The sequence below is a fragment of the Oreochromis aureus genome, linkage group 6 (genome assembly GCF_013358895.1).
Source record: "Oreochromis aureus strain Israel breed Guangdong linkage group 6, ZZ_aureus, whole genome shotgun sequence".
Classification (NCBI taxonomy): domain Eukaryota; kingdom Metazoa; phylum Chordata; class Actinopteri; order Cichliformes; family Cichlidae; genus Oreochromis; species Oreochromis aureus.
The window spans coordinates 22,363,291-22,648,360 of NC_052947.1; the positions used below are offsets into that span (position 1 = coordinate 22,363,291).

The following is a 285,070-nucleotide window of genomic DNA, read 5'->3' on the forward strand; positions in this document are numbered from 1 at the left end:
CTCATGAGGAAGACCATGACGAAAAAGATCCACATGAAAAACCGATCCATCACCTTGGCAACCTTCTTCCACTCTGCTACCTTGATGCACGTGGCTCTCTGCTCGCGGAAACAGTTTGCAATGTACTCGATGTTCTTAACCACCTGAAGAAAGGACAGATGGACACTTAAAGGTTATTTATATAACATCCAGAAAGCCATTGCTGTTAATGACACTTGTGGCCATTAGACAAACTGCAGTCTATAAGTTTCTAGAATTTACATGACAGCAAGAGGTACATACGAGACCGTTCAGCACTGTCATGTTGCAGTGTTGCATTTGCTGTATGTCCTTTATGCTTTAACACAAGCAAGTCTCAGCCATCTTGAAATGCTTTCAGACACTTAGTTTCAAACATCGTCTTTAATTTAATTTTAAAGGACACCAGGGCATGAGAATACATCACCAGTGAAATCTAATGAAAACACTTTTGAAAAATTGCTGGCTTTCCCCCAAATAAGGTTTTTAAAAAGATTTTTCCCTGGAAGTTTTACTACTATCAGTGCTGTCAGGTGAGTCCAATGTCTCCTCCTTATAATCTTCCTCATTTTTCCCCCTTTTCTGTGGGAAACAGTTTCTTGCTTTGTACCTTTGCTTTTATTTATTCTTCGATAAACACACAGTCGGACTCAACACATAAGTTGCACCATGGTTTACATTGGCTGATGAAGCATTTTGGTGTGCATATGCATAAAAAAGGTTTACAAGCTATTTATAACTTTGCTGATAAATTAATTTACTTATTAAGCCATTTAAAATGATCCAGATTACCAGCCATGGTAGCCCTGAGAGTCTGAATAAATTAGCTTATTCGCACTACATTAGATAGTTAGGCAGGCTAAAATTAGCCTGTTAGCCAATGTTAGCAACAATTCCAAGTGTTAAAGTGGACTGAAACTATCCGGTTATGATGTTCCAGCATTTCCCAGGATGCAGCCTAACTGCTCATCTGCTTGTTACCAGTTGAAGTTCAGGGTCTTGCTGCTGGGGTCAGCATTCACTCAGCTTTCACTCTGGATTACTGACTAGCTTAGCGTTAGCATGTCCTCTTGGCAGATGCTTTCATAAAATAAAGTTGCGCTAGCAGCATAATGTGGTTGTTTCTGTCCTGGATGCAGTTTTCCACTTTACCATTTATTTCGTCCTTTTGTGCAATAATAATAAAATAAATGTCCATATCTACGCTCTAGACTGTCGCTATTTTCCTCCTCTGATACGCAAACTGAAATGAGTTGATTGTAGTACGAGTGCAAGAACCAACAACGGGATCGATAGGTAGACATGCTAACAATTTTAAGAATTTGGACTATTTCTACAGGAAGCGGTTCTTGATTCCTATCCCTAATGCTGTAGTCTGGTGTTGCTTCTTCCTGATAACATGGAGATGCTTGCTTAATATAAAGAAAATCATATCATCCGAATTCCCACTTACACCCTCGACATATTATTTTTTTTCCTTCTCAGCACTGTGTTTCTAAATCACGCACGATTTTTTTTAAATCAGATATTGGATCAATGCGTCATCCATGAAAATACTGGGAAGTTTAGTACAGAGTAATACTGGATAAACTGGTTAGTTTGCAGTACTGTAGTGAAGTTTACAGTGATGCAATATGTTGGACTGGTGCAGGGTAGTTCAGTGTAGGGTTACATCAAGACATCAATTTATATTTAAGCTGATCAGCTTACATATTGTTCAATTCAGTTAAATCCCAAAGGAAAGTAAGTTTCAGATCAGCACGAACACAGTATTAATGGTCTATATGCAAAGAAAACCAATCTACTGAAACTCACAATACAAGCTTTGTAGTTCATTCAGAAGTAGCTTGAAATTTCCAGGTGTTTACCCCCACATTTTTAGATAATATCTAAAAAAAAATTTTGACTTATCTAAATCTTCCTGGCATTTTCTTTCCAGTGGCAGAAATTAGCTTCTAAAGTTTTATGTGTCTATTTCTAGGTGGTTTCCCTAGGTTGCACAACTACACCAGATATTAGGGTTTCCCCTATCTGACAAATCACAGTTTAACCCCTGACCAACACAAATGAATTTCTGACTTGCCAACACAGCAGCTAGCTCACTAATCTTAGTTTGTTTCCTCGCTAGCATTTTGAGAGAAAAATACTCATTAATTGATCACTCATTGGTTTCTGTCCTCATCTGGAGTTTCTTTTAGAGTTTATGCTGTGATGAAACAAACTGTTTTGTGGTTTGTGCATTTCCTTGTTCCTTGCCAGGTATTGTTCCGTAATGGCAAAGGGGCAGAAGAGAGACACTGAGGGAGGGATCATTAAAATGAAAATAACTCCATATTGATTTCCTCTGAAAATCCTTCCCCATTCGCCAAGTTCACAGGCTGCAAAGGGCAACCCAAACACATGGAGAAGATGTCATTTTACCACTCACACACTGGCAATAAAAAATATTAAACATATAAAAGTGCTACATACCGCTTCTAAATGAATATTAGTTGCATTTAAAAGTAGTAAAGGATAAAACAGCATGAAGTGTCACCTGTTTATGTTGGATACAGGGGCAGCAGCAGGGACAGGCAGGGACTTGAATCTTCTCTGAGGAATAGAGGATCTGCTCCTTAAACCCCCCATTTAGGTGTTGGAGGTGCAGTGGATGTCGAGGAGCCTGGTAATCTAGTTCATCCCTCCTGATGTGGTGGTACCGCTGAGTGGGCTCATGCTTTGCCTCACCCCTCTCCAGCCTGGAAGCGTGATTGTTATGGTTGTTGTAATGGTGATGCCTGCTGTTGGTGTTGCCATTTGCTTGTCTTTTGTGATGGTTTTTGTGATGATGTACGCCATTGCCATTGCTGTACTTGTATGGATCACTGTCAGTATAGTAGAACCCATCATGGAAGCGGTCGTCATGGTAGCAGCTCTTATCACCCATTGGTTCCTCTGGGTAGAGCGGGGTCCTCTTGCTTTCTGGCGTGGTGCAGTTCTCCCCGACTTCATAGACAAAGAAGATTTTTGACATGTAGTCAATGATGAGCACCTTAGCCCAGTAAGGGACTGGTTTGGCTTCAGCACCACAGAAATGAATGTTCATGATGAAGATGGTGAGAGAAGTGGATGCTGTGATCATAGTCATGGTGGCAATGTAGTACTTCCCTAAAAAGGAAGATAGAAGAAATTACAGATTTATAAATGGAGTCAGACACAATCTATCTATTAAAAAGTTTATAAAAAAAAATAATAAATACATAAGGTCAAGTTTATAGGTAGCTTAAAAGTAGGTAACACTGGTTTATTTAGAGAGTGGACTCTGGCAGACCACGGAGTTAAGCAAAGCTTATTACTTTGTTTATGTAAAAACATAACATTCAAATGGAAATGGATGCCAATTACTTATTTTGCATAATCTAGTATTATATTGGGCTAAATATTTATAAATAGGAGGCGTAACCAGTGTTGGCTCCAAGTTTGTCTCCATAACCAGAAATACTTTCCATCCAGTTACATGGTTATAAAAAATAATTACTTTTAAAAATATGTATCTTAAGACAACATCATGAGATACCATGTAAAATTTTAATATATAATCACAACACTAAGTAACCACTAAGGGGCCCTCATGCATAGTTATGTGTAAAATCAGTCAAAATTTTGACCTTGTGCTTCATATTTCTGAATGAATTTTTATTATTTTGCAAGAAGATTCTGGTGGGTATGACTTTCTACAGTTTCCATACTTCCATAAATAATTCAGACCTATGTAGGGCATGCTTTCTGCAGGAGGCATGCTCTCAGCCACCAACAACTGGAACACAGTGAGCGCCAGCAGAACCGTCACCCCCAAGGAAACTTTCTCCCCCGAGTCGGCTGGAAGGTAGAAACCCAGTGGGGCCAGGAAGGAGATGAGGAAGCAGGGGAGGAGCAAGTTGAAGATGTAGAAGGAGGAGCGCCTCTTCAGGAGCAGGGTGTAGGTGATTTCAGTGTAAGGATCGGAACAGCAGCCATACATCATGACGTTTCTAACCGCTGGCATGCCGTGACACTCCCACTCCACGTTCTCCACAAAGTCAGACAGGTCCCCGGTGTCCATGCCCAAACTGATGTCCACCTGTGTGGAGAGCATACAAGAGCACGATGAAAAGATGTCCGAGAAATATGTGCAAACAAGTATAGCTATGATGATGAAATCATGGTAAAACCAAGAAAATGAACATTTAAATCACAAAAAAACAACAGCCATCACAATAACTTAAACCCGGTGTTGCAAATTACAAAATCATTCCACCCTGGAAAACAACAGTTCAAAGAAAAGCCCAAAATTACCACAATGAGTGTATTTAAACTTCTGCCACAGCTGTATGGAGAAATAAGCTCCTTAAACATCTACTTTAGTACATTTTGCTTGTGTTCATTTTGTCACTCAGTAGTGTCCATGAGTGTTTCCATATTTTCTATCACTGAATTCAGCAGTGAGAACATACTGATAAATATTTAAGACGCTATGTGTTTGTCAGCCTCTGGCCTTCTTGCTCTGCATGCTCCCTGTGTGCAGACACACCTGGTTTCCATTGTAGGTCCAGGAGCCAAATGTGAGATTGCATTGCTGCCAGTCAAAGGGGAAGTAGGCGACGTTCACCACACACGTGCTCTTTGTGATGGCCGGAGAGTCCCAGATGATCTCTCCGTTGTAACGCAGCTTCACGTTAGTGTTGGATGGACCTGACGACTCCTCATCTGCTCTACGTGGACAAAAAAAAGAAAGAATGGGTGAGCTCGATCAGATGCACCTTTTCCGTTTGATTAACCATAAAAATATGATTCCTCGTCTTCTTTCTGTTCTTCTCTCTTTGTTTGTTACTGACTTGTTATAGAGGACAATGTCGGGCTTCCAAACCAGGTCACTGGGGATGTTGATCATTTCTAGGTCATCATATTCCTCCTTGTCCCACTTCAGGTAGGCATCATGCCAGACCTGCCTGATCCACAGGTATGTGGTTAACACCTGATTCCTCTCATCCTAAACACACAGACACAGTGACAGTCCCTAGATTCATGGCTCCCACAAACGGAGTACATTTGAAGACTCCTACTTTATACTACATTATCCTGAGTGTGGTCCTCACACCATCCTCGCTGAAAGGCTGTATGCTGAAACCCACATTTTATCTGTAGCTCTGAAGATGTGACCAGTGGAAGTAAAAAACGGTCTGTGAAAACAGCCTCTTTGTCAGATCTGAGAAAAGGCCTATGAAGGTTAAATGATCTGGGTTTCCCAGCTAGTGCTTTTAGAAATGTAAATTTGTTACTGAATGCTTGAGTTTCAAACTGGAGGCGTGGAGTTTCATAACAGCCAGTGAGGGTCTAACACAGCAGGCTGCAGGGTGGTATAAAGGGACCTAAGTGTGGGAACCATGGGGTTTGGTGGGTGCTTGGCATTTGGAAATTGCAAATTCTTCAAATTAGCATAAATATGATTATATCTTTATTCAGTTGCAACATTGCTTATCTTCATTCTGACAACCGCAGAGCAACCTCAGCACTAAAACATACACGACTGAGTGTCAAAAAGATGGAGCAGTTGAGTATTTTTAATTGCATTAGTCTGCATAGGCATGCCTAATAAAGTGGAGGCTGAGTGTATGTGAGTTATTACCACTGTACAATAAATCATCTGAAACATGTTACAGGAAAATGTGACTGTCAGCTGCTTCTTAAATTTCTTATCTTTACAGCTCAGATTGTCATCAGATCAGTGTAAAATGTTACCGCATAATAATTCTTTATTGTTAATGTAATTCTTTCTTAATATATTAATATATTCTTATTTGTTTTTTATTACACACCATCTTAACCCTTAACACCTACTGAAGCATATTAACTATATGGATTTTTCTGGGTTTTTAGGACTTTTGCATCATCAGTGGGATTTTTTACTCCTCTGAAAATCCAAAATAAATTGCATAATACATCTTTAAGCAATAAATTTGAGGGGGGAAAGCCAGATGTAGAAAATATGACACAAATTAAGACTCATATATTTAATTTTTTATTGTCTGCACTGGTTTCATTGTTCAGGCTTCAAAGGGTTAAAGTGAAACCTCGGCGTAATGCCACTCTGGATTTTATTGCAAAAACTGTGCATGTCACTGTTAAAATGTTGCAGGTGTGGCCAAGCAGTGATCAAATCCACACAATGTTTCTTCTAATATAGCAGTCATCCCACAGTTTGAAAAGGGAACAAATACACCTAGCTATTGTTAAATGAAATTAAATTAAAAAAAACTACAAAATACCTTAATTTTTTTCTCCACATTATATATTCTCCTGCAGGCTTGGATTTGGACACAGGCGTCCCAGACTCGTATTGAAAAGTTTAAGTAACATAAGGGGGCGTCCACAAACGTTTATTGTGTGTGCGGTTAAAGGCTGATAAAGCATATTTGAGCTTCCTCTCTACTCACCATATCTTTGATCTGTGACAGGGTGATCTGCAGGGAGACATTGAGGGCTTTGTCTGTGTCCTCTACGGGTCTCAGAGCATTGGAGTAGTTCTCCATCAGGTCGTTTAGAAGTTTATGAGCATAATGACCCTGAGCACAATGGGACACTGAGGAGCAACACACAGAAAGAGAATGGAAGGCTGCACTAAACAGAGAGAAGGAAACTGTATAGATGATGAAGAGTAACAAATCTAACTTGGCTTATTAAAGCAAACTCACACCTCAGCAGTGCAACAGTTAGTGACAGCTGCAGCATCAAAATGAGCCATCATGGAGAACTGACCTCGCACCAAAAGGCTGATCCAAACCATCAGCGATGCCTTCCTCATTCTTAACCGGTCACAGGCCCAAGGATCAATTATTCAGCAAAGCAGTCGCCGGGACAGCCTGTGTCCTAATCCAGCGTCACTCGATTCTGATCTCCATTCTCCCTCGCTGAAGCCGAGCCAGCCGAGACCACAGAAAATTCTCGAAATCTTACATCCTGTCAGAAGCTCTCAATGCTTCGCTAGTTGTTAGTCGCAGTTCGTCTCTGTCACTGTCTCTCTCTGTGTGTAATCGCTACTGGAACAGGACCTGGGGCACACACACACACACATACACGCACACACAATCACACATGCATGCACACACAACCACACAAACACTCAAACACAGGTACAGGTGCAGTATCACATAGCACACATGCACTGGGTGAAATGCGATGCCTGCAGCCCCATCCACTCCTGTACATGACCACAACCAGATGTATGACACACACGCTCATGCACACACACACACACACACTGAACACTACTGCGTTACACAGCTAATGACAAATGTCAGTCACACACATTCAGTGTATCTCAGTGACACTTTCATACCCATGTTCATGTCATTTAACAGGAACACTGAGGATGTGAAACGAGTCATACATTTCACATGACAATGAATTTTACACAGATCCAGGTCTCACTCTGTAAACAGGAATTTAATAACATGGCAACAGATCAGCCACTGAGAGCAGATTTCATCTTCAGCTGTTGGGGAATCTACACCTAATAGATCTCTGTAATACCACCCAACAGTCGTGGCATCTTTAACACTTACAGTAAAGTACTGCTTCTATGTTTGCTTGAATCTGACTGATTGATTCTGTTCTCAGATCTTCTTGTTTTGTGTACTTATACAATATATAAATACAATATATGAGCCGAGTTTATTTAAAACATAGTCCAAAAAGTGAAATTATGATCATGTATTCAGAAATACAACTACTTAAAATAAATACAGTAAGAACAAAGGAAAAGAAAGGTATTAGACAAGCATATTTATTGGAAGAAAATGTAAAAACAAAACAGAAAAACTGTAAAATCTCACAGTCTGCATCTATGAAACAGAAAACAAAAACCTCAGCGTCAGTAAAAAGATGCTTAAAAAAGTGATTATTCTCTAAGGAAATGAAACGTGAGGCTAACTTTCATTTATCGCACAGCGTAAAGATGCTAAAGATGGCAGACGGCTGTAGCTTATGTAAATGTGAAGCAGGGCAGATCTTAAAGAGAACAAGAAATGCCAATTAGCTTTATTCACAAAGTCAAAAACCTCAGCACTTGTTCAGTAATGCAGAAAATTAGGACAGGTTTCACAACTCTCTCTAGCTACAGAATGCAGAAGCACTTATCTGTTTATTCTGAAATACATATAAACTTAACTTCGGAAATCAACATAAATCATTCATTTGAACTTTGTGCTAATTTGTGCACACACAAGATAAACATTATTAATATAATAACAAAAACAGAAGCTCACATTTGAAAGTATTTATTTAATGTACATCAGTGCACCCGTTACGTCCGGTTAAGTCCAATACTGTTTAAAAACGGATCCTGTTGTCCTGGAGTAAACAAATACTTCTGAATGATGGGAAAGAAGGATTAAGGAAATGTCAGTAAGAATTGTTACTGACACAGTGTTACTGTCTTATTCTGCAGAGAAGTGTGCATGGTGATGTGATGTGTTAATGTGTCACTCAGTTTCTGTGGTACTGAGCTCGTATAGGACAGGTGTTTCCTGTGTGTGCATGCGTACGTGCATGCGTGTGTGTGTGTGTCTGTGAGGAAGGAACGTGTGAAATAGAAGACTTAGAGTTTGAGAAAGTCAGCTTTTTAAACCATTCCTTATCTTCATTTCAGTGTTTGGTTCACTGTGTGCTGCCGGTACGTGCTTGTGTGTGTGTGTGTGTGTGTGTGTGTGTGTGTGTGTGTGTGTGTGTGTGTGTGTGTGTGTGTGTGTTTGTATGAGAGCAAAAGAGAGAAAAGGGGGAGATAAAGACAAAGACATGGGCACAGAAAACTCAAAGAGCAGTGGTTTGGTGATAACTGAGGAAAATATGTATAACCTGATTATCGCCCTCCCACAAAAATGAGCAAATTCTTGGTAACTGAGCTCATTTGCAGTAAGAAAAGCACTTTGATCTGAAATATTCTGTCTGATAATATAATAAATGATTTTGTATTGCCAGATCCCATCAAATATATAAACAATTAAGAGTTAACTAATAATGTCTGGCGAGAATTGTTTGTGTAGCCAACGCGTGACTTTACTTTTCGCCCCTGTGGTATAGAGCTCAGATCAGTTAACCACATTATCGCACTGGAAAGGCCCCCTTTTTTCCCAGAAGTGATTTTGGCTCGTTGAAAAACAAAGGTTAAAATATTAAGATAGTTCATTTACTTTTAGCTGCGTTTAGTTTTAGGGATGTGTGATGACTTATTGTCATACTGACTGAGGTCACTACAGCCTGAATACCACAGGAAGAAGGCTGGAAAGTACTGAGAGGTGGTTTGTTACTTTTGGCCTTTAATTGAATTTCTCACCAGAATTGTTGAAAGTCAGATTGTTACGTCATTTAAAAAATGCAAAAATAAGGACAAATACATTTATTTCTTCTCGTTTTTTTAGTAAACCTGGTGAAAATCGAGTCTGTTGAAGTCAGTTTTTAAATATGCTGCTTTTTTTCTTTCTTTTGTGCAATACTGTAAAAAATGGAAACGAGTAGCTGATTTTCCTGTAACAGTAGTGCAAGAGCTTTGGAATAAAACCTAAGTTAAATGCATTCATTGTCATTAATGTTATTAGCGACACTTGTGCTTATGAAATGTCCTCCAAGGCACATGAGAAAGAAGCACACCCACCACTCTCTGACTATGAAGTGGCTTGGCTGCATACAGTTGTGTACACCACCAGTGTGTGTGTGTGTGTGTGTGTCAGAGAGGCAGAGAGAGAGACAGAGGCATACAGCGACACAGAAGACAAGGATAAGGTATTGTGGTAGCTGTGGCAGAGAGCACATTGAGAGATGAAAGCTGTGACCACAGCAGGCTGTCAAACACACTGAACTCTTAAAGTCAAGCATTTCTTATTTGTCACTTATAAAACTGCCGACATGCATTGAAGGCATGTAAAATGTCCTTTTACAATTTACATTTATCGTCAGATACATTTGAACATGTGACGGCATCTTAGGATTACAAATACCCTTCAAAAATATACCAGCAGCAAAGTAGAAATGATGCTTTTGCTACTAAAAATCAGAAAGAAACTTGACAAGAGAGGGAAACTAAAGAGACTGGCTTAAGATTTTCTAAACTGTTTATGTCCTAATAGCACAGCAAACCTATGAATTATATGTGTAACCTTTGTACATCTATGAAAATGAACACACAGTTTCATGTGCTGAAAAAATACACAACTTCTTACTGTTGTTTTATACACATTTGATTCACACTTAATTACTTAAACATTTCACAAAACACTTGGCAAGAATACACAAATAATGCAAACCAGTATAGTAACACATCCACATCATATCATATTTATACATTGTATAACATCTTTACAAACGTTGCTTCTATGACAATGCGTGTATCATTCCTATAAAGTCTATTGAGGACCAGTAAGTCAACTAATGTAAACAATCAATGTTAAGATCATTTGCCCGACAGAACAAACAAGTTTATTTGGCTTCGATTAGAAGATACCAAAATTAAATAAAAGTTTAAACCAGTTTGTAAACTTGATTTATTTTTATTTGAAAGGCAAATACATAATGTAGCAGAAACATACATTTAATTCTGATAAACCACTTTTGGCATGGGGCTTTATTTATATTGTTAAATGTTTATTATGTGAATGAACTGAAGTCTAATTTCTCATGCCCGTGTCATATGACACAACTTTAGCACACAAACTGATTTGTAAAACTTAATAACTTTTTTTTTTACTTTTTTTGTTAAAGTAAATGAATCAAACTCTCAAATAGAGTCTCAGTGGTTCATTTGTACCCCGGATAACTGGCTTATTATACCATCGTTGATGGACTTGCAGCTTCATCAGTTTCATCTCACGCTCTTGTGTGTTATCTACAGGGAGCTATATGGTTGTCAGCACAAGCGTGTGTGCAAAAAAAACATGTGTGTGTGTGTGTGTGTGTGTGTGTTCAAGTGAGCGGACAGATGTGTTGAGAGTCGCTGTGTGTGTTTGCACAACTTTGTCTATATTATATACAGACTATACGCTGGGATGTGGTTAGGTGTTTTTCACCATATCCTTCAAAAGTCTTCATTTGTACCTCTCATCCTCAGCAGCTCTAAACACCATATAGGACAGAGATATGTAGAGAAACAGCGGGAGACAGCGTGAGGGGGAAGGAAGAGCTCCTCTGAGCTTCGTCCCTGGTGCTTTGCTGTTCCTGGTTGTCCTTTTTTGTAGACTTTCATTTAGTTAAAACAATAAAGTTTGGTTTAAACTGAAAGAAAATTGTTTCATACAAACTAATTATTTCAGCCATACATGTCGTTCTCTGATGTACGTGTCTCACCCCTCATGTTTAGGACAAGTGATGATGTATTGACGGCATTTAAAATCTAAATGTTCACAGTGTCAATAACTCGTATATCAAAATACTGAAAATTATTCTCTTTGCCTGCTTTTGCAGAGTTACCGTTACAGACTATATCTTATGTTTTGACTTGAAATGGAGCTGTAGACGAATAGTTTTCTCTGTGTGTGTTGATTTTAATTGATTTTACATACAACACAAAATACATACAATATCAAAATCTTGTAAATTTTTTGACAAGCCTGACATTTTTGGCCTTCGCACTTGACAGTGTGAAGGCCTTACATAAACACCAGAAGGTATTTCTAATCATACCGCTTCTGCGTATAACAGCTTACACTGATACGAGTGCCAAAACCCTCAGGAGCAAGTTTTAGGCTAAATAAATAAATCTAATGACTTGAATAAAGTTTTTATAATATGCATATTATTCATAATTTATTTAATCATACAACAGTAACATTAACATTTTTCTGCACATCACTCTGCAATAGTATATATCAGACAGCTACTACAGTTATATAAACCACACATCTCATCCCATTCATTAGATGGCTGAGTATTAAAGGTCTGAGTCCTTAGACGTCTAAAGACTGCAGACGAGCGTTATATGCAGAACATGACACATTAAGTCAAGCCCTTATATGGAAGCTCATTGGTGTTCAGATCTTTTTCAAATCCGCTTGGTGGGCTTTATTTTTATTTTTTTTGTGATCCAGCACTCTACTGAAAGCCAGTATATACAAGTCTTTTTGATTGGTTGAAAAAGCTTTCCTCAAACAAAGTGTTTTTAACATCATTATCATTAGTTTGAAGAAATAACCAAACATTTTATAGTTTGAAACAGCTCTTTTCAAAATGTGCTGAAAAAATATAAAACTTCTTACTGTTTTTTATACACTCTGATCCAAACACCTCTTAAGCCCCAACGCCCCCTTATACGGGGGCAAAAGGCAGGAGATCAGTTAGGCTTGGGGCTTAAGAGGTTAATTGCTTCCATATTTCATATAACACTTGTTAGGGATACACAAAACATGCAAAACAACATAGCAACATAAAACACCGGCCACACGATATACACTATATGTATATAGTGAAGTACAACATGTTTACAAAAGTTCCCATCATATTTTGTGGCACTGCATTCAAATTTGTGTTGATTTGCTGTAATCAAAGTGAAGATTATTCGCCTTACATGACAAATAATGCGAGGCAAAGATTTAAGTTTATTTGCCTTCTTCTAATGGCAGGCAAATAAACTTAAATCCAATGCAATTACACCTAAAACACCAAAAATGACTGAATATCTGACACTCAAAGTAACATACACTTCCCAGTGGCTGGCACATTTGTTCAGCCCTCCGCTATGAGTAAAACTGTACAAACACACTGAATGTTCACATAAATGGAAGTTGTAGTCAGTGTGTTAAAACCTTAGTTGTTCCAGAAATCAAATACACGCACGCACACACACAATAGTGGGGACATCTTTTTTTTATATATTTTCTGAGTAGAGGTTTTTTGTTTTTTTTTTTAAATACACATTGCGTGATTTCAATAAAAATAAAAACTGTTTTTGTTTAATAAAAAAAAAAAACCTCACATGTAAAAATGCAAATATAATCTTGAGAACATTATGCAACATGTATGCATTACTGTCAACTGTTTGTTGACTAATTAACACTTGTTTTCTGGTAATATCTAATCAGATTTAACTATATATACGAGTACGCTCAGCCCAACATGGTAAAATATTCTCATTTGGCTCTTTGAGCTGACACATACAATATCGTTTTCTTGGTATGTTAAATAACTGCTGAGAAACAGCAACACAAGCATATCATTATTTACTTCATCCCTTAAATAAAATGTCTCTAGGGTTTTTATAGACGTTATCCTTGATGAATTAAAGCTTTAATTAAAAAAAAGTCCTTCACCAAAAATGCCTATTCTTGAGGACATGTATGGGTAAGTCAAACATATGAATCAGAGTCCGTTAGGTTTTCAGTCAGTGTAATCTCAGTTTAAATACTGATCCAGTTTAGGAGGGTCTTGTGGGGAGGTTAGTGAAAAAGAAGTTTATTAAAGAAATCCTAATTTGTGTTCTTGTACCCCTACAACACCAACTGAGTTTGAATAATATGTTTAAAAGGATCATCTGATAAAAGGCTCAGGAGCTCACAAAATCAAGGTGAATGGGTCAAAAGACCTTACACTGGTTCATGCTGAACATGCGCCTTCTGGCCTGTTTCTTGGCCTGGTTAACAACTGTCCGCACAGCGTACTCAAACACCTGCTGCACACCGCGGTTGCTTAAGGAGGAGCACTCCAAATAGCCTTTAGCCCTAACATCTTGAGCCACATGTTTACCCTCTGTTGGTGTGATGCATGTGCCCCGGTGCCCACCCATTTCCCTCAAGTCTGTCTGTGTTGCCACAACCAGCACCGGTACCCTTGGCAAGTGTTGTCGAACCTCATTGATCCACTTGTTCTGGACACTGGCGAGAGAGTGGGGGTTAGCCACAGAGAAGCAGATTAGGACGACATCGGCCTGCTGGTATGATCTTGGTCGGATCTGTTTGAAGCTGTCATTGCCAGCCGTGTCCCACAGCCCCAGGCTGATCTGGATACCGTCCATGTACACCTCCACCCCTGTGTTGTCAAACACTGTGGGCTTATAGGTGTCAGGGAAAGTCTCTGAGGTGAAGCGGACCAGAAGCGCCGTCTTTCCGACTGCGCTGTCCCCGACTAGGACGCACTTAATTGACATTTCCGGAAAGCCATTCATGACTGCCTCCGATTATTTCCCTCCTTAAGTTGCTTGGCCTAACTTTTTTGTTTTGGTTTAGAGGGACGGAAAGTCCGCAAGGCAGACAAAAGCACTGATCAGTCTGTGTGCTGTACTTCCGTATCCAGGCGGTAGTTTTGTGTAGCCCTGTTTGGAGTAAGCTTCATTAATAGATGCTCTACTGCAGTGGTCATTCAGTTTATTGAAGGGACTTACAATGTGTCTCCTCTCACTGACAAGAAGTGTGTACAGGCAGCTCTTCTCCAACAGACAGATTTATATATACGCTTCGCATAACCTCTTAGATCTTCAGGCCATCTCAGCTCGCCTCACTTCCGCATTATGTGCGCAGCAGCTGGTCAGGTTCTGGTCCTTCTCTCTAACCATCTTGAAGATCCTCCTTTTTGTTAGGCAGGTCTAATCTCGGCACTGAAGACCAAGATTTGCTGGGGAAGAGAGATGAAGACACAGCATTTTAAAAACAAGAGGTATCGGAGAGCCCCTAGAACAGTTTGTTCAGCTGAAGCTTCATTTGCACGTCACTCTGTACGTCTGACGAAGTCTTCGCCTACAGCGTGCAGTCTAACATGTAAGATACTCTTAAAACAATATGTTTGCACGAGAGAAAGGATCAGAAAGAAGATGATATGAAATAGGAGCTCAAACAATCAAACTGTCAACCGCTTGAGTCATGTATGTAGAAGATGACGCTCACTTTTGCTTTTTATGATAATTTTAAGTATAAAGATTCAATTCTGTGTCAAAGTTCTGATTAAAACACGGAAGTAAAGACTGCTGTGTTTGGGCGTGACCCAGAATTCACAGCTTTATCCTGTAAACTTTAACAGGTGCTCACAAATAAAATCTCCGAACTCTCAAGCTCACATAAAAGATCCACCTTGCATGTCTCCTTTCTCGATTCTGCAGTTTATACCACAATCTGACATCTGACCAGGGGTGAGGATGTCTCAGTTTAACAAGGTGACAAACATGAATCTCGACAACTAATGACCCAGTTTAACAAAATCTACTGGTATCTCTTCATTATTCACTTTTAAACTGACGGTTTTATTAAAGCAAGCAGCAGACATACCAAGTGACAACCTCAAAACCACCTGCCATGTCACACAGTCATCCAAAATGGAAAGCCCTGCGTAACGCAGATGGGACGCTTTAATCAGTGGTTTTTCCACAGCTCATTTCTCACTAAATTATCTCACTAAAATAATGTTTTATTTGATTCTGTCTGTTGTCAGAGGAAATGATGTAAGCCGTTTACTAAAGATAGGAGAAAAAATGTGACCAATTTGTTAAACTAGTGAACTGTCCTACCATCCTCATCCTCACACAGTGTAGCTATAGTTTAATGTAAAATTTTACAAAACATCCATAGTTCTTATCGATTTGCACTTCTCAGATTTCAGGAACACACTTTAAAGAGCTCATTGGTTCAGTTTTAAAGTTTGACTGCTTAAAAACAAAAAACTAAAACAAAAAGAATAATTTAAAAAAAACTAATAACGACCTTTTTAATTTCTAAAAGATTATCATTTACATAATTAATTGATTGTTAAATTTCAGAAATGAATAGAAAATCTGGGTCATAAAGGCTTCAGATACACGATGTTGTATCAAGACAAAGAGAAAGAGAAAGATAAAGGCGAGAGAGAAGAAGATGGTTCGGCCTACCTTTCTTGTCAGTCTTCTCAATCTTTAACGGGCGGATGCTGGCTGCTGCCGCCTTTGTAGACTTCACAGAGCTGGTAAAAATCACTCGTTAAACTCCCAAAAGGCCCCTCTTATTAATAATAAGAAGCCGGCCCGCTTTTTTGTTTAAACGCCCCTGCCACGGACGCTATTAATTAGGACAAAAACGAGTCGAGATATTGAGGCACCTTCCTAAATAATTGTCTGGTATGCACCGAAAGGAAGTGAGAAAGTACGAGAAAAGTCAAGTCAATTGCATCCGCTTGTTGGAGTGTGGAGGTGTGACTGAGTCTACTGCTCGCCTCCCCCACAGCAGCTGTGCCGTGCGTATCACTTTTTTTCTGTTGTGGATTTGTACTGTTTGCTTGCAACTTTACGCACAGCTGGCGCACGCTATAAAGGGCTTTTATAACAGTGTTAACGCAGCTGAACTAGCCGCTGTGATCGCACTATGATGTGGGCAGTTATTGCAAACAAAGGGCTAAGCTGTGTTTTTTTTTTTGTTGTTTTTTTTTAATTGTCACTAATGAACGAGAAAGTGCATTTAGGTGTATATGCTTATTGCGCCTTATATGCAGAAAGTCCGACTTATTTTCCATTTTTGATGGGAAAAAGTGGGATTTACAGCTTTAAACTATAAAGATTAAATAAAAGGCAGTGCTGGTTGAAACTGAAGTGAGTGAGTTTGAGTAATATAACAGCTCAAAGGAGATGAATTATTTTTTTATGTGCAAAAACGTATTAAATTTTTACTTTTGTTTCCACATTTTGTTAACATTGCGAGTTAATGGTAACTTTTACACAATGCGTTGACAATATACTTGTACAATGTACAATATGTGGACAAATTACGCAGCATATATACAGAGACAAACCCGTCAACGTGTGGACAGGAGTGCGTGTAGATGGGTGCGAGCAAGTGTTATGTGCGAATGTGTTTTACTTAGTTCAGTGTAGGAACAAGACTGTGCAAAAGGGAGACGATCGAAGTGATTTTTTTAAAACCTTAAAAATGGTTTTACCCCTCTGCGCCTCTCCGAGGCTGCGCAATACAAAAACAAACCACCATCAGGGGCCTCTCTGGCAGCTTAAGCAAGGTCAGCGATTCTTTGGTTAATTCGTTGAAACTGTATTTTGAACTTTGATTTACTTTCATATCTATCTGAAGAATGCACAGTGAGTAACTTGTGTCATGATACCTTAGCCTCAATCAAAGATATTTATTTACTTGCAACCCCAGTTTCCAAAAAAAAGATGTTGTGACATGAGTAAATGGACAGAATCCAATTATTTGACACATTTTTATACATTTACATGAAAATAGTTCAAAGACAACCTATAAACTTGTCTTTGTTGTTTTCTTTATGCCATTTCAAAATTAGTTGCCATTATTACATAAAAAGAAACAGAAACAGTGGCAACAAAGACTAAAAACGTGTTATATTCTAAAGAAAAAGAGAAGGTAACATAAACCCCACAGCTAATTAGGTTAATTGGCATTAGCTTGGTAACATGACCTGTTACACCATGACCTTTCACTGATGAGAGGCTGCTGGTTCCTCTAACAAGGTCCCCTCAATTCAGAGTTACATAGAGCACAGAAGGGATAATCCTACTCTTTATACTGACCTAATGTAGATGTGACAGTAATGATTTAATCAGGAATGAGTAATGTAATTAAGTAATGTTGATTACTTAATTACCCCCACCCCCATTGCTTGTGATTTGTTGGGATTGGGTTAGGATAGGGGAGGTTCAGAGGATAGGCGGGGGAGGAGGTTTTTGCTCATGAAAAGAGGTAGTGAATGTATAAAAAGCACTGTCGTTCACAATGTATAGAGTTAACTTGTCTTTGATTTTATAAAGTATGTGTGGAGAACAAAAACAGATGCTGAGAAGTTCATGACTGAAGAGTGTGTAGAGAAATGATTTAACGAAAATGTTTTGTAGTGTAAATTTATCAAGAATTTGAGGAATTCACAATTTAACTACATGATATGATGAAAACATTCAGAGCATCTGGGGAAATCTTTGTACACGAGGCACTAGGTTAAAAACTCACAGCGCTAAATGGCCACAATCTTCAGCCAGATTTTTTTTTTTTAGTTCAAATTACTGCAAGGACTCAGATATTTCTGTCTACAAACAAAACTTTTAAAATTACCATAAAAACAACTAAAAAAAAAACAAAGGGAAAAAAAAAATCAGAATTTGAACTCGTCTTTGAAAATCATGCACACAGACTGAAGAGGAGCAGGACCACCTGGCATGTTATCTGTGCACCGATCAAAAGCGCACATACAGGATAGCATGAGCAGTTTGCACATGTGTGAAAACAGCACTGTTGCTAAACAATATAGAAGTACTGTGAAGGAAAAAAGCATAGTGCGTAAGTTTATTTAAGCAAGATAATACCACACCACATACTGCATTTATTTATAGCAGGTTCACTCTGTAATAACAAACTCCAGGTGCTCAACTAGCCTGATGACTGTAACTGTAAAATATATTTTACATATTAGAGATCTTTTATATTTGTAACTTATTCAAAAACAGTAAATGTAAATCACCCACACAAAAGCACAGAAATATTAAACTGTAAGTTTTATTTCACAATACCGTATCTTCTTTAAAAAACACATAAACAACCAAATACAAAAATACAATGTTCTTTATAATTTATGTGGTCTCAACAATATGTACATTCGGTAAAAGCCGTCAACACTGTTGTTACACATTATCTGAAAAATATTATAGAGAAGCTATTTTAAAACTACAAAACTAGAATTCTAACCATTACAATACAGCTGGTGCAAAATATGGCACAATGTGTTTTTTTTTAAAAACTACAAGGAAAAGCACTGGAAACAATCATCAAACTTAGAGTTCATCACCTGAGTGTCAATATATTAGCAGCAAAACATTGTTGCTTGGACTTGCGCAAGAGTAAATGAAGAGCATTGGGTTGCAGAAGCAGCTGCTGAGGCAAAAAAGGGCGATTTCTGCAGAAATCACAGTGAACGTTCTTCAAACTGCTCAATGACACCACACACTCTCTTTCCTTCTGAGCACTGGGCTTCATGAAAAAAATAGCATCAAATTATTAAACTGTGTAAATATTTTTGTCATATTACTTAAAATCCTGGTGAGAAACCTCCAAGCAGACAGCATGCCATCAGGTTTGAAATAAAGCGTTATAAAACACTTACATGTTTAAACAATTAACAACTTAATTGAAATGGAGATTTGTAATCTTTAAAAAGATTTCTTAAAAATACACACTATAAAACAATTAAATATAAAATATGCACGTTTCACACCATAAACACGGGAGAAAACTCGAAAGGGAGAGCGAGTGAGTATAGATCAAAAAAAAAAAAAAAAGCTGAGACAAGTAAGACTGATGGTGGCGGAGAATCATACTAAATAAACGGTAACAGTTGTATTGTGGCGTCGTAGAAGTGGAAGGTGAGAGATAAAGAGAGTGTTGTCCTCCATAGCAGCTTCAGTCTGAACACAATAAACGGATTCTTTCACTTCAAAGAGACCAACACAAGACCCGGCTTTGGCTCAGTGAACCTGAGAGATGCAGAGATACGAGAAAAGGTGGGTGAAGATGAACATGTAAAGCATGCAACATGTCTTGAGTGTGCGTGCGTGTGTGCATACCTGTAGTGTTTGTTAGTGAGGTAGTCTATAACAGCGGGACGGATGCGTGCCACGCCCCCCTGGCTGCGGTTCCCTCTTCCTGTGATGACAGAGAGCTGAGGTCGGCACAGACCCTGCTCACACTCTACACCGAAAGAGGCCAAAGAAGAAGAAGAAACACAAGCAGAAAGATTACAGTTTACAGCAGCAATAACGAACGCAAACTCTGAAGGGGGCATGGAGTAACTGCGCTTTCTAACAAGCTGCGTGGTCAGTGTCCTGCTGGGTAATGATGTACACCACCGGCCCTGTCCCTGGTTAGCGCCTGGACTCGAAGCAATATCCAATCACTTTTACACATTCAGTTCAGAACATCTCAACTTTTTCTTTTCTTTGTTACAAACCAAGTAAACTGTAGTACAGGTGTCAAGTCTTTTTTAAAGTAAAAGCGATTTTCAGACATGGAATATGTAACTTTGCTGGGGGGGTGGGGTTTACACATGGCAGCCACCACACTTGTGTGATCTTTGGCACCTGGTGACTGAGAGAAAGGCAGACATGAGACGGGGGCTGTGATAATGTATGTACGTATTACAGAGACTGTAGAGCTCGCTAACGTGTTTCTCCTTGTACTGCTGCAGCTTTTACACTTTTCTGATGACATTTCATTCAGACTTGGGCTCTGTTGCAATGTTACTCCGTCCAATAATGAGGACAGTGTGTGTGGGGGGGGGTTTCACCTAAATGTCCCCACATGGTGTTATTCTGACATGAGTGACGCGTTCAGTTGCCACAGATTAACATTAAGGCATTTGTGAAAAGGGCATCTGTAACAAGCTACCGTTTACTGAACAGATAATAGTTTAAGCACCTTTGGTTTTGTCCAGTAAGACCTGAGCCAGATGTTCCAGGGCCTCATTGACGTGTAACCCATGGAGGTCCAGGATATTGCTGGGCAGCAGCGATGAGTTGACCCTCTCAAAAATCTGAACTGCTGCACGGTGATTTGCCTCACGCATACGCTGGCCATGGAGGTGCCCCTGAAAAAGCAGAAAGAAAGACAAATTGAACTAAAAAGGCACAAATATATGTATTTAATTAGTTGCTAAATATTCAGCAACAGTAATAATAAAATGTTGTGCTTCGTGTTGTGCTCAGTCACTCACCTGCTGTGCGTAAAATGAGGCCACTTCTTTGCGTCCCTGCTTGTAGGCCTCTGCAGCCTTAGCAAAGCTCTCGAGCTGTCGGCTCCTCTGCAGTCTGGCCTCGGCCCTGAAGTCTTCATAATCTGGATCTTCTGTATCCTGATAATTGGGTATGGCTGATTCTACGGCCCTCTGCTTCTGACAAATTAAAAGAGCAGAGTGACCAAGACACACTTTTAAGGGTGTGGAAAATTAAAGGTGGCTTACTGTCAGCTCTCTGCATTTGCTCAGATATGATGTTGTACTGTAGGTAAACATATTCTATACATTACTTCTTTCTATTTTTCTGAGAAAATGGAAAACAGGTGCAGCAATTTATTGGAACACATGCAAACATAGATGGAAATCTAGTTTATAAGTCAAAAGAAAGTCAGTATGTGTATGACCACCTTTACACCTCCAGACCTATGTCAGGTCTTTGCTGGGTATTTCTTTCCTATTTTTTAAGGACATGACTGTTGAATACTGTTCAATCTGATGTAGATAGTTTTTAAAGCCAACACCTGTTCTTTTTTCTCTACTTGTGCAGTTTCTTCCATTTTTTTAATTATTATTTATTTATTTATTTATTTATTTATTTTTAGGGATAAAATGCACACCATTCCAAAATATAAGTTTCCAGCTGGTAAAAAAAGAATACTTTTATGCCAATCGAACTGTTATCTTTGGCATTTTTTGTAAATTTTACTAAAGATATGAGAACAAATTACGTGTTCTGCTAGTAATAATGTGCAAAATTAAAAATGGATTCTTTGCCAAGTTGCCTTATGTGTTATGGTTTATCCTTTTTTAATTCTTCTTTATGCTTCAATGATTCATAGTACAGTCTTCAGTGGCTTAAACTGAAAAAGCATTCCTTTGAAAATGATCATGTACAAGGACTGGACTGAGAATAAGAGAAAAGGTAGCCAATGTTAAAAGAAACCCCTGGAAAGGCCTTCAGAAAGCCTGGAGAGCTACTGTTCAAGAGCACTTTAAATAAATTAAAAAAAAAAAAAAAAGTCTGGCTGCTACGAGGCAAAGAAATGACTGGTGGCTCAAGACTTTTGCACAGTACTTCTACAAGTTGAATCTCACAATTCAACTTGTCTGTATTGTAAAATGATCATTGTAGAGCTGTTGCAATGAAACAGAAAGGGATTTCTCCGACATCCAAATATGGAAAATACAAGCAAAAAAGATCGAGACAGTAATTCAACAGTTCATGTTTTTCCACCTGTGAAACAGATGTAATATATATATATATGGCTGTATATGTGTTCAGTTCTCTGTTGTTTTCATTCTCTGCCTGTGTTGTGAATACCTTTTCCCTCTCCTTGCTGGCTGGTCTGTGGTGGTCAGAGCGAGGAGCTTCTGGAGCAACTACAGTCTTCACAGGCTCCTCGTTCAGCAGAGAGCGAAGAAACAATTCTGCCTCCGTGAGGCTGTAACTAAACAAAACAAACAAAAACACATTAGCCACTAAAATCAGTACAACAACAAATGTGTAGAGAACTATAAAAAGTTTCTCAAAACAATGTTAAAGTTCAGTGTTACAGTTGTTTTCTCACTTGTGGTCCCGGAAAATGTCCTGCAGAAAATGCCTGTCAATGGTGGGGAAGAGGGCATACAGCTGCTTCTCTTTCAAAAGCGTGGCTCCGTTACGTTGGTCAAGGTCTGCACGACTTTTTCTGGTCTAAAAAAAGAGCGTTGGACTTTAAGATAAGGATATCAAAGCAGAACAAGATCATTAAATAAAATCTAAAACATCTGCAGGTGCAGTAGGGGTGCATGTTACCTTCTCTAAGTTGTTCTGCAAAGCCTGTTCTTCTTCCATAATCTCTCTAAGAGAGACAAGCGGACGGGACGCATTCCAGTGATCCATGATTGGCATCGGACCGCAAGCCTCTGGGTGGCTGCCCATTGACGTGTGCTCATCCGTGTTGATCAAGAAGTTTGCTGACTGCGTCTGGTCTCGCGACCCAGTTTTTCCCGCCTGTGAATCACCCCAGTGAACCGAACCTAACAATCCAGAAAAACTGTTAAGTCTGTGCATGTGCTTTATGTCACTGCATATGCACTGTCATGCCTGTGTACTGTATTCAACAGAGTATTACTCATATGCTGAACAGATTATTCCTGAATGTCATTTAAGAGTATTTTGGTGTGTATTAAACTTACTTTCCTGAAGCAGGTGAAACGAAAGAGCAGCTTGTCTTTGACTTTCCTGAAAAACATAAATTATACATGAATGCAGCAACTGAGATTCACGCACAATAAATTACAACAGAGTAGGAAAGAAAATTTAAAATCAATCACTGAGCTACCAGAACTTTTTCTGTAATTTTACACATTTATCAAATTGAAAAACTGAAAAAGGCTTTTGAAATTGCACTTCTTTATCTTATATTCCCATATCTCGAGGATTAAATATGTAGTTAAACATCTTTACACTGACAGAAAGTGGAGTTTCACTTGTCTGGCCCACTTAAGATCAAAGCGGGCTGTTGACATCTCTGTATTAGACCTAATGCAGGTGAAACAGTAGTTTAATCTCACCTGGATGGTTTCCTTCCACTTCTGGTGGAGCAGCTTAGCAAGGTTCAAGTCCATCTGCACTGCATAGTCATCTGCAGAGCATGAACCTGAATAAAAATCAAGCAGGACAGATACAATCATGTGAGTTCTGAGTAGCAGAGAAGAATAAAAAGACTTCTGAAATCATCAGTTTAACAATAACCAAAGGCATCAGTCGGATCAGTTAACAGAGTACGAAACACTCAAATCGCAGAACCAGAGAGCGACGGCAACACTTTTGTAAAAAAAAGAAACGTGACATCACACCCAGATTAACAGAACACCAGTTTGGAGCTGCAAAAGTGTTTTAAGTGATTCTTTTACAGTTACTTTACTCCTTTTTGGTGTCTACAGCTGAATGAAACAGCATCAGTGCAATTTAAGAGACCGTCTCTAAACTGCGTGCTTTTACTGCATCTGTAAGAGTAATGATATAACGCCCCTCTTCACCCTGGCTTCATCCATGACCAATCACAATAAGGCCTTAAGTTTGACATTTCTTGGCTGAAAACCTGTGTGTTAGTTACCTGGGTCTACTCCCACAGGGCCAAACAGTTCAGTTAACTGCAGTGCCAGCTCAGTGGGTAGTTTCAGCTCCACACTCTGAATATCCAGGTGATGTCGGCCTCGTGTCTCCTCTCTCCTCTGCTTTTCCTCTCTCTCCTCTCTCTCCAGCTCCTCGAGCTCAGCCCACAGCAGTCGGTTCATCTCTTCCATGTTGGCAATCTCGTCCTCAATCTCAGCCCCTGACTTTTCAATTATTGCATTATCTGAGCTCCCACCCCAAGCTCCTCTTTCCTGGTCAGACTCTGATATTACTTTGGGTTCAGCGCTGTCACTTCTCTCTCTTTCCTTTACTGATTCAGGAACACTGAGATCTGTTTCGGGAGCTTTTTCTGAATCTGGGATTGCATCAGGATGGTTTGTGACCAGAACAGCTGCTCCTCCAGAATCGGACACATCTATATTATTTTGGCTCTCTTCTGATTCACTGACTGTCACACTGGTTGATTGCTGGGTCTCCACCTCAAGCACCGCTGGCTTTTCCTTTGGCCAATCTTCAGGATGATCCTCATCCAACATATTAGGACACGAACTGCTTTCTACAGCCTGACAGGAAGCAGCACACAGATCAGATGTGTCGTGGATGTGAGCTCCACCATCCTCCTCTTCACCATCTTCATCTCTAAAGAACCTTTCTCCAGAGTCCAGCAGCAGGTTGGTGGTCCACTCTATGTCCTGACTGCACTTGTCATAAAGGTCTTCTAAAGTGTCAAAGCTAACGAGCCTAAAATGACGACTGAGAACACGCAGGCTCTCGAGACGGTTTTGTGTCAACCCGAGCTCTTTTTCCTCCAACTGTGTGCCTTTCTCATGCACCACACGGTACGGTACCTCTCTGTGGCCAGATGGGTGAACTGCATCTGCTGCAGACACGGCAGAGGAGAGCTCTGGCACAAAACGAGAAGAGTCGCCGTACAGGACTCTGATGTCACCGGTGGCCACAGAGTCGGCTGAATCATCGGGGTTGGTTTGACGATTGAGACGCCAAAGAAGGGCAAAGTCTTGAGGTTCTGTCTGTGTGAAGCAGCCAGTATCTGCCAGAGTAGGAGGGGTAGGTGGCTGCAGGGATGCCTCAGATTTAGACAAATCCAAGTTTGGTTTAAGATCAAGACTAGTGTTTGCATTAAACTTGGTTTCACCAGCTGAGCCACTATGGCAACAGTCTGAGTTTTGAGCTGTGGTGTTGGGACAATCTACGGACAGGGGGCAGTTTTGAGTGAAGGTGAGTGCGAGTTTGCACTGCTTCCCTGACCTACGACCCTGACGCAGTTTTCCCTCCTGACCACCTCCGATGGAGGGGCTGCTTTCTGTTTCCACAGAGCCTTCACACACAGGACTCTGACAAGTTTCACTCATATATGTACAATCAGCCTCTGCGGCAGTCTCTCGGTCATTCTCAGTGCATTTACTCATATCCACATGAGGAGTGGCCTCATCTTCAGTACTGTGGCTTCCTGTATCACTGTTACATACATTTGACTCTAAAGTTTTGGAGCTGTCTAACAAATCCGTGGCAAGAGCTGAAGTTGGATTTTCTTTGTTGGCTGAATTTAGGTCTGCAGTCTCTGGCTCCGTAGTATTCCTTTCCTCATCCTTAGGTCCTTCAGTCTCGATTTTAAATCCATCTGAGTCATCAATTCTTGATTCCTGGCCAATACAAGAGTCAGCAGCCTTCCAGTCTAACACGCAGTCTGGTAAATCACCTCTGCTGACATTAATTGTGTTCTTGTTTCGTTTTCTCTCTTTACTGTTAGATCTGCTGCTGTGGGATTCCTCAGAGCTTCCATCTGCCTCGTCCTCTCTCTCGGAACCTTCTCCAGAACTCAGAGAAAGGAAGGGAGAGTGGGAAGAGCTGGTTGAAACTGTGGCTACGCCAGTCTGGATCAGATCAAGAAGCTTCTGAACCTCAGTTAAATCCGGGCCTGGCTGTGCTGGCTGTGCTCTTATTGCTTTTTCATAAACACTGGCTTCTTGACATGCGTCTTCATCTTCCCTTCCATGTACCTCGTTATATCTTTCTCTTTTTCTTGCCTCCCGCTGCATAAGAGGCCCTTCACATGGCCAGTCTCCCACAAAGTTCAATGTTTTAGGCGTGACCTTCTCTTCTTCGTACCTCACCACCTCGAATCTTTTTACTTTCTCCTCTCTTATCATTTCTTTCACCTTTGTCATGCTGTCTACTTGGTTAGTGTCTTTCACCAGATCTGCAGGCTCCATCCTCCTGCTTGGTCTTTCTCTCCTCACTCTCTGTCCAATAGACTCAGCGAAAGCCACAGGAATTTCATCCCCACACTGATCTTCATTCATCACCGATTCTACTATACAGTCTGGCATTCTCTGCTCTAATACTGGGTGATTTCGCTCTAACTGAGCATCTAGCTCAGAGTCTAATTCCCCCAAATTCATATCATCATTTTCATCAGAAGTTTCCGGGCTGTCTGTAGGTTTTTCTCCAAGGTGTAAGTTGAGAGACTCAGTGGATTTGGGGCTGCCTTCTCTGGGCATTCCCACATCTCCAGAAAAACCAACAGACGACACATCTGGGAGAGAGGAAAAGAGCTGAGAGCTGGATGTCTGACATCCTTCAGCTAATCTGGGCTGACCTACAAGGTCAGGACAAGGTGCTTCACAAGATGCGAGCCTGAAGGAAACAAAAAAGATACACAGGCACGGTCAGACGTTTACATACATTTATCATGGGCATGAAAGTCTGGTAATTTTGGCCTTTTAATTATTTCTTTGAATCAGTCTTTTCCCAGAGAGGAATGATTGTACAGCATGCATCTTTAAAGACTTTTAAAATCAAGAACTGAGTGCACAAGTTTAAATTTATTCAGGATTTTCTCTAAAACTCACATACAAGCTCAAATATACACATATAACATAATTTCTCAGGCATATGGGACGGTAATTTTGAGTGAAACTCACTGTGAGATTCTGTTTTGCAGAAGAACCTGTTGTTTCCGTTCAGGCATCTGTGAACCCATGATGGACTGGACTGTGACGAAGCGCTCATATCCTTCAAGCATGCGGCGGATTGTTTCCACGTGTACGTTATGTGTAGTACGCCTGCACAGACCACCAAAAAAGCAAAACTGAAGGGATGAAATTTTTTCAAGCAACATTTTCAAAAAAATCATTTTCTACACTGAAACCATAGGCTGCTGTAATTCCTCTGTTACGCTCACCTCACCAGTTCTTTGGGCTTATGTTTCCACCGGGTGTCTGGCTCTTTGAACAGTACCTTATAGTCATGTTTTAGCGCCTAGGAAAGATTAAGGGAAAATCTTTTTGTGTAGTTCATAACCAGTTTATGCATACTTCAATATCCAGCCACTTATTATAATAACTACACCCTAAATGTTCAGTTTGCCTCTGGACTAAACTGGACTGCATGTCTGAAAACACATATAGTAAGGAGAAATACGGTCTTAAAAGCCTTTGCACATTTGCAGTGTTGTCTCTTAAGTTTACTGATAAGATGACTGACCTGTGCAACATATGGTTTCATCTCCCAGCCCTGCATGTTGGTATTATCAATGATGATGGGATTATTCCCCTTCTCAAAAGCCTCCTTAGCTGTGGGACAAGAATAAGGGAGATAAGCCACAGTGCAATTCTTCCAATAGTACAACAGAAGCTGAAAAAGCATAAAGCAATCAATAACAGAGATTTAAAAAATTAAAAAAGGATCACAGAGAGTGTTTCACTTGCTATCACTGTGTGTGTGTGTTGTTTACCTCGTTTATGGTTCCACTCATGGGCTTCCCCCAGGACAGTGGGGTCAAAATTATATTCTCCATTGTGATTGAAATAGTCGTCGGTGCTTAGTACAACTCCGCCTGGGTTGTTCTGTAGCAAGGCTCTGCAAAGACACACACGAAGTTTAAATGCAACACAGCTGCTGATTACTGTAGCAGAAATCATCGACTCCTCCGGAGCAGGGGTTGCTGAAGTGTTGCTTAGATTGTGTCTCTGCTGTTTCAACATAATACCGGCTTTGTTGTAAACTACTGGTGAATCATCTCTCCAATGACCCGTAATCTTTTTTTACATTTAGATCATGTGAACATTTTATCGTGTTGGTTGTCACTCTGGAACAGAGTCTCTTCCCTGTCTTTAAAACATCCAACACAAGGTTGCAACATACTATTCAACTAATGGAAACAGGCTAAAGTTGTGAAAGAAGATTTCCAATATTTCCTACAGTGCTTGAGCAACAGTTCTCCAGACATTCTGAAGGTCTTTCAAATCAGTTGCTTTTTCACTCATCCTTATACCGAACCATTTTTAGAGGAATGTTTTTTGCTACTAAAAACTCTGACCTATGAATCATTCGACCATTAAAATGGGTGTTGTGTTTATAAATAACAGATGCTTTAGCAAAGAAGCTATTTTAAATTGTATCATTAGGCCCTGTGTTACCAGCGGCCTGAACCTAGCCTTCAAGAAGCCTGGAGAACTAATTCTGAAGTAACAAAATTACAAGAAAGCTTGCCTAAGACACCAGGGTGTCTTGGAGAATAAAAGTGGTCATAAAAAATAGTACATTTCAAGTTCCCGAGAACAGAACAAACTCTGTTTTTGGCTCAAAAACTGCATTTCAGTTTGCATGTTTGAATAAATTCCTGCACCCATTTCCATTTTCAAAGCAAAATGGAAATGAGTGGTGGCTCAAGACTTTTGTACAGTGCTATATTTAAATAATATGTCAGTAATTTAACAACAAATATTTTATCTTTTCTGGTATTTTTTTAAGATATTTAAATTTCACTGTTGAAGTATTATTTGTAGCACTTTGTAGTAAAATATAAAAAGAAAAAGGAAGACACACAAGGCAGGAGAATCTAAGTTTTGCACATATATATGTTGTAAAAATAGAAAGGCCAAAGTTTGTTGCTAAAAGCTCAAATCTTACCTAGCCAAGAAATCTAAACTGAGCACCTTATTGGCTGATTTAAAAAATAGGTTTGCAGAAAAACCTCCTATTACTTTTTAGGCCATCAAAACATTCCTACCTTGCCAAGGTGGATTTGCCAGACCCCGGAGCACCCCGCAGGAGCACAAGCACCTTCCCTTCCAAACGAAGCCTGCTGTTGCGGGCAGGAAGCTGTGGGGGCGCAGGCTGGGCCCAAGACTTTGGAATAGTAGCAGAAGGTTTGAGAGGTGCTTGAGAGAGAGGGCCATGAATCAGATAGGGGACAGACAAATATGAAGGTGTTTGAGCCACGGGAGTAATAAAGGCCGGCATCTGGTTTCCATGCATACGAGGAGAAAACACTGGTGCCTCCAGGTTCCAGTGTTTTGATAAGTGGTCGAGCTGCTCCGGATTCACTGTGTTCATCTTGGATCTCGCTCCTCTGTCGGAGTGCATGACCCCAGCGTTCTCTGAAAGAGTGTGTGTCAGGTCTTGCTTTTTATACACCTGGAAAGCAGAGGGACGCCCTGAAGCTGCCAGGTCCAAGGCAGGTTTTGGGGTGTTTGCAGATGTTTCTGTTGTCAGGTGTGTGAAATCCACTACAGGTTGCTGCCCTTCTGTGCTCTTTTGTTCCCATGTGCTGAGCTGGTCGAGCGGAGAAGAAGCTCCAGATTTATGCTCTATGAAACGTCCTTCAGGGCCAAGCCGCTCAGCAGAGGGCTCTCGAGATCCATGGTTCAGGCTGGACTGAAGCAACTCAGGGAGAGCTTGCTGAGGAAGTGGTGGTGGAGGGAAAGAAGAAGAAAGCGATGCACCAGAAGATAAATATTTGCTGCTGTGGTGCTCCTTACCAACATCCTGTTGCGCAGCTAGTGTCTCTAACTCTTGATCAACCAGCAGGTCAAGCTCTTCTGTCAGCGGGTTTGAGGAGGGAGGAGAGGAAGGCTTCTGTGAGGGTTCAGAAAAGTGCTGTGGGGCAAGCAAGGCTGCAGCAGTGCGCTCAAAGCCAGAAACAGAGGGTGGGGCAGCGACTGTGTCTTCAGCAGCCACAGAAAGTTCCAAGAGGGAGTCCATTGCATGTTCAACTATGACACAAAAAGACAGATAAGATAAGCAGAACGGTTTCATGCACATCTTAAATGTGTTAAAATGGCACTCAATATCTGAGTGCCATTTTAACACATTAAACAGCTTATACAGAGCAAAGTAAAACCACTGATTTATTTACTCACTGTAGAGTAAAATCTATGGATCAGCCACAGCATGAAAAACTGATGATTTGTTACTTGGTAGCTATGAATAAGCTCCATATGTTTGCTCTTCAGTGACTTTACATGCTCAGGTTGTCAGAAGAGCATAAGCAGACCAGGATGTCAGAGGTTCATAAGGAGACTTGTCAGAAACAAATCTGGATTTGTTTTGGATTTTAGACCTTAGACAGGTGAAGCCGTTACACACAGAGTCACGGATGTTGGATAAATTACTTGCTGCACAGCTGCCATCTTTAAGTTGGATCCATGCCTATCCCAGCAGACGCTTTTTATTATTTTATTATATTTTATTGTATAGCTCCTGTTATATCTGTGCATGTATGAGGAATAAATATGCGCTGCAAGTTAATGTGAGTACATAAATCGTCATTACACGCGAACAGAATTTTAAGTGTTTCTGAGACTATAAATATGCTAACAAAATAACACAGACAGCATATGTGGTCTGATATTTTCGTGCATCATCTTGTTGTGGGACTTCAGGTTTTACTGGAGAGCAATCCACCATAGCACCTCTGCTCCTGGACTATTTAAGGTGCGCCTTTATCCAAAAAAAACAAAATGGAAATTACAAAATGACTGATGGTAGTCTTTGTGCCTTTGTATTGTTATATGTCGGTCCTGATCTGCCTACAAAGCGTAGTAAAACGCCTCAGTACTGTCAGAAATGCATGACTAAGAGGCTACACTGTACACAGCTAACTGGTTAGTCAAGTTACAACAAATACCTTTCCCAAAAGTAACACGGCGCGTCTGTCACGTTACCTTTGAAGTCACACTCGGAGAGCACGATGTAAATAACTTCGGGGTCCAGATGTGAGAACATCTCCTGCATGCTTCTGACGATCTCATCGTTGACGGTATTGGGTGGAAAGTTGCTGGACATACCACCGCCGTGTCCCTGCTGTAGTGGGTAACCCGTGCTCTGACCGAGGTTTCCCCGCTCATTTGGACCGCCGTCGGGGAGCCTGCCCGGACTCTGGCCGTTTTTCTTTCTCCGAGGCATTCCGTTGGTCACCAGCTGCTCTCATTGGCAGCTAACAGAGCTAGCCAAGTAGCCTATGACCTACAGGAGGACGGGTCAAAGCTGAAAACATGTTGTAGCTCCAAAGTGCAAAAACTCTGTAATGCTATCTATAGCAGTACGAACGACAACACAAGTGCACCGGAAGCAACCCACCGGAAGTCAAAAGGGTAACTTCAAAATAATAGGCTGTTTCTCAGTACGCCTACTTGAAACGCCCACAGATTTCCATGGCCTTTCAGAAAAATGTCACACCCTGCTGTGGAAGCTTGTTTCCGCCATTGAAAAAATATATATATCCATACGTCAGAGTTTCGGGTAATCATACGAAAATTCGAGTTAATTGCAAATTAGATATAATTACATAATTTATATTTATTAACTTAAACATCTGAGAAAATACCTTGCGATTTCAAATTATCAAGTCAAACTTTGAGAATATGCCCCCAAAATAAAAATCAAATAAACAAGTAAATCAAATAAAAACTAAATTTTCCCCGTTTTTATCTGTTTTAGACAAGCTGAGCAAAAGTAGCAAAGACTGAAAATTACTATTGCCTCCTTAAACTGTTAGATCGGGCATGCCCAAAGTAACCTCTTTTCAGTCACTATGTGTTTATAGTTATTATTAATCAGCGCCCCCCACCCAACCCCAGACTCTGGAACCTTCCCTTTGAGCCTGAGATCTGTGGGCTTTTTGATCTCTTTCAGAAACCAGCTAAAAACTCATCTTTTTCAACTTGCTTTTGAGTCACTGTTTGTTTCAATGTTTTGGCATTTTGATTTTTTAATTTTGGAGCACTTTGGGATATTTATCTTGAAGGGTGCATAAATCATTTTTACCTAATTATGTTTACTTTTTAAAGGTAGCAGATATAATTGTTGACAGAACCTGTTTTACCAAAGACATGAAAACATAATAGCCATAATGAACTGATTATGTTATACTGAAAGTTAAAATGGCAAGGATGGATTCAGTAACTGTTGGGATTTATTATAATAGCATATACGCATTATAACCATTAAACACTCTCCTCACTTATAGATAATCAAAAATATCCTCATAATTATTTATTCATCAGTATTAATTCAATATTAATTAACCCTGAGAACACAAATGCATTCTGTGCATTAAAAGCAGCTGTAAGAAAATGCTTGTGTGTATTAACTGATTTGCACATTTCCCACACTCACTGAGAAATCAGCTTCGGTGCCTTCATAATTCCCATCCAACCCTGCTCTTGATTTGTGTTTTATTCTTAGCAAGCTTGCAATAAATTGATTCTTTTTTATTGTTACATTATACTTTTTTTTTTTTTTTTTTTTACATTGTAGGTGGTTGTATTTGCAGGTACAAATGCAAAAATATTCACATTTGTATAGCGCTTTTCCATTTTTTAAAAATACAAATCACATTTGACCTTTATGGTCCTGTAATATTTTATTCTATACACTAACCTGATGGTGACATCAGATTATGTGTGGGAGCGCACTGGATGACTTGGAGCAACGTCAATCCAGGTATTCTGCAATGGGTCAAACATGCAAACTCCACACAGAAAGATCCCAGCCACAATTTGAACCAGAAACTTTATTTCTCTGCGGTGTTAACCACTCCATCACCATGTCACCCTAATTCAGATCACATGTCTGGAATTAATAATCATATATGTACCAGTTTTAGTATTATTTTGTTAGGAGATTCCTTTATGATCCTTCAAAGACACAGATAGGTCAAGGTCCATCTTGAACATCTGTAACTACCACTGCCTGCCCCCCCACCAAAAAACAAAACAAAAGAAAACAAAACATACACACAGATGTGGCATGTACAGTTTCAAGATGTCCAAAAAACATAATTTTTAATCGATTTAACCCACACTGGTGGATCTAAAATCCATCTGAATAAATATGGGTCACATTTTACCCAGCACAACCTCCCTGTATAAAAAAGTATAGTACCTGCACAACTGTCTAAAATATTTTGTGTCACTTTAGGAAAAGTCAACAAATTTCAGGCTTAAAAAAAGGAAATTGATGGTAGTTTGAGCATATGTCTCAGCATACGTAAGAGTTAACCCTGTTGCAAATAACATTTAAATACAATTATATTTCCAGTGTTTTGACTATGAATAATGTGTGTATGTTATTATATGCCAGTTTAGATAAAATAGTATAAAGATTGCATTTAATGAGTTCAAAATGTTCTTTAATATGAGCTCACTTTAAGGATAAACCCACAGTGGGTTGAGGAACAGAAAGTGTGCCAGCTATCGGTTACAGACTCCCGCCATGTATGTGGTGCATCAGTACCCGTCTGATACTGAAGGGGGCGTTCTGCACCCAGCCTTCACACAAACAGCACTGACTGAACGGACAGAGAGCTTTGTGCCGAAAACTAAGCCCAACCTGTGTCAGACTAATGAATTAAAACGGCCTGTTTAAGAGGTAAATACTACCGAGGAAGCGCTTGGCAAACAACCCGGGGTTTGAGTCGCAGTCGTATATTTGAAAATAGAGTCATTTTGCATTTGTTAGGGTGTTCAAAATCATCCGTGGGGCAAGTTGGTGTTGAGAGAGGAGGGCTCAGGGCGACGGTAGCAGCAGCCCTTCTTTCGCCTGTGAACTAGCGGCAACACGGAGCGATGCTCGGAAGTTGAGAAAAGACAGTAACAAGTAAATTAGCTTCATTTTTAAACTTCACAAAGTAGTTGCATTAGTTGTAAAGCACAGGAACTGGCCACGAGCATGGCTATTTTAGGCAAAGAGGAGAGGATACTTAACTTCCTCTGTGATTGTAGCTGGAGATGTGATGGGTACCTGAATAGTTTGCGGCCTAGGCTAACCAGTTAGCTAACGTGTACTAGCCGCTTGATGCTAACTGCTAACATGACTTCCTTCCCGCAAAATGCTAACCGCTAGCTAGTAATGTTTGCATTGCAGCTAGCGAGCTAATGTAATAACCTGTATGACAGTAGATATAGACCGGCGCCTCTCGTGTTGTTATTTAAAGTGATTTTACAACTGTTTAGCTGTAGTAATAGCTGTGATATTACCGAAACAGCAGCTGAGATCGTTTCTGCATCCAGGCGATGATTTAGGAGAAATCTACGGAAAATGTAGAGCTGATGTTTATTAGCTTGCACGTTTAGCATGCAAGCTAATATTATGCACGATGCTTGTTTACTGCTTGCTTTCCGTCTGAAAAGTTAACCGGATTAGAATATAGTTAAATATACAGGTACGGTTTTATCAGTTTCAGCAAACAAAATTAATGATTGGCAAATAAGGAAGATGCTTAAAACGAGGTTTTGGTAAGTGCGGTAGCATGGTTGTGTTGAACTTTTGTTTTCTGACCCATAGAGGCCAGTAAAAGACCGTGTGGACCATATATCAACAAGCATGGAGTTCCCGCAACAGCAGAAACCGGCGGGGGAAGGAATCATCTATCCTCCTGGAGTTAAAGAGATTACGGACAAAATCAGTAACGATGAGATGGTCAAACGATTGAAGGTATGTTTAGTGGGGTTTCTTGCTGTAATAAAACACAATTTGTGCTGCCCTAACGTCATTTAAGAGTGTCCAGCCCATGGCGCAATGCCAAAAACCCTTCTAACTTTGTAAACTGCTCTATATTAAGTCATTATTGGCCCTTGTTGTCTTGGCTCTTATTTTGCTTGTAAACAATACTCCTTGTCATGTTGTTCCTACCAGAGTGTTTTTAAATTTGAGTGTGACACCATACAAAACAGGCGGCGGTATTGTTCATAGGCCTAAACTTTTTCTAGGCTTTCATCCTATCTCCCCAGGCTGGAAAAATGGGATGGTCCCAAAATCTGAATGCAAGAAAAGCAAACGTTACACACTGAAGCTATTTTTACTGCTGGTGAACAAAACAGAACAGTGAGTCATGTTTAAGTAAGATTTAAGAAGGGACCCGCAGTAATAAAACTGATTATAAACAAGAGTCTTCTGACCTTTTTGGATGTAAATAAAACTTAAGGAGTTACCACATCTTTAAAAGATGTGACAGCTCTGAACTAGCCTAAAAAGCACAACAGTGTTAGGCCATACTAGAAGTATCTTTTATCTGTTTTTATTAATTTGGGGAAACTGTAAGCCAATTTTTCTTAAATTTGTAGGACTAAAATATATACACTCAATGGCCAGTTTGTTAGTCACCCGTTTAATTTCTTGTTAATGCAAATTTTTGATCAATCCCATGGCAAAAACTACATGCTTACATGGTCAAGAAAACTGTCAGAACATGACTTAAGTGAAGAAAGATGATTTAAGTGACTTTGAAAATGTTAGGTGTCAGATGGACTGGTATGATCGTTGATGCTGTGATTTTCAAAGCAGATGGTAGGACTGCTTTGACCTTATAGGAAGGCAACAGTAACTCAAATAACCATTGATTATAACAAAGGTACACAGAAGAGAATCTCTGAACCATTGAGACATTGAACTTTGATGAAACAGATGGGCTACATAAGATCAATTTGCCTGCCACTCCTATCAGCTAAGAACAGGTCATCTGATTGTTGTGGTTTCTCTGTATTTTTGTATGATTTCCTATACAATATCAAGCACCTTAAGGTGATTGTTGTTGTAATTAGGTGTTATATAAATAAAACTGAATTGAAATGAAATTGGGGCGGCGTGGAGTTTGCGTGTTCTCCCCATGTGTTTGCGTGGGTTCTCTCCGGGTACTCTGGTGAGGTTAGGTTAAATGTTGATTCTAAATTGCCCATGGGTGTAAATGTGAGTTTGAACGTGGTTGTCTGTCTCTATGTGTTACCCCTGCGGCAGACTGGCGACCCTGCCTCTCACTGTATGACTGCTGGGATAGGCTCCAGCTCCCCCCACGATTCTGATAATGATAAGCGGAAGAGAAAGAATGGAATGGAATATATTGGAATTGAAACTGAGTTCCACAAAAATAGTGCACCATAATATTGGACACACATTGCCTGCTTTGATTAACCTTGATTTCTCATGTGTCATTCAGATGATAAGTGTCAGAATTATGTGTAAACATGAAAGCATGGATCCATCCTGTCTTGTATACACAGTTTCAGGCTGCTTGTGGTGTAATGGTGTATGAGATATTTTTTTAGCACACAGTGGGCCTCTTAGTATCAACTAAGACTGTTTAAACTCAACAGCCTTCTTGATTATTGTTGCTGTTCATCTCCATCCATGTATGAGCACAGTGTATCAATCGTATAATGGTTGGTTCCAGCAGGACAACACACCATGTCGAATTATCTCACCGTGGTTTGTTGAACATGACAATGAGCTCACTGTAGTCAAATGGCCTCCAGTCACCAGATTTCAGTCAACTGTGTCATCAACTGTAAATTCACCTGAGGGTTTTGAGATAGAACAAAGAAAACTGACAGGCCATTATTAAATTCATTATATTCCTACCCAGTAGCTATGCAGAGACATTATATATCAGTTGTGATTGTGGCCGCCTGGTAATTTCCAGATTATCTTTTTTTAGCCCTGTTTGTGGTCTAACCCTCACCTGAGGGAAATGGGAGTTCCTCTGTTGTGATTATCTGCTATTTGCTAACTGTGTCTGGAATTCAATCCGTGTGGACAGTTGGATTTTAGAACTTATTTATTGGAAGCTGCTGCAAGACGTAACTGAATCCAAGGCTGATTTATGAATCAAGACAGTAAAGTTTTGGGTTGGAGTGCTAAGCAATAACCCTAGAGCTCACTCGAGAGTACTGTAAAGCCAGTGGTGGCTAAAGATTGTGGAGAGTTTTCTATAGGTGTATCACTATCAGTAATTAACACTTAACACTGCTGTATGGTTATTTATTATAAAAAAAAAATACACATTAGAGGTGTGCATTTAACCTTTATATCCACCCTTTAAATGCTTTGCAGTTTTAAAGTCTGCATTTCTACTTTGTTTATTCAGGGGTCCTGTGATTCCTTTTAATCATATTAGAGTGTTTACCACATTAAAAATGGTTTCCGGATATCAGAGAACTGATTAGAGTGACCATAAAAAAACACAACCCCTGGCCTTGTCATGTAGGGCAAATGTACTGAATGGCAGGGTGCAGACTGTACAAGACAGATGTGTACAACTGTTTAACCTGTGCTGGACTGGAGAGTTTGTCATTAGATCTGGAGTAGAGGTTGCATTGTACTGTGCTGCCAGCGAAGAAGTTAGTGTATTTTATTTTAGAAGGGTTTTGATGTCATTTCCTCTCTTTATGTTTTCTAGACTTTGAGTTGTGTGGTAAAATTATATAGTCGTTGTGTATTTTCTAGTTGTAGGTTGCACATTGTTTGTGATATATTGTAAGTTTGTGTTATATTGTAAGTAAGTACTATATCAAACTCTTGATTGATGTGAGACCATGATTGTTCCACATTTAAAAACAGCACATTAGTTTTGTGACCAGTTGTGGTTGCAGGTTCTTCTTGTTAAAAGGGAGTTTTTAAGTGCTTGCTCATAGGAGGTTGTTTGATTGTTGGGGTTTCTCTGTATTATTGTAGCTGACAATATAAAGCCTCTTGAGATGACTGTTGTGATGATTTGGCACTATATAAATAAAATTGTATTGAATTGACATATTGGCTGCTTTCAGTCCATTAAATGGCACTTCATAGGTATTGCTATCAAGGATAGCCCACCAAACCACTCATTGCGTTGATCTGTTTGTTGACAAGACATTATCTCTGGCTATGAGTTAAGCTTGTGTCGATCCTGTGTAACACGTTCAGCAGGTTTCAGGCTGAGGCAGTAGTGCAGAATTAGAATTGGAAACCAGGCAATTCAAAGTGGTTTAGGTGTATTCAGGTACTTGCAATGCTTATGTAGCTGTAATTTTAAAAATATCCACAATGTAGTCTATTACTCCTGATAATTTATTTTGTACACGTAGTCCTAAAAATATCACTTAAGCCATGAAAAAATAACAGCAGTGGAGCCCATTTCTTGAAGAACTTCAGGTTTCAAGGATAAAATGTTACGCTTTATGCAACATTGGTATTCATCAGATGCTTCTAAAGCACGCACTGAAAGAATTTGTTGATTCAGAATTTAAAGAAGATGGAAAATCAGTGCCAATATCTGTCCCTACTCACTTTTCTCCTATTTAGACATGGCTACATTCACTTTGTGAGCTGCAAAATGCTTCATGTGTGGGAGTAGCTTACAAGCTGAGTCTGTATTAGCCAGGCTTTAAAGATGAATCAAATGGAAAAATGGCTATCTCATCCTGTAATAAAGCCCTATTCAAGTCACTGGGATAATATTTAATACGTTTATTTATATTTATATTTATTAATTTTAAACAAGCTTGATATAACACATCTTTTTTTTTTCATTGAAGTATTAAGTATTAGACACATAACAACTTGGACTACCTTTTAATGCTTTAGTATTATTATTCTGTGTACTGTTTGCTTTGCTTTTAAACGTTTGGTGGGAATGGCTTTGGTTTGGGGACTTTCAGTGACCTTCAAATCAAATGCATCCTTATAGGCTCTGCAGGAACAGTCTGCTTGAGTCAAAATCTGCCACCATGCGCTGACACTTTGACCATTATTTTCACCACCACAGACTAGTCATGCAGTTATTAAGTTTAAAAAACCATTGTGTACAGCATCTGCTTGTCTGTCAGCTGTAATTCACTGTTTTAAACCCTATTTAAAAACCTGAATAGTTGAACATGTTATTGCTAAGTCAAACCTGAAGACTAATTTATTCTTATATGGATAAGAGTAATGGATATACTGTAAATTTAATGTGGGCAATTAGTGCTGCTAGTTAAAGAAGTGTGATTCAAGGTAGTGCCTTTGTGTTTTGTTTTTTTGTTTTGTTTTTTTCTTGGATATTTGGCAAATTGGAGAGAAGGATTTTGGGTGTGCAACCTATGCAGACGTGCTTGTGTGCAGTCCTTCACGAATACCACAGCACATAGCATCATCTCCATGGGGCTACGTGTAGGTCGAATGGTGACTAGTCAACAAGTGGGCCTGGACAGGAAACAGGGCAACATTGGAGTTCACAGAGAAGGAGACACGTGCATGAAAAGCACAAAGTAGCTTCAGAGGACAGTTTTCATTGTTTTTAATACTTCAGCTATTTATATGTTATGACATCAGTCTTCTCTGTGGTTGCCTGAAAGACATGCAAGTGCAATGCTGTGCATATGACCTAATTGCAACAAATTTCTTTATGCTACAGTCACACTAGGAAAAACTGTTGTTGGAGACCACGGTTGCTTCAAAGATGAGCACCAGGTCTGAGATCACTTGCAGTGTGTTGATGCCTTTAAAGCAACTTTAGGTGCCAGTATACCCTCCACAGTGGTTGCTTCTCTCAGTGCTGTGACATCATCATACAGATGCAGCCATTTATGCCTGCTTTAAAGGCACAAGAAGCCACAGCAGTATTCTCCTAAACAATCGGTGTTGCCACTCAGACAGTATTGCGTTATACGCCCTCATAAACAAAGGTTAGAGTTACAAAAATCAAAAAGTGCATAACTGACTGATGCACAACAAAGATTGTGTCTCACGACACAGGATGTCATGTCAAAATCGTGACGTGGCGAGCATTAAAAGGCCCTTAGGTGTGTTACGACAGTAATACAATAAGATTGAGTCAAGTTGGCAGTTATGTGTAATCTGTTTGTGATAAATCGACAAAAATTGCAGATCTATTGCCATCCGCATTGCACAGAATTTCACATTTGCAACTTAAACCTCTTTTCCATTACTACCTAATTTGGTCGGCTTGCTACGCCTCACTTCGGTTTTCTGGGTTTTTCATTAGGTCATAGTGCCTGGTACCAAGTCCTTTTTTAGTACCTACTCTGCCAGGGTTCAAAGTGCTCCAAGGTGATCCAAAAATGTGATGTCAACAGACAGCATGCCAGTGATTGGCTGGTCAGTGGCGTCGCTCGTTAGTGTCACAAGAACATCTTTCTCTTGCTTTTATATAGAGACATAACCAGAATACAGCTGGTCGGGAGCCAGTGTTGACAATATTCATAAATTGGATGAGAAACATTTGCAAACCTTTGCCTTCGTCTGTCTGAGAGTAATTGCAGTCAGTCCGAGTTGATTACTTAGAGACTAGAGGTTGAGGTTGTTGAAAGCTCAACCTCTAGGTGACCAGCTGCTTGCTGCAATTTCATGCAACCAGTCTTGTCAAGCTGCATCTGACAAGACAACTTGTCAACTGGTGAGCACATAAACAGAGTGGACTTGGATTTCTTTATGCTACAGGACTTGGATTCTGAGGTTGCAGCTGTGGTGTTTGGTACACTTGGGGTGGAATTACTAGGCAAATAAAAAATTCAGCACACCTTAATGTGTCTTATTGGTTGTTTTTCATTTCTAAAAAGTGTTTTCTTAATTTAAAATATTCCGTTGGCCTTAAAATGTAACTATAAAAATAAAAATATAATAAAATTTTACTTCATAAGCACCAACACGAAGATTTTCAGCAGTTGTCACTAGTTAAACTCAACAGTCTCACTACATACAAGTGTAAAATGTGAATAAAATACAAAGTAAAATTTAAAAAGTTGTCTCGTTAGACACTAAATGTGTTTACACATGCGCTGCTCTGTGTGTTTCTAATTATTACCCAACAGAGGGACATGCAAGAACAAAAGTGTTTGACGCAGTTGGTTTGGACATTAAACGGTCTTTAACCTGCGATCTTCCCACAAATGAGCCCATTTGAGCACAGTGCAAGTAACAGTTAGATCTATTCAAAGTGGGTGATATATCTTCCTGCTGCACTCGGCCCCGTCAAACCACACAGAATATTTCCAGTAGTCAAAATGCGTCTGAAGTGGACTACTTCCTGTTGTGTACTACATGTGAGAAAGGACAGACCTGGTTCTCATCGTAAGGAGTTCATGTGTGAAAACTACTCTCAGCTCTTGTCAGTCATCTCTATATGTGGAGGTGGCTACTGTCTCAGGCTGCTTCAAAAGTAGCTATTAGTCTATATAGAGAAAGCTTCTGTTTTTTGTCTTTAGAAATTCATAACCAACATGTATCAAGCATATGTGCAGTAAATGGGAGTAGCTATAAACGTGTCTCTTAGACTTTTTGATGAGGTAGTTTGATAATGAACTCTGGCTGGTGTTTTACACATCAGATTTGCACAAGAGTAGAGCTTGTGCTCTTGGATGAGTAAAATGTTGTACTTTACTTGACCTGGCTTCACTGTTTTTACTGTCCTCTTTGTCGTTGTTACATCAGTGTTATACTTAAGGCATCCATAGCCCACTTGGGTCTGTACGCTTTAGGTGGTCAAAGTGAAGCTCTGTAAATGTCCATGCGCCTTTTGTTTTGTTGTAATCATGATGAATGGTCTGCAGTAACACTGCACTACAAGGCCCTCACTATGCATTTGTTCTCCAAACAGACTCTTAAGAGGAAGGAGTTGAAATAAACATGTTAGAGGATAAAGTTGTGGCTTAATCATAACAAGGACACGCGCTACTCAGAGAAGTCTTAATTGAATATAATGAGGAAAAACTGGAACAGCACAGATGGTAGACGTTTAATTTGTAGTAAAGAAAGCACACCTCTTTATCAGATTTGATTGATGATGCACCTGGTTATAGATCTGTGACTGTTAAAATTTAATTGGATAAAGGTTTATTAATACCTACCTTTGTATATACACAGAACTGTTTTGAACTGAAAGGACTTCAGCTTAATTTTAGCCTGACGTTTAGCAGTTGTAGATTCAAGAGTCATGAACTTGGTTTAGCACCTATTTGAAAATGTGTCACACTGAACTAAAGATTCTGTTAGATTTAGGGTTGCAGAAATGCAGGTAAACAGTCCCACACATTCGGTGTGGAGGGCCTCAGCTCTGGGTAGCGAGTGTTTCAACAGAGAGTCGAGAAGCTTGGGGTGCATGTGCGAGTGTGTGTAGGAGTGAAAGGTGTGTATGTGTGTGTCTGTCTGTAAGAGTAATTGTGGTGCTCTGCAGTCTGCTGGAGCTCTTGGCCCATCCCCCACCCCTGCTGGCTGGTTATTGAGCTCTGCTCCTATGCTTCAGCTCGCTCTCATACACATAAACACTCACGCACAGAGGAAGCAGCAGCTTAAAGATAGATATCGTAGCTGTAAAAAGTCATTGGATTGATAAGACTGGTGTGAAGACAAGCTTGAGAAGCCAGTGTTTCATTTTACTGAGAAATAAAAGGGTCCTCAACTGAAGTTTATGTTTGTGTTGTGTGATAATCCAAAGGGCAACGATAACATCAACACCAATGAGTGCTGGAAAGCTGCCACTTTCTACTCAAGTCGTCATTTTATCTTAGTCATTTAACTCTTTATAACCCACAGCATTGGTACCTCTCGTCATTGGTGCCTCTGTTTCCTTAAATGTTCGAAGATGATGATGCCGTGCGTCAATAATTTGGTCTTTCTTGTTTTAAAGCCCGTCCCAATTCCTGTAATTGCTAGCCTGCTGAGCAGGTTGCTGATGTGGTGGTCCATACTATTATCCAGCTGCTTTGCTAAAGAAGACATCATCTCTGGGTTAGATGTAGTCCAGGGCCACCGTCTTGGAGCTCTGCTTTGCCAGGCTCCAGAGCAAAACAACGACTACCGTTATCAGCTGCAATCCAAGACAGTGGAATTGTTGTTCATTTGGTGTAGCTGGTCTAGTGGTCAGCCATATATCATAAAATACATTGCAAATGTTATGTTTGTAGAGGAGAAACTCATAAATGGATTTGGTAAGGAAAACATGTGCCTCTCGTGACAGTACGGTCTTATGTCATACTGATGAAAAGTCACCTGTCTGCTCTCTCTGGTGGATGTTTTGGTGAGACTGCTTTTCTATTAACCTAAGGGGATTAATTACATTACAATTGCATTGTATGTAAAGGCCATTCAGCAATTTTTGTAGAACCTCTTAGGGTGTGTTCTCCATTGGCATAGAGATGTTGCTGTTAGCCAGAAGGTCTGTAGTAGGTTTGGGCAAAATGTAGCTCACCTCACACTTTTTACATACCTTTTTTTTCTATGACGAAAACACTGGGAACACAAGCAACTATATTTTTTATTTTGTATTGAAACAGAGCTGTGAAATATTCCACTTGCTTTATTTTTTTTTAAATGCATGGATCCACCATTTCAACCTCCACCCTTGTCACTCTGTTTAACAGATGGTGGTGAAGACATACATGGACATGGATCAAGACTCAGAAGAGGAAAAGCAGCAATACCTCGGCCTGGCACTCCACCTTGCATCAGAGTTCTTCCTTAGGAACCCCAATAAAGATGTTCGGCTACTAGTGGCCTGCTGCCTGGCTGATATCTTCAGGATCTATGCCCCTGAGGCTCCCTATACCTCCCATGATAAACTCAAGGTTAGATACCAACCTTGGACTGAACAGTGTCTTCAAGGGAGTCTTATAGTAGTCCAAATTTTTGAAAATTAGACAAGTTGAAATGACAGCTGTCAGCAAAATCATGGACTAAATAAAAATATTGACTTTTGTTCACTTATTGGCCTGTTTCCTGGCTAATAGTTGAGTGTGTTTGATTGCTAGTTTATGGTGAACCAAAATGACCCTGAAATGTGCGTCTACTGTGATCTCACACGCAGAGTCATATTGGTTTTCCGGGGTGTGGCTAATGTTAAAACTGTTAGCGTCAGCGGCTTTCTTTCTTGATGGGTTAACACCTGCACCACATGCGGTTACACATTGCCCTTACTAGTGAGGGACCAAAGCTTAATCTCTAAGTGTAGTAATTGTGCATACCCCTTTAAAAATGTGCTTAGATCTTATTGAGTCCATTAATATCATTTGACATCAAAAGTAAACAAAATTGAGTTGTGAATTAACTGGCATGGTTGAATTTGCAGCAAGATTACAGTGTTGACGTCCAGTTCTTTCATTCAAAACCACAGCGAAGTTATTTTACCATGAAGCACACCTCAAGTGAATGTTGGTTGCAAGCCCTCCATTGATCATCTTTGTCACTACTACTGTGAAACTTGTGTGTACTCAACAGCACTAACTCAATTTCCCAAAATTCCCTAGGACATCTTCCTCTTCATCACTAGACAGTTAAAGGGGCTAGAAGACACCAAGAGTCCTCAGTTTAACCGATACTTCTACCTGCTGGAGGTAAGGTGCTAAAGGAGAGATCACTGTTCATGTTTGGAGCTAAAACAGTTTGGGTGACTAACAAAAATACGTCATATATCACAAGTAATTAATAATTTAATCCGTTTTCAAGGAAAATTTCCATTCTCCGTTTCCAGCTACTGAAATAGCAGGATATGTTACTTTGTGTGGTCATAGTAATTTAATAGTAAATATTTGATAGCATCTTAAGCTTTTAACCATACACAGTCAGTGTGTTTATGGATTTTAGTTCAAGGTAAAGTACACAGTAATAGTATTAACTGCTAAAAAAGAACAATAACATTGATGGCTTTGTTGTTTTCTATAGAACCTGGCTTGGGTGAAGTCGTACAACATTTGCTTTGAGCTGGAGGACTGCAATGAGATCTTCATCCAGCTTTTCAAAACACTCTTCTCTGTTATCAAGTAAAGACTTTTGTTATTGCTCGAGTCTGTCAGACTCTTTTTACACCAGAGTTTAAAATATGTCACTTGCTTAGAAGAAGGAAAACCGATAAATGTGATTTATTTTAGAATAAAGACATGTATGTGTTTAGATTTTACTACTAAATAGAATTATAATAAACACTGTATGAATTGTTTATAGTTAGTTTTTGATTATCATTATTATTGTTTTTATTTTTGTTTGTTTAATTATTCCTCTCGTTATTAACACTGAAAGGATTTCTGTCTTTCTTCCTTCATAGTAACAGCCATAACCACAAGGTACAGATGCACATGTTGGATCTGATGAGTTCTATCATCATGGAGGGAGATGGTGTCACACAGGAGCTGCTGGACACCATCCTCATTAATCTCATCCCTGCACACAAGGTAGACGGCAAAAACATGTACAGTTATTTGTTTAAAAAGTTATCAATTTTTGGAGAACATGTACAGTATAAAATCAAAAGGATGATACACTTCAATTGATTTAATTTTCATTTTTCACCTTCCTTTGAACAGAATCTGAACAAGCAAGCATATGATCTTGCTAAGACTCTGCTGAAGAGGACCGTCCAGACCATTGAGACATGTATTGCAAATGTGCGTAGCATCCTGCACTCAGTTGCATATTTTATGTTTTACTTGCACCTTCTCCCTTGTATTTGGTCTATTTAAATTTCAGTGTGTCTCTAATGTTTTTTTAATCTAATGCAGTGTTTTATTTTTCATCTTTAGTTCTTCAATCAGGTTTTAGTGATGGGCAAGTCATCAGTCAGCGATTTATCAGAGCACGTCTTTGACCTCATCCAGGAACTGTTTGCCATTGATCCTATGCTGCTTACCTCTGTCATGCCACAGCTGGAGTTCAAGCTTAAGGTGAAGACAACGATCACAAAACAGACTTTAACCCTGTTGTTGATGAACAGTATGCATTTTTATTATTATTTAACCTTTGTAGTGTTGGTGTTTAATGAGTTGTCAACCTATTGAAGGTTAAAAGAAAAGTGGAGGACTGTATTTGACAAATTTAGATTCATCTTAATGAGTTTTTGTTTATGTTTTTTAAGCAACCTAAATCTTTTTCTGGCTCCAGAAGGGGCCTGTGCAGAATGTGATTCATTACCTTCACGTCCCTTGAGGAGTGCAGGCTAATGGTTTGAATTAGATTTAGAAGGAAGTGAGCTTACAGACCTCTGCTGGCCACTCAGTTTCACTTGAGGCTAGTGACCAAGGCTTTTTTTTGCTTCCTCTAATATAACGTGGCAGAATCTTCATATGAAAATATTGATAATTTCATTAAACCTGGTTTTCAGAACACATAAGGAGGCATGAAATAAATAATATTAAAGTATGTCTCTGCATAAACCTTTTTCTCTCTTACTGACCATTGTGAGTTCAGCAATTTTACATATCAGTGCACCCATTTGTGACACTCTTTGGGAGTATTTTATCCTGTTTATTTTCTCTTTGCTATTTCTTTTTACTTGAAAAACAAAAATCATCCATCCATCTATTTTCTTCTGCTTATCTGGGGCAAATTGCAGGACCATTAGCCTAAACAGAGAAGCCCAGACCGCCCTCTTCCCAGCCACCTCCTCTAGTTTATCTGGGGGAACACAAAGATGTTCCCAGACGTGTTGAGAGATATCTCTCCAGCATGTCCTGGGCCACCTCTCAGTGGGACATACCCAGAACACCTCACCCAGGAGGCATCCTTGTTAGATTCCCAAAACACCTTAACTGGCTCCTTTCGATGTGGATGTCTCGAATAACCGAATTCATCACCCTAAGGGAGAGGCCAGCCACCCTTCAGAGAAAGCTCATTTCCGTCGCTTGCATCCGTGATCTTGTTCTTTAGAACAAAAATCTTCATCAGAAAAAAAGACCTGCTTTAATATATTTCAGTTCGTCATCCAGTTAGCTCTGAAAATTTAGCGAGAGCAAGAGTGATGTGGTAGAGCCGATAAACATCAGCCACAGACATCAGTAAACCTCGTCTTGTTTGGTATCAGTCAGCAGGGCGATATCTGCCAAAACCCACTCTTGGCTGAGATATCAGTCCATCACTGAGGTTTCATCTCACATCACCACTGAGTAATGACTCGTCTGTTATCTTTCGTTCACTTTTCTTTTTCTTAGTTAGATGCGCAGTTGTTTTGTTTGTCACGCAGATGTTTTTGAAGACCAGCTTTTCTTGTATGAAGTCTTTTTGTTATGACATGAGTCTTTGAGTGCCCAGTACCTTTCCACCATCACAGTAAGCCACCTCTGTATTGAGTTGGCCGTCATAACTGAGCCGTTTCTGTAGATACTCTAAGAATGAGTGACCAGCAAGAGAAAAAAAAAATGCATACTTTAAAATAAAACTGTCTTCAAGGGAGTGGCTGAAACACACGTGCTGCTCTGTATGTGCAGCAGTATGTGAAATGGGTCTGAGCACAAGATATGAACAGTATTAATAACAGCTTCAAGATGAGATAAAAGCTGCAGCCTGTATTAAAAATAAGTGTGTGTGTGTGTGTTTTTGTTTTGTGTTTGCAGAGCAATGATGGTGAGGAGCGTCTTGCTGTTGTACGGTTGCTGGCAAAGTTGTTTGGGGCCAAAGACTCTGAGCTGGCCTCGCAGAACAGACCCCTGTGGCAGTGCTTCCTAGGACGGTGGGTGACGTGAACACAGACATGAAGTAATGTTTTAAGCTGCCTCGATTCAGTCACGAGAGACAAAGAAACGTGTAAAGAGATGGCATTGATGCAAAAATGTAATTTTTATTACAATTATATTAGTTAAGGAGAAGTTATCTAGTGAGAAGTGAATTTACTTCCATCGTCTTATGATTTATCTATAAATCGGATTTGTAGTGTGTTTTAGATGGGAACTGGTCTATCCATTTAGCACAATGGGGGGGAAAGGGAAAGTTTCCTGGCTCCAAAAAGAGGTGAGATTAATGGAGAATTAGTGAACAGTGTACAGTGTGACCTCAGCTCACATATCGGTAAAATGTGTACAGATTTGTCCCGCTAGTTAGGTTTCCCACAGATTTGGATCCTATTCATGGTGTTGACGGGTGAGGGTTGGGCTGATGGGGTTATCTGTGCATGTGTGTATGCAATGCACATGTTTTGGTTATTAATTTTGAAGTATAATTATTAAGGTCAAATGACAGCACATGTTTCCCACACTCAGTGGACTTCACCCAGTAATGGAAAGTCCTTGTTCTGCTCTCCAATCTTGGGTCTGGATGGTGTTGCGGTGAATGCAAAAATTCTCTACCTGGTTCTGGTTACAGCAGCTGTCCAGAGCAGAACAAAGATCCCTTCATTTAAGGAGTCCTGTAAGGAGGTGGACTCAGCCCTCTATTTAGAGGCAGCTGAATAATGGTTTTATTTTTCTAACTTCGCTCGGTGTTTCACTATGGGAATCGTGACTTCCGTAGTTGGTCACACCAAGGTGATTCCCACTCTCTTATCAAAGAACCAGGGATTACATTAAGTAACCCAACGTTCTAGTTTGAGCTTGCAGCAAGTCCAAGACTGTGGGGTTGAAGCACATCAAGCAGGACGTATTCATCTTTGGTGATCTAACTGAACGATAGTGAGGACCACCACAAGAGCAACTTGGCCAGTGAGTCAGACAGCAGAGAAAACACAAGGCAGGAAGGGCACAGGCTCACTAATAAGCAGTGACTAACCTTTAAAAATAATAGCGAGGGGATTTTCCTCTAGTACTTGTATTGCAGAGAGGGCGTTTTCTGTATAAAAACTTAAAGAAGAAAAGAAACGCTTAAAATAAATCGCCAATTATTCTTTGGTGCCTGTGAGACCTGCCTATGTAAAGTCTGTGTGGGGAAACAGTGTAGGCCTCATTAGTCTTATTTAGTTTTACTGAGGCACCTTTTTTTACCTTCAAAGTTTAATCCCTAATTAAATTAATTGTGTGTAACTTTATTTTGGTTTCCAGGTTCAATGACATCCACGTACCAGTCAGGCTAGAGTGTGTAAAGTTTGCCAGCCACTGCCTCATGAACCACCCAGACTTGGCAAAAGACCTGACAGGTTTGCTTTGTGTTGTGTTTGGGAGTTTTTCCACTTTCAATCCACTGTTTTTCATCTTGATTTAACAGAAATATTCTTGCTTATCTTTATTCTTCATTCCCTCAGAGTATTTGAAGGTGCGTTCCCACGACCCAGAGGAAGCCATTCGTCATGATGTCATCGTCACCATCATTAATGCTGGGAAAAAAGACCTCAACTTGGTCAATGACCAGCTGTTAGGCTTTGTACGGGAAAGGACCTTGGACAAGAGGGTAAGATAAATATTTGTAGTGCAGATATTGTAACGGGCATGTGTTACATTAGAACTAGTGACGTGTGGGTTTATTGGCTTGTCACTTAACATTGTCATGGCAACAAGAGTGTTATTTTAGTGCCGTCATCAGTAGTTTTTGACCTTATGAAGTGAATCATGTATAACATATAACAGTGTTCCTAAAAGAGATGAAATTTCCCTGAATGCAACATAATTTCCTTATCAAACAAGAAATAATATAATTTACTTCCAAAATCTTAATTACATTTTTTCATCTTTAATCGTTTTTTTCTTCCCTTTCCCTCCCTCTCACTGCAGTGGCGTGTGCGTAAGGAGGCCATGATGGGCCTGGCTCAGCTTTACAAGAAATATTGTCTGCACCACGAGGCTGGAAAAGAGTCTGCCCAAAAGATCAGCTGGATCAAAGACAAACTGCTGCACATCTACTATCAGAACAGCATCGACGACAAGTGAGAACATGCAGGCTTTACAAATTGAATTAATGAGTTACTGCTGCTAAGAATCTAATTCACAAAACCCAAGAGGTTTACTTTTAATTTTATATTGTTTGTTTTGTTTGTATTTCATTTGCATTTTAAAAGGCAAAAACGAATCTGCGAGGGCAAAAAAGTAAAAGTACTGAAGCTATTTTAGGACTGAGGTGAAATATTTGAACATTTGTACCTTGTGACCTGCAGACCAGCCTTAGCAGCAGCTCCAGTAATCAGAAATGAGGCTGACAGACCAATTCAGTGCACCACTTTACAGCACCAGGTCTTTGCTCCAGGCTAAGAGGACAACTTAGAGTCTGATGTGTTTTTAAAGGAACTGTTTTCCTACAGTGTTTTTGATAATGAGTTTTTCTCCTGGATTAATGTTGCAGAATAAGGCTAGTTGTCCACTACTGGGTAGATGACATGTAACCACAACATAGCAGAGAAGGCCTTTAAACTTTCACTCTAGCTGATTTATAGATTTTTCTGTGTTTTCAAACAGTTCTTCCTTCCTTTCCTGCAGGTTATTAGTCGAGAAGATCTTTGCCCAGTACATGGTCCCTCACAATCTTGATACAGAGGAGAAGATGAAATGCCTCTACTACCTGTATGCCTGCCTGGACACAAACGCTGTCAAGTCAGTAAACTCACACTAATGACACCATTAAATCATCATAGATATGTACAAATGAAAATTGACCAGTATATTTGTATATTACACACACCAGAAAACTGCCTGGATTATACTTTACACATGTACAAGTTCACTAGAATCTGAGTGATGTAAATTTCATCATCTTGTGGTAACCGTAAGGGTCTGTGCGGATGTCTGTGTGCCTGTCTGGTTTTTGTTTTTTGCGTGGACTTGTCCGCAGAGAATTTGTTTTACAATGCACAACTTACACATGTGCCCCAGGCGGCAGACAAGCGGACTTCAAAGAAGCATAACAAGAGTGTATACTCGGTTTTCGAGTCTCCAGCTGTCCGTGTCTGCATTAGAGTATAATCCAGGCTTTACAAGGACAGTATATTGATCTTCCTTGTGTTCTCGCGATGCTTCATGCCACATTTTTCTCTCAGTGTAATTAATTTTTGCTTTTAGGGCCCTGAATGAGATGTGGAAGTGTCAGAATATGCTCAGAAGCCTCGTCAAGGAGCTGCTTGACCTCCACAAGCTGCCAGTGGTACATGTATGCAAACACATGCACTGATCACCTCTTTCATCCTCTTCTTTAAAACTAACCTGGTTCTCTCTCTCCCTTTCTCTTAGTCTGAGGCCAACAACACAGCAATGTTTGGGAAGTTGATGAGTATTGCCAGTAAGTTGCAAACACACAAACACTAGAGAGGTCCTTGTCCTTTAAGGCCACCTTCTCTTTAAATCTTCTCTCTTTGATTTGTTGCCCCTCATAAGCAAGGTTTGAGCAGCAGGTGGGGCATTTGTCCTCACACCTAAAAACCTGCCTCCTGGCTGTAGCTTAGCAGGACATCTTCTAATGGGAAGATTGGTAGTTTGATCACTGGTGGCTTCAGCCTGTATCCTTAGGCAAGATACTGAACCCCAAGTTCCTCTATGATGCTTTCATTAGGGTGTGAATGGGTGAATGAGGCATGTTGTATAAAGCGCTTTAAGTTCTCAGGTACATGCAAATGGTGGCATCATGGCTGCCTAACAAGTCCATGTGTGTTGTTCACAAATCATGAGGTCAATATTTGTCTCTCGGTTACACCAGTCCTTATGTCAAGGTGTCATTTTTGCAGCCTGTGGATATATGATGGAAAATCAAGTGGGTCAGCTTGAATCCTTTAGGTTCATAACTTACTGCCTATTATAACTCTGCCTTGTCTTTTCAGAGAACCTCCCAGATGCTGGGAAAGCTCAGGACTTCATGAAGAAGTTCAATCAGGTACTCGGTGAGGATGAGAAGCTCAGAGTTCAGCTGGAGATGCTCATCAGTCCGACGTGCTCCTGCAAACAAGCTGAGATTTGTGTGGTAAGATGACATGTTTGATGCCTCCTCTCTTCTCTCTCATCTTTAATGTTTCGGTCCCTAATTTCAGTGCTGCTAGTTTGAATGTATCAGACCAAAAGCATGAAATAACCAAAACAACTTTATTTTTAAATTAAAGGTCCAGTCAGTCAAAAAAATACAGATGGTTAGTGTGACAGATTTCAGTCTTGAACTGTGATAGAGAGCAAAACAAACTGCTAGGTTTACATTTTTTCCCCTCTTAACCAGAGTTTTAGTAATACGTGGCTTGCTGTGAATGTGCATGCATAATAACATGCACAGAGTGACAAGTATTAAGATGTTATGATGCTGTTTATACTCTCTGCAGAGGGAGATCACTCGGAAGTTGACGTTTCCCAAACAGCCTACTAACCCGTTCCTGGAGATGGTGAAGTTCCTGTTGGAGCGTATTGCTCCTGTTCACATCGACTCTGAAGCCATCAGGTCAGAAACATTTGCATGTGAAAACTGATGGAATGGACTCAAAACAGAGCTAAAATGTTAACATGTGTTTAAGTTTAAACTCTGATTCCAGTAAACTGGATCAAAGTAAACCATTGTGTTTTTGTATAGTCTCCAAAACAGGTAGTCATATGACTAGCAGTGTCTCTCTTCCCCTCACTCAGACTGCTTCATGCCCTAGCTTTGTCTCTGTTATTGTGTAACACTTTACCATAGACAGGCTTTCTTCATTCACTGAGACACCTAGTGGTGATAAGGTGTAACTGCAGGCCTCTGGCAGGGCATAAGTTTAACCCTTTCTGCATTGTGGAAAAAAACCATTCTGAGTAAACACATGTACTGAATGACTTTTACTTCTTATGCTTTGCAGTCTAACAGTTTCTACTTAACCCTTTTTACTTCCTGAAGCTATAACCAAACAAATTTGGACATGCATTTGCTTAATATAGGAGTAGTAATAATCAATGTTGCATTTTTTACTTTAGTGCTCTGGTAAAGCTGCTGAACAAGTCTATTGAGGGCACAGCTGATGATGATGAGGAAGGTGTTACCCCTGATACAGCCATCCGCTCAGGACTGGAGCTACTCAAGGTACATGCTGTCACCAAAGTGTACTGAAATCAAATTACCAGCACACAATAATAAGAAGAAGAACAAAATACCTGTATGATACTGGTTAGAAAACATTTCCTTCACTTTTTCCAGGTTCTGTCTTTCACCCACCCCACCGCATTTCACTCGGCAGAGACCTACGAGTCTCTGCTCCAGTGTTTGAAGATGGAGGATGACAAAGTTGCAGAGGCAGCCATCCAGATTTTCAGAAACACCGGGCAGAAGATCGAGACGGAGTTACAGCAGATAAGATCGTAAGTGACATAAATTTACAGAGACGTAAATGCACCAGGAGTCTTTAAGTTTCAAGAGATGTGCCTTTACTTTCAATATACTTACTTATCGGTGCTTCACCAATGGTAAATCATTAAATAACAGCACTATACATTTGAAGATGCTAAGTTAGGGGTTAAAAAAAATTACAGAATTAGCTGTGTTGGTCTTAAATCGCTTGTTCTTGTTTGTCCATCAGGACTCTGATTCCTATCTTGCATCAGAAGGCCAAGCGGGGCACCCCTCACCAGGCCAAGCAGGCTGTCCACTGTATTCATGCCATCTTCAACAACAAGGAAGTGCAGCTGGCACAGATTTTTGAGGTATTCAACTATTCCACTTGAGCAATCGTATGATTTTTACATCACCTCGATTGCATATCAAATATGTGGCTCCTTCATTCAAACATTTTGTCATCTTTCCTTTCTTTGTATTGATGTATTCACACCGTTTGTTCCTTCACCTCCAGCCTCTGTCACGTAGTCTGAATGCAGACGTCCCAGAGCAGCTCATCACACCTCTCGTGTCCTTGGGCCATATTTCCATGCTGGCTCCAGATCAGTTTGCTTCCCCAATGAAATCCATTGTTGCCAACTTCATTGTGAAGGACTTGCTCATGAATGACCGGGTAAGTGGAGACCCCTACATGTAGGCAAGAAGTGTGTGTGTGTGTGTGTGTGTGTACACACGTCCACAAAAAGAAAAAGTGAAAATCTGATTGGCTTCTGCCTTTGTTTCTTCAGTCGGTGGGAAACAAGAATGGAAAACTGTGGACCACTGATGACGAAGTCTCACCTGAAGTTCTTGCTAAGGTAAGAGGTGATATCAGTTGTAATACAGTCTGTTTGAGGTTCTTCATCAAAAATCTTTTTGTGTCATTATATTTTAAAAGCAGAATCTTTATAACAAGGATCTTTCTCTTTTTAAATTTCTGTTCCCAAAGGTTCAGGCCATCAAACTGCTCGTGCGTTGGTTACTAGGAATGAAGAACAACCAATCCAAGTCAGCAAACTCCACCCTGCGCCTGCTGTCAGCCATGTTGGTCAGCGAAGGAGACCTCACAGAGCAGAAGAAGATCAGGTACCTGGGGCTGGAGGTCCCTTTGCTGAGTGTGGGAGTGCTTTGGATGGAGACCTTAATTTTTCTTGGCTCGTGTTTTGAGGTGACTGGTTGTTTTTTCCTACTCCTGACAGTAAATCGGACATGTCCCGTCTGAGGCTGGCTGCAGGTGGAGCCATTATGAAGTTGGCACAAGAGCCATGTTACCATGAAATCATCACACCTGAGCAGTTTCAGCTGTGTGGCCTCGTTATCAATGCAAGTCTCACCTTCATATCAGACTTTAGTGCCTCTGTCATCGATGAAAAAGTTAAAGAAAAAAAAACTTTTCATATCCACTGACTCGGTTTGTTTCTCCGTGCAGGACGAGTGCTACCAGGTTCGTCAGATCTTTGCACAGAAGTTGCACCTGGCTCTTGTGAAATTGCTGCTGCCCCTCGAATACCTGGCTGTGTTCGCTCTGTGCGCCAAGGACCCGGTGAAGGAGCGCCGTGCACATGCCAGACAGTGCCTCCTCAAAAACATCTCCGTCCGCAGAGAGTACATCAAACAAAACCCCCTCGCTCAGGGTCAGTTCTCACCCTCTGGACGTTTTTACGCCAAAACATCAGTTTTTGCAGTTATTATGCTGCTGCTTTCATTTCAAAGACCTTTGATGTGCAGTTTTTAACATGCTCTTTCTTAGATGGCAGTTTAGATGATGAAAGAGGATCAGGGTAATGTTTAATTCAAATGTAGTAGAAATTGTTACTAATGTCACGTTAATAATAGGCTTTTGAGTCAGTTGGAATAAATACTTTAGTCAGATGTTGTTAAGTCACTGTATAATTAAAAAAGCATCAAACAGAAGAGAGAAACATGATGATAATGGTTGTTATTTGTTGGTTTGTTTTTATTACAGCATCCAGGACAGCTTTGTTTTTTTCCTGCCAAAGGTCATTTTAGAGTTTTATGTTTGGCTTTTCTAATTCAAACACAGCATCACAGGAAAAAGTGCCAGCATTGTTTGCTGAGGTTTATTGAGATACTTATTCAGCAAGTAACATTTCACCTGGCGTTTTCTTTTTCCCACATTGAAAAAGGGGACATAGAAACTTACTTACACACATTAAAATTAGCTATTGTCTCTTTTTCCTCAGAAAAACTTGTCTCTCTTCTTCCTGAGTATGTGGTTCCTTACATGATCCACCTGCTGGCTCATGACCCAGACTTCACAAAACCGCATGAATATGAGCAGCTCAAAGACATCAAAGAGTGAGTGTGTTTTGATTTAGTCTCCAGCTGAGACTGCCTTTCCAAAAATGCTCTTATTTCTAAATTGCTCTTTTGTTCTATTATAAAGCCCAATGAATACAGATAAGTGATGATCATACAGCTGTGGCATAAAGAATATTTATTTTGCGTGTGTGTGTGTGTGTGTGTGTGTGTTCATATATAGATGCCTGTGGTTCATGCTTGAAGTGCTGATGACCAAGAATGAGAACAACAGTCATGCCTTTCTTAGGAAGATGGTAGAAAATATCAAACAAACCAAGGATGCTCAGTGTCCTGATGATGCAAAGGCCAACGAGGTATATGATAGTGTTACTACAGTTTTGCATTTTAACATTTAAAGACATTTGACTGGACCTCCAGTGTAGTTTATATAAGAGTTAATACTTTGAATTACATTTACAGTTTGCCAGTAAACTGTAAATTTGGGTCATTCCTGTTCTTTAAAATTACAAAGTAAAATCTTTGGATTTTGCATTATTGGGCAGACAGTGTGTTTAGCAATCGGGCAACTGAATGGCTTTCTTTCATGTTGTGATTACAGAAACTGTACATTGTCTGTGACGTCGCTCTCTTCGTGATCGCCAACAAGAGCACTGCGTGTCACCTGGATTGTCCGAAAGAGCCCGTCTTACCCTCCAAGTTCTTCCTCATACAGGACAAGGTAACAGACACACACACACACACACACGTGTGTATTTATATCTTTGTGGGGATATCTCATTGGAATAATGCTTTTCCCTAGCGGCTTACCCTAACCATCAAAAATGAATGCCTAGCCCTGACCCTTACCCTAACCCTAACACTAAAACCACATTTTGAGTCTCAAAAATGCCTTCAAACTCGTGGGGACCGAGATTTTGGTTCACACGAGGGCTGTTTGTCCACACAAGTATAGTAAACTACCAATTTTTGGTCCCCACGAAGATGTTAACACACACACACACACACACACACACACACACACACACACACACAGTGTTTTCATATCTTTGTGGGGACATCTAAGTGACATAATGCTTTTCCCTAGCGTTTTCTTAACGGAAACCTAATTGTAACCCTGACACTAAAACCACATTTTGAGTCTGAAAAATGCCTTCAAACTCAGGGGAACAACCCCTTTTTTTTCTCACCATAAGGGCTGTTTGTCCCCACAAGCATAGTAAACTTCCAATTTTTGGTCCCCACAAAGAAATGTGTCTGTCTCTCTCTCTCTCTCTCTCTCTCTCTCTCTCTCTCTCTCTCACACACACACACACACACACACACACACACACACACACACACACAGTGTTGTGAGAGACAGGAAAACGGTTAGGGTTGGACACATTTAGTCATCTCAGGCACAAATCGAGCTGTTTGACCTCTTTCTGGGGATGGAAAGTGATTCATGCTGGTATAGAGCTGGGAAATTGTGCTTATGTGCGGTTAGGAATCTAAATCATGACCTTATTTGTGGTTTGGGTTTATGGTGATCAGTTGTCTTGTTTTTAATTTCTTTCAACAGGACTTCAAAAATGATAAAGAGTATTTGACGGCAGAAATGAGACAAATGCTGCTCACTGGAAAGGTAAATGCACAACACCGAGGCTTGTTACGTTACATTAGGTTAGTTACCCACAGTTTGTCAGTAAACTCTAAATTTGAGTCATGATGTGGAGCTAAGAGGTTTAAAAAAAAAAAATTTCCATGTTATTCTGAGCACAGAAAGCTGAATTCTCTTTCACTATGTAGCCCAAACCAGCTCCTGTGTTAGGAGCAGTGAACAAGCCTCTGACGGTACCAGGGAGGAGGATCTTCACCAAGACCACCACAGCTTCAGACACAACCAGTAACACCAGCACCAACTCCTCTCCTCTGAGCTCAACAATCAACAAGAACAGGTAAGCACGCAGACACAGATGCTACAGGCGCTCGCTCTTAAACATAAAGTTCCTGGTATCACTGACGCTCTCTGCGTCTCACAGTAACAGCAGCTCTACCAACGAGTCGTCAGAGAGCAGAGCACAGGAAAACAATGAGAACCCAGTCATCAAGGCTGAAGAGGTGAAGAAGGTAATCTCATGTGGGAACTACACATTTCCTGCGTTTAAGCACTGTTTTTACCCAACTGAACTCTTACTGCCGTTTCCCAGGTCGAGCCCAGTCAGAAAGCAGCTCCCGATGCCGGGACAGAAGCGTCGCCTGTCAAACGACGTGGTCGCCCGCCTAAATCAGCTGCTGCTGCTCCAGTAGCAGCTGACAAAGAGGGAGGAGCGGCACCAGTGGGGGGTGGAACCAGCAGAGGCAGGAAAAGGGCAGCTGACCCCAACTCGAACCCGTCTGCAGAGTCAATCAACATCAAGATGTCAAAACAGCAGCAGCAGAATGACGAAGGGACAAAGAGACAGATTGACCTGCAGAGGTGAGGTCTGAGCATGAGAGGAAGGTGGTTTGCTGGATTCAGATCTGGTGATCGTGGAGGCCATTTGAGTACAGTGAACTCATTTTCATTAAGCTTTGTGACACGGCCCTTGGCCCTGCTGGAAGCAGCCATCAGAGGGTGCTTAAACAATGCTTTGTGTGTACTAAGGAGCCCAGAGTGCTACAAGAAAATACTCCCCACATGATTACACATCCACCAGCAGCCTGAAACATAATACAAGCTAGGATGGGTGCTTTCATGTTATTTACACCAAATTCTGACCCCGACTTTACCAGTTTGTCAGCAGAAATTCAGCCTCAGTTTTGGTGACAAGTGTGAACTGCAGCCTCAGTTTTCTGTTCTTGGCTCACAGGAGTGGCACCCGGTGTGGTCTTCTCCTGCTGTAGACCATCTGCTTTAAAGTCCAACTTGTGTGTTTAGAGATGCTTTTCTGCATACCTTGGTTGTAATGAGGTATGCACAGTTATCGCTGCCTTCCTGTCAGCTCACAGCCTTCTGGTTATTCCCCTCTGACCTCTGGCATCAACAAAGTATTTTCTCCCAGAGAACTTTTGCTCGCTCAATATTTTCTGGGATTATTCCCTGTAAATCCCAGTAGATCAGCAGTTTCTGAAATACTCATACCATGGACCATACCATGTTGAATCACTTGAATCACCTCTCTTCCACTTTTTGATGCTCAGTTTAAACTTCAGCAGGTTGTGGTGACCATGTCTGCAGTCCCTAAATGGACTGAGTTGCTAACAAGTGATTGACTGGTAAGATACTTGAGTTTATGAGAAACTGAACATGTGTACCTAACAAAATGAACGGCAAGTTTATACTTAAAATGTCCATTCGCAGCCCTTTTCCACCAATACCTACTTGGCTTAAGTCAATCTCCCTCGGTTTTGGTCATTTTCCATTATCTGAAAGTCCTGTGCCATAATTTGTATATGACATGAACACAACAATGGAGGATGTGGAAGTGATGGTGTACCTGTTTTTGTTTTTTTGTTGTTTTTGGGGGGGTTTTTTGTGTAGCTATATCCCTCGTCACTGGCTTTCAAAATGGCGGTTTTGATTTTCGCGAAGGAGTCACTAATGTGACGCCACCGTGCAGTCTGTCAGTTTCAGATCGCTTGGAGCAGAGAGTGCCTACTCTGATGTAGGAGCTTTAAAAAAGGCTTTGATTGTCCCTCCCTCCTCTGGGGTAATGAAAATATTCCTCTGGTATGAAAGTGATTACTGTTCCTACAGATTTTAGGGGCAACCTGCAGTACAAAGTGATCACTACTGAGATGTTGATGATGATTGCGCTGACACTGACTCAAAACTTCTTTGTCTTTCAGGTAAAGAGGAAACCACTGAAGGTGAAACCAAGACTGTAGAGACTGGGCCAGACTCTTCCTTATATCTTCCCAACCCTGTGTACAAGCTCCTCTGACTCTTAAAGCTTTCCTGGATACATTATGGACCTTTCTTAAAACACACAAACAGGCGCACACACACACACACACACAAGCACGCACACACACACACACTCTAGAAGGTTTTACCTTGTAGTCATGATTTGAAGCTCATTGTATGTAGGTCTTACTCAGAATCATGTTATTTTTTTCCTTTGTGTTTGTTGCTCTTTGCTTCTTTTGTGGAGCCATTTTTAAGAAAAAACAGGATGGACATTTTACAGCCGTTTTAATCTGGTTATGATTGTTGCTTATTAAATCCCCTGGGAAAATCCTACTGTACGTCTCTTGACCTCTTCCTCTTTGTGTCTGTGTTGCACAGTGTTTTTTTTTTTTAATTATATTTCTTTCTCATCGGGTTTTTTACACAGTTATATTTTGTAAATATGCCTGTGTAACTTTCCACTGAAAACCTTTTGAATATCTAAGTGAAAACAGTTAAAAATCTTTGCAGCAGTTGGCTTAAATATGGGAACACCTGATGCGTTTAACAGATGTACCGGCACCAAAATTTTATACACTTTGGTAAGTTTAGGTTTCTAACTTTGGTATGTTTAGGTGCTTTAGCTTGTTTATAGCATCACAAGGCCAGTTAGAAACTTGTGGTGGCTTCTCAAGTGACACCAGTAATGCTTTTAAAGGCCTTTTGATTTATTTCCAGTGCGTGTAAATGGACAAAATTAAGCGGTCAAGCATTTCTGGATACTGTGCTCCCAGCTCTGCTCGCTGCCTCGTGCCCTGGACATGTCAGAGGCTCTGAAAATGAGCTGGGTTTTAATGACTTTTGTTTTTTTTTTCTTTTTTACATCTGAAGTACTTCACTTTGGATTGCATAAATGATATATAACTATCCAAGTATGTGTTCAGGATTTTGTTCATCTTTTATGATTGAATATTTTTTGTACTTTTGTCAGTTTTCTGTTGGGTTATTCCTGATTTTTAAGCATCGAGTGAGTGGATACCATGTGGGTTGTGTTGATGACGGGGACTAAGTATGCCTATACTCATGATCATATTTAATTTTTTCCAAAAAGAAAAAAAAATAAATGCTTTTAGATGTTATGGTGCAGTGCGTTTGTCTCTATGCCTGTGTTTTGGAAGTGCAGATTTCAAAAACACGGGTGATTTTCCACTTTTTTTTTTTATTCAAAGAAACATGACACTGTCACAATAAATAACCATGCTTTTTTTATACTGCGGATGCTTGTTTCCGAGAACAAGGGAAAAAAATAAGTCTCAATCCAAATGGAGAAACTGAGATGCAACAGGCCCTTTTCTATGCTTGTAATCGTGCAATATTGTACATCATGAGGAAGACGGGGGAGGAGGGTGCCCGTTTTTGTCTTTTTCTTAGAAAATATTCGATCCAGCCATCAATGGTGCACTCTAGTGATAAGAAGGCTCTTTATTAAGAACCTAACCCAGCTATTTACAAGTAAGGGAGATGGCATGTGCATCCTGCCTGCCTATGAACTTCCTTTTTTTCCCCCCACTGTGAGCAGAGACGGCTGCACATTAACTCCATGTTGCAGTGTAATACACTGCTGTGCTGGTAGGGACTGAGCTGGAGGTTAAGCAAAAATAATTCCTTTATTAAAAACAGAACTGCCCCTTGTGTGAGGATGCATCCACACCCTTTCTCTATATGCCAAGCATGTTTTTACAGTTCATGTACCTCAAAATCAAAAATATGTGAAAACACTTCCCAGGTCTGCTATTTCACTTAATAGAATAACAGAGGAGTTCCAGCCTCTTTTCCTACCTATAAGACATAGTTCAAAGACGACCTCAGTGAGTGTTTTATTTGGCTGTGTAGTAAAGCATGTTTGGGAATATAGGACATCGCCTATATACCTGTATATATGGCCAAAGCCTTTGATTGACTGGATCAGCAATAAAGTGTACAGTGCCGCCTCCTATTGGTTATGTTAATGAGCAGATCCTCAATCTGTGGCTGAGGATGTGCGTATGGTTAAAAAAAATAAAATAAAACAGCACTGCAAACCCAAATCCTTAATGTCGCTCATCAGAATCTTCCTCTCAAATGTCCGAAAAAAAATCCCATTCGCTTTCCATCAACGTGTCAGGTAGGGCTTTGGTTCCCTACCGGTATAACGCCAAACCGGGTGGTGCTTGGTGGATTTCCCCATCAGAAGTTCCAGGTGTCTCTGATTATAGAGAATGAGTCCTGCGAGATCCACGAGTGTAGGACAGGGATGTTAAACCAAACAAACACCCACCGCATCATCTGGCCAAATCAAAATAAAGGCAGCAACATGAAAGGACAATAAACACGCACGCACACACAGACAAAAAAGTTGGACTGTAGATGATTGCAGAAAAAGTGGCTGAGCTGGCTGTTAGCTCCTGTGCCATGAGGGCCAGGATTTTGGCTGTGCCACCCTTTAAAAAAAACAAAATACATTCAGAGGGACTTCTCATGGATCACAAAAGCATGAAAACATTTATCTCCTTACAATTGTAAACTAGGCATAGTTTATATTTAAAATAATCTGTTTTACAATGCCATGTAAGAAAAAAAAAAAAAAAGTACATCCCCACTGTATTTTCAAATTTACACAGATCTATTTACAGATTTTTCTTCTGTGCATGTGTGCAGATGTTGGCAGGTGTGTGTGTGTGTGATTTTGTTCTAAGTTTACATACAGAAAATAAAACCTGTACATCCAAACTTCTGTAGTGAATTGAGGCATCAATGAAAGATTGTTCAGGAGAAAAAAAAAAAACATTACACTGCTCATGCACAGCACTATCCAGTCAAGTAAATTTAATCCAGCAAGACTTTTTTTTTTTCTTTACAGTACTAAAAGTCTGTAGCAGAGAAACACACGGTCCAACTGGCTGCCGAAGGAATTAAACGGTAATGTAGTGTAGAAGCAGTCAGCAGGCTTTCCTTTCCTTACATTTTACCCTGGAAAATCCACCTGATTACAGCAGCTGTTCGATCCTTTACAACTTTAAGGAAATTTGTGGGGGGAAAAAATAATGTGTTTAAAGGGCATGGAAGACTGGATGCATGGGTGGATTTTTTATTTTTTAAGGGTGGGAGGGCTTAATACTGAAATACACACATTGGATTGGTGGGAGTAAAGACTCGGCAGGCAACGGGGTGCTGTGCATATTGGCAAATGCAGCGCTACTGGTGTTGACTTAGTAGCAAACAAACTGGTAATAAAAGAAGGCTCAGACTGCCATGGTGGATGGGGTGTTTGTTTTCTGTGTAACAAAAGGCAGTGGTGGAGGAGCTGACACTGTGATGAAGGGTTTTTGGATCCTCACACCTGGCTTCAGTTGCTTAGGAGCAGCTCTGTCGCCGTTTCCACGTCCCAGGATTTTGAAGACAAGGCCGCTATTACTGCATTCTGTATAAAAGGAGGAAGGAAAGTTTAAAAATGATTCTCATTTGAAAATTCACAGATCTCACAAAGGCTGCAGAGAACAAGAACCACCAACTGCAGCTGGAGTCCATCCACGAGACAAGAAACCCACTGGAGAGATAGCTGAATATACTGTTTGTCTGTCACAAAGTACTGTGGAAATGTAAATGTTTGCATATGCTTACTGCATAATAATAAATTCAATAACGCATTGGTGCATACACAACACATGCTCACGAACACAAATGAATACTTGTGTGTGTTTTGTGTAATCCATCTTGCAAGGCCAAAATTTACAAGGCTCCAGCCATTTTGAGAAAGTTATTCATACACTAGAGACTATTCTGAACTATAAAGTAAAGAAAAAAAGATCCACAGATATAAAAAGGGAAGAAATCGACTTTTTTAAAAGCCTTAATTCTGGCAGGTAAGAAGGCCATCAGGAGGAAATGGTTGAAAAGTGAGCCCCCAACATTAAACCATATGCACTGCTGACGAACTGTACAGAGTGAAAAAAAAACCCCCAAAAACCCTATGAGCTGAGAAATAAGGCCGACAAAAATTAGAATAAACTATGTAAAGATAAGTTATAACCTGATGTTTCCAGCTTATCAGCACTGTATACCATGCCCCATTCATTTCTTACTTCTGTACCTGTAAAAAGTTCTGGTTTAAATAAAGACTATTAAAAAAATAATAATGATAATAAAATTCTGGCTACCGCCAATGCTAGCCAATAGCCTCCTAGCAGACACATCTATGCTATCAATTTTAAAATCCTATGTTGCCTTGTTCTCAACTTATCGCATTCACAAGATTTTCAGAAAACTTGACCTCTGACTTTGACATTGAGGTCTCTGAGATTCAAACTTGTCTGAGATTTTTAGGGGACACGCTGCCTCATTCTCAAGTTATCACATTCACAAATTTAGGTATTCACGTTGCCTGCCCGCCTGCCCCGCGGGGTGTTGTCAATATTCCATCAGCCTTTTACAGCGGAGGGGTAAAAATCATGTAAAAATTATTACATCACCATCCAACTTCAAATCACCCCCCCTCCAAAAAAATTACATTATACACATATATTATTGTGTATAATGACCGTATTGAATATAATGCCAGCAACAAACCAGAACACCGATGAATCTCATGCAGCGCTCGATCCATCACAGTTCACAGGTTACTGTAATGTGTAGGCGATCATTGTGTGCCAGTTGGTTTAAATCTGACCAAAACTGCAGCCAAAACCGACCAAAACCGGCATTCAGCTGAACAAACTAAGAAGTTGACACGCCACATCTCACTGTTCATTACCAAATATTTAGTTTTTGTCATTGGGTAAAAACATGGCGCCAGAGATGGAACAAGTCTTCAGGAAGTGAATAAAGGGTGTGGGGGGGTAAAACTTCAAAGAATTTGGGCATTTCATTATCTGCTGTATGAGAAAAGAAAAAGGTAGAAGGGCTCAAACTGACCAGCTGACCTCTCTTATCAGGAAAGAATGAAGAAACAGCTTTCAAAACAAAAGCACTTCTCTTTGTTTCACAAGCACAAAATGCTGTTGAAAGAAGATGTGATGCAACAGTGATGAACATCGCTCTTTCTAAATGTCTCTGCTGTCTGTTGCTGCCATTAAGCTGAAAATAAGCATGTTTCTTAAAATATGTTATTATGTTAAAGATAAGCTCAGTTTTCCAGACTGAGCCTAGGCTTAGACTAAAAACTATTTTATCATTATTTACTTTTTTAACGGAAAGCTTCAGTGAATTTTTCCCTTACTCTAAAACAAGGGACAATTAATGTTTGGGAAACTGGCTAATAGAGTGTAACTACATTTTACCTATAAATGTGAGGGCACAACAAAACAAAGTGCTTCTGACCTTATCGAAGCCCATGGCGCAGAGTTTGTCTATTTTACGTGTATAGTCGGGACTGGAGACAGGAGCGCCCGCGTAGACGTGAGACCAAAGCCTCGCAGTCTGTTTGAACATTTCTGGGTTCTGCTTATACTGAGGATTCAGAAAGACAGGTCTGTGAGCAACATCACAAAATTAATTAGCAAATATGGCAGATTTTATTTTAGACACAAGTTCACACCAGGTACCGAGACACGTACAGTTACCCAAATATAATTTGGTACTTTTATATCCGATTATAAGCAGATAAAATGCGAGTCGTGCATTAAGTCCTTCCCACCTGGTTTGCTACTACTGCATCCTGTGGATCGTCTGGTTCTGCTGCAGCGAGGAGAGCCTGTAGAGATAACAGCACTGTCCTCAAGGTCATAGCAGCTGCCCTGAGAGAAGGTGAGAGGGCAGGTTAAGTGGATGGAGCACACAGGCACACTGAGAACAGTTCAGATACTTTGCACTTACCACTGGTCTTTTAAAATGTCCAGGCATATTGCTCCTGTCACAGAACTGATATTAGGATGCCAGATCTTAGTGATGAAGCGCACCTAGGACATACAAATGAGGAAGCGTTATCTAGAGAAGAACATGAGGTGACAGAAAGAAGAAATATTTACAGTTTCTTACAACACATATGTCAGCATCCAGGCTACACTATAGTAGCTGTCATTTTACCATGTGTTGATGTATTGCAAGCCATTGCGAGGGAAATACTGCAAATTAATGAGCCAGCAGTTATGGTTTATGGCACCACTGCATTTTACATCTAAGTGACAAATTAACTTGATGTATTAAGCATTTAACTTACTGTATAAGCCAAACGCAGGTAGTTTAAATCCGTAAACTGTTTCCTAACAGGTTATTTGGTGACATCATTTCAGGGAAAGATTTCTTACCACCCCTGTGTTGAGGGTATGTTTACAAGATTCATTTGGTTACAGGAAATCACCAGGGACACAATAAATGTTTATTTTCACTATCATCAGTATTAGACTTTCTCTTTTGTTTTAAACATACAAGCTAATAGTGACCAGAAACCTGAAAAGGCTGTTTACAAGTCATGTTATGCTGTTCTCTGTTAGAGCACTAAAACAAACCTAAGGTTTTGTTAAATGAAGCATAACAGCTGAATTTACCTTGAAACTCTGATGCTCATAAGAATTATAAATGGATTCCGGTCAAACTGCCACATATTAGCTTCTCTTCATTGGCTCAAAGTTAAATCCAGAAATGAATATAAAATCCTTCGACTCACACGCAAAATCTTGAATAATCAGGCCCCATGATATCCTAAAGACCTCATATTACTATACACTATACTTCTATTACATATCGTTCTTGGACTGCATACTTGTGGTTCCTAAAGTTTCTAAAAGTAGAATGGGAGGCAGAGGCTTCAGCTTTCACGCCCCTCTTCTGTGAACCAGCTCACAGTTTGGATTTGAGAGGCAGACACCACCTTTACTTTTAAAATTAGACTTAAAAATTTACATTTTGTTAAAGCATATAGTCAGGGCTGGATCAGATAGAGCTTGTAGCAGCATAACAAAGGGTTGACTGCTGCAGGGCTTCACATGATGCACCGAATGTTTTGCTCATCATTTATCTCCTTACTCTACCGGTTTTTATTCACCACCACTGTATTTAATCATTAAGCTCTGGTTCGCTCTCCTTTAGTTTGCCTTTTGTCCCATCTGTTTCTGCTTTTTTCGCTTTCCTCTCACCCCCAACTGATTGTGGCAGATGGCTGCCCCCTCCCTGAGCCTGGTTCTGTAGATTTCTTGTTGCTATATGGGAGTTTTTCCTTCCCACTGTTGCCAAGTGCTTGCTCACAGGGGATTGATGTTTCTATTATCGTAGAAACATGGGTGCTACATAATTAAAACTGATTTGAACTGCAGCACTGGGAGATGTTTTTGGAGTTGGGTACCATGCACAGGGTCACTTAGGCATGAGCAGTGGCAATTAGTGACAACCGGTTTTACCAGCTATAACAAAAGTGTACATATTTTCAAAATAACTGAACAAGGAAGAGAGGCAGAGGATGAAAGACACTAAAGCAAATACCTTTGGTGGGTTAAAAGGATAGGTTTCTGGGATTTTTATTTCAAGCTGATATCTGCCACCTAGGAAAGAGAGAAAAGCAGACATGCGTAGTATATCAGACCACATGATGAGTATCACATATTTTGGCCATCATTTCCAATATGACAGTACCTTCATATGGTGTGTCTGGAGGCCCTGCTATCTCACCCCTCAGCTCTGTGAAGTTCTCGTCCACCAAATCTACTTTAATCTGGTTTTTACTCGTCTGTAGGTTGGAACAAATGCAAAAGAAAGAAAGAAAGAAAGAAAGAAAGAAAGAAAGAAAGAAAGAAAGAAAGAAAGAAAGAAAGAGAAAGAAAGAAAGAAAGAAAAAGGCGTTACCCAGCTGTGTCTTCACATGTTCACATCAAATTGAAAACAAGAAGTCCCTGGCAAGATGGTTGTTAGAAAAGGCACGGCTAGTGTCATTTTGTGTTAACATTAAAAACCAGTTTGAGCCCCACTCCCAGAGGAAACGCTAGGACAATTCAGGTTAGCACCAAAGTTACAAAACTATAAAACAGTATTAACAGGACTTGGGCAGGAGGTGATATGACAGCATACACCTTTTGAATAAACGCAGTGTATTCAGACTCTTAACAAACAGCTGATTAACGCCTGATAAGTTTGTTGAACGTTGCAGCAAAACATCACGGCTGTTAATGCTAACTGTGGATACATGTCAAAATAACGTTAACGTTAGCAAGCCTTGCTAACTGCCGCTAACTCATTTACGCTGCTAAACAGCTGCGGTGCCCTGCCTGAGGCGCTAACAGGCCACACACACAACACACACTCTAGGTTTATTTGACTTGTGTAATTAAAACAAAGGTGTGCGACGTTGTTTGTTAGGCATTCAGGGCCTGTCAGTTGAGAGAGCTGAATCCCCGGTGTTTCCTGAACACACCCACCTGACATAACAAGGGAGGTTCGCCTGGACGCTGATTTGAAGCTAAAGCTAGCTAAAGTTCTCCTGTTTGGGCCTGACCTGCTGCAACAGAGGACCCAAACCTGACTAAGGTAAATCTATTTGGTCACAATAACGGCTGCCGGTAGCGTATATATTAACAGAACTGACACAATTTTAAAGAAAGAGCTGAGTAGAAGTGAAAATAAGCCGGTAGCGTTACCGCACCTCTTCGCTTTTGAGAACTTCTTTGAACTCCCGTTTGATCCTTTGGACCGCAATGTTGGCCATGGCTGTGTCTGCTGAGCTGCTGCCGCCGCTGCTGCCTTCAAGCTACACCCGTGGCCCGTCTCCCTGTGTTGTTTGTTTGTTTGTGTGTGTGTGTGTATGAGGGGGGAGGCCGCCTGTTCGGTGCTTTCCACACTTACGGAGCTCCTTTCACTTTCACCGTGTATAGCGCTTCTTTCCAGCTCAGAGAGAGCTCGCAGTCCGCCTGCCTGCCTGCGCTCAGCGTCAGTCCGTCCAGAACATACACACACATAGAGAGCAGCTGCATGGAGCACACACTAGAACTTTCATTAATGAGCTCTGGTGACAGCCAACCTGGGTTCATGCTCTTTTGTAACTTCCCTTCAGGGCATTTCTGTCATGGTTTCCATCTGATTGTGAGGGATTTTCTTCCTGGAATGGGAACTCTTTCTTACTCACATTTTATCTATATGGTGGTCAGTATCTCTGTGTATATATATGTATATGTGTGTATATATATGTAACGTTCTGCATATATGTTAAAAGCCATATATGCTATTAACAGTCCACATGCTTCTTTTGTAATTAAGCTTAAAACCTCTCAGTTCACCTCACATTGCAGCTTCTGTCACTCTCTAAGTACCTTGTGATAACTGGCACAGGTAGCTGTCTATGTAGAGTGCACACACTCTTCATCTACAGTTCTTCAGCTTAAACTTAAAACTTTTCAGCTGCATTCATACCTTTATGGTTTGTAACATGAATGGCATTTCAGTTGCTTTAATCTCTTGGAGGTGAAGAAGAGAGCGTAGGTTGGATGGAGGGGGTGGAGGCATGTTATGAGGGGTGATTTGAGACAGAAGGATGCAAGAGTGAAAGGGGAGGTTTATAAGATGATATGATGTATGGTTTGGATATGTCACAACTGACAAATAGACAGAAGGCTGAGCAGGAGGTGGCAGAGCTGAAGATTCTCAAGTTTTCATTGGGATTGATCAGCATAGACAGGAATAGAAATCAGTACATTAGAGGGACAGCTCAGGTTGAGTGGTTTGGAGATAAAGTTGTAGAGACATGGCTGAGATGGTCTGGACATGTACAGACGAGGAAAGGAGATATATTGGGCAAAGAATGTTGAAAATGGAGCTGCCAGGCAGTAGGGAAAAAGAAGGCCCGCAGAGGAGGTTAATGGATGTAATGGAGGAGGACATGCAGAAGGTTTGTGTGACAGAGATGGATGCTAGGGACAGGGTGAGATGGAGGCGGATGATCCATTGTGGGGAACCGTAAAGGGACCAGATGAAAGAAAAGGAGTTGCTTCCATCTCTTACAGATGCATCGTTATAGTCACTAGAATAAACTGTTGTTTCATTCACAGAAGTGAATATATTCCAAGTTGGTAACCGATGAAAGTAGGGTAAAGAACCTCTCAGATTTTTTTTTATATTGATAATAATATTAATAATAACATCCACATATATTATTATATTCAATGAGATGTCTTTTTAAAATTGTTTTGGTGCAATGACAGATTCCACTGTTTGTTTGGGTTTTTTTTTTTTTTAATGGTGTGTGTAACTGAGCTTGTAATGTTTCTAAAACTTGGAAAATACAACAGGTTGGTGCTTCTCTGTCTCTTATTTCTAAGTATTGGTGTCTTATAAGCTTATTTGGGAATGGTGATAGATTAACTTCCACTCCCATAGTGACATCATAAAATCAATAAGTTATATAATAAATAAATAAAAGCCCAGATTCAAAGTTAAAGTATGTGTTGTGCTGCAGAAAGGTATGTCTTTGCTTTCCTTATTTAAAAGAATAACATTTATATAGTAGCATAAAAATTAAATATAGATAACTTTAAGTAATGAAAAGTATTCAAGTCGAATCCACCACCATGTATTTGGTTACACAACTGCACAGATGTTGTAGGTTCATGGGCCTCTGTAAGCTGACAGGCAACGGGACTGTTTGTTTACTATCCAGAAAAAGTGATCGTTGCTTGTTGTGATTGGCTCAAAAAACCCGCCTATCAGACTTTTACACCAATAGCAGGACAGCTGTTTGGCTGACTACAGAGCAGAGCCACCGGGGAGCCGCCCCACTCCCGAGGTCCCGGATGAAGAATAGCTGCTGGCTCACGTGTACTAAACAAAACACAGACGGTGGTTTGATGTGTCTGCAGTTTGATGGTCTCTGTGGAGAGCAGCGGTGCAGCTCGGGCCCCTGAGAGACGGTGATCGTTTTCTTAACATCACACAGCTCCAGTAAGTCGCTGTTTTTTGCTCTCATGTCTGTGTTCAGTTAATAACAATCAAAAGACAGGGGGATGGGTGTGAGTTTCCTCTGGCTTGGCTGGCGAGGTTAGCAAGAAGCTAGTGTAAACGTTAGGCTAAATCACGTAATTTTAAAAGTGCAGGGAAGTAACCGTAGATGTCTTTGACCTCGTTCTAGCTGACTTCCTCAAAAGTGGAGGCAGCCACCAGTGGATCATACTGCAACCTGTGTATGTCTGATGTTAAACCTCCTGCAGTCTTAATGGGAAAGCCGCGCAGTGACAGATTACGGTGTTCGGCTTTAGCTGTGTTGATTCAGTTTGTTTGTGGTGTTGTTGAACTATGTTTCTTCACATATTTTTGTTATTTACTTTGCTGTCACTGATGACAGTGGGTTGGAGAAAAAAACTAGCTATAAGCCAATAGGAATTTAACAGCACCACCAAATGAAACCTTTAGAATGCCCATAAAGTTCACCCAACAGCCCTCTAATTTATTACACAACCTTTGGCTGAAGGCTGTGTGAGTTTTAGCCAGGTGTGTATCACTGGCCGCTGGGTGTAGGCAGTCTTAGTTAAAGACCAATACAAAGTGGTGTACACTTGAGAAGTGGAACGAAAATGATACATGATTCCAAACATTTTTTACAAATAAATAACTGAAAAGTGGGGTGTGTGTAATTATTCAGCCCCCTTGCAAAACATCTCCAGCTCAGTCAGATTAGATGGACAGCGTTTGTGAACAGCAGTTTTCAGATCTTGCCACAGATTCTCGATTGGATTTAGATCTGGACTTTGACTGGGCCATTCTAACACATGGATATGTTTTGTTTTAAACCATTCCATTGTTGCCCTGGCTTTATGTTTAGGGTTGTTGTCCTGCTGGAAGGTGAACCTCTGCCCCAGTCTCAAGTCTTTTGCAGACTCCAAGAGGTTTTCTTCCAAGATTGCCCTGTATTTGGCTCCATCCATCTTCCCATCAACTCTGACCAGCTTCCCTGTCCCTGCTGAAGAGAAGCACCCCCAGAGCATGATGCTGCCACCACCATATTTGACAGTGGGGATGGTGTGTTCAGAATGATGTGCAGTGTTAGTTTTCTGCCTCACATAGCGTTTTGCATTTTGGCCACAAAGTTCCATTTTGGTCTCATCTGACCAGAGCACCTTCTTCCACACATGTTTGCTGTGTCCCCACATGGCTTGTGGCAAACTGCAAAGCGGGACTTCTTATGGTTTTCTGTTAACAATGGCTTTCTTCTTGCCACTCTTCCATAAAGGCCAACTTTGTGCAGTGCACAACTAATAGTTGTCCTACGGACAGATTCCCCCACCTGAGCTGTAGATCTCTGCAGCTCGTCCAGAGTCACCATGGGCCTCTTGGCTGCATTTCTGATCAGCGCTCTCCTTGTTCGGCCTGTGAGTTTAGGTGGACGGCCTTGTCTTGGTAGGTTTACAGTTGTGCCATACTCCTTCCATTTCTGAATGATCGCTTGAACAGTGCTCCGTGGGATGTTCAAGGCTTGGGAAATCTTTTTGTAGCCTAAGCCTGCTTTAAATTTCTCAATAACTTTATCCCTGACCTGTCTGGTGTCTAAATCCAATCGAGAATCTGTGGCAAGATCTGACAACTGCTGTTCACAAACGCTGTCCATCTAATCTGACTGAGCTGGAGCTGTTTTGCAAAGAAGAATGGGCAAGAATTTCAGTCGCTAGATGTGCAAAGCTGGTAGAGACATACCCTAAAAGACCGGCAGCTGTAATTGCAGCAAAAGGTGGTTCTACAAAGTATTGACTCAGGGGGCTGAATAATTACGAACACCCCACTTTTCAGTTATTTATTTGTAAAAAATGTTTGGAATCATGTATCATTTTCGTTCCACTTCTCACGTTTACACTACTTTGTATTGGTCTTTCATGTGGAATTCCAATAACATTGATTCATGTTTGAGGCTGTAATGTGACAAAATGTGGAGAAGTTCAAGGGGGCCGAATACTTTTGCAAGCCACTGTATGTGTGCTGGTGGATGCATAACAAGAAATACATGAAAATAAAATAAGTGGTGGAAAATATCCCAAGAAGAACTCTTGAGGTTCATAGTTTATAACAGAATGTGGAAGAAAGGTCATGTAAGTGACTTTGAACATGGTGTGAAAGTTGGTGACAGATGTGCTGAGTGTTTTGGTAACTGCTGGGTCCTATTCCAGGATGAGGTTTAATTTCAAAACTCTGAGTTTGTTAATCCTGAGTTGAGGGGAAACTCTGGGTTTTCTGTTCCAGAGAGAAAGTTAACTTCAACAGAGTCAGTGTCCTGGGGTAACAGACTGTATGAACCTAACCTGCTCACTGGCCGGATTGCTTCAACAAACTCTGAGCTTCTATCAGAGCTCATAGCAGAGCAAATCCATCTGCAGAAGCCTCAGTTAGGTTATAGTTTGCATTTTTTTTATATACTTAACATGAGCACTTTTATAATCAATCAATACTCAGTGTAAGGATGGAACTAGAGCTGGGCGATATGACCCAAAATTCATATCTCGATATTTTTTAGCTGGATGGCGATATAAGATATATATCTCGATATTTTTTTAAAGCCATAAAGTAAGAACAAAAAGAGAGTTCTTAGTCAAAGCTGTGTCCCAGATGTCACACAGGCACTTTTATTAACATACAGCATAGATGTACATGAAAAAAAACTACTCAAAAATAAATCATGAGTATTTATTAAATAATGATGCTCTATAAATAAAAGAAAACTATGTTGTTTTGTGCATAACAAAAAGCTCACAATTGTGCAGTCAAAATGTAAACTAAAAGACGCTGAGCATCATAACAAAGACAGATTTCACAGCTGCTCTGTTCCCAACTTCTACTGCGTGACTGACAGCCTGGAGTTTGAAATCCGCTTCGTAACCATGTCTCTGAACAGGTGCCATTTATGGTCCTTATATACACACAGTACGGTAATATTACGTTGAAGCACAGTACGTATTACTCCGCGAGGCTCCTCGGTAGCCGTAATGCTCCGACAATCCATCAAGCGGTGCAGCTCCGTAGCTTAGCAAAGTCGTACTAAAACATTTTTTGACAGATTGCTGAGCGCCGTGTATCACATAAAATCGGTTCGCGGTCATCAAGCACAACCAGAATTCATACAAAAGGCGCGCAGTCAACTTTTGAGAAAATGAAAGGATTTCAGGCCGTGCATGGCGTTAGCGTGGCTAGCTCGTTAGCGTGGTTAGCTCGTTAACACCGTCCAGCCCCACGCACGGGGCGATGCGCAGTAACTCATTAACGGAGATTTGCCGTGTCCATCTTGTCGCTGCCTGCAGGTGAAGCGATGGGGGAGGAGGGGGAGTTGTGTTCAGTGAAGGAGAGGCGAGGTTGAGTAACGTTGCCTAAAGACAAAAGTGGACGAAAGAGAGGCAAACTTGCGGCTCCGCAACTATAATTATAACGTAACATAGACTATATCGATATAAAGGATATTGTCACATCTTATATCTCGTATAAAAATATCGATATTTTTAAAAAACTCGATATATCGCCCAGCTCTAGATGGAACCATCAATTACATTGCAGATTTATTATCAGCGCAAAATAAACTCTGTACTCTCTGTTATAACCTCTCTGACTCTGTGGGCAGTTATGAAGCTGTCTCATTGAACCTTGAAGCAGATGGGCTACGGCAGCAGAAGACCACACCTGATGCTATTCATGTTAGAAATAGGAAGGGTACCGTTCACCACTCATCAAAATTGACAACAGACGATTAGAAAAATGTTGTCTGGCCTGACCAGTCTCAATTTCTGCAGTGACATTTAGGTGATAGAGTCAGAATTTGGCTTCAACAGCCTGAAAGCATGGATCTTTCAGGTTTCATATAAGACGACGGTTCAGCAGCTTGAATTGTTGAGGCACTAGTGGTGTTAGTGCTGGGCGATATGACGATATATATCGTGTGGACGATAGAAAAGTGTCTATCGTGCCATTTGTTTTCTATCGTTTCTAACCCTAATTTTATAAATTATTACATAAAATATATCATTAACCCTTTACAACCGGTCGGAGCAGGCACACTCCGTTTTGCCTAACTATTTTTAAATCCCTGTAGAACTGGAACCAGGTAAGGTAGCGCAATAATTTTTTTGCATATGAAACCGTAGGAGTTGTACTTACATCTTATTCCATTAGCTTGTCCTAAGTCACGGTTTCCTTCCACATATAGCTTTGCAAAAATTGCATAAAAAGCACTTCCAGCAACAAAAACATAATATTCCAGAAACACGCTTTGCCGATCCGATCAGCTGTTCATAACACTTCCTACGTTGGAATATAAGTCAGCGCGAACTATCGCATGTCCGCCATTACCTGTCCGAAACCGGAAGTGACGTCATTTTCGCGGAAAATGTAGTTTTTAAAAGTCATGTTTGACTTTATGCTTTTCTGTATCGTTTCTGGGATGCTTAGAAGTCAAATGACACTGTTGGAAATAGTTTATTTTGATGCACATGCTGTTTTTTTGCAAATTTGCATTATAATATTTATTTTCATTTTTCCTGTAGTATATAAAAATTAGTGTATCTCAAAAATAAAACTATGAAGACACTCAAAATAAATTTCTCGTGGTTGAAAACTCTTTTGTGCAACTTTTTTGTATTTACAGTTTTGAGGGATAAGCCTCTTAGATTTCTCTAACTAGAAATATATGTAAAAAAAACAAAAACAAAACAAAAACGATTTTAAATTTTTTTGTAGTTTATTGCACTTTTTTGCAATTTATGTAGTTACTATGGACTTAATGCATACATATTATTCAAATTTGGGCTATAACGGTTGTATTGATGTATAGCAACTTGAAATGCTCCCACAAATGGCACTACAGCATGTAAAATGTAAAGATAAGCTCTGACGGACTTGGTTCTATGGTAGGTCTTAAAGGGTTAAATAGCCCGTGGCAAATATATTAGTGTTGTCTTCTCACTATACATACTTTTAACTTTATGCAAGAGAAAATAAAGTATAAAAAAATGATATTTTTCGCAAAGAAACTCCGTCTTGTGGTTTTGCGACATGGTGTGGCTTTACGTGCACCCGGATTTGCGACATGCTTTACGGTAACTCAAAACAAAGACTGCACCCTCTCCACTCGCTGTTTACAGACTGCATACTTTCCAGATGACCACAGGTCTGGTGGTATATCGTGATATATATCGTTATCGTGATATAAAATAATTCATATTGTGATAAATATTTTTTCCATATCGCCCAGCACTAAGTGGTGTAATGGTATGGGGCAAAAGGGGGGGCAACGAAGTCCTGGCAAGGTGTACCTAAGAAAGTGGAAATGAATGTATTTCAGTATTGTTATGAGCTTTAAAAGTTCATCTGGGGTTTGTTATGGGTTTGATAACCACGATTAGACACCTGTAGCAGACATCTGTGTGTTTGTGGTTGTTTTGTTTTTTTATTTTGAACCATTGTCTGTGTGTGTTTCACCTCCATCATTGTCATCATTAACCAGGTTGATCTTACTCCATCAAATCAATGCTTTATCCAAGCCAGTAATAGCTCATCTTCCTTTGTCACTCATAATGACAGAAATCATCCAAGTTCTTGCTAGTATGAGACATCATCTTTAAAAAAAAAAAAAAAAAAAAAAAAAAAAACCTATGTTCATACATAACATGCTAATACACTTGAGAGTGCAGAAATCAGCTCTGAATGATCTAACATGGTGTTTAATAAAGGGCTTCATAGAGTGATAAAGGTGAAGGCTATTTTAAATAGAGGCTCAACATTCCACAGTTAAAGTTTATTTTCTCTTTTCTCTTTCAAGGTTACTGCGATGAAACTGTGAGATTGTCAGGATATTGGGATTTGTTGGCATTCCCACAAAAAGCTAGAAAACCGAAATTCACTTTTCACTGTTGCTAACATGCAGTAAAATGAAATGCCAGCACTCTATGCTGACTCTCCTTACCTAAACAGTCTCCTCCCCCTAATCAGTGTGCGCTTATAGAACAACAATAGAGCGAAGCAGTGACGAGAGGGAGTGTTAGGTTTCTTTCAGTTGTTCATGTACGTCCTAGTTACGTGCTGTACTTCTCTTCAGGTGGATACTGTCTGGTGAGGAATGGCGGAGGGAGGCTTTGACCCTTGTGAGTGCATCTGCACCCAGGAGTACGCGATGAGGCGCCTCATCAACCTGGTAAGCGACACAGCTTGGAGGCTTTCTAAATCGCCTAGAATTTAAGTTGAAGAGACAGCGCATAGACATGCCAAAGTATTTAAAGTATGTGGTGTGAAGTGATAACATCATCAGCTGAAGTTTTGTTTTTGTTTTGTTTTTTTTGTTTGTTTTTTAAAAAAAGGAAACGAAACGAAGATCAACTTGCAAGTAAATTCAAGCCTTAAAGAGATGTGGGGAGAAGGAAATAAAAGCTACATCCTGGTTCCTGCTCAGTGTTTGTCTTGAGAGCCTGTCTGCTCTGCCATGCAAAGACAGTTTTATTGCCCTCAGGCTTGTATTGTGCTTGGAAATATACTTTGGCTCTTCTTATTTGAAAGTATAACATTTGTTGTTGTGAGTTTCCTAGTTTCATGAAGGACACAGTTCGTAGTTACTGCATGTCAGCTTACAGTTGACCTAATTTACACTTCGTGCACAGGTGTAACCTACATGGCAGAGAGCTGGATACACACTGGCCCATCTGATTTGCTTACAGTGTTAAAGGATGTTGTTCAGATGTTTAGCTCTGATGAGGAATTATTTATAGTGTTTATCTCAGGAACCAGGTAGAGCTCACAGGGTGGCTTTGTAACACTGCTGACCACAATATCTCTGCTGGTTAATGAATCAAAGTTAGCAGGCAGTGTCGTTTCCTCCCAGTTTGAGGGCAAAGAGTAAATCATTTTTTCCCTTCTGTAATTTTCTTCCAGCTGAGGCAATCTCAGTCCTACTGCACAGACATAGAGTGCCCTCAGGAACGTATGTATGAACTTTTCTCAGTATAGCTCACATTTTGTAAGTGTGTGAAGTCACGATAGGACTCAAATGTGTGTTTGAATAAGAAGTATTCTATATATTTGTTTTTTTTTGTTTTTTTCAGTGCCAGGTCCCAGTGGGTCAGTGGGTGGGGGAGGTGACCTGACCCTCCCCATGGTTCTGATGGGATGGGCGGTGTTAGCCCTGGTCCTCTTTTTGCTGCGCCCATCCACTCTCAGGGGTACCCATCATTCTGGCAAGCCCAGTGGACCCCACAATGTGAGTGCAGATCACACTCATTTTACATAACAAATATCTCTGAAACGTAAAGACTTGCAGTAATGTGCAAAAGTCTTGAACCGCCACTCATTTCTTTATATTTGCTAGGAAAATTAGAAAGGTGCAGCAGATGCAGGACGAGACTTTGAGATGATGTTCATCTGCTGGAGACGTGTTTTTAGGCCTGACACTTCTTTTATTGTCCTCCATTTGTCCATTTCCCTCAAATGTCGCTAAGACCACACTGCACATTATACTGCGATAGGCTAACTTTTTGGTTGGTTGGGGAACATCTTGCTGGCATCAAATCATGTTATCTTTTGCATTTTGTATAGATTCAACTAAAGAAATGGGGAAAATGTTTTTGCAAAAGACTAAGTGACTAAGGTCTTTGCTAAGTTACCTGTTATGTGTATGCAACATTAAACAGCAGACCATGATCTTCAGAAAGCCTGGACACAGTTGCTCAAGAGCACTTTAAAAAAAGAGTCTCTCTCCTTGAAAACAAAATAAAAAGACATGAGGTGTGGCTCAAAACTGTTGCACAGTACTGCGGGGGTTTTTTTCCCTTTTGCCTCCACCTGTACAGTCCAGATACCACGTGCACATCAAATAAAAAGGTCTTTTATCAGGGAAACATATTTCCTTGAATCTAATAATGCAAAGTCCGATTGCTATGAATGAAAGAGAACTATTATCACAGAGGATGAAATGGAAAAGCCAATTTGGTTGTTAATACGCTGTATTCTGCTTATTATTAAAAGAAATTCTTAGTAAAAATATTACCAAAAAAGGTGTGTGTACTGCAGAGTTAGAAGGGCTAACAGCTGCTGCATGAACTTCTGGTTAAAAAACATAGACCAGTGTTTATGTAGCAATCAGCCTAAAAACACAGAAGAAGGACCTTTAGTCATTGCGATAAGAGACATGGGGAAGAGCGGAGGAAAATCTGCGTCATCTAAAATGAAAAAGGTTTCTTGTAATGAGGTCAGGGGATTAGACAAACCTGATACCTCTTTGACAAGGCACATGTCTTTTATAACAAAAGGCTGCAACATAAAACCAACCAAAATCTCAGAGTAAAACTAACACAAAATCTCCTCCAAACAAGATTTTCTGCCACCAAACATTTGACTTTTAATTTCTCTCCGCCTGCTTTCCTGTCCTTTTCACTTCTGTCAATAAGCCTTACTAACAGTAATAATAAATGTAATGATTAGGAATATTGTTGTCATAGCTCTGTTGATTTTTATAACTGTGTGTATTATTTGAGTTTTAGACAAGTAACATTATTTCCCAATGCGAAACCGCAGTTGCTGTATTTGAAAGCGGATAGGTTAATATTTGCAAAGATGAGTAATTCTCTCCCTGAATAGATACCAGGAACCTAATATTTATTCTGTGATGTCCTTCACAGACCAAACTGGAGCTTTATTTTAAGGACAGCATATTATGACATTGTGGTTATTATGGTTTTGGGGGTTTCTCTTTTCCTCATAGTTCCTTTTTATGTGCATGTGACAAATCCGCATAGTTGCAAAGCTCAACTCTAACAGCAAATCTTTGCTAGTTTAGTTTATATTTTAAAAAGAAGAAAGGGTTAGGGTTAGGTGGCTATAATGAGCAGCTGCCTCACAAACATTTTTATGTACTATCTACATCCTCTTGTGCCATCTCAAACGCCAAAATGTCTCAGCAAGGTCTGTTAAAACTTCCAAAGACTATATACTGATTTATAAGACTTGGTGGATTACGTTTGTTCTTCATGCCACTGTCCCCATTAGCCTTAAATGACTACTTATGAAACACTAGGTGGAGGGTGTGTGTGTGTGTCAGTGTGTTTGCATGTTGCCTTTTGTGTTATGAAGTGCAGCCTCGTCATATCCAACTGCTTTATTAGCAATACGGGAAATGTAAATGGTCAGGATGCCATAAATTTTTTTTAATTTTTATGATAGCAGGTTTACTTTTGACATGTGGGCATGTGCAGATCATCATGTAATTTAAAGCTACAGGTACAGAAATAGCTTATTTGAAGTGGCCTGAATTAAGGGGTATGTGGCCATGTCTGTCATACATCTGTGCTGAAACTTCAGCTCCAAACACTGCAAAGTGTTTACTCAAAGGATCGTGGTTCAAAGCTTTGTAGGGGACACTTTTTAAGCTTTTAAAAATCAGTAAAACATTTATAGACATTTTCAGATTTGAGTGGTAATTCCATGCTAGGAGTTTTTAAATCCCAGTGATCTTTGAAAATACATTTACAAAAAGCCACTTACAGCTGCTCCCTTATTTACAAGGATTTGCAACAGCGGGTAGTTCCACATGTTAGATTTGGAGTTTTTAGTGCCAGATTTTTCTTTAATATGAGGTCCAAAGAGATGTTGATGCAAGTCAAGGGGGCTATCTTGAGGGGCAGGAAACCAAAAACCCAAAGTGAACCTAGCTGTAAGACTGGCCAAGTCAACAGTGTGGTACATTCTTAAAAAGAATAAATGCTGACAAGCCCAGCAACACCAAAATACATGAAAGACCGCAGATGAAGTAAAGTGGATGATGACAGAAACTTGTCCTTGACTAAGAAAAACAGCTTCACATCATCTAACCAAGTCGAGAACACTTGAGTAGGTAGACTTATCTTTGTCAAGGTAGACAATGACGTCTTCATGAATGGAAATGCAGAGGATTTAAAACGATGTGCAAACCACTGGTTACTCTCAAGAACAAGAGAGTCAGATTAGACTTTGGCAGACACCATCTAAAAGAGTTCTTTGGACAGATTAACCAAGATTGACTTGAACCAGAATGATGGGAAAGGAAATGCTGCAAGCCTACACACTATCTGTGAGGCAAAGCAACAAAAATTCTGTCCAAAAACATTCTTTTTTCCTTCTAATTATAGACTCATCTGTTGCAGATTTGATTCTTTTGAAAAAAAAAAAAAAATTAAATTAAAAAAAAAAATGTTTTTCTCTTTTTTTGCAGAGTGATGGAAGAGAGCCCCCAGCACCACCTATTGACTAGCAGTGGAGCCAAACAACCAGCAAATGTACACCTCCTCTGACTAGAGTTGCACAGTAGCTGCAACCAGGATAGCACCATCTGTCTTTCTGTCAACCTTCCCTCACATATCTTTTTCTGTTTTTCTTCTTATGATCTTGTCACAGACTTGTCTCTGATTTCTTATTACTAGAGTCCAACTGATCAACAAGGCCAGCACAACTATGATATTTAAAGGGGACCTATTATGCTCATATCCAGCTCCAAAACTTATTTTACTCAATTACAATTGCATGTTTTGCAGTTGCAGAAATGATCCTTTTATTATACTTGTCCTGGTGCAGCTCCTTAGCTCAAGAGGTGTTAGCCCCTCATTCTTTAAGTGAACTTCATTCTTATTCGCTGCCCCTTGCAGGGTTTGAAATGAAGGTGGGTGGAGCTTCTATGCTTACAGTCAGAGCTGCAAGCCTGACTCAATTAAGGATTACTGCTCTCACTGACATCACAAAGGACGCAGAGTAGGAAAAAACTGAGCAACTTTGACTGTATTTAGTATGAGCATCCACCCATGTAAAAGCATATATGGTACACAGATGGGGAAAATGGTGAAAAGCAAAATATGTCCTCTTAAAAACAGTTCTCAACAGTACTCAAACTCACTATAAACTAAAAAAACAAGGTATCGGCTGAAAAGGGAGAATTTACAGTCAAACACAAGATTTTATCCAGAAGAATGTGTTAATAGCTGAACATAATCACATATAAAAAATATATATATAAAACTTGGGAAAACCATGTGTCGTACTATCTGCAGTACACACTCAACTACCAAACAACTGTGGCTTAAAATATATATCGTTAGACTTGCTTAAATCAGGAGTTTTGGCATTATTTGGAGTTTGTCCCTGATCCCAGCCATGATGGCGGTGGATCTGCAGAAACTCAGATGTAAATCTATGATGAAGGATTGTGTAACGTGATCAAGGAAGAAGGGAGGGGGCAGTAGTAAAGAGTTCGTGTTGGGTCGTTAAATTGTTTTTCTGGTGCTTGTAATAACAAAGGGTGGCAGGTCCTTCAGTCTCCCTCAAACATTCCACACTTTTCACTTTATGAAGATAAAACTCTATACGGTACCAGTAACCAGGAGATGTCGCATCATGTTTTAGTTTGTATTTAACCCTGCAGAATTTATTTGATAAGGTTATAGTCTCATTACAGTAACACAACATAGGATTTTAATGCAGTGAGTAAGTCTTCTGTGTTTACATTCAGGCCTTGGTGAGATACTCGTCTGACTCAAGCAGGTAGTCAGCTCTGCTATATTGACTGCAAGGCTGTCCCTTTAAATAAGGTGGTGCAGCAGAACGTTTGAAACGAGATTGAAGTTGATCTGTAAAATGTGAGCAAAATATTTGATGCACACACCAGAGAAAACAATTATTCACCTCCAGTAATAAAGAGAAGCTTAGCCTCATTTGACAAAATAAAACGATCTGCAGTTATATCATCATCATGTTAGGATGATTGTGTGTATCATTGTGCTTTAAAAGAAAACTGTACTAGTAGCCAAAATAATACATTATTAGCACTTTTTTGATTCCTTTTGAAGTTCTCGTGTACAGATTGGGTTCTTCTTTTAGAAAACTTAATCAAAAGTTTCTGCTTCACAACTTCTGTACCAAGGTTTGTCAGTGGAAATTAATGAAACGTGCCAATGTGAGTTTTTAGTTTCATATTATTTGTGTTGAAACGGCAATACTGAGAGGCCCTTTTGTTATTTTCACTTTATTTGGGAATGATTTTTTATTTTCCACATTTTAATTGGGAACATTACCGATACTGGAGCCTTACCATAAATAAATATATATCTCCCTCTCATTGTACTTACCCACACAAAACGACAAAACCATTGAACCCAAATATTTTCAGACCCATCAGCTGAGTGAGTCTGTCTGTATTTTGTGAACATCTGTATAGTGTGTGGTTATTAAAGTGTATATGAGCCTTGGGCTATATCCCAGGGTGTCTGTGATAACAGAAATTACATGCATTAATCTTAAAATGAAAGAGTATTTGTTCAATGCATGGAGGGAGTTTAAACACTCGTCTTCATCTGGCTGCTCTTCATTATCAGCGAAAGTCCTCTGAATTATGTTGTACTATGGCTTTCTAGGGTTTTTCTGTGAGGTCACAGGTAAGAGTTAAAAGATTGAAAATGCTGGGTCAATTAAATGGAATCAATGGGGAAGCCATGAGATTATTGACATGATTGGTGGTATCACAGGAGACCTCGATTTACACTGTTACTGTTTAAGAGTAAAAGGGCTTCAACTATGCACTTTTCCTACAACAAAACAAAAAATAAAAAGACTTAAGTCTGACTGCTTGGCTGTGTTCTTGTTTGAAGCTGGCGCATTTCCTTCTCATCAAATTTCTAATTGAAATATGCTTTCAGCCAGAGTTATGACCTAACATTCAGTCTTTGTTGTACTGAAGCAGAATTTTAACATTTGATTATCAGGTGTATTTGGTGACTCTGAGTATTCAACAAAACCACTGATGGGCTTCTACTTGCTCAGCCACTTAATGTATTAGTTGCTGTGAAACGGTGCATCTTGATTGTAATAATCAAGCAACGCAATTCTGAAATTAGGGCTTATAGAGGAGGGGTGGTAATTTAGGCTTATTTTTCCACCAGATGACCTGGACACTTTGCAGTCACTTTGAGTCCAACATAAACTCCTCACTACAAGTATCCTAGAGGCAAATGTGAAGCCATCTGTATGACAGCTAAAGTTTGGTTAAAAATCGGTCAGTCAGCAGGCCGATGATCCCATGCACAGCATCAAAGCTACAACAGAATGGCTGGAAAAAAGAAAAGAATCGAGGTGTTGCAGTGACCCAGTCAGAGTCCAGACCTCAACCTGACTCAAATGCAGTGAAAGGACCTTACGAGAGCTGTGCATAAACAAATGCCTGCAAACCTCAATTAACTGAAGCTACTACTGTAAAAAAGAGTGGACCAGAATTTCTCCACAGTGATATTAGGGACTGATTAAATTATACAGAAACCCACTACTTCCAGTTATTGCTGCTAAAAGTGGTTCTTAAGTTTTTCACAGGGTTGCATATTTGCATGTGCTTGTCCTCCTTATATGTGAAAAAATACTGTAACTTCGGAAGTTATCTACTTTATTTACCCAGTCTAGCCTCAAATTGATATTAATAAGGACCGGTATTTTTTGTATACGTGATTTAATTATCAAGAGGAGTAATCACATAAAGCGGTTTTAACATTTCTTTTGAAAATACCTGAACTAGAGAGAGCCTAATATTTAATTCCTTTGTTGTGTTTTTGCTATTTAAATAGTTTATCTCTTATTAGCCTTCTTGCTACTTTTAGATAAACTTTGGAATATAAAACTATGAATCATGTCACTCAAGCACTGAACACAATAGTTCTGACTTTTTAATAATTAATTAAATAAACAAACATATTCCTTCCGAAACAAGTCATGTCGTAAGTCTTCTGAGCATGCGCAGTGCTAAAAAGGAAATGTCCGTCTGTTTCCCTGGGTTACCATCAACAACTTCGCTAGCCCACAGTATCTTCAGTATGCTACCGTGGCTTTAGGGTCTCGTGTATCATTATACATCTGCATAATAATATGTATAGAATAGGTGAAGCTTGAAGAGCAGCGCGGGAGGTCAATAACGTGTTTAGTGACTAAGTAGCTCGAGTGAATGAACCCCAGCTAGCATGTTAGGGAGCTGTTTACAGCTTTTAGGATGACCGAACAGGAATACGGGACGCTTGCTTATTCAAAAAGCCCGAAAACATCTAAAAGAACAACATTTCGGGTAAAGACCATTTCTAAACAACATAAGAAATGAGCGGCTGGGTTAAACCTGATTTTTGATGGAGAATTATGTTAACCTGAAATTATGTCGCTTTAGGATGAACTCCAGGCTGCTGTCTCTGCCAGGGCGAGTAAAGCCAAGACAGATCAGTACTCCTACTCTGACGACTTCGAAGAAGATGAAGATGGTAAAACGAGAAAGCGTTATTATATTTAAAAAGTACTCTAAGTGAATGGAGTAGGTAATTTGTGACAGAGATATAGTAGCAAAGATTAATGGTAAGGTTTACAAGATGGAAGTAAGACCTGCTGTGATGTATGGTTTGGAGACCGTTATACTGACAAATAGACAGGAAGTGGAGCTGGGGGTGGCAGAGCTGAAGATGTTAGGATTTTCATTGGGAGCGACTGAGATTGACAGCTCTCAATCTCAGTCGCTCCCAATGAAAATCCTAACGGGAGACAAAGTTGGAGAGAAGGTTGAGATGGTCTGAAGACATGCACAGGAGGGATAGTGAATACACTGGATAAAGGATGCTGCAGGTAGAGCTGCCTAGATGTAATCGAAGGAGGACATGTAGTGGGTTGGTGTGACAGAAGAGGATGCTAGGGGTAGGGTGGGAGGGAAGAAGATGATTGATTAAAAAACAAAAAAAAACAAAGAGCATGTTGACAGTTTATCTTTTTGTTTTTCAGATTTTTTAAACAGACTCCTTAAATTAAGAAAAAAGAAGACAGATCCTCTCAAAGCTGGGAAAAATAAAGCCAAATTCATCAACAACTTTGACCTCTCAGATGATGAAGACAAACACAGGAGGACGAAGAAAGTTTCATTCCTGAAAACACAAAGAATCAGCTCTCCCTCCAACAGCACCACTGCATCAGAGTCACAAGAAAAAAACGAGCCCCTAGACTCCCACACGGCTGCACGCGATAGTTCTAATGGGTCAGCATCTTCACAACGCTCCACAGATGACGCACAGCTTAAAAATGCTCATGTGGATTCAGCTGATCCTCAGATCACAAGAGAAAGCTCAAGTAAATCTCTGTCATACCACACATCAGACGATACTCTCCTGGATATGCCTTTACCGTTACCATCTGACAGCAGCATGGTGGAAACTCCAGGGCCAGAGCAAAAGAACGGCTCTGCTGCTGAAGAAAGCTCACAGACTTCACAGTTATCAACATGTGACCTGAACCACACAGCTTCAGCAGGTCTGTTCAGTTTAATACACAGTACTGCTATCAAGTATCAGTGCAGATTTTACATTTAGATTTACACCTGTCATTATTCAGATAGTGTTCCAGAGAGGGAGCCCCCAAGACCCAAACCTCGGCAAAGGACCCTTGGGTTGAACTTTCACACTTCGGAGAAGCCAGCTGAAGACTTTCAGAATCTCAGCAGGCCTCCGACTTCTTCTGTATCAATTCCTCTCTCAACTGATACATCTGGCAGCATTGCTGTAAGGAGCTGCAGTCCAGCTGTGTTTGTTAATCAGTGTTTTAAACTGCAAACTAAAATGAAACTTTTCATAATCAGAGGATGTTTGTGATGTTTCATCATAGTGGACAGAAGGAGACCACACAGTTTCACCCTCTTCAAATAAGAGTGCGCGGTCTCCACTCCTCACAAAGTCCACTGTTGATTCTGGATCCAAAGGTAACAATCATAAAAAATCTTCAGAACCTTTTTATTTTTTATTGAGGAAATAAAAAAACGGCAACTACAGATAACATGTTGTTTGGAAGTTTGGAAATCGAAAGGAAGATAAGAATAAAAATACTTTTATATTTATAGGTATTGTTTGCATGCAATTATTGATTAGTTATGATTAGTTTAAGGGTTTGAAAGTCAGTGCAGTAAAATTTAAAAAAAGTTAACACAACATTTAGTAATTATTAATTAAAAACTAGACTTTAGAAAGATGTAAACTGTTGTTTGAATATTTATTTATTTTTCAAAAAACCCACTGCGGGAGAAGAATCAATAAATCCTCATTATGATATTATGATAATCATTAACAAGTTAAAACAAAATAACCAATATTTTTGCTACATGTCTAATTAATGCTCTTAATATTTGTTTTATTGTTTTAGATGGCTTTATTTCTGATGACAGCAAAGAGCAGGAGAGGAACTACTCCACATCATTTGAAGAATTTACTGTAAGACATATTCTGCACTGTGTAACGTCGGTGTGAAGTGTAGTTGTTTTTTTAATGAATCACATCTTATTCTGAGGAGAGCTCCAGCTTCAGTTTGTGTGGGTTTTCAGTCACTCGGCTGATGGTAGTCTTAAGCGCTTGAGTTAAAGGCAGCAGGACTGTTTTGTAGGTTTGTGAAGATGTTACAGATGTCATCCAAGAGGCTTCTTATGTTCTAAAAACTGATGGAGAATTCTGTGTATTTAACCTATAGTGAGGTGGTCCTGAGAGTTGTTGACCCACCTTGTAATCATTAAAGGTCACATGAGGGTCAGAAGGTGTGAATCAAGGCATGCGTCATTACGCTGCATTCCAGATACCTCGGAAGACTGAACACATAGAAGAAGCCTTGTGGATGAGAGGTCAAACATCTTCATGAACCAAAATGAAGTCCAGTTTCTTCCATTTCTAGAGCTTAAGAGCCCAGTCTGTGCATTGTTGTCTTCCAGGGATGCTCAGGAGATCCCTCAGCTCATCTCTCTCATGTCTCTGAGGAATCTGTTGAAGCAAGGTTGGTAATCAAGCTGCAGTAGCAGAGCTCTATGTGTGAAGCAGACCTGATCACTTAGCTGGCCTTTCTGTTTTTGTTTTGTTTAAATTAGGACTTTGAGTTCTCACTCTAAGACTACTCCAAGATCTCAGAGTGCATACTCCATTAAAGTGGAGTCCAAGTATTTGGGGTCTCTCAAAGTTCTGGACCGTAAAGTCTCTTTACAAGAGTCTCAGCCACAGGAAGCAGATTCCCTCCGAGCTGCCATTTATCAGGTCAGTGTGGTACTGAGGGTTTTGTCTTTTCTAGTTTTTTTTACATTGTCAGCCATGCAGTGGAGAAAAGCACTGTGACAGACCCTTATTTCTACAGTTTAAAGTCTGTGTGTAAAAGACAATGAAAACCTTACTCAGCACTCCTCTGAGGAACCATGCAGCTAAATATAGAGTAGCAGTAGTTTTACTAATCTAAATTAAAAGAGTGTTTCATAATCTTGAGAGTTGTTGGGAGAAAAAAATGTACTGCACATTGAACATTTAGATTTGAATGAATGTGTGTATGTGTTAAGAGGGCCTCGGAGTATCAAAAGCACATTCTCAGTCCAGTAAAATCCACCCTCACTTTTACAAGGAATGGCTCAAAAAGAAAAAGGAAAAGTCGAGGGAGAACATGCAACTGAAGAAGAAAGAGGCCATGTTGAAAGAAAAAAAGAAAAAGGTGAGTCATCTGTGTTTTAGACCAACTACAGGGCACCTTACAAGCTTCAAAGATTACATGGATACTCTTCAATTTAAAAAAAACAAACAAACAGGAAGAGGAGGCTAAAAAGGAAGATGCTGTTGCGTTCTATGAGGCTTGGAAGAAAAAGAAGGCAGAAAGCCTCAAATCTAAGGCCAAAGAGAAGGAAGCTGTGATTAGAAAAGAGCAAAAAGCAGCTGAGGAGAAAGAAGAAAAAAGGCAGACTGCTCAACAGGTATAAGCATATATCACTCTGACACCTATAATGAGATTGCTTGTGTGTATCCATGAGGTTAATTTGGTATTTTAATAACAATTAAAGGTGTTTGAGAAATGGAAACGTGACCATGATCATCTGATAAAAGAGAATTACAGAAAACAAAAGGAGGCTGAAAATAAACTGAAGCTTAAAAAACAAGAACAGGAGGAGGCAAGAAAAAGGGACAGCAGGTCTGCCTTTTCTAACTGGTGAGTGGAAATCATTCATTATTAATTTGTCCCATTTATTTAAAGGTGATGAAAAGCAGTATCTCTTTTTTTAAGGCACTGAGAATTCATTTTTTGCAGAATGGTCTGAACAACAGATCCAAAAGATGACTGAGCTTTGCTTTTAGTGCTGGTAATACATAGATTTAAATGTGCATATATGTTTAATAAAATGTGTAACAGCTGTGGTGCCGGGTTGAAAAATATCGCCCACTAGATGGCAGTCAAAGCTCAGATCTTCATCCACTGTTTATTTATCCCCCCCCAAAAAAACAACACAAAAAACCTCACAGAAAAGTCATGTATACTGATTTTTTAATCCTCTTTTTTAACATGATTAAGGTGTGAAAAGAAGAAAGAAGTAATTGATGACAAACTTACGTCAGAGCGCGAAGAAATCAAAAATAAAGCGGAGGAGGAGAAATACATGAAGGAAGAAAGAGATAAAATGGCTTTAGAGATGTATGAAAACTGGCTGGTAAGTAGAATTATTAACGATTATTATCAGCATCTGAGGTGCTGCCCGCCACATGCTTGTTTGTTCATAAGACAGATGGTCTCTCGCTTAGCAGTCACGACCAGGCTCCAGTGTGAACTCTTCTTTTGTGACTTCTTAGATGGCACTGACAGATTTCACTGCTCAGGAGGGGAAAATCTGGGCGCTCGACCAACTGTTTCAGCACATTTTTAATGAATATTTAGTGAATTTCTTCTGATTTAATGCTTTTACTTCATTCTGTTTCTGAGAGAAATTGAATTTATTTTCCACTTCAAGTTTTTAAAATAAAAAAAGTGTGATAGCTTGATAACATCAGAACCTTACATTATATAGATTATAGATTAAATCAGCATCTTAATATATTTTTTTGTATTGTAACCTGTTTGTGTAATTTTTTTTCATTAAATAGTAAAGCTCAGAGTTGCCAAATGAGCCTGCATTTTACATATAAAGCTAAAATTAAATATGTACAGCACTGTGAAAAACTGTTGATCCATCCCTCATTTGTTTATATTTTGCTTCCAAGGAGCCAGACTTGGTGTTGAGCGATAGTTCTCCAGGCTTTCTGAAGGACATTTTTGAACTAATTTTTAGAGGATTTCTTTGTTTTTTTCTTGTGGCTCACCATGCAGTAATAAAAGTAATCGTATGAAATATTGACTTTCAACCTTGTTGGTATTGCACCAGCTATGGCTCAAGACTTTTGCCCAGTACTGCATCCTCTTTGATTAATCATTTCCTGACCTCAGAGTTTTATGTTGTGTTGCCTTGGATGTGCGTGACTCGTAGTGCAGTAACTCTCTCCATTTCGTAGAGCTTTTACAGCAAGACCACAGTTATGAAATTGTACACGTGTCTTGAGATCATAATGGGTGTGATCTTTGACTCAGAGCTTTGTTTTGTCTGCCTGAAGTCCATCTTCCCCCTCGATGTTCAGACTAATTCATAGAGACGAGATCACATCATCCCTGTCACTACCCGTTACATATATAATTGATTTGAACTTTTATTAAGTTAAATATGAGGTTCACAAAACTGTCCCATGCTCTTCTTAATTTCTTATAGCTGCTTGTATAAGGCGTTGTTATGAGGTGTACAAATCCAGTATTTTTGAATATACTGTAAGTGTGAGCAGTCCTGGTCCTTGTGGCTGGTGTCACAGATTTTCTTGTTTTTCTTTAGGCAAGAAAAGATCTAGAGCAGAAGAGACGCAGAGAAGAGAGACGGATACGAGAGATACTCGGAGACAGCCCACCTCCACCATGGAGCCCCCCAAATAAAACCATACCGTTTCGAAGATGACGAATAAAATGTAACATAACCACCCGTGTAATGTCTGTTGGTGCTATGTTACATGTCTTTGCAAATGTGAGTTTTGTAATGTATGTTGTCCTCTGACAGCTACTTTCATATGATTTTGTATTAGACAGCAGATCTAGTGTGTGTTTATATTTTTATATGTTTTCTAACTCAGATGTTTGCAAAATTGGAAACAATTGCGGGACAGAATGATTTTGACATATGTAAAGGAAAAATTCATGTATTTAATTTTTTTAAATTGTATTTGATTATTTTTATAAATGCGTTTGTGCTTTAGCATGTAATAATAAAAATAATGATAATTAATGTATTTCAAGGCACTCAAGGACATGTTACACCCAATTAAATATCACAGTATGAATGAAATAACGGTTGAAAAACAACTTAGAATTAAAATTTAAAATAAAATTTTCAATAAAACAATAGACAATTAGGGCTATACAGTAGAATGTGCAGTAAAGCAACATTGGTTGTTGTTGTTTTTTTTTTTTGCTGATCCCCTTTTAATGTTTATTTTTGTCTTCAGGCTAAGAAGAACTCAAAAACCTGCAAATGATTATTTTTTGTTTTGTACGGGCATTACAGTAATTACTTAATAATTTCTCACCTACAGTTATGTTTATAAGTATTTGGAGGAAGATAGGTTTTTGTATTTTGCCTCTGTACACCACCACAGTAGATTTTGAAGTGCAGACTTCCTGCTTTAATTCTGGGGGTTTAACTAAATGTTTAATAATTGTTATTGCTGTGGAAGTTTTCCTTTTAAATAAAGCCCGCAGACGAGCGGTGAGCGGTAGCTAACATTCTTTAATCAAAACACAAAGAACAGACAACCAAGTTGGTGGAGAGCCTGCATGACCGCGGGGCAGACGGTCAGCGGTCACCCCTGAGCCTAGCATGGCTCTCAGTTAAATACCTTCTTCAGGAACAAAAGGCAGTACACAGCTGTTTCACACCTTAAGGTTCACACTCCCTTGCTACCTCCCAGAGTCCTCAAAGAGACAAAAGATTCTTCCTGTGGAGTTGTCTGCTTCCCCCCAACTTCCTTACTAGACCTCCACCATTTGTCTTACTGTATGAGTGTGAGACATGTTAAAATCCAGTGGCACCAAGGCATTATACAATAACATAATGTGATTAATACATAAGTAAAAGAAATTCCTATACAATTCCACCCTTTGATTCTTAAATCAAGAATCACATTAATACCAGAATTTCTCTCCTGACATTCTGTATATCACATCAACATTATTGTACACTTTAGGAGTTTCACACTGTGTATCCTCACTTCACTGTTCTCCCACCACCCTTTGTTCATCTTTAATCATCCCCACAATCTAAGCTCTCACATGCAAATGGCAACAACAATGATACAGAGGAAAGGCCTTATCCAGGTGGTCATTCCCAGTCACGGTCATGGCTCCTGGTGTCTGTGCCATTTACAGAGTCATAATTCCAACGTTGATCTCCCTTTGCGTTGTCACTTTTGGAGCTTGGCACGCTCTCGTCATCCCTCGATTTCTGTTCCAACGCGGCTGTAGATTAGGAGCAGAGCAAGTCGTACACTCCTGTAGTCTTCCTCAACGTCAACGTAGAAACTTTTCACTTTATTTTAAGATTTTGCTGTTCAAAATCTCCTCATGACAATCTCCTGGAAGCCCAGTGGTGCAGCCCACTGTGGTTTGTCAGTTATCCTGGAGATGGTCCCTTCTTCTCACTGGTCCTCTTGAAGCCTTCTCTCCTGGTAATGGTCTTCATCTGCACCTCAGTCAATCCTTCCATATCCCTCATGTCACGGTCCCTGCAATTTAAAAATGAAAGCTCCCCCGGAAAACCCTCTTTTGCCCTATGTCAGCTTAGCACAATTAGACATGCACAATAAAGTCATGCATTGTCTCTTAAAAATTCCCAGGGCTTCTCCCCTGGTAAAGGGAAAAGAAATTCCTATACATTATACAATTATTAAATTGTATATAAAATTATTATACCATTTTCACAGCTCAAATGGAATTAGATAATTAACTGATGAGCAGTTTCCAGGAAAGGCCCATACCCCTGTTATTTGATTAGTAGATAAAAGATCAAGAGTTGATTTCAACTCTTGAACTTCTATTTGGTGTCTGTCAGTGTAAATCCGGCCATCGTTAGACAGAAAAACCAAAATAAATCAGAGGGATCAGAATACTGTAGGAGCAGCCCAGCAACACTAGATCCATCTACTGTTCACTGAAGCGTCATCAGAAATGGTCTGAGTGAAAGGGTGGCTGTCAAGAAGCCATTCTTAATGTATTGAAACAGGGAGAAAAGGCTGAGGCGTCTGAAATGTTTGGAGGAGGTCAGAAGAGAGGTACAACAGTGGATCTCTCCAGTCATTTATATATCTCCGTGTTGTATCCTCGCAGATGTTTCAAATAAAGAGGATCTGTGACATTAGTGCGGGACATGTAGGAGGCCCAAAATGCAGAGTCATCGCCCGGATGTGCCCAGAGATCACGGTGACTGTTGTGGAGGTCAATGGGTCCCGTTGATGCTCATTTATGATACAATTATCTAAAAAGTTGATCTGAGGATAGTAGGACAGGATTAATTGTTAGAGATCTGGTAAAACTTTAACTAGCAGCAGTTGGTCATAGGCTGTATTGATATGCTCACCTTTGAGATTCAAATACAGCATCTCAGAAATGTTTCAAGCTTCATTCATTTATTTGACAGAATTATAAACATGGTTTAAAAAAACAACTTTAAATTGGTTGCTTTAATGGCATGGAGTTGGCTTTTAACTATAGTTCAGAAATTTTCAACAGGGTTGAGGTCAGGGGTTTAGGAAGGCCATTCCAGAAGTTTTATATTAACCTGCCTAATTTATTCCAAAACTAGTTTTGATGTGTGTTTGTTGATCATTGTCCTGTTGGAACAACCAATTGTGTGCAAGTTTCAACCATCCAGCTGTCGACTTCAAGTTGAAGAATTTGGAGGTAGTTCTTGTTCTTCATTATTCCATCCGCTTTGTACAATGTACCAGTGCCACTGGTAGCAAAACAGACCAACAGCATGAGTTTACCACTCCCATTCTTCACAGTTAGTACAGTGTTCTTTTGTTCGAAAGCTTCACCTTTACTCCTTCAAACATACCTCATCATTGTGGCTCATATAGCTTAGTCTTTGTCCCATCTGACCTGAAAAATTTTCCCAGAAGACATATGGCTTGTCCACATGGGTAGCTGCAAATTTCAGTGGAGGTTGAAGATGGACTGTAAGACTGATATTCCAGCAGTTCTTCTTCATGGCAGGCTTGATTCTTGGTGGTCTGTGGGTTGTTGCTCAGCATCCTAACCAATTTCATCTCATATAGAGGGTGACAGTTTGGGTCTTTGTCCAAACCTTGGCAAAGTGGTGACACATCTGAATAATTTGTACAATTTTTGAACTAATGACCATCGAATCTGCAGTTGTTTAGAAGTGGCTATAAGAGACCTTCTTGACTATGAAGCTTTGATTCTCCCTTTTAGATCTCCACTGAGTTCCTTGGAGCTTTGCATTGTTCTGAGAATTGGTAAGTCGAATAAGTGCTGTCTTAAGTCATGAAAGTTGTATACTGTACAATTATTCCACCCCGGAAAAAGAACAACTACCATGACATTCATGCCCATGATGATTGTAAACTTCTAACCACAACTACGGTGCAAAATGCTTTTACTTTGAAGGTATGCCGCCGGAAGTCTGACCAGTAAATAAATAGTGGTATCTCCGAAGAAGCCCCTCAGTTTAGGTTGAGGTCCAGGTGAGGAAAGTTGTTGCAGAGATTTCATTGGTGTGATTTTTATCCTTCGAGCTCTGGTTTGCTTTCATTTATCGTGTGTAACGGAACCGTGGCTGTGGGTTTTGACGCCGGGACAGGACACATTTAGCGGAAGAGCTAACACAGTCTGCGCATTGCTGAAGTTCAGAGACTGTCGAGCTGGCAGAGGTAACGAACCGTTAGCTAACTCGCTGAAAGCAAACACTCACACATTCATTCACTCACTCATTCTCGTGTTTAGTTCTCCCTGTTTGAAGGAACAGGACTTAAAGTAGCTTCATCGTTCTCCTGTCGATGTGCCACATCAACGCAGGGCAGCTAACGCGAACTAAGTGAAAGGCATCAGGGATAAAGGGCTCATTTTTCATCTCTGCTTGACGTGGCTGAGCTGCAATAAAAGGCTCTTTATATTCCACCAGGCTACAACGGTGCACCTGGCAACTATTACCGCGGCACCACCGAGGAGGTGAAGTACTCCCGGAGGAAGCTTTTAGACAGAAAATCTAATTATTTGAGAAGAGCCACTCCCCTCTGTGTGTAACAGTGAATCAGCTTACCTGGGTTCCACTTGTAAAGTTGAAGCATCAGCAGAGCAATTATTTTCCTGTGTAGGAACTAGTCATTACTGTAATTTTCTGTTATTTTGATAGTTGGATGGTAGCGTTTTACTTGATTCTTATGGACTAATACTCCAGTCATCATCTGTAGAGAAACTAGATCTATAACGTTTAAACTATTAGAAAAATGCTTGAGATGCTGTTAAAATGGTTGGTTTTGTTCTCGACTATTTGAGTCACAGTTTTTTCATATGTGTGTTAAGTGAATATATCAGGGATAGTCAATACCGACTTTCATGATAGCAAATTATTAAAAAAAAAAAAAAGATTTTATTGACAAAGATTGTATTGTTATGGAGCTGAAATGATGAGTGAGATAATCGATTACTACTTGCTCTTCAAATCCTTATAAATTGTTTTTTAAGTGATTTGGAGCAAAAGCTGTGTAGGACTCCTTGGGACCCCCTCCTCTTATTTTTCTTATCTGGCAAACCCACTGATAAGCTGTTGGCAGGCCCTGAAATGTGTACAAATAAGGCTTGCTTGATGGGTAGTTTATCTCTTTGGTGGCAGGGAAGTGCGTTCACTTGATAACTTTATAACTCTGTGTTGTATCCTCCCCAGATGTTTCAAATAAAGAGGATCTGTTGCATTGGTGCGGGTTACGTAGGAGGCCCAACATGCAGCGTCATCGCCCAGATGTGCCCGGAAATCACAGTGACTGTTGTGGACGTCAACGAGTCCCGAATCAAAGCCTGGAACTCTGACACTCTGCCCATTTATGAGGTAGCGTGCCATTATTTAAAAAAAAAACAAAAAACGTGGCGCTGAGGATAGCAGGACAGGATTAATTATTAGAGATCTGGTTAAAGTTCAACCAGCAGGAGTAGGTCATAGGCTATTATCCTGATATGCACAGCCTGAGATTCATATAAAACATCTCAGAAAAGCAGTAAAGTGTTCAGATTCATTAATCAAACTGAATAAAAGTGTTAAAGGAGTAGGTGTAGCCAGGCAACAGTTCCAGGCAAATGTTTTTGTTAAACATTGCTCCACCTCATGGACAAAATGAAACCTAAATTACTTCCAGACTGTGTTGCAACTTTTCTACGTCAACTCTGACCACAGTGTATTGCATCATCGTGAGTAGTTTAAGGGTAGGTGGTCACAGTGAGCTCGTGTTGCACTCTTCACGTTTTTTTTTTTTTCCTGCTGTCTTACTAACACGGCCTCTCACTTCCTCCCATTTCAGCCCGGACTGAAGGAGGTGGTTGAATCATGCAGAGGGAGAAATTTGTTTTTTTCCACAGACATAGACTCGGCTATCAGGGACGCAGACCTCGTCTTTATCTCTGTGAGTCCATCATTTGGCTCCACGCACACACAGACACACACAGCCCTAGAGCCCAACTGATACTGGGTATTCGGTGGTTGAATATAACTGAAAGATGTCTGATAGTCTTCAGTTGTTTTTAAAAGAGGAGATTGTGTCCTTATTATTTAACTTTTCAGTAACGTATGTAATATGCTATGCAGAACACGTTCTGCTCAGCTGTGATGTGTAACGTCTCTGTAATGACACAGTTTCTAATTTACTCCAAGCATCATTTTCTGCATTAAGTTTCTATCTTGGTGCAAATATATAGTTCAACACAGGCCAATAATGATTGACCAAAATATCATTCGGGTTCCTCAACACCCACCATTTTTGCTTGTTTGGCCCACTGACATAATTTAACTGCACCTCTCCTTGCACTCCTTCCCCAGGTGAACACCCCAACAAAGACGTATGGGATGGGGAAAGGTCGCGCGGCTGACCTGAAGTTCATCGAGGCGTGCGCCCGGCGCATCGTCGAGATGTCCGACGGCTACAAGATTGTCACGGAGAAGAGTACGGTGCCGGTGCGCGCCGCCGAGAGCATTAGACGGATATTTGACGCCAACACCAAACCCAGCCTCAACCTTCAAGTGCGTACCGTCACGTGTGCAAAGCTCTCCGACCTCTCCTGTGCTGCTTGTTTCTAAAGTTGTGCTGCCGCTTCAGGTGCTATCCAACCCAGAGTTCCTCGCAGAAGGAACGGCGGTGCGGGATCTGAAGGAGCCAGACCGCGTCCTGATTGGTGGAGATGAGACTGCTGAAGGTCAAAAGGCGATCAGAGCGTTGTGTGCTGTATATGAACACTGGGTCCCCAAGGAACGAATCATCACCACAAACACGTGGTCATCTGAGCTCTCCAAGCTGGTGAGTGAACCCCTGGGTGAGGTTGGCAACAGAGAAGAGTTTCAGTAAATCTGTTGGTTGTTGTAGCAATTTATTAATGGTTTGCAAAAAAAAGGCCAGTTTTCTTGGAAAATATCAGTCAGTCTCTCATGATTGATATTTTTGATATTAACAGTCAATAAAAAATAAATTACCGGAACTACATAGATTAGATTAGTGTTTATAAATCTGTTTCCAAATAACTGCTCTTTATTTAATCCGTTTGTTGAAGGGAATATAAAACATGGAAAAAAAGTCAAATAGATGAACTCTCTGCTTGTAGAAAATAAACTGCGTAAATTATTAAGACATCAACTTTTACTCTGTGCTGTCAATTAATTTCTATGATCAGTTTTAATCAGCTAGTTGTTACTCATCTGTATATGGAAATCAGAAATGTGAAACGTCACATACAAGTTGGTGGAACCAGCGAATATGTTGTATTTACTTTATGTGTGTGAGACGATCCACTCCACCCCACCTTTCAGTCTGTCTGTGAAGCGGTCCTTTTATGCAAGAAATTGAGAAGCGCTCTGGCTGAATGTTTCCATTCAGTAACATCTTTGCCCAGTGCCAGTGCTCTATAAAAGCTCTTAGAGTTAGTTGCTGGGCGTCTCTCCTGCCCTGAGTCACATTTGATTTCTGTGGCTTCTTGGTTTGCTTTCTTGGGCTAAATGTCCTCGAATACACCATCTCTTAACTCATGCATTCACTTGCACTATGGATCATACTGATTACACACACCACGGCTCAATTTGAGGTCTTTGTTTGTTCGTTTGATAAAAAATAAACTGGTTTAATTGGATTTGTGAGTCTCCTTCTGTCATGAGTGGGTGGCCTTGTGTATGAGAAGTGTGCAAGTGATTATCACGGGACTTGTCCTTATCACAGCGCTAAATGAGTATTCCTGTGTGTCTGCATGCAGGCAGCTAATGCATTCCTAGCACAGCGAATCAGCAGCATCAACAGCATCAGTGCTCTGTGCGAGGCCACTGGAGCCGACGTGGAGGAAGTGGCCAAGGCGATCGGCATGGACCAGAGAATAGGGAACAAGTTCCTTAAAGCCAGCGTAGGTGAGAGACGGGACCCGCTGTGTTTGTTTTCACATCCACTGAACACGTACGAATGTTTCCCGTTCATGTCTTTGCTTTTTCTGATGCCTCGTACAGGTTTTGGTGGAAGCTGTTTCCAGAAGGATGTGCTGAATCTGGTTTATCTCTGCGAGGCCCTCAACCTACCTGAGGTGGCTTCCTATTGGCAGCAGGTGAGAGCGACGCTCCTTTAAATGTGGAGGAGTAATGGCTGAAGTCTGAGCCCCTCCCGATTGACTGAACACTTTGCCTTAGGCTAAGGGAGAGCCCATCCACCCGTTGGAGAAGGCGAATTTCTGCCTCTTCCATGCGTGTTCTCATTCTTTCGCCTTCAAAATGACTAACAACAGTCTTAACAAAAAGATCAGGCCTAGATTAACAAAATTACGATGTTTTCTACAAGTACGTCGGGGCTGCCACTCCATTTGGTGGCAGATGGATGCAGAACATTTAAGACATAACGGTTTATCTCCAATTAAACAACTTGTACGTCTGGTACTGATTAGTGAGAGTAGTGATTATTTATTTATATTTTTTTAAGGTGATCGACATGAATGAGTACCAAAGACGACGGTTTGCCTGCAGGATCATCGACTGTCTCTTCAACACTGTTACTGGCAAAAAGATCACCCTGCTGGGCTTCTCCTTCAAAAAGGACACGGGTGACACGAGGTGGGTCTCCTCCTTTTTGTTTTCCTCTTTTGATTCTCTTGAAATTACTTTGTTAAACTTTTGTTAATCATACACCTCACTGGATTATGAAGAGCCCATTTCAAACCCTGAGTTTGCTCTTTGTACACACAAAACCTGCAGAGTCACTGCTGATTGCTTATATGTGCACCTGTGAACTGTAACCTCGATCGGAGCTGACATCAAGGTGTTTGTGTGTGCACGTGTGTTGTGTAACTCCAGGGAGTCGTCCAGTATCTACATTTCTAAGTACCTGATGGATGAGGGCGCCAAGCTGTTCATCTATGACCCCAAAGTCCTTAAAGAGCAAATCATTCATGACCTCTCCCAGCCCAGCATCTCAGAGGACAACCCAGAAAGAGGTGTGTGCGCTTTAATACGTTTGTGTGTTTACCAAGGTTACATTTCCAGTGCAGTACTGAAAAACTCATTGTGTGGTTTATTTTTGTCAACACCCTGATTTACTTCATGTCTGTACGAGTGAACCAGCTGGTTTAGTGTAAAGACACCTTTAGCTCACTTCAGTACCCAGCTGCAAACAGCTTAAATAAACATGACTGTAATGTGGTGATAAGTGAGCTATAGAGATGCTGCTCTGTGGGTGGTGTTACCTTTGTACAGGGCATTGCTAAGCAAACTGGTTACAGGCTTGAGCTTGACACTTTACACGCAGATAGGAGAGGTAATGATGTTCTTATCAAACGCTTTAAGATTAAAACTATTAAATTACTACTCCGTTTCTGATAATAAAATCAGATAGGACTTGAAAATAAACCAGAATTTCAGGATTTAATAAAATGTATAAAACTGTAAGACTGACTATGCTGTAATAAATAGTTCAAATCTTCTCTTGGGGAGAATTTAAGCCAACAAAGTATATCATGTCCTTTACACCCACCCAAACATGGGTGGGTGTAAAGGATATTTTCAGTAGAACCACTGATAGGATAGGGGCACGCCATGTCACAAGGGACTAAATTTCTTAAACGTTGCCTGTTTTTGCTCGATTCCTGCTCCATATTTTCATTCTTGAACTTTGGTACGATTCACATTTCAAAAAGATCATTGTTTGGGTTTTACTGGGCCTTGGTGCAGAAAGTGTTTTAGAGTCTTTCCTCTCTTCTGACTGGCTGTCCCTCACAAACAGAAGGTTTGAAAAGCAGGCGGGCATGGCAGCTGTAGCTGAGAGGACCACATTAGAGATATTGCTTCTCTTAGATGTCACTGAGATCTCAGTAACTTTCAGTTACTTTATCAGTAACTAAAAGTTCAATAGACACAGATTTATTTTTTTTATTACATAGTGCAGTGAAGAGGAGACAGGAAAGGAGGGAGGGAGTGTGGGGGAGTTTACTTGCTAAAGCAGCACTCGCTAACACTAATTTGTTTTAACTGTTCTTCATTTTTAAGTGTCTGAGTTGGTGACTGTGACATCAGACCCTTATGAGGCTTGCCAGAGCGCTCATGCATTGGTCATCTGCACAGAGTGGGACATGTTTAAGGTCCCAGTTACATTTTACTACTACTTTTATTTTTTAAATGCTTCGTATTTGAGGAATATGTGAGAAAAGATTTTAATAGTCATATCTGCTTAATCCCACCACAGGAACTGGACTACGATAAGATTTACAAGAACATGCTGAAGCCGGCTTTCATATTTGATGGCCGCAGAGTGCTGGACCACCTTCACCCTCATCTCCAGAGCCTCGGCTTTCAGGTAAGCAGATTTAAAAAAAAAAAAAAAAAAAAAATCATGTAAAAATCCAAATCTGTGTGAACAAGGAAAATATTTAAGTTTTTGTTTGTTTTCCTGTCTGCAGATCGAGACCATCGGTAAAAAGGTGACGCCAGCACGAATCCCCTACACTCCAGCAGCTGCTGGTCCTCGAATCACTGCCAGCGACGTTCCCACCAGCAAAGCAAAAGTCTGAAACTCATTTCTTCATCACTCAACATGCAGCGGATTCCTCCTAGCCTTTTTTCCCCTGTAGCTGGTGAAACAATCCAGATCCTTCTCCCTCAGATGCTGTATCATGCATGATGAACAGTGTGTGTGGGGGAGATTGGATGAGAGCTGCTGAACCTTGAATCCGAAATTTGTGAATGTTTGTTTTTTGTTTTTGATTAAAGCATTCCATATATGGTTAGTTTTATACATTTCACATGTCAGGTACACCTGTTGTTGGACTGATTTCTGATGAACACTATCAGCCTAAGTGTTATATTTACTGTACAATCAAGTATTGTTCTAAATCACAAATTTTATACTTTTTAAAGTATTTTTTTATAAATCTACTGTATGTTAGTCTGTCCTCAATATCTGTGGCTGTTTACTCCAAAGGGCCAATGCAATAAAGCAAGTAAATTCATTTTTCTGTTATTTTGTCTGTTTCAAAAGTAAGAAATTACACAGCGGAAATGTGACCTTTAAGACTTTTATTTCTATAAATATCAGCGTACATTTGAACTGATCGGTGTGCAACACAAACATCTTTCTTGTCCAGCTGTGAAATTTAAACAGTTTTACTCTAGAAAAAGTGCACTTTCTTCCAAACTGGCTCTTCAGCAAATACACGGGTATCAAAAAAATCTTTTGCCACCTGTTTACCTGCTGGGAGGCCAATGGGCCTCGCTTTGTACCTTTCTTACACACAGTACAGGATGGATGGTGCTTCTTGTTTTTGTATTACAAGACTGATTTTAAAAAAAAGAAAAAGAATCCCGCTTCATTAAATCAGTTCTAAAGAAGCAGACATGAAGGTGTTCATGAACAGAGCCCACTGTTAAAGGCCAGTAGCTTTTTTTTTTTTTTTTTTAAACCCAAAGTTCACTGAGACGAGGGATGGGATTTAGGAACCCCTGAGGAGCGGAAGCAAATTACAGCCTCTGCTCCCAACAGCTGGGCGAGTTGGTGGACACTTGAGTTATCCAACGTGTCTGCTGTTTGTTCTTTGATCGTCTCTTTAGAGTATGGTCCCTGTACTTACAAGTCTGTTATTGTCACTTTTGTAGCTTTATTTAATGCCTCCCACAAACATTGTACTAATATTACACGTTTCCTGTGCTGTACTTTAAATCGGTGCATTATGTTACAGACGGATGAAGCGTATTTTGTCACTGCGTACAGCTGAATGTAGATAAGCTGAACGCACACAGCAGGCTCCTCATTCTGCTGCTTCTGCTTTCCTCTTCTTCAGTAGATTCTTTAAGAAGAATTCGCCTGTGAAGAAAAAAAAGAAGAAATGCAGTGAATTCATCCATCCTCTGCTTCTTGTCCCGTTCACAGGAGCAGCAGTCTAAGCGGAGATCCCCAAACCTCCTTTCCCTGCCCACTTATCCCAGCTCTTCCATGGGGGACCCTGAAGCATTCCCAATTCACCCGAGAGAGATAACCTCTTCAGGCTACTGTGGGGTCTGCCCCAGGTCCTCCTCTAAATAGGACATACCTAAAATACCTCATTTAGGAGGAGGAGGAGTAGCAGCTCCACACCGATTCCCTTCCGAATGACTGAGCTCTGCATTCCTGTCTCTGAGGGGGAGCCCAGACGCCCTTCAGAAGAAGCTCATTTCCACCAATTGAATTGATCTAATTTTTATTAAGTGATTTGGCCCGAGTTTTACTGCTGAATTTGTCTGAGAATGCAAAGCCAGTCCACACAAATGGTTTTTAGGCTCTTATGTGACGTTTGTCAGATTCTTCGATTTTCCTTTAGTCTCCACATTTAATAACATATGATTTCTCTTCTTAACTGAAACAAATTAACTGTCTCTCTTTTGTTTTTGTAATCATATAATTATGCTTATAGTTAATATAATCCCTGATCACAGCGTTTTGTTTTTATTTTTATTTTTTATCTCTGACCTTAAAATCTCCACTTTTATTTGACTGTTTTTGCCTTAGTTGGCTTTGGACAGTCATGAGGATGATTTGTGCTTCATTAGGCGCTCTTTTCCCCACTTGATCTTCTCTTTAAAAAAAAAAAATTACAATGTTTATCTGACAAAGTCTATAATACGTTTCTAGAGGTGCAAAGTTGAAAATATGTAACTAAAATGATTTCCTATAGAGATTTCATATTCTTTGCACACTGGCTGGACATGTTGAATATTAATATATCCAGAAAATACTAATAAACATTTATTTTTATAAATAATAAAAAAAATATTCTTTAAAGAAAAAAAATTATGTCCGTGAGACACTTCTCACCTGCTTTGTAGGAGGATCGCACCAGTGGTCCGCTGGCTGTGTAGGTGAAGCCCATATCACTGCCAACTTTCTCCCAGTGGGCAAACCTCTCTGGAGTGACATATTCCTCCACCTAAATCCCAAACACACACCCCCAGAGTCAGAGTGAATGTGTCAGGCAGCTGTGTCTGTAGCCAGCAGCACAGCAGTAGGAGTGTTTACCTTTAGGTGGCGTTTGGTCGGCTGCATGTACTGCCCGAGCGTTAGACAGTCCACTTCTGCCTCTCGCAACTCTGTAATGACATCCTGTCAGAAAACTGTAGAGTTTGTCTGATTTTTTAAAATGTGTGTGTGCATGAGACAGCAGACTCTACACACCTGTCATAGTGTTAATGATCTGTTGGTCAGTCTCTCCGAGCCCCAGCATGATGGAGGTCTTGGTGAGCACCGTCGGTTTGACCTTTTTAGCATGCTTGAGGACGCTCAGAGACTGATCAAAGTTTGCTCTGGGATCACGTACATGCCTGTAAATACATGACAAACATCACTGTGCATCTGAGAAATGTCTCTGCTGCACCACCTGCTGGTCAACATGTGTTACTGCAATGTAACGACCTTGCATATTTTTATTAACTTTAACAATACTTCACACAAGCCTGCTTTATAATGTGTGTTTATGACCATGAATTTAAGCTTTCTAATGGCAGAACCAGAAATTAGATGCTCAGATTTTGACTCTGAGGACTTACAGTCTATTAAAAATGCCTCAGTACCTTTGTAGCTCGCGCACTGTTTCCACATTGTGGGCGTACACGTCTAATCCCGACAGGGCGATCTTTTCCACTGCTGCCAGGTCTCCACGGAAATCAGGAGTCAGGCATTCAACCAGGATCTGAGGATTTCTAGCAGGAAATGATCAAAGTTGCTTTTACAAAGACATTCAGATAATGTAATAAATCCAAAAGGGGCGGAGTCTAGTTTACCTTTCTTTCAAGTTAGTAACCGTCTTAGCAAAGTGCTCGGCTCCACCATCAGCAATATCTGCACAAAAATACAGAGAGAAGAAAAAAAAAGTTTTATCAGAAGAGATAATATTTTGAAAATTTTATCTTTAACTTGTGGACATTTTTGTCTTTGTAAACTGAAAGTTAAAACCAGAACAGTCTGATTTCTGGTACAGCTTTATGTTATTAAATTCTACAAATGTGCCTTTATTGCAATTCACTTGATCGTCACTCATGTAATTCTTGCTGATGCACAACAGCAAGAGACCCATGCAGATACAGTCAGGTAAGAAACTAGTACCGTCTCTGTCGACCGAGGTGAGGACCACGTAATCCAGTCCCCAGGCGGCGATGGCTTTGGCTGTGTTGTACGGCTCGTCAGGGTCAAGAGGCGGAGGCTGGCGTGCCGTCTTTACTGAGCAAAACCTGCACCCACGGGTGCATGTGTCTCCCATCAGCTACACACACAAACACGTTATCTCGCTAAAATAGAACAAAGAATCCAGACAAATACAAAACACTGATACGGCAGCGCCAGTTCATAAAAGAACAGATGGTGACTATTACACATCTATGTCCAATCAATCAATACGAGACCGACCTCTGTACTTACTGCAGGCATTAGTTTAGTGTGACAGTTAAACACAAACTACAGATTAAATTGCTTCTTTGCCCTCTTCAAAAACTGGAAGTAAATTCAGCTGCACAACAGCAGCAGAGACTCACCATGATGGTGGCTGTGGCTGTGGCGTACTCTCCTCCTCCCCAGCATTCCCCGATGTTCGGACACCTGGCCTCCTCACACACCTGAGATAACAGACACCATCTTTAAATTCAATTCAATTCAGATTATTTATAAATCACAACAACAGTCATCTCAAGACACATATAATAAGGTAAAGACCCAACAATATTAGAAAGAGCTCCAAAACCAGATGACCCCCTATGAGCAAGGACTCACAGGGGGTCCCTTCCCATTGGTGACAGTGGGAAGGGGAAAAAAAAAACACTTCAAGAGGAAGAAACCTCCAGCAGAACCAGGCTCAGGAAGGGGCAGCCATCTGCTGTGATTGGCTAGGGGTAGGATTAATAATAACTAATGATTAAATGCAAAGAGGTGTATAAACGCACAGAGAGTCAAAAGGTGAGTGAATCTGAGTGTTTTAAGTCTAATCTAAAAAAGCGGAAAGGTTGTCTGGCTCCCAAATCCAAACTGGGAGCTGGAGGCTTTGGAATTTTTTGAGCTATCCTACTGCATCTAAACTGTTTTCATGGGCTGTTTAATGTTTTGGCTGCTGTTACACAGGAATTTCAAAATTTCTTTCTTATCTTATTAGACTACACATTTTTCAGCCTTTCTGTTGAAGGTTGAATAGTCAAAAACGTAGCATGTGCAGTTCAGTGAGACAGCGTGGGAGTTCAGTGTGCTGAGAAACTGCAATATTTTGATAAGTGCGTCAGTGCTACAGCAGTGTGAAGGCGAATCAGCGGAGACCTTCAAAGATCAATGTAGTTGCACCTCAAACATTTCTTTAACAGCAGCCAAAAAGCAGCTGGGGCTGCCTGACAACTTACAGACGTAAAACTTACCGTGTGAAGGTTGAGATCTCTCAGTGTGTTCTTCAGCCTGTTGTAATTCTTTCCAATGGGGATCTCAGTCTTCAACCATGGAGGAAGCCGCAGCCTGACAGGAACAACAGCAGAGACAGCTCGGTGTCTAACAGTGCTCTCATCTCTAAGTTTCTGTGTCTAAGTACTGCTAAAAAAACATTTACTGATAATAAAGAAACCTGCAAGGTCAGAGCCTGCAGTGTGGGGAAGAGCTCATTGAGAATTAGTGGCAAGCTCTCAGGTCTGCCTGATGCCCCTACATGTAATAACTTTGTCCTCATCTGTATTTTGATGAGGACAAAATGCATCCAAATGCATGCAGGATTTTTCATCCTGCATGCATTTGGATGCATTTTGCTACTAAACAGTTGTTTTCTTAAATCCATCTCAACCTCACTTCCATCTTTTGTGACTGGCTGCAGGGCACTAACCGAGCACCCATCACTTTGTGCATGTGTCGACTTCGCCTTTAATGCTCATTATGGTGTTGAACTGTTCTCTATAGCATGTGCATAGAGCCAATCAGGCAAACAGCTCATTATCCAACAAACACTTTCATATTTCCTCTGAAATCCATTTTTACATGTAAACATTTTGACTAGCTTTTACTGAAGCTTTAACAGCATTGCTTATAGCAGTGTTTGTAATGAAGTTTTGGACTCAGAGACTCAGCTTCTGTTTGTGTGCATTAACAGAACAAAATAAACGTGCAGATGCTGATTTCTGTACTAAATGATAGTCGACCTGTAGAATAATGCAACAGCTGCTACAAGTGAAATACAGTCTGTTTATTTTTGTCAGGGATCATGAGTTTAAAACTCAGACATGCCAGCATCTTAACATGGACTCAAACCCAAGCTTTACTCAAGCTCCCCGGGCCCAGAAGCCTCACCTCTCTCCCTTCTGTCTCTTCAGGGTGCCTTTGTACTCAGCCCACTTGCTTTTTTCAGATAATTCCCCTGAAATAAAGTCTTGCAGGTCAGGCCCGTCGTCTCTGAGCAGCTCCTTCTTTCTGTCACTTCTCTCCGGGGAGGATCTGGTTGAGAAGCAGCTGGTGTAAACCTGCAGAGCAACACTGACGATTAGTTCAGGAACTTCTCTGTGTTTCTACACAGGGCAATTCACACTGACAAGGTGGTCACGACTCCGGCTACTAAACTACATACTCGCTTAGACACATACAACCTGTCAGTGGCCTCCTGACAGACCCGGCTGGGAGGCCGGCAGTCAGGTTTTTTCACCGGCTGGAGCCGTTAATAGACTGTCCGAACCAAAGTTTGTTAGACTGAGTTGTGAATTTAACTACTCACGTGTGGGATGCATCTGGGACTCAGCCACAGGTGGTTTGTGGAGAAACGACCCGCTACGCAACAACTTTGCTTGAGTAGCGCCATGACTTTGGCTAGCAGGCGGTTAACGTCGGGATAGCACCTCGGCGAACGACTGCTTTGGTCTGGTGCTTCACGTGAAGCGGACAGAATTGGAAAGTAGTCTAAAAAAAACGAGCTAAAATTTCAACGTAGGTGTTTTTTTTTACGAACTTAATGGGTTTATAGATATATTTTAAAATGAAGACTAGACAAGCTGGAACATAACATTATGGCAGCATTAACAAATTTCTAAAACAAAATAAGGCAATAGATGGACTAAAAGATGGGCATTAATGATGATAATTTGGAAGGGACTTACATGAAAACATGTTTAAATACTATTTAACAAATTGAATCAGATTCAAATTGAGTGACAATACTCAATATTATACAATACTTAAGTAAGCGAAATCGTCCATCAGTTATAATCTTGAAATTCCTTTGCAGCTACGTGACAGTGAACGCGTCTCTGGGAGTGCTGAATGTAGTCTGTTCGATGCCACTCGAATGCAGCAAAGCTAAATAAAATGTTTGAAAAGCTTGCAGTAAAAAAAACAAACAAAAAAACCCGCTGCTCCTTAACTTTTAGTATCTTTTTGGTGGTTTGCGACACCTTTGACCAAATATTTACATCCAAAATATGCGCTCCTCGATCGTCTGGTAATGCCTGCTGGTGGCACGTACAATTGCGTGGTGACGTCGTCCTTTCCTCCTTTCCTCTGCTACCGGCGAGGTGAGGATAACCGAAAAATTGTTCCCTTGCTTTCATCTAACTACATCTATGTCTCTTAAACCTATATTTCGCTCGATTTTGAGCCATCACATGGAGATTATGTTACACTTCTCACCATAATCTGTATTTGTAGCCTACTTTAGCTCTGTTGGAATATATGATGTTAGTTTTAAGCAGGTTTGATGCTTGAGGCCTGGCGCTCTGTTCGCGCTGAGGCCCGCAGCGGATTTAACAATGCTCATATTAAACATGGCGTTTGTGTGGTTCCAGGTGTTATTTAACATCTTCTAAGGTTTTTACTGTATCGGTATATCATGAAAGGAGCTGGTCGGCTATTACAGGCTGTCTAATGCTTACTTCTGTTAGCATTGTAGCTAAAGCTAGGTTACACCAGTGTGGTGTGGCTGTATCTCACAGTCCGAACTTTAGTAAACAGTCATTATGGAGCTGTTAATATCACCGATACAAAGGCCTACACGCTTTAGCCTGAATCTCAGAGCCAGACAAACTTTTCAGAGTTGAAAACACGCATTTTGTCTCTTTACAGAATGAAGACCATTCTCAGCAGCCAAACTGTCGACCTCCCCGACAATGGTAAGGGGAAAATCAGTTTTCCACACAGTTGTATTTATATCCTGTCTGTAGAGTAGCTTCTAACCTTTCTTTTTTATATTTGTGCTTGTTGTGCGGCAGTCGAGGTGAGGCTGAAGGGCCGAACTGTGACTGTCAAAGGCCCCCGTGGCAAGCTCACCAGGGAGTTCAACCACATCAACCTGGAGCTCAGCCTGCTGGGCAAGAAACAGAAGAAGGTATGTAAGAGCCAAAATAGTGCTAAGTTACTTAAAGTGAAGTTAGCAGCCCCAGGATGTGATGGCAGGAGGGCATCACACATGGTTGGCATTAAGGATGTGTGATTTTAGAGTGTACAAGTTTTCAGATTTAAACAGTAGTGCTTTAATTACCCAGTGATCACTGGGTAATTGGAGTTGTTTTGGTTAAGGTTGAATATGTTAAATTAACAACTGCATCATTTAGAAAAGTGCTTTAAGAACTGGTCGGGTCTCCAAACTACTAGGCTCAGTGCAAAGTTTGTAGATAAAGGGCTTAAAATGTCAATTTATTGTCTTAAAATGGAAATAATCCTAAAAGCCAGTTATGTGCTTTGCCTAAAAGTGCTATAAGTGGATTGTAGAATGAGTGTTTGTACAGGGCTGTTTATATGACAGTTGAAAAAACGTTTAATACATACATACAAGGCTGGCGTCAACAATGCTAAGAACGAGTTGTAGAAAAAGTCTTTAATTTTAGAGAGAAACTATTGAAATATCTGACTTTTCAGGCTGATTTAGAGCCGCACTGGCTGTGACTATCTGAGATGATATCAGTGTTTGAAACCATCCAACTGTTTTCTTCAATTGATCCAATCCAGGTTGAGCCTCTCCCAACTGTGATAGGGCGAGAGGCAGGGTACATGAACAGGTTTTCAGTCTATTGCAGAGCTAACACAGAGAGACAGACAGCTGTTAATGCTCACATTCACGCCTATGGCACACTTCGTTATTAATGTTACATGCATATATTTGACAGCAGCACTGTTGCCGCACAGCAAGAAGGTCCTGAGTTCAGTTCCACCATCAGGCCGGGGTCTTTCTGTGTGGAGTTTGCATGTTCTCCCCGTGTTTGCGTGGGTTCCCTCCGGGTACTCTGGCTTCCTCCCACAGTCCAAAGACATGCAATTAGTGGGGTTAGGTTAATTGATCAATCTAAATTGCCCATAGTTGTGAATGCGGGAGTGAATGTGAGCGCGAATGGTTGTCTGTCTCTGTGTGTTAGCCCTGCGACAGACTGGCGACCTGTCCAGGTTGTACCCTGCCTCTCGCCCTATGACAGCTGGGATAGGCTCCAGCGCCCCCCAATCCTGAAAAGGAGAAGCGGATGGATGGCATATATTTGAAGTGTGGGAGGAAACCAGGGTACTCTGAAAGAACAAAACAAGGGGAGAACGTACAAACTCCACACTGAAAGACTCTGGCCGACCAGTGGATTTAAACCCAGGACCTTCTTACTGGGCTAAGCACCACACCTCAGTGCTGCCCCCCGTTTAAAACCTCTAGAATTTGTCCAATAGTCTGTGTGGTTTGCACTTGCTGTGTATATATAGTAAGTGTATACTGACATTAATGCACTTGGACGACAGAGCAAGCAGGTTAAAGGTTGTTTAATGTCCGACTGCATTGGTTTTTGGTGTTCTGACATGTGTTCCTGTCAGATTTGAGGCTGTTAGCCAGGGTGTAGTTAGTGTATCGTAACAGGTAAACAGCAGCTACTGCCACAGGTGAATGTGGTTGTATTTTCCAATGTCGGTCTGCAAGGCCAGTATTTCGCCGCACACGTGGGATGATTGCTTTAACACCTATTTCATGGAAGTGATTTGAGCTGCTGTACTTTTTTTTTTCCTCAGCTTCGTGTGGATAAATGGTGGGGAAACAGGAAGGAGCTGGCCACAGTCCGCACCATCTGCAGCCACGTCCAGAACATGATCAAGGGAGTCACTTTGGTGAGAGCTCAGATCTGCTTGTTTCAGTCGGCCCAGTTATAAACCCTGTGCACGTTTCTGGCTGACCCTGCCTATTCAAGTATCAATTCTGTTTGCTTTGTCAGTCCAACTCAGTGCCTCTCATGCTTTTGTGCCACTGCAGGGTTTCCGGTACAAAATGCGTTCCGTGTACGCCCATTTCCCCATCAACGTGGTCATCCAGGAGAGCGGCACCCTGGTCGAGATCAGGAACTTCTTGGGAGAGAAGTACATTCGCCGTGTCCGAATGAGGGGTGGTGAGTCTGCGTCGCATCATGGAAATGTTTGAGAATGGCACGTGTGAAATCCAGAAATAGTCAAAGTTTCTGAGGTGTGGCGTAAATGACTTTGTCAGGAGAAGTTGGAAATTATGTATAACTTCATATTGGGTCTGTGATTAGACACAAATACTTGTGACAGATTAACAGTTAATATAGCCAGATGGAAGGGAGGACAGTGAATTTATCATTTTAGTCTTCAAAATGTCAAATTATCTTTAAAGATCATTAAAGACTTGTTTTTGTGATATTTGTTTCATCAGTTCAAAACCGAATAGGCGTCATTATACTAAAATCATGAAATTCACACACTTGTGAAGCTGAACGAGCTGCTGATTGGGCAAAAACCGCTAACGGCTGATTTGAAAACCAGGGCTCGTTAATTTTATGGATTAGGAAATTATTTTGTACAGATTAATTGGTGTAGTGCGTCTCTGAGAAGGGATTTAGAATTGGCAGAGAGTGAGGCACATGCAGACTTTGTGGAGTCAGTGAAGCAGATGCTTTAATTTGTGATGAAGTCTGGAGTTGCACTCAGAGTTCAAACAGGGCCAGTTAAACATATCGACTTTTCTCTCAGCAGATTTAAAGATCCTGAGCTTGCCTCATTTTGGTGATGTAATGTCTGAAGCTGCATATTTATTGTTTGTTGGAACTGTCATCTCATTGGAGGGCAACTTTAGTGTTCAAGTAGTACAGAAAAAAAACAAGAAAACACCAACAAATATTTCTGAAAATGTTTTGTTTTTTGTTTGTTTTTTAAAAAAACATTTCTAATATTGTATAAAAAGACTAAACCTTTGTCCTTTCTCTCTTTCAGGTGTGCTGTGTTCAGTCTCAGCCGCACAGAAGGACGAGCTGGTCCTGGAGGGTAACGACATTGAGCTGGTGTCCAACTCTGGTACGTCTGCTGCTGTTTCCTCTTTAGGTTTTCTACACAATAGGATGAAATGATAACATTATGTCAAGCTCCACCAGCAGATGAGGAGTTTTTCATTATTTCAGTTGCAGCCTTCCTGAAACTGATTCAGTGTCACCTTGATGCTCGGTGTAGATAAGAATGAATAAAACATCAGAGGATGTGTGTCACTGACCTTATGGTCGGAAAACTGGACTCTGTGGACGTTTGTTGCACATCATCTGAAGACAGTTGGACATCAGTGCAGCTGTTAATCCTGTTAAATCCAGTTGTTATGTAGAGCCCCTCACATTCTTCCATTCAATGAGAATAGAGGAATTTCCCTCTCAACTATCAGTTTATCACACTTGACTGCTGATCAAGTCTCCCCTCACCTAAAGTCCTACTGTTCTCCTTACTGAGGTGCAGTGAGGGTTTTATCGATAAGTGTTGTGATGGACATGACTGTCTGACAGACGTGAAGTTCAGGTTCCCAAATGAAATTATGGAATGAGGATAAACTCAAATTACTCTGAGAAAAACAGCCTCTCTGATCTCACCAGAGTTTTTAAACTATTGTAAGTTTGAGTTTCTCCTTGATTTGATTTTTCACCTTCACTCTTGTACATTAAGGACTGAGCACGGTCTCGTGTTTGCACGTCTACTTTGATGAACAAAAACACCATCACTTCACCTCAGTGGAGATTTTTTTGCTAGGTGTAACATTCTCCAGATTCTGTATTTTTAGAGATTTTGTCCATATTAGTCTGTTTTGGGTTTTTTTTTTTTTTTTTTTTTTTTTTTTTTTTTTTTTGTTTTTTTTTTTTGGCTCAAAGTTTTTGAAGACAAAGCTTTGTTATAAGCAATGAGGATAAATATCATATTGATGTCAAACAAACGCCAAAAACTCACCTGACTATAATCCACTCAAGGCTGTATATAATTTCTGAAAATGAGTTTAAAATCAAAATGCTCCTGCAGGTGGATTTTCCTGTAAATCCCTGATGGAGCTGTGAGATGCGAGTGTGAGATGCCTTTAGACCTTTTTAACTACCTTTTGATTCACATGCTACAATCCAAACAGCTAGACCTGCATATATAAAAAGAAGGGTCGGTATGAGACCGCTGCCTCAGGGAGATATCAGGCTTTTCTGGACTTGTATCCAGATTCTTAGTAAACACGTTAGAGCTGAAATTTGAACTTGATGGAGCCAAAACCACAGCAGACAGTGTGCCACATAGTCCTTCCTGAATCTTGTGTAAGCCTGTTGTGATGTGCTACTTACCACCCCAACTTCTCTGTTGCAGCTGCTCTGATCCAGCAGGCCACAACCGTCAAAAATAAGGATATCAGGAAGTTCTTGGACGGCATTTACGTGTCTGAGAAGGGAACAGTCTTGGAACCGGAACAGTAAAAGTTACAACTACACTCTTGGAGGTTAGACATCACCATCCTCCTGTCCTGCATGCTCTGCTGGTTTTTCTTCCTTTTAATGGTTTCATTCTTTCAGATCTTTTTACACAGTGTGCTGCTGCTCCACTTTATTTAAACTTATTTGTTGGAGCAAATTGATTGATTGATCATACTTTATTCATCCCGAGGGAAATTGGGTTAAGGCTGCCAGCCGTGCCAGCGCCGTCTTACCCTTCCGACCATACATACATTACACAAACATCACATGGGGAAGACAGGTCAGAGGGGTATAACATGGAAAAGCACAACATGAGGAAAGATAAGGAGAAAAAAATAACTCCCCCCAGACTGAGCTCCAACAGGGAGATCAGTTTGAGAACAGAAAAAAACACCTCTGCACATAGCACATGAAAAAAACTCTAATACACCAAAGAAACACATGACAAGCAACAGGGATGGGTAAAGGGTGAGAGACAGCCAATGTAGACAGTACATCCGGGCCTGCAGCCTATGCGCTGGTGTCCTTGATCCACCGTCAGCATCGGAAGGGAATAAGCGTTGAAGGCGTTTGGAGGGGGGATGAGTGTACATCTGCAAATGGATGCAGTTACATTATTTTCCATTATTAAGTTCTCCTTATAAGAAGTCGCCTTCATGTGTGAATCAGTCTGCAAAAGTCTGACTGGGCTTTTAACAGTTAATCGGCAGTTTCAGATCATTAACAGTTTCATAAAAGCTGTAACTGATATGAACCGTTTTCCAGCCCCATGTGGTGTTTGTCTGGATGCTTTTGGCGTCACTGTCTGCATGAATGTGCACCACAGCGTGCATCTGTGGTCCTAAAGCTGCCCTTTATTTTTGAAGTAAACTCTTCATTAATCCTCACACTCAGTTGATCTCTGTCCTCACACTCGGCTCCTCTGTTTGTTTCCAGCAGCCCTTATCCAGCAGACCACAGTCGGAAAGAAGGCCATCAGGAAGTTCTTGAATGGCACTGTGGATTTCCACTGTGGTGGACCCCATCAACATCTAAAATCGCTATTAAGACCAATAAAGCTAATGTGTTTTCCAGTTAATCCAGTCTCTGCCTCCCTTTCTTGATGGTTTTTTAAATTAATTCAGTAAAATCTTGATATTGTTATAAATTGCACACGAATGAGTCACTGGTGTAGTTCTACCCATCATCAGAAGTTTAGCATTTGAAGGTTTTGTTTAGTTTCACTTTGTGTTCAGTGGATTTCCTTGTTTTAGTTTAGCTTCACTGTTTGAGTTCTGTTTCAGAAGAAAGATTTAAGAAATTCAGGATGAATATTAATATTCAAACAGTGCTTGTTAGAGTTTGTCTCACCAGGCAGGTTTTGAATACTAAAACTAAAGACATCGTAATCACCGAACTTAAGGGCTGTGAATGGGTTGGATCCCTGCTGTCACAGGGTGAGATACAAAGTACATCATGGACAGAGCGCTGGCAATCATGCTCAGCGACTGTGTTAAACACTGCAACACTGCAGTGTTTAACAGTTTTTAGTTATACAAGTATAGCCGTTTTTGTTAAATTTCTACTAAATTCATGTTCAGTTTTTCTTGTAGTTCATTATAATAACAATAAACCTGATGGATCAGATTCACTGAGGAGCTTGTGAAAATATTGAGATTTCTTGAGGACCAAAGTGATTCACAGACAGTTTCCAGCACATCCACTGGTTTGTTGCCAGAATGGCAAGTTTTAATTTTGAACATGTAAACAAGCACAGGCTATTAAAAGCAAAAGATATAACCCTAAGACTTGTAAAAATGTCACATTTGTTACCTCGATTTTTACTTTTTGTTCTTAGCACAGCATTTCAGACACCTCACAGTGCTGATACTTCAGTCTCACACAGACTGAGGTGGTTTGCTGTGTGAGGCGTTTGTCTGACTTCAGGAGGACCAGGAATCAAACCGACAACCTGTTTCACAACCAGAGGAACTCAAATACAACCTAACCTGAAGGTTTTCATAAACTCACCATGTTTGGTTTGTGTGAAAGTCTCACGTTTAAATGCAAGAGGAGCAGAAAAAAAAGATTAAACCTTCATTCCTCACAGTATCTATAAATTATTTGGGCTATACAACTTGGATTAAATACATCCAGATCGCTTCTCTTCATACTATTATTCTTTAAAGAACAAACAATAACGCGGAAGCAAGAAAGTGGGGGAAAAATGAAGGGAAGTAGTTTGAGTGGTGTTTTCCTCCGGGAGAGTAGTTTTGTTTTTTTTATTTGTATTTGCATTTTTAGTTCAAATCTGTAGGTTATTCAGGTTTTAAACAATATTCTAACAGTGCAGATACTACAGTTTATTTTTATTTTGTATTGATTGCTCAAACCATATGTATTGTGGTCATTTTTTGAGTTTAATTTTAGTTCATATATTTATTTATTTTACTTTCAATTCTACAATTATGGATATGAAAGTTGAGCATTACACTAATAAAGTGAATTATGTACACACATCTGTGTAGTGTTTTCCACATTATTTCAGAGTATTATCAAATCAGTGATACACCTCATTGCTTTCAGTGGTAAAAGCGCGCAGATTTTACCGGAAATTCTTCACAATAAGAAATTAATGCAAAAAAAAAAATCTGTTAATTTATACCACAACGAAAAATATTTTTTGTTATTTATTATTTTAAACTTTTTTTAAATTTATTTATCTTGAAATATCTGTAAACGTTTAGGTTTTCTTTAGTCGAATAAAAAAACGTACTCGTGGTGACGCAGTGACGCACGCCAACCAGCTGCCGGAGCGTCATTTCCAGGCGACCGCGGACTCTTGCTTCGCGCCAAGCAGTTGAAGCTTTTTCTTACTTTTTTTTGATAACAGACCAACACAGCGAGAAAGCGCGTTCATAATGGTACGTGACATATTTCAGCTGCTTTTTCACTCAAACTGGAGCCTGTGTGCATAAACACAGCGGGTAAATATGGAGGAAATGATGCTGTTGTGTGGTTAAACCTCGCTGCTGCTACTGATGATGATGATGATGAAGCGCAGTGCGCAGTTAGCTCCTGCTAAAGAGGATAAACTTCAATCCTTTGGTTCAGATGAAGCTTTGAGCAGCAGGTGAAGAAGGTGAAATGTATGAAGTGTAAGAGTGTTCAGTTTGTAGTTTGTGTAGCTGTACGGTCTGCTGTGGAAGCACACTGACTTATATGCAGAGGGGTGACAGTTTAAAGGAAAACCATAAAGCAATGGGTGGAGAAGGACACACACAGGTGCAGATGCTTCCTCACAGCTGCACTGCAGGATACAGTGAAGCAGCAACATCTGTGGCATGCGTGAAAAGACTGAGCTGACTTTGAATACTTTGTTTTTGTTTGGGTGCCAATAAGGTGAATTTAATCACTTAAATAAAACTAAAGATAAAAACTGTTTTTTAAAAAAGCAAAATTAACTCATGTAAAATCAACAGTTGACTTGTGGTGTAAACTCATAAAACCTAGCAAAAGGAAATGTCCTTATGCTAAGATTTTCACTAGGACTGACAGGATGAGGGAACATTCATAGATGTAGTGAGGACATGCAGAGGGTTGGTGTGACAGAGGGTGGTTATGTCCACTAATAGGAGCAGCAGAGTGAAGAGGATGGCTTCATTCAATTAGGGAAAATATAGGGAGGAACTAGTGGGTATGAATATATTATCAAGACAAGCCAGTCGGTTTTAATTTATGTATCCGAGTAAGCATAATAAAATGGATTTAAGTAAAATAAGTTATTGGGGAACCAAAATAACTACAAATAGGTATAAAATAAGTGAGCTAGTCTACAGACAAGATTGGTAAATAATTAAAATAATAAAAGATTTCCACTTTGGGGGAAAAAATGAATATAGCTGCCTTTGACTGTGAAATTCATCGTTTCTAATTTGCAAAATGAGATCATGTGCTTGAGCCACAAAAATGTGGATGGGGTAGGGCGGAAGGATACAATGTCTCACTGAGATGTCAAAGAATGAAATAGTTTTATTGCAGAGAAATAATCTGCAGGAAGTGAAACCTCAAAATAGCAAAGGGTCCCTGAAACTTTACAGCAGGAACAAAACGTCTGGCTCAGATTGCACACATGATTGGACACATGACATCTGTCACATTGGTCAGTTATGTTGGAATACATTTTTGACAGTTGAGACTTTAAAAGAATCGACTCTGTTTAATGTCTTAAACTGCATGAGTTGCACCCTAGTGCACAATGTATTTGAATGTGTACTAAGGATGGATTTATCATGCCATTTGCATTCATAGCTCCTACTCCCAGGCACTTTGACTGCATTATGAGTCTCCAGGGCTGTCAGGATGTTGTATAGTTTTGATAAAAGTGATTTTTTTCCTGTTTTTTCCTTTTATGTAATTCTGTAATTCTTACAGTTTGTACTCTTCTGTGTGTGCAGGACATCAGGCGGTTCTTTGCACCGACATCGGCTAAGCCTGCGGTGCAGAAACCTGCCCCGAATGGAAATGACAAACAGGAGAAGAAGAAGAAGAATTCCTCGTCAACGGACGAGGAGGTGAAAAAGAAGAAGAAAGAGGCCAACAAGGTGAGGAGCTGCCTCCTCTCCTTGTCTCCTTTCTCTGTTCCTCCTCATCCTGTTTACCTGGCTTTATTGTGGTTTCATGTGCTGTAGGTCAAAAGCAAAAAAAGTGAGGAGCAACGCAAGGATGGGGAGAAAAAACGAAAGAAGCACGCAGTCATAGCCTCAGGTAGGCATTTCCTCCACAGTGATGTCTCGGTGTCACAGCATTGTTATTTTTCTGAATTTTTTTAAAGGATTTGTTAAATTACATTATTTTAATGTAGTTTATTGCTGTTTGAGGGTTTCATGAGATGTGTGCAGAGATCTGCAGCATCCTCAGGCTCTTCTGTGCATCTGGATTAAAAAAAAAACAAAAAAAAAAACACACACATTTTCAAAAGTTTACAAACAATTTAGCCTCATATTTTCATCTAAAGATGAATGGAAATAGATTGTAGATTTAGATGAGGACAGAATTATTAGCCCCCTATGAAAGTTGAATTTTCACCCCCTCAGACGCAGAAGAACTAGCAGGGTCAAAATGTTGTAGTTTTCAATAGTCTCACATGTGCTCCTGACCAATCACAGCTCATTCTTCCTCAGCTAATCTCTCAAGCTCCTCCAGATTGGATGGATTTCAGTTCACCCCACAGATTTTCAATAAGTCAGAGTTTTGTGCATGTCAGTCAGTAATGTGGAGGTAGTTCCTCGCCAGGATTCACGTGTGTTTTGAGTCGTTGTTGTGTTGGAAGACAAAGCGATGAACCAGACCCAGTTTTGCTGCTGACTGTTTGAGGTTTTCTTTCAAAATCTTCACATACCCATCTTTCTTCATGATTCCTTCCACCTTGAGTTTTTCTTGGAGCCTTGCAGCCCGTTTCTGTGCAGGATTCTAGTGATGCGTTGTGTTTGTGCTCAGACTCAGATGAGGAGGAGCCAGTGAGGAAGTCGAAATCCCCCAAAGAGAAAGCGAAAACGAACAAAAAAGATCCCGTGCAGTACGTCTCTGAAACAGGTGATGCTTCATATATGCTCTAACCTCAGCGTTAAAGGGAAAATGTCCTTTTTTATAAACGCGTGATAGGAGGCCTCTCTGTTCTGCTTGTAGACTCAGACAGCGACAACTTCCAGTCCTTGAAGAAGACTTCCAAATCCAAACAGAACGGCGCTGCAAAAACAACAAAAGCGGACGCCGCGAGCTCTCGTCTGGAAGCCAAACAGTCGGGGAAGTCTCCCGTCAAGCCATCCTCCACCCAGGGAAAAACCACACCAAAATCTCCTCCTGTGCCTTCCACCCCAAAGTCAGCTCCGCCTCCTCAGCCCAAACAAACCCCCACATCAGTACTCGATTACTTTGGCAGCGCGAGTGTTCAGCGCTCGGACAAGAAGCTGGTAGCCAGCACCAAACGAAAGGCTGTGAGTACTGAGGCATTACTTCTCTGTGTGTGTGCTTCCTTTTTTCTTTACTCATCCTCTCATGACTCAGTAATGATCCTTTGTAAAAACTCCTCAGCCGACTCTCGCAGACGACCTGATAAGCGATGAAGAAATCGCCAGGCAGCTGCAGATGGAAGAGGACATGGAGGTAGGCTGATCAGCTGCTGCTGGTTTATTTGACTTTGAATTAAAGCTGTTTAGTAAATTGACAGATAGCTGTGACCCGTAGTTCATTACAGCTCTTCTGCTGTTTCAGCTGGAAAAACAGGTCCACGAGGATGAGGAGTTTGCCAGAACGCTGGCCATGCTGGATGAAGAGCCAAAAGCGAAGAAGGTAAAGGCTGCAGGGATTAAAAAGGCTCATGCACTTTAATTATTTAAGTTTTTTTCAAGTCTCATTTCTTTTGTCTTCCCAACCATCCAGGCTCGCAAAGGCTCTGATGAAAAACAAATCTTGACCACGAGCCCCAAAAAGAAAGCCACAGACGCTGCCGCCCCTGGGAGCAGCTCGAAGACCAGCGTGTCTGAAGATGTGGTTAGTCCGTCTCCCAAAAAGACCACAGCTCCTGTAAAAGCCAGCTCCAAACTGGCCATGATGAAGAAAAAGGATGATGACAAGAACGAAGGGGTGAAGAACAAAACCCCTACTAAGATGAAAATTTCTCCCAAAAAGGAGCCCCACGCTTCATCCATCTCAGAGAAGACGTTCACCCCCAAAACTGGAACCACGCCCACCGCACTCAAGACTTCTCCCAAGAAACCGGAGGTGAGCCACGCAGACGACCTATCAGATCAGAGGAAGAAAAAACCTGAGCATATAGATGAAAATATCCACTTCAAACAATTTAAAACCCAGATTATTTTCCTCTGTCTCAGAGCACGAGCACAAGCCCTGATGACCAGGAGAAGAAGAAGGCCAACTCTTCAGCTTACAGGAACTTCCTGAACAGAGATGGACCACGAGCTCTGGGCTCAAAGGAAATCCCAAAGGTAACCTGTGCTCGCTGTAGATGCTATCGTTCAGCTGGCCAGCAAGCTTGCACTGCCTTTGCTTTACTGTCTGCGTGGTTTGTGTTTTCCAGGGAGCAGAAAACTGTTTGGAGGGCTGCGTGTTTGTCCTGACCGGCGTCCTCGAGTCCATGGAGAGAGAAGACGCCAAATCTCTCATCGAGCGATACGGAGGCAAGGTGACGGGCAACGTCAGCAAGAAGACCACCTACCTGATTCAGGGCCGAGACAGCGGTGCATCGAAGCTGGAGAAGGTGATTAACGTGGCATTCTTTGAAAACCAGACTGTCTGACAGATCTCTTTGGACGTGAATGAATCACCATATTAAAGGATGTGCGCTCTCTTTGACATCAAACAGAAGCTGGAATAGAAAAAACTGTCTGAAGCCCGAGCTTTTATCTCACAGGGATTAGCTGTTCCAGCACCGATCATGTGTGTTATGAGTACTTAATCAATGCATATGACAGAAAATAAAGAAATTCAATAAGAAAATTAAGATAGACTTAAAGGATAAACAGTTTGAGCTCCAGATAAGAAAAAATGGCAGAAAATGATAATAAAAATCGCTCCTTTTTTCTTTATTATCCTCTATTTTTCCCACACACACGTGAAACATTTTGCTTTATAGTTTTGTTTCTTGCGTTTCTCAGGCGGAGAGCTTCGGCACCCAGATCCTCGACGAAGACGGTCTGTTGGAGCTGATCAGAACCAAACCAGGAAAGAAGTCCAAGTATGAGATCGCTGCGGAAGCTGAGGTCAGTATTGAAATTATCCTGTAATGTACGATTTAATCTTTTGTAAATCAGTTAAATTAAAAAAGTATATAAATGTAAATATATATATGTATAAACTTATCTTGTGTCATAGCTGCTCATTTCTGCTCCCGGATTAAATGCTTTACATTAAAAGATGAATTTTACCCATTTCTGCTGGGTTTCTATACTCTCTGCTTTTGTCACATAGAGCAAAACCACAAAGACCAAGACGCCTCCAAGCCAGGCTTCAAAGAGCACCCCGAAGGCCCAGAAGATCTCTCCCTCTAAGGGTAATTCCAGGTCACCTCACACCCCGAGCCCTTCAAAGACTGGCCAGGCACAAGGCCGCGGTACCAAGACCAGAGACGGAAGGACTCCACCCGGGAGAGGCTCGGGTCAAACTGCGCGAAGGGAGCTGGGCCTTTCCTCTTGTACCTCTTCTTCTTCTGTCCCAGAACAATCATCTCCATCACCCACAGAAGAGGGTGGCAGCCTGCTGTGGGTGGACAAGTACCGTCCACGCTCTCTGAAGGCTGTGATTGGCCAGCAGGGCGACCAGAGCTGTGCAAACAAGCTGCTGCGCTGGCTGCAGAACTGGTACAAAAACCACGGCAGCGGGAGCGGCAAACCAGCAGGTAGCAGAAGACTGAACATGATTTGTTTTTGGTCGATTTCAGCTTTTTAAACCCGTCTGTGCTGAAGACTGCAAGTGTTCTTTTCTGCTTTCTTCTATGCAGCGGCTCGATTTGGTAAGTTTGGAGGGAAAGATGATGGCTCAGGATTCAAAGCCGCTCTGCTCTCCGGACCGCCAGGGGTGGGGAAGACCACCACAGCTGCCCTGGTCTGCGAGGTCAGCGTGAAAACACAGATTTATTGTGAGCAGTCTGTGTGCGTATTGAGCACGCCGCTCTAATCTCAGCCTCGCGTTCACTGCGTCTGTGTGTCGTCCTGCAGGAGCTGGGCTTCAGTTATGTGGAGATGAACGCCAGCTGCACTCGCAGCAAAAACAGCCTGAAGGAGGTCGTCGCCGAGTCGCTGAACAACACCAGCATAGAGAACTTCTACAAAGGTCACTCCTGTTTTCAGCTGCCTTTATACAAGTGATTAAAAATGACACGCAGTCTGTGCACAGGCCGGGTGTCTCTTATTAAAACAGCAAAGGTAAACAGATGTGGTTGTTGTTCTCAAACAGCAGTGACTTCTCCATTAAAGTAGATAAGAGCTCACTTATTCAGCTTTTCTTAAACAATAACTCTGACTGTGCTTTTACAATATTTATGAAGTGCATGCTGGACAAACTTTTTAATAAATTAACATAACATACAAACGATTAATCAGTGACACTTAAACCATCTTCTTGTTTGTTGGTGTTTTGCAGGCACGTCACAGACAGTGAGCAGTAAACACGTGCTGATCATGGACGAGGTCGACGGCATGGCAGGCAACGAGGACCGCGGAGGAATTCAGGTAAATGAAGGCATTTCTTTTACAGACCGTAGAGATCTTAACTTTTATAAGTTAAAAGTTTTAGATTAGGGAAATGTGTAAAATAAGCACTCACAGGTTTCAGCGCTGGTTGATGGTCGATGTTGGACTGAGCAACTGCAACAGAAAATAGAAGTTGAGTCTGATCCTCAGACTTCTCCAGCTGACCTTTAGATCACATGCTTATTGGTTTATTTCTGTTGTTTCTTCGATATTGATGTATTTCTGCTCCTGTAGGAAATGATCGGCCTTATTAAAAATTCAAAGATCCCCATCATCTGCATGTGCAATGATCGGAACCACCAGAAGATTAGATCTTTAGCCAACTACTGCTTCGATCTGCGCTTCCAGAGACCGCGAGTGGAACAAATCAAGGTACTCGCACATACATCTGATAATTACGCGTACCCTACCAATGTGCATGTGTGTGATACAACATCAAAGCCCTGTATATACCTTTCAGTATAGATGGTGCATTTTCAGATGTGCAAACACTAATCAGAGCTTGTGTGTTTTTTAATGCACTGGGGCCCGAGGGCCTGAAGATTTTCAGCATTGTCCTTGTGCACAGAGGTTTCTCCAGATTGTCAGAATCTTTTGGCGAGATTAACTGTAGAGGATAATATTCGCAAACTCTTTACAATTTTGCATCAAGGAACATTATTCTGAAATTGTTCTACAGTTTTCTGCAGATTGGTGAGCCTCTGCCTGTCTTCACTTCTGAGAACCTTTTTCTCTCTAAGATTTATTTTTCAGCTTCTTTTGGAGTTGGGTTTGTGCTAAGTGACAGGACTGATAAACACTAGAATTTCAGTCACCCAGAGAAACCACAGCAAACATCATCTATGACAAACGCACTTTCTTCTTCATTTCTCAGGGAGCCATGATGTCCATTGCTTTCAAGGAGGGAATCAGGATCCCGCCCCCAGCTCTTAACGAAATCATTTTAGCCTCCAATCAGGATGTCCGACAGGTAAAGAAATCAAAGCGTAAACTCGTAACGAGGCTGAGATGGTTGTGTCCTGTGGTTACCTCCTTACCACTGTGGCTGTTTTCTCTCAAGGTGATCCACAATCTCAGCATGTGGTCAGCCAAGGACAAGGTGATGACGTACGACCAGTGCAAGTCCGACGCAGCCAGCGCACGCAAGGACATGAAGCTCGGGCCGTTTGACGTCTGCAGGAAGGTGTTTGCCTCGGGGGAGGAGACGGCCCGCATGAGCCTCATTGACAAGTCGGACCTCTTTTTCCATGACTACTCGCTGGCGCCGCTGTTCGTCCAGGAGAACTACCTGCACGTGCGCCCAGCTGCTGCAGGGTGAGAGAGGCCACCTGCTTCATCCCGTGCGTAAAATTGACCAAGATGTCAAACTTTTATTTTAAATTTGCTCGTTTCCTTTGGTTTTTTTGGCAGTGGCAATCTGAAGTCCCACCTGGTGTTGCTCAGTAAGACGGCTGACTCCATCTGTGACGGCGATCTGGTGGATAGACGGATCCGCTCAGGACAAAACTGGTCACTGCTACCCACCCAGGTAACACACACACACACACACACACAATTGCATTGCTAGATTTTCTTTTAATCATAGTGAAAGCAGCAGCTAGCTTTTCATGAGAGCGTGAAAAACAGGACAGAAAGCCGCTCAGTGAGCCTTGAACGTTGATAAAAAGCTCCCTGTGGGATGCATACACAGGTGCTTCTCTGTATTCTCATAAAGGTGCTGAAAGGAATGAAAGCCCCCGATCATGCTTCTTCTTGTGTTTGTGTGTGTCTGTGTGCATATTTGCAGGCCATTTATGCCAGTGTGTTACCAGGCGAGCTCATGAGAGGCTACATGAATCAATTCCCGATCTTCCCCAGCTGGCTCGGCAAGAACTCCTCGACCAATAAACACTCGCGTATCATGCAGGAGCTGTCCTCGCACATGAGTTTAAAGTCAGTGTTTTTTCTTTATCATCTTAAAATGATGCTTTTAACACATCGCTGAGCTCAAACTGCTGCTGCAACACCGAATTATTTTATCTGCTGGGCTCTTCTCAGGACACTGAGCAGCAAACAGGCGGTCAACCTGGATTACCTGCACTACCTGCGACAGGCGATTCTAAATCCACTCCAGAAGCACGGAGCGGAGGGCGCTGCCGAAGCCGTGCAGCTGCTGGACGACTATCAGCTTATCAAGGAGGACGTGGACAGCATCATGGAGATCAGCGTCTGGGGAGGACAGCCCGACCCCTACTCCAAACTGGACTCCAAGGTGAGGAGGCGGCAACATTTAACTGTTTTGGTTTTTGTATTTTGCCTCTACTGAGGCTCTCCAATAGAAATATCTACTGAAACATTTGTCAAGACAAAGAGCTTCCAGAACTTTTTCTATAATACACATTTGTTATGTAGAAAAGCTGAGACATCCTGTTGAAATCGCACTTCTTTTCCTCATATTAAATGGTTTTTAAATGGTTCCCTGGTCTAGTCCAGTGTAGATCAAATTATGTATGTTGCTTATGATGTAAAATGAGTTTGATGTCCCTGCATTAAAGGTAGTCTTTGTAAAATTCTCAAACATTCTTTAACTAAAAGCAGTTACCCACTAGTAAAATGCTGCCCCCTGCTGGTGGTGAAAATGTTGTTAAAAATCTACAGAAGGGAATTACAAAAAGTACCTTTAAAACCAAAGTTATGACGTGAATGATCTCAAATTGCTTCGTCAATCTCTGCGACTCATTAGAACAGAACTGGACGTCTTTACGTCCCAACAACCAGCGAGTTTTGACAATGTCTTTGTCACCTTCCAGGTAAAGGCCGCCTTTACGCGGGCATACAATAAAGAGGTCCACCTAACACCATACTCCCTGCAAGTGGTGAAGAAAGGCCGCCGTGGTGGCGGAGGGGACTTTGAGGGAGGGGAGGAAATAAGCCAGGAAGATCCGGAGTCTGAAGACGAAGGAGAGGGGCTCAAAGCCGACGCTATGATTAAAGTGAGTGCATTCAAGCTCTGGGATCATTATAAGTGTTAAGTTCACCCTTCTGTATATTTCTCACACATGCATTCCTGTTCTTCCCTGCAGCAGAAGAAGGCCAAACCCACCAAGGAGTCAAACAAGGAGAAGAAGGAGGATTCTGGAAAGGGCAAAGGCAAGGGCAAAGGCAAGGGCAAAGGCAAGGCTAAGAAATGACCCGAGGAAGAAAACTAGCCGCCCTGGTCTGGACTAATGATGTTCTCTGCACTTGTATCTTTCCAAAGTAGTAAAACTGGTCCCTTTAAACACTTGAATACAGACTGAGGAGCGTTGCACCTGTTTTTTAACTCCAAATCTCGCCATACTGAACAAATGATGCGCGTAATCTTCTCGCTCCACCACCATCATGTCTGTACATCTCTGTAGGAACGTGTCTCATCAGGAGTGTCGTTTACTCCTTCTGATAATGCGACTTTGGCTGGAGGACTGTTTCTTTTTCTACAACTACAGTACAGAAATGCTTTTGCTTTTGCTCTGCAGTTAGCACAGTTTCTCTTTTTCCTGTAAATTGCAATTTTGTAAAAAAAAAAAAACTCCAAACAAAAATACACGAGTATTAATAGAGAAATGTGTTGCCTAGTGACTTATTTGAACTTTAACGAATAACTTTAACTGCTCTGTGGCTTTTCCGGTGGGACATGCCTGAAATAACTCAACTGCCTCCTTTCGATGTGGAGGAGCAGCGGTGCTATTCCAAATCTCTCTCAGAGGACTCCTTGCCCTCTCCCAGCCACCCTTGAAAGAAAACTAATTTCTGCTGTTCGTATCCACACCCTTGTTCTTTCAGTCACTACCCAGAGCTGGTCTACACTTCAGGGTAGGAGTATAGACCAGCATCCACATCACTGTGGGCTGGTGCAGATGCTGTACTGCTCTGTTGCCAATTTGTCTATATTTGTATATAGTTGAAAAATGTTAAATATTCTGGGGATCCAACAAGAGGCCTCATCTCATCCACCACCATCCCGAACATAGCTGAGCAAACTTAAATCGACTCAGAAAAAGCGTCCAACTGTGGACAGACTCAGCTGTGAGTAACTGCAGATTGTGGTGCACTTAAAATCCTTTAATTTTCTCAAAAATTGACAGTGCGCCTTATAATCTGGTGTGTCTTATGTATGAATTTTGGTTGTGCTTACTGACCTTGAACCGATTTTATGTGGTACACAGCGCTCAAAAATCTGTCAAAAAATGTTTTAGCACGACTTTGGTAAGCTACGAAGCCGCACCGCTTGATGGATTGTCGGAGCATTATGGCTACGGTAGTCAGGAGCCTCGCGGAGTAATTCGGGTCCAAAACTCCGCTTCAGGTCCCAAAGTCAAATGAACACTTTGACATCATTGAGAGTTAAAAACGGTCTAAATTCTTTCATCGTTAATAATGGTTAGGGACAAATGCAATCGCATGGCAGGATGCTGTAAACTGACCAAACTTCAGTCTGGAGAACAACTGAGATAATCCATCCAAGGTTAGTCATTAATATAGTGCAATAACATGGAAATAGAGCAGCTGCGAGAGAATTCAACATTATTGAATCAATGGTACAGAAGTGGAGGAAGCAAGAAGAATGAGTTGAGTAAAGTATCGTTTAATGTGCCTTATAATCCAGTGGGCCTTATGGCCCGAAAATACAGTACTTTTGAAATGTTTCCATTTCAGCAGCGACCACAGCACATAAAACTACTGGAAATTAAAAAAAGATGTATAAAAAAAATTGGAAATTTGGACATATTTTATATATTTACACACACACACACACACACACACACACACACACACACACACACACACACACACACACACACACATCCTCTGGTTGATGTCTGTTGTACTTTCGTCTTTTATTGGGTTTCATCGGGTTCGTAGGTTTGCATGTATTTTGAACAGTCGGAGATCTTTTTCACCTGACTGGCACTCAGGCTCTCAGAGCACATGGGACATGATGTCTCCCTCTCCAGCAACCTGGAACAAAGTTCAGTTTACACGTGAACATTTAAAATTTCTATTAATTAGACTAGTTGATTCTGCCTCTCTTTAGTGAGAAAGAATATAGCCAGGGGACTTTTAACATTATTTAGCACAAAGACATGGTGAAGTGGTTAAATGGGTTTTTTCCTGTTTGTGTGCAAAGATAAAAAGTTGTTGAAAAAAAGGTGTTGAAAACTCTGAATTTCTATCACATAAACTAGAATAACAAAGTGACCATTCAATGGTTTTACGTGCTGTTCTGCAAACGCGATGTAGATGCCAACAACAGCTCGAGCTCATTTAATTTGGGTGAGAATCAGGCGAAGATCGAGGAAATCGGTAAAAACTTTATATTACCCACCATTTGTTATGGATAGTCTTAAATTTCAATTTGTTAGATCATAACATAAACAATTTAAAAACACACTTTAGATTTTTATGAACGCATCAAAACTGGAAAAGAAACGCCGCTTGTGTTGACAACTGCACCAAGTGTGTCCCATATGAATCAGACTGTTAAACATCAGTGAAATGCTGACAGTGTAGATGGCTTCACTCTCAGGAGGTGAGACCAGTTTTGACATGAAACACACTCTAATGCTTAAAATAAGAGAAGGTTCCTCTTAAAGTGAACACAAAGATTACTGATAAAGGTGGGAAAGTATTCAGTGTTCCAATAAAAATATAACTTTTGTCTTTTGGCAAAATAACAAAAACAAACTTGACTCTGTCATGTTCAAAAATAGTCAACAGGGAAACCAGTTCACCCACTGCTGGTGAACTGCTCACTATGTCATGCCTGGTTTTATGGTTTTAGATGTGAGTGTGCCACTTACAGGATGAACTCTGAGTACAGAGCAGGGAATTCACAGTGAGGACAGATGGACCAGTCCTCTTTCAGCATGTGACGACCCTGAGGAAGAAGCAGATGGATCGAGAATTAGATGAAGAGTATACGGGTCTATCTTGGTAAAGAGCATCACAGTGTGTAAGCGAGCCATCCTGTGTACCGTGGCGATGCAGTAGGGCAGGTTGTTCTTGCAGGAAATACACAGCAGTTCATTCTGCGGCAGCTGGAAGCCACAGAAGGGACACGGAGTAGTTTCCTCCTCCAGCTCCGACTTATCCGGGCGACTGAGGTGCAGATGGGAATTAAAATGAGGAGTCAGAGACAGAATGGGCAAGGGGAGCTGATAAAGCAGAGAATGGATGAAGAGGGTAAGGATCACACAGACTCACCGAACCATTGCCTCAATCTTCTTCCTGTACTTTGGGTCGATGTCATTTCGGTACTCCGGTCTCATCAACATGGCAGCGAAGCTGAAGGCCGAGTTCTTCAATCCGGCACGGTGACATTCGATTACTGCTGACGTCAGAATGGGAACAACATCTACGCACACGCAAACACACACCAATGAGTTTTTGGCTTTCCACCAGCGTTTAGGTTTTATCAGCCATCATGTGAATTGGACTGACGAGTTCACTCACGTGCAGGAAACTTGCTGATGTTGTTGCTGACGCGGATGAGCATCCGTGCCCCCTTTAAATGGTCTCCTCTCTTTACATGGATCTAAATGTAAAGAAATCAGACCCCAACCATACCAACGCTTCAGATACAGGCCGGTTTTAGAAAAGTGACTGCACAAAGCCAGTGAAAGCACTGGTTTTATATAATAAGAAAAAGGCAACTTCAGGCATTGTCTATGTTCATTTAGCTTAAAGACTGGTAAACAATGAGAGGCAGGAGTCAAAAAGGTGCTTGTGTGAGCTCTGACGATATCAGAAGCACTTTGTTTGAAACTTATCCACATCTACAAGGTTGCTAATTACAGGCTAATAAGTTGAGCACAATTTGTTACCTTAAAAAGACTACTGAAATACAGTACACTGTAGGTGGAAGTAATGGAACATACAGAATGTAATTCTTATACTTTGGAAATAACAGGAACGTGCTGAAAAGGTCAAACCATAGTTTTAAGAGTCAAACAGTGCAGGACCCTTTGATGGACCCACAGAGGTTTAAATAAGCCTGTATTTGTAGTTTTATATGTAAACAACACAGTCGACCCTGTCGATCATGGCCAGCCTTCGACTCTGCCTCCATCTGGAACAGCTACTAAAATCTTTTAATTAGGACATGCTCAAAATCCTTTTATCCTAACCCCCAACCCGTTAAGTCAGACAGCTGCCCCCTGAGCCTGGTTATGGTTTCTTCCTGTTAAAAGGGAGTTTTTCATTCCCACTCTCACCAAATGCTTACTCAAAGGAGATCGTCTGATTGTTGGGGTTTACTCTCTATTACAGTAAAGTCTTTCATTTCCTGTTGTTTTTCTATCCTCAGCTTTAAATTTACTAGTGCCCAAAAAGACAAAAGTTGCAGACCGTCCGAGCAGCTGCACGACAGAAGTGTGCTGTACTCACCTTGACCAGTAGGTAGGAGTGGAGGATCATCAGATTGGTGGCCATCTCAGCAGGGATCTTAATCTTCTGAGCCTGCAGCTCTGTGTACATGCTGAACAGCACGTCGTGGGCATTACGGTAGTTCCCTTTGGAAGTTACACACAAATTATTGGAAGTAAGCATGTTTTATGGTGCTGTTACTGCCCACACATAAATATGTTTGTGTGAATCTGTTTGCACCTGCACACTGCTCTTCTCTGGCGATGATGATGGCAGTGCGAGCTGCCTCCCTGTACTGCTGCAGGGCCATATACAGCCGGAACAGATACTTTGCATCCTGGGAGGAAAAGAGAAACATGAACTAATAGATTTTAAAAGTGTCCCTCATAAATTTACTCAGGTCTCTATCTGCATAAAACAGCTGCTGAATTCATTTCAACTATCTGGTTTAAGTTGTGTCTGTGCCAGACTGGTGACCCATCTATCACTTGCTTCCTGCGACAGCTGGGACAACTCTAACTCCCCTGGGACCCAATTCTTCTTTTTCTTCATCTTCTTCTTTCAGCTGCTCCCTTTACAAGTCATCACTGCAGATCATCTGTGTCCCTCTCACCCAATCCCCAACGTAATCATCTGCCACACCAACCCTCCGCATATCCCCGTTTACGACATCCATGAGCCATCTTCTGTGGTCTCTCTCATTTTCTCCTGCCTGGAAGCTCAATTTTCAACATCCTTTGTCCGGAATATCCACTGTTCCTCCTCTGCACATATCCAAACCATCTCAGCCTTGTCTCTAACTCTCTGATACACCAATTTCCACTATATCATTTCTAATCTAGTCCATCCTGGTCACTCCCAATAAACTTGATACATGGTTTAGGAAATGGACAGAGAATAATTTAAAGCTAGAGATATTGACACATAAAAACCTTGCAAAGCTTAAACTAAAATTCTCTGACATATCAGCAAGCTTAGAAAATCCTGCAGATACACAATCAGCCACATTTGTTACCAGATGTACCAGTTTGGGGGGAAAACACAAGTAAACATCAGGTATTTATTCATTTATTTAGAGTTTAACACTCAAAAATATTATCTGCTGACATTCTAGCTCCACAGTAACTGTCATCAGACATTATGCAAGTGATGGTCCATCCTGACTACATGAAAAACATAACACCTTTCTAGAGCAGAGACTCACCTATTTTAACCATCAGGCATAAAAAAACTGCCTCAAGTGCTTAGAGTTTGAACTGACTAAGAAAACCGAGGCACAATTTACAGGCAAACTGCAGTTTCTTTAGTTTTCTCCAGATAAACAATGTCTCAGAAACACAGTTTAAAACAAGAAAGCCCCAGCAGTACTGAAAATCTTCTTCTTCAGTCCTTCAAAGTAATGCTTACTACAGACAATCTGTCAAACAAACTCCCGGCTGCTCTCTAATCACAGATCTGCTGTCCCATTACCTCTTGAAACACAACATTTGTGAAGAAAGTCTAAATCTTCTGGGTCCTTTTTAATATTACATCAAAACCCAGAAAACTCACGACTACAGCTGCTCACTGAAGGCGCTACAAAGAATATATTCACAGGGAGAAAAGGAAGTAAAAATACTGCAGAACAATAATTTAATAATCAGAATATGCTTGCTGAGTTCAACCTGAAATAAAAGGCTCTGGTGATCCAGTTACCTTGGGCATGCCATCACTTTCCCCCATCAGGTAATCTATCAGCTGATTGGTCAAAGAGCCGTCCTTGGCCTGGCCAACCTGAAATACACACACATCAATAAAACAAATGTCACACACACACGCACACACACTCTTTAGCTCACAGCTCTCACCGTCTCAATCGCCATCTCAATCGCCAGGTTGTCTTCAGTGCTAGGGCACAACAGGAAGTGCTTCAGCGCCTGACAGTTGTCCAGAAAGAAAAGAGCCGTTTGAATAACAGGAGTCATAAAACTAAACATGACTGATGAGTGAATTCATTGCTCTTACTCTGCTGTACTGTCCACACTTCTGAAAGAACTTGCCAGCCTGCAGGTGTTTCTTCTCTCCCTCAAAGTACAGAGCGATGCTCTGATAGTCCTCCTGTGTCGCCTCAGAGCCTGATGAACACAAAACCCACCAGCCATGAAACAACAGTGAAAGCTACGCATAATTAAACAGAATGACACAAAGAGAAAACAGCTCAGGCCTCGAGCAAACACAGCAAAAGGGAAACACATTTCAGATTTCCAGAAACAGGCTGACCGATGATGTCTGCGTAGACCTCCATCTGTCCGTGCTGCTGCGCCAGCTGGAAGGCTTCATCATTACAATGGGATAAAACCAGGAAGTGGATGGCCGAGCCATAGTCGTTCAACCGCAGAAAGAACCTAGGGTGCACACAAACAGACAAATGGAAAAAATTAAATAAATCACCAAGCGGAAACACACAGAGCTGACAGAAAATTAATGAGCACCAATCCTAACAGGAATGAATCCTTCAAGCCTTTAAACATCAAGTACACTGAACCACAGCTATTCCCAGCGTCTACTGTGATCCTCCTAACTGTCATCCATCACCTGTTAATAACATTTACAGGCCTGAAAGACATTCAATTCTCTATATCTATAGTAATAATAGTCATTGGTTGCAGCTTTGTGAATGTATCAGCCACCAGTTATGTAAACTTCAATCTCAAGAGGTCACAAATAAAATAAACTGCCAACGTTTTTGTACACTCAGTGCCTTTAATTTGTTAAAGCTGTAAAAGCTGTCCCTTTTACAGTAAATGTTAAAAAAGTGAGAGTTATTTGTTGGATTTTAAGGTCAGTAAAATCCTACCTGGCAACCATTTTTGCTCCATCGATGCTCTGCATCTCTCTGACGATGCGAACAGCTTCCTCTGGGTTGTTCAGGTGGTCCAGCAGCACGCGGATCACGTTGTCCCAGTCCTTCGCGCTCTCGTAGGCTCGTGCCGCATCCTTGTATCTGTGCACACAGTTCTCGGGACGTCAGGCTCCCTTTCAGCGATCCACACATCACAGCACGCAGGTACACAAACTAACAACCTACTTGCCATCCGCCTCCTTGGCCTTTGCATACTGCAAATGAATCTTCGGAGAAGAGACATTTGGAAGCAGCTCTCCCACCTTCATCCTGAGAAAGAAGCAAAACAAAGTGAAATCCAACCAAGATGATGAGAAACGTGCAGATTGGATATGTTAGTCAGGGTTTGTTGATATTTCCCTCACCAGTTTTTGCAGCGAATGTAGACAGAGGCCGCTTTGTCATAATACTGTCCTTTCTCATAGAGCTGAGCAGCTTCAGAGTATTGCTGTGATAAAGAAAAAACACACACAGATGAAGATATGAACAAGACACACCACCTCTGATCTGCAGTCGTTCCCATTTTTCAAAGTCTGACAAACAAAGCAAGACAGACTTTGACTAAAATATACACAGCATATGTTGTGTATATTTCTGCTTATAAAATTGGTAGAGACGCAGCTGAGACTCACTCCAACAAGGCTGTTACTCACACTCAATTTTTGCTCCAGTTTGTCAAATCTCCCCTGGACTCGCAATAAGGACAGGGATTATTATATTTTTAAATTCCCACAGATGTCCCTTATCTGTGGAGCCTGAGGTTTTTCATTTTGGTCACATGGTTTGCAAGCTGTAACTGACTAAATTTAGGGATGCTTTTTTTAGGTGGAAATGTCTGCCAAAAATGTGGGGCTGACTCTACCTTCATGCTCTCCAGTATGGCCCCACATTCCTTCTTGAGAACTCTGCTCGGGTGCTGGATAGCCTGAGCGGCTCCTCTCCTGATGTCGCCCATCCTGATGGACATCCTGGCCACACCTGCCTGGCACGCCTCATCGTGCTCCTGGAACTGCCCAGAGAGGGGGAAAATTAGAAAAATGGCTACAAACACAAAACTGCTTTATTTCCTTCACCTCTGACTAGAACCTTCACTGCCATCTTGTGCAACAAATAGAAAGAATATAATCTGTAATCTGTAACTTGTGCTTGATGTACAGCAAACCCTCCTAACTTCCTTCAAGTGTCCTCTTTGTAAATACAGGGGGAAGGTGAGCAGGAGATAAGACTCTAAGTGACACTTTCAACTATGAAACATTTAAAAAATAACACTAAGTCACAAACATCACTTAAAAGGAAAAAACGGAATCGTCAGCATGAGTTTTCTCTTACTTTGCTGTTGTGGGTCATGCCTTTTTCATAGTGTGCCAACGCAGTAACATAATCTCCACTACAAACACAAAGAAAGAGACATTTAATGAGAGTGTAGACAAATCAGGTCTATACTAAACCTGTGCGATGTGTGTAAACACTTACACAAATTCTAGATGAACAGCATATTCTTTGGATATAAAGGGAATCTGATCCTCTGCTAGCCTCTTGGCTAACATGAGAGCACTGTCCCAGTGCAGCAAGTCTCTTCTCATCTAATACACACAAAGACACACACACAATACTACATTAACAACATTATCGTTACAGATGTTCTGCATGCAGTAAAATCTCATGATTGTAATGAACAGCTTAACATTTTACTGCATGTGACACCATAAAAAAATGCAAGGAGTCAATTTTCAGTCTCTTAAATTTTTACACAGACCCAAACACACCTCCAGAGCAGCGACTGGGGAACTCGAGGACAGATAAAGGTCTTGGGCCTGGTTGTAGTCCTCCAGAAACATGGCCAAATGTCCTGCCAGTAAACTCTTTTCCTCTGTACCCTGAAAAGAGAGAATGACATAAATACTAAGAGAAAATGAGAGAGAGATCGAGTGGACCAGTCTAAATTAGAACAGACAGAGGCGATGTCTGTCAGGAAGAATCTGTGACACACAAATTATGTTTATGTTTATTCAAAAGGGACAATGCATATTAATTAACATGAGAGCATAACTTTATCAAGTAAATATGCCAGATTTAGCCGTACAGGCTACTTTACATCTGTAGTCCCTGCCAGGTTGATGGCATCATAAATTAATCAACACAACCAAACACACAGAGGCATGTGAGCGTAATTAAAAGACAGAAACAAATGTAAAATAAACACATACCCAAATAACATATTAAAAATCAAACGCTAAAATCGTTTTATGAAAACACATTAGAATCAAGGATTTTCAGTGAGACTACATCTAATCAGGAAAACATGTGTGCAACCTGGATGCTCTGCAGAGACAGCACCATGCCGACACTGCCACTCATTCGGTACACCTGGATGGCCAGCTCAACCTCCATGTGGACCAAGCAGGCTTTGCCCAACTCTGCCCAGTCTGCATTAGTGCCTGCAGACTTGCACAGAGCCCAGGCTTCGTGGAACCTGGACAGGAAGATTATGTTATTTATAAGTCCTTTACGGTTCTTCTCGCCTCCATCAAAGTCGTCATCGGCTGCCTTAAAATTGCAATTTCGTAAGTTAACAAACTGCTAATCTTGAGTGAAAATGTCAAAGCGGGTAAGAAAAATAAATCAGTGAAAAGGAGGATGAATGGCTTTTTCAGATGATTTGTTTTACTGTTTATATCAAAATGAAGTTCGATAAAAATGTTTCAAATTAATAACAGTAATAACTTTAATCTCTTCCTTCATAACATTCTTTCAAAGCAGCACAAAGCAAACCCGACTGCAGACGGGACAAATTCATTCCTTACACTAAACATCTGCATGTGAACCAACAGCGATATCGCTTTAAGGCCTTCTCCACCTGGAGCACACACAGTTCAGTGTTTCCAGCATCGCTGACCTTTTGAGCATGAGAGCCTGGGCGAGCTGCCTGCTGAGCTCTGCTGGTGAGTCTGTCGCCGTGCGCTTCAGGAATGAGTGTGTGCTCAACTCCACTTCGCTGATTTTACCGCTCGCCGTTTGACAGGTCAGCTCACCGTTGTAAAAGAGCAGAGGCTTCTGGGAAAAGGGGAGCGCGGTGCTCCCTACTAACACCACCTGTGGGCCTGAGCAGAGTCACACAGAGAGGAAATACGCTTAAAAATATCACCTGTAGTAGATTTGAATGCATGTGGGCACTGATGTGACCTTCTTATTACTGCCCCGTGATGTGGTGCCATCCCCCCTACCATAGACGGTGGTTTTATGCAGGGCGTAGGTGTAGACTTTGTCATCATCATAGGCTACAAACACCCCTCTGTCTGCATGCCAATTGTCCCAGAGCACTCCTGTGATGGTTGGTGAGAAGTTGGGGAGCTCAAAGCAGGACTCTGTTGCCTGCATTGAACACACACACACGCACGCACACACACACACATGTATGTTACTGTAATTCTAAAGAAGTTATGCCCCCAAATGAATGCTGAAAGACTGCATTCAATCACATCTTGATTGCTTGATTAGAAACCCAGTGTGGTGGTGTACAGATGGTGGTGTCTGCTGCTTCTTTTACTGTGGATCCTCTACTTGCCTATTACTACTACTATTATTACTACAAAGTGTTACACACAGTGACATTCATCTTGGTGAAATATTAGTTATCTTATTATAAAGTTTCACTACAATATGCTCAGGTACTTTATATGTTTTTTTATTTAGGTGAATATTAATACTTTAAATATGCACTGACGTTTGCAGGGGAGAGCAGGAAGCCGCTGTTCTTGTTATCGATGAACACCAGTCGAGTGCCAATAACGTCAGGGAACACTTTCCTCACACCAACTGAATGGCTGTAGCTGTTCACTGTCTCCCAGTCCTCCACCAGCACAGACACCACACTTCCAGACTGAGAAACACAAAAATTCAAGTCATGTTAGCAAGTGACAAAAAACTAAACAAACGAAACCAAACACTGAGGGGGAAAGGAGGGATTGTGAAAACAGGACAAATATGACTGACGAGAAAAACACGATTAACTAACTAAAGATTAAAAAAAAATATATTTAATAACTGACAGTGTTATACTGATGCCCCCTCATATAACTATGACATGTAGATTTTGTACAAAGGTGTTTTTTTTTCTCTGATTGCACTCACATCAGTGCCATAGTAGAGGAAATCAGCAGTGAGGGCGTGGCAAAGGATGCGGCCTTTTCTGTCATCGTCTGGAAAAAGCTTCATCTGCTTCTTCTCGTCCTGATCTTTGCCTTCAATCTAAAAACACAACACATATATAGAGGCCTGTAGTTTATTCACGAGATAAAACAAAAAACTATGAAACCTGCTCGGTGATCAGTCACCAGATGGCTCACCACATGGAGCTGGACTTTCCCCTCAAACAGCGCTGCTGCGTAGTCAGAGTTAAGACACATGCTGGCTATTGTCCCCAAATACTCGATGTCCTTCAGCTTATTAAAACCTGAGACACACAGAGACATTTCAGGGACGTAGAAGGGCAGAGATTCACTCTTGGAAACCTGACTCAGTGCACACACAAACACACACATACACACACCTGGTTCCTGGTCTACCAGGGCGTAAAACCAGGCTCTGTTGTTCATCCCCACAGCCACATGGTACGGTCCCACTGCAATGAATGTGGGCTCTACTTCCACTTCTATCATTACTGGACTCTCCTGAAAACACAGCAACAGATTCTCATATTACATTTTTAAAGAAATCCTTCCTCTGTTTAAGGGCTGCTGAGAGCCTGTATGAGTCCGCTAATCCCTCGACTCTATTAACAAAACCTGGTTTTTAATCCAAGTTGTTTGAGTTTGTTGTTTTTTTGCTGATTTTCTTGTTTTATTTTTCATCTTCTTGTCAGCAGTAAGCCACCTCAGAAAGTACTCTCCTATCTCTGCTGTTTTTTGTTTTTTCAGAATAATAACTGATGATAATTATAAGAGAATGTGTGTTTGTGTGTGTGTCCTTACCTCCTCCACCTGGTTGCAGACAGTGACCTCCAGCAAGGAGGTGAGGTAGGCCAGCCGGGTGCCGTAGCTGTCGCCAAGAATGGGCAGCTTCGTCAGGAAGACGTGGAGCGTCCCTCTCTGTGTGGAAAGTGCCAACAGCTGGCCGTCATCTGTCCAGCTCAGCTGATCCAGACCTGTAGGAGGAGACACAGCGGGATCCGCAGTGATTGAAGAATGTAAGATGGCCTATCTGAATGGCGGAAAAAAAATCCCTAAAATCCCCCCAAAACAAAACAAAAACAACAGCCTCACCTTTATTCTCATCATCCAGCTGAATTATACTGCTGATATCTTTGCGATCTGACAGCTCGTGGATTTTTATGCTGGGGCAGAAGCACAGGGTTAGATTTTTCCCATTTAAAAATGATTAAAAAACAAAACAAAACTGAAATGGCAGTCCAGCTGCTTTATTGAAAGCCTGTGTGCATCCTCGCTTGATGCTGGTGAGATGGCCACACTATTGAGTCCATCTTTACAGCTGTAAGTGTGACACAGCTAATTCCCTGTCTCTCTGGATTTTTGTGTGGCAAAAAACAACAACAAAGTACACATTTTTTTTTTAACATCACACGAAGATTCTGAAGAGTGGCGGTGTTTTGCTAAGCACATCTGCGTACCTGTTGTCCCCACAAGACGCAGCCTTGTTCAGTGCTGTGGAGATGGCCACGCTGTTGAGACAGTCTTTATGGTTGTGAGCCTGATAGAGCTCATATCCTATCTCCCTGATGTGTGTGGAGATGACCACAAAGTATCCATGGGAGAAACCAATGAGTATATACCCATCACCATACCTACACAGTCCAACAAAGATGGTGAGAGAACATGTTTTACTGCAAATAACTCAAGTGTGATTCAGTACCAAAGCTTGTTGTGTGTGTGAACAGATGCAATACCAGCGGTAGGACACAATGTTTCCATAGCGGCGCTCGAAGGCTAGCTCTATTGGGTTTCCAGGGTCGTTGATGTTGAAAAGCATCAGTATCTTCTTGTCCACAGAAACACTCACCTGAAGGGTAGAATAATGTGCACTTTTTCCATGACACATTTCAAACATCCTAAACCTTTGATCACCTTCATACGAAAAATTTATTTGAAATTTTCTGCAAATCCCAGATCAGTCATGTTCAAACAGACCTTAAAATTCATCTCCAGCACAGGTTCAATTTGAAACTAGCAGAAAACAGACTCACTGTGCTCTCTCCTTGAGCTGACCTTTCATCCGTCTTCATCACCGAGAAGTAAATTTCAGCAGGCTCACCGCGAACCGCTGTCTGGCGAAAGATCAGAAAGTACACTCGGTCCATAAGGAATGCTGTGACAGATTTTTAGTCCAGTTCAGATTTAATTTGGCGTTTCCTGAATAGCTACTTAACATCCACCCTTCCACTGAATCCATTTCTGATATGGCTTTAACAAACAGGTCTGCTAATAGTTCTTTGGGAATCAGCTTGTTGGTGCAAAAATACTATTATGTATTATTGTGCATTATATACTATTACATTACGCCTGTCACACTGTGTTATGTTTGGCATTTTTCACAGATTCAACCAAAGAAATTATGTGTTTTTGTGACATGGTTATAGTAACAAAATGCCTAAAGATACAACTTAAAATTGCCTGCTTGCTAAGCTGTCTGTTATGTAAAGAATCAACACTGGTTCACACTTTGAGTTAGCCTTCTTTATGCTTAAATGATCCCTTGATAACATGGCTTAACAAACAAAGCACAGACTGAAGTGAAAATGAGTGAAAAAGCAGCAAATGTCCAGAGAAAAACTCTGAAAGACCTTCAGAAAAACTGGAAAACTATTGTTAAAGAACTTTTAAAAAAATTATAAGACATGAGGGCTGGTTTAAGATTTTTGCACACTACTGTATTTGACTACCTGTCTGATGGTGTCTCCCTCATGATTGCTGATACTCAGTGTGTTGTCGTCACTCCCCAGGGCCAGCAGATTCTGGGAGCTCCAACAGCCACAGGTAATCTTCTTGCTATGTTTGCCTATCAAGTGTGGAGAGAAGGAGACAGAGAATCAATATTACAGAACAGACTAAAGACCATTAAACCATCCAAGATTATATATACAGTTTTGTTGTGTGTTACCCAGCACAGGGATCTTGCGTGAGGTCTGCTGATTGTAGATCAACAGGTTTCCTTTGACTGTTCCGACTGCCAACAGCGGGCTAGTCTTTGACCACAAGATGAAAGACATCTGATCTCTGTTTGAAACCATCAACAATGAGAACACAAAACGTTTAGCTTTACTTATTTCAAAGTTAGTGTTCTGTTGAAACAGGGAAAAAAACATATTTGCAGTGAAATTATTCAATGACTAACACTTGCATCACTTATTCAGCCAGTACTATTAACTGTAGTAGAATGATTGGGTTTAATTTTCTCCCTCTGAAATGGTCGTACCTCATACCGCTGTCTATCTGGGATGTTTTACTGACACTGGCATCCCAGAGGAAGATGGAGCTGGATTTTGCAGCTATCACTGCCAGAATGTCCCCATCCTTATCCCAGTCCATCCCCACACAGCGCCTTACAGAGAAAGAGGAGAAAGGAAGTTATTAAGAAAACCTGAACATTCAGTGGTAATCAGCCAAAACTGTTAGATGACACGAAACTGGAATCTGAGTGATTTTATCACAATTACCCTGGAAGATTGATTTCAGTCCACTTGTGTCCATGTCGATCAAATATTTTGACTGTGTTGTCCTGTCTGTGTGATTGAAAATAAAGCTCAGTCAACTGACAATTAGTAGACTGTTACACAGCCTTCTCAGAGCTATTTTGTTAACCAAAATGACATACTCACCCTGCAACAGCGATATAATTACCAAGGCTTTTCTGCCACTTGTACAGCAAGTTAGATCCCGCCCAGGCTTTTTCAGCGAGCACAAAAACACTCTGTGGATTTAAAGATGTCCTTATTGGTTAGTTTTTTTCCCACTCTACCAATTTGCATTTGCATTACAACCTGGGCATCCCATTACACCAAACTCCATAACTGCACAAACTCAGAACATCTCAAAGATTTCTACAAATATAAGTACAAAATCTGCAACATAATACACAATATACAACCATTAGTGGCCTCTCGGGAAAAACACACACAGGTCTATTACATTCAATTCCTTATGATGCTTTTAAATTCACCAATAGATATAGCCATGTTTAAGTTTAGGTCTTTCTATAAATTACTGCACGTCTAAGGTGTACAGTAAGAAAATATTGTTTTCTGATGGTCTGTCAGAAATGTAGGCATATCAAAAACCAACGATTCACAGGAGGGTAGCTGATTGTTTCCCTACATAAATCTGTTTTATTGATTAGTATCACTTCACATTTCTCACCTATTTATCCACACACCACAGTCTTGAAAGCCACTTACGTATGGGGAGGATGAACTTTTGGAGAGGTTCAAAGTGTTTCTCTGGCATAAGTTTTAGCAATACAATTAATTTATTTTTTCATGTTAGCGCCCCAACCTTAGAGACATACAGTACTAAATTGATGGAGTGCCACTTCAACGTACAGTTTCATCTTATTTGCTTCTAAATACATACTAAAGCATCATCTAGAAAGCTCCTTAATCAAACTATATCCAAACGTGTCAGATAGCCAGGTGTACAACATACCCATGCACTGGATGCAACAAAATACACCTGCAGAAGTTACTTATAAAACAGAAAAGTGACAACTAACTTATTTTAACTTAGCCTAAACTCATGTCTGCATTATCATTACGAAGATTAGATCAGCAACCTAAAATATTTTAACAAAAACGCACAAAAAACGCTGTTTAAACAGTCGGGTGACAAACAGGAGAAAGGTGCTATGGGTATTATTTTAGCTGTGAGTATAGAGCTTTTAGTTATCATTACTGTGACTATGTTTGCCAAACAGCCTGTTTTTTCGATTGTTGGATAATACACAACGCAACACACATTTTTAGCGGACTTTGGTCGACGTTCAGTCTGTCTTCAGCTAACAATTGGCTAACAGTTGGTTTCTAGGAGGTGAATAAACGCAGTTAGCATCCAGCTAACTGAAGCGCATGCGTGTGGAACGAATGGAATGAGTGAATGAAAATAAAATTAATTTATTGGTACAAACCTTCATCGCGATGGTGTTTAATCGCTTAAATATTGGAAAGGACAGGTATTCACTTCTCAAAGGATCTCAGACTTACAGATATGTGTATCTATTACCCACAATCCTTCACTCTGAAGCGTCTGCGGGTTGGCGCTGTCATGGCAACAGTCAGCAGCCAATGAGGTTCTGTACAGATTAGAGCGATCAACAGGTTTCAAACAAACACTGTAACAAGAAGATGTAAAAGATAAAGAGGAGGTCTCATATTATCTCACTGTTAAATATGAGACCTCCTCTTTATCAGAACAGATATGTACTGGTTGCCCTTTATATTATAGCATGCAACAAACGGTGTAGATGCACTAAAATGAGAGGGAATAATTTAAGGCTTTACAGGAAAAGACAAATAATTATATTTTAAGAAATGTATAATAGTGAGTACGTCATTTTAAGTAGTGTGTAAGGTGTTCAGGCATTTATACATGAAAGGAGACACAAATTATTCTATAAGTTATTTTAAATAGAGGATTATTTGTGAAGGTTTTCCTGTTCACAATGTAAATACGCTGTACGTCTTGATGCATGCTCAATCATCAAGGTAAGTAAATCTCCAAAAGTTGATTCTGTTCATCTGGACGTAGCATATTTAAGTAGCGTAAATATGCTGTACTTTTAGGGGCATGACAATTGTATATTGATATGCATCATGGATGTTCCACTATATAATTGTCTGCTTATATTACATGTAAAAATAAGATGAGGACTGTTCTTGCGAGAACAGAGAGAAAAGAATTAATTTCAGTTCTGACAGGAGTTTCCAATCAACTGCAATAAGTGGCATGAAAAATTGTTATTATCCATCCATCCATCCATCCATCCATCCATCCATCTTCTTCTGTTTATCCGGGAGGTAGGGGGCATCAGTAGGAGCAGCAGCCTAAGCAGAGAAACCCAGACCTCCCTCTCCCCAACCACCTCCTCCAGCTTAAATGGGGGAACACCAAGGCATTCCATCCCTTTATGCAACACACAGTTTCTTCAAAACATCACAAAACATCAAATACAAATTAAACTCTCAGATCTAAAAAGCAGGTTAAGCAAAATTTGCACTTCTATGCTTGTAAACACAAACTTGCTGCAGTCATCATAACTGCACTGACTTGGATCTCTAGAGTAAAAACGTCTTCATAGCTGGATTAACCAAACAGTAAACAGTGCTGAGTCTTAGGTGAGGATATTCACAGCATAACTGTTTAATACAGACTTGTAGCTTTAAAAAGAAAATGTCAGTACCGCCACAAACTAATACCACCGGCCAGTTTTCACCTTTTCCAAGCAGCATTATTGTGAGGAGTATCAAGCACATCTGAAGTTAACTGAAACCGTGCTTTCACCACAGATCCAGCAGGTGGCAGCTTTTCATAGTTTTTCTTTAAAGAGCATTAGTCTTTCTATTCTCCAGGCATGCCTATCTACATATCTTTGTCCCATCTCATTTCTGCTGCCCTCTGGGTGTTCACTGATGTTCTTTTTAGGAAGTAAACCAATTTCAGTGCTTTACAGAATGACCCATCCGAAATAAATTAGGAGAAACCTCTGCCTCCCTTGTGTTATTTAATTTTGTCCATAGTCAGAGAGAAAACGCTGATGACCTTCTGTACGTTGTCATGTGCTGATGGAAGGATGATCCGCGTACAACCCAGGCAGGGAGCTGGGATGAAATGCCAGCTGTGTGACACAAATATTCCTCTCTGTGCTCTGGCATGCCGAAGCAGAATACACCCTGCTGACTCAGATCTCATTAAGATGCACTGAAGGGAGCAGCTGTATGATTTTCAAGCAAAATGGTAAAATTAGAGCAGAGAGAGATGAAAAAAAGAACTGATGAAAAATGAATGAAAAGCGTTTTTGCCAACGAGACAATGCGAGCAGAGCTTTTTTGCAAGATGTGGTGCATTAATAGAAAGAAAAAAGGAACTGCTGCACTTTACAAAATATAAAGAAAGCAGGTCTATATGACATAGTGAAAGCTGACAGATAATCACTGAAAATGACTTCCTTTATTTCCTTTATTATGTGAACTATTTCAGCTTTCCATCGTTGCAGCTGCAGACGAAATGAGATTCTCATAGTATTTTTTTCTGCTCCTTCCTCCTTATTCTCTCACAAAATCCCAAATGAATATGTTTCTGCCCTCCAGGAATCATGCAAGTTTTATGTAGGTGTTACAAGTTGTCCTGAAAAGATACTTTGAAATATCTTTATGTTCTTTTTCAGGGTTTTTTTTTCCCTCCTTTAAAAAAAATCTGATCCTGGAGGTTTTTGTCAATCCTGTGGTATTTTTTTTTTCTCCACACTTTCTAGGCATTCAGTGTCTAGCAGAGCACAGGAGCCTTGCAGGAGAGCAGTTCCTTAAATATTCTGTTTTTGGCAGGTTAATTGGTACTGAACCTCAGGCTGCCCCTGCAGGACAATCCTATTTTGCAGAAGGAGCAACATTCTTTTCTCTTTTGCTGTAATATGCATTTATTAATACTGATAAAAGATAAAAGGCATTATTACGGCACTACATCCAATCATGCTACACACAATCTTGAAACTGAGAATCAGTCCTAGACTATACAGTGAGCCCTTATCAAGACCACACAACCAGAATACAGAGCAATCCAAACACAACACATGCAAGATGGAGTCGCCCTGTGTGTGTTGGATACTAGGAGGCAGTATTGGCAGTAGACAGATCCGCGTCAGTAACCACTGAGATTCTCCTCAGGAGCTTTTCATTTTAGTGCATCTCATAATCTTCAGCCGATGATTTTTCTCGCCCCAGTGATCACGGATATGAAAACAGTCAAATTTCAACCTGTGGTGTTTTAAAAGCTCCAAACGCGACAAAACTGTCACAGTGACATTGACTTGTAAACATCTATGATGAATTTTCAGTCTGCAAATGAATATTCTGATAGTGTTAACACGACAAACTGCACTCATATACTTTCTTTCTCAAAGCTGTGATTAAAACGTAGGCAAAACAAACGCGTGTAAAAATTTACACGTCGAGTTTGCCACAAAGCGATGACAGCGTTTGTGGATGAGGGATTGCACGAGTGCCAGCACCGTGATGACACCATCAGTAATCAACGCACCTTTTCCCATTTGTTTTCCCCAAAATGACGAGGAAATGAGGTTGAAAATTTGTTCTTAATTCACAGTATCTGTCATTTCCTTCTGTTTGTTCCAGCTCTTTATTGAAGCCATATAGTGTTTTTACTGGGCGCCACATAAAGGATTTTATACACACTCAAGCCAGTGAGTCTCCAGAAACTTTAGGGTCTTTACTAGAATTAAAAATAGTTTTGTGGGCCTCATAAGCGCTTGACTGCACAGCATGTCTGCTTTATTCTGCTGCTGCGTTGATGCAGATGTTGACAGATGCAGGTGTTTACAGGTTATTTCCAAGTGTAGGATGCAGAATGAAGCAGACCACTTTGTGTCTCCCTCTTACTGCTGTCAGGGGGAATAGACTCAGGTGCGGTTAAGGCGGCAAGACAAGGTCACCAGCATCATCTCTGAACGCCACCGGGAGTCGTTTGTCAGAAGCACTTATGATTTAAAGCTTCCTCTGCAATAAATATCAGAGTGAATCACTTGGCTACTGGTCACTGTCCTGAGGCTAAAATATCTATAAACTGCCCGCATTCCTCCTCCCGGCACACTTGTTCCACTCTGCCTCGAACAGCTGTGGCGTCTCTGGTTCGGTGTTTAGCTTTTACATTTGAGGAGCTGCACTTAAGACTAATGAGGATCCATATTAACCTCCAGGCACATGAAAATAAATTCGGAATTGCACTTCAGCAGCCAAAAACCTGCACAGAAACCTTTGAACTGCAAAGGGCCTTGGCTGGAGTCGCACCGATGGGGGTGCTGTTAGAGATAAGAGCCAAATTTACACCACAGTGGCATTTACTGTGGATGTGACAAACGCAAACTGCCAGCTGGAACATCTGTAGCATAAACATGATTAGCTGTTGCTGTTAAAACGCCTCTGTCGAGCAGGGAAAAAGCCACGGGAAGTGGTAAATCACATCTTGACTTTAATGTATAAAAGACCAATGATAGCTACAGCAGCATATATTGTACATACATAATGTATTTTGTAAAAGACGAGCAGCTGTGCAGTTTCCCACCGACCGCTTTTATTACATCGCTTCATCATCTGAATTCATGTTACAAAAAACAAAACACAATAACACACAGCATATTCAGTGGGAAGTGTACAATATAGACACCGTAATGCAGTAAGACTACATACAGACTTTATATTTATTTATGTACATAATATACAGTTATAGTTAGATTTGGAATGTGTTTTATGTTATTTTTAACCTCTTGCTGAAATCACACGACACAGTGGAGATGACACACTTCTTCCGCTGTGATCTGAAGAGAATTACTCTAAATAAACACCAGGCAGGTTTGAAGAAGCAAGCGAGGGTGGGGGAGAAAATAGAATAATGCAGCAGTGCATTAGGCTTGAATAAACATCAGCTCGGCTGTGGGGAATTGCGAGCCTTCGCGTCTCCGCTTTTTAGATGTCAAGCTGGCAAATTTGGGCGGCTTTTCAGTCTTCCCCGGCTCCTGGGGCGCTTGGCTTTCAGCTGTGTGGTTAAGTGTGTCTTTGTGTGTGTGTGATATGTCCGTGTGTGTTTGTAAAGTGCATCCTGGGGGCTACATTAGCCCTACATCTGTCAGTTCAGAGAGGAAGCCTGTTTTGCCTCTCGCTGTCAGGAGTTTCCTTGCTCTGCACTGGACAGACAGACAGACACACACCAACAGGAAACAGACAGGAAATGCACAATTAAGGATGCAGCATGAAATTTTTGTGCCGTGTGCCGGTAGGGAATCTGCTGTCAGAATCTTTGCATTCCCTACGTTTCCTGACCCACAGAGTTTGTTCCACAGCATTCGTCTGCCCCTCATGTCTTATGTTTTGTCTACAGTAGCATCGAATCCAATAACGCTTTGAACTCGACATCAAACAAAATATCGGCACCGGCTGAATCAACGTTATTAAATTCATGGTCTCATTATATGGTCTGTTGTTCATTTTTCTGGGCCTGAAATTGGGCTCTAAAGCGAAGCGGTGCAAGCAAACGTGTGTGTGTGTGTACTTGTGGTGATGAAGTGGGAAAACGGGGATGAAGAGAAAGAAGCAGGGAATTGAAGATGTGGTGAGGGGAAGAGGGGGAAGATTCTCATTTGAGATAAAAATATACTCCTTGCAATTTCTGAGCACCCAACACACACACACACACACACACACACACACACACACACACACACACACACACACACACACACACACACACACACACACACACACACACACACACACACACACACACACACACACACACACACACACACACAGGAAATGAAGAAACCTCTACAGCAGAGGGAAAAAATACGGTAGCTGAACAGACCCTGCCTGTAAATAGCTGACCCTGTGGTCTGGAGGAAATTGAAAACAAAATTTTCCTGCAGGGATCAACAAAGGACCACAGTGTTATCACCATTATCATCACACACACACACTTCAAAGCCAAATATCCTGCTTAATGGACCCAGAGTTGTGCAAAAATGGCAGTTAAAAACAAACAACGAAGTAAAAAGTTGGACAATCTTCTGGCGCAACTTAAAGAAAAAAAAAAATTAAAAAGCTGAGATAAACTTCATACCACAGCATTGCAGAGGCTTCAGATGTGAGCTGATGCAACATGGAAGACATACGCGCAGAAATATTTGATGAAGCATGAAATGTTTTTGCATGAAAATTGTAGTTCCTCACAGAATCGCTGTTCGTGAGGGTGTGCTGATTATGTCAAAAGTCTTTCTTTCATCTGTCGGCGGGTAACGGTGGGAAAAAGCAAGGGGAAGAAGAGCACTTGCCAACTGCAGCATAAAAATAATAGGAACTATCTTAAAATAGCATCAGTACACAGCATCAGATGCTGTTTGGAGAAACCAAGAGCGTAACGTGATGAGGCAGTTTTGACAATCTCGCTCTGTCTTCCACCTTTTTACTCAGCACAAATGGGAGCTGAAAGCAGCCGTGTAGATTTACACGCGCGCGTACAGTATGTGTGGGACAGCTGTTCTGTCGAGCTCAGATAAACACTGCAGATTTCCTCTCTGCCATGTGTATTTCTGGCAGTTCACTTCTGTGGCACAAAGTATCGTGACGTGAGAACTTTATCAGAGACCTACTGACATTTACCTGAACCCTAATCTGCCTAAAATCTGAAGGATTAGTCGGCATTACGCAGAGTAGAATGTGTCTTTGCTGAAGAGTGTTCGCAAGCAGTTTCCTGGTGTGGCCGGAGAGACCTCTCGGTGTCCCTCGGTGGCAAAGAGGAGGGTCTGCGAGCCATATGGTGAACAGTCTGCCATCTACTATGTGAGGTGTTGTTTTCACAGTCTGACGGCCACCACGCACGCGCCTGCCCTGCCCAGACACAGAGGTGCTACCTGCAAAGACAACAGGGAAAACATAAGGAACACAGTCACAACTGTGGACTGTTTATATAACTAAAAATTACTATTAAACTACTGACTTGTGGAAGCATTATTTCATGCTTTTGAAAATGTTGAATGTAAAGACTGCAAATTTGGATACGGCTATATTTTTAAATGGTCTGCAGGTCACTAGAGCTATTATTTAATTTCATTTTAGTGTTTTGGGGGAACAAATTTATTGATTTTGGCAGTTTTGAGTACAAATGCTGTAAATAAATCTACAGCATAATATCTGCCCAGTGCCAGAGGGTAGTGATCCAAAATAATGGGAAATAGACTGATTCTTATACAGCAATCTACTTACTCAAAGAACACTTTTTTTTTTTTTTAACAAGTGATTTTTATCTAACATTCACACACACGATCACACTCCAATCAACGCATTGGGACTTTGGGTTCTGATTGCAGGGTTCAGTATTTTGCTCAAGGATATTTTGGCATGCAGGCTGGAGCAGCCAGGGATCCAACCACCAACCTTCGAACTTTACCACCCAAAACATGACTCAATACCAGAAAAAAACAAAAAACTAGAAACATGACTCTATGGGAATGATAATATCCTGTTTGACTTAAAAGCACCTTGTTAACATATAAATGGATAACACACAAGTGCTGATACACAGGCGTGCACTCTCTTTACCTCCAGGCTCAATTTACTAATGAAGACTACTTGATATAATTTAAAGTTTGAGAAAAAAGGCTGAACAGAATTGAAATGACTTTGTTGGCTGCTTTAAGGTTAAGACTCAGCCTTGCAACTCCAAGGCCAAATTAGGTGTGGTATTCTCCACAGTCTGGATCTATTAGGTGGTGATGGATGATCTCAGCGGCAGCCAATTTCAGCTTTACTATCAAACCTCATCCAGAGCTTACTTTTTAAGATGCTTCAGTTGCAGTCTCTGCTGCCTCTGCAAGCCTCTTTGCAACCTACGGTGACCTTATTGTGCTATTTTTGACTTGAACCAGCTCCGTGTGTATAGCTGTGCTCAGAAGTTTACGTACACTCATGGCCACGATAATTTTGGGCTATTTCTTTATTCTTTCTGTTCTTGTTCCAGGGTGCAATGATTGTATAGTATACATCTTTAATGACTTTAAAAAACACTCAGGCCAGTGATGTGTGTACATAAACTTTTAAACAGAACTGTAAATGCACAGAATAGGAGGGAGGAGTGATACTGCCAAATAAAAACTAACTGCAGATGGAAATAACCCATCATAGTTTTTTGGAGTAAAGTGGTCCTGAAAGTGAACTGAAGGAAATGGGTTATTATGTGACTGCAGGGAATGCACACTGTTGATATCAACACTGAGCCCAGCAGGGAGCAGAAAGTGACGATGATAACTGAGTGGTGGAGGTGGTGTTTTAAAGAGCAGCAGTAAGTGGTGACAGCACTGTTTCAGGGGAGGTGCAGCAGCAGACACGTGTCGACCACCTGAACCAGCTCACAGGTTTTTATACTGAAATGCCAAGGTAATTTCTTCTAATATCATTTTGAACAAACTGACTCATTTCAACATGATTTATAATAATAAAAAAAGATGAACAAAGAGAAGGCATCAATGTTTATGTTTGACATCACTGTTACTGCACAGACAGTCCATGCTGAGCCTCCTTTTAGCACCTATATTACCCGATTTGACATTATTGAGACTGACAGATTTGTGCCAAAGCCAAGAGTGGAAGTGATGCCACTAGGACGGCACTGACAATACACCCACTGATTTGTTTGTTTAAGTCTCTGACAGTAGATACAGGACATATTTAATGGTCTCAGCATTTCTCCTCTCATCTGAGTTTGTCCTCATCCCTGCCTGACAGTCTGAGCAGTTCAATGCATTCTGCTTCCTTCCTCCCACACCTCTCTTGTTCTCAGCATGGTGCATGTCTATAAAATGGCAGATTTTAACAGAAAAATCTGCCAACCAAAGTTGGAAATCCTCTGAGGCTACGTGGGAGACGGGGTATAAACTGAAGAGTGGCAGAGACTCCTGAAAGCCACTGAATGAGATCACTCAACTTTGAAACGTCCCCTCTAACTCCAGCGGCAAGGACAATATTAGCAGGAGGAAAACACACATTTACATAACAATGAAAACATGCCAAGACACATCGGAGAGGAGCTGAAGGAAGGTCAAACTGTGACTGAGTGTTTATACATCTCATCTACTGATTGTACATTTGTGATTTACTACACGTTTTTTACTGAACTGCAATCAGTGTGTGTGTTCATACAGGGCATCCAGAGAGTATTCACAGAGCTTCACTTGGTCCACATTTTGTCATGCTTTCAGCCTTATTCCATAATGGATTAAGGAGACACACAGATTTACATTGCTGTTCATGTGTCTGCATACAGTACCTGTTTCCACTCGTTTGTCTGAGGGTCGTAAGCTTCCACAGTATTGAGATACACCTGGCCGTCGTACCCCCCCACAGCGTACAGACGATCACCAAGGAGACAAACACCTACGGCATCTCTGCTGATGCTCATGGGAGCCACAGCTGTCCACACATCTGTCTGAGGGTCATACCTGCACACAGGAGTTCACACTGTAGTTCAGTGGTTTGTTGTTGGCGATGATGTTCATTAGCTCAGCTTAGCACAAATACTGGAAGCAAAGGAAAACAGGCTATTCAAAATAAATATCTAATTTTCCTCCATCACTTTGTGCTGTCTCATTTGTTTAATTCCACATAACAGAAATGACAGGATCTTGCTTCAGTCATTTACATGCTGTGACCATTTCTTAGCAAAACAGCTGGACACAGTAACTTCACAGAGTCGTTTCATCACTGTATGACACTAACGCACCTTTACAGAGATCTTTGCTCACCAGCCAAATCTGGAATAAAGTGTGGGTAGGTCGATAAACAAGTCAATAAAATAGTGATGTTATTCTCACCAAAATCACAAACTGTGTTCTCACAGCAGCTACATGTACCTAATTAAATGTGTAGGATTTAATCAGCTGTAGATCTGCTGGCCTGTATTTTTTCAAACCTTGGACATAACCAGGAAAACTATTTTCCTTGTTTTGCAACATGTGTGCAAAGCTAAGCAGATACAAAAATATGTCTTCAACTAAATACTTCACAGGGAATTTTCTAACCTATAAAATAAGCCCATATTTCAAGGTGCTCAACTATTCCTTTGAAGTACAATATATACAGAATTTTCCTGTCCCCCCAGCAGTGAAGCCACTAATGACACAGTCATTGGCAGACATCCCATCTTCCCACACTGGGCCAGTTTATTACACACATTTAGAAAAAAACTGATGCAGAACTAATGTAACAAAAAAAATACAATACATCCTAACCTCATGAAGGTTATAATGTTCATTTAAAAAAAACAAAAAAAAAAACAACAACTCTGTTTCGTAAAGATTAATGATACTGTACGCTAATATTGCAGAATGTAGTTTGTGGTTGTAATATGTTATATATATATATATATATATATATATATATATATATATATATATATATATATATATATATATATATATATATATATATATATATATATATATATATATATATATATATATATATGAAAAGCATTACTGGCAGCTGCCAGTGTTACCCCTCAGCCTTGTAGTAGCTACATGCATAGTATTAATTTCAAAATCCTGTGTTCTCAAGTTATCACTTTCACAAAATTTTCAGAAAGCTTGACCTTTGACCTCGAGGTTGAGGTCACTGAAATTCGAACTCATCCAAGATTTTTAGTAGCTCCACCTATGGTATCAATTTCAAACTACGTCGCCTTGTTCTTGAGTCATCACGTTCACAAATGTGCCCATGCCGCATCACCCTGCCGGGTAGTAGACCATTAGCCTTTTAGGATAAGGGATGATAATAATAATAATAATAATAATAATAATAATAATAATAATAATAATAATAATAATAATAATAATGATAAATCATAAAATACCTCCTCCAAAATATCCAATAATTAGAATCAGCACTTTTCTACGATTTCACAGCCAAAAAAGTTGAAAACAATCACACTCTGTGGTAGAAATTCAAGAACACAACTCTTTGTTTGTGATTTCTTTATCACACTTGCTTTCTCACTACCAAAACCACAGTGTGGTGCACTGTCCTGTTCATTTGTTCATGTAAGCAGCTGTGTCCTTGAGCAGAGATTCAAATGTCATTTCTTACTGATGCACTGACAGTAGTCTTACACTCAATTATAATACACACAACATTAAATCAAGGTCACACCCTGCTCCCATTTAGTATTTTCATTAGCAAGATTAATGAGTAATAATTCTGCACAGTGCAATGAGCATTCAAAAGACACTAAAATCTTTCCATTAATTTTACAAACGCTGCCACTGTATGAAAGACACATTATAAGCACCACAATACTTTAGCATATTTCAAATAAAACACTCTGTGCGATTCCTCTCGGATGTCCTTAAATCAAGCAAACACATTGATAAATGTGGACTCACCTTTCCACACAATCACTTAATCGGGACGCCAGGGATGATGCCGGAGCATCGTGGCCTCCGATGGCATACAGGAACCCGTGCCACGTGGCCACGCCCACACCTCCACGCCTTTTAGCCATAGGGGCACAACCACTCCACCTAAAAATGAAGAATACAAAAAAAGGAGAGGGAAACATATTGTTTGAAAAAGTTTTTTTTAAAGAACCAGAGCCTCTTTCCAGCTCTTCCAGTAGACCTTAATCAAAGTACTTGATAAGCTTAAGTTTTTTTCAGTGTTGTCTGCTCTTACATCCTGTGAGGGTTACTAGTCTCCTTTGATCTGTGGGTAAATAACCTAACAGGAAGAGGAGCTTCACTAGAGGAACACGTAGACAGGAAACAAAATAGGAGACAGCAATTAGTTGCTGACAGATGAAGTCCCGGTCTCTGACCTGTTGGTGTGGGGGTCGAAACACTCCACTGAACGCAGGCAGGATGAGCCGTCACGACCTCCTACTGCATACAATCTGAGGAAGAGGGAAGATGGTGTTATCCCTCTGAACATTTCTGGACTCTGGAAGTCCCTTTTCAATTTAGTGACACTGAAGCAGATGGTACAAGGTGGAAGACAGGCGTGTGTGTGTGTGTGGCTAGTGAAGGCTTTTTTGGGGGCAAAATGAGGTGGAAAAAAAAAAAAAAAAAAAATCAATCAGCCATCACTCTTGGTGCAACACAACCCTGAGCAGTCAGTCTGTGTGTGTGCCCTTGCGTGTGTCTGTGTGTGTGTGTCCATGGATGTGAAGTTGGGACGGTAAAGAAAAAATGAAATGGGGCCAGTCAAGCAAGTAATGAGTTCCATCAGGCAAAGCGCTCTGAGAGTACACAACACATACGGTACATGACACACTCACCAAAGCACACAGCCATGCTTACACACACACACACACACACACACACACACACACACACACACACACACACACACACACACACACACACACACACACACACACACACACACACACACACACACACACACACACACACACACACACAAAACTGCTGGGCAAGGTTAGCCGTTGCTTCTGTATTAATTAGCATCTTTAAAGCATTTCACTGTCTCTGAGGCCCTGAATAATAAAAACAACATGCAATATTTGGTTCTAATAACTTCCAATTCTTTGGCCAGCGAGGAGCTAAAAGCCCTAAAGCCTTATTAAATCCAGCTATTTAAATAAATGTTCGTCTGTCTGTACGTGTGTGTGTATGTGAGTGAATATTGTTATGCTCTCCATTACTGTCTCACGTGCCGGTGAGTCTTACAGAAGAAGGTGGGAAGCGACAGAAGTATAAACTTAACATTTTTATCTTCCAAACAAAGAGAGAGATTGGGAAGGTTTCAGGTCTCACGTTTCTCAAATGTCAAAATATTTACATAATCTTCTCTTTATGCCACACATGTCAAGTCACATCTTGCATAAAATGATTTTTTATTTGATTTTTGGGAGAAATATGAGCAGCTGGTAACGCTGGCTTCAAGCTTAGCTGGCAGATACTTTTGTTTAAAGTCATTCAAATAAATATAGAATATCAAACTTTAAACCCCCCTGGCGCCTGCACTATGATTCACTTATAATATCTTGTCAGTATGTACATGGTACTATTTAACTTTGAAATATGTAATTTAACGCTGTACTTTGAGCATCTTAGTTTATTTTTTAATATTTACATTTATATTTTAATTGAGGCTGCATTCTGCTATTTCCAAACACTATTTCCAAATGTCCACAACAACATATCAGGGGCAACAATTAGGGCCCTCTTTGACGGACAGGTGTCCCTACACGATCAATGATTGCCTCCTCGGCTTCACCCGAAAGGGCCCTTTGATGTTGACACCTTTTAAAATTGAATTAACTAACAAATAATATGGCTCACTATGTGTAACAGATGCTTATGCTAATTCCAAAACCAAAACGTCTACACTCCATAACAAACGACCAAAGCTGTGTTTAGTGCTAAAACAGATGCGCTAATATTGAACACACTTAATATAACTTAGAACAAGCAAATCCAAGTAAATCTTTATTTGAGGGGAACTGTGAGATCACTTACTTGCCATTGAGAACAGCTACTCCCACTGTGCTTCTAGGTGTAACCATGCTTGCAACAAAGCTCCACTGGCGTCCTTGAGGGTCCCACCTGACAGACACAGTGTAATTTCTCAATCCTGCTTAAGGCACAGCATAAAAACCTGTATCTCTAAGGTCTCAGTCACACAGGCTAGAGAGTCATTTCACAGCAGCTGCCATCAAACTCAAACAACCCTCACTAACTGCTCAGGAAATGTCCATTTTTTCCTCGTGACCAGTGGTTGCAAGCCAGTGTGACCTAGGCCTTACCAATAATGAAATATGTAATGTTTAAGAAGGCAATCAAAATATCTGTCAACAGTAAGACGTCATTTTAAAGAGAGACAGCCGTTCTCCACAGAAACGCCTGTTGACAGTTTTTAAAAGCAGTTTAAAAAACAAACAAAAAAAGGGATATGAACAGAGATGTCAGTATCGCAAAACCTGGTCATATAAACCCAAGTTTACCCGCATTGCTAACTACCAGACAAAGTAAGTGACACCATTTAACAATTTGGATGAACTGACCCTTTAAGCTGGGTTGATTTCACAGAAAAAAACAGCAGTGTAAAGTTTTTTTTGCACCTTTCCACTGTACTGAGGTAACTCCAGCCATCGTGTCCTCCTACTGCATACATGGGTCCCTCTAGAACAGCCACACCTGCAGAAGACAAACACATGTACTATTAAATCATGAAAACTTCTCAAAATCAAATCAGCCAGCATCAGATAAGCAAATAAAGCATCACACTCTTAGGACAAGAGGTATTAGTTTTTATGTGTGTGCAACCACACCCACGGCATTAGGCGTGTAGAGTTAGCAGCATGTTGACACCTCTGCACTTCAGGGATTTATCTGCCTAAACATCTGTGCTGCCAGATGTGTTTGAAAACCCGCCACGGTTCACACACTTGCACACTTTCATAAACACAATAAAACAGCACAGCAAGCCTTATCAAATGTTGTTATAGTAATAGCAGGGCTCTGCTGCGAGTGGGGAGATGCCCTTCAAATGAGAAACATGGGCTCAAACCAGCCTGTTGAAGTGTTCTTGAGCCGTGGCACCGAATCTGCTGATCCGCTGCTGTCGAGTTGGTCTTTTCTGTCACTTTATTAGGTTAAGAAGCAAGACTAAGGACAACTTTTTAAGAAAGGACCAAATAAAATTTCATAACCGAAATTTTTTTTTTCTTGCAAAAATTTGGTTTTATATCACAGTGCTTAATATCTTTGGGACACAGTTTATCCACAATGGAGCAGGGTGTGTCTGTAAGATGCATCTAAGCTTCTGTTTTGATCAAAATTTGAAAAGTAAAGTCCAGTTTATAGAACAGCACAAAGTGAAGACATGCAGACGTGTACCGACGGCAACTAAATTTGAAATAAAGTATAAATACAGCTCAAACAGGACACCTACCTTCTTGACTCAATATTCAAAATCTAAATCAAAAATAAAAGAAAATATAAGTCAAACTGCCCTCACCTAGGCCATGCCTGTGTGTGGACATGGGGGGCATGACGCTCCAGGTTTTGCTGTGTGGGTTGTAACACTCCACAGTGTTGAGTGTCTTGAGTCCGTCTCGCCCTCCGACTACGTAGAGACGCCCATCCAGGACTGCTACACCAAACTGTAGTCTCCGTCCACTCATCGTGGCAACCTGCCTCCAGGTGTCTCGACGTAGACAATACTGCTCGATAGTCGTGGCACCTGAAGAAAAAAAAGTAGAAAAGAAGAAAAAAGAAGAAGAAACAGGTGCTTTGAAATCTGAAGCTCTCTAAACTGTACTTTTTCACACTTTGTCCTTTTAATGCATAAAAAAACCCAATTCAAACTTGCACCTTCTTGATAACGCCTTCTCACAGTTGTAGGATAGTGTTAAACCTGTTGACACTGATGCTCAATATTTCATTTAAAGGTAGAACTAAAGGAGCTGCTCATTAATGTGGAATCTGTTAAGCTATTAAGGTGAACCTATTATGCTTGTCCTTACTTCCTGTAGAACCGACTCTGTTCTAGTCATGGATTCCTCACACTAAACATGAGGTCAGCAAATGTACAGGTAATTCCTTTAAGCAAAAAAGCTTCAGATTTCCCTAAACAACCTGTTTAGTGAAGGAATACCCTTAATATGGTAATGTTAAGGGTGAGAGAGAAGCCCCATCTGTTGAAATCTTCTGTTTGTAATGGGCATCCAATCAGAACAAAGGTTTTCTAAAAGGGAAGTTAATGACTCTCAATTTGTAGCATTTGTCACAGTTTAACTGTAAGCTCAGTCCTCCTCTACCAAAGCATCACGTGCGTCCGGATGTGAGATGCTGTTGTACCTTTCGTAGCATCCATGCCACCCACAGCGAACATGGCCCCTACGGTGGCCTTGCGAGGCCGAGTGCGGGGGCTCTGAAGCAGGGGCCGACGCTGGGGTAAAAGGTGATACTTCATCCCCTCCATCAGGAGGCGTTGGCACTCTACACTTTCCCGGAGGAGAGGGTTGCTCTCAAGGTCCGCCAGGAACTACAGACACATGCAAAAAAGAAATGAGAAAAAAAAAAAACAAGCAAAGGCATCAACATGCAGAATCATGTGACAGCTGCAGCTGGAATATATGGAGGGCAGACGCATGTGCTACATCAGTATGGGTGTAGGGACATGTTGGCTGCGATGTTATCGCTGATTGAGGAGGTTCAAGAGCCGAAAGAAAGCTGCTCTCTCTCATTGAGAGATTAGATGAGATCAGACCAACAACCATTAATGCGCTCTCGCACACGAGACCACGCACACACTGATCATCTGACACACTAGAGAACTAATCTGCCCTCAACATCTCATCAGCTCTCCACACCCTATAACCTCATCTACAATCACACACACACACACGTGCACAAAGTCACAGACACACACAAATACCCAGGGGCTGCAGCAATCCACAGCCTGTTCCTGAAAACACATCCTGAGGAAACTGCTGCCTGTGAGAGGGATGGTGGTGAGAATCAAGTTTTCCCTGAAGGGGGGAAAATACATGATTTACATTTAGATAGGTATGTGTTTGTGTGTGTGTGTTTGTGTGTGTGAATTTCGAAGTCATTTTAGGTTATCAGACTTTGAGAATGCCCACATCTGTTTTTTTCCCGCATGTTCAGACACAGCCACTTAGATTCAATCACAGAGAGCAGGTATAATGGAAGAACTAGAAGATAAACAATAAAGACAGATGAAAGAGATTATTATTTTTACCCTCTCATTTATTTTCTGTGTTCTCCTCCATAATTCCCACCAACACAAATAAGATTCAGCTCAAATAATTCAACTTGGTCACTGAATATAAAATCAATTTCCCCCCCGCCAGACGTGGAGAGCGTAAAGCAGGCATGGTAAATGGATAAGCAGCTTACACACCAGGGTGAACCCACACTTCTACTGCGTACAATCACTGAGGGACAAATTACGGTGAACCCTATTTGCGCATTCATTCATGTGCATGTGTGTGTGTTAAAAAAAACGGACAGATCGAAAAAAAAAAATAGTGTTTGTCCTCTCCGGTGGTATTTATACATCTCTCTGTGAAGGACTGAATGTGAAGGATGAGATAAGACAGCTTGCTGCAGGCGTCCCACCTTGTCCTCTCCGTCCTCTCTTTACCTCACAGTGGGCAGAGAGAAACTTGTGTTATCTTCTCTGTTTCAGCTCACGCTTGAGAGAGAGAGAGGGGCAGCATGGGCTCTGTCTTCTTCTAAAAAAGAGGCACACTCTCATACACACATCTTCCAGCTATGCACATTTTTTATTCCTTATGCGTGCCTGTTGCTGGATGTGCTCATGCTCTAGCAGTCCTCTCCATCTTGACTTTTTGTGAACACCATACCGCTGTACAAATTCCCACCAAACACACATTACAAACAATACTGCTATGCAAATAACTTAATATGCAATTTTAATCATTTCAGATTTAATGTTGTCCTTTGAGGCAGTTCACTGGTTTTAGGCCTGACTGTAATATCTCAGGAACTATTGGGTGGACAGCCATGACATTTTTTCCACATACAGTCATGGTATCCACAGTCTCTTTCATTTTAGTGCCATCATTTTAGCTGTATATTTACTTTTTCCAATACTTGTACCATATCTTGTATTTAGCACTAAAAAAAAATACAAGAAATGAACTCATTCATCGCTAAAAAAAAAATGCTGGCATCCTCACGTATTAAAGTGAAAATCTAAGTGGTAAGTAAACATTATACCTGTGAAATAAACTGGCATATTAGCTGTTTTTTAGCATCGTGTTGTTGGAAGGCGGGCTTTTAAATATATAATACATCGTGATTCAGGTTTGCAGTAATCCATATTCTTATAAACATATTAAGAGCCAAGGCACACCATGATAAATATAGTAGCATCTTTTCACTAGTGCTCTGACCTTGTAGTGCTGTTAAAAATTAAAAATAAAAAAACAAAACAAGGGGAAGTGTTTTACTGAATTTCCATGACAGAAAAATAAAATCTCATTTTAATCCTTCTCCCTGGTCTACACTGCCAATTTTGCTTCCTGAGATATCAAATAGAGAAACTTACATTTATATTTTCTTTTCTCCAGATTACAAGCAGCAAGCTGTGCCTGTCTTGGGAGAAGACTTTGCACTATTTTTGGTAGGCTGCATTGGTTTTTGCCATTACTTTACTATTACCGAAATAAACTGGCTGTGGCTGTGTTCATTAATTTACTCAACTGTTGTCAGATCATCTGAAGAGCTTTGCAATCTCATTTTTTCTATAATCGTGGCTTCACAGTAAGGTGCTGGGGTCGTTGTGGCTCAGCATATAGAGCAGGTCATCTACCAATCAGAAGGCTAGTAGTTCAATCAGTCGTACACTGGACAAGATACTGAACCCTGAGTCACTCCCGACACATTCGTCAGAGTGTGAATGTTAGAGAGAAGAATTACAGAAAGAAAGTTATGCTTTGCTGGCAGTACTGTACAAACTAATACGAATTAAAACCCAACAAAGAAGTCAAATAGGCTAGCAAACAGTCATATCCAGAGCAAACAAATCTTGGTTCACTAATCTGACCCAAAGAATAGGACTAACAGTTCTTATAAAAACGTTAAAGTGCCTGGAATATGTTAATTTATCACCATGAGGATAATTTGGGTGAAGGCCTATTAAGTGATCATCATGTGCAAGTTTTATTAAATTCTGACAAATAGTGTAGAAGGATTACCAATTCTTGTGAACTGTGTCCAAGTGGCTGCACATCAGATGACTTAAAAAGGCAGCTTTATACATTAACCACAATTATTAATATGAACTTTAAACTTAAAACACATGTATTCTGCATGAGGCAGCTATTTTCTGCAACTTTCAAGACAAAACAAAAGAATGAGTGTCAGTTTAATCAGTGACTATCATTGATGATGTAAGAGTGATATTTTTTATATTGTCATTTGTGCTTAGAAACATTTAATCATTTATGCTTAGAAATATATAATCATTTGTATGCTGATAAAAATCATATCCTTATTAGGTCTGATTAGATTCTATGTGCACTTGTGTAACATGAGATGAGAGGAAGCTGCCTTGACGTTATAATTTCCATTATAGCTTTAGGAACTAGACTGTTCTGTTTCTTAAGGTGCAAGATTTCACACCTTTAAATGGTCTTCTGAGACATGACCTCTTGCAAGTTCCTCTTCTTATCATTTAGCGAGACGCCTACGTCTGCATTTCTGCATACCTCATACACAGGTTCATTGAAAGATCATATGTCTATGTATAGTATGGCTGAAACACACACACACACACACACACACACACACACACACACACACACACACACACACACACACACACACACACACACACACACACACACACACACACACACACACACACACACACACACACACACACACACACACACAGAATACGGACGCTGATGTTGTTCAGATATGCCTGCTTAAGAATGTCACGTGTATTTGTAATTGCATATTCCTGTATGTGACAATAAAAGGGGCTGTAGCGAAGGAATCAGTTGAAGTGAGCTGAGTTCAGGTGAAGGAATCTTTTCCTCAACTTTGGCTGACTTCCCTCGCGAGCCACAAACACGGAGAGCGAACTTCTTGTCTTTTTTTGTCGTGCAGTTGAGTGTCTTGTGTTACAGCGGGGTTTGTGCCTAGATAAACCCAACAGATGAAGACACCCACGTAGGCTTCAGCTGCCAACACGCTCCATCAGACCTGCTTGTCGGTTGTCATCCTGCCCAAAAGCGCTGAATTTCCACTGGTCACAGATATTGTACAAGCTGTCATACAGCTGTTTGGTGTGCACCGTCAGGCTGAGCAGATTAAATTAAGAATATATATGTGAATGTGTATGAGTGGGAACAGGGATCGGGAATTAAAACATTTAATCTGGTGAATTGACATTCTCTTGATGAATAATAACATGGTGGCCTAGATAGAGAGCTGACTAATTGGCTGATGAATATTGATCGGTTGTCTGTGTGAGGTTTATGTTTCACTCTATTGGCATTTCACACCTCGTGAGGATCCTGAATGCTGGCTTATTTGTCAGTTTGTCATGGTGGCGGTGGGGGAGGAGCTGTCACACATGATACACTGTTAAAGGTAAAAATCAACCCTTCGCTCTGTGCCTCTTTTGCTTTCAGTCTCTCTGCTCTGTTGCCACTCTGCTACTTTACCCCTCTGCCATCCATCTTCTTCCCTGATTACATGTTACAGCTACTTGTGATTTCAGCTGACCAGGGCGAAGCCATATATCTGAGCTGTTCGTGCTATAAAGTGCCGAAGAACAAAAACAGGGCGATGTATAGATGCCGACAGAGATAATGGAAAGACCTGGGGGAGAACTGAGGGAAATTGTTGATAAGGGAGATGAAGAGAACAGATAATTTAGCTGCAGTTACGAGAGATATCACAGTTAATTAAGGTTTTAAAAAGCGTGTGTCTGATTATGCGTGTAGCCAAAGCCCTGGGCAGTAAGTGAAGTTCTGCTTAGCATAAAAACTTCTGAGCATTACAGTATAAGTCAGACCTGCCACACAAGCTAGACAGAACATAGAGCTATGACACACCTGACAGAGTAATGGTTATGGTCCCCAGCTGTCTGAAGAGGACAGTGAGACAGAGAGACAGGATATAACCAAGAGGCCCGAGAGGAGAGAAAAAAAGGAAGAGTTAAATTTGGCCAGCACACCGTCAGGGGGGAGACAGATGCACACTCCTACCGTGTACTTTGCTGTTACACATACAGGGAGTGCAGAATTATTAGGCAAATGAGTATTTTGTCCACATCATCCTCTTCATGCATGTTGTCTTACTCCAAGCTGTATAGGCTCGAAAGCCTACTACCAATTAAGCATATTAGGTGATGTGCATCTCTGTAATGAGAAGGGGTGTGGTCTAATGACATCAACACCCTATATCAGGTGTGCATAATTATTAGGCAACTTCCTTTCCTTTGGCAAAATGGGTCAAAAGAAGGACTTGACAGGCTCAGAAAAGTCAAAAATAGTGAGATATCTTGCAGAGGGATGCAGCAGTCTTAAAATTGCAAAGCTTCTGAAGCGTGATCATCGAACAATCAAGCGTTTCATTCAAAATAGTCAACAGGGTCGCAAGAAGCGTGTGGAAAAACCAAGGCGCAAAATAACTGCCCATGAACTGAGAAAAGTCAAGCGTGCAACTGCCAAGATGCCACTTGCCACCAGTTTGGCCATATTTCAGAGCTGCAACATCACTGGAGTGCCCAAAAGCACAAGGTGTGCAATACTCAGAGACATGGCCAAGGTAAGAAAGGCTGAAAGACGACCACCACTGAACAAGACACACAAGCTGAAACGTCAAGACTGGGCCAAGAAATATCTCAAGACTGATTTTTCTAAGGTTTTATGGACTGATGAAATGAGAGTGAGTCTTGATGGGCCAGATGGATGGGCCCGTGGCTGGATTGGTAAAGGGCAGAGAGCTCCAGTCCGACTCAGGCGCCAGCAAGGTGGAGGTGGAGTACTGGTTTGGGCTGGTATCATCAAAGATGAGCTTGTGGGGCCTTTTCGGGTTGAGGATGGAGTCAAGCTCAACTCCCAGTCCTACTGCCAGTTTTTGGAAGACACCTTCTTCAAGCAGCGGTACAGGAAGAAGTCTGCATCCTTTAAGAAAAACATGATTTTCATGCAGGACAATGCTCCATCACACGCGTCCAAGTACTCCACAGCGTGGCTGGCAAGAAAGGGTATAAAAGAAGAAAAACTAATGACATGGCCTCCTTGTTCACCTGATCTGAACCCCATTGAGAACCTGTGGTCCATCATCAAATGTGAGATTTACAAGGAGGGAAAACAGTACACCTCTCTGAACAGTGTCTGGGAGGCTGTGGTTGCTGCTGCATAATGTTGATGGTGAACAGATCAAAACACTGACAGAATCCATGGATGGCAGGCTTTTGAGTGTCCTTGCAAAGAAAGGTGGCTATATTGGTCGCTGATTTGTTTTGTTTTGTTTTTGAATGTCAGAAATGTATATTTGTGAATGTGGAGATGTTATATTGGTTTCACTGGTAAAAATAAATAATTGAAATGGGTATATATTTGTTTTTTGTTAAGTTGCCTAATAATTATGCACAGTAATAGTCACCTGCACACACAGATATCCCCCTAAAATAGCTAAAACTAAAAACAAACTAAAAACTACTTCCAAAAACATTCAGCTTTGATATTAATGAGTTTTTTGGGTTCATTGAGAACATGGTTGTTGTTCAATAATAAAATTATTCCTCAAAAATACAACTTGCCTAATAATTCTGCACTCCGTGTATGAGGACATAAGCATCTTTGACATCTCCCAAAATAAAATCAATAAAATATTAATGCAGTTCTAGCTTTGAAAAGCAAAGACTAATGCAGCATGCTGAGTGAAATGGTCAACAACACATGATAAACACAATATAAAAACAAATTGCTCTTTGTTAGCTAACAGCGAATGTAATCAATATATTTTTATTCTAAGAAACCCATGAAGCGCCGCACATCGAGAGATGTCGTGTTCATGGCTAAATCTGGTTGACCAGTTGTTAGCCTTTAAAGAGACATGTCTAATTGTCTGTGTATGCCTAAATTTGGTTGGAAAGCAAAACTTATTAGGCCACTTATTTTTTTAACTCTAAAATTCATGTTTACCCATTGAGCAATTAGTTTTTGCTTTGAGATCTAAAAGGTCTAAATTTTGTTATGAAACGCTTGTGATCAGACAGTTACACATCTATTCAAAGTACACAGAGCAGCATTATCCGATGTTTACGCCTTTGATAAGCTTATGCAATGTTACGTTTATTCCCTTTCAAAGCTGCCGGGTCTACTTATTAATGCAACTCTGATAATTAACTGAATTTTCACCAGGATCTCTGTATTGTGCATCTGTTTGTTAAATCTTACTATTTTAATTTTTTTGGTAACTGGTGACTTTTAGCTCTTTGGCGCGCTCACCTGTGGTTGCAGCAGCGGGAGTCTGACATGAGCCAGCAGCCGGGGTAGGTGGCGTTGTCGAGTGGAAGCGTCATGACGGACCCAGGTTAGCAAAGACGTAACCACGGTTTCCTCATCCGGCACGTTAATGTCATCAGATGTAAGGAGCCTTTCCATCTCCTCCACTGGTAGTAGGAGGAACTCCTGGCCTCCGACCACCTCCAGAAAGTGCTCCTGGGGGTGCAAAGAAGGTTAGAGTAAAACTGAAGGATGGATGAGATGGACTGGAAGAGACAGACAGAAGTGGGGGGAGGGGGTTAGAATAGATGAATAATGCATTGCAAAAAAAAAAAGAAAAAAAGAAGAACAGCAGAGAGGATTTGAGAGGAGAGAGAAAAGGGATTAAGGGTTTGAAGAATACAAGTGGAGGGAGAAAAAAAGAGGAGGAAATTACAGCTTGAGAAAGGTCAGATAAAAATGGAGAGGAAAAGCTGCAAAAGGGGATCTGGATGAGAAAATATGAGATCTATTGAGTCACAAGATGGGAAGAGATGATGTGACAAAAATTAATGAGTGTAATCGGTTAATCTGACAGTTATTTGCTAAATGAACTGATTAATTGCTTAGTCTATTTGCAGCTCCTTAAATTGCAGATTTCCCTGCGTGTTTTTGTCAAACAGTCCAACAAGCTACAGCTGATCACAATCTTGTGAAAGCTTACTTCTCATTAGATGTAAAAAAAAATAACTCTCAACATATTTCTACCATCTGTAAATTAAAAGAAAAAACAACATAAAATAAAATGTGACCTGAATAAAAAGGTAGGAATGTAAGCAGTGCCTTAGTCATTCTTGTTTAGCTCTTACACAAAGACTGCAATAATCCTGTAAGCTTTGTGAGTCTGAACGTGTGTTTGAGAGTGAATTACAGACACTGACAGTCACACCCAAAGAAAGCCACCTTTATGACATAATTACCCGAGATTAAACCTTAACAATAATCCACTTACAGAGAACTGGAGAGAAAAAGAGAGGAACAGTGCTACCGACAGAGACAGACACGCAGAGTGACGCTGGATGAGAAATGAGGCATGTAAAAAAAAAAAAAAAAAACACACGAAAAAACAAGAGAACAAGAAAAAGAAAAAGAATAATCAAGTCGATGAAGGAGCTATTTCACCGTCACCATAGCAACTCTGTGCTGAAAAACAGCCATTGTGGCAATAATGATGTGTGGTGCTGTGTGAATGAGGAGCCAATTTGTTACCAAGAATAAGATGAAGGCTGGGGGTGACTGGAGTCTTACTGAATAAAGCTGTACTGAGGTTAAAGGTGAAAGAATCCTCTTAATTGTTTTTACATGCAACTGTTAAAGAGTTGCAGTCTACCTAGATCTGCTACATCATTTCCAGCGCTGTGTTTCCCAAAGCAGTCTTTTCATTCATTTTCGTGTGGTGACTCTACAAGCAGGGGAGGTATACAAAGATGTGAACTGGCTTTGTACCCACCATGGTGTAGGCGTGAGCAGCCCGCTGCAGGTCATGGCAGCCCTGAGCATCAGCATAGGAGCGGATGCCGAGACAGTTGGAGGGGTGGAGCTGCTTCATGAGGAAGGAACAGCAAGCCTGAACTACAGATGACAACTGCAGCAGGCAGGAGGCTGACAACAGAGACTCAATGGTGTCTTCCCTCAACTCAAGACGGCCTGGACGACATGAAGGGAAGAGCAGAGGAGGAAGATGGTGAAGAAAGAGAATTTAAAACGTCATAAAAAATAGAAATAATGAGCCTTAATGTTATTTAAGAGATCTGCAGTACTGCAACAAGATCACGTGTGTTCATCTTTTTAAACACAGAATAATGATTAAATATTTAGTTAACATAGAAAATGTAAAGGCAGCTAGAAAAGACTTCCTGGAGATCTTAGCCATTAATAGATGTTGAGCTCACAGTAATATTGGTGCTTGTTTGCATAATTTAGATCTTGCACAGTACTGTACATACACTCAGGACCTGGTCTGTTAAACCTAGCATGTCTTCATACTCTCTGTAATGGAGTATACAATGGACTAACCACACGGTTTACTTTTGCATTTTGCATGTATATTTTGCATACTGATGCTGGAGCACAATTTCTTGATGGTGATGAGGTGATGATCATTTCCACCCCCCAAAAGGAGGGAGGATAAGCCACAGAAGGTCATTGCTGAAAAGACTGGCTACTCAGAGTACTGAGAGGAAAGGTGTGGAAGGAAGAGGTGCACAAGCAACAGGGATGAGTACAGTTTGAGGAGTGAAAAGTCGATTGAAGAACTTTGGAGAGCTTCACAAGGAGTGGACTGTAACTAGTGTCAATGCATCAGGACGCACCGCACACTGAAGTCTTGAGAAGACTGCAGTAACTGTCTGCAGCCTTTCTAATGTGACAGCACCACAGCCCTCTACGAGGAGGTTTTAGAGCACTTCAAGCATCCATCTGCTGACAGGCTTTATGGAGATGCTGTTTACCTTTTCCTGCAGGACTCAGAATCTGCCAACAGTGCCAAAACTACTACCGAACTTTGAACTATGAAGAATGTACACACAGTGTTCAGATCATATTCATCTAAACAACAGGTTGTGTGTACTGAACTAGAGATAATGAATATTTACTGGAAGTGAAATATTCTAAGAATACTGGGTGTTATAAGATCTATCATCAAAAATAAAAACAGAGTACTGCAGTGCCACAGTAATTATAAATAGAGAGATGGTGCATTTGTTGACAATTTAATGTTTTTTTAAAATTCCAAAATCATGAAAAAAGAAGTGGCCATGTATCAGTAAAGAGTAAAGTGAATATAGAGTTAAGTGATAAAAGCTGATCTCAATGCCCACCCACATCCGCTAATGGCACAGCAGCATATTTGCAAATCTCTTTAAGATGCTTTTGCCTCTGCAAGCCACTTTGCAAGCCACTTCCACTCCAGCTCCTCCTTCTTATGGTATGTAACTGAATTGATGGCATGCATGCTGTCACTGATGTCTGTTCTATTCTATGCTGTAGGTTTGTCTTGCTGCTCCAAGTGCATGCACATGGAAGAGAACCACACAGCCAAATACGATTTACTACAGAGAAGAAAAAAACACAATAATTCCTTATTAAAGTTCATCCTGTTTTTCTAAAAAGAAAGGGAAATTGACCACTATATACCTGTGTATGCATATTGCACCAGGACCCACAATGCATCAGGGTCTACACCCTCCATCTTCACCTCGTCCTGCTTGGCTTCCCGCACATCACTGGTGAACATTGCAGCAAAGTAGTCAGACACAGATGAGAGGACAAGCCTGTGAGGAGAGAGTGTCAGGGATCAGTCACAGAAGACGGATGGCTGTAATGGAGCAACAGAAAAAGTTCACTTTGACCTCGCTGACAGGATTGGGTCAGAACACAGATCAGAAAAGGGAAAGAAGAGGCACAACAAAATCATCTGAAGAATCAAACAGGAGGAGAAACCTTAAGGAATAAAAATAAATAAAGCTTGTTGCATTGTCAAACGGCATATGCCTTTGGTTAAAAACAATCCCCTGAGCTTTCTGAAACTTCCAATCTGACATTAACATACAGCCACAGTAAAAGCCTAAATGTCCCAATCGACTGATTTGTCTCTTTTAACCTCTTTACGTTAAATGTTAAAGTCTACAGGAATAAGGAAACTGGTCAGACTTCAGCACCAGGTGAGATTTCTGGAGCAGTTAGGAATGTAAAGGTCTAATTATATAATCTCCTTTTTAATATGAAGGTCGCTGAAAGACCTTTATATTAGAGATGGAAAAAAATGAGTTAGAAACCAGTGTGTGCAGAAAATGGTAAAGAAAAAAAGTAATTATTTCACCAGTAGAGATTAAAAAAAACGACACCTAGTGTCTCCTGACCTTTAGTGTCAAGATGCAAAAATCCATTCTAAAAGCATACTTTATCAACCATCCATTTAAAAAACAAATGATGCAGAGCCTGAGATCTTTAAAGAAACATAAATGCTATTTCAACAACATTCAGCCAGATTTCTGTCTAAGAAAGAAGAGACTGCAGCTACAACTTTTCAAAGAAATACACAGGCACAGTTTCTAGACTTCCTTCAGTGTGGTATAGCACAGTCTTTGTCAGTAATAAGACTGTAAAACCTAACTCATGGTGATTCAGACCTCTGGCTTGGAAGATTCTCTCATGATCCATTCTTAATGACTTGCCACACAATCCTTCTATCGTACTGCCAGATCCAGTCAAGAGTGAAGCCCTCTTCTGCAATGCTATCCAGTATGCTCAGTTGGGCCTTGCTTGACACCCCTCATTTATATAGTATACATTAATTCAAGATGTAACTTTACTCTTTGAATAAGATATGTCTTTAATTTACCCACTGCTAGTTTCTTAATCTTTTTGCACACACTCATACCCCTTGGTTAAAAAAAGGAGAACAGAAACATGAGCAGATCTAGTGATGACATAAAGGAAGAGGAAAGAAGACAGAAAGAAAAGAAGGGGGAATTTGATTATAATAAGACAAGGTTAATGTAAAATTTAGTGGTAGGAAAGTCTGAGGAAGAAGTTAGCTAGTGTAATGGAAAGAAAGTGAGATGAAGGACAGAGAGAAATTATCTTAAGGTCACTTGTAAGAAGACAGTTAATTAATTCCATTCTGCAACAATCCATTAACCTTTCGTGCCACTGTAAAGTTACACACAGACACACAAACATCTAGGCACTACAACAGCACTCGTTGGTGAATATTTACTTCCTGTTAGAGATGCCTTTGCACATGAAACCTCCAAGGAAGGATGCAAAATGCCATTGACATACATTTTTGATATCTGATCTAAATGTATCTGAGTAAAAGGCTCCCGAGTAAACCTTTTGAGGTGCAGCAACTAGTCAATTTAACTGATTGACGTAAAAATAATTCGGAACATTTGTTCAAGCAAAGTCCCAAACATGACCTGAATGATGACATAAACGTGTGACTCATATTAACATGTTAAACTGGCTTTGTTTGTGGCTACTTGAACATGAGTGTGTGCATGCACTGAATGTGTATAATCTCATTACTGAGTGTGACACTGGGACCTTGACAGATAGCCTGAAGCAGAGAAGAGCTGTGTGAGCGTGTGTGCAAGTGCGTGTGTGTTTATTGTGCAGACAAAGATGTCAAAAATACACTACAGTCAGCAGGAAGTCGTTCTGCCGGTATTCTAGTCAGGTATCTTTTTCCCCCCCCAATCTCTCTCTCCCTGGTGCACACACACAAACACGTTCGCTTAATTTTTCATGGGTCTCTGTCTGACTAGCTGTGAGCGACACAGGCTGTATACAGCACTGGGTTATTTGCACACAAACACAAATGCACTGCGCTGAAGACCGAGACAAGACAGGCAGTGTGTCAACGTGTAATGGAAAGAGCAGAGAGAAGACAAAATGCCAGAGTGGAGAGAGCAGGAAACAGACGAGTTGGACTCAGGAAAGGAGGGCAAGCGCTGGAAACTGAACAGTGTGTCTGTTTGTGTTTCAGTGTGGATGTGCTGCTCGGTATAGAGACACGGTAGTGGAAAAACAGAGAGGGGAAAAATAACAAGCAGGTCGTGAGAAAGACTTGCTTGGATACTGCAACTTTGTTTCTACACCAATTGAAATACAGAGTTAGAAGAGAAGGCCCTTTATCTGATAGCTTTGCTGCCAGTCCAGGGATTTCCCATATAAATCCATTTTGGGGCTTTTCACCTGAAGCAGTTTTGTTAATTGGGTCTACATTAGCTCATGTGTATTGGTCGTATATTTTATCAGATGGTAGGAAAAGCACAGATTTCTTCCATATATTGCTGTAATTGATTTTAAAGTATGTGCACTACCTATGGTTACCCCTCAAAACTCCATTCTCAGCCAAGGCTGTGAAATTTAGTACAGACTTTAGTACAGAGAATAAATCCTAATGCTACGTATGGTTTGAACCATCAGATTTACTACACACATTCACATCACACTTGGGTTAAGCTGTAAAAACAGATCAGTCTCTTAAATTTTCAGCTATAGCAAAAACACACTATAATACTATGAGCAGGACACATTGTGAACTGTCACATCCTCTGCATAGCAAACAGACCTGGGTGGTTCATATAAGAAAAAAGCTCCTGGAAGCAGCTGTGCATTGCCCTTTAACAGAGGGGCTGAGGTTAACCAGATGTACACTGGCAAAACCCACCAGTTAGTTTTCCTCCTCAAAGTCTTTATTCTTGTAAAACCAACCTTATAAACCCTCTGTTAAAGTCCAGCTCATAGCCGATTCTATTGGCTATTCTACAGGGCTCTTCAGTCTATTCTCCCCCACAGTGTATCAGCAAAACTGAAGACTCTTGGTCTTGCAGTAATGGAAACAAAGAACCGCAGCGTGCCTACCTATCCTATCAGTCGATATACAGTGATGGTAAAAAAAAATAAAAAATAAAAAAAATAAAATAAAAAGGTAATGGTATACCTACTAAAAATCGGTGAAGGCAGCGCGTACAGAAGTAGGTACAAAAATAGATTTGCAACATAATGTGCTGCCCCAGAGACTAAAAGGTACAACTGTACTCAACATGTTTATGCATTCACAGAGTTTGGGTTTTCCTCAAAGTGCACTGTTTGCAACAAACTCCGCAAGAGATAAGCAGCTACACGCAGTACAAGTAGCCTACTCAGCGTGTACGTTGCATTTGTCTGTTTACATGTAAGATGAAGAGAGAGAGGGAGAGAGAGAGAGAGAGAGCGAGAGAGAAAGGGAAATAGAGAGAGAGGGGGATTGAGTGAAAGAGAGAGGGGGTGTATATTTTAGTCCCAGAAAAGCACTTTTATCCTACACATATAACAAAATCAATCCCTAACAAAACAACCACTTTCAAACAAAGATGTCGTACTCCTACCGCTTGGCACACACACACACACACACACACACACACACATTTGACACACAAACGAACACTCAAATACTTCAGACGCCAACACACTCTTTCACATGCAGCATTAAGATTCTCGTACAGCAGGGTCTTTTGTTTGTCACCATCTGTGCCTGGAGGACTAAATCAAATGAGGCAGAAGAGGAAGGCGAGAAGGAGAGAAAAGAAGCCTTTCTGCTGGTGGAGGGCCACTTTTCTGTCTCATCCCTGCAGATGGACCCTGCTGCTTCGCCAGTGGCCATATGCCCAGGGAGTAACAGCAACGGTGCAGGAGAGGGGAGGGGAGGGGGGGGGGCTATGAGAGGTATGTGACTGATGCATGGTTCAAACAGACTCTGGTACATATGGTACAGAGGTACTATAAAAATAAATCCTAGGAGCACGACTGTGGTTCTGCTGTTTGTGAGAGATTCTTTCCAAACATCCTGCGTGTGCAGTATATGTGTCATCGTGCCCGTGTGTGCATGCGTGAGTGTAGATGCACGTGTTCAGATGTTGTGGTGCATGTGTCAGCACTTCATGCGCGAGTTAATTATAATGCTGCTGCATGTATGTGATAGTAGAATCACTATTTCCAGCTGCTGTATTGTTTTTGAGTCTCTGTGTGCGTGTCCTGGAGAAACAAACTGAAGTGGGATCAAAGGTAGTTCTGAGCACCTTGGCAGGTGTTCATGTCTGTCTGTTGACAATTTTTGTCAGCACAATCTGCTTATTAAGCAGATGACACATCGATCCCTCCTTTTTTTTGGCCGAGGCTCTCGTCTCATTTTTTTTTTTTTTTTTTTTTAAATACTGTTTCTTTCCAACTGTCTTTTATATTGACACCAGTCGAAAAGAAACTAATCAAGCTATCACTCTCGTCCTCTACAGCTTTATATTAGCACTATGCTTTAAGCTAAGCTACTATAGAGTGACTGTGCCAGCCCTTAGGCTCATGATGTCCTGGACACTGTCACTGCTTTTCAAAATATTTACTGTCTTGACAGCTCAGATTTGGCATGAAGATTAATCTCAGGATCATGACTTTTTGGTGGTAAAATAATTCAAACCAAGAAGAGTTATAACAATAACTAAAAACTTTGAGGATGGTGTAATTTGATGCACTCTCTTGGCTGAAGTTTTGTCTGTTTTCAGTTTCTTCTTCATATATATGATAGCACTTGTACCGTCAGTATTTTTTTTTAAAATCACAAGAATTCTTACCATCTGCACTTAATCTTTTAGAAGAGAAAGCCTGGAATCATTTATTTATATTAGCATACATATTGATATAATACAGGGGTCTCAAACTTGCAGTGTGGGGGCCACTTGCGGCCCACGTCACCCCTACTCACCCCTGCTTGTATATTGACATGGAGAACTATAAAGCTGGCCTTTGAAGTTACTTTTTTTGTTAGCGAGGATTTGTTTGTTGCTGAGTGCAATGTTAAAATAAGCTCTTTAAAAAGCAAAAAATTATTTAATATGAAGGCAACATGAGCAGAGAGTACAAACATGTTGAGAAATTGGCTCTGTTAGTTCAGCAACAAAGTTATGTGTAAAGAAAACAATTTTCACTAGCAGTCAAAAACTAATGTGTACAGTCATGTCTGCATTTTTATGTTGTTAAATATGAACAAAGTTATAGCAGAAGTGCTGCCACATGTCTGGCTAAAAAGAGAGCACCAATTTGTTTATTTGGTAGTTCAATGAAGGCTTCAGTTAAGAATGCGGGGGTAAAAAATTGCGTTCATGTTTGTCTTGTTATACAATAACAAGACAAAAAAGTCTTGTTATACAATATTAGAAATTTTAAAAAACAAACAAAGAAAACACTACATTTTTGGAAATATTTGTGGGTGTTTTCTTGTTTGTTTGATTGGTTTTTTTGTACTACTGGAACACTAAAGCGGCCCTCCAATGAGATGACAGTGCCAGCAGTGCCCCAGAGCTCATTTAAGTTTGTGACCCCTGATATAATAAAAACACAATGATATCAAGCCGTGAAGTGGCAGAATGTTGCTTTTCAGTTAGCCTAAAGCTGTGTCCACACATGGAGAGATTCACAGCAAAGTGGTGAGCAGAAACCATAGAAAGTGAAAAAACTACACTGAAGTTGGTTATGTTGGCTCACAGAAAATCTGACGTGGTGTGCATGTTTAAATATAGTCTTCAGTGCCGTTCCATTGGTTTATCTGGTTTATCTGTTTATTTCCAATAAAAAAAAAATCTAACCAAATCCCAGTATTATCATGCTACTGAAAGGATTAAATAAATTAGGATATCAATTTATATTACTAACACCCCCACTATCTTTGTAATGCCATTTTCTGTAAAGGTTACAGTGGAGGGATCAAGTGTAACACAAAACACACATTCAAGTAGTGAAATATTCCTTTACACTGTATGGTAATCAGTTAATTAAAAGGTTAAGCAGAGTCTTAACTTGAAAGGTTTGTTGTTCCCAGTGTGGTGGTAAGGAGGCCAGGCCAAAAGGGTGGAGTTTTATAATGGCCACGAAATCAAACTGTCAGCTTCACAGCCATACGCAACGACTGAATTGCTCCCTGTGTGTGCAGCTTAACTTCAATGCTATTTGGGTTTTCATCTTCCTTTACACCCACTGTTATAGAAGACTTTTATGTGTTTTTACAAATATTTCAGCTGGAGTGCAGATAAAATACTCACTTTCCTCAAATTGAAATAATTTGGACATTTTTTAAAACCTTTATGTTCCCTCAGTTTTTTATTTTTATTTTTGGGAACTAAGGGAACTCTTTGAGCACAAGACTTATTACAGACTTCAGAAACAGTCACCACTCCTTAAAGAGATCCACATACAGAGACAGGCGTGGGCTGACTATTACTACTAAGTGCTTTTTTTTATAATGTAATCATTTACTATAATATGACAGCGGGCTACTCATTGGTCAGAGCATCAGCATTTGATTTACTCTTGTAAGGATTTTGAACTTCTGTTACAGAAACCATCATTAGGCTCTGGGAAATCATTATCATTATTAATCATAAACAAAACTAACAAATTTTACAAAGATTACACTTTATATCCCAAAAGTTTGATTGTGCTCATCTGGACGTAGCATTTTCAGTGGGAGAAATGTTTCGTCGCTCATCCAAGTGACTTTTCCCCAACCTTATAAACAGCACATTTACACAATGACTGAAACTAGCCCACTGAATGAACAATGGGCTGTGAGGTCAGTTCCTTGATCACTTACACTTTATAATACAGCCTGTGACTAAGGGCATTATTGGAATTTCCATATATTTTATTTGAAATTAGAATGTAATTATATTTAAATGCACATACTTAAAGGTAGCTACACTAAAATAAGATAAGTCAGTTTTTTTTCTTTACAGGAAACTAATAAATAATTATACTGTATCTAAATTTAAATACTGCACAAGTAATTTTAAGTAGTGTCATTTTAAGTACTGTCATTTTGCAGAAAAACAAACAATATTTAAACAAATTAGACTTTTCAGGGCGTGGGTCATATTACAGAGTGGATTAATCTTGGCTTTTTGCATCTTTATGTAATATTCATTATGTTGATGTGGATGATCGATATTCTATTATTCAATTATTTTTGTATTTTACCATTATAAATGTGATAAGGATCGTTCTTCCCTTCTATTATTACAAATAAATAACAAATAATAATAAATACCACCAAAATTTGCAGGCTTATGTGACCTTGATGATGGAGCCAAAGTCTAACTTCATTTTTGTTTTTTCACAACCATTATTAGATACAACTTTCAAAATGAGTATAGTTTCCTGTAAAATACCTAGAAGTCATGCACTACCTAAAATTACTTACACATTACTTAAATTAAAAATTAACTCATAGTATAATTGTTTATTATAGTATATCTACTTTAAGTATTTGTAAGTAAATACAATTACACTGTAATTTCAAATACAATACACTAAAATTCCATTCAATTACAGGGGAATTACGCTCTTAATTGCAAACCACATTATAAAGTGTTACCGAATGTAGTAGTAATGACAATAACCATTAGCATCACAGCCTTTGCTGTACGTGTATTAGAATTTTAGTGCTCCTTTGCTCTTACCTGTGAGCAGGTATTCGCCTCTCACCAGCCACCAGTGTGACATCACAAAGCTGTCTAGACCGCAGGTAGCCCTCCATCTTGCGGAAGGTGACATCAGCATGGGACAGAGCCGTAAACATGCACTCCTCCGGACACGCGCACTGCTCCATTGACACACATGAGGACAGCGTGGCACTACTGTTAGACGTCCTGCGCCCACACAATTGCACACAGACAAGGACAAACATTCAACAAACACACACGGACAAAGACACAAAGAGAAAGAGACAGAAACTTTCAGTGTATTTATTGGTGAACAAAGAGACAGATGTGCGAAGAGAGCTACACCAGCTGTTCTGAGTTTTCTAATGTACCCTCTTTGTATCATTCGCTCTCTTCTTCACTTTCCAACAAGGTTACTGTATGTCGCCAGAAGCAGACAAAAGATCTTTAATGGTTCAATTACTAGGAGTAAATGGCCAGATAAATTTAGCCCTCTTTAAAGAAAATCTGCCAATTAAATAGCTATGGGAGCTGAGCCCATAGGATATGCAGTAATTTACTCTGCTCCCTAATGGCAACCAGTTTCCTTGCATCTATACCAACAACAGGAGCCAGAGCAGGGTTTAGGACCAGGAAGGCTTCGACATTACTGTTGAGTTTATCTGTGCATGTGTGTTTGTCAGAGATGAGCTACCCTGTGAATTATCAGCCATCATGGCTCCCAAACCAGCATTTAATTTATGTGAGCCAGTGCTGTACTTCCATTTTTAATTTAACAGCAGAAGAGGCAGGACCGGCCCTGCAGCACAAAGACATAAAAAATAAACTGATACTCCAAGGATAATATGAATTCAACTCCACAGTTAGGAGAGAACTCACACTCTTTTAGTGAAGTGTGTGTGTGTGTGTGTGTGCTCAAAGCTCAAGCTGTTTCAAGTCAAACTGTCTTAAATTGCAATTTTTCACGTGCATGTTCTCCCAGGAATGAATAAAGAGAAAGCTAGAAAGAGATACACAGACATAAATTGTGGAAAAGGTGTTACAAAATGTGACTTTTGTACAAAACAATTTAAAGATTGGATTATTTACTCAGAAATCATTGTCACGTATAGGTGTAGCGTGTCCTCTTTTTAACTATCACTTGGTGCTTGAAATTGCTATACATCTTTTCCGATCCACATTTTTTATACGTTTGCACTTTTGTTGTAAATTTCTGTTATTCTCTTTCTACTGTGTGAAATTTGACTAAGCCTGACATTAATTAAATACAATAAATACAGACAGACATTTCCTCAGAATTTCTTTGTGAGATGAAAATGTTTTACAGCACTGACATTAAATATGTGATTCATTAGCTCAAAAGAATGTGTAGTTAAAAAATTGTTTGTTTGATTTTTTTAGTACTGGGGAATTACCACCTGACCCCCATGAATTTTTACATGGTTATTTGTGTTCACTGTTTTAGATTTTCCATCCTACACCTTTTATTGTTTTGTGTTGAGTCCCAATAGTCTTATCTGTTTTCCTCAGACATAGCAGGCAACTGTTTTGAGCACAGCAACCTCCAAAGGTCCTGTATACAACATAGACTGTATATTAAAAAGATGGATGCATCCTTTTCTTTCTGTTTATGGGTATACACATTTTCCTTTGAGATGCTTTTCTACAGACAAAATCTGCATCCTAATTAAAAGTGTATTTTTGGTCCCCCACCCAACTCAGAAAGGGCATTTTAGGCAGTGACTAAGCATGTATACATAATTGATGCATGCACAATACAGGAAAAGAGACAGTTTTACTGTTACTTTATGAACTTTTTTTATACTGTTACTCTTATTTTTAGCCTTTTAATAAACAGAAATGTAGACTGAGTAAATGAAAACAAAATCAATACTCATGGTTAAAAAAAAGAGAGAGATTTATTACAAAGTTTATGACTTTTCTTTGGCTCTTTTGGGGTGGAAAAAATCCTTTGCTCAGGAAAACTAATATCAGAGTGATGCACCTTGCTGAAAAGCTCACACTAGGGGTGTGTCATATTATCCTGTCCGTAATTATTCCCCCACAGATTTTTACATCATATCAGAATATTAGTGATATAGCAACACCACACCCTTACGTTCCCTAGCAAGCCTGGCAACGACACAAGACCAGGCATGTTTGAGAGTGAGAGCGTGTTAGCTCCCCGATGATGGTTTAGTAACTAAAAAGAGAAGAAAGCTACTTCAACAACCTCCAACAAAAGCAGCACAATTTGCTTGCTTGCTTCTTGCTAAAGGTGGAAACAACAAATGTGCTTCACCGCTTGAGGCATCATCAAGTACAACCAGACTAGAAAGGCTTGGATGGAGGAGGATGTGCTAGCAACAGCTGATGTGCAACTCCAAGTAAACACATCAGCTGTTGCTAGCATTAACAGGAAGAGCAACTCTTACACTCAGCTCTCTTTTCACCACAACAGACCAATACAGTGTCCGCATCGCTGTGGCCGCTGCACCAATCCGTCTGTTGATCTCGCGCTCCCTTCTCCCGTCACTCGTGAACAAGACCCCGAGATACTTAAACTCCTCCACTTGGGGCAGGAACTCGTCTCTGACCCGGAGTGGGCACTCCACCCTTTTCTGGCTGAGGACCATGGCCTCAGATTTGGAGGTGCTGATTCTCATTCCCACCGCTTCACACTCGGCTGCGAACCATTCCAAGGCGAGCTGGAGGCCATCACCCGATGAAGCCAACAGAACCATATCATTTGCAAAAAGCAGAGATGAGATCCTGAGACCACCCAAGTGAAAGCCTTCCGCCACTTGGCTATGCCTAGAAATTCTGTCCATAAAAATTATGAACAGAATTGGTGACAAAGGGCAGCCCTGGCGGAGCCCATCACCCACCAGGAACGAGTCCTACTTATTGCCGGCTATGCCTTGAAATAGTGTGATAAAAATTTGAGGATGTAACACCCACCCCTAGCTAGTCCTAGCTAAAAAACAAAGAAACAAAAAACTTAAGGATTCAAAACAATAGTCTACAAACTGGAGTGTGACCTCAGAGTGGCTACAGCCACCTTCAATATACTGTCTATTGCCTGATCAGCATCAAACCTAATAACCTGCTACTGCATATAATGAGGCTGTTGCAAATATTCTTAATGTGATTATAATTGAATATAAAAATAAATTAGGACATTTGCGTGTAAAAATGAAATCTGTTGTGGAAAATAAAATCAGCCTTACCACTTTTTGTCTCCCGAGTGACACAGAAAGCAAAGCTGGATTTCCACCTATAGATACAACGCTGCTGAGGGGTTAACGGAGCATCCAGGAGAGTGAGAGCAGTGAATGATTTAGCCTACCTTAATTAGGGAACATAAGTGGACAGATGTGAGCTGAACAACTGACGGTCAATGTTGTTAAGTTATAACATTCATGTAGTTGTCATTTTCTTCCTTAAAAAAAAAGAAGTTATTTTTTCTTTTAGCAACTTTTCTCCATTCTCCAGCTGCTTCCATTTTCACACCGGATACTCTTCCTTTATGCAATCCCCATGGGGTTGCATAAAGGAATAGTCTCCTCTCGAAATCAGGTTCTTTTGCTTGTTAGGCGAATGTGTAAACCACTGCATATGGAGCCAGGCTGTTTCTATGTCTAACACTTTGTAATAACGGTGAGCTAATAACATATATATCTCCAAAAGTTGAATCTGTTCATCTGGACGTAGCGTTTTGTGGGAGAAACGTTTCATCACTCATCCAAGTGACTTCTTCAGTCTCAGCTGACTGCAGGTTTCCCCAAACCTTATAAACAGTACATTTGCATAATGACTGAAACCAGCCCACTGAGGAACAATGGGCTGTGAGGTCAGTTCCTTAATCACAGCCCATTGAGACTGAAGAAGTCACTTGGATGAGTGATGAAACGTTTCTCCCACAAAACGCTACGTCCAGATGAACAGATTCAACTTTTGGAGATTTACTTTCCTGGATGATTGAGAATGCATCAAGACGAAATAACATATATAAGCCAGCTTAATGGTTAGTGCTTGTGTCTATAAAAATGTCTTAAAAAATACAAAACTCTCGGACGCTTAAGCCCAGCAAGGATCGGGAGAGATTGGAGATGTAACACAAGATTTAATGGCTCAACTCTGTTTGGGTTTTTGAAAGCCCTAACATATAATGAACCATTTTTCTTAGCTAAAGACACTTTATTTATATCAACAACCGACAGATTTACATTTATCAGTGGACAGAAAAGCGACCTCTTAAGCAGAGGTCCACACCTGCTTGATGTTAGAGCAGGCATAACAAGGTCACCATTTCAAACCAAGTTAATGCAAGCTTAGGTCTTACGAGATAAGAACTCATTTGTGACTTTAAATGAAAAAACTCTGTTTAAAAAAAAAAAAAAAAAAAGTACACCTGGTGTGTTTATGCACACATTTAGTGTAATCACGTGATACAGCAAGGATCATCTCTGCCTATGTGCATTCTCTCTCTGTCCTGTTTCAACTTTCATATCTCCAACTAATCTCATCACTCACTCTCTTCATTCCACCTCATCCCAACATTCATCTTTGCCTCAATTTTCTCCCTCTTCCCTATCCCATTCCAACCCTCCAAGGAGGCTTTTTGGCTGGCTTTCCTGCTCTCTAGTGTGTGCATGTGTGTGCGTGTGGATGTGTGTCTGTAGACGAATGGTGTGGCTAAATACTGCCAGAGGAGATGGCTTTGAAGTAGGGGAACGCTGCCTTCCAGTCCCCTTAACTGAGCCTGGCAACCACTCAATATGGACAGAGAGAGAAAGGAGGAAGAGAGAGTGTGTGTCTAGGGCAAATCAACACCATGAAGCCAGATTTTTTAAACCCCCACACCAGGCAAGGGCACTCACCCAACTGTCATTGGGTGTCTCTTTCCCAGCCTCTTTTATACGCTCACTTCCCAACACATTAGCAAGGGAAAAAAAGAAGGGGTGGAGGGGGAGGGCAATGAATGGCCAGGGGTGGGCAGAGATGAATGTGGGACAGGAGGAGAAAAAGGGTAAGTAAGGAAGGTACACCAGGATTAAACGAGGGGAAGCTGGGTGGGGTGTGAAAGTGAAAAGGAGAGGAGGAGATGAGTGGAGGCGAGCAGCGCCTTCAGTCGCTCTGGGATTCTGTGCGCGTCCCTTCCCATGATCCCATTTGGGATTCTGCCACCCGTGTTTTGGAGTATCACACTGTACACAGGAGCTCTCTGAGGAGAGGGGATGAATCGCACAGAGAAACACACAAACAAACCCACACAAACCACAAAACAAACGTGCTGAAAAGCTACACATGTATGCAGCATACACTAATGTCTGGGTTGGTATGGCAACAATAATGTGTGCAAGGACATGGCTGCGTCCGTATACATTTCCATTCAGACTCGTGCAGTAAAAATTTTCTCTGCCTGTGTTAACAAGGCGTGTGCGTGTGCTTGTGTTACTATTAGGCAGAAGTAATTTTCCGTGTAAGCGCCGCCGGACTCCCATCATCACTGAAGATACGACATTAAGCCTCGCATAACAATGGGTATTTTTTAAAACCTCAGTTTTCTCCTTCACAAGCAGAAACATACACATTTGCGGCGAAAACAAGTTCATGAAGAGACATCAAAGATGAATCGGTTTTTAAAATATAGGTACATCAACTTTTGCTCTGATGAAAGCTCTGCGTGCATTGTTTCCTATGAACCTTTTATATTTTCTGATGTGTATGGGGAACACGGAGTACGATAGAAGGCTAACAGACGCATTTTGCCTGTATAGTAAACACACCTAAATAAGCTGCCTAAACATTGCCCGTATTTTACTGCTGCATCACAATAATATAAGTGTGGTTAGGACATTCTAATTATCCTGTTTTCCTATCTCCAAGGCAACTATTAATTAAATGGCTTTTTCACACCACTACAGCTGGATGGCCACACAGATGCAACACACTCCTTTCCGCATGTGCATGAAAGCATGCAGAACCCTAAGGATTAAGAATAAAAGCCTTGGACTCTGATGCTGAAAACAAAACAATACAAATGTCAAGTGCAGTATGCAGCAACATGCAGAGCTCAGCCCTGGAGTCATATTGTAAATGACTCTGAAAATCCCATATGCACAAGAGTGAATTTCTGTTTGGGTTTGCATGCATCGTCTAATAACAGAGCCTGACTGGTGAAGCCTCATTAGGAGGTTGGAGGGAAAAATCAGTGCACCACACCCAAATGTACTCAGCCCTCACCTTCTCTATCCATCTTTCCATCTGTCTGCATGTTGAGAGTGGTGAGAGCATGCTGTCTGAACAGCCTTCTTATTCTATTAACTCATCAGGGGGGGAATTCAGCTTCCACAGACCCTGTGTGCGCCAGAGATCAAAAGGAGGTGAACAATAAAGAAAATAAATTCACGTTTTCTATTTAATTGTATTTCTTCCTTTTGAGCTATTGTACTTGTTTAAGCCGTTTCATTTGTCCTTAATGTTTGGCCTACTACAACACATTATTGATCCCAAAGTAAATGAAAGTAGATCCCATCTTAACAACGCACTAGACTGCAAACAGCCCAACTAGAAGAACTACAGCTCGCCAAATGCTCTTCTGATAAGCTGAAGCTAACACCGAGGAGTTCTCCACTTGTTCAAACTTTTCAGACAAGTGCGCGTCTTTCACACAACTAAGTGCAGAAATTCTGCTCGCAAGTTTCACCTGAAAAGTCAGAAAACTGCCAACAGCATCCCCCTACTACTACCTGCAAGAGCTGGAGTCTGTTTCCGGGTGGTTGTTGTTCTCCTCGTTGCATGCTGCTGCCGCCACCGCTGCTGTAGCCGCCGCCGCCTCCTCCTCCTCAACCCCGGGGGGCTCGGGCACCAGCTGGGGTACAGGGGCCTCCCCGGGGGGGTCCATGCTCGTCACGGGGCGAGAGCGACGTTGAGGCGGCGGGGAGACCCAGGACAGCGCTGCGGAGGAGCTTCGGCACTCTGGCTGGCTGAACGAGCGGGGACAGGAGCTCCCCGTCGCTCCAGCTGCCGCTCCTCCCGGACCGCCCCGACTCCCAGCCGGATCAGCAAACTTTCTGCTGCTGCCGCTGCCGTTACACAGGTTAGACCCAGCGCTGCCGCTGGCCACCAGACCGCCGTGACTCCCCGCGCTGGGGTTTACGCTGTTTGAATTCGAGTTGCTAGAGCCGCTAACTGAGGGTCCGTCTCCGGAGCTGCCGCCCGCTCTCCTGCCGGGGAAGTAGTCTCCTAGCGGCGGGGAGTGAGGCGGAGGGACCGCGGGGTGACCGAACCACCTCCATCGGATCCTCAGGATCTGCTTCACATCGAACTCCTTCCGCGAGGAAGAGCCCGAGCCGCTACTCGACATTCCAGGGCTCGACACGAGGAAATGGCGGGGGAGATCCCGTGCCGCTCTGCCGTTAAAACTGTACACTGCACTGCACGCGCGTCTCTCCTGGCAACCGCACGCCCGGTAACCGCGACTGGAGGAGTGAGCTGAATATAGCGGAGTATATAGACACACAAAGAGAGAGAGGGAGAGAGGAGGAGGAGGTCTACTCTTAAGAGCCAGAGCATTTCAAGTAACCACAAACATCTGCCACAAGGACACGTTCATGTCACAGCTCTGCCAAATGACACAGAGCTGAAAGAGAGTGGACCATCACCATCACCGTCATTTTCCCCGTCATTACTCAACAGGCCAGACAATCAGTCGATATTAATTAATAGGAGATGGAAGCCAGCAGACAGGCAGTTTGTTGTTCGCGCTGAGGTCGATTAGTCGATCAAAATGAAAATAACGACCAACTAGGGCTGCTGCTAACTGTTTTCAGGATCGATAAAGTAATTTCTGGTTCTATCGATTAATCCCAGAGCACTCTGGAAAATGTAAGAAGTCTGTGAAAAATGTGAAATTGCTTGTTTACTAAAAGGATGCAACCTCCAAAGCTGAAAAAAAGAAAAACTGCTGTTTCACTTGGTGCCTGAGGCTGCCTCCTAAAGTCAGTCCCTACGGGCTGCCATGTTAAAATGTCTAACGGTACAGCCTTAAAATGCATGTTTACAGCCTGCTGCAAACTACAGCGTTGGCAGAGTGAACATTTTGTTGCTGCTCTTTAATACTGCTTAAAAAAATTCATACAACTTAAAACTTTTTTAGCTTTAAAAAGTATAAATGGAGGTATTTGACTTAACTCACTTTGCACTTTTATTTTAAAAAAAAACCACAAGAGGAGAGGCAATACTGTCAAACTGTTGCAGTTTCGCTTGCAATCACACATGCACAAGTCCCCAAATCACAGGTTATAAACCAAACTCCACAGTCACACCCTGTATAATTAATAAACCTGTGCAGTGGGCCACCTTTACAGGCTACCGGCTAGAATCCATAATTACAGTAATAAAAGTGCAAGAATAACTTGGACTGGAAGTAAAGCAGGAGAGATTGGGGGTGGCTGTAGTGCAGAAGGTAGACCAGGTCATCCACCAGTCGGAAGGTTGGTGGTTCAGTACCTGGCTGCCGTAGTATCCTTGGGCAAGATAGGCTACTGAACCCTGAGGTGTTCTCTGATGCCTTCATTGGAGTGTGAATGTTAGATAGAAGCACTATAGAAGCACCTATATCTAAGTTCATAGAAGATGAACTTAGATATAGGCATGTTGTGTAAAGCACTTTGAGTTTTCAGAAAGAGTAGAAAAGTGCTGTTTAAGACTTTTTACCATGTTTGCCCCCAAAGTACAAAAAACCATAGACTGTTAGTACAGAATAGCCTCAACAAATTAATATTAATTGTAGCAGAATCATGCTTTCCAACTACCTATACAAGCTAAAGAATAACCTCTTTTTAGCTCCAAAGAGATGTGAGGGGTACCCATAGTCTGACCTGCACAGGCCCATGCACTCCAACTCAGCTTCCTCCTCAGTCATGCTGCGAAGAATTAAGCTACTATTAACCAAATAATTACCTTGACCTTGAGCTGCAGTAACATATTGATGTGGGTATTAAATTTCTTCATTAACAAACTGTATGACTTCGTTCTACGCATAGCTGCTTTCTTCTTCTTCATATTTTGGCTGCTCCCTTTAGGCGTTGCCACGGCAAAACACCCCATCCCTAGCATCCTCATCTCTCTGCCTTCACTACATCCACAAATCTTATCCGTGGTCTTCCTCTTTTTCCAACTTCAACATCCTTTGTCCAGTGTATCCTGTATCCCTCCTCTGCACATGTCCCAAACCATCTCAGCCGTTTCTCCAAAGTGTCCCTCTGATACACTCATTTCTAATACTGCACCATCCTGGTCAACGTCAATGAAAATCTTAGCACCTCCTGCTCCACCTCCTGCCTTTTCTTTCTTTGTGTCCAAACCATATATCACAGTAGGCCTCACTGCCATCTTATAAACTTTCCCTTTCACTCTTGCTACTATCCTTCTGTCATAAATCACAAATCATATTCATCTCCACCTGCTCCACCCTGCCTGGTCTCTCTTTCTCACCTCTCTTGTGCCCCAGGTGTATGTCAGTAGAATTCACAGACCACAGTGACCTTTAAGGAACCCAATAACTGCATTTGTGTGTATTTTTAATGGACTATTTGACTAATTACGGTTCACTGTGTGGTACTTCAGTTTTACTGAGTGAAATTCTAGTAGTTTTTTTTTTTAAAGTCCACGCTAATTAGCCGATATGTGTGTGTGCGTTGCACCCACGCAGCTTATGAGTGCAGCTTGCCAACCAAGCTATTGCTCCACCCTTTAATCCACATCTGGCTCCAAAATAAAGCAACAAGGAAACAGCTAAAACCTTCCAAATGTGGAGTTCAGTGGGTGACGCCACAGTTAATTTTGTGATTTTCAAGTAAATGGAACAAACATCCCACTAGTGTGTGGCTGAATTTCACATAGTAACAATTTTGGGATTCACCTTAAAAAAAAGAAGAGCTTTACTGTTAAGACTCTGGTTGCAACAACATGGCACGGGTCAGGGTACATAGGATAATTTGTAATAAGTCATTACAGAGCTGCTAAGAGACAAACAGGTGTCTTTGTAGCTTTCAGTGAACATGAAGGTTTGTGAGGCTGCAGCAATCATTACATGGTAATCAAAGACTCTAAAATGTAATGAGGCGGTGGACACATCCTCTTTATCATCTTCTTCTCCACCTTGTCTAATGGTGTTCACTCACTCCTTTCTGCACCCTTCTTTCTCTGAGTCACCGTCCATGTTATTTCCTCTGAACAGTCTTACACTTTTTGGAAGCTGGCTGCAATACACTGATGTGATGATTTGTTTCTTATGCAGATATTGAAAACAGAAAACAGCCACAGCGGGGAGGCCTGAGTTTTCCTTGAGAATAAGATGCACATGCACAGTCTTAGACAGACATGTCTCTTGTTTTTGGCCCATGCACATGAGCTTACTCTTCTTCTCTATAAGTCATTACTCTCATCCATCCATTACTACACTCCTTCCTTCACCTCCCTCTTTTCTCTCCATCTGCAATGCAGCAGCTATTCATGGACAATAATGATCTGTGGGAGTGGGCCCTGTGGGAGCCATCCCATGCAGACACACTTGGGGCACCCGGCAGACCAGCCAGGCAGAACCTTTTTCCCTTCCCGCAGTAACCCCGGGACGACCACAGGATGTGCCAGAGCCACAGAGCCGGAACACCTTATGTTCTGGATGGAGTCCCACCAACAGGAGGGGAGGGATGCTTTAGGAGTCCCACTCTAGCAAAAATCAATAAGTCAAACAGCAGAGGTCAGTTTGTGAATTACACAGATGGGAGATGTGTTACTCATAGATTGGCCCTGCAGAGAAACAGCCAGTCGGAGAGATTCATTTTTTCCATAAATAAATGACTGAGAGGAGCAGTTTAATACGGCCGATTTAACTTTCACCGCTTTTGTTTGCCAGGTTCTGAGAAACAGGGCTTTTCTTCAGCTTCAGGATGTGCTGATGACTAAGTGCAGGACCACCCTGCTGCTTTATCCGATCAATACTACAAAGTCAATACAAACGCACACAGGCACATAAAACACACACACATAAACCAAGGCTTTGAGGAAGCATGAAACCAGCATCATCATCACCATTAAAGCAAAGAAATAACAAAAAGTCAAAGAAGCAAGGACCGAGGACAATTTCACAGTGACACATCATACTCCTTTAGAAGGAAACACTATCTTTAACTTGTTAGAGACACTGGACTTATTTATTCATGCACTCGTCAGCCACTTTATTAGTTACACCTGTTGAACTGATTACAATGCAAATATCTAATCAGCCAATCACATGGCAGTACCTCAGTGCATTTAGGCATGTGGACAGGATCAAGAACACCTGCTGAAGTTCAAACTGAGCATCAGAATTGGGAGGAAAGGTGTTTTAAGTGACTATGAACATGGCAGATGTGCTTCTCTGAGCATTTCTGAAACTGCTGATTTATGTGATGATCCCAAACAACCGTCTCCCCAATGGAAAAGAGAAAGTATCCAGTGAGGAGCAATTCTCTGGGAGAAAACACCACAGCCTATCTGAGGATACTTGTTGAACCCGTTGAACCATCCCTTCATGTGCCATTTTCTGATAGCCCCATGTCACAAAGCTTAAATCATCTGAAACCTCTACCTCTACCATGTGTTAGAATGAAAAATTCACAACAAATGTGCAGCATGTGTGATGCCATCATGTTAATATGGACCAAAATCTCTGAGGAATGTTTGCAGCATCTTGTTGAATGTATACCTCAAAGAATGAAAGCAGTTTTGAAAAAAAAGGGAGTCCAACTTAGTATAAAAACACATATATCACATGTATGAAAGAGCTAAACAAGCTTAATTTAAATCTATCGGCGGTATTCCGCTTTCTGAAGACCATTCTCCAGGCTGAGAGACCACAAGGCATACCACATATAAAGGCAGGTGCAGTGAAGGGCTGCAAAGATGTATAATACAATAATAGTTCCTTTGACTTCATGTGACTTTCCAATTACCACTGAGTCTGTGCAATTTCCCCACAGTGAGAGAAATTTATCACATAACATCGATATATGCAGAAACACAAACGCACAAAGAGATGTATAACTGCTGAAATACTCACAGTCTAGTGTTTTAAAATGACATCTTTGTCAAAGAATACGTGGAAAGACTGATTGCGCCTTGAAATATCATATTTATGAGGTTAAAAGATTATGCTGGAGGATGATAAACACATTATTGATCTCGCTTAACTGCACAGAGGAGGAGATAAAAAGTTCAATCAGACGGAGAATCTTTGAAACAGCAGTTCTGAGGCACTTTAAAGGGTTTTAGTGAGCAGCTGGTTAGACGACGGTGTTGAGGGGTATGTTTGTATTTGGCTGATTTTTCATAGTGTTATGGTTACTGTATCCCTTATCCTCCATATTTGTATTACACACATACTTTCTGTCAGCAATACCCTCGTATTTTTCACTACACTGTAAATGTAAACAGTGTTTAAACAGTGTATTTAACTTGATATTCACTTCATTTCACTCAGATTTCTTTATTTGTTACTTAGGTGCAGCGTGGACTGCACTCATGAGCACAAATCCTCAGATTTCTAGTACAAATCTGTCATTTAACTGGTGTTTTTGTAAATAATGTGATCTTTATTTTTTAGTTATGCTGTGTTTAGACCATAGAAACTGAAAATGGATGTGTTTCTGAAAAGTGAAACCAACATGGAAATCCTGTGATTGCACAAAGGTTTGTGAGACAACAACCCACGACTCCCACAGCAAACATTTCCTGATCAGGTGAGTCGCTTGTTTCATGTCATACTGAATAAAATATAAAGTTCATCTTGTAAAGTGGACGTTATTAAGAGTCAGAGATTTCAGCACTGGCCCCTCTTTCGTCTCTTCCGGTTTCAAAACAACGAGATGGTGATAACACTCAGCTTCACTAACCAGTGAGTGATGTCACAGTGGCTTTGTCCGTCTTTTATACTCTCTGTGGTTTCGCCTTGTTGTAATTGTGTGAATGCTAAACTAAAATGTATCAGGGGTATTTTTTTAAAAATTAAAGCCCACTTATTTTATAAAAAAAGGGCCTTTAAGCAGCACTGCATTAAATACAGTTACACTTCTTTTTTTAATGCACCTCGTTGGCTCATGAACACGTCCAAAAAACATTTTTCGTTCCTCCATCCAAAGATTCAAGATCAAAGTATACGAAGAGAAAAAAAAATATGAACAAGATCCAGAAATGCCTTTTCTCCTCCTAAAATCACTTAAAATGGACTAAGAAGAAATTGAAAACTGTCCTTTGGTCTGATTGAACTAAACTTGCAATACTCTGAGGAAATCATAGGGGGAACACCTGGCTTGTTTTACCACACAGTTCAAAAGCCAACATCTGTGATACAATTACGTCGCATTAATGCACGTGTCTCAAGAAACCTTCATATCTGAAGGCAACTTTAATACTGAATGATACAGCGGTTTTATAGCTGCATATGGTGCAGTCTAGCAGTTGTCCTACTTTTCAGACCCGTCACCTCCTGGTGATGTACGGAGCATTAGGAAATGAAAAAGGCTTTGCCATTCAAACAAGAATGGCAAAGCCTTTTATGCTAAAAACTACACTAACTGGTCTCCTCACTTCCCAATAAGCTACAGATTATCTTAAGAAAAGATGAGGCGAAACAACACGGGGGTCGGTATAAAATGTCCTGGTGGCATTAAATTCAAATTGACCACGCATGTTAGAAACAAACGAAGTAAAAAAATAAGAACAGTTACAACATATATTTGATATTTGATACAGCATCCTGGAATTATTTTCAATTAAATGAGTTTTAATGATTACATTCGACTGTACACATAAAGTCTGTGTTTGACTTACTGTTTTTTGTTGTTAAAATGGCAGCTAAGTTAATAATTTACATACCCATCTTGCACATTGATTTACTCTTGTAATTCCTAACTGGACATAAATTCTGCATCAGCATCAATTTGGCTGTGTTCCCTCTTGCGAGTGGATTCCTCCCAGGCAGGAGTGGTTATATATTTACATCAGCGTGTGTTCTGGGAACTGAGAATAGATTTCACATTTCATTTATGTGCTGTTGAGTTTAAGAGACCCAGTATTAAAGGGTTATCTGGATAACTTTATAATCCTGCCTTCTCCCTCCCACTGAGCCGTCCTCACAACTATAAAAAAACAACAACTAAGGAGCCAGAGAGCAAACCAATGCATTTCTGTGCTACTCACGGTGGAAATGCACTCCTCTTACTGGGGGAGGCTGGGAATGGGGCTCAGAGGGGGAATGAAACAGAGGAATGACGGGTCATTCAGCTCTGGTCTCCTTCAGTTGGATCTAATCATTGGTCACTTGGCAGAAGCCTCCTTGAGCGGCCTACTGTTATTGGTCTCCTGGCTGTGGTAGTCCAAGGCTATCACTCACAACTCTCTGGCGCAACTTTATGGCCCTACAACAACATACACAAACACACACACCCACACACAAGAAAAGGACACCGTGAAAGCCCCTTCACACACACTTCGCCCTTGATAATCTTCCTGTTTATGTGCATTCACACATGCATGCATACTGTCGTGGTACTGGGTCTGGTGTTCAAAACAGTGTTTATGTTTTAATTATTAATATTCTGTAATTTAGTGGTCCACGTCTCAGTCTGTGTCTCATGTTTCCTGTTTTATTTTGATAGTTCCTGTGTGTTCAGTTTTGCTTCCTCTCGGTCTTGTGTGTGTGATTCGTCCCAGCTGTGTTTTCCTCCTGGTCCTCAATCGCTCATTACCCTTCTGTGTATTTAGTCCCCAGTCTTCCACTGTCTGTCATTAGCTTGTCTGTTTACTTCCCTCATGTTTCCCAAGTCCCAGGTTTCTTCAGGTCTTAGGTTCCTCGTTCCCTGTTTTAGGTTCTTTATGTTTAGCTTTCCCCAGTTTAGGCTTTTGTTAGTTTATCACAGTCTCCCATCGCCTTTTGTTTGTAGTGTTTTGTGGAGCCTAAAATAAATGTCTTGATGCATTCTCAATCTCTCAATGTTCATCTGGACGTAGTGTTTTCAGTGGGAGAAACGTTTTGTCACTCATCCAAGCCTAAAATAAAGGCTTGCTTTCTGTTAATATCCACCTCCATCTCCGTTGACTGCATTTGGGTCCACATTCTCTTCACTCCACGTCGACGTAACACATGCACCAACATACAGCTGGTAAATACAAATTGCAGCATAGCATCTGATTTGTGCACATGTACTTTATAAATATTCAGCTACACACTCTCAAAGTCACATAAATACAAACACAGAGTCAAATAAAAATAGGTAGCAGCATCGAGGGAAAGCTGTCGTAAAAGATTTTATAGGGCCAGAAAGTGAAACATTATCTGTCTGGCCTTGCTGTGATGATCAGCTCAACTCTCATGACTGATGTTCATCTTCCAAAGGCCCTCTTCCAATCGCTGTCTTTATTTATTCCCTCTTCCTCTTTCCACTTCTCCTTTTCTTCCCTAAGGTTGGCTCCTTTTCGAAAAATCTCCTCTTATCCCCTTTCTTTTCCTTCCCACCCACACTCTCTGCTTTTCTCCACAATCTCCTTCCCAACCTCAATTTCCAGCTTGAGGAAATTGAGGTTGCATTCCTGCTATTATACTTTGCTGTGTGTGTGTGTGTGTGTGTGTGTGTAATGGCGGGACTCTGGTGCTGATTCCCTGAGGTGTGAACCTCCAGGGATGTCACTACAAAAGCTATTGTTCCATATAGGCATACACCCATCAAGACTTGTTTTCAAAATACGCGGAGCATAAAGCTCTGAAGATGAGCTATACGCCACCTATAGATTCAGCATGCATACACATGACAACCAAACAGTGTACTTTCATTCAAGTCACGACTACTGCATCATACACAGGCATAAACACACACAAACACGGTCACTGCCAGCTTTGGTCTGTTGCGTTGCTTGGTACTGTAGCTGCGGGCAAGTCTGTCCTTGAGACTCAAAGCAGGCTCAGACCGGCCAAGCAAATAATTACCTCTCCACATTGCCACACCAGCAGCACCCGCCCATCACATGAATGAGGCAGGGAGTGTGTGTGTGTGTGTGTGTGTGTGTGTGTGTGTGTGTGAGAGAGAGAGAGCGAGACAGAGAGAGAGGAAGATTGCAATTAAATTCATCTGGAGGCACAGCATTTAATATAATTGAACAGAAAATAATTTCACACTGACAAAAGGATTTGCAAGGCAGAAGGATTTTGGAATGTGAGTGTGTGTGTGTGTGTACTCTAAAAGTTTGTTAATTCAACTCAAAAACTGTAATTCAAAGGCTGAGTAGCATCTTACTGTACATTATCCATCCATTTCATTTTCCTAACTGCTTATCCAGTTCAAGGACAGCCTATCCCATCCATCACTGTGTACAGCCCGGGCAGGTCGCCAATCTATCTCATGCCTAACACAGAGAGACAGACAGCCACTCACAACTAGCGTCAACCTGTTAACCTAACATGAATGTCTTTGGACTCTGGGATTAAGCCAGAGCACCTGGAGAACATGCAAACTCCACACAGATGGGCCCCACAAGAACGCTGGAATTTTCTGGCATGATTTTGCACCTTTTATGCCTAGTTTCCTCATGACTCTGGGGTTTCCCTCACGTGGGGAAGGTCAGAAATGCTGATCACATGGTGTTAGTTGAAAACTCCAGATTTATAGAGAGAGACCTTTGCAAACACTGATGGACTGAGTGGAACAGTCATGTGATATTGTTTTTGTTGTAAATGTGGCATTTTTTGACAGAAGAGTACAGGAAGTTTGTACTTTTACACATGACCTCTTTCATCATGGGGGTTTTTAATGGACAAAAAACAGATTGACTGCTGAATTTATGGGATGTTTCTGAGGATAACCCCCAACATTTCGAAACAACCTCTAATTTTGTTGCTGAGCTCGTTATTTTGAGATCTGAAAGTGACAATTCAATTCTCAATTCAAAGTAAAAGCTTTGCCTTTTGAAACTTGTTGGTTTCAGGGTAAGTCAGAATTTTTACTTTGAATGCAAACACTCTCTGATTCTGGTTTGAGTTGCGCTTTTCCGGTCAGCGAGTGTTTTCAGGGGAGCCGGTCTGTTCCGCTCAAAAAACTGGTGACCATGACAACCTGCTAGTGAGTCAATGGGAGTACAGCTTTTTCCATACTGAACAGAGATTGGCAACTGGTCTCTAGTCCTGTGTGACTGAGGCCTTATGGAAAAATATTATTTGCAGTTTTAAAATCTGTTGGTAAAGGTATTTTTTTCATAGCCCCATAATTTATTTCTCAGCCTGTGCTGACTCAAGTGAAGTCACTGGAAGTAATTTATTTGGCTTTCATGCAGCTCCCTCCTAAGCATCAACAGTCTTCGTCCAACTTTTTTTGCAGAAGCAATAACTCTTACATCTGTAAACAGACATCATCGTGCAAAATTGATGGAGTTGCCCTTTAAAGTTTTAGTTAATGGGATGGGGAATACATTCTGCCATAGAGAGCCCTCACAAGCATGGAAGCACAACGCATATGTGTGTATCTAATTTGAATAAAACGCAGACCACCTTCAGCTGGTAATTTCCCTCTTATCCCCTATCACATCAGTCAATAACACAAGCACACAGATCAAGGATACTTTTCTCCGTGCACGTGTGTGTGTGTTGCTCTCTATCTGGATTCAGGATGTGTGTGTCGGAGCTCCAGATGGACTTTGTTGTCCCAGTTTCCCGACATGTAACTAACAGGAAGGATGAAAGAATGAAAGAAACTCACCATCAGATTCAGATGCCTCGCTTTGCTGCTCCTTCCTTCACAATTTTCTCTTTTTTGATTTCCCCCCCCCCTATCACATTACTGTTATCGGAGAGAATACATGCAACAAAATTCATGAGCAGTGTTGCTTCAGTCCACGGTTGATTTCTTTTAATGCCTCCTTTTCATTTCTATTCCTCTTTTTCATCTCTCCCTGTAATAGCCTCCCTTGTCCATTTACTGATACCCTCCTTCACTTCTCTCCCATCCATTAGGCTTGTTCTCTAATTTCTTTGCCAGCCTCCACCTTCAAGAGACAGAATAATGGTTTGAGAAGGCCAGTATTAATTATGTGTGTCTCATGTGTGACTAATACAAGTTTCTGAGTGCAGATACAGTAGATTGTAATGAGTGGGAGTGAAAGAAAGAAAGACGGGCAGCAAGAAAATGAGCAAATGCCTGTGTGATCTGAGACATGGAAACTCAGCAGGCATGGATCAAAACACCCAAAAGGCCCACAATTACATCTATGCCTTGCGCTGACAGAGGGACACACAGACACACACACGTACACACACATACACACACTCTTTCTGATCTTGTATCGGAGCAGAACCTTACATCCTGCTCCCTCTGCACTGAGCGAGACTTTGACACACTTTTACTGACATCTTTTATTAACACAGTGTAGAGAGGAAAAAGATTGTGTGTGTGTGTGTGTGTGTGTGTGGTTGAATGGATGCACACTGTATTTTCCTACCAGATCTGGGAGGTAGAGAATACACACACACACACACACACACACACACACACACACACACACACACACACACACACACACACACACACACGCACGCACACAAGGGCTTTAGACTGCCCAAGTGTGAACCAAACTGTCCAATTACTTTGATCCATGCCTGTTGCTGTGGGAAGAGAAAATAGTTTCTCCCCTTTTGCCTTAAAGCATATTACCTAGGTATACTCACATACACTCACCCGCACACACACACTCCTACGCACATTTATACACAAACACAACATAATGGCTTTGGTCTGGCTTGCCAGATCTGGTTCCCCTAATTGCCTGAGAGGATGGAGAGCAGAAAATCAGGGAGGGAAATGCAAACTGCAAAATTTAACCACATTTGTTGAGTGGTGCATCTGTTTAACAACTCCAGAGGAGGAGGAGGAGGAGGAGGAGGATGGAACCAGCTGTGGCTGAAAAACAATGGCTCCTGGCTCCCATTCAATCTAATCAAAATCCTTGTTATATCAAACTGAACACACAACCATGCATTTTGTGAGCAGAGGCAGCCACTCATGTGTCAAGGCCCAACAAGGCATTCGTGTGTGTTCCTGAAGTTAAACTTTGCTGCTGCAGGACAAACAGAAGTTTATGAGCCCCTGTGAGATTATACCATCCCCCAATAAACCCCACTGTGCCCTCCATCAGTCAAAAAGTGTAGTGAGTGCAAACTGAGTCCTTCAAACAATATTTTCAGAGTCTTTCAGTAATGTCCAAGTTATCAAGTACTGCACAGCAGAATTTCACTGGGCTGAAAATCAGTGGCAGCAGGTCTTTTTTGGTTCAAATAGTCAATATGTGTGGAGGAGGTCAGGAGAGGGGCACAACAGTGAGTGTCTAGAGTCATTTGTAAAAAACGGTGGAGGTTTTGTCATAATTTGTAGCTACATTTCAGCCAGTGGTGTTGGGTATACTGTTGAAGTTTTTGACAAGCATCTGATGGACAACTTCATTTTTCAGCATGAGAGTGATCCCAAACACCCGGCCAATTCAGTTAAAACATTCCTGGACACCATCAGTCATGGACTGGTCTTCCCAGAGCCCGGACCTGAAACCACGTGGCATCATCTTGCCAGAGACCAGAACAAAAAACATCAAACGAAGAGCTTTGAATGTCCTTCAAGAAGTCTGAAGAACTATTCCTGAAGACTGCTTAAAGAAATCACAGGAAAGCTGCCTAAGAGAGTTCAATCAATCAATCGATCCATCAATCCTTTATTGGTACACATTGCGTGTTATGCGTAGTTACACATGCACGTTACATGTTACACGTACAATTACCTGCAGTGAAAATTGGACCCCTTCCGACCATACGTACACAGCACGAACATCACATTGGGAAGACAGGCCAGAGCGAGGTAGAATGGTAAGAAAAACATTGAAAATTTGTAATGTGAAATGTGCATGTTTAAATAAATCCCATTTTCCTTACAAAATATAAAGAACGAGGGGCAGCTCAAGTCTTTTGCACACTATAGTGACCAGTAAGAATCTGTTATTGTTTAAGAAAACACTACTGTGGCATAAAACAATCAACTTAAACTCTGTATAAACCTAACAATATTCATCAGTGTAAAGTTATTGTAGTTTATTAGAGAAAACAGTTGTTTACACACATCCAGCCTCTGTTAAAACTAAGTAAAGTATCAATAGACTTATTCCGATTATTCACCTCAAGCTCCATTAAAATAATACTGCCTAATATTACCTTATTCTGTTCTGCTTTCCTTTTAGGAAGTTGCGACTAGATTGAGATGGCCAGCGTGCTGGTTCTGACCCTCAGGCTGTATTTTGTGCATGTTTGTATTTTCTTTTTCTGATATATTTATTTATTTGATTACTTAAATTATTATTTAGATGAAATTTTAATATCTCTGTAAAGTTGTTATTCTTTATTAAGACCTTTCTTTTTCAAATTAAAAATACAAACTGAAGTCTTTTTTTTGGGTGGGGGGCGGGGTGGGGGGGAACTGCTGACCTGTCCAGGACTTTACCCAGTGATCTTTAATTTATTAACTGGTTAAAAAATGAATGGATGGATGGAAGCTGCTATGCAGCTACCTATTGTTGATATCCATAGACATGGTAACACATTCACACTGATTTAGAGTCAGTGATGGAAATGATGTAATGAAATAGCTAAAGTGCAGCAAATGTTTGCTATGAAACCAAAACAATGAGCTAAAAGAAGTTAAAATGCTCCCCAGGGCGTAGAGCAGAGTCATGGGATCATTTTCCACACTTTTTACATCACACCTAATATATATGATATAATATAATATACTGTGGGTAGGAAGTAATTGGTTAGAGCACCTTTATTCAGGAATGGGGAGAAGAGAAGGTGAAAAGTTTAAGACAGCAGCCATTAGCACAGAAAAAGATGGCACAATTAGATTTTATGGATCAGCACTGTACAGTTATGCTAAGTAGGTGTTGCCTGATAGATTCGGAAGGACTCAGCAGATAAAGAAAGTACGCTAATAATCGCCCCACTGCTTCTCTGGAGTCAGAACTTTTCAGTGCATGAATCTCATATTGACATAAATTACTAGTTTGCTGGCAAAATAACACAAGTGATGCCTAATCCTCCTGTGTGTGTGTGTGTGCGTGCGTGTGTACACAGGCATGTGTCAGGCTGTTTGCTGCTCTTAAAAGTGCTGAGGCATGAAGTTTGCAGCTGCACACAACAGGAGATAATACACATCCTGAATAATTGATAGAAATGAAAACAGCTCTATTTTTTCTTGATGCACTCTTTCTCTGTCTCTAACCATCTCTCATCTCATCTCGCTTCCTTTCTTTCCGCCCTCTCCACCCATTTGGCAGTTTAACAGCTCTCTAATGACAACAACACTGAAATGGTCCCTCTTTGATAGTTTTGTAAAACACACGCACACATAAACACACAGATTCACCATCAAATAGCCTCTATTCTGAGGTATGAGGAAGGTGTGTATTTGCTCTCATGCAGTCAGACCTCAGTGCAGGTCAGGTGGCAGGTGTGGAGGATTGGAAAGCGCTTGCTGTGCAATCCATCAAAACGGTCCCTTTGTCACTCTTTCCTCTCCTCTCTAATGCTCCATAGCACTCTTTTTTAAAAATTTCCCTGCTGACATTTCCCCCCATTTCTGTTCATCACATTTGTCTCGGTGTTATTTTGCCTTTCTTTTCCTCCTGCATGCCGCGGTCCCTTTTGTTGCCTCCTCACTCGCTTCCTAAATGGGCACAGAAAGGAAATCAGAAAGCACCGGGGAGAGAGGAAAGGGAAGACAGGGTGCATTTACGGCCAAATAAAGAGCAGGCCTTAATAATTTACTGCGCTCCGCAGCCACTAGCCAATCACAGGCCATCGCACCGATAGAAATGAGAGAGAAAAGGAGAGAACGCGTGAGAACGCGTGAGAGTGCGATGAGGAAATCAGACAAGCAGGGGCTGCTACGTATTAAACGTCCCTCCATGCTGTGATGAATTATTTGAGGTGATGTACGCTCTGAAAGCTTTGAAACGGTCACCATTGAAAAATGTCACAGAAACAGAGACGGCAGTCCAGTTTAAAAAAGACATCTTCAGGGATAAAAGTTCTTCAAACAAAATGATCCACGCATGCATTCAAAAAGTTAAAAAAATACAGGAACTAAATATTGTGTGACTCACAGCAAACAAATATTTCCACTGACCCACTGTAAGATTTCAAATCCATTATAAAGTTCATCAAAGCTTTTTGAATTTGAATTTAAATCCTACTCCCACGCTCCAAATCTTTTAGCCTCTCTGCATTTCGCGCATATACTTCATATAATTTTATTATAATGATTTAACTCTGCAGGAGCTGCATACAGTACTTTGGCCCTAATGTGCTAGTTTGTGTGTGTGTGCATGTGTGTGTCCGTATTCAGCCTCTAGGAGGAGGTCTCAGATTACTGCTCTTACTATAATGGATACAAGCTTCAGTGTAAACCTTAACCTAACTACAATTTTACTCAGGAGAAGACAGAAATCAATTTGTGGCTGCAGAGAAAATAATTAAGGACATCCATTCCCCCCAAATGAGACAAACAATCCTCACGTAGAGCTAACAAACACGCACACACCTCTTCACATGAACACTTACAGAGCTGCTATTGTACGCTTTCTGCTCGTGGTGTGAAAGAAATAGACAGATAGTGCCTTAGAAGCATTTTAAGCTGTTGGATTAGGTGCTCGAATTGGTCAGTGTGAGGAAGGTCACCTTCCCCCCCTCACCAATCATTGATCCATAAACCTGTGAGACAGCAGAAATACCAACAGGAGACAAAGAGAGAAAGGCACAAAAGGTGAAATGGAAGAAATAAAAGGTAATCAGTGAGTACTGTATGTCACATCGGTTGCTGGTGGAGTAAAGTCTTGGCAGCTTCGGTAATTGAACGTTGGCCTAATCTAAAGCCAATCAGTCTAAAAGTGCTCAATCAGCCAGTCGACACCTGATCAATTCTGGATCCAATTCTCACTTAGTGAGCGGTGTTTGAAAGTGATGCATGTGTGTTTTGCCTTTTTTTGTTCTTAAAAAAAAAGAAAGAAAGAAAAAGAAAGAAAGAGTCAGAGACAGATGAGAGAAGAAGAAGAAGCAAGCACAATGCACTTTTACTGCTGTCAGAATTATTACACCTGTATCAACAGTGTGCTGTAGATTTTTATTCAAGCACATAAATGTAGCATCGTAGTATTTTAAGCAAAATGGGTCATGGCATCCATCCAGCCATCCATACGGCATCTTGTCTTTTTTTTTTTTTTTATCAGTATTGTGCAAGAGAAAACTGTTTGTCTCAGATACGCTGCTGGACTAAAACTAAGCACTGATATGTTCTGAACAAGCTAGTTAACTGCACTGGTGCATCTTCAGCCAGCTCCATATAGCGGCTCACCTTGCAAAGAATTGTGGCCACTTGTGTAAAGATGTGAGTTTAGTAAGAGTGAAGAAATATAAAATGAAATTATATTTGTGAAATTTAAGAAGGCTTGAGTTGTTACTCTACAGCAGAGGTGGTGCAGACAAAGTTAGGATCACCCAGAGTCAGAATAGTACAAAATGATGAGAAGTGGATTGTTTTTATGTGTCTGTACACGGGTTAATTATTCTATTATAAGCCCTTATAACTGTGGGTGGTGCCATCTGCATTCCAACAGCCAAACTGCAGCATGAAAGCAGACTTAGAATAAGGACGAGTGGGTAGTGAAGAAGGTGAGAGGAGCATCAGGCAGGGGCTCTTGTTGGATAGTGTGACTAAGCATTAATCAGTGGTAGGTGGGATAATTACAGGAGGGATGGGGATGCATTTAGAGCACGCTGACACCGCAGTTTATCACAGGATAACTGGTCCTCAGTACTTTATATTTCAGCACCAGGGAGCTTTTTGTATGCATCTGGTATATTGATGGGTGAATGAATCAGACTGAATGAACTGATGTGATGGTGGAAGAGCATTTAAGGTGCGTGTGCCAGAAGAGAGTCTGGAGATGGGCGATAACAAATGTTAATCAAATCAAAATGGCGGGAATGTTCTCACTGACGTATGATCATAATTTTCTGTGCGGAGAGCGATTACGATTAACAACACACAATTAACCTGCTTTCACTGATTGCTGGGAACAGTGTTTTATGTGAAGGACAAAACTCCTGTCGCAGAAATGTGGGCTCTACCAGCCAGTGTTCATAAACATCCGCCTGCTCCTTCTCAGTCATAAATAAAAGGAAATGAGATTTACACTGCTCATGTTTGTCTGAAGTTAAAATTAATGAAGGTTTGTTTTATTTTCGCTGTACAAGCTGTATTATAGGAATAATACGCCACAGAAAATGCAGACAATTGAAAAAAATAACAGTCAGAGAAGGAGGGAGAGAGCTGTTGTGCTCATCTTTTAGAGAGCTCTTCTATCAGTGTACAGTTGGAGAGCTAATCCTGAAAAAGATCACCAATGCATGCTGTAGTCTAGACTGTTTCATACACTTAACACACAGTTCTGAAGTGAAGCCAGTGAATGAATGGCTTACATTTGGTAAAAAAGGAAAATTAAACAAATTTAAATTCTCTGACAAGAAATCACACCTGAGGTTCATCCAATAGTTCTTACGCACTAATACCAACATATTACTACCCACCTTGATTCAGGTGATTTAACAGACATGGTCTTGTATCTGTTTCCGCAAGTCAGAAAACAGTCTTTGACAAGTTGGCAAGATTTGGAAATGATGTTTTTAGCGTATCGAGAAGACTTTATTAAGAAGAAATTTATTAAGTACTCTTTAATTCAGCTATCTAAGCAATCCAGTCACATTATAGAAATTCAGTGCATTTAGCCATGTAGAAATGGTCAAGTTGACCTGCTGAACTTCAAACTCAGCATCACAATGAGAAACAAGGATTATTTAAATGACTTTGAATGTGGCATTTTGGTTGGTGATGAAGAGTATTTCTAAAACTGGTGATCTACTGGTATTTATCCACACAAACATGAGTAGGATTTATGGTCCAAAAGGAGAAAATATCTAGTGAATGACGGAGGGAAGAAGACTACTTAGCTGCTAGGAGGTCAGCTTAATTAACTACTTGTTACAACTAAGATATGCAGGAAAGCATCTTTGAATACACTACATGTCAAGCCTGGAAGCAGATGACCTACCGCAGCAGAGGAGTCTGGATTTGTAATGCGACATTCAGGGTCAGAATTTGATGTTAACACCATGTATCCATGTTTGGATCGATTCTGCGTTGTATCAATAGATCGGGCTGCTGGTGATGTAATGGTGTGAAAGATATTTTCTTGGCACACTTTGAGCCCCTCAGTAACAACTGAGCCTTATTCTAAGACCACAGCATACCCGAGTATTGTTGGTGACCATGTCCATCCCTTTATGACCACAGTCTACCTTCTGATGGCTGCTTCCAGCAGGATAAGATGTCATCTTACAAAATTCAAATAACCTCAAGCTGGTTTTTCAACATGACACCGAGTTCACTGTACTCAAATGGTCACCTAAATCACAGCATTTCTAACCAACAGAGCAACATCATAGTGCAGCTGACAAATCTACAGAAACTGTGTGAAAATCTCAGAGGAATGTTTCCAGCACCTTGTTGAATCTATGCCATGAAGAATTAAAGCAGCTCTGAAACACCTCATACTGGCAAGGTGTACCTAATAAAATAGCTGGTTATCCCTTTATTAGAGATGTGGCAGCAGAAAAATGACACAGGGCACTCTGGCAATGTCTGGCAACCCTCATGAGAAATAAAAGACAAAAATGGTGATGTCACTTATTTAACTTACAAGCAAAGCACTCTTTATTTTGCAGCAATATATTGTTGTAACTTTAACTCATGCACTCTGTCTCTTGAGTGCATGAGGCTGTACAGAAAATACCTATTTGTTCATTCGAAATTGGATCGAGTGGAAAAAAATAGAGGCCTCTGAATAAAGATTGATAAATCAAATCCAGCAGTAGATTCTTCATATTTTAGAACAAAGGGCAGTGCATCTATTTTATCTCTGATGTGAAGTGGAAATATAGCAGATATCACTCCGGAGAGGCAGTACAGACATTGGCATCGATCACTGTCTGCTCTTACTAAATGATGTGAATATATGATGCATTTCATTGAGCCTTTATGTTAATGTATTTTATAGCGTTTGCATTGTTTTTATGATACATTTAACTGTGCGTTTTTACTGCACAGCCCTGCCTCTGATCCTGCTTATCTGCTCAGAAGAGTAAAAGTTGATGGTATGGATTGTGACCAATAAAGCATTGTAAAGTGTTCATGTTAACACATATCAACGTAAAACAAGAGGAGAAAGCCCGTGTTTTTTTCAGTCTCAATTCACAGCACACAGTTATTGAAAATCCGCTGTGAATTTTCCTTTTTACCTGGCTCTTATACATCAGCCGTGCCGGTGTGCTGCAGCAGAACCGACCATTTGTTGGAGAGGCACGCTTGAAAAAAAGGTGCAATCGGAGCACATTGATTTTTCTTCATGTTAAAAAGCTTTTATTGACATGGCATTTTCTCACCAGAAAGGTTACGGCAGAGGAGAGACGAGAGGGAGGGAGGAGGTGAAACATAAAGACACGCTGCACCAGCACGGCTCAAGAGCTTCTTGTAAATTCACCCCACTTTAGCCCACTTTAGTGGGTGTGCTATCCTTTTGAAAGTGCAAATTATGGCCTCTCCCAACACATTCATGCCCACGCACAAACACACAAGCACGCAAACACACGTGCCTCTAAAAACCTTGAAATCCTGACGGACACAGCGAGAGAGGAGGAGACTGTACTGAGCGAGTAAGGCGAAAAATAAAAGATTCAAGGTCATGAATTCGGGGAACAAATGAACATTGTAAAACTGTGATTCAGAAAGACAGGCAGACAGACAGCTGGGCAGATTACAGCTCAAGGAGGACGGGACTGGAACCTTTCATCACCTTTAAAGATTCGCTCATGGTGATAATCTCTTTGTGAAACATCGTAATTTCTCCATAAAGACTCATAAAGCCTCACAGTGTCTTCGTCTCTGGAGAGCCAGGCGACGCCTTACTGCTGACACAGCACTAAATCACCATGCTCTCCTCCCTCTTCTCCATCCTCCTCCTCCTCCTCCTGCTCTGTTTTTAATAGAAAAACATGCTCACGACTCATACCTCATTTCCCACCACTTCTCCCTTATTTCTCTCCCTTCAAATTTTTTTTATCTATTTATTTTTACCACACCTGTGACTGTGTCGAATACCATCAAAACAATCGGCACACCCTCATCCATTAGCTGCGTTTAAACCTTCATGCTTTTAACAGAACACGCTTGAAACAGACAGAATATGACCTGCAGTAACTAAACTTTTGGTTATGTGGAAATCCATCAGCTGCACACCAAATAACTGTAAACATGTTTCAGGCCACCAAGCAAAAAGCTCGTTTTTTGTAAGCTTCCTCGCTGGGCAGGAAGCTTACATCAAAAGAAGCAGATCTTCCAGATAGGATGCATCTGCAATAAAACACTATAGCCCCTCACCCAGAACCTCGAGAATCTGGGGAGGGGGACTGTGAAATTCCTTTCATCCCACAGTTAAACAATATAGAAATGGATGGTAAGCATAAAAATGACAAACATTTAACAATTCACTCTGACAGTTACCATGAGAACATTTGCAAACAGCAGCTGTTATTTAGGAGACAGAACATCCTGTCCTCATGTCAGAATGACCACTCACATCTTTATCAAAATACGTGGCAGTACAGTCCAACATCAGCCTGTTTATTTTTCTATTAACCATAGATGATGAAGGAACAGTCACCAAAGTTAGAATAAAAGCTCATGTCCATCAACCTAACTGATGCTAAGATGTTTTAGTGTGGACCAGAGCAGCTGACCGACAGACTGTCATTTTCATCCCTGGACTCGTGTCATTTGGATGGCTAAAAAAGGTGATAGAGATGAGATAGTCTTCTTTCTCCTGAGGTGCCACATGGTAGATGAGAGGCAAAAATGGAAACTTGACACAGTAACTATGTATAAATTTTGACAGGAGGGGATCCAGAGAGAGGCATTTTTACTGTCTCATTAAAATGTTGAATTTTACCCAGCTGTATGACTGATGCAAAGTCGAACCTGCAGCGTGAGCCGAGCAAGTTTAGATTAGATAATTCTCACTTTTCTTTTCCAAAGAGGAAAATGGCTTCTTTACCCATGCTCGGTTAAAAATGTCAAAAGATAAATGATGCAGTCAGATCAGAGAACAAAGTACAGCTGTGACGATGCTGTAGTGGCATTCATCAAACTTCTGAGAGGACGTTAGTGCAGCTCGCCATGAACCTATACAATGCATACAATGCACATCTCAGAAAACAAGCATGCATCCTTAACCCTGCAAAGCCTGAACCACAGGTGAGTTCAGAGCCTTTTTAGGGCTGCTCAACATCCCTAAATGTAATCGTAGCACCTTTAAAAATAAATGTAGTGACAATAGTAGACTTCAATCACCTATCCTACTAATTATGTTGCTTTTGAAAGAAACATTGTCATGTGTATCTAATTGAACTGATGTTCAATTTATGAGGTTATGAAGCGCTGATGATGGGATCAACAAAAACTACAATCAAAAGTAACACACCGGACTTTGATTTTGATTAAAGAGCCTAAACATGTTGGTAGAAGCATAAAAACAGGATTTTGGTAATTATAAATATTGTTAATTTAGGGCAGCTGTGGCATAAACCTAACACTGGGTGGTGATAAATGATAAATTTATTTCAAAGTTTTTTGTGACCTGCCCACCAACTACGAATAAAAATTAGCAGCGTTTTCATGTATTTTAAGTGTCAGGACCCTGCTGAGGTGTCATTGATTCCCTGCTAAAGAAATAAGTGAAGAAAGAAAATAAAAACCTAAATTCTTCTGTGACATATCGTCTTAACATCAGAAACATTTTTTACACACATGAGCACATCAAACAGCGTATGAGCTTTAAGCTCTCCTCCTGTTGTACAGGGTGAAATAGAATCTCAAATCACTGACAGTAATAATGCCTTTGCTTATCTAAAAACATCAGTGCGTCCATTAAAATCAGAGTCATGGATTAAGTTCAGATATGATGTAGAAGATCATGTATCCTACATCTAATGCCTGTAAGATAACCACCGAGCCAGCCGAGTGGAGCCTGTTCTCAAATAACGTCGCTTATACCTAAACCCCTAATCTCATCACGCTGTTATATTCCAAGTCTGAACTCTCCACATCAGATTCTCTGTTAAAGCAGAGCTCCAAAAATAGCCCGTACACTGTATCTGTTGAGCGATTCTCACCTTTGACACTGTCAAAACATCTGACAGGGTGTACGGTTAATGTTCATATATATATACAGCAAATCACTGAGTCTCAAAGATGTGCTTAGTGCTATAAGGGCACCCATCTTTTCACTCTCTCTCTTGCACACACACACACACTTTTCACCCCGTCAGCATTTGCACAGCCGTGTGTGTTCATCGTTACAGCCTCTGACTGCAGCGCTAAAAGTGACAGATGTGTCCTGTTAGCTATATGTGACAGACCGTGCAACAAGACAGAGCACTGTGCAACAAATTACCTGTTTGATTGCACACATACATAATATAAACGATCTGAAGATGAGCCAAAACTCCAAAGTGCATGTTTATTATAAACAAGATTAAACGTCTAAAGTTCTGCTTGTGATCTCTGGAGGCTGCAGAGTTCATTACAACCCATTAAAAGCTCAAACTAAACACTTTTCTTAGTGCTCTTGGTCTTTTCAAACTACATTATATCAGGTGAGTTGTATTATACTTTTTGGGTCCCAAGTGAAGTAAATTTCTGTCATCAGAGGGCGAGCGCAAGTGTCCATGCAGAGGTCAGTGTGCCTGCATGTTTTTTTTGTGAGCACACTGACATGTCTGCAGAGGATTTACATCACAATGCACCAACTACACAACCGCCCCCGGAGGCAGACTTCAAGGATACTTCAAAGAAATGACAACTCAGCCCCTGGGTCTCCACCTGTCGGTCTGTGTCTGCAACAGTCTAACTCTAACCATCGGCATGTGTCATTACATATATATATAAATCTATATATAAACAAAAATCTGGCCACTAGCATCCATATGACCAGAGTAAATACGTACAGTGTAAGGAGAGTTTAACCATATCTAGTTTTACTACAAAACCAGTGAAACAGGAAGTATAAAATCTAGACTGAAAGGTGTTTGAACACCTGGCTATCCTCTCAGGCCCTCGCTCTCCGTGGACTACCTTCATCCAGCTCTCTGCAAGTCCATCTGCTCTAGCTTCCACCCAATCAACCTCAGAGCAAAAGGTCCAATCAGCGGCCTTTATTCGACAGTTTGCAGGGTTAATACAGTTCCACATTCTCCAGAGGAAAATTAACATTTTAAAAAAGGCTAGAAAATGTAAAAATCGAAGCTAGAGTTGATTTTTAACATGCAAAACTATGCAGTAACATAGTACGGTTCACAGCTGCATGTTTATTTAGTAGTGTTAAACTACCCATGCTTCACCCAAAGCTGATTCATCCATGTTAATCCAAACCGAATACTATCAAGACATATTGTTCACTTTGTAAAAGTTTAAAGTCTATACAAGGCACTATCTAGAGATCTGCCATTATTTTGCAAGCAAATATATTTGCGGAAGGCTAGTGGGTATTCCTCAGTTAAGCTGAATATTCCCCAAATGTGCTTGGTTTGGTTTAGAATTGCAGGCAATGCCCTTCATGTGAACCAACTACATGTTGAAGTCTCCTTATTTTTGTCTTGCAGTCAGTAAATAACCTGAACAGAAATGTTTGGGCGGAGTGTTATTTACATCTGAGGGTTTAAACTAGCACATATGTGACAAACTGTCAAAAGTCTCAAACACTGAACAGCATTTTAGTGTGAAGGTGGTAAAATAAGTGATAAACTCAGAAATGTTTAATTTTATCACACTGCATGTGTCCAGTTATTATTTATTAGAGTTACAGAAATCTTGTCAGCAAAGTGACATTTCAAGTCGTGCTGTTAACAGAGTATATATAATTTTTTATTGTTGATGTTTGAGTTATCTTATACAAATTATACTTATCAAACAAACAAACAAGCAAACAAAGGGATACAAGATCTTCGCACACAACCATCTCTAGGTTTTACAGAGACTGGTCTGAAAGAGAGATAATGTCCAGTGAGCAGCAGTTATCTGGCTGAAAGCGCCTTGTTGATGCAGCAGTCAGACGACCATCTCTGAGCAAAAAACATGTTGGACCTTGAAGCAGACGGGCTATGGCAGCAGAAGACCACACAGGTGTCACCTGCATGCTTACTGCACGATAACACACCTTGTCACAAAACTCACATCATCTCAAATGGCTTTCTTGAACATGGCAATGACTTCACTGTACTCCACAGTCACCAGACCTCAGTCTGACTGAGCGTCTTTAGGACGTGGCGGAAGAGGAGACTGGCATCATGGATGTCAATCTCAATACTGATCATTAATGTAGTCTGATGTCTGCATGGTTTAAATCTGTGCTGTCTGTCATTCTCCGTTTTAGACTCTCACTCGTGCAATCCACCTCCTCCCCATCTCCACCTCGCCTAACTCACTCAGAGCCCTATCCAAGTCTCAGTCTTCATCTTCACCATCACTAGCATCTAGACTCCGGGGGGTCCTGTCCTAAATCCCATCACTGCTGGGATTCCATTCTGAGATGATGGGGCAGTCTAATCACTGAATGCACTGATTAATTTCTCTATCTAAATAAGTAATATTCTTTTCCCCAAATGATCTCTGCTTGCGGAAATATTTTAGCCCTTTTTAAAATTATGTTTTACTTGCACGAAGACAAATTTTCTGTAATTAATTCTGGAAATCAGGAAATTCCCGCTGTTTCCACAGGGATAATTTAGGAGGGTATTTTTCAAGGACACCTCAGCAGGGTCCTGACACTTTCCGACAGCAGCAGCTCCTCACACACAAAGACAATCACAGATGGTAAATGCATTTTAGCTAAACACTCAAAATATTCAGGAATTCTCAGAATGTAAAGCATTTTTTTCTTTTTATTTTACATAAAAGAAAGAAAGTGATTTTTTTTTTTAGTTTTGGCTTCTGCCCCCCTCTCTAAGCTACTGACTGAGCCCTGAGAGAGGCAAGCCGCTGTGGAGTGGAGATAAGGCTACACCTGCCAGCCAAGCTCATCACTGTGTTTGTGGTTTCGAGTGTGTGTTTGTCTAAGCCTCTTTCCATGTGTGTCTGTGTATGTTCCAGTCCCAGGGTTGAAAAGATAAGTGGCTCTAAGGAACCCGAGTGTAAAATCTCAGCTACACCGAACACCCAGCAGAGATGAAGTGAGACGGTACAAAATGAAAAATACATATTCCTTTCAGACTAGATTAAACTATAAAAAGATAGGCAGAAAGGTCATTTCCTCCTCAAAAGCAACCAAAATACCTTTCAGCTCTCAAACATGTAGCAACATCACTGAAGCCACAGTGGAGACCTGTGGCTATTTTCTCACACTTATCTTTAATTACAACTAATTACTGGTTTAATTAAAATATACAATAATGATCAAAAGTCTATGATCAAAAGAAATCTTCTCTTGACTACATTTTAATAATCTACTCTAAAAATTCAGAGCACATGAGACTGTGGTACAAACATGTGGTACAAAGAGCAAGATACATACAGATATGTATAAACATTGTAGTCATGACGACCTTTCTTAAAAACTACAAACCCTTCAATGTCTGTTTACAGGGTGACTGATGTGTTTTAACTTCATGTTTTATATCTCATAAAAACCATGTGTATAATACAAACTACTGATAATCTCATGACTGAGATAAGGACAATTATGAGACAGTTTTGTATCAAAGAATGGTTACAGGCCACTAATGTCTTAGTATTTCAAAATCTATAAAAAAAAACACATCCTCGTGTATGTGATCTGTGATAATGAAAATATCACATTTTATGAGAAATGGTGGCAATAATATGATGTCATCTAAAAATCCTGCTGTATAAAAATTGTGAGAAACTCCTCTGTGATTGAGAAGAAGCATCACAAGACAAAAAGTCTTGTGACTGCATTATGAGATGACTCTTATATAAACGTTGATCAGAAATGCGAGAGGCAGAGATCGGGGGTTTTGTTGTGTGTTTGTGATCATTTAATGTTTCATTCCTAATTTTAGTATCAGTGACAGAGGCAGGTTACCACATGTTACTGTTGTTTCCCACTTTTTAAAGATCATTCACCTTTACATGACCTTTTTTCACTCTATTTTTAACATTTGTAAAACACAGTTCTCCCTCTACAAAGAGACTACACATCCAACACATAACCATATGTCTGTAACCTGCTGTTTACACAGGACCTGAATTCATAAATAGTCCGATAAAGTTTTTCTCTGTTTTTCCACAAGAGGATGAGCGGTCACACACACACACACATCCACAGTCAAACAGAAACACACTTTGTACTTACATTTTGTTGACTGAAACTCTTTGTTGTCAGTGCAGCGCTCCATTTCTCTCTCTTTCTCTCTTTCTCAGAAAATGACAGGAAGTGTAAAAGGAAGGGAAGTTGCTTCTCGCTGTGTACGTATCTTGTAATGTTGCGGCCAGCCTCTTCTTAAATTATGAACTATATCGTGAGAAGATCTTAAACTCCACCAACGACTTCTCTGATGGGCAGCGGCACGAGTGTGAATGGATGTGTTTGGTGAACACTCGAGAGGGAAGAAGACACCACGAGCCACGAGTCATGCCTAAGCCAGTGTGAACAAGTGCCTGTGCCTGAGCGTGTGTGTGTGTGTGTGATCTTATGGTACAACCATGGCAAGAGCAGCACTTACTAAACTTCTTCTCCTCGTGATTCTTGCCTTCATCATCTGCCTCCCGGAATTTTTCACATTTTACCAAGGTTGGTCACCCGAACAGCTTCAGATCCACATTAATTCATTCTGTGTGTGTGTGTATTGCGTAAATGTTAGAATGTTATCCAGCTTTTGTTCAAACTTTGCATCAAAGTAAAGCTTTAGACAACATTTGCTTGATTTGCTTCCTCTTTATGCACATTGTGTGTGAAAAGTCCTCTCTGTGTCGGTCTAAGATTATAAATCAGACCCAAATATAGCTCCATACAACTCTGACTGACAGCCCCTTTGAAAAGGTTTCCGTATTGTGTTGCCTTGAAAACACGTTTCTTTATGAGAGCATCTCGGTTTACCCTTGTGCTCCTGCCGTTTTTGCCTTCAGTGGTTTTTCTTTTTTGTTTCTCCATCTGTGTCTTTCCTCGTCTGTCTCTTTCTGTCAGATACAAACTGGAGGCAACAGCTTCCATTTCGAGATCTTGCTATGATTTATAGCTTGACAGCTCGCCCTTTGCTGCTTTTCCTCTTTATGCCTGCTTCTGCTGAGAAATCAGTCTGAATTTTGCCGTGTTCACTCTCTTTATCCTTGCAGTAACAAAAGTGAACTTCTTCTGCCGTCCCTACCGACCCTGCGAACAAGTAAATCGGGTGAAGGAGGGGGAAAATGCAAAGGCTGGAAATGTTGACGCTAAGAGAGGCCATATGTGTGACCCATCTCAGACTCCAGATCAGGAAAAATGGGAGCAGGCGTGCACACGAGAAGATCAAAGCAATGCAACAGATTCGTCTTCAGACGTCAGGAGAGGCATAAATGATCCAAAAGCGAGGTGGTTCATGTGTGAGACAGACATGGAAATGGCAGAAGTACACAGAAATATCTCAACTTCAGGTATTCACATCTAGAGACTCAACAACATCTACTTTCTGTTTAGAAAAGCTTGCTACTGCCTGAAGTTCACACTGCTGAGTGCATCTGACCCCTAAAGTCTAGTTTGTTTGGCTAGTGTGATTGTTGAGTCACACGTCTGGGTGCGGTTAAGTAAACTGTGCCCTGGTCTGCTTGAAAAGGTGGTCCAGGGCATGCTTCAGTTAAACTCTTAGTGTACTCTGTGAGTACGCTCTTAAGACTTCCAGGTTGAATCATTATGACTTTAGCATTTTTGTGATCCATCACATTTCAAAAGTTTAAGCTTATTAACAACTAATTAACTGTTTCAATTAAAAGTGACATTTTCTGGTTACTGTCACAGTGAGGACCACACAGTTCTGTGAAAAACTAAGTAGTAAGTAAGTAAAGTAAGTAGTTTACTGGCAATAACTTGAAGCAGTTGGTTTCTGTATGACTGTATCAATCGCCCACACTGGACACACTTTACAATGGTATTTAAGTTCATTGAGGCTCACAAGCAATAATTTATGCACAGTTCTCTAAAGGTCTCGCCACTGTTGTAGATTTGCAGCTGTGCTTCATTTCATTATCCCGTTGCATAATCCGGTCTCAACCAAGCTTTAGCTGTTAGGCAGATGGCCTCACATTTCAGTCTAGACTACTTTGGTATATAGCCGAGTCCTTTGACTTATTGACTGCAGGATGTGTAGGTCCTGTGGCTGCAAAAGAAGCCCAAGTCATCACCCCTCCACCACCGTGCTTCACAGCTGTTATGAGGTGATGTGATATAAGCTTTAAAATATGAGCATATTAATGTTTTCACTGTGAGCATGTTAGCAGGCTGGTGTTATTTCACTCTGAGGACAACTGTGCATGATTACCGCCTCAAAGAGCTGCTTGCGCTGCGATGTGTTCTTCAGCAGACAATATAAGCCTTTTACGCTCCAGTCAGTACATTCATGCTATTTATCCACCCACAGCTTACGAGTCACGTCTGGAGGTGTCAGCTGAGCTTCGTCTGCCCAACGCAGAGACCCTGAATCTCACCTTGTACGGCCGCAGCAATCAGAGTTCCTTACACCTCTACCCACCTGAGGAGGAGGAGGAAGAGAAGGGTGGTGATGAAGGACAGAGGAAGGCATTCTACTGCTGTCTCCCTCTCCTGCCCAACTCTGAATCGGCCAATCAAAGCCGCTGTCTCCTTTGGTTCGCCAATCAAACGGTTTGGAATTCAACAGCAAAGGAAAAGCTGCCATGGAAACGGACACAAAAAGGTTGGTGTCACGAGGATGGAGCTGGGCTTCTTTGATCCCCACGCGGCCAGCGTGGCTTCACTGTAAGATGGAAAGGAGATAAGAGGAAAGAGGAGACAATAGGAGACAAGGAAATTGGCCAATCAGTTTTCATTTCATTCCAAGCTGCCCACTCTCTCAGTCCACAATGGAGCCATTCTTTTCAATAGAACAAATTTCCTTCAGTTCTTCTCCTGACTTGGTGATTTTGTTTCTCCCTCTTCCTCTGTACTACATGATCACTCATACTTTCCAAGACTACAGTACATCTTAATTTACTGTATCTCTAAGCCTGTATTGATTTTGGCTTTCTTTCTTTCTGCTCTGCTCTCCAAAAGTCCCTCATGCTTAAGGCATTGATTAAGTAATATTTTCCAAAGCGCATAATGAAAGCTGGATATCCATTTCCTTTGCAATTTTTCTGCAGCACCTCCACCAGACCTTTCCATTTATGCTTTTCCCTTTCTTTGTTCTTGTTTGTTCACTTCCTCTTATTATTTATGTTGCTTCTTCCATGTCTTTTATCTCTTTTCAGCCTTGTTTCCTTACTGGTCTCTTGCCTTCTTGTCCTTCCTTCTTTTCTTCCTTCATCCACTCTACATTTTCATGTATTTTATTTTCACATGGCATGAATTTTAGTGCTGGAAGGACTAGGATGATTTTTTTTCTTTAGGTAAAGAGTTCAATAATGAAAATTATACATTATTGTTTCAGACTGTCCAAAATGTTCCTCTGTTTTCCAGATGAGTGGCAGTGTGCGCTCAGAGTGGTCTGGCTGGCTCTGCTGTGTTTGGTGTTGCTGAGCATAGTAACGAGTGTGATCGGACAAATCTACAAGAAAAGGCGTTTGTGCAGTAAGAGACAAAAAAACAATCAAACAAGAGAAATCACTCATTTTATGAAGCCACAACTGAAGAAACCAAAATTACATCCATGAGTCAAAATTTTGATTTACTATTTACATTTCTAATTAAAAATGAAAAATTTCGAGATATTTTCTCAGAAGTTTGCATTAGTGAGTTGAAAGTTTGGACTTATGAATGAAAAAAAAAGTTTTGTTTTGTTTTTCAGTGGTGGAAACAGGCTTCCTAAGATTTTGATCTTTTAATCAGTGAAAATGTTTTTTTCTTCCTCTTCCAGGGAAGCCGAAGGTGCACCCTGATGGCTTCAACTTAATTACTCAGCAATTAAATGGTAAGCCAGCAAAATGTGTATTCTGAAGTTACTGTACACTAGATACGTTTGTACTTCACTGGATTTCAATATTGTGAGCGCTTAAAAATATCCAACTTTAAACAAGTTCACCTTTTGCTGAGCGTGCAAACTGAGGTGCACATAAGAAAAAAACAACCATTCACACACAAAGATAAAAAAAACAGACTCTAATTATAACACAAGAAAAATGTTTAAATGTAGCATGTTCAGCAGCAGTGTCTGTCCAAAGGTGACAATGTGCAAAGCAAAAAGTCATGTTTAGCACTGCGACACGAGACTTCCTGCTTCTATGGCGAAAGACAAGCTTTTTCTCCTGTTTCACAAACTCCTGACCACATATTGCTATCAGAGCCACTGCTTTAGTCTAGCTTCAATCACAGTGCAGAGAACTTAAAAGACAATTATTATTATGAGAAATCCTGAAGTGATTGGTTTTGTCATATTGTACAACAACCTTCTATGACAGTTAAGCACAGGTGAAACCAATGAGGGACAAGATCAGAGTCAAACTGAAGCAAGACTCATGAAAAACTGACGTCCACACCCAAAAAGGAAATGACAAAAAAACGAGTGTCTAACACTGAGGCATGAACACTAAAAGGAGGCAGACTCACAGGAACACAGGAAGCCTGAAATTACAACCCCCAGTAGGATTTTCTAAGTACACAGCCCTCTGTGACATTTCAAGCAGGCCTCAAGGACAGAATACACTACCATACAGTTCATTCACCCACAATATATAACATAACATCAAATATAGAGGCAGAACCAAACCAAGGGAGCATAATCTATTCATCAAACTCAATTTGGTTTTATTTATATTACGCTAAATGACAACAACAATCACCTCAAGGCACTTTATATTGTGATAATACAGAGAAAATCCCAACAATCAAACTGCCCCCTATGAGCAAGCGCTTGGTGACTATGGGAAGGAAAAACTACCTTTTAACAGGAAGAAAACTCTAGCAGAACAAGTATCAGTGAGGGACAGTCGTCTTCGACAGTCAGTTGGGGGCGAGGACAGGAAGACGAGAAGAGAGACAGAGATTATTAATAACTAATGATTAAATGGTGTATAAACATAAGACTCAGCCATTCAATGTTAACAAATACATCTGGTGTCAAGAAATGCCACCTCTCACTGTAATGGTTAAAAAAATGATAAGCCAGAACAAAATGAGAACTATCAACCAAAAACCAGTGTGTTAGATCTCTGAACAAACACATTACAAACACTAAATGTGTATTTAATCTATGTTTTCATTTATATGCTGGCTCAGTACATGGTCACTTTTAGAAATCCTGGTCTGTGAAATGTCTGTATTGTCTCTGAAGTATAATATATTAATAATATACTAAGTAAACTAAAATGTATTCCAGAAGATGAGCGTGTACTTTTGTATGAAATGAGTCACAACACGCTTATGCTACTCTTTTATGTAGACGGTGCCAAAGAAAAAGAAGTCAGCCCTCCTGAAGGTAAACTGCTCAAAAAAACGTATTTACATCCGCGTTAACAGGTTTGGAGATTCTAACAAACTCTTTTTGGTGCAGCAGGGACAAACCTCCACTCATACGGGTTTCATACCTGGTCAGGTCAGTCCTTTTAATCATTCAACATCATTTAATGGATCTGATGTTTCACTGCTTTCACCACTTTAATCTTTTTCTTTTTTTTTCCGGAATGGATAGGACTCTCACCAATTAAAGAAGTTGACAGTCAACGTAGGAACACACACACACACACACACACACACACACACACACATGCACCTTTTAGAAGAATGACTCAGATCACAAACACACGTTCTGATTGTCCTCACGTATACTTTTCAGATGACATATCAACGTTGATGGATGGAAATGCTGACCACTGCTATACTGGTAAAGTCTTTACTGGAACAATTTTACAGGTTCAAAGATAAAGCTGTTGGCGGTTATGACCACCAATGACCAGCTGGTTGATGACTTTCAGATACTCTTGCATGCATTCAAGACTTAACTTGGGAGTCTCTCCATGCAACCAAAGGTTGATTAATTATATGCAGTTCAGTTTTTAGATGCTATGGGTCAGCCTTTAGTCCTGTCCTTACCAGCGTATTGCTGGATACGTTATTTGAAACTGCTGCATGGTTGGGAACCACATAGCCCTTCACTTTCATACTTGTGTGGTAATCTGCAAATGGTGCTACGAGAGCTCAAAAACTCCAAAGTGTAGCTTTAAATATGATGGACTTAACGCATAAATATAAAAAATATACCAATGTGTAGCTAATTATCATTGCGGTTCAACTTGAAAAATGAAACGTAAAAATGAGGTCAGAGGTTAAATGTGACGTGATATTTGGATGCAAACTATAATGTGATATTTAGAATACCCATACACCACTATCATTTCCTAAATGTTGCCAATACAAACAAAGGCAGTAGTAAAGATAAAGACATTTTATGATGGTTTGACCTTATAATACACACAGCACTTATAAGAATCATTGTGTCTAAGTTATAAGGCTTTTTGGTAATTTTGGACCAATAAATCATTAATTTGACATTGAGGATTGTGGTTGATGTGAGCCAAATTTTGAATGGATTGTTAACACGACTCCATTCTACAATAGAAAACGTAAAGTTTTATGGGAATTCATTCAAAACCTTTTGAGTTATGGTGTTTACAGACAGAAAAAACGTAATGTTCCTGGTGGAGTTAATCGTCATGGTTAAAGTGTAAAAATTCACCTCAGTAGACAATTACTACAGAGTATCAACACATCAGAAGCCTTTTAAAATGTCATCTAACAGTGCGCTTGGTGCCTTTTTTCTGTTGTCTTTAGGTTTTCTGCATCATCGCAGCCATCCCTCCGTCAGCTCCATCAAAGACGAGCAGGCTCGATGACAGACGAGCAGCCGGAGGAAGCTGGAGGAAAACAGCCGCCTCATTTACCAGCATTACTAATGGTGAAAATAAAGAAATCTGAACCATCTACATGTGCTTGTGAACTTATTTTCAGCATGTCATCTCTGAAGCTTTGTCTATGTTAGCACTTTATTAGAGGACAGTCTCTACACATTATTAAACTATCAAAAGTTAAATAAATGGATTGGCCTTCAACATTTTTCACCCTGAAAGAACTAAATTATTTTGTATTCTGAGTCAGATGCATGGCTGATAAACAGCCTTACCCCGTCTGGTTATAGCTGAAAGGAGCCAAAACATTTTGACAGCACTGACTAATATCTTGTTTGCTTAATAGCTTTCCTTGCCAGCATCCATGTATCTCTAAAACTGAAGAAGAAGCAGAGGGAGAGAAATATTTATCCTTCAGAGATCGAGGTAACTGTGGGCTAAGCGCTATAAAGTAATTCATCTCAAATTCTGTAGAGACGGCGGTTCAGAAGGAGGAGAAAAATGTAGAGCATAGTTGAGATACAACACATTTGACACATCTCTGCGGTGATGTGTGAGATGAAACCGACGTGGTATACATTTTTGAATGTTGGAACGCACGATCGAAGGCTTTGTTCTGGAGTAAAAACATGTAACCTATGTGTGCATGTAAGGCTGTCTTTGGGGTGTTTAAAGTGGAATCACACAAAGGGCACAGCAGGTCGAACGCGAGTAACCACCTGGTTTTATTTCACCATAAAAACCTTAACGAAGCCAGCCTTGCTCTGCCAGGAAGTAACAAACTCCAGATAGCAGCACCTGCAAGGCTCACGTCTTACTGTGAATCTGCTCTTTCTGCAGTCAGTCGTACACCACCATCTGGAAAACATCTGTATTTGCAGCACATTTTCAGAATTATTAAACCCAATCGCTACTCTTTTACTTTTACGGCATGACAATTTCCACCTATCAAGATAGTTTGTACCTTTATTTTTTTTAAATCTTTATGCAAAACTCTTAACACATTCTCACTCAACATGTTTGAAATGATGGAGGGTGTCAGAGGGAGACATGAAAAATATTTTAACTTATGGGTCATTCCATCTCATATCGCTCATCACGTTTTTAGATAATTTTCTGCTCAACCACTTGTGTAATGCTTGAAAATCTAATGGTTTAAAACTTGGATGACTATAATCTAGCTGTGAAGTTTCAGCCTCGTGTATTTTGTGGACATGTTTTTTGTTTTTCTGAGGCAATGTTGGAACATGAATATCTAAAAAAATATTCAAGATAAAAGCCTAAATCTTTCTTTCTCCATAAGAATGAATCAGAGTCTGTAATTTGGAAACAATACTTAAAAATGTCTGGGTGGTTAAAATTTGAAGAAAAAAAAATTAAGGCCACAATAAAAAAAACTTCACAAGACAATTAGTGACACATTTCTGAATGCATATAGTTGAAAATGCACGTGGAACACTTTTTAACATGAAATTTTTGGTCACAAAAATAAAGAAACTGCTATTTTTATTCAACTTTTGTGCTGGATTGAGCAAAAACAACACGTTGCACACCAGAGACATCAGCTCATAATTTAATCTGAAGGAACAAACTTCAGGAGCCTCCAGATGTTTGTCTTATTATAACTGAGAAAATTATCTTGTAAAGTATATGCATATTTGCTATTTTCACTGGATGAGTCTAATAATGATGTTTAATTTTGAAATATACAAAAATACAACAAATACTGATTTTTTCCTGTACATACAAATAAATATCGCACAATGTTGTATATTTATATATGTAGACTGTAGCTGGTCGAGCAGATGGCCCATGATAATTTGAGATAAATTGACCCTTATACCAACAGTTTTGCAGAGTGAGGCAGTTTTAATGCACATTTATAACCAAAGAGTCAGAAGTTACACTCAGTTTCAGCAAAGATTGCTGTGTGCGAGTTATACAATCCACATCTATCTATCGTGTTTCAATAACCTTTAAAGTGAGTGAACAACAAGTTAGCTCATTGTTTAGCAACAAACTGATGCACATGATGGAGTAATTCCAGCTAAAGAGCTCGATGTCCCCTTTAGGATTTAGCAAAAGCCAAAATCAGAGTTTAAAGAGAGTCAAAATTCACTAAATGAATGATAGTGTTTAAAAGGTGATACATAACACAGGTGTTCATTATTTGCTTCCACAAAAAATAGCTCTAAAATCAGTTATTGCAGGTTTGAATTAATAAAAAACCCAAAACAGACAGATTTTGTTTTACTGGGGTAATTAAATTTTTTATTGTTATTGTTCTGCTGTATTTCACGCTGTTTGGTTTTGGTGCAGCCAAACTAGCCGATTCCCTTCAAAAGGCTGCAGTTTCACTTTTAGTGTAGAGAGTGGTATCGCTCATCTAATTCAGTCCAACAACAAAATGTAAATAGAAATTAATTAACCAACATCACATTAGTAATGTTCACAACAAAGGATGAAAATAAAATGTAAGGTAGTGTTGTTTCATATAATTTAACACAGAAAACAAAATAAGTATGATATTACTATATATAATCACTGACGCTGGTATTTTATCTTAACCTGCAATTAAACAGGCAACACAACAGACACTCTATTAGTGTTAGTCAATGTTTTTTTCTGTTGTGCAAAGAAAGCTCAATATACAATAATGTAGAGTTTGATCAGTACAATCAGTAATATTCCGTTTTTTTGGTTTTGAGGCCTGGACGTCATTTTGGTTTCTCAAAGCAAAACATCAACGGCAAAACAGGCAAAGTAACATTCAGAGACACAACGCGGCACAAACACACAAACAAAGCGTATGTGAGCTACCACTACGTGTGTCAGTTAAACTGTTATCTTCCTGATGATATTCTCTATGTTCTGTTACTATTTGGCACTTAGTGTAGATTAAAGCACTTGTTCTGGTAAATCTATTCTCTATACTTTACTGTACAACAATAGACACACTGGCAGGCGGTTGCACAGGCAGTGTTAATGCTGAATCTGTGCCGCGGGCTCTGTGGCGGGTCGGCAGTGTTGGCTCTGGATGTGGGAGATCTGCAGGATGGGCATCAGCAGCTGAAATGCATTCTGGATGTAGTTGGTGCTGTTGGAGCCCTGCAGATAGGAAACAACCCATCATCTTCATCACATCACCACATCACGTCACAGTCATCATCAGTAGATGTAGATGCAGCATAGTGCTGAACAATATATATATATATGTATATATATATATATATATATATATATATATATATATATATATATATATATATATATATATATATATATATATATATATATATATATATATATATATATATATATATATATATATATATATATATATATATATATATATATATATATATATATATATATATATATATATATATATATATATATATATATATATATATATATATATATATATATATATATATATATATATATATATATATACATATATATACATATATAGTATATATGTATATAATTGTATATAATTGAGAGTTTCAAAGACTGATGGCTTGGGGACAGAATCTGTTCTCTTGCTATTCTGCTCCAACAGCTGTAAATCCTCTAGCTAGACACTGGCAGCGAGAATAATCCATGATGGGGATGGATGGAGTATAACAATCCTACATGTGCACAGTTTGTGTGCACAGCCCTGGATGTTTGTGGTCATCCAGAAATTCCTTGAGGCATTAAACAGGTGCTGTGCTCACAAGAAAACAATGCCTCCTGGCATTGCTGTCACAGAGATAATACAATAAAAATGAGGAAAGATTTGTTTCTAGAGATGCATTAAGAACTTTGCAATTTGTAAAAAGAATGCATTCTGAAAAATGTTGAACAAGTCTTTAAACGCTGTGTGGATCTCGTCTGAGTGCCCCTTAAAACTCAGTTCCCATCGCATTAGTGATGATGATCCTCATCATTTATCTGTCAGTCATCATGAGACTGCTACGTCATTAATTTGATCTATTTCTATTTTTATTCACGATGTTCAAAGTAAAAAAATCTCACCTCTAGCAGCACACTCTCTAACAGTGGGTTCAGCTCCTCTGCTTTCCTCTGGCCCTAAAAAAGAGAGGCAGCGACACTCGTGAGATCAATAAAAGATGATGGTGTAGCAGAAAAACACAAGTACAAAGACAAAGATCAAAAATTATTTTACTATTGTCAGCAGATCCTATGAAAAAACCCCAAACAAACAAAAGAAACAGTGACTTGATCCTACAAACAAATACTCACACATCAGCTGTCTGATACATCTCCTGCTACATCTAAAAAGCTCTGCTGTCAGTGAGTCACGTTGTTGTAGTGAATGAAATGTTTCATTACAATGAATACGACCACTGTATTTATTATGAGTCAGCTCTACAGAGACTGCTCTGTTGGCATAAATACTCATTAGAGCACCCCGTGTGTATTCATGCAACTGCAAATAGTCCCCAGCTGAACTAAAGTTAAACCCCAATGGATACTTTTTGACAATAGCAAACATTATTAGAATAGTCACAATCATCCCTAATGTTCACACACACACATACACACACACTCTGACCTACCCCAACATCAAGCAGCGTATCAGAGAACTTCTTGGCCAAACACTCCACCTCCTTACACATGGCACATGTCAACCTGCAATAAGAAGAGTGGATTTGAGCATGCATCACTCCTTGGAGTAGTGATACTATCTCTTCCTTGACCGCTCTCTCTATCTCACAGATACACACACACAGACATGCAGACACACATTATGTGCAAATGCATTATTTCTTCACATTTAGTCAAGACCTATTGCTTTTGCTAGCTCTTTAATTGGAGACCTAATGCCATACACGCCTAACTGTTCTTATTTCAGTGCCCCTCAATCCCCTTTTCTCTCTGTCCTCCTCTCTCCTTTCACCCAACAGATCCTTCCCCAAGCTGTAGCATCTGCCCTAGCACATTATACACCGATTGGCCGAAACTGTGCAACATTTATTTCCATCCAGAGTTATGTTCATTTTTGACCAGGATCTTGTGTTGATGATGAGCGTGTTGCATTGTTACGGCAAGTCATCTCCAGCACATCCCAAAGCTTTTCAGTGGGGTTAATGTCTGGACTCTGTTGTGTCTAATCCACGTGAAAATGACGTCTTCTACTCCCTGAACTCCCTGAACCACTCTTTTACAATTTGAGCCTGATGAATCCAACCCAACCACATCGGAAGAAAACATCCACTAATGGAAAAACCTGGTCATTCAGGATTTTCAGGTAGTAAGCTGACCTCAATTTCTGAACCAATCCCAGATCGTAACACTGCCCCCACAGGCTTGTACAGCAGAAACCTGACATGATGAATGCATCACTTCACCCGCCTCTCTTCTTGCCCTGATGCACCCATCACTCTGGAACAGAGTAAATCTGAACTCATTAGACCACATGACCCTTTTTTCATTTACTCCAATCTTTATGCTCACGAACATACTGAAGCCTTTTTCCTGATTAGCCACACTGATAAGTGGCTTTCTTAAGGCTACACAGCTGTTTAGTCCCAATCACTTGAGCACTGTGTGTGTGGAAAGGCTCTTACATGCACAATAAAACAGTTCCACTGTTGATTTTTTATCAGTTCATTCCAATTTTAGCAGTTCCAACAATCTCCTTAGTTGTTTTCTTTGCTTGAAGCAGGCCAATAATTTCAGTGAAACGCAGTAACAGCTGACACGGTTGTCTAAAAAATGATAAGCTCTTATGTATTTGACTAGTTAAATCCAGGTGGTGACTTGTCTTTTGGCCAGGCAGTGTATGCGACTGTTTCAGTCTTCCTTGCTTGTGAACCTAACCTCAACAATCACAAATGCCAAATCCCAAACATTTCCATTATTTCCCTTAGCAAAGACATAACAACAGCTTATATTGATCTCCTGGAGGCTTACCCTAACCCGTACCATAACCTTGAACCTGTCAAGGGGATATCCACAGAAGGAAGATCCCACAATGTAAGTGTGTAATACAAGTACACATTCACACACATACCTGGTGAGGACGTATGCCTGGTCTCTGGCTGGTTTGTCTTGCTCCTGGCCGTGGAGGATGAGCTCCGCCACCTTGTGGAGCTGCTCGATGCTGCGAGCCGTCACTTCTGCCAGACTGCTGACCGATGACAGGTAGATGGCCTGATGAGAGGAAGGTGAGCACACACACACACACACACACACACACACACACACACACACACACACACACACACACACACACACACACACACACACACACACACACACACACACACACACACACACACACAGAATAATTGATTCAAATCAAATAAGGCAGTGACAGCAAGAAGAAAAGGTGACCGAATTTAAACTTGAAAGCAGAAGTCATAATAGTGCAGATGAGACGTCACCTCTACAGATCTGGGGTCGCTCTCCTTTGCCTCTTCTCCTCCCTTCATCTCCTCCTCCTCGCCCTTCTTCTCCCCCAGCTCTTCTCCGTCTTTCGTCTTCTCTTCCTTTTTGTTCTCCTCTCCCCCTGGCTGGTCCTGCGTTTCCCTGCCAACTGTCTCTGTAGTGACAGGTTGTTCCACCTTGCTCACCCAATCATGGGCCCTCATTCGAGCCTGGAGATGCATAATTACCACTCATCAGGTACTGCATGTAGACACATTCCCACCCTGATCCTGATGTATGCTAATTAGATGCATATACATGGATATATGCTAATATTGGTTTTTATATATGTGAATGTGATTATGCAGGGTGGCTTTAGGGGCTGATAACTTTTAAATTAGCTTTGCAGCAGGATGCAGAGATAGTATGTTGAGTGAAGACGCAAAGATGTGTATTTTTGTAGCTTTGTGGAGCATTTTCTCAGAGCAAATAGGAAGAATGATTGGTGGTTGTTAGAATATTCCTGGTACTAAACTACACTATGGCATTTGAAATGCATGATTTCAACACAATTTCATAATAAAATTAGGTATAAACTAATACTCACAACACAGCTTTATAGAAGAAAAATCAAAGATTTTCTTTCCAAATCAGAATCATATCACTATGTGAAGGAAACTACCTGTGCATTACACCTACAGGAGCTTTTATGACATCCCATTCTAAATCCACGGGCATTAACATGGAGTTGATCCCTCTTTTTGCAGCTATAACAGCTTCCGGTCTTCTGAGAAGGCTTTCTAGGTCAGGCCTGTGTGGAGGCAAGGTGAAGTTCTTCCACACCAAACATATCTAGCTATGCCTTTATGGAGCTTTGTGCACTGGAGCAGGATCATGCCGATGCAGGAAAGTGCCATCCACAAACTGCTCCCACAAAGCTGGAAGCATAGAATTAGCAACAATTTCTTGATATGGTGAAGCATTAAGAGTTCCTTTCACTGGAACTAATGGGCCCAGGCCAACCCCAGAAAACAAACAACAACAACCCTTCTCCATCAAACTTTAGAGCAGGCACAATTCGGTCAGGCAGGTGGTGTTCATGTGGCACTCGCCAAAGCCAGATTGATGATGTATTGCTTGCGTGCTGCTTCTCAGCCACAGAAACCTGAGCTATGAAGCAACGGGCACACAGTTTTTGTGCTGATGTCGAAACCCTGCAGTTACTCAGTCAGCAGAGCAATATGTGCCTCAGCACTCGGCAATCCTGTGCTGTAACTTTACATGACTTGCGGTGGTTCCTAAATGCTTCTGCTTTGCAGTAATACCACTTACAGTTGACTTGTTGCAACAGCTGAATCAGAGTTGCAACACTGGCATTTCTCTATCGCAGTGCCACCTTCAAATTCAGTGAGCTCTTTGGAACAACCCACTCTTTCACAAATGTTTGTAAAGGCAGGCTGCATGGCTCAGTGCTTGACTTTATACACCTGTGACCACGAGACTGAAAACACCTGAATTCATAAATGATGTGGCTCAATACCTGTGTCCATATAATGCAGAATGATATGACATTCAAAGCACAGACAGTATACTGGCTACTTTCTGGACTTCTGTACAATCAGACCTCTTTTTGAAACCAGAGGAGTCGCCTATTTCCATTAGAGGAAATACAGGTTTTAGGCAATTCAACACTGGCTTCGCTTTTCAGGCACACAACTACGGTCTGTATTTTATACACAGTCTGTGATTTAAAGGCCCGTTACAGACAATCTACCAGAAGGCAAAAAGGCGCGTCAGACTTCATCCGGTAGGATTTTCAGGGTACCACTGATGGTGCTAATGTAAAGTAGTAAGCGTCAGTAACTTAACAACCGGTGTTAAGCAGTTGCCAATAAAAAAATATATAAGATTTTATTTATTATTAAACTGTACAATTTACAAAAAAAGTTAATTTAAAATTGACGGACGGACGGACAGACAGACAGACAGACAGACAGACAGATAGATAGATAGATAGATAGATGAAAACTACTGGCGTCTGTGTGAGTGAGTCACCTTGTTGAGCTTGTCCGGCGTGGCGGCAACATGAAGTTCAAAGAGCAGCTCGGTGAGAACACTCACAAACTCCTCGCCGTCAGCAGCTGATAAAAATACACAAAAGGCATGCGCCACCTCGTGTCAGTTTACTTAAATACACAAAGCACGTGTTAAAGTGTGATGCTACATGCATTTACACCACATGTCAGGAATCAGTCGATTTACTCCATGCTGAGATCACGAAGCGTATATTCTTGCTGTCATGCCAACGTAATTCAAACTCCTGTGTATAAATTACAGCTGGAATTGTAAAACATGCAGATTCGGTGTCTGGATCTTATGGATTGTTTCTGTTGGCTTTTCTTGAGTCTGCAAATGTGTCGGTGGCCCCTGAACACCAAACGCCGGATCAGGCATCGTGTTCAACCCTCCGAGCAAAGGGACACCTGCCTGCTTGGAGCTGTGCACCTCCATGACATCCCCTGAAGGTGCCTCTCACAAACCCTTTAAAATGTAAAGTGGTGAGATGTGACGAGACCAAAACTTGGCATCACACTGACACAGTTTCACTCTGGTAGAACATTTTCTACTTCTTTAGCAGATTAGAAACAGTCACTGTCATCGCTGATTCCCATAAGGATCTAAGGTTTTCAGGGCTTTTAGGAAGAGGAAATATAATTTGGGTAAGTTCTAGGATGCAGAGCATATAAGATTATTTGACATGAAGCAGATGTTTAAGTGAAAATTTGGATTCTTGGACATAATATCACAGATTGATGTGACTTGTCAGAGTCGTAAGAGAGTGAATAAAACAAAAATGTTAGGTCAGATAATAAGATGTTTGGGATCAAAAGGTGACTGATCATAACGCTAGGTAGACCTACTTGTCAGGTTAGGTTACCTGTACCAGTGACCACTGATGATATTAATGCAATATTATTAGAGGCTGAACTGGGCCAGAACAAGAGAGTTCAAGCAAAGGAATGCTATTTTTTAGTTTATGAGGAAAAGGTCCAGATTTTCTTAATTTTTTTTTTTTCGTGGAGTTTAGATGACCTCCATATGAACAAAGGAAAGAACATATTTTTGTGAGCTGACAGAGCCTGACTCAAGGATGACAGTGCAGTTAATCTGGTCACGTTTTCACTGAAGCCAGGCAGTGTCTTTCATCTCGCTATAAGATGCTAAAAGATCATCCTGTATCAGTAACAGGAGGAGGGGTACTCAGGCCATTTTTCATAAGTTTGTTGCCTCATAAGAAACAAAGGAAAAGTCATTGCCTCACTTTTTACCTGGAATGTTGTTGAAGCTGGAGAAGGCTGTTTAAACGGCTTTAAACAGCAACCAAATATCACAGGACTAGTCTTTGTGTCTGAAATTGATGGGGCACACTTTTAAAAAGCACTCTTTGAATCTGCACAAACTAACTTTCTGCACAACTGCACAAACTTTGAAAAGAATAAAGCTATAATAAGTGAGCTAAAGCTCCCTGAGGAACAACAGCAGGCTGCCCACAGCCAGCATCAGAGATGATCACAGTCACGAGTGTGTTCAACACCAAACCCTGTTTTTAACAGTTTGGGTTATCATTTCCCATCCAGGTGCCTCTGATCCCACATTATCAGGTGTCCCAAAGTCTGTCAAAGGCCACCTGATCCTGGGTCAGCGCTAAGGGACCACCTCCACCTGCAGCAGGTCTAGCAGTCGATCTGGGTCACTCACATAAGGGGGTAGAACAGTGTAATTGGGAACTAAGATCACCGTTATCCTTCGTCTGTCCTCCTCCTTCTGTCTCCACATCCTCCTCTTCCTCTTGCATGATGAAAATCTCCTTGATGTAAATCAGCTCCTTCTTCACCTCCTCCTGCTCCTCTTCGGTCAGGGAGGAGAGGAAGGCTTGAACCTAAAATCACAGCTGCAGGTAAAGGGCTTGAAACGGGCAGTGTTTCTGAAGCGCTTTCTGTATTCCTGACACTCGCGCCTTACCTTTGCTTCACTCTCATTGGACAGAATCTCCAGGGCCTCCAGGTGTGACAAGCCCTGGTAGTCATCAAAAAGAATACCGTAGTGAGCTGTGGGAGCACTGATAGGATGGTTACTCAGACGGGCCCGCTCCTTCTCCTTGGCTTCCTTCAACATCTGAAAAAAAAAAAAAAAAATCAGAAAAACAGAGCAACCAATTTAAAGCAATTGCACCACACCAAAGTACACGCACACACACACACACACACACACACACACACACACACTCGTTTCAGATTCATTTCTTATCTGACAAGATTAGATGAAATGGTCAGTTGCATGCCTGACTAAGTGATGCGGTCTTCTGCATCAGAGTTTTGGTCTTTTTAAAACCCGGGTCACTCTCTGCAAGAACAGTCATGGTCTTCTTTCCAATGAACTCCAAGGCATCCAAACCTCCACTGATCACTGACTTACCCTGAGAGACACAGAGAGACAGATGCAGAGCGAGGAAGGGTGGGAGGGGAAAGACATATCAGCAAAAAGTCCCAGCAAACTACAGTAGCCTGTCAAAGAAAACATTAAACAAAAACTAAACAAAAGCAAAATAGGATTGACCAAAAAAAATTGTAAATTTAGATAGCACACTTATATAAAATTTTGTAATTTAAATAATATCATACTGAAAGTTTGCATACTGAAAACTAAATGTATTCAGTAAAAAAAAATGAGCTTGCTCTTTGGCTTATTGAAGTCCATGAGTGCCAAAATGAATGAAATAAATACACTGTTAACTAATTAAATGTGTCATGAATTAATTAACCCTTTAAATGTCAGTCAGTTCAGTCAGGAACAAAGGGAGAAAAAAATTAAGTAAATGTTTTTGTAAAATATTTAAGTAGGACTGTAATTTTAAAACTGCACCCTTCTGCCAAAAATCAAGAGATCATTGCTTACAATCCATAACAGCTCACAACTGCTTCCAGTCTGATTTTCAAAGCACAGACGATGTCTTTAACTTTAACTGCGCTCCTTCACACAGCAGGAAATCGAGAGGCAGAAAATGTGTTAATGAGAAATATTTCAGCTTACTAAAACTGTGAATTAAGTACCTCTAATACGTAACACAAATAAATAAATCGTTCACAGCACTGAAGGAGCTCGACTTTTCTATCGACCTTGGCTTGCCATCGAACACACATTAAGGAATGCCGCAGGAAAGGAGAGGAGGGGAGCTGGCAGCAACGTCCAGAGGAGGATCAGTAAATCAAGGACTGTCTTCTGCAGCGTGGATGCTGTCTGAGGTCATCACAGTCAAGCACTCTCACCAACCTGAGGCTATACTAGAGCTGTGCTGTGTCTGCTGTAACTCTATAGGCTAAATTAGTTGAAGGGTTAACTAATTAAATAGGTTAAGCTCTGTAGAGTTCATTCTTTTTAAAATCTCACTTATATTTTGAGACATCTTATTAAACAGTTTATTTTGGATTAACCTGATTTTGTAGATTAAGTAAGCCCCACTTTCAGAGTACCTACTTCTATTTGCATCTACTTGTCTGCTAATACTGTAGCATTCAGGGTTAATAGGGAAGCTTTTCAATTATGTTTGCAATTCAGCAGCAGTTTTATATGCTTATACGTTAGGAGCAAAACTGTGACACCATTAGTGCATTATACTGATCACTCACTTACCCTGAGAGAGACAGAGAGAACCTGAAATCTAAATATTTAAACATTTTGCCAGGAGGAAGGAGAATGACTGAGGGTGACCATAAAAAACTCTCACCAAGTCTTAAAGTCTCAGGAGACTGCTGTGGATCTTCTGACTAAACTGAACGACCTCCAAACATTCAGTAAAGCACATCATCAGAAACAAGCACAACTCCATCACACAGACAGCTCTGCTGTGGACACCAAAGTGCAAAAGAGAGTGCCCTAAGACCACATGGCAGCAGACTGTCGAGGCGGCATTATGGGCACTAAGAAAAAGAGACAACTCTTCATATCTGAGTACATGACTGCCTGGTGAAATGTATGATTTAATCGCCACTAACATTCTTTCATGACATGGTTTGGAAACTTCATCAGATGGATACCTTTTGTGTGTGTGTGTGTGTGTGTGTGTGTGTGTGTGTGTGTGTGTGTGTGTGTGTGTGTGTGTGTGTGTGTGTGTGTGTGTGTGTGTGTGTGTGTGTTCACTCACAGTGTTTTGTACGGCATGTGTGATTGTAGAGAAAACGCCCCTGCTAGAAGCTGTGGCTGCAGTAGGAGAAGACGACTCCGCGGAGTTGGACAAGTCAGCCTCTCTGCTTTCGACTCCTCCTTCTTTCTTCTCCTCCGCTCCTTCCTCCTCTTCCTGTGCCTCCTCTCCAACTGAGGTTCTGTGGAGACGAAGCGCCTCTCCTGCCTTCACCTTTACTGAGGTCAGGCTATGACCTGCACACAGAAAGCAACAAATTAAAGACTCACATACATGAGGAGAAGTAGACATTGATGGTCTATTTCTCCTGCTTGCCAGCAACATTTCTCATTACATATATAAAAACACATGGTCCTATAATAATCCTGGCTGAAATCTATGAGCCAATTTTGAAACGGCAAGAATGATGGCAGAAGTAAAACAAGCGAAAAAACGTTTCTTCACTTGCTTATGGAAGGACTTTGTGCTTCTCTGTTACTATCACCTTGTTATCAGGTCCCTGTTACTGCAGAAACACCGTACCAGCGATTTCTGAATCGCTACACATGAGCAAATAGACATATAGACACTGTTAAAGTGTTTATGTGATGACAGTGTGTATTTTCAAATTGTGCATCTTGGAAAACATTCAGTGGTGCACCACAAATCGTGTACAGATTTGGGTGGGGGGTCTTTTCATAGTTATGGTGTATTTGACATTCCTGTGTTGGTGTTTGTGCATCGTCATAATATTGTTGATCCAGAATCAACTTTGCAACTGACCAATCATGTTGCTGTGATGTCACAGCTGTGCAATGGAGGGAAAAAAGAAAAAAAAAAATAGCTCTGTTTTTATAAAACACCCTCCTGGAATAAATAGTGAGCACTGCAAGTGCTTTCTTTATTAATTTATACAATATAATAAATTTACTATGGAGTTAAGTTTTTGTTAGCCAAATTTAACTCATGTTGGTTCACTAGTAATAGCTTTTAATAGCATTAGCTACTTTCTCAGTTAATGCTAACTGACAATCAGACGACTCCCTATGAGCAAGCACTTTGGCGACGGTGGAAAGGAAAAACTCCCCTTTAACAGGACGAAACCTCCGGCAGAACCAGCTCAGGGAGGGACTGGTGGTGAGTGAAATGGGTGTAAACGTGAAGAAAAGGGTTGAATGAGAAAAACCTGGGACATACCCACTGTGGAGGTGGCAGTGGTCAGAAGAGATTTTCCCCATGAACTCCAAGCTCCCCAACCTTTTTCTTTCTCCAGGAGTGACTTCTGTGCGCAAATATCCATCATAGGAAAGGAATAAAACTGTTAACTGTTTGGTCTATAATATGTGAGAAAGTGCAAAACAAATGACAATCACAAATCTCTAAATACATCTCATAATTGCTTGTTTATTATTACATATTTCAAAATGTCAATATGAAGCTGTATTATACATAGAAAGGCTGGATCTTAGCTTTAAGGAAATGCATGTATCATGAAAACAGAGAAACTAGCAGTTTTCATCAATCCAAATAACTAACGAGAAGTTAATAGGCTTTGGCCTTGTCAAGTTAAAAGACATTGTAACACCTTCAGTGTCACTTATTTAAAGATTTCAGTGATTGTATGTATATATTTGAGCCTGTATATACAATTTCCTGAATAAAAATCCTAAATACATTGAAAATTCTTGTTTCTTTGAAGTTCTTTAAAACTGTGTGCAAGTGTATCTATGAGACATTTTGCTCTCAGTGCTTTGTGTCAAGAAAACATAAATCAAACTTCAACTTGTGAAACAAACCTCCACATCTTCCTCTGCAGCCTCTGTGTCTGGCTCCAGGCTCACTGGTTGGTCACATTCGGTCACCTGACTCTCTACAGGAGACTCTGGTTGGTCAGCCTGACCCTCTAATGTCTCAGAGGTGGTGGTGGTGGTGTTCTCTGTGGTCGGCTGCTCTTTGGACTGATCAAAACTCTCAGGGGAGAAAAGAGGCTGCAGTGGATCTGCAGGGGGCGTACCGGCTGCTGGTACATCCTGACTGAGGCCGGGGACAGGGTCAGGGGGCTGAACAGGTGGAGGGGTGGGGTCTGTGGAGGGGTCAGCATCAGAGGAGGCAGCCTGAGACATGGTGATCTGCAAAAAGTTGGATTTTTAGTGGAAAACTGCTCATCTGTGTCTTTCATATAAATGCACTTTCCCTAAAAGCAAAACACTATTTATACAAATCTAAGCATAAAGTGGAAACACTCAGTTCTTACATGTTTTATCATGTGTGAAACTCTTGAGGCCTGGCACATTCACACAGCGTTTAATTATTATTATGAATTAGACTTTTCATTGGGATTAACTTTAGTGACACTAAACAATGTTCCTCAAATTATGAAGTATTAAGAGTACTACCTGTGTAAACTGTTCCGTGCCAAAGAGGATTGAGGCAAAAGTCAATCGAAGCTGTGTCTGTATCCCACACATACGTCATAAGAGGTCTGATTGGGCTAAAAACATCTGTCTGGGAGGACTGGGAGCTTTTTTCTGCAGCTCACTGTACTTGAAAGTAACATGTTGCAAGGGACTTTTGTTGATAATATATAATGTATTAAATAACAATTAAAAAAATGGGGTATATAGAGACTCCTGGATCATTTAAAGCAGGGGTGTCGAACATAAAGCCTGGGGGCCACAATTGGCCCGGTGAAGTCTCGAATCTGGTCCCGTGGACAGCTTTAGAAAGGGGTGCATAGATTTTGAACTTTTGACTGTATTTTCATAAGTTTCACAGATTTTCCTATTGATAAAGACCGCCCACCTTCATTGCTGCAATTTTACACAGGTATTATTTAGTTTCTCTGGTCCCACCCACTTAAGATCAAAATGGGCTTTATGTGGCCCATGTAAAATGAGTTTGACATTCCTGGTTTAAAGTGATGTAGAGTAAGTATTTTAAAAAATATATAAATAAAAATGAAAATCAGAAAAAAAAAGTCAACTTGGATTTCTACCCCATCCATCCATCCCTCCCAATCAGAGGCAGCAGTCCCTGAAGACCCCCTTCTTACCGGTCACCTGCTCCTTACCCAGCTCATCCAAGCATTTCCAGGCCAGGTGAGAGATAAAATCTCAGGCATGCCTGTCCTGGGTCTGCACTGGTGCCTCAGATTTGGCTGCTTGGGAGTTAGTGACTGACACCATTATTTAACACACACCATTTTCAGTGCATGGGAGATGCACGTTTAGCCACTGTGGCACCAACAACCTAAGGGACTCCACTTGAGTGGGTATCTCTTTTATCTCAGCCTGGTTTTTACTTAAGGTGCAGTACCATTTATTCTTTTCTTTTCTTTTTAGCCCTTTATTATTTATTTAACTTATTTATTAACATATCTTCATGTTGCAGTTTGTTTTTGTATTTTCTCTTTGAAGCATTCTGGGGTGCAGGTGTGCATTAAATAATCTGTAAGTAAAGAGTCGAGTTTCTATCTTATTCTAAACTGTCGCAGCAATGAACAATTATCGCGATTCTCTAATAAACACGATGAATACTATTTATTTTATTTGGCCTGGAATTAGAGACATTTTCTCGCTATGCTCTCCTTTTTTCTCTTCTCGTTCCCCTCAACCTCCCACCATACGGTGGCAGATAGCTGTCCGTCAATGAAGCTGCAGTAGAAAGTGCCGTGAGGCGAATTGTTGTTGTGAACAACTAAATAAAACTGGACTCAACTGAAAGAATTTTGACAACACAGAATTTTATATGTACTAATTAAAGCGACAGTACTGCTGGTCATTTCATGTCCGATGTTGCCATCTTGTGTTCAGTTGCTGTACTCAGATGCATTTGACTATCACTCAGTGATTTCATTACTATTAAAATGTATAAAAGGAGTTTTCTGCCAGAAAAAGGTCCTTGTGAAGAACTTTTTTTTAAATCAGAAGAGCCGATGTGGTAAAAAATAATAATTAAAAAATAATAAAATATATATATAAAACTTCACAAAATGGAAAAATATGTTTTCACCCACACAAAAAATGCTTCAAACAGATACTGGAAACCACGGTCTCATAATTCTCATTTTGCATTTTGAGCAGTAACAATAATCTTGCACTTTTGACATAAATTATAGGAACATCTTTTCCTTTGACTCATATAGAGTCATATATAATAGTTCCCTAATGCTAACACCGAAGTAAGGATGTACTAAAGACTGCCCTGCCTTTTTAGTACGATTTAAAGCATTAATACAATGTGACAACATAGACAACGCTGTATAGGAGACACGCAACAAAGAGCACTGTTATGCTCTACTTTAACGCTAACATGAATGGATGTTTCTCACTTCCTAAACACACACAAACACACAAAAACAAAGCGATGCAGCAAATTTATGAAAGACTAATCACAAGTTGAGCTGCAGTTCTTCGCTTGTATAGTCAAAGGAAAATTATAAAGCTGGGAGACAGTTTTGTTTTTATGAAAGTGACAGTGCAGCTCACCCGTTTGGTGCCAGCCAGCGGCTCTTCCGCCCCGCCACGTCGGCAGGCCGGCTGGTGTGTGACTGCGCCAAAGAGTAACAGCTGACAAGAGAGTTCTCTGCCTCGGGAGCGGCTCTGATGAGCTAAGCTAACACAACTTTACAGACGGGCAAAAAACTACAGCGCACAGAAAAACAAACTGTACCTGTTTGTGTGTGTGTTTTTTCTCCAATAATTAGAAAACGACTCCACAGTTTCAATATAGCATTCTGTTTCAGAATGCGACCGCTCAATAAGGTAAGGCCAGTCATAAAATAAATGACGCCAGTCAAAATAGCAGCGAAGTTGCATCTATGTAGGAGTGAACCATTTCAGTTCTTCTGGCTCTTTAGAGGAGCAACACCTCTATTCTGAAGCTCAGTGAAACGAGAGTCCGTATAACAGCTCCTGTTACAGGCAAAACCCCACAAAAAACAAATAAAATAAAACAAACTGACACGACCAGTGATGACGAGTACGATTTATATACATAGTAATTTTAGCGCTTCCTCAGTGGCTCGTTGGTCTAGGGGTATGATTCTCGCTTAGGGTGCGAGAGGTCCCGGGTTCAAATCCCGGACGAGCCCTCGCTTTTTCTTACGTTTATAGCGTCTCTAATATGCATAACACAGAAAATCCAAAGTAAAGGGCTTTTGCACGTAACGAGTATGCAACTGTATTTTTTTTAGTCCCTCAATGTTGCATTCTTATACAGTATTGCTGCAAGGCAGTGTGACATTTTAACATTTCTAACTTTGAAATAAAATATAGGTCACAGGTTTGGTATTTAGTAAACAAAGGACAAATATGTTTTATTTGAATTCAACTACTCCACCTCTCTCACTAAGAAAATCTAGTGAGATTAAAAGTCATGTGACAGTCTTTTAACATTCTTGTGTTCTCGTTATCCCAAAAATAATCATCACTAAGCTGACAATAACCATTATTTCAACTGCCGTTCTGTCTGGTTATCATCAGTAGGGATCATGCATTCATAGACTGGCACACCTCTTTTGATCCACACCTGACAACTGTAACAATTGTAAGTGCTGTCACTTCATTTTCTTTGTGGGAGTTCCCTGAACAGACAGATTCAATTCCTTTCATGCTTTCTTCAGGTGCAAGGGGTGAGTGCTAGACTAAACATGCTGTGCAGTCACACATAAAGAATCCAAAAAGCTTAGAGTGAAGTCTCTGAAAATGGATGTTTTTATAAAAAAATTAAATCTGCTCAGATCTCTAATGCTCCATAACTACTTTAAGTTATTTTAATAAACAGTGCTGAACAGCCTTACTTCTACTGCCTTTTATGCCTTCACCTCTCCGGCCTGTCTTCCACCTGCGCCTACTCTCACTACAGCTCACAAAGTCATCTGCAAACATCATAGTCTGCAGAGACTCTTTGCCTGGCCTCATCTATCAACCTGTCCATCACCACTGCAAACAAGAAGCTCAGAACAAACACACAGTCCAGCTCCTTCTGACCTTTCTGTGCTTCTCTCTCAAAGCAGAGATCACATCCGTTGCGCTCTTTCTCACTATTAAGCTGCAATGCTACTCACTGATCATCACCCCAGATCATACCTCTGTCTTTACTACACCTCTGTCCTTGTTCTTGAAAAATCAGTTCACTTCTCCATTCCCCAGGCATCCTCTCATACTCCAAGAATGTTTTAAACAATCTAGTTAAAAAGTCCCTCTCTCCTAGTCTGCACCATTTATTCCTGCCTGTGGCTATCTCACTGTACAATTCCCCCGTGTAAAACAAATGTACACACTGGGCAACAGCACCTTAATATCAACCATATTTATGTAATTTGTGTTATATGGTGGAATATTTATAATTAGAGTAATTTGTATCTATTAGTTATATTTTATAACTTTGTATATTATTTAAGATTAACCATTTAGTTATTGTTCTTACTGTCTTGGAGCAACTGTGACCACATAGTTTCCTCAGGGAATCAAAGTATTCCGACTGATACCCTCACAGGTATGTCTTCTGGACCTCCTGCCTTTCCACTCTTTGTCCTCTTCATCGCTGCCCACACTTCCTGATTTGTTAAAATTTCTCCATTTATTCTCCTCCCTCAGATTTTCTTCATTCAGCAGCTCCTCAAAGTACTCCTGGTTTCCCAGCACACTCTTCACTTACCCTTAATCAGTCTACATCCTTTCCAGCTCAAAATCTCTGCCAAGTCCTTTTCTCCTTCCTTAGTATCCACAGACATGCACACACACTTTTCTAAAATAAGCTAATTCACTAGCAAACAGGTGAACAAAACACAGAATCACAAACAATACATGTTTCAAATATTGCCAATAACTTTATTAAGTGGTATGAATATTTTGTTTAAAAATGCAAAATTGCAGAAAGACCATACGTTCACAGTTTAATGAGTTCCCTTTGAATTGCCAAAGTTAAGATTTAATTAGGAAAAAAAAAAAAAAAAAAAAAAGGACAGGGTTTATCATAAACACTAGAAATGTGTAATAGAGTATCAAAATCATGCTTAATAAAAACCATTAATTGCCCGTTCAGTCTAATAATGAATTATAAAATATAGATATTAATATTACAATTGTATTTGCAAAGATACAAAAAACAAACAAACAAAAAGAAAACATAAAAGCACAAACTGCAAAAGGCATCGAGGAGCAAATGCAGATCAGTTGAGCTGCTACATTCGGGGTGTGTGAACGTGTACATGCGAATAAATGGCGGGGTTACACCTTCTTGTATACATGACTAGAAAATGACAAAAAAAAAAACCAAACAAAAAAAAAAAAACCAAAGACAACTGCTGAACTGCACACCTTCCAATTAAACCCAAAAGCAAATGTGTGATAGAAAGAAAAACAACAACAACAAAAAAAAAAACAAAAAACCTGATGTGATTTAAAATGTCCGACTTTGGGAATGTTAAATAATGTACTCATACATACTATTTATATATATATTTATAAAATATATATAAAGTGCACATTGGAGATGTACAAAGGTGCCATTTAAAAAAGAAAAAAAGAACAAGAGAGAAAGTATATTGCTCTCCAGCTGTGGAAAATTGTGCTCTAAAAACCTTTATGGCACTTTTAAAAAGAAAAAAAAAAAAGGTTTGGCAGCAGAATATCTGCTACAATATTAATCCCTGATTTGACTTTTAGGGGAATGATAAAGTATTAATTGTGTACAAGTTAATTTTCTTTTAAAACAAATGTATGTGTAGAGTGGGCTGGAATATAACTCAACTGCTCCTGAATATAAAAATTACAAAATTTAAAAAAAAATAAAAAAAAATGTTTTAAATTTCCCTGCCTTGCATTTTGCACTTTCCCCCACCCCGTATCAAAGTGTGACGCAATAATAAAAGCTACCTCGGTGTCACATCACAAACCGAAACACAGTTCATAGATACACAAACTCAATATAAGAAATCGGTAAAGACACAATTTCATTGCTTCTACCCTTAAACCGACCGAGTGGCGTCTTTTTCCTCACCGACACATTAATGCCCCTGTGCAGCAACTTTCACATTTCTGAATGGAAAAAAAAAAAAACAAAAAAAAAAAAAAAAAAAAACACTTCACTGACTGAAACTGCCCACTGTGTTAAAACCCAAGAGCACACAAAACCAAGGCTGATCTGCTTTTAATAAGAGAGTGTATGTACAAGAGAAAGCGAGCGTTAGCAACCTGTCATCACTTCATGATCTGAGCTTGTAGAGGCAGATGAGGTGTGTGGTGTGTTTGTTTCTTTTAATTATAGCAGACCCCGAAGGAGGAAGCTGGCACAAGTGTTTTAAAAAGAAAAGAAAAAAAAAAGGAAAAGAAGAAAAGCTGAAGTATCTATGACACAATGCACAGTAGGCGTGATAGGATACATTCTGGAATGTTTCACATTGTATTGGCGTAGCGAGCAAAATAACATGTATTTGTAGGTGTGTGTCCAAGTCCCAAATGTTTACTTGAATGCATGCAAAACAAAAAGCTTTAAAGCTGGAGATCATGTTGCGCTGAGAAGCTTGTGAGCATGCCATGTGGCTTGCACAGACTGAACTGCTGTTTTGGTTGTGTAGCCACAAGAGGGCGCTGCTCTCAGGCCAGCTGAGGAGCTGCAAGCAAAAAGCAAAAAAAAAAAAAAAAAAAAAAAAAAAAAAAAAGTGTCTGGCCCTTCCACAGCTGATCAGAGGTTTGGTACAGCTACCATATTTCTAAAAAAATTAGCTGGTCTTAAATGTGTGAGCTGGCAACCAGCTTTTTTTTTTTTTGGCTTAATGAGGTGAAAGGGTTTAAACATTAACCCTGAGGAAACATTTCCTCACTCCCTGTCGCAGTCCAGGTAAGGCCAGCCATTTCATTTAAAAGTCAAAGTGGTGTAGTCCAACACTGAACCCAGCACAGAGTTGCATTCAAGTTGCACGGCAGAGGGTTTCACACTAGGAGGTGTCGTTTCTTGTGTAAAGCCAGGTGGTCAGAGCGGGAGAAGCTGCGGTCACAGTCGGGACAGTGGAACGGTTTGACTCCCGTGTGCTTGCGGTAGTGTCTCGTCAGCTCGTCTGAACGGGCGAACTTCCACGTGCAGCCTTCCCAGCTGCACCTGTAGGGTTTCTCCCCTGCAAAGAGAGGAAATGACACGAGGTTTGTTAGAAGGTGTCAAAAAGTTTAAGGCTTCTGGAAAAGCACGGCTGGTATATGAATGAAGGCTCACCTGTGTGTGTCCTGCGGTGGGCTTTGAGGTGGGAGCTCTTGGTGTACACTTTGTCGCAGCCGCTGAAGTCACAGCGGTGAATCCTCCGTTTTTTCAGTGTGTCAGGTGAATCAGGAGGGAAAGGGTGCCTTGTGCTCGAGTGGACTATTACTGATGGGTTGTTACCCCTAAAAGAAACACACAAAGGGTAGAAAAAGATTTTAAACGCTGCTGCTTTGTCCATCTTTGTCTAATGTTGCCAGCAGAGGGAGCAAAAGTCCTCTCTTATGACACTGAAACCCAAAGTTTAACTTGGCTTCAATGCACTAACAACTTCTGCCAGGCAGGAAGCTGAAAAACCCGCCTTTTCCAGTCAGCCACACCTTTGCCTTGCCCTGTCAACCTCTGTCAATCAATGTTTATAAATTTATCCTTGACCAACTCCAGGAGACTGAAAACTGTCAAACAGCAGGTGAATCTGCTACATTGTTTCCAGTCAGAGCACATCAAGTCCTGTTTCTTTGTGTGTCCAAACAAACACACAAAACATACAAGTTTTACAGTTACAAGAGAGAAGGAGTTGTCTTTCATCACTGTGTGTGTGTGTGTGTGTGTGTGTGTGTGTGTGTGGCAGTTGAGAGCAGGTGTTGAGTGTTGAAACATGAATCCCACACAGATCAATTCTGTATAAAGGAATGTGCAGAAAATCCCCTGTAACACACACACACACACACACACACACACACACACACACACACACACACACACACACACACACACACACACACACACACACACACACACACACACACACACACACACACACACACACACACACACACACACACACACACACACACACACACACTCTATGCAGCGCATAGAAATGATACGTATATATTGTTTATGAGGATGCGTGTGTGCTTTGTTGACGAGATGTGATGACACACAAAGACGCACCCTCTTTTTTCCCCTTTAGGGTCCAATTATTTCATGTTTGGCACGATGACAAGAGCAGCCTGTAAAGGGAACCGCCCTAACAGCCAAAGTAAAAAAAACAAAAAAAACAACGAGGTCTACTTAACTGCACACACACAAACACGGACACGGACATACACTAGCTGCCAGCAAGGCCTGACTATTACATGTGCATCCAACTTGCAATTATTTCTTCTGAGGAAAAACTTATTTTGCAGAGGGGAGGGGACCGGAAGAGGAAGGTAAGAAAGTGCAGGGGAGATGTTGGACAATGAACACAAAGCTTAATAAATAAATAAATCATAATAACAGTAATAATAATGCCAGAAGCCTGTGAATGAGGGAAGGAGGAAGCAGAAAAGGGAAAAAAACCAAAACAAACAAAACCAGTAGGAAGAGGAATGAAGGTGGTAACAGGACCCAGATGGCTGGCATGAACTTGTGACATCTTAGATAAGGAAAGAAAGAAAAGAGCTTCTAATGTGAGGCGTGGTTATTGGGCCTGATGGAAAATAAAAGGATAAATATTCTTCTGTACTTCCCCAGTGGCCGAAACTCTATTAGTGAGACAAAAGAATGAAACAGACAATAACAAATAGCCTGATGGCGACACAAACCCGAGCAAATATACACTCTAGGTTCTTGCTTCTGTGAAGAGCACTGCGCTTTAAAGACGAAAAAAAAAAAAAATAATAATAAAATTATGGCTCCACAAACATGAAGGAAACAGAAGTGTGTCCAGACTCAGGCTGGAGACAGATCATTTTCTAATGTGTTATCAAGCTGATGATAAAATAAATTTGGAAACAAAAAGTTTGTTTTATGACTTGGAAATGGAGCCAAATTTTAACAATTATGTTCCATCAGAGTGAGACAAGCTCTAAAATTTCGGATATAACCAGTAAGTTCACGCAGTTCGGTCAATGTTTTTCTTTTTTCCCCCCTAATCACACAAGGCTCTTACTGGCTGCCCGCTAATAAGAACCACGCCGCCCTGATCCCGGGACTGCCCCAGAAACCGACATGGCTCAAACTACAGTGACATTCAAAGAACAGTCATATCTTATGACAGGACTCTAATAACAAGACTGCAGGTTGTATTCCTTTGCATATGTGATGATCTCGACAACATGCTTTTGTTTTAAACACGCAGAACAAAAGTTCAGATTAGGGAGCAGAGAATAAGAGCTTCGGGAGCAGGGAGCGAGTCAAAAACGCTAGGGAAACAGGAGTGTGGAGTCAGGGGACGTGAAGTGTGTGGCCATCACCAGCGTGAGGGTTTTTCCATGGAAAACAGAAGGAGCTGTGACAACTCGGACCACTGAGTCCACACAAAACTCGCTAGCTCAGAGTGCCGTCGTGTTACTTACTCGTACTCGCGTGGCATCGCTCTGACTGATGACTTCTCGTGACTGCTGGGGTCATGAGCGGGTTCAGTTTCGATTTTGATTGGCTTGTGCAGGTCGTGGGTATCACTTCGCGGCTCCAGAGGCTTCGTTGGGTGAACTGGGTAGGGATGAAACAATGTGTGAGCTGACAGTATGATCACATCTAAATCACATTCATAATTAATATTTTAAAATAAATAAAATCAGGCATTTAAGGTCCCCAGAGGATAAATCCTATCGATGTGGCTTTTTCCTTAAAGTTTCTTCTAGCACTATCACAAGGTCATAGTTTAGACTGAAACCTCTCTTCTCAGCCTTTTGGACCAATCAGGTTTAAACACTTCCACTATATTTTTTGTGTTTTTGCTACTTTAGAAGTTCTTCTAGGAAAGGCCACGGCAAACAAACTGGTAGCCGTATGTTGTGTGTCTGTCTCTGTGACAGGTCAAAGACTTCTGCAGATCACAGTGGCAAACAGCTGATTTCCCCCCCCCCCAAAAAAAAGAAGAAAAGAAAAGGCACTATTCTAAGAACAGAGGAAATGAAAAACATTTCCTCATTATCAGTAAAAGATTTTTGAAATTTAACAAGAAAATGCCACAAAAGTGATGCGATTTAAACGCAGTAACAAGATGAAATGGATGCATTTCACGATGACTCCCGCACTGATGTGTTTTTAATGTGATTCTCTAATGACTTCTTGTTTTGTTTTTAGCTTCATGTACAGTTGCAACACAAACACCGAACTGCAGGCACAAAAGCATAAAATGAGCTCTCACCCATCTTGTGCTCCCGGCTCCTGAAAGGGTCATCGTCGCTGCTGACAGGTGAGCTCACCATTATTGACTGGTGCAGCAAAGGTGACTGGTAATAGGGGAGAATGGGCAGAGGCAGTACGATCGGAGAAACCATGATCTGTGACTTCGGGATGACCCCGGGGCCCACCGGAGACACAATGGCGGCACATGGAAGGGAGGAAGTGGGCGGGAGAGCGTGGGAGGGCGAGGAGCGCAACTGAGTGTGTGGGGGCGAGTTGCGGGAAGAAGTGTGGCTCACTGGGCTGTAAGGCGAGGCAGGGGAGCTGCGAGGGGATGCTGGGGTCGACGCAGAGGAGCAGGGAGGGGACTTGGAAGATGAGTGCTTGTTGACAGACAGGTCCACGGGCTCCATCTGGGTGTGCGTGAGCCCATTCGGGGTGTGAGAATGGGACAGGGGGTGCATTCTGTAGAAGGGCGGCGGATGGGGGAAGATCACTCCAGGATAGAACGGCTGTGAAAGAGAGGATGTAGAGAGAAGAGGAAGCAGTAAAGGGGGACAAAAGAGCAGAGGGTTAAAAATTTCCGTTCTGCTTTGAATAGCAGAGAAAACATGTTTTTGCCACACAAACAATTACAGCCAGCCAAAAAATTTAAACCCAGCTCTGTTTGGGAGCAGATAACTGTTTTGTCTCAGAGTACAGTGTGTGTGTGTTCATTAGCCCGCTGCCTGGCAGTGTGCGTAGCTATTGTTTGCAAATGTCCACTGTACATTAGCCTGTTTGTCCAGGAAGAGCTGGAATGTGGGAACCAGTCTGTCTAGACACGTATAGGTGCGTGTATAGTGTGTGCGTGTGAGTGGAGGGGTTGCTGTTTGGCATCAAAAACATGTCCAGGCATGATAATGTGAGAGTGCGCACACACACAGCCAAAGCTACTCTTACACAAACACGTGTGCCTTACCGGCTGAATGTCTGTCTTCAGAGGGTAATCATACATCAGCATGGCTGCACAGGCCAGACTCCTGCAGAATACACACATCAGCACCAAAAATCAATACACAGGGAAGACATTTACACACTCAGCTCACACTGTTGATAATAATTTACTTTATGCACCAATGCAGCATTGTAGAAACACTTAAAACTTACTCAAAGGTTTGTCACCTCTGAACTTCAAGTACTGAAATTAAAGGGACACACCCTTCAGACAATGCAGCCCTATCACACTCACCTGTGTGAGTATAAGTGACCCCCCCCCCCTCAAAAAACAAACAAACATTTAAAAAAAAAAAAAAAAGGTAGAGAACCTAAATCTGAGGTCATAATTAATGGGTCAGAATAAAGTAGAAGAATAATTCTGTCAAATTTTTTCTTTTCTCTCTCACAGTTTAAAATTTTAAATACAGCCACGTGTGAACTTCTCAACAGAGTCTCAACATGAATGCTAATGAGCAACTACAGCTGCAGACTTTCCTTTGTCTGCTGCCTGACTGACAAAACTCCAACCACTGCAGCTTGTCCTCCTCTACAGGAGGGTGGACCCATGCTGCACCACAGGCTTAAAGTCCATCTGCCAGGCGCTTGGCCAGCGAGCCCGAGTCTGGCATCAAGGTGGAGTGTTTTCTGAATCGCACTTTGTCTGTCCCCTCACCCAGGACCAATTTGCCTTGGGAGACCCTACCAGGGGCACACTGCCCCCGACAACATAGCTCCTGGGATCATTTGGGCACGCAAACCCCTCCACCACGATAAGGTGGCGATTCATGGAGGAGACTGAAGAGTCATTCAGGATAAGGCTCAGGGCAGAGCAGCTCCTCTGCATCAAAACAAGACGGATCTTATGGTCAGAGCGCCTGAAAAAGGATAAGCAGATACCCTTAGTTACATATAGCCCCGACGTCCACATTGTTCATGTATCATCTTCTTCTCACGGGAAGACACTGCCACACCAAAATCCACATTTTATGACGTAATGAAAAATAAATCACATTAAGTAGAGGGAATGCTGTGACAGGGTCTGTATTTAAGTAAAGGAGACCGCGAGGGCACGCTCAACAGCCCCAGACGTATTTTTTTCTGTCAAACTTGACACATCATCTTCTCTTCTTTCACCGCTCAGTCATGTTTTCAAACACGTACTCTCTGTTTGACAGATAGTGCTGCCGATGTCAATCAAAAACACTCGACATTCAGACAAGCTGCTTGTGAAATAAAGGGAGTGTTTTGGTTTTTTTGGTTTTTACGAGAATGCAACCAGTTGCAGGTGTGATGCAGCTAGAAACTGCCCTGTGTCTGAGAAATGGGACACACACACACACACACCCCACCTAAAAGCCTGTCGAGTATTTTGGATCAAAAGCGTGTGAGGTTTCAAAGGTGTTTCCAGTTACCTTGGCTTTGAATGGCCAGGTGCAGCTGGGATGACTCTGCTTGTGCTACATGAGGGTGTTTATTAGCTTCTTTGTGTGCTTGTGTGTGTGCGTGCACGTCCGCTGGTGCATTAAGGCAACATGAACTGTCAAAGAATGTACCCTGAGGGAGTCTGTGTGTGTGACCTGATTGAAGTCCACAGTCTGAAGACAAGTTAGCCTTTAATTATTAACAAATGGGCAAGAACACAAGTCATTACACCCTAGCGCACACATATAGGAATGCAGACACACACACACACACAGAGTCCAGATGGGGAGCAGACCAATGGTGAAGCAGGATGCTCGCTAGCTGGATCAGGAAGGGTGTGAACATGATGACTGAAGCCTCACCCTTTGCCCGTCTCCAAAGAAACAAAAGAGCCTACCGTCAGGTGGGAACTGTGTGTGTTTTGAGGGCGTGTTTTCTAATCCGGGTTTGTATTGTACTGTAGTTCAACTTGAGGTCAAGCAGTTGTTCTATTGTCATTGTAAATCACACATTAAGGTGACAATGAGACCAAGTATGAAACACAAACAGACAGATTCTGAATTTGGAAAAAAGGAAGAAAAACAAAATCACTGGCAAAAACCACAAAAAGAAGAACGGATTAAGGAAAAAAGCAGCAAATACCTGCTGTGTATTAAAGAAGCAGAAGGTCTGCCAGAAACAAACACACACAATAAACAAAATCCCATCTGCGAACAAGGTGTCACTGATGAAAAACATCAGAAACCGGGACCAGAAAATGTTCTGGTCCCAAAAGTCGCAAACATGCACGACAATGTCCCAAAGTCCAAGATGACATTTTAAAATAGTTATTGTCTCATGCCACGTCCACACCACCACAATATTAAGCAAACCTTATTTTCCTTGTTTTAATTTTTCCTTTATATAAGTTATATCCTGTTACATACAAATTACGTACATAGATGTAGTTAATAGTGGAAGAAACTCCCTTCAGCTGCTTGTTAAGCAGTTGCCACAGCAGAAGGATCTGCATGTTTGATTTGGCACAGATTTTACACCGGATGCTGTTCCTGACGTAACCCTCCCATTTATCCGAGCTCGGGACGGACACTCGCTTGCATGAGGTTGAGTCTCCTCCGGATCTTGAGCAGACAATCACAGAGCCAGGTTCCAGTGATTAGCGTCACTATCAGTACCTCACCAAATGTGTAAGGTCACCAAAGTCTAATCAGTTTATCCCTGAGTTCAAGTCGATGTTTGTGCCAAATGTGACGAAACCTCCTTCAGGTGTTCCTCGGATATCGCCCGGGGCCACGGTACCCTCAATCTTTGCCAGTTCTAATGAGGAAATCCTTGAATCCAAGTGAACATCTGAGCCAAATTTGGAGAAATTCCCATAAGGCGCTCATGAGATATTTAATTTATGAGAATTGATCGGAAAACTGGAAAATGTTATGCTGTCACCAGTGCAAGGCAAAAAAAAAAAGTTACTAAAAACTAACATATTCAGGCACCAGTAACTCAGAGGCTCCTTTAGGCTCTGTCATACAGGAAGCGTTAATTATCTTTTGATTTCAGGGCTGGGCAGGTGTGGGCTGTGTACGCCTGCAAGTGAGAACATATATATTCACAAGCAAAGTGTTCAGAGCCTCACTTATCTGGCTTCATCTCTCACTAAACAACATGTGCATCGCTCAGTGCATGTTAAATTCTTTGAAAGAATGTGTGCAGTGACAGGAACACGCTGCTCTCAGAGTTCACCTGTCATACATACAGTCTTGCATTTCCCCTTTCATTAACACTTTTGCACGACAGACACGAAAACGAGTTCTTGGCAGCTGGTTAGTTGGCCACAGGTACGAGTAAACGCAGGGGAGAATTTGGCCGATGGTGTCAGAGCCCGGGCTTGTGCAGCAGGAACGGCAAATAACGCTTTCACGTTATTTGCTTTAATCCAAAGACAGGCGTGCGCCAAGTGGTTGGGTTTTACCACACAGGAAAATGAACAGAAAGGAGTCATCAGATAACGTGTGACAGCAGGATGGCAAGCAGAGGAGGGAGAAACTTTCCCTCTGGGTGTCTCATGAAAAATAAGCACAATGAGTCGCACAAACGTAACAATCACAGGAAAGAAATTTCACTCAGCCGTGCAGCATCTTCCTCAGTGGCCACAAGGCCTCAGCAGATTAGAGATAAACTGCAGCTGGAGCAGCATTTCTGATAACTGAATTAACCGTTTAAGAAGTTTCCACATGACCCCCACCCCAAAAAAACAAAAACAAACATATTCCATGGTGAAAAGTTCCTTCTTATTAGACATTAACCTGAATATCTTTGGTTTAATTAATTTGGATATTTTCCTATTATTTGTGATATTCTACGCAGCAGTAGGCTGATTGCGTTTGTCATAGCTCTTACTTGAATGTGCTCTTAGTTTCTATGAAATTGAACCGACATGCTGGAGGACAGAAATTAGTCAGCACTCTTTTTCTTTATTGCCTTTCCAGGTAAAAAACAAACAAACAAACCACCTGCATCATCACGATAAATAAGTCGCCCTACTTGGGCTGGGTTTTTTTTTTACCACTGGGTGTGAGTTTGTGCATGTCCGCAAATATTGTCCTTCTAGGTCAGTGGAGCTACTGTGTATTCAACCCCAACCCACTCTGCAAACACCTTCTACACCCCTCTATTGCTAACTCTCTTGTGCCTCCACCCCTGGACTCTTCTCCACTCGCTCCCCAGCAATCGCTCATGTCTTTACTACTGTATTTATCTGAACCGCACACCACCCCTCGCTCTTATTCTCTCCCCCTCTGTGAATGATATAAAACAACATGACTGAAGGGGAAAATATTGTGGCTTGGACTCCCTGGCTGTGCGCGCGCGCGCACACACACACACACACACACACGCACGCACGCACAAGTTTCTGCTAGCTCAACAGAATACACACACTAAATCACTAAAAGGACTAAATTATTACAGACACGCACACATACTGGAACACACGCAGACAAAAGCGGGCCGGCACACACACACAGTCTCTCTCTAATGGCAACAGGCTGGAGATGATGAGATCACCAGAGAGACCAAAAACCTCCAGACAACATCTTTGTCCAAGAACATGCCACGATACACTCACACACATTTTCAGCCTAGCGTCTTCTAGCCTCTTCCAAATCTTTACCCCCTCTTCACCTCAGTCATTCTCACCTTGTGACAATCCTGTAATGAGTCATGTCGGGACATCAGTCGACTCAAGGAGAACCTCACATACATACTCGCTACCTATTCAGGGAAGGCGCCCATTAGTCTTAATTTAACATCCTAATTGCATGACTCATCCAGGTACTCATCCAATATTATTCCAACATTTAACTTTTCCCTTTCCTGACCTCTCCCTAAAGTACTCTCTCATTGCGCCACACTTCTTCTGTTGCCCCTCACTCATTCCAATTTATTCCCTCTTTCAAGCTCTCACTCCCAAGTGTAGCCCCTTGCTCCCTGCTTTCAACCCTTACCTCACTTCCTGCTCATGACTCCCCTAATAACCCAGCACATGCTCCAATTTTGACTCCTCTCACTTTAAGGCCCTTGCTTACCCCAACCTCCCCCATTCCTCTTATTTTGGCTTCCCATTCCCTCATCTGAGCCACGCAGCCCACTTCTCGTATTTTTACGCCCCCAAAGACACATGCACACACACATATGGGCATGTAGTCCCCCTGAGCTCCTCTCAACTAGACTGTGAGGCTGCAGGCCTGCAGACCTCGGGGGGGAAGCCAGAGGGGGGCCATCAGTAGGGGAGAGGAAACAGGATCCATCATCTCACAAACACACACAGAAATATGGACACACACATTTAAAGACACACCAGACTCGTCTGGTCGCGAGGCTCAAACACTGACAGAGACGCACACGCGCACCTCAAGTCGAACTTGACGGGGCGCGCGAGAGAGAGCGCAGCGTTTTGAGGCTTTCCAGACAACTGAGGACAGAGAGAAGGAGAGAACAAGAGGAGAGGGAGAGAAGCGGAAGCCCTTAGAGTTTAGTCTGACTGTTATTATTTCCACACTGCGTGATGGGTCGGGGGGTGTACAGAGGAGAAGGAGGTGGAGGAGGAGGAAGAGGAGAGCGAAGCCAAAAGGGGGGTGCTGCTGCAGGGGGCCTGCGGTTTCCTGTTTGACTCCACACACACATATTACACCTCCCTAGTCTGAGAGAAGAGAGGTGGGGTGGGGGGCTGGAAGGAGAGAAAGGGCAAAGAAAACAGCCGCTCTGACCAAACTATGTCAAAATGGAAGTGGAAAGAACAGGGCAGAGAGAGAAATGGGGAAGAAAATGAAGTGGGTTTCAACCAAAATATGACAAAACTTCAATGAACCTCAAACATGGGGGGGGTGGGGGGCAGTAAAGAAGGAGCTACACAGCCACAGTGGCTCAATCCAGTGGTTTGAACACACAAGTGTTTGGTGTGCGTCTGTGTGTTTGTGCTCTAACGTGATTGTGTTTAAGCATCCGTGTCCTGTCACTCTGCAAACTTGTGTAACTAGTCACAGCTTTTCACGTTTATGGCCCCCTGTGCAGCAGCGTGTCCTTATTTCCTCAACTTCTCACGGAGAATCACCAACTACTCAACACCCACCAGTTTAATGTTTAGCCCTAATGTTCCCTAGGACATGCCCTTTGAGCAGAGTGCGTGCGCGTGCATATGTGTGTGCGTGTGTACACACACTCTTGCGCATTTTGTTCCACCAGATAACATCAGCATGTTGATTCAGGAAAAAAGACGTAGGGATGGGTGGAGTATTTGGGGCGTGTGTGCGTGTTTGTGTGTGTGTGCTGCCCTAACTGCACTAATGCTAGACAAATAAACAGGTAATACACAAACGGAACAGCGACTCATCTGTTTTTTTCTGCTCTACAGTGAAACAAAAGTAGAAACTTAAGGCAAGAACAGGGAGGGGAGAGATGTCGCCCTCATTCCACCCATCCACCCCCCACATCTCTCTCCCCCTCTTCTCCCGTCTTTCTCTCTCTCTCTCCAGGCTCTAAACAGGATAAGGGCTTCATATGCCAAGTGGAATGTGTGACGCAAGCCTCAGCCTTGAAACAAAGCACAGGAAACGGGGAGAGACAGAGACGGAGAAACACAGAGGGAGAGTACAAGAGAGATGTGTATTGTAAAGCATGCAGTGACACAACAGGACTGAAGCAACATCTCAGGTGTGACAGTTTGGAAAAAGCAACAACAACAAAAAAAAAAAAAAAAAAAAATCCGATGCCCTCTCATTCACCCTCATCCACACACACACCTGTCACATATTTTCCCATCTGTAACTGAACTCAGCACAGACACGCAGCAAAATCTGAGGCTCATCTTTCAAATCACTGCTCTATTCTTCATCACCGTCACCCTCTACGGTTTCACAATCTGACCTATGAATAAATGAGTGATGTGCGCAATAATCAGCAATAAATATGATAGTCCTTATGATTCATTCCACTTGATGAGCCCAGCAAACACCCATTTCTCAAAATGTTGCCGTTTTCCTTATATGGAAATATTTCTTCCCCCCACCTCACATTTAAAAAAAAAAAAAAAAAAAAAAAAAAAAAATGTGAATCCACTTTTAAATAATCTAAAATGTGCTTCTCAAAACTTACTAAAATGTGACAGAATAAAAAAAACAAAACGAAGTAGTAATTAGTAGATAAAAAGGGTCCCCAAGTAATAACTTTACTAAAATCTACATCTATACAACAAAGAAATAACATCGTGTTATTTGATGATGGGGGGAAAAGACATATACAAATAAACCACATTTACGTTAATTAACAACAGCCTGAGTTTTTATAAGGCTCTAAAAGCCCAAAATAGCGTCGTCTCCCCGTGACCTGTGACAGCCTAAAGTCGGGTTACATAAGTTACAGCCAGTGTTGAGCTCATTAATCATTAATCAATAAATTAAGAAGAACAACGTTCACCAATGTCAGTGTTATAGGAAGATAAATTAAGCAAGCATGCTGATCCCCGAAATCTGAAAGCACGGAACAGAAAACAGCTGCGAGTAATTAACTCATTAATTAATCAAACCTCAAATTACGCACGAGCCGTCTGTTCTCATTAAAACCCCGACCCGCAAATTTAATTTATGCACTACTTCTCCCTGCTGTAATCTATTAGGAATAATAGTCTACATCAATCCCACTACCACATCCAGCTTTTATTAAAAGACCACGTTGCAATTACTGACATCTACCGCACATCCGATAGGAAATTTAGACGGTGCCAGGGTCAGCCTGTGAGGCAGCCCGGCGGACACACGACTGTCAAGAAGTCACCGAGTCAGACTTACCTCTCAGATAGGGTATACGGTCTGTTCCTGCAAGGAGAGACGGTGGTTTCACGGCTGCCTTGCTGAAAGGCACAGGTTCCCTTCCCAGGGAGAAACTCAATTAGACGCTCCGTTGAAAAAGTGACGCAGGCGACGCTCGGTCCTCCGCTGTGTCACTGACATCAGGGAAAAAACAACAACAAGACGGTTCTGTGATCGATGGCTCCGTAAAACTTCCCCAAGTTACGAAACTCCTCTGTGTGTGTGTATCTTACTGTGGCAGAGCATTTGTGTGAGTCCGCTTTTGTCGTTCACAAATCGCTGCTGTCACATGACCCGCCGTCTGTTCTCCGTGGGGTCGGGCCGCTGGGCGGGACCGGGGCGGGGTGGTCCAGTTTGTGTATCTATGTGTGTTTCTCTCTCTCTGTGTGTAATGCTAATTTCAAGTTTTAAACGCAAACAAACAACAATGTGATATAATTATGACGCTCCTACTACAACCTGAATGTATCTGAATAATTTTATATAAGTCTGAATAGTGTATTTTTCAGAAATGGACAGAATAGAAACAAGTGAAAGAAAGAATCTATTAAGATCTTAATAGGCAAAACTGTACTTTAAAAGAACACATTTTTATTTATAATTAAAAGTACAAAAATATCAAAATCCTTAAAGTATGACACTTAATTGTGAACTGAAAGAATTTTTCCAGCTATCAGTTAAATATTATTTTCTTAATATATAAAGCTTTTCCACTATTACAATTTTCATTTCATTAGATTATCATACTGTAATTTTTTTTTAAAATTACTACTGTAGGTTCTTACAAACCATCTCTGAGCATTTGTCCTGTATTGGCTTTGTGCTTTTATTTTGTAGGGGACGCGAAAAGTAGAAGACCCTCTGAGACTGTAAGCACCCTAAGCTAACCCCACAAACAAAAATTGCAAAGCCCAATTTGATGTTGTCACACCTTTGCTCTGTTGTTGCAAAACACCCCATCACACTAGAGTTTCCTCAGTGTTGCAGCATATTGTATTTAACTAATTCATGTAGGGATGCATGATGTAATATCGATATCACTTATCAATTCTCATTGAGTTATCGTTGGTTTTTGAGAGTCACCATCATTGCTAAGCAGCAATAAAGAAATTACATTCATGTGAATTAATTTTATGCCGTGGGTCAAATGTTTGTGCATGTTTGTTGTGATCAGTGTTGGAGTCTTACTAGAAAAATAATTATTACCCATATTACACAGAACACTCTTCTTAAAAAATAATGCAGTAGCTACTTAATTACTTAATTTTCAAAGATGAAAACCAGCACAAAAAAGCGATTGCCACAGTTATTCTGCTTTAGAAACGTGAACAGGTAAAAAGGGAGACTGCAGCCTGACTGCTTATCTGCTTGTTACCCGTTGAAGTTCAGGGTCTGGCTGCTGGGGTCAGCATTCAGCTTTTCCTCTGGATTCTTGGCTAGCTTAGCATTAGCATGCTATCTGTGCGGATGCTTGCAAAAAACAAAGTTGTGCTAGTAGCATAATGCGGTTGTTTCTGTCCTGGATGCAGTTTTCCATTTTACCATTTATCTCGTCCTTTTGTGCAATAATAATAATAAAAAAAAATATCCATATCCATGCTCTAGACTGTGTTGCTATAGGACTATAATTTAATCATAAGAAACTGCTAATATTTCACTTCCACAAGCTATAGTTGTGCTTGTTGTGAAAGCCTATCTCAACTTTTAATTTTTCTGAAAACATGCTCTATACAAGTCCTAAAATGTAAATGGGTCTTCTTTTTGCACATGCTTCACAGTTACAAGAGTATAAAACATAATGCGCAGTTTAAAAATATGATCAAAGGTGTAGTTAGTAATAAAGGTTTTTTCAATATTCCACTTAATTGTGATTTACATGGAAACAGCTGTCCTGATAATAATAATGATAATAAAAATAATAAGTATAAACTAGTAGGAAAGTCGAAGAGTATGACACTAACCCTTTAGAGATGCTGGAAAAGTTCCACATTTCCTTCTTTGTCGCCGTTCCTCTTCACCAAGGTTCATGAAAATCAGCATGGCCAATCAACAAACAGCAACAAAAACATAAAAATACGACCTCCTTGGTGATGTTAATAAAGATTTACAGACGCCCTTATGTTTTGTTTCCAAGACTTTCTTGTATTTTTTAAAGTGGGCTTGTTTTCCAGGTTTTCTGAAGGCCTTTCAAAGTTTTTCCTTGGACACTGGCTTCTTTTTCACTCGATTTTAGTTCAGTCCTTGTACCTGACCATTTTCAGGGAACTTTTGTTTAAGCCACTTGACACAACACTGACCTATGAATCATTCCAGGCACCTACGCTGTAAAACAAAAGATGAACCACATAACAAACAATTTAGCAAGAAAGTTTAAATTATATCTTTAGAAACTCTGTTACTAGCCCATCAAAAAAGGCACATAGTTTCTTCCTGTGTCTTTGGTTGAATCTATGAAAAAAAACCCAACAGGGTGATTTCTAAGGAGCTGTTTACAGAAAACTTGACATGTCCCAGCAGGCTGTGTAGTGCGTCCTTAAAAAATCTGAAGAAATTGAACAAGTGTACGCCTAAAAACTATCTACAGCAGTTGAACAGTAAGGGAGTCATATCCTTTAAAAAATCCAACAAAGACCTGACGCGGGACATGAGAGATGCATCTGGCCCTTCTGTTGATCAATTTACCGTTCACTGAAATGGTCTCAATAGAAGGGTGGCTGTCAAGAATCCATTTTAATGAAGGGAAACATGGCAAAAACGCTGAGGTATACTAGATTACACAAGAGCTTGACTGAAAATCAGTGGCAACAAGTTTCTTGGTTCAAAACATCAATATCAATGGAGTAAGTCAGGAGAGAGTTACAGTTAGTGCACAGCTATCTGCAAAACACGGTGGAGGCTCTGTCATGGTTTTGAGCTGCATTTCAACCAGTGGTGTTGGAGATCTTGTCAAAATTGATGGAATTATGAACACCATAATGTGCCATCAGATCCAACATGGAACAGCATCTGGAAAGCATCTGACAGTGACTTTAGTTTTTAGTGCGATAATGATTCATAGTAAGTGGTGTGTGCATTTTAAGAATAAATCCAATGCTGAGTTAAAATTAGACATTATCATTAACATAAAGACCTTCCAGCAAAGTTTGTGTTTGTTCATTACTTTGCTTTTGCATCAGTTGAATTTTTTGCATACTGGCATCTTAACTGGAAGGGTTTAACTTGGCATTAGATAACCTGAGCATGTGTGTAAGCTAAACACTGGGCCAGACATTTTGCAATGCCTCTCTATATATAAGCACTTAAAAATACAGATTAGAAATGAAAATAATCGAATTGCCTCCGGTCCTGTGCTTCTGTGTGTGTGTGTGTGTGTGTGTGTGTGTGTGTGTGTGTGTGTGTGTGTGTGTGTGTGTGTGTGTGTGTGTGCACGCACATGCATATAGAAGGAAGACAATAGCCTGGGTGTGACAAGGAACAAGCTCTTCCCAAAAGGAAGAAGCAATATGTTTACTGAAGAAGACAGGGGTGGAGCTGCAGGGCAGAGCGTAAAACTGAAATTAGTTGGTTTCAAGTGCAAAATTCTTCTGTCACAGTGACAGAAAATGCAAATTTTTGATTGGCTGCTAAGTGCACATAAATTTAAGCCACTGTCGCTGTCAATCTGTCCGTGTTAAACTGCAATTACATGTGGCAACAACACCTACACTTGACACTTCATTTCCAAATAAAGACCATTACACTATATTTGAGGTATTTAAGGTAACGCTAAATAAATCTTGCGGAACCCACTGAGTATCGGCACATACCTCTGTGTGTGCACAAACAGAAACTCAAAGATCTAAACAATGAGCCCTGATTTGTTTTACTGGCTGAACAGTATCGCGACCTTGGGAGTTTCAAATAATATTTAAATGTTATTTAAATAGATTTCCTCTGATTATTCACCAGAGGCATATATATATATTTTTTAAATAGTTTATCAGTAAGCGCACTGCCCTCTGTTTCACATTCTGAGCTCATTTATCAAAGTCCAAACTGTGGATAAATGAAATGTAGCGTAGTGCATTCTTTCCATTCGTCCGAGCAATGGTGGTAATTTGACAGTCCTCGATCTAGATTTATCTTCCAGGTCAGACACATTTCAGATATCTTCCCAGGAATTCAGAGGTAAAGCTGATTGTGTAACCAGCTTGCTTTCATCAAGTCAAGAGAAATAGCTGGTGTGCAACCTACTGTACATCACAGATGTATCAAAAGAAATATCCTTCAAAGTGCAAAATGTATTTCACTACTACAAATTATCCATGACCTCTGTGACCTCTTCTCCACTAACTACCAAACACTGCTAGCACAAACCTAACTCTTTCCCCCATGAAAACGACATTCGACAACCTCCCCTGTTCCCTTAATGAACAAGTATATATGTCAATAAAGATGTGGTTTAACCAGCATTAGAATAGGGTCCGGGTACTCTTTTTCAAGAGTAGCCTTGGTAAGCTGTGCAGGCAGAGATCACACCCATTAACCTCTGATGCACACCCAGTCTTGTTGTTTGGAAGCAGGCCTGAAATATGACCAAAAACTGTTTAGTTCAGAAATGAGAAACAAACGTTGCTCCTGGTAGGCATCCAAGGAGGAAAGAGTTAAAACAAATAGAAAGATGAATCATCCTGAGAGTGAAACTTTATCAGCGTCTCTGTTTTTTTCTTTAGAAATCTTTGATTCTCCTTTTCATTTGCATCTACAGTGTACAATTTGAATAAGGTAAAGCAGTTTAACACCACAACCGGAATGAGTGTTATGCGGATGATCAGGTGTCAGGTGTCTTTCATTAGGTTTTTCTCAGTCCTAATCTCGGTAATCCTCAGTGTCACTGTAATATGCACTTGTAACAAAGCACTCCTACTGTTATAGAGCCGAGCCAACAACACAGTGCAGCCAGTTGTTCATTAGAGTGTGTTTTTTAAATTTTAACAGGCACTTTCATTATCAGAAATGCGATACTTCATATTTTGGCCTCACGCCTCATATTTCCTTTGATTGATCGGTTTTCTAAGACAGCGCTCAGTCTGGTTTACAAAATCATACTTTCCCCACTTTTTCCATTACAAAAATATTTGTGTCTCTATTTTTTATGCTTTGATCACATAAAAACTTTTGCCTGTACTTATTTTTTAGGGTTCAACAGAATTAGCGACACGGAGCAAAGGATTATAAAGTTTGTCTTGTAAACAAAGACGTTGTAATACACACACACTGTGACATCTGTCATCACTTCTGTCATCCACGATCTATGCCCTATGCATTGAGGCAAGGCATAGCTGATGTGACAAATGATGTTTTATGGATGGCTTCTGTATTTGTTATAGTGCAAAGTTTCTAAGTCTGAGCACACATCCGCATACGTTCACCTAGCTCTCTCAGCATGATGACGTGACGTGAAGTGGCGAATCAGACATGATGGTGGCTCACAGTGCAGGTCAGGCAGGATGAGCTGTTGTAAGTTTGTTCCTGAATCAAAAGTGACTCAGGGAAAAGTAGGTGTGTTTGACTCCACAACCCACTCTAAAACCGAAACTGTGGAATTTCAGTGTTTAGAACACAGCATGTGGCATTCATAAGACATCTTTTTCCAAATAACACTAGACCAGATCTTCTGATTTGTAAAATTTCTAATTTTCTATATTTGAAATTGTGTCGCAAAGGCACTGCGCATGGCGAGTTCTGCACATGACGGGATCTTCTGTGCAAACTGCCAATGCAAATACTGCTCGGAACAAGTTTTCCGCCTCTGCATCGGTCTCCAGGAAATTGTCAAAAAGGGGCAACAGCTCGATTTCTAATCGTTCCTTCTCAATCTTTGTTTTTGGTCACAGCAATCAAAACTAAAACATCAAGTTCAGATGCATTTACACAAATACGTACATATCAGATGGGGAACTTGAAGGGAACCTGTTTGTTTTTTCTTCAAAAGAATCCATCTATCTGTTGTGGGGTCAGAGTAGAACTCCAGCTAGAAAGTTGTCTCTGGGTACAACATTTGACTTTTTTTCTTTTTTTTTAAGTAGCACCAAGTAAAAAAAATTCTATCTGAACAAAACTTATATAACACTTTTATAAAACAGTATCTCAAAGTTGCTTTGGAGAGGGATTTTTTAAATGATTATCACATTATTTTTAATGATAAGTTCTTTCTTCAAACCACATCCTTGAGTCTTTGTCTGATCAAGATTTTGTTGCTTCCGTTAATCTCCTACAGTCACATTCTTCATTTCTTGTTTACTTCTTGTGTATCATGTGTTTCAGAATTCCTGCATGACGATGAATTCTTTATGTGAAACTATGCTGCATATATCCCATGTTGTATCTGCAAGCAGACACACTAGCACTTATGCAACCTACAGCCTTTATTGTAAATGCAAACATTTATTTTATCCATAAAAGTTGAGCAATATGACGGAGATTCAAAATCTTTTATTTGAATGAATTTCCAGTTAGGTAGTTCATTTATAAAAGGCTTTATGTAACTTTTAGTTAGGAAAATAAGTGTTGCATAGTGAAAATGCACATACCACATACCAAAAAGTAATCTGTGGCTTTTCACTGGAAGTATTGCTCTTTGACATGCCTCTTTTTGCCCCGCCCTTAGGTTGCAAATCCTCCCCCAAAATTCCTAGGAAATATACTGACAACATGACCTCACTGGCCTCGATGGAAGCGGCTACTGTCGGCTCATTGTGTCAAAGAACGACTTCCCATAGAATACTGAATGTATATATTTTGTGCATCATCCATATCAACAGCAGCTTAAGTAAGCGCAAAGGCCAGGCTCAATGGTCCTGACAGCCTGCTGTCATCTTGAAGTGATAAGATAATGAAAAAGCTATTTTAGTTAATGACATGCTCCAGGTGCTCGATTCACAAACTCAGACTTTGACTACTTTATGTTTCTTGCTTTCTTATTGATCGATCACAATGTGAAGCAATTTTGTTAATGAAACACAATGAAATGCACTAAACATATAACAGTAATAATAATAATACATGATTACTGTACTTTCAACATTACTGTTAGAAAACAAGTACAAATAAGAGCAGCGGTTTGCTTCAGGGACAAATTCATGGCTAAAGTGGAATCTGTGCTTTCAGTGAAACTAGCACTTGGACCACAATCTGTGAAAGTTCATGAGTTCGACCAGTAAGTTTCTGTGGTTTGACTAGAGTAAGAAAAACACAAACCAAAAGAGTACACAGAGTCTGCATCTAAATTTGTGTCACATACAAAAAAAACAGTTAAAAAAAATTCCCACTGAGGTGGAAAAATTGAGGTTCACAGCGTTCACCTTGTTCATTGCATTGTGAGTGTGTTTGTGTTTGAAAAAGGGGTACTTGCCTGTCTTTAACTGAAGATGTGTCATTGTTCAGGTTTCGGGTATTTAAAAAAAGAGAAATCAGTCAGCAGATACTCTTTGTCCATCGTGGGTGTAAACAGTTTTAGGTGTGATATCGTATTATTTTTCTGAAGAAAAGGCAGAGTGGAATTTTCTCTGTTGAGCCGCCCCAACAAAGCTGGTCTCAGTTGGAGGATATTTGATCCTGCATGACGGGCACAGAAAAACATGTTCCATGTCAAGCATGTTACAACAGAATTATCAATAATGTCATTCATTTTTAAAATCTGCTAAATGAGGCTTCAGTGAAGACTTGAAACAGTATTAATTGCATAAAACTCTAATTATTCAATTTATTTTCTTTTTTCTTTACTTAAATAATTCAAGTAATGAGATGAGACATCGGTGGAAAAACAGTGATTGATTGATTGATTGATTGATTGATTGCGTCATGGTCCTGGATCTTTGACTCAGTATTTTGAGTTTGTTTTCGTCTTGTGATTCTTTATTTTGAAATTAAGAGATTTTCATGGTCTAGTTGCAGCATGGACCAAAACTGGCAGGGCTGATTTTTTGTCCTGGTTCAATGCTGCTTTGTTTCGTTAGCTATGATTAAGTTCAGCTGTGTTTTCATTTGTCTCCATTTCCCTTAATTACCCTCCTGTGTATATATTGTCTGCGTGTCACTCTGATCTTTGTTGCGTTCTCCCTCAATGTGTTTGTGATCTCTGTCAGTTAGTTTTGTCACTTAAAGCTGACAGACTGATTGATTTTATTTCATTCCAATACTTATCCCAAACTAACACATATCAAACTAACACATACTTCACAGTGGACCTTTCTTTGGCTTTCTTTGGAAGTATTACATTAGAAGTGATGATAAGCAACAGCAGAAGCAATGCAATATAAATATATATATATATATATACATATAATATACTTGCATGCATACATACACACAGCTATATATACACTACATTTATAATTAAACCATTTTATGCGGTACACTTCATTTTGTTGAGCAAAATTTCTTTGCTTGTTACCATAAAAAAACTGCCCAAATTTAATATTAATATATATATTGAAAGGTAACTCATTCTGAAATTTCTTTTTTTTTTGTTCCTGTTTTTTGGCCTTTGGAATAACATATGACACATCTATATCAGATATCTACAGGTACTATAGCTGTATATATGTTTTCTGACATGAATAGTTAAAGATATTATGTACTAGTTTATTTTGAGCTGACAGTAGTTGAGTTTTGAATCTTTTCTGAAGGCCACCAAAACATGAATTGCATGGATGGACAAAGTCCGATTAGACCAAAACAGAAGACAACATTTTCATTTCCCCTGTTGAAAAGAAAGATTTTTTCCTGTATAAAAATAGAATTTTTGTATTTAGTCAGTGTGGAAGAGTTTAGAAAAATCAGTGCAAAAACATGAACGCACTTTCCATCTCAAGTGCTACACTAAAAAAAAATTCTGAGGATTAGCGGTAAAGGCTCATCAGCTCAGGACCATGAATCTCTTTACTAAAGCAGCTCAACTGATCTCAGTTCATTCTGTCATTATTATTAAATTGTTTCGCACTCACAATTTCACTACAGATGTACAAAAATAAAGGGCTATTCTATTACCTAACATCTCTTTCACAAGAATAAGAAGAGAAAGCAAAAGTGTACATAGTCATTACTCATAGAGCGTAAAAACAAGTCTCTTTATGATTGTGGGCAGTCTAGTCCTCATATGCCGCCGCCATTGCGTGCAATAGGTCAGCAGCCTTATGAAATTTCCCCTTGTGGGACTAATAAAGGTATATCAGATTCCTTTTAGTTACAAAAAGTAAAAAATTCCTCAAAATGATTACATTTCAGTGTGCAGACTTGGTGTAAGGTTAGCGTAAGATAAGATATGGTTAGGCTGAGTCAGTGTAAAGTGATGGAAACATAAGGTGATCGATAAAATTAATAGATAAGATAAAAAAAGTTTGGTCCTTTATTCCAGTGTGTGCAAAAGTACTCCATCAACTTAATCACTGATAACATATTTAGTCCTGACTTGAATGGCTGCAACACACTTCCCTGATTAATAAAGTAAAAATATTCATTTTCTTTTTCAACATTCAATTTCACTGGACAGCTCACACAGAGACAGTCACTGGATTTCAGTGTAATAAAATCAAATAAAAGAAAACAAACTGATTAATAATAATAATAATAATAATAATATCCATCCATCCTCATCCGCTTTATAAGTCGGGTCGCGGGGCAGCAGCCTAAGCAGAGAAGCCCAGACCTCCTCTCCCCAGCCACCTCCTCCAGCTCATCCGGGGAACACCAAGGCGTTCCCAGGCCAGCCGAGAGATATAATCTCTCCAGCGCGTCCTGGGTCTGCCCTGGGCCTCCTCCCGGTGGGACATGCCCGAACACCTCACCCAGGAGGCGCCCAGGGGCATCCTTGTCAGATGCCCGAACCACCTCAACTGGCTCCTTTCGATGTGGAGGAGCAGCTCTACTCTGAGCCCCTCCCGGATGGCGAACTTCTCACCCTATCTCTAAGGGAGAGGCCAGCCACCCTTCGGAGGAAGCTCATTTCTGCCGCTTGTACCCGCGATCTCGTTTTTTCGGTCACTACCCACAGCTCGTGGCCATAGGTGAGGGTCGGGACGAGATCGACGGTAAATTGAGAGCTTCGCTTACACTCAGCTCCCTCTTCACCATGACGATTATTATTATAATAATAATAATAATAATAATAATAATAATAATAATAATAATAATAATTAGTTGAAGCTAGTCTGGCCTTGTGATGCCATTTGAGCAGCTGCTGCACATGCCAAACATGTTTAAGGCAAGCAGACATTTTCTAATATTTACCAATTACAGCAATAAAAGATAAAATTATGCCAACTTTCTGGAGTTGTGAAATTAGTTAATAATAAATTCACTGTTACTAAAATGGGCTTCATGGATTAAGTTTTTTAGGTCAGTGAAACAATAAGCACAAGCCACCACAAACCCTCGGTGACACAAGTCTACAGACTGGTTGGTGACTCACTGTCACTCAGGAAAACTGTATATTCTTCTAACTGGTTGGTAAGTGGTTGCTGGCTGTTGCTAGATGAAATTGGTTGCAAAGAGCATTCTGCAACTAAAACTGAAATCAACGTCTGCTAGCAGATTGCTGTGGTTGCCTGTGGTTTGCATGGAAACCGACTTGACTGCAAACACTCAGCAGATACTGAAAAAGAGCAACTCAAACTGGAAATGGAGAAGGTTCACCTTTAAAGTAAAAGACATGCCTTGCCAGCATAGTCAACACATTACAAAAGGGGCAACTTTTACTATGAAGGTGAATGCTCTCCATCTCAAATTTGTGTCACACTTTCATAAGCAGATTTTTGGTGCAGCATTATATACTTCTTTGTGACTAATTTTACCAGTTCAAGTGACCACAAACAACTTCCAACAGCCTCTCACTAACAGATCAAGGAATACACATTTTCCCTCGAGATGGTTGCCTGATGGATGCTGACTGGTTTCTGCACCTGTGTGACTGGGGCCTTACATTAATAGCTGCATACATAAATTGTACAACATAAAGTTCCCAGTTGTATAAGCTAATGGATTCGAGAGAGAAAGCAGAGAGGAAACTAAAACCAGAGGACTAGACAGAAGTACCTTGCAAAACCCCAACTGTCCTGATGTTGACACCTCAGGCTAGTTTAGTTTACTCCTGCAGATAAATGTAACCCTGTGCCTCAACAAAGTGTCATTAATAGATGTCAGAAACTAAACAATATGTTGTTTTGCTCACTGCTCATTCTGAAAGCCCATCCCGTGCCAAAAGCCATAACAAGTAATTCCAGCGACAAGACACACACATTAAAAGCAGAAGCCTGTGTGAGGCCAGGAAAACCACTTATCATTGCAACACAATCACACCTTACTTTCGAATACTCCCACGGCAGCCTGCTCCTTTGAAACACCTTGATCCATCTGTCATTCAAACAATGAAAAGATTTGTACACAGATGAGAGATTATTATCAAATTTTTCAGCCAGCTATTTAAATCAAACATCTAATCAGTAACATTATCATTCCATTGCTCTCCAGCAATGCTTTTACCACGTTTCTCCAGAGCTGGAACTAAACCATGACTGTGACAATAGAAAAACTTGTTTATAAGTAATGCATCTATAAGGAGTACCATCATGCCCCTAGAGGGTCTGAACTGGCTACACTCATATGAATGCTTGTTTCCAGGACTGCTGTTTTGATCATAGATTGTGTTTAATCCTGTCGGGCACACATTTACAGAGGAATATGTTGCCTGTAAGTGCCGGGTAAGCAAAACACAGAGACCAATAAATACTCTGCCCAGAAAGCAAATAAACTCAGTGTTACTGTTATTTCCCTTTTTGTTACCAGAAGAATAGTTCTGTCTAAGGTGTTCTGCTTTATGTGTGGCCTCATTGCTTTTTTATCAGCCATCCCTCATCCCACATATCCAAACAACATCACGACTCCCATTTTCAAAGGCTGCCAGTGGTTGCATCCCTATGGATACTCACGACTGACAAAACTGCAACTGCAATAGAAAAAGAGCGGTTACGTCTGTGCGAAGATGCATAAAACCATAAAAACCCTCTGCCTTTCTTTAATGCTTATTACATTTACTTAGTGAGGGTGTGAGAGAAGTTGCACAAGAATAAAATGCATTTGGCCCACACGTGTTAAACACCTGGCTGTGGCAGAGACACAGAGATTAGAAAAAAGCTGGCAAAAGATGGCATCTACTCGTCACCTTGCTTTTTCTTTTGTCACGGCTAAATGTGCGTTAAATGATGTAACTGAAGTGGAGGAATGCTGACATGATGAACAAATCCCGCGTTAAACAATGCATTCATTATCATGTTAATAATCAGCTACAGTTACAAATGCAAAAACGAGTCCAACTTCCTTTTTTGTGTCTGTGGGATGAGTGGAAAACATCTCTTATTGTTCTTATGTAACAAAACAACATGGAAAATTATTAGTAAAGCACTAAATAATTCAATAAATAATTTAATAAGGTTCTGAAATGTTTTCTATGTCAGAAGTATTTTAAATAAATGTATAAAAGAAAAAATAAAAGTGTTTTGGCATTTAACTTGTGAACTTCGAAGCAAAAGGATACGGGTAAATATAGTTGTGGTCAGAAGTTTACATGCACTCATCGTTAGCATGAATGTCATGGTAATTTTGGGCTTTTAGTGATGTTTTTTTAATGGTTCTTTTTACAGTGTGGATTGGTTGTGCAGCAGACATCTTTAATGACTTAAAAAAACAAGTTTAAATTTAGTTTGGATTGACATACAGCTCAAATATTTGCATACACCCCCACTAATATTTGGTTAAATGTCCCTTAGCAAGTTGCATCTTGACCAGATGCTTTTAGTAGTCATCAGCAGGCTTCTGATATAGTTCAGAAGCCACCCTTATTGGCAGAATTGGTCATGTTTATTTAAATTTGTTGGTTTCCTGGCACAGACCTGGCTTTTACGTATAGTCCACAAATTTCAAGTTGATACAGCCATTTCTAATGTTAGCTGGCTTTATCCATTCTAACACCAGTTTAGATGTGTGATTGTTGATCATTGTCCTGTTGGAAAACCCAACTGTGTCCAAATTTCAATCGTCTAGCTGTTGATTTCAGGTGAAGTTTAAGAATTTGGAGGTATTCCTCTTCCTTTATTATTACATCCACTTTGTGCAGTGTACCAGTACCACTGGAAGCAAAACAGCCCCGGTGCTCACAGCTGTCAACCACCATACTTGACAGCTGGTACAGTGTTCTTGGGTTTAAAGGCCTCACCTTTACTCCTCCAACCATACCTCTTGTCATTGTGGCCAAATAGCTCATTCTTTGTCTTGTCTGAAAAAAACTTTTCTCCAGAAGGTATTTGGCCTGTCCATGTGGGCAGCTAAAATTTTTTTAGTGGAGCTTGAAGATACTGATTTGGAAAGCAAGAGCATCTTTCTTAATCACCATCCTCTCAGTCTATGGTGATGTAAAACTTCACTGTGGACAGTGATGCTGGTATTCCAGCAGTTTCTGGCTCATGACAGGCTTGAACCTTGGTGGTTCCTGGGTTGTGCCTGAAAACCCTACCCTATTTTCATCTGAGGATGACAGTTTGGGTTTTCTTCTAGACCTTGGCAAAAAAATATCACATAATCTTGTACTTACGTGCAGTTGTTCGAACTGATGATCAAAATGGTCCATTAAGCTTCTGAAATGGCCTTTCCAAAGTCCCGACCTCAACCTTATTAATAATTTGAGGTCTACGCTCAAAAGCCAGGTCTGTGCCAGGAAACTAACCAATTTAAACGAACTCCACCACTTCTGCCAAGAAGAGTAATAATCACGTATTCAGAATTATGCCAGAAACCTGTTGATGGCTACCAAAAGCACCTGGTTCAACTTCAGCTTCTAAGGAACATTTAACCAAATATTAGTGGGGGTGTATTTATATATTTGTGCCCTACAGTATGTATTCTTTAATCCAAACAAAAATCAAACTTGTCAACTGAATTCTTGTGTTTTAAAGCCATTAAAGATGTATGCTGTAAAATAATTCCTCCCTGAAAAAAGAACAGTGACCATGATGTAAACCTTTGACCACTAATGTGTACTGTCCATCACTTATATCTATGTGTATGTGTTATATTTAAAACTGAATCCTCCTATTGGCGTCATTTGCACTTGACACGGGGAATTCTAGGGAAAAAAATAGCCCAAGTTGTTCATACATGAAGCATTTGACTCCTGAAGGCACAAAGACACGCATACCAACACTGGGCTGGGTTGAACTCAAAGAAAACTTGACCCCCCCCCCACCTCCAGTGCAGGTCACACCCAAAGTTTAAAAAAAAAGGCTCTGATGCAACTCTTGGATCGCACATTGTTTGCACAGGATTGGAAAAATGTCTCCTTTGGTTCAAAGAGAAACAGTAAGAAAGCATTTTTAACACCTACAGCTGCACTGAATTTAAAGAGTAGTTTACGCCCAGCTCATTTTTCTGTCATGCAGCAGCAAGCATTTACAATTTTTTTTTTTTTTTTTTTTTTTGTTGCTGGTGAGTCAGTTCGCAGAGTCACAACAAACTTTTCACTATCTGTAGGAGATATCTTGGCAATCGAAGCGTGAGACCATCAGAATCATAACAAATCTCAAAATGGCCTTTTTACTGGAGCAAATGTTGAGTTAGAATTCATGGAGTGGATGCAGGGATGTGTTTTAATGCCTTATTAGTATTTTCTTTAAAGGATCCTTGTATTACTTGCTCAACCAGGTGCCATAGTAATAACAATACCATCACTTGTATGAATGTAGTGGAGCTTGAAAGGTAAGCAATGGCAACAATGCACAATAGAAAACAAAAACAAAAAGGTAGTTCTGTGGAAGCAGAAGGAGGCACAGAGACTGACGGTGGGCAGATGGCCGTTAAGATTTCACAGGAATCACAAGCCTCTCAAAACACACAGGTGAGATGAAACATGACGATACATTCCTCCACTGCCAGAGTAAACAACCGAATGGAGCTCTTTCAAGGTGTGATATTCAGTTGTCATGTTGCATTCATTACTGCCAAATTTAGGTTCATTCACTATGCAAGACTTTGATTTATATTTTATATCTTCCTCTGTGATGAAACAGACTTTGGCAGGCTCAGTAACCACTGGTCCTCATATGTTGCATGTTCGTTTAAACTCTCTGACTTGCTGCTGGCTTCGTGTGGCATCAACCCACCTTGACGTTGATAATGACTATGATCCCAGTACATGATGGGGAACAACATGTTTTCCCTTATCTTTGGTTATAAATACAACAAGAGTTGTGAGGTCACCAGGCGCCACCCATACACATTCTCCAATTGGTTGATGGTAAGTACATTAATCAGTTTGTCAACTGCTTTCATGGATGGTGCGTGCAGTTTAGATATGGATCACTGCAGCGTCACAGCTCTAGTTCAGCAGTAAAATAGCAAGCTGGAACAGAGCCCAGCAATTTTTTAGTCATTCAACAAATTTACCATACCATGCCATACAATTATAAATAATGTTTACTGACGAGATTTTAGTAATTCTATATTACATTATGTGTTACATCAAACAATTGCACAGGCACAAAGAGTACTGGATGTACTCCGCTCACCAGTGACTTTATTGTGTACAACTTGCTGGTACCGGGTTGGACCCCTTTTGTCTTCAGAACTGCCATAATATCTGGACTCCTCAGAGATTCTGGTCCATATTGATGTTGCTGCTGCAGATTTGTTTGTACATCCATGACTGAATCTTAGTTCCACAATATCTCTCTGGTTCTCTGTTGGACAGAGATCTGGTGACTGTGGAGGCCATTTGAGGCCAATGAACTAACTCACTAAATTTTCAAGAACCAGTTTGAGATTATTTGTGCTTTTTTTTTTTTACATGGAAGCAACCATCAGAAGACTGGTACACTGTGGTGTTTAAACAATGCTCAGTTGGTACAAAAGGATCCAAAGTGTGCCAAGAAAATTCCCCACCCCGTTACACCACCAGCAGCATGAAATCAATGACACACAACAGGTTGGATCCATGCTTTCATGCTGTTTACTTTAAATTCTGTCCTAACCATCTGAATGTCACAGCAGAAATTGACACTCACCAGACCAATTTTCCAATCTTCTGTTTTCCAACTTTGGTTGTGAACTGACTGTAGCTTCAGTTTCCTGATGCTAGCTGACACAGTGGTACCCAGTACCTTAATGCTTGGTTTGAACATCAGCACGTCGTCGTGAGCTTGTTGACGTACTAAAATGCTCCCATGAGATTGGCTGATTGGGTATTTGCACTCTGGAGCTGTTAAATAGGCGCACCTAATAAACTGGCCAATGAATCTATATTCTGTTTTTGTTTACGGTTACCAAAGATCGGTATTATTTGAGAGATAAAGGCTTCACTACTGCTCAGTCATCCTCATTCTGCACACATTTCAAACCTCCTCATATACAGCACACACTTGGTCAAGAGCCCCATGTTATCACGTTAATGCACTCGATACCCTTAAGTGTCATTTTTCAACATTTTAGGTTAATGTTGAAGTTTTGGTGGCTAAACATAATCAGTCATAAACAGTTTATGATTAAAATTTCATGATTTCCACCACCAGGCACCAAAGCAGTGTTCTTATTTGCTCCTTTAACCAAATGTTACAAACATCAATTTAAATTTTATAGCCTTTACAGATGCTCTGCAGTTTGTTTACACTCAGGTCCAGATTCATAGATGTTCATAGATGGTTCACAAACTAATTTACAACTAATGTATGTAGTTTAGTATATAATATAGCCCCTTTGTTTTCTATTTAATTATAAATATTTAGACATCATGTGTATCAGTTCTGACTCCATTATGAAATTATTTGTTTTGGCAGGAGAAGTTTGTTGAAATGAAATCTATTTCTTTGTTCTGGAGAAAGTACACATAATAAAAAAAATGATCTATTCAAAGATGTATCGCATTTTGCTCCTCCACTGTCTGTCTTTCTTAAGAAAAAGGTGATTACAACGAGGTGGAGCTGTTAGTCAAATAAAAATTTGTAATGATTTATATAATCACAACTTGCTTTTTATACCCTAAAATGAAGGCCGATCCCCACAGTGGGACTGTAGTTAAACAGATTTATATCCCCACAATATGAGCAATAAAAGTACACACACACACACACCTACACACCTACACACACACAAACACACACAAACACACAAAAAACTTTAGTGCAGGGTGTGATCTGTGGAAAGCAATGACATGCTCAGACAGAAATAAAAACATAAACCATAATTATCACTTTGTTGAACTTTCACTGTGGGTTCATTACTGTATCAGTACACACACACAGACTGGGGTTGTTATGGAAAACAATGATTTTCTGAGAGTCTGCTGTGTTACATGCTTCTCTTTTGGCATACTTGTAGACAGTTTGTATGTCTGAGGTTTCTCTTTGTGAAGAGTCGCTCCCTTGGCAGCAATGACACAAAACAGAAAGAGCAGAGGCGCGAAACTGCTGCTTTCCTCTGGCCTTTCATTTCAAAATCAAACCCAGCAAAAGTCACACTTTAAACACACACCAAGTGTACCTGCTCGCTGTCTCTCATTAAGCAAAAAATGTTACGAGTCACCACGTTAATTGTATCCGACGTGACACACCTTTGTCTTTGTTCTCCACCTGTCCCTGTGTTATTATTTATATCTGATTGCAGACTGATAAGGATAATTAGGATTTATGACAAATACATATATTAATGCCTCCGATTTAAACTGGCAGACATGCAAGTACAGACTGCCAGCTATGTAAAGAAGACATTTATGAGCTTTTTGTTTACGAGCTTTCAGCATCTTTTAAAAAGTTCCAGTATGAACCAAGGAGCACATGGATATAATCTCTGCCTTATCTGCCAGCTCTGAGATGGCTTTGCAGCACTCTGGCTGCCATAAATTACAATAAGTGTTTGAGTGATTATCTGATCTACGTTCATTATGACGTCTGTTTTCCAGCCTCATATTAGACTCATACTGTGTATGTGTGCGTGCGTGCGCGTGTGTGTGTGCCATCAGGTGGTGACTCTCACTTTGAGATAAATTATGGTATATCGTCTCCTTGGGCAACTTAGGGAACAATCACATCTCTGTGTTCACTACAGGCAACCAGGAGACATGGCGTAATTGCACACATCGTTCTAGGAACAAACACTTTAATTGTTCCTATGTACTTTTTTTGTCTAGGTTTTTCAGGTGCAGGTGTATCAGAAGGGTGTGTATATGCATCTGGGTGTTATTTGAAAGTGAGGTTGCCTTGTGGCCATAAGACATTCAAAATATCACTAACTGAAATATGAAGTCAGCCTGAAGGGAAGTCAGTCCGCCCAAATAAAGAATGTAACCATGCACACAAAACACACACACACACACACGCGCGCGCGCACACACATAAAAAGGGGGAGGAGCTAAAAATGCAAGTGGATGAACTGAGGAGATGAGTTGGGGAACGGGAAATGTCCTTGTTAAAACATATTTGCATGAGGTAGGAGATCAGTCACAGCCTCCGTGTGTATTAGACTGTTCATGTATTTTTTCCTGGTTCAGTTTGGCAGTTTTCAAAGACACACTAGAAAATCCAAATCCTCAAGTGCATCCAGTTCAGTTTCCCTCACCATGTCAGTGTTTGTCACATTTTTTGCATGAACTTATAGCCATTACCTCTTGTTTTCTGCTCTTTTATCTAATAAATGACTTGTATTTGGAATATGATTCAAACCTAGCATGCCAGATATCAGACAACGTCATCTAACAATGTAATAAAACATAAAACTCCATTATTTCTCAGTGATAAACTCATGGTCCCACTACCCCCTGTTTTACAAAGCCATATTTCTTAAAAGTCCACGCAAACATTGTCATGATGGATTTTTGGGACCAAACCTCACATCTGCTCTGATTGTGAAAGGGATACAGGTAAAAAGTGACTGGTACCATTCATAATTCCCTTAATAGCTACTAAAGCCCCAGTTATAGCTGAAGAAAGGATCCCAAAATTATGAAACTGCTTCCACCGTGCTTAACTGTTGGTATGGTGTTATTTTGGCCATGTAAAGTGATGTTTTTGCACCAAACATAACACATTTCCAACATGCTTTTGGGAGACTTGGTGTATTTGTTTTTGCAAACTGTAGCTGGGCTTGAATGGAGGTGTTTTTCCTAGAAAAGACTTCCGTCTAGCAAATGTACTCCATAGTCCAGACATATGGAGAATACAAAACTAGTGCTTGCCAGAAATTAACGTAGCTCCTTTGGTGTTGCAGTAGCTTTCTTGCCTACGTTCATTCATTTTGGGGGGATATCCAGTCACTGATATCCCAAAACCTTCAGGTAACTTATAGAAAGTAGAATAATACAGAAAAATCATTTCACCTTTCAGCACGACAATAACCCCAAGAGCACAGATCTAAATCCAATAGAAAGTCTATGGTGCGACCTGAAGACGGCAGTGCACAAAGCTGCTCTTGCTGTCTTGCTATCAAACATTGCCAAGTCAAGATGTGCAATGCTGATAGACTCCTACCCAAGAAGACTGAATGCTATGATCAAATTAAAAGGTGCTTCAGCAAACTGTTAGTTTAAGGATATGGACACTTATGCAACCAGCTTACTGTGTGTTTTGCCTTCAGAACTGCCTTAGTTCTTTATTGCATAAATTCAACAAGGTGCTGGAAACATTCCTGAAAGATTCTGGTCCAGAGTTGCTGCAGAACTGACTATGAAAGGGATTAGAAAGCCATTTCTAAGTCTTTGAGACTCCAATAAACCACAGTTATAGTATTTTTCCACAAAAGAAGAAAACCTGGAACAATGGTGATCCTTCCTGGGTGGGGCAAGCCTACCAACGTTACTCCAACACATTTACAACACATCCAGAAGGACACTGTCATGGTTTGTTTTGGTTTTAACTCTCTGCAAGTCTCTGTGGATACTTTGAAAATCATTCCCCTTGATTAACTAATTAGACATTAGCGGACATTAGCTTTTACATTTACAGCATTTACAGATTTATTCCCATCAGTGAACTCCCTGGAGAACTGGAAAGCTCACCTGTGATCATCATGTGCTCCTCGTGTTGCTTAACCTTTCCTCGTCTTTAAATAAAGACTGTAAAACTTAATCTGTCATCTTTATTGGCTTTGCATTTGAGTCCACTTGCAACACTTGGCTTAATCAGCCTTGACAGTCACAAAAGAGTTCATGTTCATGATTCAATCATAATGAAGAGATTAGGCAAAAACGCCATCCATGGAAGAGGCTCGTCTCACGTTTGCCAAAAAAACATCTTCGTGATCCCCAAGACTTTTGGGAAAATATGAACTTTTTGGAAAGTTTGAGTCCGTTATACCTGATGTAAAGCTAGCATAGCATTTCATAAAAAGAACATCATAGCAGCAGTCAAACATGGTGGTCTTAGTGTGGTGGTCTGTGGCTGCTTTGCTGCTTATGAACCTAGACGACTTGCAGTAATTGATACAACCATGAATTCTGCTCTCTACCAGAAAGTCCTGAAGGTGAATGCCGGTCCATCAGTTCTGGCCCTGAAGTTCAAGAGCACCCTGGTAATACAGAAGGAGCCGAAGCACACCAGCAAGTCCACTTCTGAGTGGCAAACAAGTCTGGACTTAAATCAAATGGAGATGCTTTGGTGTGACCTTAGACAGACCGTTAATGCTCAAAAACCCTCCAGTGTGGCTAAATTAAAAACAAAAGAGAAGAGTGGGCATAAATTTGTGAAAGGCTCATTCCCAGTTATCACTAACACTTCTTACCGCCAAAGGTGACACAAGCATTTATTAGGTTTCTGTATTTGCTTTGTCTAATATAAAAATCTGCTTAAAGATGTGAAAAGTCTGACATATAAACAAAAAACTGAGAAATCAAGAAGGGGGCACATAATTATTAACAGCACTGCACATACATTTACATTTAAGTCCAGATTGTGAAAGATGCAGATACCGCTGACCTCTCGTCCATGTCAGAAATTTTAACCTCAGTGAGACTTTTACCTCGATAAATAATGAATGATAAACCTTTTTAGTTCCTTCCTATTACCTCCTTATCTTAAAAAAACAAAAAAACAAAACAAAACAAAAAAACATCCCTTTTCTTACTTTGTTAACCTCATATAGTTTTTATTTTTCCCTCTTTTGCTTAAGATAGATCTGCACACATCCTTAGACCACACACACACACTCATTTTAATGTTTATGCAAATATCTTATATTGTAGCTTTATGTCTTCGTGTGTCATCATTTTGTTTCAAAACAAAGCATGAGAAGAAAAAAAGAAAGAAAGAAATGCAATTACAGATGTATAGATGTTTTCTATGCCGAATAGACCTCCTGAAATAACAAGGTGTTCAAGAAAACTGCCTGCTTTGTTCAGATGAGTAGTTATGAGTAAGATTAAAAGCAGCGCACCTGTGGCATTTAGGAAAGTTATTTTTACCCTGCTTTAAATATTCATTGGCATGTGTTAAGCAACAGAAATTCAGTCAGGTGGTGTGTGCGCTGACACCACTCCCAGTCTTCTGATAGCTGCTCTTCAATCAACATATTTGTCACCTCCTGTGCAGTTGTCACTTCAGCGCTTTGAGGTAATGAGGCTTTAAAACTGATACCGAGCCAGATAAACACACCTGTTACCGGCTCCCGCCCCGCCACCACCCTTGACTTGCATTTTTGCTCCTGATTTGCATATAAGCAGTGGTGTGTTGTTTAGTATGTATGCTGCATTGCACAAATAGCATCATGGCCACAGATATGTCTTATGTAATCTTAATAAAATGCACATGTGGGGTGAAATAAACGATTGGCTTTCAGTAATTCCAGATTCAAACAAGTCAATTTAGAGTACAAAGGAGGATTTATTAGCACCCTAAATATTAGTTTTTTAGTGGCCAAAAAGCAGGTAAAAGTTACCCATCCATGGAAATGGTTGCCTTTCCGCTTGTACCACTACACACTACACTACACTGAAATATGACTGTTGAATGGCTTACCATGAAATTCAGTGTAATATCTATCTCTCTCTCTCTCGAGAGAGAGAGAGAGAGAGAGAGAGAGAGAGAGATAGATAGATAGATAGATAGATAGATAGATAGATAGATAGATAGATAGATAGATAGATAGATAGATAGATAGATAGATAGATAGATAGATAGATAGATAGATAGATAGATAGATAGGGGCATATTGGACTACACCTGAGGGTGTGTGTGTGGTAGGTGTCAAAGTTAAATTAAACTGTCACACAAATAAATACATCTAAAAGTCAGAGCAGGAGGAATTGCTCAGAAAAAGCCTTTGTGATGAATGGATGGTGATGACAGGAGCTGCTTTCAGTTTGAGCAACCGGGAAGAAACCTCTCCAATACTTAGAGCTAGAGCTTTTTTGATGTTACGACTACTGCAAGAGTGTGTTTGTTTACTGGATTCTTTGCAGCACACTTCCAAGTTAAGCGTTATGAAAACCCACCTTGATGATTATTTAAGGATTCCAAAAGACGGCATTTTTCTAATTTATTGATGCATGATTAAAGCCCTGTGTTTGTGTGTGTGTGTGTGTGTGTGTGTGTGTGTGTGTGGCCAGTCATTGTAAAGATTCAGCCACATTCCTACACATTCAAAACTTGTTCAACAAAAACAAACCAAACAAACAAAAAAGCAATTCAAAAAAATAGTGTTTTGTTTTTCTCTGCAACAAAAACACCACAGATTTAAAGACATTACGCAGATGAGTTCACATGCATGTTAAAATCAAGTATTCCTTCTGTGCTAATTAACTGATTTCTTTTTCTGCAGAAAAAACCCACTTTTCAATCATTAAAAACAAAAAAGCTTGGGGTTTGAAGACTGCCAGTATGTGTAGCTTGTGAGCTGCGTGTCCATGGATCAGTGTGTGCACGTTTGTGTGCACAGTACAGTGTTTGAGTGTGTGTGTATTTGGGTGGGGTCTCTATGAATCGTTTCCCCACCCTGCAGGGAGTAGTGCTTCCTCTCCAGGGTTCAGAAATAACCAACAGACAGCTTTATTGTTTGAGAACCTGCCTGCTGTCTCTCTCTCACACACACACACACACACACACACACACACACACACACGCACACACACACAGACCCCATCCCTTTCACAGATCTGTGCAACTGACAAGTAAAGTCTTGGTTACACCCTGACTCAGAGGAAGGGAGGAAGAAGGAGAGAGCGAGGGAGGGCGAGAGAGATATGCATAGACAGGGAGGGAGAGAGCGAGAGAGAGCGAGGGGGGGTTAAAGGGAGGGGTTTGTGGACACTTGATGTGCTGACAGGACAGCGGTGGACACACCCGGACTGTGGCGCCTGACCTCCTACAACAAACAGAGACGGCCTTACACACACCGACACACACACACACACACACATTCATGTAACATCATCCTCGCTGGTGTTGCAGCCGGGTCGTGTTTTCTGTGTTCAGCTCCATGTTAGCAGTTTGTGACTCAGCAGGTTAACTACAATCTGTTTCTTTCATAATCCAGGCCTCTGTCTTACTCAGAGGTCACTCACACAGGCTCAGCAACACACTGCACTCTTCAGATTTACTCGAGTAACTAGCTACCTGGGTATTTCCATTAATGGTGCATTCATGACTGTGTCTCCAATAGTTTTCAGAGATATGAGTAACTTTGCAGCTAAGGGCTGTTTTTAAACCATGTGATGTTTTTATAAAAATTTACATTGAACTCCAAAGGAGCATCTAAAATTGTCTAAACTAAATGATCCTCATCACTATAAACACAGTATGATACAGTGAAAATGAATGTTTCCACAGGTCTCAGTGGCTGTTAGAGCCACGTCGAGCAGCAATAACTTTGAAGTAGTCACTTTCTTGGTGACTTTATCAGACTCACATGATTGCAGAGGAATTTTGGCTCACTCTTCTTTACATTTCATTAAGGTTTGAAGGCATTTGTTTATGCACAGCTCTCTTAAAGTCCCGCCACAGCATTTCAGTCAGATTTGATTTTTTTTTCTTTTTCAGCTGTTCTGTTGCAGATTTGCTCCGGTGCTTCGGACCATTGTTCTGTCGCTGTGCATTTAAGGTCAGACGTCTCCACTTTGGGCTGCTTTGTCCAAAGAACGTCATTCCAGACGTTTTGTGGTTTGTTCAGATGTAGCTTTACAAACTTAAGCTGTGCTGTCATGCTCTTTTTAGAAATTGTCTTTCTCCTGCAAACAAGAACTTGTTCAGTGTTTTTCTAATGGTGCTGTGATGGACTTCAGTTTTTACTTCTTCTTCTCTTTTTTTTTTACTAGCTCAATATTTTTCCTCACCACTGTAAATCCTTTAAGAGAGCTAAGTAAAAACAGGCTTCCTTTCAAGGTTAAATCAGGGTTAAAGGTTAGAGTCAGAGAACCTGAAAGCCTTGAAGAGTACCGTTAGTGACTCACACCAAGAAATGAATCATATGCCGACACTTCCTATGCTGTCATCTACTGCTAATCATAAAGAAGGTGTTATAATAACTACAGAGGATTTGACCAAACAGAGGTCAAACTTTTATGATTTAAGTCCTAAACAGCTCTGATATAAGCGGTAATAAATCATTGTTCTTTTAAAATGCAAGCTGCCGCATGCATCCTCAAAGCACCGATTGGCATTTTTGCTGCTTTAATTTATAACAGTTTATGAAACAAACACACCCTGACTGTTTTATATTCTGATAAACTCGATATGTGGAACAAGTACAAAATGAGAACAATGAATAAGAAAAATGCTTTGCTGCTTATTTTAAGGCACTTTATATTAATTATTTTTAAAGATAATTTTACTTATTTTGAATATATATACTCTAGTTGACGGTTTTGGAGCACAGTTGAATAATTTACTCAGACTTTTAAATAACAGGAGAAAAAAGGAAATTATTCAATCCAAGACTGCATTCACTGGCTGGTTCTTTACATGTCTTTGCATGCCATCATCTGATTGGCTCTAAGAAATCACACAAACAAATGTGTTAATTTGACATGTGCTCAAATAATTGGTAGACCGAAAATATAAATTGCAGCTAAACCGTAAATATGACACACACACACACACACACACACAAAACATGTTTCCATTGATTGGGAGGAAGAAACAAAATAGAAAGTAAAATAAGAGGCATCTGCATGCAGAATTGCACAACAGTGACATGTTAGCTAACAGTTTAGACATGTGGATCTGAAGTGTCTGGGTGGCATGATGAAACACACACACACACACACACACACACGTGCACGCACACTTAGAGACGCCGATGTTGAAATAGACTGGGTGGAATATATATGTGCAATTTCCTTGCCAAGAACGAAATTTCTTAGAACCGACTTACCGTTGCTCCGTTACCAAAGCCTTTTTTATTTACATTTAGACTTTCTGACACACCCAGATGTGCTGCAAAGAAGAATAAACTCATCTGAGGCATCTGCCAAAACAAACCCCTGTGACAGATTTGTGTCAAACATGATTTCTGGTAAGGTTCCTGTAACGACACTTCATTCAAAATAAAACTTATATTACAATAGATTAATAAATATAATGCGAGTGTTACTCTCGCTTCTGGTGTGGTAGAGTTCTCCTCTCTGTCTGGGCTGTGCGTTATGGATGGTGAGTTACAGTTTCTGGTAAAACTAGCTTCCATAATGAATACAAACTTTGCTGTCTGCCTGACACACACACACACACACACACACACACACACACACACACACACACACACACACACACACACACACACACACACACTTAAATGTTACAGATAAAATTACAAAATGATGTTAGTTATATAATGAAGTCAGACATTTAAAATCATAAAATAATAGAGCAAAAGCTACTATCCAGCATTTGCAACATTGAATCTAATTACCAAAAATAAATACACATTCCATAACTAAGGTTATTTAACTGCGTTATACTCACCAGCTCAATGCATTTAGCTCAAGTTGTGCATCAGAATGGGGAAGAAAAGTAATTTAAGTGACTTGACCGGTGACCCGGTGTCACTCCTGTCAGCGAAGAACAGGAAACTGAGCTTACAATTCCCAAAACTAGACAATAGAAGATTGGAAAAATGTTTCCTGGCCTGAAGAGTCTATTTCTGTTGCAGTATTCAGATGGTAGGGTCAGAATGTGGTGCAATCAACATGAAAGCCTGGATCCATCCTACTGTGTGTCAAAGGTTCAGGCTGGTGAAGTGTAACGGTGTGGGGGGAAAAATCTTGGCACACTTTGGAGCCCTCAGTACCACCTGAGCATCATTTAACGCTGTACGGACTCCACTGACTCTTTTAAAAAGCAGCTGAAGACATTTTTATACAGATGAGCATTTAATTAATTTGTTGTTTTATGTTTTATTTTTATTTCCACAGCATACCTGAGCATTGCTGCTGACCACGTCTATCCCTTTACGACCACATTGTACCCAGAGTGAAGAAGATAAAGGCCTTGAATCGGAGTTGAACCTTTAGCCTTATGGTTAATACATTTTTAACAACCATGTAGAAAAATGATCTCCATTGTTACTGTAAAGCTGTAAATTACATTCATGAAACTTGATAAATACCAAATTCTCTGCAGTGCATCTATAAAACTTGGTCTATAGAACCTTTAACTGAGTCCTGTTTCACTTTCACTACCTGTTTGGTTAGATTAAGGCTGCCTTGTTAGGTTTAGGAAAAGATTGTCGTTTTGGATTGAAATGCACCGGTTCACAGCCTAAATCTCAATAAACTCGATAAACTAAATAAATGCATATATGTGACTATGCTATTAAAACGCCATTGTTAAACTTTCAGCACAATAAATATTATTAAAAATGAATCTTAAAATAATCAGTTTTTATTTCACAAACTAATAAAACAACTAATAAAACAAGTCCACATAAATCATAACATTATTTTTGATTAGCAAACATTGCTAAATAACAGTAATGTTTCTAAACAGCATAGTTAAAGTTGTCCAGCCACTTTTTGAACATCAGTAACACAAGCAGATACAGATTAAAGCAAATCGGTTTTATACTGTGTGTGTATACAAGTTTTAGCGACGGGTCCTTGTTACATAATCAATATTAATATTAAATTAAAAGCCTGGCAGCAGAGCACGTGTCAGAGGAAGGTGGGGTCAAGGAGCGGCTCCTGCCTGTCAAAGACTCGTTCAGCCAGCAGTGAGTGCACTAATACTGATAACGACGTGTGTTTTAATAGTCTGAGATAACATTAGATGTACTTTGTGGAGATTTCTGTTTTTCCAAAACATCCAAAAGGAACAAAAGTCATTAACTTCTTCTGTTTCTTCTCACAATCCTATTCAAAGTGAGATCAAATGAATAATGAATGGGGAGAAAATAGAAAAATCATTACTATTATTTTTTAAATAGGCTTGAGGGTGAAAGTAAAGCGAGAAGCTTCAAAGGTCTTGTTTAATCGGGACCTGACTTTACAGCCTCCATCGCTCTGAATTACCCGGGCGCTAAAGGGAAAGTAGCTGCTTATCAATATTTAGTGCTGCTGCAGTGCTTTATGGGCTGTTACCGACACTGCCTGACCTTTTGTACTGACCCTCATCACGGCACTTGATGTGCTCTTACAGTCCTTTAAACAGAGCATCACTGATGATTATAAACCATCTGAATTACTTTATAAAGCACATAAAAGCGTGAAATTTATATTTGCTGGTGCGTAAAGGTGAGCAGATAACATCCAACCCTGATATATTTTTTCATATTTCAGGTGTTGGTTTAGTTCCTCCTGCACTCATCCTTTACTGATGGCACAATGGAGTTTTTTGTTGCAGCAGCAGGATAGAGAATAAAAACAGACCAGTCTACAATAAATTTTTGTTCAATTTAATTTTATTCATATAGCTCCAAATCACAACAACAGTCGCCTCAAGGGGCTTTATATTGTAAGGTAGACCCTACAGTAATGCATACAACAAGCACTTTGGCGACAGTGTGAAGGAAAAACTCCCTTTTAACAGGAAGAAACCGCAGGCAGAACCAGGCTCAGGTTGGGGTGAGAGAAGGAAGACAGGATGAAATGCTGTGGAAGAGAGCCAGAGATTAATACCAAGTATAAATTGGAGTCTAATAGAAAATAGGTAAACAAAGCTAAACAGATAATCTCGAAACTAACACAGAGTTTCTTCATTATTACTGAAATATAATAGCTTAAAATTCCTCCATCAGGCTCTTGGATGGTGGGAGTTCACGTCAGGTTTTAAGGAGGATACAGGCATGTGGTGTAGCTGATCCTGCTGGGAAGGGCTGGGCTGAGGTGGAGTGTGGACAAGTAAACAGATGCCAAGTCAAATAAAACTCTGTGCAATGGAACAGCTCCGGGCAGCAGGACGCATTTAACACAAACACACACACTTTGTACACATTCAGTAGACTGTTTACACACAGCGTAGGCAGCGCAGCAGACGGCGGGGTGATCCTGCTCCATCGCAGCTCACTCAACCAGAGAAAATCTGTAAGCCGAGTTTCAACCACAGTCATGTGACAAATCATCTTTCCCCAACAGAGAAGAAGCTTGTTCCCTTTTCAGCCAGTAACATTAGGAGCTCTGACACAGCAGGTGTGACACACACACACACACATACACCACTTCACTGTTACAAAACCCCATAATTGCAACATAAGTAACCTCATTTATCAGGCGGTTCTGGTGGGCTGTGAGGTGTGGCCATATAAGGAGCAGTCATGCTAATCAGTGACATTTACAGACGAAGGTGTGTCTGGCTTCTGGATGTTATGTAGAGAACATGACTCTCTTTGTTGCTGCTTCATGGAAATCTCCACTCAGTTGCAGTGTTTGGTTTGGATCAAGACATGAGCTGTGCCTTCACCCCACAGATCAGCGAAGCAGTTCACAGACAGCATTAGCAATTCTTCTGTTGATCCCTGAGGCAAAGTCTTTGTTCTCACGTGGTAGGTCAGAGGTCATTTACAGAGGAGCAGCACTTCTGGACCTGGAAGGCCCGCGCTTCTCAAATTCATGGTGTGTTTGATTATGAGGGAGTAGCTGATGCAAACAGGTGCCCTGCGCTCCAACTGAACGTCACTTAGAAAGGGCCTAAAGGGCTCCACAAACAGAAAAAGTCCAACATATTTTGGGGAAAAGAATAATCAGGTGTTTAAGTTTGACTGGGAAAAGCATTTCCGAATGAGATTCAACCACTTTTTTAATTATGATTATTATTAGGGTGACAAAAGTTAGAGCGGCAAAGCTGAGATGGTTTGTACAGGTGCAGAGGAGGGATAGTGGATATAGTGGACAAAGGATGATGAACATGGAGCTGCCAGGAAAACAGGAAGGATCAGGGATGTACAGGAGGAGGACATGCAGAGGGTTGGTGTGACAGACGAGGATGCTAGGGATAGGGGCAGCTGAAGGTACAAGTTTAACTGTATTTTTTCTATTACTTATTAAAATAAAACATTATTTTATTAATATTTGAGGCAGAAAAAAAACAACACACTCACCTGTGGCTTTCTTCCATTTTTCAGTCCTTTGTTTGCAGCCATGCCATCTATTGCCAATATTAGCAAAATTTGGGTGGTTTTTTGGGGGCTTTTAAATATAACTTGAGGGGTTTTACTAAACCTTTTAATTAATTGTCCAGGAATAAAAGCCATTTTTACACATTTTCAGGGACTCAAAAGTAATTAACACACTTCAGGATATGCCAGGATTGTTTTTAACACTTGGAAATCCTTTGATGTCAGTGACTGCCTGAAGTCTATAACTCAGGGACGTCACCAAAGACTGTTTTTCCTCCTTTGAGATATTCTGCCAGACTTTTACAGCTAAACTTTTGTAAAACACCTTGAATCAAAGCTGGAAGTCTGCATTTCAATCACACGCAGCCTGTTTCATTCAGTATTCACTTTGGTGGTGTACACAGTTCACCAAACTATAAAAAAGTGTCTTTCAGACCTACTAACTGTAATATGATCATTGCATAGTGTATCAAACTGTAACCCATTTTTTACTTATTAACATCCCAACTTAAGCATTCCATATAGAAATGCACCATTTATGTGCTTCTCTTCTTTAAATTAAATAAGCACATTTTATTCTTGCACACAAATACCTGTGGTGATCTTCATGAGTGACATTTCTGTGATTAAAAACACAAAAACAAACAAGCAAAAAAAGCATCCAAGGATGGCTCCAACATGACCGGGTGGCTGATTAAGACATGCTTGGAGAGGCCCGTAAACAGGTTTAGGAATGGAAGGAGAAAAGGATCTCTTGGTGAAATCGTATAGTCCTCTTACATTCTGCTTGACTAACACAACAACCCAATCACAGAGGGCGAAAAACAAAACAAAAACTAAGCATGCATGTACACGCACTACAAAATATTTTGTGGAAATTCAGTTTTCTGTCTTTTGTCTGGGGTCTTGCTGTTTGTGTTTTTTTGCTTTCCTGTTTTATGTACCCACTCTCACACTACACGCATACTAACAGGGTCACAACTTGCCCGAGCACGCCGCTTCTCCAACGTCAGGAGTTCTTGTTAACAAACACATGTCTTTGTTTTAAGTACGGTGTACAACGCACGTCTATATACTGGAAACCTTATATCGGTATTCAAAAATGACTGACATGTTTAGACAGGAGGTGGTAGAATCTATACATCTGACATCATGTTGGTCTGGAGTGCAACACACTCACACACACACACACACACACACACAAAGAGAGCTGGCTTCAGACGTGCTGGAAGAATATGAAATGTATTTTAAAGTACAGAATAGCAATAATCATAGTAAAACAGAACATGTGCAAAGAGAGTCAGGGGTAAAAGAAAAATATCTTTACAGTGTAAACCGACAGGTTTGTTGCAATCAGTGAGAACATTGACACGCAGTAACATTCAAACACTCACGTACAGGCACACCAAGCTGCAGCTCGGGCTGAAGAATTCAGTATGTTGCATACAGTAAATGATTTACAGGTGACAGATTGTCTCAACAGCAGAGGTTTTCCTCTTTAAAGTTAGCGTCTTTTGCCGTAATTTTGAGTAGCTCCTCAGTAAATGTGTGCACTTCCCCTCGCTGGAGCGGGACGGCTAGGCTTTCAGATTTTTCCCATCAATGCAGATGAATTGACGTGTGTTTAAAGGTGAAACAACAGGATGTGAAATGAACTGGATTTATTGTGTTGCTTTTCCTGGAAGCTGCTGTAACTTCAATGAAGTTCAAATTGCGCAGGGCCAGGAAAGCCTAGGAAGAATCAAAAATAGTTCACCCCTGATCTCAGAATATGAGCACCATCATCAAACCTAACATCATTTAGCCGATGTTATATTTAACCTTTGCATTACAAAACCCCCCAAAACATTTTGCTGCTGTTTATTTCTTCACCCATCCCTTCATCTCACCTGCTTCTTATAATCTCATTTTCTTTGGGAGGAACTTGTGTTTCTTAATTATTGTGATATTTGTAACAGTGCTCTGAATACTGCAGAGTGGAGTCTTTGTTCTACAAGCTTGCTGTACACTTTTTGCTGCATCCAAAAACACAAACAAACACCATTTACACACACACACACACACACACACACACACACACACACACACACACACACACACACACAGGTGCAAAAGTATTTTGTTTAACAGCCGAGGCCCGGCAGGACAGTCAGCGCCATCTTTGGGGATTATTTATGTTTATTTATTAGAGCACAGGAAGAGAGTACTATCCTTCAACCTCAATCCCATTTCTGCCACTATTTCCACTCCTGCTTCCATTTTAACGTCTGTCCTTTTATCATCATCATCATCATCATTATTATTATTAAAACATTCCAGAGGCGGCAGGATCGAGGCAGAGACTCATTAATCGACCCTCGCCAGCAGGTGAAGCAGCGAGTCCACAGTCCTGCTATCGTGCTGTTCTCTGCCCTCCAGCTTTGATGCTGCTGTGACTGTCTGTCAGACGGACAGTGAAGGCAGCGCCTGTCCGTCGGAGTTGGCGTTTATCCCGAGGCTGGTGAGGAGGCCCTGGAGGTGTGTGATGGTGTTCAGCAGCTGCTTCTTCTCCTCCTCCAGTGCAGAAACCTGCTCCTTCAGCTGCCCCTCTACCTGGGCCAAAGCCTCCACTCGACTCTCCAGGTTGCACACTCGAGCGTGGGACACCTGGGTGAGAACAACGAGGGAGCGGTGACCTAATGGAACAAAGAACGAGCAAAGGCAGCTTCTTCTTCTTTTGTGCAAGTGTGTGTGTGCGTACCTGCAGCTCCTCAAGCAGGTCGAGGTTCTGCTGTCGGAGACTCTGATTGCTCCTCTCCAGCTGCGCGGCTCGCTGCTGCTGGTTGAGGGTCGGGGGCGTGTCCAGCAGCTCATCCTGCAACACGTGGTACTCCACCTCATAGGCTTGGAGCTGCTTGGACACATCCATCTCACAAACCTGAAGCAGAGGCATTTAATAACTCTCAGCTGGGTGAACATTTGAACTGCTTGGAAACAGAAGACTAAAGTATTTTAAATCGTGTTTCTATCGTGTCACACCATCATAAAAGAATGTATGTGAGGAGGATATAAAAGGAATATGACCAGGTTAAAAGTGAGTTTAATTGTTATTTTTACTGATTTGATTGATCTACAACTCTTGCTTTGGCTTTGTAACTATTCAACTGAGTAATAATGGAAACTCAAAGTACTCCACAAAAACAGCACTGCTCCGTTCTGCTTGTGTTTAGCACTGCTGTTTATAACCCGGCTCTCATAATTGAAGCTCGGTCGTTATTCCTAATTGTTCTCACCAAAGACAACACTTGGAGGCAGAAAACAAAAGCAGCCGCACAATCACACAATTCAACGAGACTTCAAACACATTCTGTTTAGAGCTGCTCATTAACTGAGATTTCTCATATATATCTATATATTTAAATTAAAAAAAATAGTTTTTTGCTCACGTGTATGCCCTTTATTTCACTGAGGGCACTTTGTGTTTCTCAGCAAAATTACGTTATCATTACTCACAGCAATGGTGGTCAAAACTAGGAACAAAGCCTCGTGTGAAACTGGGGATGTTTACTCTACAATGTCAACACATTACACACACTGAGCAGGCTGCTGTTGTCCAGACCAAAGAATTTTTCACATTTCGGCATTACAAAACAATAAACTGACCTGGAGTCTCCACACATCCAGTATGTACACTCCCACTTTTCTTATTTTTTTTTTTTTCAGATGAAACTGTGAGTCATAACACATTTAACATAAACACAATCTGATATGAAAAAGTGGCACTGGAGGGAAAGTACCGGCAAGTAAGCAGTTTGCCATCTCATAGAAATTATAAGATAAGCGCATACCTGACCAAGACTATGAAATTTTCACCCACTCAAGTCGATCAACCTGAGAGCCCGATCTTACTGACGTGGTATTTTTCCAAATGGTGACGCATGAGGTAAAATTTACATGACTTCACACACACCCCACCCATCAGCTGCTCTCATCACTGTTGTAAAGGCAGGGTGTGGCTCGCCCTGATAGCCTCTGTCACTCAAGCAGGATATCATTCTCCTTTGTCTCATTTCATCATGAAGCCATTAAATTGTTCCCTTCAACTGCTGCGAGTTGTAAAACCAGATCTCAAAATGAAACATCTGTTCAGTGAACTTAGTAAAAATGTTTTAATAGTTTCGTGAGCTCATTTAGAGCAAAAGCTTTACAAGAGCTAATCTGATGTGCTCAGTGCCTAATAAAGCAGATATCAGCAGGACAGTAACGAGACTTTGGTGTTCATGACTTCAAGTCTCCTGTCTGTAGTCAACTTGTAGTCCGAGTACTATTGACCAATTGCGTTTGAGCAGGATTTGGTTAAACGAAGGTAAACATCTGATAATCGCTGGTTATCTTGTGAATGAAGTCTGGTATGAGTGTGAGTAAAGGCACAAAGTCGCCAAAATAAACTGCAGGAGGACCACCAGGAAAAATTTTTTATAACAAACCTCACAGCTGAACATGGAGGACATTTCAAGGACAAACAAAGGCAAACTGGCTAAAGCTAAAGCTATCCAGAGCTCAGAGCCTCGGTATGAGCAACGGATCAAAGATGTTATGAGAAGAATTATGGAGATAAATGAAAACGATTTTAAATTATATAAATCTTCTCCGCCTCCTTTTATCTGCTAAGCTAAAAGGTTTCAGGTAAAGGTTTCACACCTGTACCTGAAACCTACGGCACAACTTTCCAGCAGCAGAGCATTTATTTTAAGTTTTTGCCTGTTTTCCTGCAACTCACCGCAGTTTGGGGGGGAAACTGAATGTTTAATCATTTATTTTAATACGAAAGTAAAACTTTGCATTGAAGACGAGCTGATTTTTGCCATCTGTTAAATATAGTTCTTAGAAAGAAAACTGAAAGCTGCAAAAATCTGTAGCATTAAGTCACACAGGAATTACTGGATAGGCATTCCTCTGTTTTCACATACGAAGTTCAGATCATTTTAAACAGAATGTTTGTGTTATAAAGGCATAAAATTGTGCAACTGGACAAAGATCAGTATTTTTGTCACACCGGTTGTAGAATCAGTGTTTCTGCATCTTCAACCATAGAAAAGACCACATATCAAGAGTCTACAGTAATAGAAAACACTGAAAAAAAGAAGAAGGTACTTTTTACCGCTGACTAACATTTGTCTAGAATAGTTATGCATCACTCTCTCTTTAAAATGAAAGTACATACGTACATTGTGAACACATATTTCTTTAGGAATTCACAGAGAAAGTCTTTCTCACTGTCCTACATCCAACTAGTTGTTAGTTTTGGTCAATTCTTAGAGTTTGTTTCAAACATGAAAATGAAAAATCACGCCAGACCATCTAACCTGGTTGATGGTTTTCTCCATCTGTACGAGGCCCAGGTTGGGTAGCATGGTCTTGATGAAATCCACGATAGACTCCAAGCTGTCATGCTGCAGGATCAGAGGCTTGTGGCTCCCCAGCAGGCTTAAGGCCACCTTGAAGATGACCTCTGACCCCTGCAGGAACAACATATCTGACAGAGGACAAAAAGGAAGGATAAGTTACGGAGGCAAGGGAGGGAAAAACCCAAAAAACAAAGGGAAAGGAGGCTGGAAAAGGCTCTAGCGTGACGACACTCTTAAATTACATATTGTAAAAATCAATACTGACAGGTGCTGACAGCAGAGCTTACCCTGTTTAATGGCAACTTAAAGGCTCATTAATGGGAAGAATGATTTGACGTCAGCAGAAAACGTTTAAGCAAACATAAATATAGGCCAGTGTGAATCCGCAGAGCCAGAGAGCATTTGTGTGTGTATACTGTGAATACATCAGGGTGTGGTAAGGGTTAGGCAGGATTGCATGAGATCATACAGAAGATTAAGGAATGGCAGCAGAGGTGTGGGCCCCACAGATGATATCAAAGACCTGACAGTGCAAATGTGATGGCCGCTAAGCGCAACACACGCACGTGCACGTGCACGTCAACACACACAAATGAAGTGTTATGCTCAGATGAGCACAAGGAGCCAGTGAGTCTGGTTCAGTGACTGAGTACTATGTAAGAAATTAGGCGTGAAAACAACAGTGCGGAAGGAATGAGGTAGAGAGAAAGGCAACTGCAGAAAACATATACCCTCTGTGGGTGTGATGGTATTTACACAAATGATGAAAAGGTCACTTAACAGATAAACAATAACTGTAACTGACTTATATAAGTCTCAGTGTGCGCATTACTCAATTGAATCCTTTACTTTACCAGAAGTCCCTCCCCATCTCCCTCACCAAACTGTCAGGATTATAGTACTACTTATCTTCAATCAGAGTTACTAAAATTTCATTTAGCTCCGACAATTTCCTTTCAGCATTTTGAGTTCAAGATCTAATTAGACGAGTTACCTAGGGAGTAGAGATAACTAAACATCACTGTAAGCGCCCCGTCATCCTTTTTCCCATCATGCGTCAATACTGCTGTGCTTCTATCAGGAAGAAGAAACAACTTGGCGACCCAGCAAATCCACTGTGCAGAAATAGAAAGCCTTCAAAGCTTACCAAAAACTCTGGCCACAAACCCGAGGGGAAAGTGTGAGGCGAAGACCGTGAGGAACCAGGGGGTGGCGTATAAGCTGGGCCCGATCTCCTGATGCTCCAGGTGGCTGTAAAGATCCCTGTGATAGTCATGAAGCAGCCGCGACAGCTGGTACATCTGGATCTGAGAGGAGCAACAGCACTCTTTTATTATTTCACACATGCTTTAAAAGCTGGATTTGTTGTACATGAACATTTGTAGGATTTTAATAGAGGGTATTCAGGAAGACAAACGTATTGGTAAATAATGGAAAGATGTTTTTTTTTCCCCTTAAGTTTATGACGCAAACACAAGTTTAAGAATGGACCAATAACACGACACCTTATTTTGAGATCACCTCCTTGGAGGGTAAAACGAGGGCTTCCTGTGCGGTATGACAATTATTTTTTTAAGCAATTTTTCACTTATCATTAATGAGCCACTCAGTTCATTCACAATAGCAAAGTATAGAGTATTGCAGTAAATGTGAATACGTTCCTAACTCTCTCATACAAAGTGCTGCGGTGAGGTCATATCAATTTGTCTTTCTACAGAGCAACT

General features: G+C 40.6%; 17 protein-coding genes and 1 non-coding gene across 31 annotated transcripts in view; 8 read left to right on the forward strand and 10 right to left on the reverse strand.

The window, feature by feature from the left end:
- The window catches only part of chrna9a (cholinergic receptor, nicotinic, alpha 9a), a 7,766-nt gene extending 836 nt beyond the window's left edge, over positions 1–6,930 (reverse strand). The window contains exons 1-7 of one of the 4 annotated variants that reach the window (XM_039612998.1): positions 6,793–6,930; positions 6,471–6,616; positions 4,872–4,981; positions 4,568–4,748; positions 3,766–4,117; positions 2,555–3,165; positions 1–143 (exon numbers count right to left, since the gene is read on the reverse strand). The exon at positions 1–143 is cut by the window's left edge and continues 836 nt beyond it. In XM_039612998.1, the coding sequence (XP_039468932.1) occupies positions 1–143; positions 2,555–3,165; positions 3,766–4,117; positions 4,568–4,748; positions 4,872–4,981; positions 6,471–6,616; positions 6,793–6,838 (1,589 nt within the window). In that variant the 5' untranslated portion in view covers positions 6,839–6,930. Of the gene's footprint in view, positions 144–2,554; positions 3,166–3,765; positions 4,118–4,567; positions 4,749–4,871; positions 5,027–6,470; positions 6,617–6,730 lie in introns of those variants that run through there. The other 3 variants (XM_031728143.2, XM_039612999.1, XM_039613000.1) reach the window with 3 other exon arrangements.
- Positions 6,931–11,791: 4,861 nt separating this feature from the next.
- Positions 11,792–16,143, reverse strand: rhoh (ras homolog family member H). Its single transcript, XM_031728145.2, has 2 exons — positions 15,869–16,143; positions 11,792–14,625 (listed from the first exon to the last, which is right to left on the reverse strand). Exon 2 carries the CDS (start codon positions 14,177–14,179, stop codon positions 13,592–13,594), a length of 588 nt encoding a protein of 195 aa, XP_031584005.1. The 5' UTR covers positions 14,180–14,625; positions 15,869–16,143; the 3' UTR covers positions 11,792–13,591.
- Positions 16,144–18,473: 2,330 nt separating this feature from the next.
- n4bp2 (NEDD4 binding protein 2) lies at positions 18,474–31,213 on the reverse strand. Of its 2 annotated transcripts, none has more exons than XM_039613771.1 (16): positions 30,814–31,213; positions 28,878–29,862; positions 27,600–27,724; positions 27,350–27,438; positions 27,048–27,124; positions 26,788–26,928; positions 23,823–26,500; positions 23,278–23,363; positions 22,900–22,945; positions 22,517–22,740; positions 22,290–22,414; positions 22,043–22,169; positions 20,701–20,874; positions 20,406–20,574; positions 19,556–19,679; positions 18,474–19,465 (listed from the first exon to the last, which is right to left on the reverse strand). In XM_039613771.1, exons 1-16 carry the CDS (start codon positions 31,052–31,054, stop codon positions 19,420–19,422), a joined length of 5,457 nt encoding a protein of 1,818 aa, XP_039469705.1. In that variant the 5' UTR covers positions 31,055–31,213; the 3' UTR covers positions 18,474–19,419. The 2 variants fall into 2 exon arrangements, with proteins under 2 accessions (XP_039469705.1, XP_031584006.1); XM_031728146.2 differs by having other exon boundaries at positions 20,701–20,877.
- A 2,153-nt stretch (positions 31,214–33,366) lies between these two features.
- On the forward strand, positions 33,367–60,095 carry pds5a (PDS5 cohesin associated factor A). 3 transcript variants are annotated; one of them, XM_031728147.2, is made up of 33 exons: positions 33,367–33,520; positions 34,436–34,585; positions 43,258–43,461; positions 44,140–44,226; positions 44,555–44,652; positions 44,934–45,060; positions 45,193–45,273; positions 45,409–45,549; positions 47,215–47,330; positions 48,631–48,725; positions 48,831–48,976; positions 49,297–49,448; positions 49,996–50,109; positions 50,575–50,662; positions 50,743–50,791; positions 51,327–51,466; positions 51,813–51,928; positions 52,432–52,537; positions 52,652–52,812; positions 53,031–53,154; positions 53,301–53,459; positions 53,575–53,643; positions 53,775–53,911; positions 54,025–54,148; positions 54,255–54,459; positions 55,030–55,144; positions 55,329–55,461; positions 55,707–55,826; positions 56,670–56,732; positions 56,897–57,045; positions 57,130–57,217; positions 57,298–57,566; positions 58,919–60,095. In XM_031728147.2, the coding sequence occupies exons 2-33, from the start codon at positions 34,475–34,477 to the stop codon at positions 58,920–58,922; spliced, it is 3,891 nt and encodes a 1,296-aa protein (XP_031584007.1). In that variant the 5' UTR covers positions 33,367–33,520; positions 34,436–34,474; the 3' UTR covers positions 58,923–60,095. The 3 variants fall into 3 exon arrangements, with proteins under 3 accessions (XP_031584007.1, XP_031584010.1, XP_031584009.1); XM_031728150.2 differs by having other exon boundaries at positions 50,575–50,656; XM_031728149.2 differs by lacking the exon at positions 33,367–33,520 and adding an exon at positions 33,595–33,748.
- A 70-nt stretch (positions 60,096–60,165) lies between these two features.
- On the reverse strand, positions 60,166–67,948 carry ube2kb (ubiquitin-conjugating enzyme E2Kb (UBC1 homolog, yeast)). The gene is made up of 7 exons (XM_031728151.2): positions 67,564–67,948; positions 66,561–66,654; positions 66,411–66,469; positions 64,809–64,891; positions 64,630–64,729; positions 64,314–64,442; positions 60,166–62,418 (listed from the first exon to the last, which is right to left on the reverse strand). The coding sequence occupies exons 1-7, from the start codon at positions 67,624–67,626 to the stop codon at positions 62,344–62,346; spliced, it is 603 nt and encodes a 200-aa protein (XP_031584011.1). The 5' UTR covers positions 67,627–67,948; the 3' UTR covers positions 60,166–62,343.
- On the forward strand, positions 66,754–82,505 carry smim14 (small integral membrane protein 14). Of its 2 annotated transcripts, XM_031728153.2 has the most exons (7): positions 66,761–66,920; positions 67,281–67,448; positions 69,770–69,851; positions 75,973–76,068; positions 76,800–76,848; positions 76,970–77,124; positions 80,110–82,505. In XM_031728153.2, exons 4-7 carry the CDS (start codon positions 75,994–75,996, stop codon positions 80,146–80,148), a joined length of 318 nt encoding a protein of 105 aa, XP_031584013.1. In that variant the 5' UTR covers positions 66,761–66,920; positions 67,281–67,448; positions 69,770–69,851; positions 75,973–75,993; the 3' UTR covers positions 80,149–82,505. The 2 variants fall into 2 exon arrangements, with proteins under 2 accessions (XP_031584014.1, XP_031584013.1); XM_031728154.2 differs by lacking the exon at positions 69,770–69,851 and having other exon boundaries at positions 66,754–66,920.
- A 1,154-nt stretch (positions 82,506–83,659) lies between these two features.
- map9 (microtubule-associated protein 9) lies at positions 83,660–90,030 on the forward strand. The gene is made up of 13 exons (XM_031728155.2): positions 83,660–83,985; positions 84,082–84,172; positions 84,681–85,202; positions 85,284–85,450; positions 85,554–85,647; positions 86,085–86,152; positions 86,641–86,702; positions 86,794–86,956; positions 87,312–87,398; positions 87,493–87,654; positions 87,742–87,887; positions 88,248–88,383; positions 89,587–90,030. The coding sequence occupies exons 1-13, from the start codon at positions 83,914–83,916 to the stop codon at positions 89,704–89,706; spliced, it is 1,890 nt and encodes a 629-aa protein (XP_031584015.2). The 5' UTR covers positions 83,660–83,913; the 3' UTR covers positions 89,707–90,030.
- A 3,423-nt stretch (positions 90,031–93,453) lies between these two features.
- ugdh (UDP-glucose 6-dehydrogenase) lies at positions 93,454–100,490 on the forward strand. Its single transcript, XM_031728156.2, has 12 exons — positions 93,454–93,691; positions 94,705–94,866; positions 95,333–95,434; positions 95,848–96,048; positions 96,125–96,322; positions 97,266–97,413; positions 97,510–97,604; positions 97,973–98,103; positions 98,344–98,483; positions 99,532–99,623; positions 99,728–99,838; positions 99,942–100,490. The coding sequence occupies exons 2-12, from the start codon at positions 94,705–94,707 to the stop codon at positions 100,050–100,052; spliced, it is 1,491 nt and encodes a 496-aa protein (XP_031584016.1). The 5' UTR covers positions 93,454–93,691; the 3' UTR covers positions 100,053–100,490.
- Positions 100,491–100,542: 52 nt separating this feature from the next.
- On the reverse strand, positions 100,543–106,420 carry lias (lipoic acid synthetase). Its single transcript, XM_031728157.2, has 11 exons — positions 106,233–106,420; positions 105,815–105,984; positions 104,902–104,995; positions 104,038–104,118; positions 103,613–103,769; positions 103,291–103,348; positions 103,081–103,209; positions 102,686–102,831; positions 102,530–102,600; positions 102,329–102,440; positions 100,543–101,341 (listed from the first exon to the last, which is right to left on the reverse strand). Exons 1-11 carry the CDS (start codon positions 106,314–106,316, stop codon positions 101,286–101,288), a joined length of 1,158 nt encoding a protein of 385 aa, XP_031584017.1. The 5' UTR covers positions 106,317–106,420; the 3' UTR covers positions 100,543–101,285.
- Positions 106,421–107,463: 1,043 nt separating this feature from the next.
- Positions 107,464–113,266, forward strand: rpl9 (ribosomal protein L9). Of its 2 annotated transcripts, none has more exons than XM_031728159.2 (7): positions 107,464–107,619; positions 107,719–107,834; positions 109,487–109,582; positions 109,725–109,857; positions 110,699–110,779; positions 112,085–112,214; positions 113,128–113,266. In XM_031728159.2, the coding sequence occupies exons 1-6, from the start codon at positions 107,574–107,576 to the stop codon at positions 112,189–112,191; spliced, it is 579 nt and encodes a 192-aa protein (XP_031584019.1). In that variant the 5' UTR covers positions 107,464–107,573; the 3' UTR covers positions 112,192–112,214; positions 113,128–113,266. The 2 variants fall into 2 exon arrangements, with proteins under 2 accessions (XP_031584019.1, XP_031584018.1); XM_031728158.2 differs by having other exon boundaries at positions 107,465–107,619; positions 113,125–113,266.
- A 1,709-nt stretch (positions 113,267–114,975) lies between these two features.
- Positions 114,976–125,018, forward strand: rfc1 (replication factor C (activator 1) 1). The gene is made up of 23 exons (XM_031728161.2): positions 114,976–115,091; positions 116,625–116,771; positions 116,859–116,934; positions 117,667–117,762; positions 117,856–118,163; positions 118,261–118,332; positions 118,441–118,518; positions 118,609–118,950; positions 119,061–119,174; positions 119,267–119,446; positions 119,844–119,948; positions 120,157–120,583; positions 120,686–120,798; positions 120,903–121,017; positions 121,327–121,415; positions 121,671–121,808; positions 122,311–122,406; positions 122,497–122,750; positions 122,847–122,964; positions 123,223–123,368; positions 123,474–123,687; positions 124,226–124,408; positions 124,499–125,018. The coding sequence occupies exons 1-23, from the start codon at positions 115,089–115,091 to the stop codon at positions 124,604–124,606; spliced, it is 3,522 nt and encodes a 1,173-aa protein (XP_031584021.1). The 5' UTR covers positions 114,976–115,088; the 3' UTR covers positions 124,607–125,018.
- Positions 125,019–126,026: 1,008 nt separating this feature from the next.
- Positions 126,027–140,931, reverse strand: wdr19 (WD repeat domain 19). The gene is made up of 36 exons (XM_031728162.2): positions 140,833–140,931; positions 139,532–139,623; positions 139,370–139,435; positions 139,129–139,254; positions 138,814–138,929; positions 138,596–138,711; positions 137,900–137,980; positions 137,603–137,715; positions 137,327–137,500; positions 136,962–137,032; positions 136,671–136,843; positions 136,250–136,370; positions 136,047–136,153; positions 135,832–135,948; positions 135,425–135,580; positions 134,925–135,072; positions 134,597–134,801; positions 134,014–134,173; positions 133,467–133,577; positions 133,174–133,283; positions 133,030–133,087; positions 132,563–132,709; positions 132,066–132,148; positions 131,887–131,970; positions 131,656–131,802; positions 131,079–131,203; positions 130,824–130,933; positions 130,667–130,735; positions 130,515–130,592; positions 129,060–129,156; positions 128,841–128,965; positions 127,908–127,989; positions 127,659–127,809; positions 127,430–127,553; positions 127,256–127,332; positions 126,027–126,413 (listed from the first exon to the last, which is right to left on the reverse strand). The coding sequence occupies exons 1-36, from the start codon at positions 140,836–140,838 to the stop codon at positions 126,293–126,295; spliced, it is 4,047 nt and encodes a 1,348-aa protein (XP_031584022.2). The 5' UTR covers positions 140,839–140,931; the 3' UTR covers positions 126,027–126,292.
- Positions 140,932–144,985: 4,054 nt separating this feature from the next.
- On the reverse strand, positions 144,986–208,187 carry klhl5 (kelch-like family member 5). 2 transcript variants are annotated; one of them, XM_031728164.2, is made up of 13 exons: positions 208,085–208,187; positions 174,497–174,685; positions 166,638–166,774; positions 164,953–165,149; positions 163,467–163,679; positions 156,298–156,484; positions 155,456–155,680; positions 154,557–154,632; positions 153,955–154,041; positions 152,292–152,366; positions 151,861–151,998; positions 149,751–149,922; positions 144,986–147,339 (listed from the first exon to the last, which is right to left on the reverse strand). In XM_031728164.2, coding segments are annotated over exons 1-13 (1,755 nt in total). In that variant the 5' UTR covers positions 208,087–208,187; the 3' UTR covers positions 144,986–147,282. The 2 variants fall into 2 exon arrangements, with proteins under 2 accessions (XP_031584024.2, XP_031584023.2); XM_031728163.2 differs by lacking the exon at positions 208,085–208,187 and adding an exon at positions 181,234–181,973.
- Positions 208,188–208,195: 8 nt separating this feature from the next.
- Positions 208,196–214,852, forward strand: LOC116311131. 2 transcript variants are annotated; one of them, XM_031728166.2, is made up of 10 exons: positions 208,196–208,522; positions 209,065–209,361; positions 210,342–210,635; positions 211,397–211,507; positions 211,794–211,847; positions 213,315–213,350; positions 213,429–213,467; positions 213,564–213,596; positions 213,708–213,755; positions 214,703–214,852. In XM_031728166.2, the coding sequence occupies exons 1-10, from the start codon at positions 208,435–208,437 to the stop codon at positions 214,762–214,764; spliced, it is 1,062 nt and encodes a 353-aa protein (XP_031584026.1). In that variant the 5' UTR covers positions 208,196–208,434; the 3' UTR covers positions 214,765–214,852. The 2 variants fall into 2 exon arrangements, with proteins under 2 accessions (XP_031584026.1, XP_031584025.1); XM_031728165.2 differs by having other exon boundaries at positions 208,198–208,522; positions 213,426–213,467.
- Positions 214,853–216,283: 1,431 nt separating this feature from the next.
- Positions 216,284–229,818, reverse strand: fam114a1 (family with sequence similarity 114 member A1). The gene is made up of 13 exons (XM_039613928.1): positions 229,732–229,818; positions 229,132–229,464; positions 228,533–228,617; positions 227,360–227,592; positions 225,500–225,634; positions 225,181–225,333; positions 224,956–225,097; positions 223,213–223,298; positions 221,175–221,387; positions 220,802–220,941; positions 219,345–219,417; positions 218,800–218,853; positions 216,284–217,884 (listed from the first exon to the last, which is right to left on the reverse strand). Exons 1-13 carry the CDS (start codon positions 229,801–229,803, stop codon positions 217,759–217,761), a joined length of 1,845 nt encoding a protein of 614 aa, XP_039469862.1. The 5' UTR covers positions 229,804–229,818; the 3' UTR covers positions 216,284–217,758.
- A 2,537-nt stretch (positions 229,819–232,355) lies between these two features.
- trnap-agg lies at positions 232,356–232,427 on the forward strand. Its single transcript has one exon. It is a non-coding gene; the product is annotated as a tRNA-Pro (tRNA).
- A 1,716-nt stretch (positions 232,428–234,143) lies between these two features.
- Positions 234,144–240,902, reverse strand: klf3 (Kruppel-like factor 3 (basic)). The gene is made up of 6 exons (XM_039613929.1): positions 240,882–240,902; positions 240,612–240,672; positions 239,673–240,162; positions 238,876–239,011; positions 236,549–236,715; positions 234,144–236,453 (listed from the first exon to the last, which is right to left on the reverse strand). Exons 2-6 carry the CDS (start codon positions 240,651–240,653, stop codon positions 236,272–236,274), a joined length of 1,017 nt encoding a protein of 338 aa, XP_039469863.1. The 5' UTR covers positions 240,654–240,672; positions 240,882–240,902; the 3' UTR covers positions 234,144–236,271.
- Positions 240,903–279,174: 38,272 nt separating this feature from the next.
- tbc1d1 (TBC1 (tre-2/USP6, BUB2, cdc16) domain family, member 1) overlaps positions 279,175–285,070 on the reverse strand; it is a 46,293-nt gene continuing 40,397 nt past the window's right edge. For all 4 annotated transcript variants that reach the window (XM_039612922.1, XM_031728169.2, XM_039612923.1 and 1 more), the window contains 4 exons: positions 284,494–284,653; positions 283,305–283,474; positions 280,700–280,876; positions 279,175–280,605 (listed from right to left, as the gene is read on the reverse strand). In XM_039612922.1, the coding sequence (XP_039468856.1) occupies positions 280,402–280,605; positions 280,700–280,876; positions 283,305–283,474; positions 284,494–284,653 (711 nt within the window). In that variant the 3' untranslated portion in view covers positions 279,175–280,401. The remainder of the gene's footprint in view (positions 280,606–280,699; positions 280,877–283,304; positions 283,475–284,493; positions 284,654–285,070) is intronic.

Coding starts and splice junctions, on each gene's coding strand:
- rhoh (XM_031728145.2), bottom strand. CDS start 14,179: ATGAATGGCTTTCCGGAAATGTCAATTAAGTGCGTCCTAGTCGGGGAC.
- pds5a (XM_031728147.2), top strand. CDS start 34,475: ATGGAGTTCCCGCAACAGCAGAAACCGGCGGGGGAAGGAATCATCTAT. Junction 44,227..44,554: donor GATACTTCTACCTGCTGGAG/GTAAGGTGCTAA, acceptor TGTTTTCTATAG/AACCTGGCTTGGGTGAAGTC. Junction 57,218..57,297: donor AGGCTGAAGAGGTGAAGAAG/GTAATCTCATGT, acceptor GCCGTTTCCCAG/GTCGAGCCCAGTCAGAAAGC.
- klhl5 (XM_031728163.2), bottom strand. CDS start 181,850: ATGTCGAGTAGCGGCTCGGGCTCTTCCTCGCGGAAGGAGTTCGATGTG. Junction 165,150..166,637: donor GGTGCAATATGCATACACAG/GTATATAGTGGT, acceptor CATGTCGTCCAG/GCCGTCTTGAGTTGAGGGAA. Junction 149,923..151,860: donor TTAAGTGATTGTGTGGAAAG/GTGAGTCCACAT, acceptor TCCTGTGTGCAG/GTATGACCCTCAGACAGATG.
- rpl9 (XM_031728159.2), top strand. CDS start 107,574: ATGAAGACCATTCTCAGCAGCCAAACTGTCGACCTCCCCGACAATG. Junction 107,620..107,718: donor TGTCGACCTCCCCGACAATG/GTAAGGGGAAAA, acceptor GTTGTGCGGCAG/TCGAGGTGAGGCTGAAGGGC. Junction 110,780..112,084: donor TGAGCTGGTGTCCAACTCTG/GTACGTCTGCTG, acceptor TCTCTGTTGCAG/CTGCTCTGATCCAGCAGGCC.
- lias (XM_031728157.2), bottom strand. CDS start 106,316: ATGGCGCTACTCAAGCAAAGTTGTTGCGTAGCGGGTCGTTTCTCCACA. Junction 103,349..103,612: donor CACCTCGGTCGACAGAGACG/GTACTAGTTTCT, acceptor ATTTTTGTGCAG/ATATTGCTGATGGTGGAGCC. Junction 102,441..102,529: donor CGACCAAACGCCACCTAAAG/GTAAACACTCCT, acceptor TTTGGGATTTAG/GTGGAGGAATATGTCACTCC.
- n4bp2 (XM_031728146.2), bottom strand. CDS start 31,054: ATGCCTCGGAGAAAGAAAAACGGCCAGAGTCCGGGCAGGCTCCCCGAC. Junction 27,725..28,877: donor GGCAAATCCACCTTGGCAAG/GTAGGAATGTTT, acceptor GTGTCTTTGCAG/AGCCTTGCTACAGAACAACC. Junction 19,466..19,555: donor CTCACTAACAAACACTACAG/GTATGCACACAC, acceptor TGCATCTCTCAG/GTTCACTGAGCCAAAGCCGG.
- fam114a1 (XM_039613928.1), bottom strand. CDS start 229,803: ATGTGTGGGATACAGACACAGCTTCGATTGACTTTTGCCTCAATCCTC. Junction 223,299..224,955: donor AGGACAGACGAAGGATAACG/GTGATCTTAGTT, acceptor TATTTTTATCAG/CTGCTGACGGCGAGGAGTTT. Junction 219,418..220,801: donor CAGGCATACGTCCTCACCAG/GTATGTGTGTGA, acceptor TTCTTATTGCAG/GTTGACATGTGCCATGTGTA.
- LOC116311131 (XM_031728165.2), top strand. CDS start 208,435: ATGGCAAGAGCAGCACTTACTAAACTTCTTCTCCTCGTGATTCTTGCC. Junction 208,523..209,064: donor ATTTTTCACATTTTACCAAG/GTTGGTCACCCG, acceptor TTATCCTTGCAG/TAACAAAAGTGAACTTCTTC. Junction 209,362..210,341: donor CAGAAATATCTCAACTTCAG/GTATTCACATCT, acceptor ATCCACCCACAG/CTTACGAGTCACGTCTGGAG.
- rfc1 (XM_031728161.2), top strand. Junction 120,799..120,902: donor CAGCTGCCCTGGTCTGCGAG/GTCAGCGTGAAA, acceptor GTCGTCCTGCAG/GAGCTGGGCTTCAGTTATGT. Junction 123,688..124,225: donor ACTCCAAACTGGACTCCAAG/GTGAGGAGGCGG, acceptor GTCACCTTCCAG/GTAAAGGCCGCCTTTACGCG.
- smim14 (XM_031728154.2), top strand. CDS start 75,994: ATGGCGGAGGGAGGCTTTGACCCTTGTGAGTGCATCTGCACCCAGGAG. Junction 76,069..76,799: donor TGAGGCGCCTCATCAACCTG/GTAAGCGACACA, acceptor ATTTTCTTCCAG/CTGAGGCAATCTCAGTCCTA. Junction 76,849..76,969: donor CATAGAGTGCCCTCAGGAAC/GTATGTATGAAC, acceptor TGTTTTTTTCAG/TGCCAGGTCCCAGTGGGTCA.
- klf3 (XM_039613929.1), bottom strand. CDS start 240,653: ATGCTGATGTATGATTACCCTCTGAAGACAGACATTCAGCCG. Junction 240,163..240,611: donor TGAAGACAGACATTCAGCCG/GTAAGGCACACG, acceptor TCTCTTTCACAG/CCGTTCTATCCTGGAGTGAT. Junction 236,454..236,548: donor CCACCGCAGGACACACACAG/GTGAGCCTTCAT, acceptor CTCTCTTTGCAG/GGGAGAAACCCTACAGGTGC.
- wdr19 (XM_031728162.2), bottom strand. Junction 138,930..139,128: donor CAGATAGACAGCGGTATGAG/GTACGACCATTT, acceptor GGTTTCAAACAG/AGATCAGATGTCTTTCATCT. Junction 133,088..133,173: donor GCTGTTCATCTAGAATTTGT/GTAAGTGTTTAC, acceptor TTGTGTTTGTAG/TGGAGATTATGTTACTGCGT.
- ube2kb (XM_031728151.2), bottom strand. CDS start 67,626: ATGGCCAACATTGCGGTCCAAAGGATCAAACGGGAGTTCAAAGAAGTT. Junction 64,892..66,410: donor ATCCTTTTAACCCACCAAAG/GTATTTGCTTTA, acceptor TGTATGTCCTAG/GTGCGCTTCATCACTAAGAT. Junction 64,730..64,808: donor GACATTTTAAAAGACCAGTG/GTAAGTGCAAAG, acceptor ACCTTCTCTCAG/GGCAGCTGCTATGACCTTGA.
- ugdh (XM_031728156.2), top strand. CDS start 94,705: ATGTTTCAAATAAAGAGGATCTGTTGCATTGGTGCGGGTTACGTAGGA. Junction 97,605..97,972: donor TGGCTTCCTATTGGCAGCAG/GTGAGAGCGACG, acceptor TATTTTTTTAAG/GTGATCGACATGAATGAGTA. Junction 99,624..99,727: donor CAGAGTGGGACATGTTTAAG/GTCCCAGTTACA, acceptor ATCCCACCACAG/GAACTGGACTACGATAAGAT.
- map9 (XM_031728155.2), top strand. CDS start 83,914: ATGACCGAACAGGAATACGGGACGCTTGCTTATTCAAAAAGCCCGAAA. Junction 83,986..84,081: donor CTAAAAGAACAACATTTCGG/GTAAAGACCATT, acceptor ATGTCGCTTTAG/GATGAACTCCAGGCTGCTGT. Junction 85,451..85,553: donor ATACATCTGGCAGCATTGCT/GTAAGGAGCTGC, acceptor GTTTCATCATAG/TGGACAGAAGGAGACCACAC.